Here is a 288,358-nt window from a genome sequence, read left to right as displayed (position 1 = left end):
CAAATATAGTGAATGTCCAGCTTTTTAAAAGTTCTTCTAACAGTAAAGTGCTAATGTAAAGCATATTAATAATATTGAATGCAACCTATTTTAACAATATTGAGGACTAAAACTTTTTTTTTCTCTTCCTAGAAAGACAACACAAAAAACATTGGACAGGTGGTGAAGCTATATTTGTTAGAGTGCTAACAGGTGCTGGGCTGTTTATGAAATAGCATCAATTTCAGAAAAGATAATGAAATTGCTTATAAATTAAAACACTAGTCATTTGAATCACTGGAGTACATTGAACTCCTTAAAGCCAAGTAAAAAGGAAAGCCAAGTAGTGATACTCCATAGTATCACTAAGGGCAGTTTTATGATATTTTTGCACTTACTCCAACATTCCTAGGATTAAAGAATAAAAAATCTCACTCTGATGATTATAGACAAAGTGACAAATGAGTCATTTTATGGTAGAAATAACTAGGAAAAAAAGCAAACAAACGGCTTTTTTGCATGTTTTTGTACAAGTTTTGCTAATCCCGTACTACTTTTGTGTAGAAATCTGTGGCGGTATGTCTAACAGATCCCAGGAAGAATAGCCAGACACCTCATCAGAAAGAAAAAGGTCACAATGTTCAGTTTTTGTCTGGCTAAAGTACAAGAAGGCACAGCAAGCTTTCCTATCACTTTAGAACTTACAGTCCGCATGTTTTTGCAAATTGCTCCCATATCCATATGCTAAATATCCACAGAATAGTTCGTATTTTTCTATATCATTGTATTTTTCTATAAAGTGCAGAGAGGTCAACAAGCAGCAACTGACTTACTAGTGGTAGAGTAGTTGATAGGCACTAAAACAGATTGCCAGTTGGATGAATGCTCATCTGTGGTAACTTAACTGGGCATTGGAAGTAGAGTTTGAATTGGCTTTGAAATCCTTTCTTCTTTCTCAGATTCTATCTTTTATAATTTTAGCAGAAGATACACATTACAAGAAATGCTGTTAGCAAATGGTAAGGCTGTCACAGTTTTAAACAGTCTGTCTATCTTAATGTTTATGAGAAGTGTACATGTTCATAAGCAGAAAAGGCTGCCCCTGTAGATGTGAGCATCTCAAGAATGCACCTCATCTCATACAAATTTTTCCTTGAAATATTTCTGCTATCACTTGGAAGTCAATTGAAAGCTTCCAAAGAAGAAATCTTTCTTCACTATATTTCACCCTTTATTAAAAAGCTCCAGCTAAAGGCACTATTATCAGAGTTTTTAAAGGTTACCGCTGTCCTTACATGGTCCTATTAATCCAGAGTGATCTGGAGTTTTTCCTAACTATTTGGTTTTTGTCAGTGTAAAGTAATGAGCACTAGCATGGAGTCTGCATATTTTCTGTCAATGCAGAAGTAAAAGTGTCTGTGGACTCAATAACTCACATCACCAACACTGAATCAGCAACAATGTTAGGTTCATCTCCCATATTGCACCCTCCTTTAACGTTAATTACATTCTCAAACAGGACATGTCTTTTCTTTAAACCACATATAGCATGTGTTGAAAATGTAGCTATGGTCAGAATAGTAACTATACAAAATGGCATCTTAAAACTTAACAGGTTTATGCATAGAAAGCATTCTGACCTAAAACTGACTAACTTCTTACCACTATGAACTGGCCCTGCCTTTTCTTTATTGTGATTCTGTTAGCTCTATGACACTAATCTTACTATGAGAGAGTAAAATATATTCTGGCTAAGACATAACTGATAAATTGTTCACACTTTAGCTCTAGCTGAAGACTGCTTAGGATCTGGGTTATAGAACTACATGAGAAAAGATGAAAGCTGGGTCCTAGAGACTTGGCTGACTTTCCCAAGCACAGATACTGGGCATTCAGGATTTAGTATTTCTCTAATTTCGTACTAATTTTTATTGATATATTTGATCTGAGACTTGAAAGAAAATTTTCTTTCAATAGAAACACACAAATTAACTACTGTACATTATATAGTGCATATAAACACATAGTGTATATATATATATGTATATATATATATATTTTTTTTTTTTTTTTTTTTTTTAAGCATTCCTGGTATCTTGCCCTGCAGCTGAAGATACAGAATATTGCACACAAGTTTCAGCGAGTCAGAACTACTATAGGGTAGATACCTGCTCTTCTACTGAGTCACCTTTGGTGAAAACCTGAGACGTTTTGGATAAAGCCTTCAGATATGTTGTAAATTACTAAAATAATTAACGATCCTTATAATTCTTGATCCTATACATGTATCTGCTTCTCAGAGTGTAAAAGACAGCATGAAACTTTTGCTTAAGAATAAGAAAGTTGCATATAAAAGTCAACCTGAAACTCAATTCCATGTAGGAAATGTAGGGACTTTAAAACTTAATGTAAGATGGCAAACACAAACAGAAGAATAACCAGTTTTGAGTGCAACACCTTCATGTACAGATTTTCTGAATGGATTTGGATGGATTTTATATAACAACTATAAAATGCCACTTGAAATTATAAAAATGTGCACTCTTACTAACCTGAATTTACATAGGCTGTGATTTTAATTCTAATAGCAAGTTGTCTTTCATCTTAACAGGACAAATTCACCTTTAGATATACACAACTGTTTGCAACTTAGCAAAGGATGCAAACATTTAGTATGTGGTGACATGGACTTTATTATGGTGAGAGCTTTCCCTACTGCTAACCTGATATCAAAGTCTCACAGTAGTATTTACATTTCATATCAGCTAGAGCCAAGTGAATTTTGAAGAATTTTCTAAATCAGCATTGATCCACTTGACACCTAGCAAAACATCTTCAGGTAGAAAATGGCCTGCTTTTCATTGTTTCCCACAAAATTCAGGAAGGCTGTTTTACCAAGATAATGGGACACAAAATTTCACAATTATGAGTACACCTCACCACAAAAAAAGGTTTTAATTTGACACATAAATAACCACAAATTATCATACTCATAGAACTATATAACTATAAATTAATTGGGGCTGGAGGGATCAGCCATAAAGGTCATACAGTTCCAACCCTCCTTTCATGGAGTGGGACACCATCCTCATCTGCCCTTCCAAATAAAAGCGAGCCAAAGGTAGGACCAATTGAAAATTTTCATGGTAAAATAGCTTCTATGTCAGCAAAGCCATGAGACTTGAAAGTTGTCACCTATATGCAACTGAAAAATTTTTGTCTCTTGATAGCTTGAACAACACAACCACTTTCTTAAGGACAGAATGAGTCCAGAAAGGCTGCAAATTTTTTTTTCCTTCTATTCCTTTCTTTCCTCTTTCATTTTCATGAAAGAAACAGAAGAATTTTCACTATTTTCCAAAAACATTTAGTGTTGTCATATTTAATATTTCTGTTTTCTCTGTCAGTGATAGAGTAAAAAATTTCAACAAAAATCTGCAGCACAATAGCACATTTAATAACATTTGATGAAATGAGAATGCAAAAATTATGAATTCAGGTAGATATTTTATCAATAGCTTTCCAAGCTCTATAAAAGACTAGAAGAGAAGTCTTGTAGGAGTTTTCAATCTGGAATAAAGTTCTGGTGCATGTAACATTTTTTTTGAGTCCTTGAACAAAAGATTGGCTTTGAAGGGTTCATGGTGCATTCAAAGCTTTAAAGACTTTTCATCTAAAATTACATCCATTTCAGCAGAGTAACATTCTTATTGCACTGTTTATTTTACTTCTGTAGTGCCAGTATATGCATACACATAACATACATGGAGTCAGTCATATGTGTCCCCACTTTGACATTATGCTATTAAGAATGTGGTCTCAGAGCTTTTAGTTGGATTTGGGTCTTAAATGTCCCCTACTATTAAGGCAGGGGAAAAGAATGCATAAAAATTCAGCCCAGAAAATAAAATTCATCAGATAATTTTGTTTAAAAAAATTCTAATTTTTTTACAAGTTTGGTCTAAGATCACAGTAATGATTGTATTCATACATGTTTTTACTCTTTAAGTTTTTAAAATAGCCTTTATGTACAAAAAGGGTGGAAAAAATCTCCCTGTAAAAATTAGTAAGTAGATCTTCTACAAAAATTATAGAAGATTTTTGAGCTAAACCTAGATGGTTTTGAACAGTTCTAGATCTTTAATCACTGCTCAGCTCTCAGACTTCAAGCTCTGGTGCAGTCAGAGATATTTTATACACACAGCATGTGCTTCACTATAAAACAAAGCAATCAGCTTCCAGCAGAGATCCCAACAGAAAATTGTCTGTATATGTGATTAAGTTTTTTCCATGTTACTCCAGTTTTGGGAATCATGCTGTAAAAAACCACAAAAGGTAAAATGAGTTCTTGATTTGTGAATGTGTAAACTGCAGAAGCATTTTATAAAAGGAATAAAAAAGGTAAAGAGAAGCCCTCTTTAGTATTGTGCAGCAGGAGCACAGACCCTGCCATATGAGACTCACCAGGGAAATTTAAAGTAGGAGTTCTAGCAATGTAACGTGATTTGGCAAGAGCTGAACTTGAATGTGGTTGTGAGGTCCCCACAAGCAACATATGCTTTCACTAAGCTGCAATATTCCTTCCTTCCTTAGCCCAAACTTTGAAATTATTGCTTTGTATTTAAGAAAATTATATAGCTCTGCGCCAAACCAAAGTTGTTAGTTCTTGATAAAACTATCATATTGTGAAATTGCAACTCATCCAGAGAGAGAGAGAGAAAAAGTGAATATTTAATTTTAACTGCTTTAGGGGAAAAAAACGAAAAGAAACAAAAGTGGAGAGAAGGAGGGGGAGAGAATGAAGGAGGAAGGAGAGGGAGGGAGATATCTGCTTATGATTATGAAATGAACTTTGAATCTTCTCTATTTCTGCAGCCAGGAATGTCTGATTTTTTTAATACGTTACTGGAGTAAAAATTTGAAATATACCCTGAATGTAGAAAACTTTTTCTTACGTGATTACACGTAAGAAAAAAATACACGTATATTAAAATGGAAAACAAACACCTTCCAGACACAACTGGAGATTGAAACCCATCTAAAAGCAAAGTTGCCAATCTGGAATTTGGAAACAAAGAACATACTTTAATTTCTTTTGCTTCCCACTCAATGAGTGGGATGACAGCGCTGCCCAGGAAGGTTCTGACATGCCCTCAAATTATTCTGTGTAGTTTTACTTCCTGTATTCTTTGTCATGTGAAATCTGACAAACTTTCCTTTTCAAACTAGATTAATTTAACCATCTTAATAATATCACCCTTCTATTTCTTGTATTATTATTGTTAGCACCACACCAGTAGCATGCCAGGACAGGAAAACCAGCTCTAACATACAAGTTCAGAGACTTATCACAAGACGAAGAGAACAGGAACTTATTCTGAGGCTTGCTTGCTGAAGGAAGACAATGCAAGACTAAAGGAGAAAGACTAGCAGTTTACCAGAATGATCACCTTATTCTCAAGTTACATTTCAGAAACCAAATGTGTTGCTGCCCATAACCCAATCCCTTTTGTAAGGGTGTGGCCCTGGTATGACATAGGTGCTCTCTGCTCTTGCTCTTGTGGGACGGCGCAGGACCCTGAAGGAAAGTGGTGTTTCTCCATGAACCACAGCCTGACTCTGGAGGAAGGATTACTTCCCAGTCTTTCCTTTGTCCCAGATGGGATGTGTCTGATGAAACACCTTCAGATCTTTTCCAGTGGGTGCTTTAGGCTCTTATTCAGAGTGCATCTGCAAACTGCAGACAAGCTGCCTTTAAGAAACCTGGGCTTTTCTTATGAAGCTAGGGCTGGGAAGGGAGGATTAGGGAGTATTTTCCAAAAAAAATAACCCCAAAAAAGCTGAAATGAAAATGGATATCCTTTAATACCAAATAATAGGGAAAAATCCAGCATCAAGAGGGGAAAAAAAACCAAAACAAAACCACAAACAGAAAAGAAAACATCCTCCAGAAGAATCCCTACACTGCAGTTTGTTTCAAACTAACAGAAGGTACTTGACAGAATCTTCTTACACCCAACAAGTACAAGACCAATGAGACAAGGCATATTGCTGAAAATGATGGTAAATTGTGTGCACTGCAGAGTGACCAGAAGTACTGGCTCATACATTTACATTGTTGGGAGCAACTAGCTTCTATCAATTTTTGTGACAATTAGATCAATATTTAGGTGTGGAGCAACAGGATTGTACCAGACCTGGGAATAGAAATGGGGATTTTTTTTCTCATGGTTGGAGCTTCAGTTTTCTGGTTTGATCAAAGAAAAATTTTCTGAAAGCCATATCTTCTTAAGCACATCAATTCCAATAGACTAGACCTGAATAACATTGCCACTGCGTTTTCCAGTGCGCTCCCAGCTCTGACCCTGATTATCATCTGGAGCCATCGCTGTGAAACCACATCACATGTGAAAAACATGAAATTCAAGAGGGACCAATGTAAGGTCCTGCACCAGGGTCAGGGCAAACAGCAGTATCACCAGATATTGGGAGGTGAATGGATTGGGAACAGCCCTGTGAAGAGGGACTTAGCAATACGGGCAGGTTAAAATTTAGACGTCACCTGGCAGTGTAGACTTGCATCCCAGGAAACCAACCTTCATCAAAAGAAGCCAGCAGGTGGAGGGAGGTGATTCTGCTCCTTTAGTCTGCTCTTGCAAGACCGCACCTGGCCAACTGCATCCAGCTCTGAGGTCCCGAAACGTGATCTGTCCAAAGGAGGCCAAAAAATTATCACAAGACTGGAACATTTCTGTCATGAATGGCTGAGAAAGCTTGGGCTGTTCAGCGTGGAGAAGAGGCATCACTTAGGTCATCTGGTAATTTTAAATGGGCCCAATAAAAAAGAGGGAGGGCTACATTTTATCTAGAGAGAGAGAGTGATAGGTAAAAGAGGAACAGTTTTAAACTAGAAGAGATTAGGAAGGAATTTTTTATTGTGAGGGTGGTGGGGCACTGGCACGGGTTGCCCAGAGAGCTCAGGAAATTCCAGTGCCAAAAATGTTCAAGGCCAGACTGGGTGGGCTTGGATAAACTTGGTCTAGTAGGTGTCCCTCCCCAGGGCAGTGGGGTTTGGAGCAGAAGACCTTTGAAAGTCCCTTACAACCCAAATCATTATATGACTGTATGATCCTTCATAACAGGAAACTGGAAGCCTTCATGACAGCATCTTAAAACTGATATTTTGAGCTTCTTCAGAATAAAGTGCCCCACCAGAACAACAAATGCTCATAAAAGACATGAAAGGCAGTTCAGCTTGTCTTTTGACTAAGAGGCCATGGCAAAAACATTAATAAATTGGTTTAATTCATCTACTTTTATAACTAGGCAGGCAGGAGTATTAAACAACCTATCAGAATCATTCAAAACACAGAAATTTCAAACCTTCTACTAAACTCAGCCTCATATTCCTCATAGCAAGAAAACCTATTTCTGATAGCAAGAAAAATCTAAGCATCCCAAGCTCTGAGGAAGTTCTGATTTCAAAGCCAGCAGCTTGCATAATTTACCATTTACCTATGCAAATATGACCTCCAGGAATACACATTTAAAATAAAAAATAATTTAGGCAGACACCAAAAACCTGACAATAATTTCCAAATAAGAAATATTACACTAATTAAATGCCACAAAAAAAAATCTGTAGGAGTGAAAAAGCACAATCTTAACCAACCAGGGCATAATTTATGCCTCTTACATGTCTGTTGTATCTGATGCCTCAGTAAATAAATGTTTTACGTGGTACATTGGTGATAAAAAGAGCAAAATTTTATGTTATTAAATTCTAATATTCAAAAATATATCCTCAAAACCTGTAATTGTGTGTTTCTGAGCTACTCTTACTTAATTGGCCTCTAGATATAGCCATTGTTTTAAAATAGATAATCTGCACCTAAATTCTCTTTCAATAAGCAAATGAAGGGAACGTAGTGCTAAAGTATTTCTAAAGTGTTTCTTTTTTTCTTCATGTTCTGGAATATTATCAAATGGTCAGAAGAGGTCAAATACAGCTAAAGGCCAGATTTTCTACTGTAGTTTCCTTAACCAATATGACTCTAGATTAACAAAACAAAACTAAACCAAAACCCTAAGAAGGAAAAATCATAGCAGAAAAGTCTCTTGAATCTGCTTTGTTGCTGAAATTTTTAAGTTCTTCTCAGTGAAAAATATAGTTCCTGGAACACTATGAAACTCAGTAACAGGGGATGATAACTGGCACAGGAAACACTAGAACATTTGCTGTGGAGTAACATTATTTAAAATAATTTTTCATGTTGGGTTTTTTCTGTGTTGCTCTTCATGTTATTGAATAATATTTCTTAAAAAACCTTTTTTTTTTTCTAGCATATTTCTTACTACAAAGTTCACATGTAAAATTATCAAGTGCTACTTATATTTTCTTACTTCATAATCAATCAATAACAATATAGGAATGGCATGTTAATGAACTGGTCAAGTCATCACAGTCTAGAATTAAAGATAGTATGAAAAAAGAATTGAACACAGCATTGTTGGTGACCATCTCAACTAATTTACTTTCTCCAGTTATAAAATAATTTCCTCTCTTACAGTAGTATGAAGATGAGTTTGATTTACTGGGCAAAAATTTTCACAATTTTCAGACACAAATTTCTAAAGGAACATTACAAAAAAAAATCTTACTGACAAGGTCAATGAAAGAATCATAATATCACAATATACTTTGGCACTTAGCTATTTACAAAAAAAAATTTTTGCTATTATTTTTTGGAAATTATTTAGGAGAAATTTTCACCTGCATTTGTGAAATACTTTGCCATTAATTTACTGAAGTTTCATATTTATTTCTGAAAGAGCTCTAGCAGCATTCATTCCAAAGTTTAAGAAACAAAATTAAAAGGGTGTGCCTTTCTTATTAACCTGGAATAATTTAATAATTTTCTCTAGGGTATTTTTATTCCTCTTTTTTAATTACTAAGACTACTTGCTAATTTCATCTACTTTTCACATTTTTGCTTCTGGCAGAGCTTTTATTGTATAAAAGAGTAGTTTTATTGGGTTTTGGTTTTTATCATTTAGCAGAAAGCCAAAACAAAGTAGTTGGAAATCATTTTGAGTGGAATTTTGGCAGTGGAAAAGAGAGATGGGTAGGTATAGTGTGTTCCTGGATAATACAGTTTTTCTTTTTCTACAGAAAGTTTTTTCTCATGTTGGCAAAAAAGTCCCAACACCCTAATGCTTTATTCTGTTCTGTAATTTCTCAGCATGATGACTGGCTTACCTTGCATAAGAATGACAATTCTTTGCTGCATTTTCATGCATTCTTACAAAATTCATTGTGACAAAATATTCTGCTTTCAGCTAGGAGAGAGTTAATTTCTCCTCAGTAGCTGCTACAGTGCTGCGTTTTGCATTCAGAATGATAATGTTGTTGGCAATGCACTGATGTTTTGGTTTTCAGCTAAATTGTGTCTATCCTAAATAGAGGATTTTTCCTTGTCTCATGCTCTACCAGTGAGAAGGTGAGTGAAAGAAACTGGGAAGGAGCACAGCCAGAACAGGTTACATGAACAGTCCAGAAGGAGATGCTACACCATAAAATGTCATGCCCAGTATATAACTGGGAGGGGTATCCAGAGGGGTCAATCTGGGTTTGGGAAGGGGAATCTGGCACCAGTTAGTGGGTGGTGAGCAATTGCATTCTCTTGATTTTTTCCTTATTATTACAATCATTACTGATTATAGTTTACCATTATTACTGTACTTTTACTTTATTTTCAATTATAAAACTGTTCTTATTGCAATCTACCGGTTTGACTTTGATTTTTCTTCCCATTCCACCTGCTTGAAGTAGGGAGAGGAGATTGATCGAGAAGCTTAATTTCCAGCTGGGCTTAAACCACAACATGCTTCAGAAGATAATCACTGTGCCATTTAAATGATTCAGCTTTTTGTTGTTGTTCATGCTATAAAAAAATCAATAAGACATAAGAAAAGAAAACATATAAATTATCCCTTACCAGATAAAGAGCTATAATTCTTTAGGTATTTTGTAATTTTCTAGTAGTACTCACATTCAGTGACATACATACTTGTTTACTTTTGAGTCATGCATTTTTTATGTACTACAGTAATAGAGTTATACAATAATTGAAATTAATCCATGCTATATTTTTTCAACACATATAAAATGGGAGAAGCCTTAAAAATATTGAGGAGTGTTAGGGTTTTTTTGATCCTTCTTTTCAGTTGTGTTATTGGGCAACTCAAAGATAAAGCAAATTTAATTTCCATCACTGCATACTTTAGGAGGTCAGAAAGTCAGACTTTGCATTCTGCACTTTGCAGTAACTTTCTACCTTTAATTGGTAGAATCAGATGAACCTGAATTCGTAAACTGAATGCAAGAAGCAGTGAAGAATCCATTTCTCATTTCTGCACTCTGTTTCCCTATTGCAATAGGACTTGAAGTGCTGGACTAAAACCAGCAGTACTTAAATATTTTGGCATAGCAAAGAGGTATACCAGTATTGGAACAAATATTGTGTTCAATCACGATCCCATTGTTTTACTGTTTCTACCAAAATTGAAGCTTGAATTCATAATGAAAGAAGGGGAAAGAAATTTCCAAACGCGAACATGTTTAGATTTAGATGCTAAGCTTCATATTCCATTTTTAAACTCTATCCACTCTTTAATTAAAAAGAAATAATGCTCACCCAATTAATATTACTGCTGACCATTTAGCATGGCAATGGATGGGAAGAGGAAACCCAATCTGCAAGCAGAAACTACTCACAGCCACCGTGAATGGTTAAGTAGTAGCACTCATGCAACAGAAGGACACCGAAGTCAGGTGCTGACTGATTTCCCTCTCCCTCTGTCTTGCTCTACTCCGCTCCCCAACTTTTGTTAAAGTTTGGCCCAAGCTGCAGGTATCTAAACTTAGCTGCTGTACCTCATTCCAACAAAACAAATCAAGCATGAATCACAGCCCTTCCTTCCCCTGAGCATTGCCAGTAGATCTGAGGCTTCTGTTCAGATCCAAGACTTTGTCTTTTCCCTTCTACTGCCAACTAAAATACATTTGGTAATATTTAATTAGGGTTCCTATTCAGATTATATGGTCTCTATGCTAAGAACAAGACTTAGCTACCCAACTCCCAGTGGCATGGTTAAAGATACAAATATCAAATTGGGAACATAACCCTTCATTTAGATTTAATATGGGGAGTTATTGTGAATTAAATAACTATCAAGTGATTATTAAACTTTACCTAGAGATTAACAAGCATTATTAATTTCATAGCAGTTAACCCTCTGTAATTGTGTCTTTTGTAATCGGTTGGCATTTACTTATTAGTGTTATCGAGAGTTGTCACAGCTTTGAATGTTATGCCACTGTTTTATCCTATTACAGATACTTTAATAGCCTTTAGTTATCTGTATTATGAGAAATAGCCACCTTAACTAATTACAATTTTACATATTTTTGAGAGCTAAAATTCAAAGTTCCACCTAATGAGCATATTACAGTGTGAAGTCAAACAACAAGAGGCATATTGGGCGTGTATTTTTTTCCTCATGTGGGAAAATGTTTTACAAGCAGAAGCTCACATTTAGCAGTGTTAAATAGTGAAGCAGGCAATATTGAACACAATATCTGGCATTTCAAAATTTAGTGTTGTGCACTTGATTCTGAAGAGCACATGTGTAGGTTACTATAAGTATTAGTGTAAGTGCAGTATAAAATGTGATGAGTACAGCAGGAAACAATATGATCCCATATTCTTGAAAGTTTGTGATGTAGTCACTGAGAGCTGCTGTCTGTAAAAAGAAGCAGTACTCAAATAAGAGTCACTAAATTTACTTCACTGGCTGATCCTCTCCCATGAGCTCCACCTCACCCAGATCAGCTTGCTACATAACTATGCCATATCCATTTTTTCTCTATTTTCTTTTAGCAGCCTAAGGCTTGGCAGTAATTTCTCAGTAATTTCTCATTAATCACTCATAGGTAGTGGTCATTTTTTCACTACACTGTCACTCCCATAGATTTGTGTTGGTCGTGAGCATTTAAAATTTCTGTAATCAAGATGTGTGATTAAAGGTTGTGTTGTTTGAAGTTCCTTTTTCTATTTCCTTTCTGGTTTTTACATCTACATCTATGTACCCATGGTGCCCCATACAAAATCAATATTTTCAGCTTCGCTGACAGCTGGATGGGAATCTTAAAATCTGGCTGCAAAACCATCGAGGTGCAAGGGAAGGATAGAAACCAGGCAAGAACATACAACACATCACTGTCCCAGACAGCACAGAGGTGCATACCTCTGTGAGAGAGTCACTCTCCCTGAGTTTAAATCAGAGCATAGGAGACTTCTCTCATTTGAGTTTTAGATCCTAATCATGTTTCTGTCCTTCCCATGTACACAGATACATCTATGAAACAGTGGGTCTTCATGGTACACCCGCACTAACAGTTGTCCTGGGGAAGAGCTGGAGCATCACGTGAGTGGAAAAAGGGCTGTTCCAGACCTGTCAGTCTCATACTATGGAGATGTTATTAATCCTTGGCAAAGACAGCTTGATAGTCCAGGCATGCTTCCCCCATATGGTAGAAGTCCAATTGTTCCTTGTAGGAATCCTTCTAAGTCTGCTAGCACTTTCCCCAGCCACTCACCTAGAACACCTTCATGTCCATAGAGAATAAGATAATTTCTCATGATATTAGGATAACAGTGTCCACTTTTTCAGGGGTTTTTGAACCTTACTTTGCCATGTGGAATATAGTTCATCTCCTGAGGTTGTCTGGACTAATCTTCTACATATGCAGTACACGGAAAAGTCTAGAGCTTCAGGTGTCAGCAGTACCACGGTCCTTCCAGGTCCTTTTCTGGATGCCCTTTTGCTGCTTTCAGACTGCAGAAATGTTTAAACCCTCTGATAGGTTTGGGGCTATGTGCAGGGATAGCTAAATGAAGTTTTAATGGCCTATGATGTACAAAAGGTGAGGTGGGGTGATATAATGGTCCTCCCTGGCCTATTTAATAAATCTCAGGAAAACAAATTTCAGAAATATACCTTCAGGGATATTTTTTCCTCCTTTTTATTGCTAATTTGGCAGTACTTCTGTGTTCCAGTCAACTGTAGGTATGTCAGACTGATGAAAGGCCGCCCCTGGCTCACCCCTAAGTGGGCTGATGCAGCCATGTGGCACCAGTTCAAGCAAGAACATTTCCACCCCGTTTCTGCTATCTGCTATTAAAAACTGTTTTCCCGTGTAGGTGGTAGGAATGTAAGTGTCTGCAAACAACTTGTACCAGCCCAACCATTTTGTACAAACTAATGAAATTACATCACTGGGCAATGACAGACCCAGCCCTCACGGAGACCACATTAAACCCTGAAGCAGTTCAACTCCTCTCTCACAACTGTCTCAGACTATGGGGTAGTGACAGTTTGGAAGATTTAGAGGGTGAAAAATGCCTCTGCTTTTACTTGGCACTGAAAAGAATGACACCAATTATATTTTAAAAAAAGAAGAATTTTGTCTAACAGTAACAACTAAAAGTTCTATTTTCTCATTTTTAAAGACTTTCCATGCAAGTTAGCTGACTGATTAACGGGCATCATTAAATTACTGTATTTAGAAAGCTGGAATATGGTCAAGTGTTGGCTTGTTCTCCTTCCAGGACCAAGGATATGAAACACATTTGTAATTCTATAAAGATGCTTCCAAAAAGGAAAGTCACACAGAGCACATGCCTGCTTCCTCTGTGAAGTAGCTGGTATGTCTCCAGTGGCTTCAACAGAGCAGGCATGATTTATGCCAGCTGAGGGTCTGGCCCACAGTATCCATTTTTTCTCACTAAAAGAAGCTTCTTTTGCCTGCCTTCATTCATGCAAAGATATTCAGCCTATAATCAAAGGATGGTAAAAAGCACTAGGACTACCAAATATGAAAAGAAACACTTCCAGTAGTCATCCCTGGAGCATACCTAAACATCACACATGGGCACAATGATGTCATCAACTTACTGCAACTGTTCATGAAAACCAATTTGCATCTTCCCAAAGAGTTAAGGGAACACAGCCCAGCAGGGAAGGGTCATCCTGGTTAACACCTTCTCCCAGCCTGAGCATAGGTGGAAGTGGCCCAGGATAAGAAATGCTTTTGAAAGAAATCTCTTGCACTTGGAAATTTAGTCTCTAATAGACTGAAAACCTGATATCTCTCATTGCACAGTGTGCTGATTTTCAACAGATTAGAAATCCTTAGAACTCGTCAATAACTCACAGTGTATCTCAGAGGTTGTTGAGAGGTTAAAACATAAAATAGACCACCTATGTAGGGAAACTGCCATGTGCCTTTAAAATTTACTTTGTCAAAGAAGGACAAAGGAATTGTTTTAATGAGGTTGTTTTCAGTTGTCTTTTGTTTCGTATTTTACACAGGAAAAAGGAAAATATTTCTTCAGTTCAGGGCATCTGAATCATATTTCCAATGGGACAGGCACTTTTAGGACAGTAAGTTCTGAGGTATAAATAACCTTCAGTGAATTGAATCATAGTCGTTTAGCTTTTACATATGTGGAAACACTCAGCTTCCAAAGGCTGTGCTAAAATTCTGTTTTAGGGAGGTACTACATCTGTGTTTAAATGAAAGGTATTTTGGCACATAAGATCTCAAAACTACAGATTGAGCAATACAGAACGTTACACATTGATGAAAAACTCAGCTGTATCAATAATGCACATTTATTCCAGGTTTCTGCATACAATCAGCACCTTTGGTCCATAAATTGCAAAAGACTAAGTTCAGTGAAAATTTAGTCTAATTGCCAAGTGCTGTTAAAAAGGGAAAATAGGGAATAGAAAAGAACAACACTTAAGAGTTGAGGACATTCATTAATCCTCTTCTCAGAAGATATTTTGAATGGATAAAGTAGCATTCTTTTTGTTTTTCTGCTTGTTTGTTTCAATTCTTATGCTAAACAGACATTATAGGTTCAATTTATTTCTCCAAGCTTTCATTAAGGTTATTCTGAATATCATAGTCAGGAAAATGCAGAATATCACATTTACTGCAGTTCAATTCTATACCTTTTTCTTTGATAGGTGAGGATCTTGATTACAAGGTAGAATATTTTTTTTAAAGTGCATTACTTTTAAAAGTAACAGGTATGGGTGTCCTGGAGTAATGTACCCAGGAAGATGTGATGACCAAGGCCCCAATTTCACAGCCTTTTCCACACAATCTACAAATGCCCAGATCCTAAAATGGCCCCAGAAAAGACAGTCCTTTGGTTTAGAGTTTTGACATCCCTGCCCAATGCCTTTATGTTTCTAGATGTGTGGTGACAGTTTAGATATGGTCTTGGAGGTGCTGTTTGTTTTATGAGCAGAAAGGGACACAATGCTATCATAAAAACACAAACCCCTCAGATTGTGTCTTTCTGGTTCTCTAGAGTAAAATAATTTTTCTGGTTCTTAAGCTTTTGAAGCATTTCAGTGGCTTATAACTCAAAAACAATACAAGTTAAATCTGCTTTAAATGAAGAAAACCTGACTATTAAGTACTGATCATAATGGGTATTGTAAAACACATACGCAAAGAAAAACAGTCAAGACTGTTTCTCATACACAAAGAAAAACAGGTCAAGACTGGCTCTCCATTTGTACCATGAAAGACTTTTACCAAAAGAGCAGTGAAGTTGGCTACTCAGAGTCAAAGTCAAGATAAAACTTTTGGGGTATTAGAACAGGTGTAAACTGCACACAAACAGCAGCTTTCACTATCTGCACATTTTAAATTTCCAGCACTTTCAGGACTCTGAAGAAAACTAACAATGCGAGAAGAATGAATGCTTCTTCTGAAGCTGTGTTTGCTTCATGGAAATACCTTATGTCAAGAACTATATCCTCGTGTATGTTTGTACACTAAGCAGTGAACTTGTTTCTGCATATGACAGCTATGTTAATGACAACAATAAAAATGCAGCATAAGAAACATGATATAAAAGTAATTGATTCAGCTCGCAAGCATTTCAGAAGTTGGAAGAACCGTTTATAGAGAGTGAATTAAATATAGTGCTCCTCATTTATCAGCAATAAATCACAGAAGGGTTTTAATCACTATAAGCCATGTCTTGATGTCTTGATGCTGGGACAGTGCTCAGAACTTAGGCTGGTCTGGCCTCCCCTTCCAGTGTTTCACAAAACTGTCAATGGCTCATGCTCCCATCATGTTTCTGTGTTCAATGAAAGCAAAGAGCATGAAAGACATGGTGATGACCACCATCTTCTAGATGAGAATTATATTAATTCTTATTTTCCTTGCTTTTTTTTTTGCTTATTTTTTACATATTTTTTGTGCAAAGAATGATCTCTAATACATGGTCATCATGCAAATATTAACAAAATATGAGTGAAACCATGCACTGATCATCTGAGTCCAGCAATAATTGGTGGGCTGTGAAAGAAAAAATGTCTTGCTGAAAAGAATAAATTATCCATCCAAGTAAGAAGCATGGCACAGAAAATGGAAGGAAGGACTTGTTATTGTTTAGCAACTCCTCTTTTTCAAACAGCTCTTCAGCCTTGAAAAAATGCAATTAATATTGGTTATACAAGCTACCGTGTCAGAAAACTATTGCTGCTGACCCAGATCAGGTGACTTGAAGTGAAAACCATAAATGATCCCAGAAAAATAAAGATTATTGGCACCATTTCAAATATTGAATCTACCTCATTTTAAGTTACCAATTTTTTTTTTTTTATTTCATTAAAGTATCACTAAGTTTTAAATTCAGAACCTATATAGTAAAACATGCAGAATTTAAAGATTGGCTGGCTAAGGGTGTGGTTTATGATGACTAAAAGGACATACTTTATAAAACTTAATAGGAGTTTATAGGAGTTTCAGTTTATCACATATAAAATTTTCCTCTTGTAACTCCCACGATTTGCGCTGAAAAGGGAAAAAAGATACATTTAGATGTAGTCAGAAGTTACTCAGATTCCAGCAAGAAGTTACTCAGATTCCAGCAAAGGAAAAACTATCAAACTCAAGGAATATTTGTCTGAAAAATTCCACAATCATAGCAATAAAAATAACTCCTCTGTTTCTATCCCTGTGTTTTTCCTTTATTTTTTATAATTTAAGCTCATTATTGGGGAACTTGTCTTACCCAAAAATCATGCTCAAAAAAACCTGTGTGCCCATCTACAGTGGGAAAAGGGGCTTTTTGAAGTATTTTCAGGGGAAAGGCTCTATATGTAATGTTTAACTTACTTTAAAAGTAAGCCTTTCTTAAAAGATAGGTAATTAATTATATATTTAATGAATTTTCAAGGGGTAATTAAGAAGCTTATCATAGGCATGCTAACTATGAAGACCGCATGTTTATTTCCTGTAGATAGAAAAGTTTGCCACAAGTTTTTATCTCAAAAACTTTTGCCACTTTACTTTTATGCCAGAAGACCAAAGAAGACTTTAACTATGAGTATTGGGTAGAAAAATTTAAAGAACTTAAGAGATTGTTCATCCACGACAAAACTACCAGGTCTCTTTTTTGATCTGAATTGTGTTGCAGTTTCAGATAAGCTTAGATGGAAAAAAATCAGCTGCAGAACGATTACTTTAGCCTAAAGATTGTAAAGATTACAACACTGGTAGCCACAGAAAGCGCCTCCAAAAAATAAATGTCAAAAAATTCCATCGATACAGTCATCCTCACCTTCAGTTCTTTAAACCAAATAATGTGTGATCCTGAGCTCATCTCAGAGCTCAGTTTGATAGTAACAGATCCATTAAAAAGATTGTGAAGAACAAGCACAGACAGGTGACAAGTGAGAAAACACTTTCATTGCAAAGCCCAGCATGAACAAGAATGAAACATGAATGATTGAGCACTCTTTATAGCCTTTTCATCTTTGGATGTTAATTCTGTTTCAACACCTGGAGAAACTGAGACTCATGATTAGATAAGCTGACAAGTTAAAAGAAGCAGCAGCAAAATTAGGGTGAAAAAAAGAATGAATGAGAAGCAGTCAAGACAAAGTTCAGCTTCCTCGCCCAGAATCCTCAACATTTTGGGGACATACCATTGGATTTGAGGAACTCAGCCTGGGGAAAGATCTATGGGGAATGGCTGCAAAAGTGCAAATAAGACCCCTCAGAAGCAGTAAGAAAATTATGAGTTTGGTTTGGCACAGCTGTTCTTGACTCTTCTCCTTAGTTATGTCCACTACTCTATCCTCTCTTTATTTTATCTTTTCTCTCACGTTTTTTACCTTCCTTTCACCCAAACCTTTTAATTAGCCTTCATCACCTCACCACGTGTTCCCCCCAACCAGCACACCACTGGCATCTGCCGCTGTTGCACTATTCATGTTCCTTATTGCAGCTGAGCCTATTTGTCTTGTTTTTCTCTATTCCATTCAAAAAGTAATTCAGAGCAATTCTGAGATACTTTTTTTAAAAGCTTCTAGGTCCTAGCATTATAATAGTAATTAATTACATTGAAGCAAGGAGCCAGCAGTCAAGATAAGAAATCTCTACTCCCAGTCTTCTGTTGAGATTATGCTGTTTTGCTGCTGCAGTATAAACAGATAGCTGGATCATCTGCCTCAGTTCTTCTGGACTAAAAACTTCTTGGCTGCCTGTGATTGTGCATTTTGCTTTGTTTTCAGAAACATTACTGTACATACTCAGACCTGGCATAGCTGATGAGGTTAAATAGTTCCACTACCTTCAATAGGTTTAATAGCATGAAACTCAAATCCTCTGTCATGACAAAATAGTGCTAAGTGACATCATGTGAAAATCTAAACCATATACTTAAAGAGTTGTTATTATCCTCCTATCATCCATCACTAACAACAATTAAAAATAATGACTTCAAGAAACAAAATGGACAAAAATTTGTGAATATAAAGGGGAAAATTCTTAATTTCTGTTTGCAGCCTTCTAAAGATATGTCTCACTACATGATTTTAAGTGCTTAGAAATAACTGCTGAGCACATCCAAGATGGTAAAAGAGATGTATCCTGTAATTAAAATAAATCAATTAATGTTTTTGTTCTCTTCAGTTTTACCTATAGGCTATGTACTTCCCATGGAACTAGGCCACCCATTGAAGCAATCCACCCCAGTGTGGCATCTGTTTGTTCAAAATCCCCACAGAATAAAACACCTTTCTATCTCAACAAGTGTGAAGAGACATAATTATTTGTACTCATGTAACTTACAAATTTTCTACTCAATCTCAAAAAAATATAGTTTGTTTTTCTTCTGCTTTTCCTCTCCTCACTTTTGATGTGAGATTAAATATGACAACCCTTATCAGTCAGCAAAATGAAACAAACTCATTCAAAAGCCTCAGGGGTAAGGGATTTCTTTAATCACATTCACACAAATTATGAGGATTTCAGATAGATGAGGTAATATAGTTGAGTATTAGCGGTTGTAATTTAACTCATGAAGCAACAAAACAACCAAACCCAAAACCACATAGGTTATGTCTGCTTTGCTAAATAAGTGATAAGTGCAAATCATTGAAATATATTTGTACATCAGGTGCCTTGTTCAAGGAGTCCAAGGTGGAAGATGGCTCCTGATAAGAATGTCTTGCTGAGATTGCATCCAGGCTAGTTTACAAATTAACTCAGTGCAAACTGTGATCATGTCAAATTTCTTAAGCTGCAGAAAGGGAAGATCATCTAATTGTGTGTCATCAACACAGGGGATGACTGAGAGGTAGAGACAAGAATTGTGCAGTGGTCAGCCAGGAAAAATTGAGAGTTAAACCTGCCTTCATTTTTGTAGTAGCAAAATATCACCCAGGACTAACATACCTTAAAATCTAGTAAAGAAATTACTGAAGTAAATTACCAAAGAGGCTCCTTTACTCAAAGGAACTCCTAAAGCTAAAGCTGGACTGGGATTTGAAAAGCCTGTTTGATTACTTTTGAGAGAAAAAGTCATTGTACAAATGCAGTTGAGATAATGAGGCACTGTGTGGAAAGTGTGTCTGCTATTTCCAGCTTTTGTGCTAGAAAATAGTAGAAAGTATTATTTCTTAAATAAAAGGTGAATTGAATCTAGGGGTTCTGCAGAATGTCACATGGAGCAAATTCCTGTGCCAAGGACAGAGGAAACCAAGACTGTTTTCTGAAAAGCTTTGTAATTGCCCAAGAATTTCCTCTGTGAAGAAGAAGAAACAGCAGACAGGTAGATCTGGTCTTTTTAGACAAGAAGACAGACATATGTTAAGGTTATTTGTTGTGGTGGCCCTACACAACAAGAATTCTGCTCAGAACCTACCTGTGAAAATGGAGAATGTGAAAACAGGTTGTGCTTATTTTGGTTTTATACTGGATTTGAGTATGAACTACAGGGGAAAAAAATGAGCTATTGTATCTCAGTATCATTTAACTGAAAACAATTAATTACACAAACCATTCAGATGACAATTACCCCCAAAGGTATAGGTATAAGATCACTGAGTTAAGAAGAAACAGATGCAATAAACAAGATTGTAACAAAAAGAATAAATTAAAAGGATGAACAGAAAGAAGTTCTATTATCCATTCCTTGATTGTAGTATCATGGATGGTAGCATAATGAGGAGTGAATTTTATGGTGCACTGATAACTGCTAGAGAAGAGAAAGAGGCCAACAAGAAATACTCTCTATATATTAATATTCTGAAAACATAGTCTGCAAGTTTGGTTGAGAATCCCAAAAGTCAAAGCTTCAACCAGCAGCTCAAGACTAGTGAAATAAATGAAAGCTTAATGCATAATTTTCTAGGCAATTCATTAGTAAAGCAATAAAATATTTCAAACTCATTTTTCCATTTTATACTAAAAAAAAATCAGCATGAAATGTCATAAGTGAATATTTTAATTTTATTATTTCCTTCTTCTAGTCCTTACTGTAACACTTAGAAAATTCTAAGAAGAATTGAAAAAAGCAACAGAGATTTCATCAGGTGAGCTTATACAACTTCATATCTGCAATCAGCTATTTGATATTCCCCAATATGACAGTTACTGAAGTTGACTAATATTCATCCAAGAGCTAGAAAACTCCTGAAAGAAGTGACTTGCTTCTCCTGCAAAATCTTCTCACAGGCTTACTTATTTTCCCTGTATCATAAACAGACATTTGGTTTATTTAGTCACCTTAGAAACACAGAAATTGCATTGACTCAGAGTAACACCATGCAAACATGTCTTTCCACCACACATTGGTAAGTCTTCCTTGCCTTGCCTAGTGACACATAAAGGTAACTCATCAGAGTCCTTCAATCTCTGTGTTGCATTCCCAGTTCCTGCTTCCCATTTCTGAGGTACTATTTCCTCTCAGAACAGTATTCTACATTTCACCATCTTCCGTGTCTCTTCTCCCAATTCCTGGTGTAGGTAGTGAGAAACTTTGTCACAAGCTAAGACTTCAGTGGTGGGATTAACCTCAAATCTAAACTGAAATAGTGGCTTTCTACACAAATGCCAGAAGACCAAACTCTTTTTAAACAGAATATCTCATACCTCTGACTGCTTCAGGTGCTTCAGCAGTCACTGAAATATATTCAAGTGTTGAAAATCACGGTGAAAATAATCCCCATAGTTACTGACCATAGAAGGAACTGTAGCACTTCACTTATCTTTCTGGTAACTCGTTTCCCTTGTGAGAGACAAGAAGAAAGTCTCTATTCGACTGCTACCTCCTCTGTGTCATGTATCTGGAAAACTCTCAGAATCACGTCTGGAGGTTTGACATATCAGCTGTGCTATAAAGGTCAGTATTGCAGTTACAGTCCGAGCGCTTCCTTGTTAGGAAGGACTAAACAGTTACCAAGACTCAGCCAGACATCTAGTTCACTTTTCACAGTTCCACCAGAACGAATTGCTGTAAGGATCATGGAGAAACACTGGGGTGTCTTAGGGCGTAGTCCATATCCTCAAACCTAAAAGATTCATTGGCAGCACCAGTGGTGCTGTGCTATCAGAGGTGGAGCTTTGCTGTGGGAACATTTGCAGTCCTGGGAGTTAATTCAGGTTAGATGTGCATGCCAAAAAGTCAGATTAACTATGTAGTAAATGTCTACACTCAAAATTGATTTGTAAGATGTTTGATTTAGGGGTTTTCTTACTTATCCACTATTGGCACCTTTTTAATGGCACATGACAATGAATTGATTGATTGGATAGCACTGAGACCCTTGGAAAGGGCTGCAGCAGAGCCTTTGGAGCTCCCAGACACCTTACAACGCAAGCATAGATTGAGCTTGTCACCTTTTGAGGAGCAGAGAACAGTCAAGGTATGCTGAAAAAGCCATTTTTTAACTAGGAAGCAGAGTTACTTCAAAGTTGACAATATTTCTGCAGATGTCTTTAGACCCCTGACATGAACTGTCATTAAATAATTTGTCATTTTCATCTAATTAGATTACAGTATATCACAAAATCCAGCAGCAACAGAAAGCACACGTTGTTATCCACCAAGTACAAGTCAATGGATGCACCTGGCATACTGCAGTTCGATATCCTTAAGGCATTTCAACAAACCAGGGTGGGGAGGCAGGATGGGGAGAATATTACAGCTGCCAGACCACAAGATGAGGCAGAGCTGATACAAGTGTGTGATAGATCCAAGTGTTTATTTGTACATGTACATCATTCAAGCATTCCAAGAGATGTGCTGACATCTTCCAAGATGAGAGCATGCCAGCTGGCCTGGTTTAGGATCTGTGTTATGAGGGGAACCAACAAAACAGGTTTCATTCTACTCAGAATTCCAATACCTTCAAATTTGTTCATTTTCCAAATCAGAACAAATAGATCACTTTAAATGCAATGGAAGGTAAAAATTTTCAGGCATTTGTCTTTAATTATAAATAGTTCTGATATGGTGGTGGCATAATTTATAAAAGGCAAATCTGGTTGAGAATTTAAACAACTTATTTAAACAATTTCTGTTACAAGTGAAAGTTATGAACTTCAGGAAGCAGGGGGTTGGGGGTTCATTTAGTTTTCAAGTGTAGAATTTTTGCCAAAAATAAATATAAGCAACTGACATTAGAGTATTTTTAAACACAAACAGAATTCAGACCATTGTCTCAGGCAGGATTCAAGGCATTTCTTTAGAAATTGATCAAATCTGCCTTCACCCATCTGAATGCTGATTGATTTTTCTAACTGAATTAAATACAATGAGAATTAAGTAATATTTTTCTTGCTACAAACTGAGGCTTAACTACATATTTAGCTAACAACCTTCTGTAAAAACATATTCACATGCTTATTTAAAAGGGAAGTTGTCCATAATCTAGAAGAAACCTTTTAAGCAAAATAGGTTCATATCTTATAAAATGTGTCATAGTAAAATGAAAATATAATATTTTGACCACATTTTATCCTAAATAATCCTTCCCTTCTTCTTTTAAGTTTTCCAATTTTAGGGAAATCTAATTCCCTATTTAACATTTATATGACCATGCTGTACCAGTTCACATCTGAGGGTAACAGAGGAATTATATAAACTATGTAATAATCTCTCTCTAGAAAAGTCTTTTGACAAAATGGGATATTTCAGTGTATTCATAAATCTCTCCAGAAACTGCCATTTTACCAGCTTTACCAGAACTGTAACAGGTGTGAAAAAAGCCTTCAAGACAGTAGCAAAGAAATAAGCACCGAAAGCAGTTCAAACATCTTCAGCCTTCTCAATTCCATTTCTAAGAAATAAGGAAAGAGAAAATAGCTCTCTGAAGGGCTGCTGTGGAATGCAAGCTGAAAACATTCCCATTTCTAGAAAGAAGATGGCAACATGAGGAACAAAACAGGATTTAAAGCTCATTACTTTTTATGATACTGAGACATGTCAAAAGGCTTATTTTTGAATATGAAGACTGTTACGGAGCATTTCAGAAAAAGGATAAAACCAACTTTTTATTAGCATATAAAGTAATCAATGGTGAAAACACTTCTCTAGGACGATATTCAGAATGAACCATATGTTGATGACATCTACACGCTGGGTTTTGAAAATCAAACAGGGTTATGAAATCCATACAGCAGGTGTAATGTTTTGTAAGCAAGTGCTTTCATTAGATAGTATTTCAAGCATACGCAGAAAGTTACAGAGTTTGGTTTTGGACTTTTTTGATTTTCTAAATGTTCAGTACAGTAAACTATTTGAAGTGGTCAGGATGGATTGTGATCTACCTAAAATTCACACTTACATCATTGTCTGTTGTCACTTTCAGCTTTCATTTAGACCATGGAAAAGAGATTTGTATCCCTGGAAACATTCAAAACAGGAGAGTAGTTTAAGTTTTCAAGATAAAATTGTAAGAGACAGCATCATCATGGTCATGTCAGGCTTTCATTCATCTGGATGGGCTGAATGGCTCTAGCAGATGCCAACATGCCAAATTTTGTTTCCTGAATTACATCCTTACCATGTGAAATCCTGCCATTAAAAACATCCCTCCACAGAACCTCCATATGAAGTAGGCCAAGCAGGAAAGCAGCTGAAAATGGGGAATATATACATCTTGCCTGTCCAACTCTGAGGCACTGGTGACACTTTTGAGCAGATGTGCCAGCTCAAAAGCTGTTCACAGTAGACTGGTGGGTTTTTGGCTCCTTCAACCACTCAGGTTCCTCAGCAGACCCCTCTACTCTTTTTTATTTCAACATCCACTCCATATGCAGATATTTTATGTGCAAAAAGAAAGTGATTATTCTGTGTTAAAAAATAAAACCAATCCAGAACCTCAACAAACAGAGTTGAAGAACTTGTTTTTTTTAATGGATGTTCTATTTATTTAATTACTCTTGTTATTTGTTTTTTGTGAATAGCTCCCCAGGTGGGTTAACACAGATAAGACCAAAGAAAATGCATGCTGGTTTTGTCATTTTTCTGCTTAATGTCTCTTACAGTATAAAACTGGGGCTAGATGAAAAACCTGCATGATTGATTTTAGGCACAAGATGTTCTCATCCAGCAGTAAAAAGCAAACTCTCTGAGGCAAAAATTCTTTACCTTGTAAAAAGTACACCAATATAATGTTACTGGTGTGCCTCAACAAAGTGCAATTCTTTTAGTTAAAGGTATTAGTGAGAATGGCATGTTCTGACAGCATCCAGCTTAGAACCGCCAAAGAAATATGTTTCACATGTGCTTAATATCAGCAGCACCAACTAAAGAACAATGCTCTAGACACTTGAAAAGATGCTGACCTCCAGTGTCTTAAAGTGGTCAAACCGACCTCTGCTTTCTGCTCATAATGTTCAAAATAACAAGAAACCTTGATGTTTTAAGTCAGGGTGAATACCGGAAACAGCAAGAGGCAGCAGTCAAACCCGAAATATTTTAAGGTGAAAATATGACATGACAAAGATCTACCTATCCTGGGGACTTATCATACCTGCATATTAAAATGGTGAGGTATATGTTCCCCATTATTTAGGTCTACATTATTGCAAATTTTCATACTTATATTTCTTGCAAAGATTTCTTATCAGATAGATACTCCTCATATCCATAAAACCAGAATTCTGTTACCTCTCAACAGGTTGCAGAACAGACTGACATATGTCCTGGTCTTGCGAAGCAACAAGTCCATTTAAAAGCTTAATTGGAACACCAAACGTTTAGCAGTTCCATTGCTGTGAAAATGCTATTTATTACAAAGTGTTTCCATTGATATAATTGGACTTTTTTTTGCTCCTCTACTCAGATTCACAGCAGTGTTACTAATTCTGAGAATGAATCAGAGAAAAATAAATATTCCTGCTGCTTATTTGTGTGCTTACAAAGGTCATTAAATTTGCCTGCTTACAGGAGTTATATTCCCTACTTTTCCTGGAAATCAAATGACAGAAAAACAAACTTGGAATGAGCCCAAACCCCAAAACCAGATCCAAACCTACAGCAAACATCTCTAAAATGTGAAGTTATTTATAGAAAGGGTGGTGGTTTCGGTATATCTCTAACCAAAACCTCAGACTGAACTTTGGGTTTGATTCAAAGTGTTAAAACTATAGGTTCCTTCTGATTTTCTCTAAATTATTTGGCTCATTGCTTGTCTGAGGTACAAATTAGTCAAGCAGGAATTCTCTGGCAATTTGTCCATGGAATAGTGATTAAATCCTGTCTGCAAAGACATAACATTAGAGCTGATACAATACAGTTTGCATTCAAAGATGAAGCATTTGCAGTTGGAGGTGGCCCACACTGGAAATTCCTTAGGAGGCCTTTAAAACCACAAGCTACTTTTTCCTTTCCAGGGCCCTTCCTTATTATTCCTTTTTTTTTCATCTCAGACTGCAGTTTGAAACTTGATCCTGTTTCACGAGATGGGGGCTGGTGTGGAGTAAGAGAAAAAGGAAAAGAGGAAATTTTATGCCAACAGAAGAAACACAACAGTAACACTCCAGAAATATGCTCTATTGTAACTAATAATGCGAAGTTACAAAATCATGTAGGTACAATTTGGAGACAGCACTGGGCACAGTAAAGGCTCATCACTTTGCTGTCCTCTGAGTTTACTCATTAGGAAGATTGTTTCAGACTGCCTTTCCTGATTCCGAGTACTCACCCTCCCTTGGGTTTGCAGCATTCTTTCCTTTAACTGCCTTATTGTCTCTATAAACCATGGGCAAATCTCCCAAAGGCAAAATAATTCAGCGTACTTCGTCTCCTTCTCTGTTTCCCATCCCTCTCCCTTGTCACCTTCACATGCCATTTTTACTTTAATCACAGCTCTGGGATCAGGGCTGACAGGATACCATTCACCTTCTTGACTCTCTGTGCACACCCCAGCCAGGTCCCAATATCTTGAGAGAGAAGCCAAGACATCTATATTAGAGGCAAGAAAAAGCCTGATTTCTGAACAGAGAAGACCTTAGAGATTTCCTGTGCCACAGTTTCAACACAGGCAGTATTCTTCCTGCATATGCATTGCCTAGCAGTGTAGTTTGATCCTCTCTGCAGCCTCTCGACATTATTGCCATGCTGCTAAGAAATGTTGAGCTGTGAAGTGAGAGCCAGTAGGAAATTAAATCCTCTTCATTTTTCTTGCTTTCTCTTGCCTCTCACTTCCCTGCTCTCCACCCCTTTCTTTTCCATGACAGAAAACCTGAAGATTTATTTTCCTCACCTCTAACTGGCATATTTACTGTTGAGCAGCAGATCCACTATTAGGAGTTCTTATAGGAAAACCAGAGAGAAATTTTGAAAACAACTTTTCTATTAAAAATCTGGATTAGAAGACAACTGCTGTCAACACTGCCCACCTGCTGTTCTTAAACACTCTTCTATGAACTGTTCAAACACTAATTATGCCCCTATGCTGTTGGTGCTGAACAAATAACCAAGAATTTTACTGAAGAAGTGAAAACACAGAAATAGAGAAAATTGTTTGAAAGGGAAAGGAAAAGGAAAATTCAAGTCTCTCAGAGATATCTTAATGGAAGGTGTGTCATAGAGCTGGGGACACAGTATGAGCAACCTGTGGCTATGCTACTGTCATGATAAACCCATGTGGAAGTTGTAGGAGGCTTTTTCCATTATAGCACCTCAACAGTTAAATTACAATTTTCATGGTCAGTGTTAAGATTCCCATGACACGGTGCACATATGCTATAGGTGCAATGTGCCTACCACTGTTTGAAATTTAGGACAAAATTGTGGTAATGGGAGATTGTGTTCATTCCCAACAGTGTAAATGCTGCATTTATACAACAGCCTTGCAAGAAGACATGCTGTTGACACCATCCAGGGTAAAACTAGCGTCTTGCTGAGAGCTAGTGAGCTGTTTTGTGAAAGCTGGTTGCACACCTTGTTGTGATGTGCAACATAGCTAATAAAACTTTTGAACCATGCTGGATGATGTGATCTGACTGCAGTTTGTTCAGCTTCATTGAAGAGGTAATTAAAAATAACTTGGAACAGCAATACTTTTAATCCAGCAGGTGAATTGAAGACCTGACTAATTTTATACTGGATAATTCACATTTTGTGAATCTTTCACTTAAAACAAAAAAAAAAAAAAAAAAATGAAAACCAAAACCAAACACCAACCAACTAAAAAAAAAAACACAAAAAAGAAAAAATGAACAAACAAAAAACGCCAACCCTTCCCCTTTCCCCACTACCCCAAACAATCAAAACACTAAACAACCCCAAGCCAAACAAAAAAAAAAAAAAAAAAGAAAAACTAGCCTGGGGAGAAAAGCAGACCCCAAAATGCATAATGAAACACTACTGCAATTGGCAATGTCTGTGGACTTTAGGCCTCTCTACTCTCAATTATAGACACAAGGCTGCCGATAGACAGTAGGTTAGTTTTGTTTTATTTTTCAATGTTCTGTGTTTCTTTTAGGAGAAGTATTCAGGTGAGCTTACCCAGAAAAATGGCTGGGATGGAATCTGGGGCTGCCGGGAAAGAGGTCATGTCCTGGGAAAGGCTGAGTGAGTAGCCACAGAAGCCAGATGTGGTAGAAAGAACGTGTTGGTGACCAAGGCAGACTGCAGTGTCACCAAAACTCTGAAGATTACAAAAAGCAATTCAAAATAAGTATCCAACCTACCTTTTAGACCACAATAGGAAGTGGAAAATCTTTGTATAAACAATACTTTTAAAAATAAGCCTATTTTGTCTCCCTACATTTTATGCTTTCCTTTCAAAAGCTGAATGACCCACTGGGTTCTTTTAATAAAGCCTAATGATGATGATGATGGTGATGATGATGATAGTAGTAGTAGTAGTAGGAATAGTAGTAATAATAATAGTAATAATAATAATAATTTTCTCACACTGGGAGATGATCTCAGCCTATTCATATCAAACTTCTGTTCAGTTTAGTTCCTGTACTGTATAGAGGACTGTGATCTTGCTCACTAACACCTCTTGCAAGAATTTTTAATGACCAGGGGCCAGCATTTTCTCTTGCTGGAGCTGTACCTTAACAGTTAAAATTCTAGAGAAAACACAGTCAAGCAGCAGCAAGGGAATTTCATTATTTGGAGAGAGTTGAAGTCCTTCACAGAATAGAGCATAAATCCTGCAAGTATCTTAAGCAGTGAGTATCATTTCATACTACAAAGGACTAGACAAATCAAGAAAGGACCTGTAGTCTCTTTATATTTGCAAAAAAGAGTTCCAGAAAAAAAAAAAAAAAGAAGAATAATAGAAAGATTACTATCTCAGAGCTAGCCTTGTCTCATGTATTTGATGTTTTTAAACTCAAGTTAGACCCGATTTTTTATTTAACTACCATAGAGAGGACTAAGAAGACAGCATTAACAAATGGGTTTATAGGAAGCTATATGACACATATGAGTGAGATTCTGTGAAACAGAGGATATAATTAGAAGAAAATATATGTCAGTAGTAGATGTAGGTGAAAGGTTAAAGAATGCAATACAGAGGCAAGAGGTCTACAGCAGCTACTGGAATAACTAGAGTTAACCAATACAAGACAGTCATGTGTCTGAAGCCAAAGCTTATGGAAGGCCAACAGTGTTTTGGCACTCAATGCTCTTTAAATAACTTCAACATATTTCTAAAAAGAAAGGCTATAGGAACTCCACATTACAGGAAAATTACTAATCAGACACAGGTTCACATGTTATTGCAAACAGCAAAAATCTGTACCATAACCAGCACATAAAAAGAAATGCAAAGCTTTTAACATTTTGCAAGCATCAGCAAAGTGAACTAAGATAATGAAAACATCACTAGCTAAAAATTTTGAGGGGAAGATGGATGCTGTAGAAGAAATCCTAATCTGAAATACCATTCTACCTGAAGATTCTGTGCATTAGTTTTAATCTGGACATGAGAATTTAATGAATAGTAAAGAAAAAAATTGTATTATAAAAGAAGAAAAACTACATGCATTAGGGAACAGAATGTGAGAACAAGGAAAACTAACTACATTTTTAGAGGCTGATGTCAGTTACCAAACTTGCAGATAGGCACAAGGGACAGAGCATGCAGAGCACATACAGAGAATGCAGTAGTATACAAAGAAAAACAAAAGCCAGAGTAAAAGAATGATTTTGAATTGAGCGCTCCACCATGAGAAAAATCTATTTATCTTTTTTATTAATGAGAACAATTCCAAACTGCAATATTGTCACTGTCAGGATAGGTTAAAATTCACACACATAGGCAATGCCATTTCTTCCATTTTACCTATCCAAAGGCCCTGAAAGAAGATAATAAGCTGCTTCACATCTCTCTTTTTGTTAAAACAGATTACAGGCAGTTAAAAAGCCAAACAGGGCAGATTGAAGAAAGAGAGATTCAGGAAACAATGACCAGAACAAGTGGCATTTATTCTTAACAGCTGCAGTGTTTATTTTAGAAGAAAACGTGTGCATGTCCAGGTGCAAGACACCTCAGGGTTTAATCAGGAATTCTTATGAAAGTCAGCTATGAGGAGCTCTATGAATATGTGTAATTGTGTTTTTGCTGTTGATTGAAGAACTGGACAGTTAATTTTTGTCTGGGATATGACGTATTATGGCACAGACTGTGTCTCTCCATGGCAGAAAACCTAGGCACCAGGGGTGTCACTGTCATTCAGAGTTAGTCAGTCACTCTTTTGGAGACTAAAGCCATTGTTTGACAGGAACCACAAACTGTAAACCCTGGACTGTGAAGGGGAGGCAAGGCATTCTCATTCAGTGTACATATGTATCTGAGACAAAAGGATTCATGCCTTGGTACAAAACTGATTATCAGCCAGCACTAGTAAAAACTTCTCTCATGATTAAACTGTTCCATGACTTTGTGCCTTGCAAGCAATTTATGTTGTCCATGAAGACACTTAGAAATTCTTATAGACAATAAATTGGCCTAGGCTGTTCATAGGTTTGTTTCTCTTCTGTAAATAGTATACGATAGTTGCAAAGATTTTGTAAAGATTTCTGAAATAACTTTGTTGTACCAGAGATTCAAACAGGTTGGACTTGAAGAATTAGCACTTCAGGTGGCTGAGATTCTTCATCCCCATTCAGAGGTTGCTTTGGCACAGAATCTTTTGGTCAATCTTCAACTGCCAAAAAGACATTAGGAAAATCAGAAATAATTCAAAAATGTGCCATTAGTTGTCTAACTATGTAGATAAATATTTTAATCCTGTAAAATATAGATAAAACATAAACATTGAGTTTTCTGTGTGTCCATTTTCTGCTAAATAAAATATTTTAATACTTCATAGTTGTGTCCAGTCACCCACAAAAAAGTAAAACACCATCTCAGGTTTTTATAATAAAATTACCTGAAAACTAAGTGAAAGAGTAATTAATCAGTTATGTATGATTGCTGTCTCATTTTTAGATATTCATACTGCATTCCTAACACAATTACTATATACTGGGGAATAAAACTCCATTGGCAGCACCCAGTGCCATTGTCTTGTTTGCTTCATTTCAAGTGTAATCATCCTGGGTGTGGGTTATTCATCAGAACATATAAACTTATAATTTTCAGTATTTTTCTTCTTCTTCTGCCAGCAGACCCAGAAAGACACATTCACTGAAATTCAAATTTGTTGAAAATATTATTAATATTGATTAGAATTTAACAAAACTGTGTTAAATATGTATTCTTGAATCCCTTCTAAAACCACATCTCTTCCTCAGAGCGTGGCTTTGGTAAAGCTTTCTGATTAAAGAGAGCAGTTACACTATAACTTCAAGTAAAAAGAGGAACAGAAAATAGAGCAGAATTTTTTTATACTAATACATAAAAATATATTGTTGCATTAACATGAACAATACTAGCAATAGTTCTAACAATTTCAATAAGAGCATTTTTTTCCTAGGAGGTACGCTGGCTGGAGTTTAAGGAGATACGATAGCTATGCGAAAGGGTTTGAACCAGAGGTCATTGAAGGAAAGAGCATGAATGATTTATGTTGGAAGAAAGCTGTGGATATAATCTGCCTTGTTCAAGCAGATCCAACTGCCCTGATTAAGCAGGACCACCTGGAACAGCTGGACCAGCTCCAAGGAAGGAGATTCTCTGGGCAATCTGCATTAGTGCTTGGTCACCCTCACAGTAAAATACTTCCTGAAGTTCACAAGAAACTTCATATATTTCAGTTTGTGCCATTTTCTCTGGTCCTGTCTCTTTAAAGAGCCCGTTTCTGTCCTCTTTGCATTCTTCCTTTAAGTATTTATATGCATTAATGATTTTCCTGGAGAGCCATCTCTTTCCAGCCTGAACTGTCTCCAGTTCTTTCTCAAAGGAGAAATGCTGTATTTCCTTTATGGTTTTAGTGGCTCTTTGCTGCACAATCTTCAGTATGCCCATGTCTCTCTTGGACTGGGGAGCTCAAAACTCAACCAGGACTCCAAGGGTGGCCTCACTGGTGCTGAGAGATGAATCATAGAACCATTACAGTTAGAAAAGACCTCGAAGTCCAGCCATCAGCTTGGCACCGCTATAAAACCATAACCCTAAGTGCCACACCCACACATATTTGAAACCTCCTCTGGCACACCTTTAGGCCCCTTCCTCCTCCTGTCCTGTCACTTGTTACTTGGGAGAAGTAACAAAATCCATGCCTTACCACAAACACCTTTCAAGCAGTGGTAGAGAGAGACAAAGTGTCCCCTGAGCCTCCTTTTCTCCAGTCTGTACTAACCCAGTTCCCTTGGCTGTTCCTTGCAATACTTGTGCCCCAGACTCTTCACCAGCTTCTTTGCCCTTCTCTGAACATGCTCCAGCACCTCAGAATTTTTCTTCTAGTAAGAGGCCCAAAACTGAGCACAGGTTTTAAGGTGAGGTTTCAGCAGTGCCTAGGACAGGGGGAGGGGTGTGCAGTGAAGGATCGCCTCCATCGACCTGCTGGCAATACTTCAATGCAGCACAGGATGCCATCTGCTCCATTGGCTATCCTTTTTGCAAGGACACATTGTTGCCTCATGTTCAATTTGGGATCTACCAGGTTCCCTGAGTCCTATTTGCCTAGCTGCTCTCCGGCTGAGTGGCCCTCAGCATACAGTCAAACATCAGCTTGTTTATCCCCAGGGGCGAGACCTTGCACTTCTCTTTGCTCAACCTCACCAAATTCTTGTTGGCCCATTTCTCTGGGCTGTTAAGATCCCTCTGGCTGGCAACAGGATCATCTGGTGTATCAGCCACTCCTTCCTGTATTGTGCCAGCAGCAAATTTCCTGAGGGAAAATTCTGCCTCATCAGCCAGACTATTAATGAAGATGTTTCACAGAACCTGACTCAGTCATGACCTAATATTTTACTGTCATTATTGGCTTCCAACTAGACTTGGTTTCACTCTCTGGGCCTGGGCATTCAGTCAGTTTTCAACCAACATCACTGACAGTTCATCCAACATTAACAGGGATCTTATGGGTGACAGTGGAAAAGGCCTTACTGAAGGCAGGTAGGCAGTATCCTCCGCTCTCATATCATCTATTAAACCATCATTTATGGCAGAAGCTTATAAAGTCAGTCAGTCATTACTTCCCTATGATGAAGCCATGCTTCTGTCTCATCCTTTTTTCATCCTTCATTTGCTTAGCAATGGTTTACAGGACTAGGTGCTCCACCACCTTCAGAGAGATCAAGGTGAGGCTGACTGACTTATCAGAAAAAAGAGTAGATCCACAATGCTCAGACAATGCATGCAGATTGATTTTTTGGTTTCAAATAGTTTAAATGTATTATGACTCAAGCAATTTTTAGGCCAAAAACTCCATAGGCATCCCAAACACAGAGTAAAGTCATTAACAAATGAGCAGGAAACAAAGCGCTTTTGGTCGTTCCACTTCTTTGCTGCATTGGAGTTCACTATAGGAGGATTCATAAATGGAACAGCACAAGAGGATTCATTATATTCACTGCGCCACAGCTTAGCCTTTCAAAATTCTACCTTACACAAAACTTTTCTGTCTCCTCCCACTCTGTACTTCCAGTTCAAGAACATTTTATTTAAAAGGAATGAGAAAAAATAAGCCCTATATCTGCAGTGCTTCAAGTCCACTCTAACTAAACTTGGACTTCAAAGTTAAGCACTGTGCCACACATATTGGTATTTGCCCATCTCTGTTTTTTCCCCTTAATGTAGAAATGCTATTTTTTTTGTTGAGATAATGTCATGTGCCAGAGGTGGATGGGAAGGAGTCAAAAAATTAACTAAGCTCCTGCTGAACATATAGCAATTTTCTCCTTCCTTTTCCTCATAAACAGGTTGGTATTTTTTGTCTTCTCAGAGCCATTATCAACTTCTCCTTAACTGTTATAAATTGTGGGTAGTGGACAACCTCAAAATTAAAACATAGAAATGCAAAGAAAAGTGAGAAAAGTGCTCTGTAAGGAATTACTTCTAAAAAAATTTCATGTTCCATAATGGAATGTTATAACTATGTAAGTGCAATCCCAATTGAAACCTTGTGTTTTGTTAAAAATAAATCTTGCTTAAGACATCAATTATTCATTTCCAGACTAAATAGCAAACTTTCAACATGCTGGGAAATAGGTCCCTTCAATTAGACTACCTGGCAGTTGCCAATAACATGGTTTCTTTGATATTTATCTTGCAGTTTTTATTGCTAATTTATTGCTATTTCCTGAATATTCAGGTATCTGATTCAAATCCCAGTAAGAAAAGAATAGGTAATGGCTCCATACCCTTGATGAAGTACCTTTCTTAGTACAAGATGTTTGCTTGTTCCACACATAGCTACCATATTTGTTTGTTTTCCCTGTCTGATCTTATCTGATTGTTCCACTGGACTTTCTTGCAGGCTTGAACTATTTTCCAATCTAGAAGTGACCTTATGACAAGCATCAAAGCCCATCTGGAGAGACAAACGAGAGGCTCCCAGATATCACACAGTAGCACTTATGCCAGCTCCTTGTCTGAAGGGTGGAGAAAGCACCTGGTCTTCATTAGGATCACTGCACTGGTTAAGGAATTGCAGGTTTAAAAGTATATAGCTAAAATCTTACAAAATACCTTTCGTAATAATGTTAGATCTGCCTCAGGTATGTTTTGTCCTGCCTTGAAAGCTTGATCAAGCCATGTCCTGTAATTGTGAAACCAGAGTAATCATTTACTGGAAAGAATTCTTTAACAAATTGTAAATAATTTCTCTGAAATTACCTTAATTTATGATAAAAGCATGGCTAAACTCTTGTCTCTATCACCTTCCCTTTTATCTTTTTGCAAATATGATTCCACACTATCAAATTGGCCCAACCAGTCATAATGAACTGCTGCAGCTAGTTCTCTGTTTAATGAATTTGGAACTGGACATGTTTCATAGATTATACTTTCTGGATTGTTGCAAAATTATTTAGTTCATTCCCTGTCATCACTAATTTTTCCCTCCCACTCAAGGCATTGGTGGTTGGATATAAGATATTGTTTTAGTCTCTTATACAGAACAGAAACAGTAGAGGAGACTGGTTCTGTTTGAATTTCTCCAAATATGCTGAGAATGTGGACAAGACTTTGAGTTTTATCTCAATTCAACACCTCAGGGAGGCAAAAAAATGCTTAAAGATCTTGTTTAACTAACTTCTTGCTGGGTAAGATGTAGGTTTGTAAACATAGACAGATATTCATTTTTTTATTATTTGTATTATCAACTTCAGACACGATGTCCATTTTTTCATGCTAGGAAGATAAACTGTTCAGACGCAGACCTTAATATGGAAAAGGGAAATACCAACTATTTCACTATATAGGTGCACTGAAAAGAATTATTAATGAGAAACAAATTTTTTCAGATAAATGAAATTATTTTCTGTGTCACATGTTGTCTTAGGGCATGGTAGATTTCTTTCTGAAGTAAGAATACAATATTTTTTTTCACTTCACTCTCTTCTTTTTATCTCTGTGTCATTTAGAATACAATTTTAAACCCATTTTCTTATAATATCACTTATTAATTAAATCTAAGTCCCTAGTAGCAGCTGTCCAAAGACCAGCAATGGTGCATCTGACCTATAAGGAATGATACACGGTAGCAGCTTTGTTCATTTAGGCAGATTTGTTCTGTAGTGGAGAGAAACATAATTTATCCAAGAACAATTTTTTCTTTCTTGCTAGCCATTGGTTTGTTTGTTTTTTGTTTTTTTTTCTTGGGGGGGGGTGGTGTCTTGGTTTGCTTTGGTTTGGTTAGTTTATTTGTTTTGTTATTTCTTTTGTGTTGGGATTTTTGTTTGCTTTGGGTTTGTTGTTGTTGTTTATTGTTGTTTTGTTTTGTGGCTTTTTGGGGGTTTTGGGTACTTTTTAGGTTTTTGTCTTTTTGGTTTTTTAAGTTGGTTATGGGTAATACAACTTGTGTTAAAACTGGATCTCAATGAGTAGACATTCAGACATTACTGAGATAATGAACTCTGATACATTCAAGCATTTCTTTACCCATCTAATATATCAGTTTTGGATCAATCTTTTCATCAGGAATTTGTCTTTTCAGAAAGTTCTATTAGAAACCTCATGGAATGCAGTCACAAAGGAGTTAAACCACAGAAAAGCAGCTGGGACTAAAATTGATGTTTTTATTCAAAATTTATTTTAAAATTTTAAAGTTTAATTTAGAGTTTAAAAGAAAACTTCTTAGACTGTCCTTTGGAAAGTATACTGAACTCCCTCTAAGCAATTTTATTTATAGGGTTTCCTTTTTCCAGCATGAGATGCAACCGGTGGGCCATAAATCAGTTTTGAATTTCTTTAACGAAAACATTCCTTTCCCATTTAATGCTTCCCATGCAGGATCATGTTCTCTTCTGTGTGACAAGAATGTGTGAATGCTGAACTCAAAAGCACAGACTCCTAAACTACTATAATCACAATCTACCTGCTCCCTAAATGTTTTCAGCAATTTGTTACCAATATTTTGTTACCAAACATATTTTTTAAAATGTAACCCCATTACAATGACTGTCCAGCTTTAAAGCAAATTATATTTTGTACATCTCAGTACACTTGTATGACAAATGTATATATGCATGCCATTAAGAAAAGATTTCCCTCACCTTTTAAATTAAAATTTTGGCTTCCTTACAGAAATAATAATTTCTTCATTATGCAGCAACAGAGCTGCAAACCTTATAGTATGCTGATCTGCAGCATTTGGATAGTCTTTACTTTCAGAGTGTACATGAGTCCTGTTTCTTCGAGCAGGTGGTAGAAGAGAGGCAGTGAAAAGGGATCCAGTTGCATATACAAAACATCTTTCATCAAAAGGCCTTTGTTAACCAGTTAGAGTTTGTTGGATGTAGTTCAGGCTCAGTGACCCCTTTCCTTCTACATATTGAACCTTTCAGCTGAGAAACCTCTCATTCAAGGTTATTAGAGACAGTATGGTGTATAGAGGAAAGTCTCAGTGGGACAGGAGTGTTGCAAAGAGTTCATTACATCACTATTGTTCTGGGCATAGCTATCATGTAGTAATTTTTGCTCCTTTCATGGAAAATTTCACTCTGGATTCCTGTATCCCAAGATCCAGTAATAGGCAAGACATTAGCACCTTTTCCCACTGACCTGTAGTTGGGGATGGACCAGCTGTTGTACAACTCCACTTGCTTCCTTCTCGGAAATTTTCTGTTCTAGAGCCAAATCCTAAGAAGAGTTTCCTACTACTTTAGCCTACCAAACCAAAAGCCCAAAATATTTATCTGATTTATTTCCTGGCAGTACATTTCAGCCCCTCTGTACATATCTCAAACAGCTCCCCACACCTTTCCTCCCCAGAAGAATGACCAAGAACTATACAGCAATCTTTAACAAGTTTGTATTGAAGCAATGGATCAATTCCCCCTTTTTTTAATATATATATATGGCTTTGTCTCGCCAGTACATCTGCAACATCCCCTCTGATTATTCCAGCTGCTTCTAACTGCGATATTCACAGCCATTTAAATTTCTTTTCCTTTAGTGAAAAAGTAATGAAATAATTTTAGTTTTCTCCTTATACTGCAATTATTTTAAATGGCTGAGAAGTAATACGCCTTTTAAAGTAGCAGATACCTTTTACACCTAAAAATGATACTACAGAACAAATATGTGTTAACTTTAAATACAAATGCATGCAAATGCAAAATCTGAGTGGAAGAGAGCCCAAGTTTAGTGCCTGATTCAGGGGAATGGCTGGTAGCTCAGATACCTGCTTTAAGAGGTCGTAGCTGCCCTAGGAAGCTGGCATGGATCCCAGCCCAGACCAGTGCTTCTGCCTGCTCCTTCCCATCCAGTAGGGTACTGATCTCTCCACTAGGGAGATTCAAAAGGAGTTTGAGGTACATAGAGGGTAAAGGCTGGCTGACAACTACGGTTATAACGGTGTGGTCATGGAAGTTGAAAACAGACTCAAATTCACTGAAAATCGAGCATCATTAATTTATTTCACTCACATACTTTAATTACTGTTCTTTATAATTCACGCTCCATTCTTACCAGCATTCTTTAATGATCCTAATTTATCATGATTGGTCTTCTCCCAAATTCTTTAAAAATGCCATGATGGAGTAGTTTATAGTAAACTTGGACAAAAACACACTTAAGTGATATCAGAAGAGTTAATTTCAGCTACAATATATTCCTGAGTGAATTCACTATTAAGTGTGTATTTTATGTCGTTAAAATGAATTTTAAAAAGGTGGCAAAAACAGACCAGTAAGAAGGTAGTAAAATACTTTCAGGATTTTTAGAGGAAAGAAGAAAAACCTCACAATATTTATGTTTGGATAAATTCTGGTCACAGAAATAAACTTCAATGCAACATTTTCAAATAATAAAATTATCTTTTTTATAAAGTAAGTGTGAAGTTGTTTGAGGTTTTGTTGATTTACATAGTGTGGAAGTGAATGCCTTGCTTAAACAGACCTTAAAATTTCCAGTCTAAAAATTTACCCTAAAATGGAGTGCCTTGTGCGGTATTCTGAACACTAATTGGTGAAATATTGCAGTTTGACAGGGAGCAGGCACTCATGAACTCATAATACAGATTTTTTTCTCCAGGCTCCGCCCTTAAAACTATTCAAGGTTTTGCCAGTCTGCTATCACTTGTCAGCACTGCTATCATTTAGTTCTACACAGCTTTCTGTTCCAATTTCTTGTAAAATTTTGCCAGTTCCTTCTTAAAGGATTAAAGATTTTAACTTGTTTTTCCTAAGGAAGCTATTGGTTTGAAAGATTACAGTAACTTTGGAGAATCCTTGAAGTGTTCTAAGTCCCTTTAACCATTCATTTGAAGCACAGGAACTTCTGCCTTCCTTGCAAACAACAGAAATTTGATCATCATTCAGTTTCTGTTTGCTGCTAATTGAGTGGCATTATTCCCCAGCCTTTTATTTGAATGTGCCATATAGGTACAGTATATACAGTATATGTTCATGTATCCCAGCAACTGCAACAACCCAATTATGCTGATACAGGAATTCATTTGCTCCAAAACAGGCATGGGAATGAACCTTAATGTTTGTCAAAGATCCAGCTAACCAATGTCAAAAAAAAAAAAATTCAGTCTGTATGTAGAGCTCTCCCAGTCAGGTAGTTCCAATTGTCCACCCTTTCTCTCACTTTTTCCATACAGTGGTAACTCATCTTTGTCAACATTAAGATATAGATTGACACCTAGGGCAATAAAACCCTAGCGCCACTTAAACCTCAAAAATATCAAGAAGTAAATTGCTGTGCTACTGTCATCTTAGTGCCCCTTCCTCAAGTTGCAAAATGTTCACGCAGAGGATAGCAGGGGCATTGTTTCTCTTCAAAGAGAATGCCTATTTCCTGTAGTCCCTGTCCCACCAAGGCAGACTTGTATGACAGTAAAAAAATGAAACTCAATTTTGTTTTGCTTAAATTACAATGTCATAACAATTCCTATCAAAATGCAAGTATTTACATAGAAGACTTCAAGCTGTTCACTAGATTTTACTCTTACGCAGACACATGATGAGCCTATACATGAATATGTATATTCAGGCATATGTATTTTTATTTTGTGTGCAGTTACATATTTGTAATATCTCAATCCACATACAGAGACATCAATGCATAGATGTGGAGCTCTAAAGCTAGGAGTTCTGATACTGTTGCTTTGTAGCAAAAAGAAGTGAAGAGAGCATCTACTCCCCCAGCCCTCCCATCTTATTCTTCCTGGCACACTCACTTCACTCCTCCATGATTCCAATACCAACTTAATAAACAGCACTGAGATTAGCTGAGCTTGGGCTGATGTTTTGGCAATTATTCTTATACTTTAGCTGAGTCAGGAACATTTTCCAGGTAGCTTTCACACAAAATTAAACTATGTAGAGAAGTTGAGCCAGGGCAGTATTTTTCTCTAATACTACAAGAGTTCATGCCAGAGTTTATCTCCTGTCTCTTCCACAGACTTTGGTTCATGTGTGCCAGTTCAAAATCCTCAGTGTCCTGACAAGTTTCAGCTAAGGAACTCAGGATGAAAACTTCCCTACAATTTGTCAGCCACAGAGGAAATCAAGTCAAGTGGCCTGCATTTCGCATAGCTTCTGGCTTGCCTTTGTGGTGCTCGAAGCAAGGAAACAGGATCTGCAGACTAGTCACAGTTGGATATATTTAGCCACTGTCTACAGACTTCGCATGTTGCCATTTGGCATTTGTTCTTGACACAAGCCAAGTGTAAAGAATAAGAAAAACCACATGCCAAGCTGTTATGCACCTCCAGCAAGACAATGGTCTAATTGCACTGTGGTCTGTCTTAAAGACTTTAATGTTAAGTGGAAGAAATAGTTTCTTCGATGTGTGGTTTGGAGCAAGGCAGAGGATAGAATGGAAAGGTGTGCAGTTTGAAAGACAATTAAATAGCAAGACATGATAAATCATGCATTTTTATAGTAGTCATTTCACCTTATGTGTTACCAGCCTAAAATATGACTTAGAAGTGTCCTGGTTCTGTATGTCACTTTGATTTGACTTAGGACATGAAGCATAAAATGTGTGATGCCTTTGCTTTGAATATTTCTCAAAATATTAACCTCTGCCTGCTGAAGTGAGCAGAGTGTAGCAAACATTTGCACTCAATCTCCTTTCTCCCACAGACACAATTGCTAGTTGAGCTGAAAGGCTTTAGTTCCTCTCCACACCTCTTCACCTACAGCACCTCGAGCTTGGAGATGTTCTGTGTTATTCACTGCATTTGAGTGGTGACTCTCACTCTTCCAGAAGTCAAAACCACAGCTGATCTGCCTCTGGCCTGCTAGGCAAATTGAGTTTTATCTCCTTTTTCTGCCTTGGCTTTCCCAAGTGCAAAATGACAAGGATGTTATTTCAAGGTCCATAGGTTTAAGTTTGTACGTCTCACTCCGGTAACTGGCCTTAGAAGCTGCTTTGGACCTTATTGTCTCCCAGCTGCTTCTTGCAGACTCATACATACAAAACCAACTCTCTGTGTTAGCTGCTTCAGACTGGTGGAAGTTACTATCACCAAGTTCAGACCCTGGGTCTCTGACTTGAATCTACTGTCAGTCCAGTGGACAACTCTCAGACCTTCTATTCTCAACTCTACCCAGTGCAGGCCACCCCAATTCATGGCTCCCAGACCTTTTACCCTATTTACCACTAATTTCTCCATTGCAGGCACCCTGTGCACACCCCTGTGACCCATGTGATCCTGTGACCCATAACTGGCACTGAGCCACCACACAAGAATACTCACAGACATGCCCCATTCAAAACAGAAATGATGATCAGTGAGAGGACAGACAGTGCTAAACACACCCTGCTCATACATGTCCCCTTGCAGTAAAATACTGGACCTGTAGGAAAAACATGGGAGACAGGGCCACACTATCTAGAGAAAAGTTTCTGGTTTTCCTACAACTACACACCAGGATGTATTTTTCTTCCTGCCACAAAAGGGACTTCTAATCACCTCTTGTATCATGAAGGCTTTACAGCAAAGTGAAAGGGTTCCATTTTCTTGCTAGATAGAGGAAAATTGGAAAATGCACCATTAGTTTTTCTTGTAAATATAGGTAGATTTAGTTTAGTTTTGTCCCTCTGTTTACTTTTATGATCTGGTGAATGAACTGATAATGGTGGGTAATTTTCACATAATGACAGAGACATAACATCCTAAACAAGAAGTAGACCAATGAAACTCCAGGAAAGTAATGTCATGCTGTTCCTAAAGCCTTTCAATAAAAACGTATCCCATTGTCCATCAGATTTTGTGAGGCTGAGGATGTTTGGATGAAGGAGAGCATGTAAGTGCAGCATGGGAGTAGGGACTTTTTTTAGATGCTTTCAGTCTAGCGCACTGTATTTGTTTTACTGCTCTGATTATAAAATGATTACATCTGGGGAACACATTTCAGAGCTGTAATTCTGCACTCTTCTACCAGTGTCTGTCTGCAGGTGACAGCACAGACAAAAGGACAAATCCTATCATCTGCCTAGCACGTTATTACCTTACTACACATGTAGGTCCACTAATTTTAGACTGCTCATTGACTTTGATTTGACAATGATCAAAAGAAGAAAGTACCACAAAATGCAGAGCAGAATAAAGTAGGCAGATGTATGATTTTTTACTGACCAAGTTGATTGAGAAGTAGACCAACGAAAAGCTGGTCTGAATGTTGATTAGAAAAAGTTAGATATTGCCCTACACATGAATGTTGTTACACAGGCCTGTAGTTAGACATTTTTGCAGTATCTCTTTTTTTTTCTTTTTAATGAAAAGCTAAGCACAAATGAATAGCCCCTTTGTAGAAAAAAGCACCTATTGTTTTTTGTCTTAATTTGTTTATATTTAAATACCATTGGCTCAGGAAGTCTGACAAATCCTGTTTCTCAGAAGAGAGAAAAACATTGTTGACTGACAGGGTTTTGGGAGGATAAGTATTGGCGCAAATCATCCCACCCTTTTTGCTAAACATTTTTTTTCAAAGGCAGTTGGGCAACTAACTAAATGATTCCATATCCAGTTTGATAATTTTGATGCTATTCTCAGTAAAATTTCCATTGTGCAAATATTTTGCAATTCCTCTTGTTTATATTTAGTATCTTGTCTATTGTAGGCTAGGATGAGATTTGTATCAATAACCACGAAGGCCTCATTTTTACTCCAAAGCCAAAAAAACAGAAGGCAAAATGGCAAGTGCAATAACTTAACCCCACAACTACATCTCACACACTTACAAAACTGCTTTATAAAATTCATCAAAACCATGGTTGGCTTCCTGACAAAGTACTGTAAGTGTACTCTAAGTACACGACCACTCTGTGGAAGTAAACCTGGCAAGACTGAAAAGTGGGAAGGGGGACTGAGAGTATCTTAGTATGCACAAAAAAAGTACAAAACCAAAAACCTTAAACCAAAACAGAACAAAAAAAAAAAAAATCGCTGCTATGGAAAAGAAAACATGTACACTCATAAAGGAAAGCATGAGTAATTCAATGGAGCTGCTGTTTAACAACAGTTTGTCCAGCTGAAAATATTACTTCTGTAAAGCAGCCAAGGTGAATGCCAGCTTAGGTTATCTGCTGTGGAAGTGCCAGAGATGTGGGTGAGATCTTCACAGGAAGACTCAGCAGACACGTACTTAGCTGTGAGGTCCAACTTCAAGTTTTCTTTAGTCAATTTTACTGCCATCTCTTTTTGCTTCTTACCCATCTTCCTGTGTGCTTTGCAGACTCCCTGCTCATCTTACCTTCTCATTCACCCCTTCTGAAGAGATATTCTTGGGAGAACATTCTGGCTAGTATCAAGGGTATTTAGGTACACAGGGTTTTTTTCTCTACAATCCATAAAACACAAAACATGAGACATTTTAAACTGGAATAGCCCTTTCATAATCTTCTTTGTGTTTTCAGGAATGAATCAGCCCTTTCCTCAACCCTCTGCAGAGTTTATCTCCTTCCTTTGAACTTGCTGGACGTAAAAAGCCACAAAGTTACTTACCTTGGAAAAGAAGAAAGTCAAAAGTTATTTGTCCAGACAGAAACCTGTGTTCAGCCATGATTTTGCTAGTCTCAATCTGGAGTAACTCTCTAACAGTCCTAATGCACCTGAGTAATAATGGCATAAGACCTTGCTAAGCCATAACCTTTTCAAAAAGATGCTGTTACCAAGCATCAACAGAGTTACAGCACCTCTAATGGTGAGCTACGATCCCACATTAATGGCCCAAATTTTCCTGCTCTTCAATAGACTCTTTAACTTGGAGTGATGGGATCCCAGACTTCACATTGTTCCCAGACATTTGGACACACTGTATGTAAAGGATATATTTCCAGACAATGCTACTTAGCTTCAGGGAAAGCATTTTCTTATTTCCACATTTATTAGCTGAGCAAAGTCAACACTTTACTGCATGGTCATCCACTGCATGTCATATGAAAGAAGGGGATCTTAGTAGACAAAGAATCGGAGCACTAATAGAAAAGTTAATAAAAGCTCATTATAGCTGCAGCCTGGTGAGCAGTCTTGGCATTCAATTATTCCCTAAGAGAGACTGATGTGTAAAGAATATTTCCTGCTCTCATATGCACTCTGTCCCTCTCCTAGTAAAGAAAATGAATCTTTCTTTAATTAATTTAGTGCAGGCCAATAGTGTTCAACATCGGAAATAGTGTATTACCTACATTTTTATAAAGAATTTATAGTTCCACTCAAAAATATCTTTCAAAGGAAACTGCTAGAAGGTGACCTGACTCATAAAGTCTTAAAAGGAGTGAGGGAGTGGGACAAAGAAACATATTTCATAACCAACAGGATACCTAGGAATTGTGATGGCTAACTCTTTACCACTGGAAGGGGTTTTGCAACATCTTCAACAGTGTTCATATCAAAAAGTTACAAGGAAAGATCACTAAGTCTGAAATTTCATAATCATTACATTACCAGTTCCTCCTCTGTGTTTAAAAATAAAGAAAAAGTCATTTTTTCTTCTAAGGTATCTTCTGAGATGATCTGCTGTTCAGCACTCAGTCTCTAGGAGGACTTCCTTCTTCTGTAACTGCTACCCTCTTTGTTTTTCCTACTAAATCCAAAAAAAATAGTGCTAATGGCATTTTTTCTTGACTCTTGATGTTTTGTACAGATATTAATAATCTAATGCCGCAGTTCCAGCAGAAAGACGAAGCAGTTAGGTGCTCATGGTGATAGAAGGAGGCAGTGACATAACTTGCATTAGAAGATATGCTCAGCTGACTAAGTGACTGACTGCTGCATAAAACCACATTTCTCCTTCACCAATTTCTTGATGTTTGAGTCACAAGTGTATACACACATGAAAGAAAAAAAAGATAAGAGAGCAGACAGACCTCTTTTACTCCTGTTAAAATGACACTGGTCACTTCTGTGAATCATAATAAAGGTGAGATTTAAAGCAAAACTCAAGCTGCACACAGACTGTTGGAACCATGCTTTCCCTTGAGCAACCCCAGTAATATACAACTTTATTAATCTGGTTTGCTTTATAGAGGATATACTTCCTATTTTTCTTTCCTGTTTCCCAACACTTTCCTAATAGGAGCCTGTTTTGTGGAACTGTTTTGTGGAAATCATTAAAAATTGATGGAAGTTTAAATTTTGCTGGCTTTTTCTGAGAAATGGAATGGAAGCATCAAAACAAGAAGTCATCAAGCACAATTAAGTAACAAGGTCTGCTCAAAATCAGTAATTTATCTAGGACCTAGAGACAGCCACTTTCAGCTCTGTAAAAGTGCATTGGGGCAAACAGTACAGTATCTCTGGCATCAGTGCACCCATATCTGTCAGATAAAATGCTTAAACCTGCCCCACTCATTATATATAATTAAAAAAAATATTGCTCTAATAGAACAGTGTCAGAGGATCAGCTGTTTGGAAAATAAATGCTTCTGCATTCATGAACCAGCAGGAGGTCATTGACCTATTCTAGTCCATGGGCATTGGCTCTTAATTATAAATCATTTTAAAATGTTCTGTGAAATGAATATTTATTACAAATATTTTGCTAGAAATAAAGGGTTTATTAAGGAATTTTATGATCAGCACACCCCAACAGCATGTCTTTAACATTCTCTTTTCATATAATGAGGCTATAGAGGCAAAACCACGAGTTAGGGACACCAGGACACAGAAGAAATCACTTCTTGTCTCTCCAACAAATACTTTTTGTGGCTTCCCAGAATTTATCATCATATTAGAAACTATTATATATGTATGTCTCTTTAGTAACTCTATTTGTCCAGAGAACCACTTTTTGAGGCTAGTGTGCTGTTCTTAACAAAATTGGATTCATTATTATTTTGTAGGTTTGTGGTGATAACTGTTTCCTCTTTTTATTTAAGTTCCTCAGAAATAGAACACAGCAAACACTTCTATATACGTTTTTAATATTAAAAGCCTCAACTTTACAGTAATAACTTGGAAAAGAGGAATAATTAACTAATACCTGTAATTCAAATATTAATGTTTTATTGGTCAGGATTCTTTCTGACCTTAAAAAATAAAAAGTATAATAAGAAAAGATTATAATATTACTAACACTTAAATTTCTAAATATGATCCAATGGTCACAAATTTTTCTGTGTAGTCTTTCAGTTTAAAAAAAGGGAAAACTCAAAAAGCACAGCCTCTGGATACTCCTCAACAGGCATCATCAGAAAATCTGACTCAAAGCTCCAAAACTAGGAAATTTCCATGTCTCCTTACTACAGTCTTCTGTGAGAAAAATGTATACATGATAATCTGCCAAGAGACCCTGAAAGAGTGGGTCAACTTACATATGCTTCAGGTACACCTGGAAACCTCTATGCTTGACTAACCCTGAGCTTTTTCAGAAAATGTGTATCTTTAAAAAGAAGTAGATGACTGAAACACCATCAGTCATCTTTTAATTCTGTTCATGCAGTATGTCTGTTACCATCCCAAGTACATAAATTGTCCATTTCACATCAGCTCTAAGATTAAGTCTTTGATGTATTTTTTAGGATGATTCTGAGCACAGAAAGGACATCTTGGAGCAAGTCCAGCAAAATACTGTCAAGTTTATTGGAAAGATGGACCACCTCTGAGGAGGTGAGGAAAGGCTGGGGGAACTGGAGTTCTTCACCTGAAAAAGAGAAAACTCCAGGTTGACTTAATTGCAGTGTTCCAGGACCTGAAGGGAATCCACAAGAGAGATGGAGAGACGCTAGTTCTGTAGTGACAGGACAAGGGGGAGTGGCTCCAAACTGACAGAGAGTAGATTTGGACGAAATGCTAGAATAAAATTCTTTACTGTGAGGGTGGTGAAGAACAAGATGCCCAGAGAAACTGTGGGCACCTGGGAGCGTTCAAGACAGGGTGGATGGGGCTCTGAGCAATCTGTTCCACTGAAAGGTGTCCCTTCACATGGCCACGTGTTTGGAACTAGATTCTCTTTCAAGTCCCTTCCAACACAAACCATTCTATGATTCTATTGGTAAAGCTAAAATACCATGCAAAAACTGCATTAAAATTTTTATGAGTCATCTTTAATGCATCCTCTAACTCTCTAGTGTAACCACTACACATTTATTTTAAATCTAATTAGAGGGTTTTAAGAAAAGACAGCTATGATTGTCCATACATCAGGGGCTGTGATCTGTTTTAGGCCTCTCACTACAAGACATTAAGGACTGTGTCCAGAGAAGGTCAGCAAAGTTGATTAAAGGTCTGGAGTTCCGTGAGAGGCAGCTGAGGGATCTGGGGTTGTTTAGCTGGAGAAAAGGAAGGTCAGGGAGGACCTAATCACTCTCTACAACTTGGGCTTGTGGCAAGGTGGGATTCTGTCTCTTCTCTCGTGTAACAGGAGACAGAATGAGACTGAATGACCTCAAGTTGCATCAGGAAAAGTTTAGATTGGATATTAGGAAACATTTATTCACAGAAACCAGACAGGCATTGAAAAGGGCAATCCAGGAAAGTGGTTGCTTCATTCTCCCTGAAGGTACTTAAAAGAGAGGTAGAAGTGGCATTAGTAGTGAACTTGCCATTGTCAGGTTTATGGTTGGACTCGATGATCTCACAAGTCTTTTCCAACCTAAGTGGTTCTATGAACAATGACTGGATTATGTGGACCTTTGTATTCACTCTAGACTTTAGCAGGTTTTGCAGTCAACACAACTGTAGCACTGTAACAAAAGATTTTATGCTGCCTTGAACTTTTGAGAAAACAGGTCCTATTTGCCTCCCTCAAGCAACATCATAGGAATACATGTGTTCAATTCACAGAAGTCACATTTAAAGAAAATTTTCACTGAGCTTTTATAGCCCTACCAGGTGCTACACTGCCAATCTTTTTTAATTAAAGAGAATACTGCTTGCTTTTCTGCCTGTGCATTCACATGAAGATGGTCTTTTGATTTTAATCCTACTTGCTCAATAAATTGAAAAGTTTTGAATTACTGCCCATGTGTCCATAGTATAGGTCTTCAAACTACAAATTTTTCTTCAATGCCTTTGAAAATCATGTTTTGGTATATAATTCCTGGCAATACCATAAATGCCAACCAAAAATTCTGGGAAGCAGGTCTACACCTTCTGCAAATACTTAGCAACACTATGTCTTTGCTTTATTTCTTGTGTGAATTGTGGTCTTACCTTTAAATGCTCTGGCTTTTGTCACTCTAGGCTTCAGTCGCTGCTCTTGTCACTATAATTTTGTCAGAGAATTATCCAGGCAGTGCAGAATGGGCAGGAATACTCAGCACAGCAGTGCAATCTTTCACATTATCCTAATACTGTCTGGCTTGGCTGTATTAAAGTACATAGCTCTAAGACAGGCAGCAGTGGAAATGTAATTTGCAAAGACTTATTGGAAGGCAGAGAGCCCCTAATGAGATGAGTAATTTAGAAGTCATGATACCAATCCTATTTCTCCCAGTAGATTCTTTGGCAGCTTACTGGTTTCTCTTTTCCTCTCTGCCCCACACCCACTACTTGCCTGTGTTCAAAGGGTTAACAGCAAATCAGGCTGAAGTGGCATGTATTACCATGTCTTCTGCATGACTGATACTGCAATCGATCTGCAGCGGTTCATTTTCTCTCTGGAATCTCTGCCCACTGAGAACAAATACAAACACATGTGGAACCAATAGGAAGCAGACCAAGGGGTTTAAGAGTGTGTACCAACCTATGTCAGAAAGTTCTCACTTAACAGATGGGGCAATTAATAAAACAGTCAAGTGGTATGACTGCGTCAAGGTGCCTTTAAGTGCTAACAATCCTCTTTTGTCTTACTACTGTAGTGTACAGATGGATTTCAGCTGAGAATAAGCAGTGCATTGTGCCCATGTTTGCCATCGTACAGTGTCACAGTATTTATAGGGTGCCAGGTGTCCAGTGCCTATTATTTTAAGTATAAATAGGAAACTGGTTCCCTCCCTTCTAATTCCCCCCTGCTCTAAGTATTTCAAGTGATGAAGTGATCACTAATCAGGATAGAATTAAACTTTACAAGTAAATCAGCCTTTTTATCAATTTATAAAGGACGGATTTGCCATAAAGTAAAGCTAACATAATGCTGCCTCAGTTAACGCGCATTTTTGTGCACTGATCCCACACAAGAAAGTGCTTTATAGGGTAGTCCAAACCCCACAGTATGCCTCATGACATCATATGTTGATTCTCAGAATAAGATAATAATTTTTCCCTATATGAATGAATATGAATTGCAAAATTTTCTATTTCCTATTTATGACTTTCAGGGATTCTTTACCAAGATTATTAAGCTTTGTGTCCCCACAAATTCAGCTGCACTCCTCTGCACTTCTGTCTCATGTTCATTCTCCTTTTCTTCTCTTCCTTTTCCCTTTTTCTTTCCTATTATCTTTTTTTTTCTCAAAATTGCATATCATAGCTTGCACAGAACATCTCTCATCCTTGGACAGGACTGTTTACAGTTAACCACAAATAATTTTAGTGTCCTTTGAGATAAAAAAGCTGTAAAAATACTTTTATGCTCAAAATAAAGTACAATAAATGTTGGTCTGTATTTTGTGTACACCAAAAATTCCTTCTCAATCCAGGACAGAAATAGAGCAGTGAAGGTGAGATTGTTTCCTCAGGATCACTGACTTAAGCCTTGGAATCATCATATGCTGCCCAGCTGCCAGTTATTGTGCTAGCAGTGCACTAGAGGAGGGCATTTAGCGACACACTTGATGCACAGGCAGCCTGATATATTTTGAATTTCACTTTCTCCTTTTGTTAAACTGCTAAATGGAGGAGTGAAGTCTAGCAAAACGATGACATTGCAAAATATTGGAGTGTTTTAGTTCTACTGTTGTAAGGAGTAAGTATTTGATTCCATTCCCTTAACATTACATGCTTTGTCATTACATTCTGCATAACTAATAATATTCTTTATTGTGCATTATTGGTTTTATTTGGGTTATCGCTATAATGCTTCTTACCTCAAGTACACATCAAAATAAAAATGGAAGACTGATTTAAACCTCAGAGCAGACAAGAAAGTGTATCCCTTTATCAGCACCAGAAATATTCTATTGATGGTAAAAAGGGAGGAAAAAATATGTTTGTTTTGATCTTTTTTTCTCCTTTATTTCGCACATAACAAAGGCATTGACTCACACTATTTTTCACTCTGGTGAGTAAGGTTTGCAGGATCAAGTCCTGGTTATTATAAATGTAATGAGCTTGTCAATTCACCAAAAATTGATGGAGTCACCCCCACCCATTTGTGAAATCATTAAATTAGATGCCACTCACAGAGAAATCTCTTACTATGACTGATGATGACTACATGCAATTTCCCCAATTATGTTTGTTCCAATTTAAAATAGAATTTGCTCCTGGCTTTTCTTTCCCTTTTCTGTGTTCACTCAGCTTGTACACCAGTTGGCCAGTTCACCATAGGGAGAATATTTTTACTCAAGACAAGACTTTTAATTAAGGCTGGAGAGCATTGTAGGAAACCTGTGTAGGTTAAAAATTAAAGAAAATTGCTGTAAAATCAAAGACCGAGTCTTTATGACAAACTAATTGCAAACATTCATAAGCTTGAATCTGAAGAAAAAAGAAGCATCAGCCAGGCCTAACTAAAATGAGTAAAATGAGTCCTACGGCTCACTAGTGTTAGTCCTTTAGATGGTAAGCTTTACAGGCATCTCCCAGTCTATTGCAAATTACCCGTGTGGACTGAGAGAGTAGCATGTTGCCACATCTGCCCACACCTTCGCACTGGGTTGCAGAGCATGTATAATAGAGGTGGATTTACTGCCATGTCTACAATATGACATCCTTGATCAAACATCCACTAGCCACTTACAGTATTATGGAGTGACAATGGTAGGGGAAGGAAGAACATGTTAAATTTCCACAATAAACATTACAGCATCCTTTCCTCTTGTGGAATCTTTATTGTCTTTTTCATGACTAAAGTCTGGCACTAAAGTAGCTGCAGGGCTCAGTTTGGCTAAAGCTGGTTGGTTTCTTTGTTTTATGCTGCGCATGCGTTGTTTGTAGATTAAGACACCTTTGGAGGAGAAATAGTCTCCTGGAGTTAGACCAGATTCTCCTTTTCTCCTCCAACACACCTTGGACACCTAGTGTACCTGCCTATAATTAAGGAAATAAATGTCTCTACCGAGATCCATTGACATGTAGATGACTCATCTGCACAGGAAAGAAAGGAACTCTAGACACAGCACATCAGACAATTCTTTTCAAGTTTTACAGTGTGGTGGGAATACACTCATGTCCAATGGGGTGATGTGTTCTACTGATTTCCATAAAGTTGTAACTGTTGTCTCACCACAGCATTATCTGCTCCACATTTCAACTTACCCTGTCATTTTTGCAGCATAATAGTTCTTGTATGGCTGGCAGATTCTGAGTAGGTGGAAAGCATGTGACTCATGAGAAGCATTCCATTTTGTTATGGTTTAACCAAGCCAGCAAATAAGCACCACACAGCTGCTCATTGAGGCCTGCACAGTGAGATGGGAAAGAGAATTGAAAGAGTAAAACAAAAAGAATTCATGAGTTGAGATAAAAACAGATTAATAGGTACAGCAGAAGCCACACGTACAAGCAAACAAAACAAGGAATTGATTCACTGATTCCCATGGGCAGGTAGGTTTTCAGCCATCCCCAGGAAATCAGGGTTCCATCACATGCAACAGTGTCTTGGATGAAAAAGCCTACTCCAATTCCAATCCTACTCCAATCCAACTCCAAATGTCCCACTTCTACCTTCTTCCTCCAGCTCAATATGGTGAGCGTGTCACTGCGTGGTGACATCCCTTTGTAGGTTAGTCTGTGGCAGATTACATCCCTTTGGTCAGCTGGGGTCAGCTCTCCTGGCTTGCTGCACCCCAGGACCCTCAGTGGTGCAAGGGGCAGTGCAAGGAGCAGAAAAGGCCTTGATGGTGCATCAGTGCTGCTTAACAGTAACAGTGACATCCACCCTTATCAACACTGATTTCTGGCAGAAGTCCAAAACACAGCCACACACCAGCTACCACAGAGAAAGTTTACTCTATTGGCTAAGACCAGTACAAATATTCACCAGCAGAAGTTTTGCTTTTCATTGGGTCTAGCACTGTAAGGCAACACAAATGTCCTTGTTTATGACCAGTGAACAGAAACTCAACTTTCTCATTGTTATTCAAACTTGCTGCCAAAATTCATTACGCTCCTTGCTTGAACCACCATTGATATTAAGCAATTGCTACTGCAAATGTGCCAGATGGTATCACACACTAACTCAAAGCTGACATCTTTTAATTCAAAGCCTTTCACAATAGTAAAAAATCTTTCACAGTTGAACAAATTGCAAATAATTTGCAAACCCCCTTTTTTAAGAACTAACTTCAATTTATTTTGGTGGTTTCAGAAAATGCTGTTGACTCTCAGTGACTAGATGGTACATTTCTAGATATGCCTACTGGAAAGAATGGGAAAAAAACCACAAATTCCACTTCCCAGTTATGACTGTCCTTCAAATACAATCTGATTCAACAATCCCGTCCTAACAGGCTTTAACTTCTTGTGTGCTGTATGGATGGCTAAACTAGTTATCTGGTTGCCTGTAGAGATGTATAAAACCCACAAATTGCTCCAGACTACTTTTCAGGAGAGAAGCATCAAAGAAAGCCAGAAGGCTTAAGAGTAAAGGACTCCAGTCTAATGAAGAGCTGTCTCATTTTCCCTCATTGTAGGAGCTTCCAGATTGCAGCTCAGCTCTAAGAGTTTTGGAGAGTGACTGAGCAGGAGATGCTGCCCAGGCAGCTGGGAAGCATGCTTGCTCAGCACACACACTGCAGCTTTGGCCAGCTGGACTTGCATACAGCGCCACACAGAGATTAAAGCTAACCTTCTGTACAATGCCAGAGTGGCACTAGTACAACAAAAAAAACTGGTCAGCTTTACGGTTTGAGCTGTGATACACCCAAAAAGTAGAAGGACATCTGCTCTGGACACTGATCATGGGGACTGACCAAGTTAATGTAGAAACTACTGCCAATACAGTGTACTAGAAATAAACCCCACTGGGATGGACACATACAGATGGGTGGTTTCAGCTCCATGCATTCTACAGTGTGGCTGAAGCACAGCCTATGAGAAAAAAAAGTGTGTGTAATATGCCAGTTATATTTAGCCTCAGTTATATATTGAGAAATCACACCCTCTACCCATTCCTCCCCCCACTTACCCTTGCAACTCAATTAATCTAACAGCAAATATTTTAATAAAAGGCCCCTTTGGGTATGTATCATGCCATTGTTTTGGGAAAACAAGTTTATAGTTTTTGTAATGTCCATCTTCCCCTTCCCCAAACACTCTGTTTCCTGCCAATCATACAGGAACACAGAGTGCCAGGCACATTGACAGGATGTTTGTTTGCTGCTGACGTTAGCTGAGTTGCAAGTCTCAGCACTTATACTGAAAATCCAAGCACAAGAAAATTCTCAAACAATTATTTTAGCATTAGTAGGGTTGTTTATACTCTAAATGAGCAATAGATTACTCCCAAGTGAGGAAAACTTGCTGGTGAACCCATAATCTTCAACAGTTTTCATATTCTAATAGTTCTGCAAAACAGACACCAGAAAACATAAAATTTTAAGCTTTTAAACACAACTAGGTATTGTCAGTAAAGAAACAAATAATATCAGCATTTTGCAAGCTGAGGGATCTAAAGACTTTTTTTTTTCCTCTAAATTAATATTAAATAGTTGTTATTTAGCATTCTATAGGCAGGCTTCTACTCTGATAATAAAACATAATTATTTCGGTACATCAGTGCATTGTTGTAACAGGGTGATATATAGTGCAAAGACAATCAAAAGACATTTCTAGGTATCACACTAGCGCATTATGTATTTTCTATGTGCTGCTCCACTCTCTACTGCTAACCTGCTTGTGGATCTTCCAGATAAAACTCAACCGTGTCATGTTTGCATCACTATAACTGAAGAGGCTGGGTCACTTTAAGCAAAACAGTGAAAATTTTGCCTGTTTGGACAGAAGAAAGCAAGGACTCCAAGATAAATTTGATCCCTACAACTGGTTAAACAGTAATAAGTGTAGTATTATTACTCTGTATTAACTAAAAAGCCACACAGCAATTCTGATTAATTCAGAACAAAAATGTTCACGCTTGTCACAGGCTAGAGGATTATTCTATTCACAGGCTTCTGTCCCTCTCTGCCAATCTATTCTTAAGAGTTGGAAAGGTTCTGTTTATTTTTTCTTTCAATATTGTATGCCTTCATACATATCTCAAGTATAGCGAGTGTGCTCAGACTCGGAGTCCTATTTTTTTAATCAAAAATGCAATATGTGACTACAGCTAAGTTAACATTTTAAAAAGGACTTTAAAAAGCTGCAGGTTTCTGAAGACATATTCCGGAATTTACCAAGATTCAATTCAAAGTAAGAATATGATGCACTAATTATCAGATACATGTTTGTGAGATGAATATAGTGAAATCAGTGCACAACTCTGAATGATGGAGTGTGTCTATTTCCAAACTAAAAAATGCTTACCTTCTAGGCTTATTCATAGTTCTTAGGTTTCCAGCTTGCACATTTTCTTAGAGCAATGAGCCGCATTACCCCACAACATCTTTCAATGCCTGGACTTGTGGGTAACAATAAAAAAAAGCAGCACTAGAGAAGCTTTCAGAGTGGGGCTTTCCTGAGTTGTTGATTTGTGCATATCCAGAAGGGGCCAATAAATGACTCTGAAGACATCTATTAATAGCATACTGACCTAGGAACAGAAAGGATAGTCAGCCTCAATAGACAGTACTGATCAGGTTTTTCTGCTATGGACTTTTTGTCAAATTGCCTTTGCAGAGATATAATTCTAACTGAGATAATATTCTACGTAAATAGAAACATATTTGTGTCATAGTTCATTTATCCTACCTCTTCAGCAGTCTCTACGCTGTCTTAATGGCCTGAGACCAGTGCCTGTTGATTATCTACTGGCTCCCCTTTTTACATGTCCAATACAAAAGTCTGGTCCTTCATCCTGACAGTCTCAGTGGACTGAGGGCAAAGTGACCTCTCATGTCCACATGATTTGCAGCATCTCCAAAGAACTGCAAATCACATGTGTGAGAATCATCTATGTCTTCAATGAATCTTATAGAAATTAGGTCTTGTGCTTTAGGACCTTACAAGGACTCAGAACAGGAAAGTAAGTTTCTTTTGCTGCCAGCAGTTTCTTGTTGTGCCATAGGTACATTTGATTTCCTGTCTGTACCTGGGCTGAGTGGAGGATTGATGTCATTACACATGCCATGATCCTATCTTTACATTTGTCAGGACTGGTGTGTGGTAAAAGTACTCCCTAGCTCTACCAGGCCCATGTACTTTGGCAAAAATCCAGACTGAAGAGTGCCATCCTGGTTCTTTGTCTTCCCCTGGAGAGAGCACTGGAACAATATCATAGTGGGTCTGGGAAGCCCTCCTGAGACTAGATATGACCTTTGTCATAACTGTTCTTCTGAAGACTCACACACACAGAAAAAAATTGTTTCCTTCTGCATTTTGACTCAGATTTGAAGGTTTGTTTCAGGTACTGAGCTGCAAGGTTTTGTAAGTGGGGGATTCATGTTTTCATAACATGCACTTACTATATCTTCTAAGTAGGCAGTCTATCATACATACAAAATGATGAAGATGACATGCAGTTTCTGTGCAGCTGTGAAAAGCTTTGCTTGAGATCAGAGCATGCTCTAGGCAGACCATTTCATTTCCCTGTGGAAAACTATCCTTCCATATCAGCTGTTCTTCCGCAGAAAAAACATAGATTACAAAAGCAGAGAGAGAACGTGGAAAGATAATATAATGATATGAAGAAACAAATCCAGCCCCCTTGAAGTAACAAGAGTTTGGTTTGGGTTTTGGGGCTTTTTTTCCTATGCTGCACGTTAGCATTTTGGTACTGTGGTGAATGAATATCTAACTAAAACAGACACATCAACTAGATTAAACAGCCAACTTTTTTTTTTTCTTTTTTTCTTTCTTTCCCATGGCTGGAAGTATCTGTGAATACAGTAAAAAAGGTTTGAGGAATGTTCAGGACCACAGAGATCACTGACATTATTGTCCTACCCAGGCATTTTAAAGTGGGAACACCAAAAACAGCATGGGAGACGTACTTCTTTACAGCTTCAGAGAAAAATTATTTTCAGAAAAAAATGCACCAGAAATCATAGCACAGTCTTTAGTTACAGTTGAAAAAAGTACAACCAAAATTTAAATTGTATGACTGAAATCTCGTTTAAAAAAATATGGTCATACAGATATTGAAAATATTTTAATTTTAGAAACTAAGCTGTAGTAATTCTCTTGAAAACAACACAAGAATAATGGGCTTGTTACAATAGGAAGCAAACTTCACAAAAAAATGGAAAGGAAAAAAAGGAAAAATTAATGAAACCAGGGGTTAAGTGAATTTAGTTTTGTTCTTTACATAAGTTTCGGTGTTGTAAAATATGGCACATTTAGTACTGTGCGTTCACTCAGAAAGCCAAACAGAAACTTGTCATCATGGTTTGGAGAGCACAAGGGCTCTCCTTTCTCATGTTTCAACTAAACAGTCTCCACTTGGGCTGAGGAACATATCATATATCATAAATCACTCTCTGATAGATATTTGGCAGCTAGTCAGAACCCCAGGCTATGCAACATACAGTATGGAACATTTTTAAGGTGGAATCTAGATTTTGTAACTTAAAGACCTAATAACAACTCAAAATGTTTTATTACTTTCTGGTATTAAAAAAAAAAGAAGGAGAATGCCTAAGAAAGAATTCTCCATATGGTTTTGGGTTCTGAAGAGTGCATAATAGTGCATATACACATACATGTACATACCTAACTACATACATCGGTACATATGTACAAAGAGTCATGGAACTTTAAACCTGAAGGGTTTGTTCAAATGAATAAAAATGGAAAAAAAAAAATTAAGGAGCATGATTACAGCTAACTCTTGAAGCTATGAAATATCTAAGAAATAGCAAAGAAGCTATGAAATAGCAAAGAAATACTGGAATCTATTTTTCATCAGTTTAAGGTCTTAACTATTTCATTGCCTTGGAATGCAAGAGGTTTTAAGATACCCAAGCACATGTACTCCAGATTCTGGTCGTTTTGATAAGAAGATTACATGCAAAGGTTTTATCTTCTTATTTATGAAATGCCATGTGTGCATAAGGTGGAGAGAGTACTGATGACAAAAATGGTGTTGAGTACATCACTGTTGGTAATTAACCCCTTCATCAAAGTGCGTCACTGATCGGTTCAGGAAGGCATGCTTTATCACAATTTCAGGGCTGTGGCAGCTTCTAGAAGTGTGAATTGATTGACAAGATTATGGAGGCACTGTTTCCCTGGGTTTGTGCAGTGTGTCACGGGACACTTAAGGGTTAACTTTATGTTTTTGGAATGTGTCATGGTGTTCTCAATGTACTCAGTACTTAGACTGAGCAGTTCTTAGAAGGGTGAAATGGAAATAGGAGAAATTGCAGAGCATGTGGTATGGGGGTTGGACTGGAAGAAACAGAGACACATGAGAAAAAAAGAAAGCTGCTGCAAAAAGTCCAGAGCAAGTTAAATTAAAATTGGGTATTTACTGATTTTTTTGGAGAACAAAGGAGTAATTTTCAAAATGTTTTCTAATTTAGGTTCTAATCTTATTAACATGCAGGACAGCAAAAAGATTGCACTAAAAATAATTTTGTTTACATTTGATTATGCCACTTCTGTTAAATTTATGCAATGCTTTTCAATGTTTTATTTTATATAAAATGAGAATATGAAAAACTGCAACTCAATCACTGCTTTGCCTATGACTGTGACAAACTTAGACAGATTCTGTGCTGAAACCCCACAAAAATCAATTTAAGCTTAAATTGATTGAACCACTACTTGATTATCTAGCTTACATCAAGGAAAAGGAATCCAGGGCCATGCAATCATGAAGCGCTACGATATAGCTGTTTTGCGTATTAACTTCTCTTTCTAGAGTTTTCTAAAGCTAGGCATACATATAAAATTTAATCAGCAATTAATGTTGCACTTTTCCAAAATGGTCAGTACAATTAAGTGGAACACAGATGATCATCCTGGTTATTTACATGTTTGAGAGTTTCACTCTTCGTCTGATTATCAAGCTGATATAGTACATTAGTGAAAATACACTTTTCTGCTCTATAAAAAGACAGTTCTCTGAGTAGGTAGCAGGCTATTTAAGACATCAAGAAATGAGAATTATTTATGAATTTCTGTCCTTGATGCTCTGACTGCTCCTTCAATTCACAGTCTAAATGATTAACATCCTGTTTATATGTATGCATATGGCTACTCAGACATCCTACAATAACATGTTACAAAGGTCATACAGTGCTTTCTATTCTAGCCCTCTTGTCCTGTAGCTCTGAATTTCAATTTATCACTTTTCAGTCTTAAAAAAGACTGCCGAACTCTGCATTCTTGGTTTATACCTGGAGGAGACTATTTATTTATTTATTACTTTGCAGGTCAAGCAGGTCATGCTTAGCTCCTGCGGTTCTCAGGATTTCCTACCCGGCATTTCTTGTTGTATAAATACTTATGTCCATGTTTATAAACTATGTTGTACTCTCTGAGAACTTTGATAAGGTTTAAAAAAGATACAGTCCACAGATGTGTGGATCTGTGGAACAAGATCCAAAATCAAGAAACAAGAAACAAGATTCCAAAATTCCTTTTAAGAGTTTGTGAATATATATATATTTTAATAAAATAGTAATTCAACATTAATTATTAATTAAACCATAGCTGCAGCAAAATTAAAAAAATTTAATCCAGTAGACAGGGGTATTACATGCAGTATTGAATCCTGATAGTCTGGCCTAAATCATCATGAAAATAAACATAATTAATCCTGTAGTTTACAGAACAATTTGAATATATAACAAAAAGCTCTGCTAACTTTTCAATAAGTAAGAAGAATGTTCTTCTATATGCTTCATCTATGTGTTTGCTTTCATAGCATCATAGAATTGTTAAGCAAAGCACCTCTAATATAATTGATTCCAACTCTTAACTGAGCACTGCCATATTCAGACCTAACCCTTGTCCCCAAGTAACATATCTCCTTTATTTTTTTTTTTTAACACTTCCGGTGATCCCGCCACTTCCCTGGCAGCCTGTTCCAGAGTCTGAACACGCTTTCATAAAAGACACTAATCAAGAAGTTGTCAGAGCTTAATTTTGTTTTTTAGATCTATTTTGACTATATTAAGTGTTTACAGGAAGAATAAAAGGATTACCATGGAAAAACCTTGCCACTTCCATAGTAAGGCAGCTCTAACCAGGTATTTTAAAGATCACACTTTGATCTTCTTTCTTTTCACCTTTGTCTTAGATCTCAGGTGACTTCTTACACCTGAGGATATTTTATGGTCATGTTTAAATCTTCAAAATACTTTTTTAAGTCTGCCGATAAAGCTAATGTTATCTGTCTGCTGCTAATGAAAATCAGTAACCTGGATAACAAATCTATAAGGTACCTTTGAAAGTGTTAGGCTTGTTCTACTGAATAAATTGTTAACTTGTAATTAAACTTTTAGTTTCAGCCTTCATTTCAGTTTAAAACAGAGAAAAGCAAAAACTTCTCTTCCTAAGTTATTTTTGAACAGCGTCCACTCATGCCAGCCTTTTAGGACTGTTACTATTCATAGGGAAATAAAATTTAGTAGACTTGTTACAATGAATTCTAAAATTTGATTCACACATCATTTTAATTCCTCTCCACTTCTTTTCTATCCAATGACTGTTTAGAAAGAGTTGAAAATGTATCAGCAAGGGAGAAGGGAAATGGATCCTCGTTATTAGAGTCTGTCAGTATTAGTCTTCTTTGCCTTTGAAAGAACAGCCCTGAAGACTAAAAAAAACTTGATATTTGGGGAGTCGGAGAACATTATTCAGTATCAACTATAAAATAGGCTATTTAAAGGGGAAAAACTGTCATGCTAATGAAGTTTCAAAGCTGTTACTTTCTATAATTTAGTAATCATATTTATTAAACAAAACCAGAAACAGCGCTTTCACCAGTGAAGTTAAATAAGGGGTCCCAGAAAATGTTTAGGTTTTACAGAACAAAACTTTTGATTTTGTGTCTGGCAGCACAATTTAAACAAGGCATCTTGGAGGAACCAACATCCATTTCCAAGAAAACTGGCTTGGGTATTTTCTCTTTTTGATGTTCATAAATTGGCCATGGATGTGTCCAAATCCTAAAGTGTTTAAACAAGATGTCAGCTACAGGAGTAAAGTTTTACTGTTTCCTGAATAATCTTTACTCTTCTTCACAGAATGGATCCCAGCCAGCTACCTTCCAAGCTGTGAGAACACTTTCCATAAACTGCTACTTCCACGTGAAGAAAAACAACAGCAGAATCCTTTACACTCACAGGACAGAAAAGAATATGAGACAAAAAAGAGGAAATGAGGCAGTAGCCTCTCCAATGAGAGAGATAAAACTCACCTCACCTCATTGTAGAGGTGCAATTTATTAAACATTTTCTAATTGTAAAGGTTCCAGCGAATCCCCTGGAGAGAAGAGCATGTGGAAGGTAGCCTGCCTGCTCATGGGGCTTCAGGTGAATGTGAGCATTTCTGGTAAAGTGATCAGCGGGCATACGAAGCTGCAGTACACAGTGCTTCAGGGAATAGCAATGAGTTTGGCACAGGGTGAGTGAGGAGTACCTGAGCGCTGCTAGGAAGACATCCCCAGAATTTCTGCAACACTACTAACAACAGCTGAATGTGGCATTTTATATTCACCTAAAAGGCAGCTTAGCAAACTGGTCTGACTTTGCACAGCATTTTGTTTAAATGGAGCTGTAGAGTGGTCTTTTCTGATAAAAGAAAACAAGAAAACACCAAAAAAGCCAAACCCCCCCCACCCCATCTCCCCAAAACAAAACAAAACAAAACAAAACAAAACCTCTCTTTGAAATTAGTTTAATTACCTAATGTTAAAACAGCACTAAAAAATTTATTTTTGGATATTTTAGCTTCACGCTGACTGAGTAAATTAGTTTTCCATACTTGTGTTATTTAACCTGATGTCCTAGAGAAATGAACTCCCACCATTACTTACCATAAAAAAATCTACAGTGTTTTATTCGTTGAAAAGGAAGACGCATCTTGGCTGGATTCCTTGGGGAAAGATAGCCTGTCATATTTGAAAAGACTTATTTGTGAAAATACACTCAAGAGGATTTTTTTTTTGCCCAGCCCTCCTTGTTTCTGCTTGGAGCACCATTATCAGAAACCGAGTTTCAGGATTCATTTGAAATCATAATCATGAGAAGTGAAGAAGGACTTTTCTCTGTAGTCATTGGCTCTTCCACTTAGTTATTCAAAATTTCCTTGTAATTATTATTGCATATTTCAAAATCACGCATCTGGTTCTCCTCCATTTGTTTCCCTGCTCCCAAGATAATTGCATTTTGACAAAAATTTATTGAGACATCTGTTTTTTGCTTCAGATCTCCAGGTCATTCTGCAGCCATAACAGCAGCGCAGCACGGCTCAGCCATTTTCACCAAGGAGGGGGCTGCAGAAACTGAACTGATGGCCAGACTGGGGAGACACCTCAGTATAAATTTGCCAGCTGGTTTAAGGTGGAAAGAAAGAGAATGCTTATGAATGGAAGGGCAGATAAAAAGGAGCATCTTTCTGATAATACTATCCTTCCAGCACTTGTAGTTCACTTCTAATGAAGTTAACTTGTACAAAATCAGCAGTGCCAGCAAGCAATCACTTGGTCAGGAAAATGCTGAAAGTACAGCAAGGCACAGGGACAACTGGCAAAAAGTAAAAGGAAATTTTAATAACACAGCAGACAGAATCTCAACTAGAACATTTTGTGAAGGAGCAGGCAGGAATAAAAAAATTCATTGAAAGAAGGGGGCCATGTCTTTAAGTACATGTGTTTAAAACTACTGCCTTTCTGGCTGGCCCTAATTAGGATCCATGACACTGTAGTCCAGATAAATTACATTTCAGTATACAGTCTTATCTTAGTTATTTTAGAATTTAACACACACAAGCAAAATGGTATGATTTAAAGACTGCATAATCAGATGATATTCAGGAGAAGCAGAAGCTAGAATGCTTTATATTTGCTACCACCACAACTTAGTCCTAAAATAAACTGCCAATCCCTTTAGTAGCAGTAATACCTCCTAATTTTCTCTATTCACTTTTAGGATATGTTACAAACATTATGTGCATGATCAGTTGTATTTCCCATTTCACGAACTACCAAAATAAAGTCCAAAATATTCAGTGAATGTTGACATTAGCCAGAATTTATGTTCAGGGTAGGGAGAACTTGCAGTTCTCTTACTAAAGTTTTTTATTAAGAGCCTAAAGCGTATTTTATTAAATGTCTCCCAAATCCCAAACAAACCACAATTTATCATTATTAGGCCTCATCTTAGCTAAATCCCACATAGTGAAAAACTTCCTGTTGCTCTATAGGATGCATCTCACAAACCCCAACAGAGCCTTTCTAAAGTTAACAGAAAAAGTTACTTTTCCAGTTTTTCTTTAGCCAACAAATTTTCCATTTGGTACTGTTACATCAGTAATCTGTTGCCTTATTGCATTTTGTAAACCTGGAGATATTTTCCTGCAGTAACAAAAGTTTGTCTTTCAGCTGTAGCAAATTACCTGCCTCTTTTGAAGAAGTGCTGTTCTCTTCATACTTCAGGGCAAACCATATAACTTATACTCTAGCCACTCCCTTAGTGCAGTTGAAGAAAGGCATAGTGATCATGGGTTGAGAAAAAGAGGTATTTTATGAACTATTTTCGTGTGAATTGAAATTAGTTAGTAATCATCCCTTGAAGAGAAAGATGTACCACAAAGAAACAGGGGGCCAAAACAACAAAAAAAAAAAGAGTAACAAGTGCTCAGTTTTGTTTGAGGTTTTTTAATGTTTGAGGTTTTATAATGACACAGCACTTTCTTGGGTTAGGCCATTAGGTTTACAAGGAAATAACTTACAAATAGCACTATGCAATTGTAATTGCAAAGTTTAACTGGCTTTTACAGAGACTTTTCCCCTTGCACCTCAAACTGGGCATTTTTCTTGCTAGACTGTTTTCTGATCAGTAATCTTGGTAAGAAGTTTCCCTTCTTTTCTTAGTTTCTTTTGTGTCATCTCTGTTTTAACGTGCTCTTTGTTGCATCTGAGCAAAGTCAGTTTGACTTTGGGAAGTAGTGTGTTTTGGAGAATGGAGGAGGGAAGTACTTATTATGTTAATTCATCCCTATACCTCTGGGAAGATAAATGTTTCCTCGTCCCTCCATGATCCTGGGGCAGAAGCTGAATGCAGGGTGCTTAAACTGGTGAGCACTTGGCCCATTGCCAAACATTCTTCCACTTGTTCACTTAAACATTTCCCTTGAGAAAATACCCTTTATTTGATATATGAGGTGTAAATTCAACCTCCATCTTCACTCTTTTCTGTCATTTATTGAGCTTACATTTCCAGCCACATCAGTTGGACTAGTGATGAGTTTACCTGTCAGTTTACAGGTTACCCCAAGAGGCCCTGCAAACTTATCTCAAGTGTAGAACTCATTTCAATATCAGATGAGATCATTCAGATGAGAGAGACAGAGAACCTGCTTTCCTTTTGGCAGTGTGAGGAATGTGCATCATTGAGAGATGCTTATAAAAGCCTACTTAAAAAAAAAAAAGGACCTCAAGCACAGTACACTTTTTTCATTATGTGTTCTGTAGACACTAGTATGATGACCCAAGATATTTCTACTAAAACCGAACTGAATATGCAGGAAATAAAACAAATAAATAAACAAACAAAATGCACAAAGCAAAACAAGCCATTCCTTGATTTTCCTATGCACTGACTGAAGAAAGTACAGTTTATTTAGCGTAATGAAATATCTGACAATGGACATGGACACGAATGATTAAATGTATATAGGACAAAGGAGGTCTCAAACCCCTACATCTTTGTAAAAGTCAGATGTTTTGCTGGCTGCTCAGGTTTGATAAATGTTACATTAGTAATGACCACTGTATAACAAGAATTTAATCTCACAGACTCATTCACAATTTTTTCCCATGCCATTGCTCAGAAAGGCACAATATTTGTGTTGTATGAAAACATAAATGTTTCTGTAATTGTGCTCTTATTTGTTGGCTGTTCTGCGTTCCTGTGTTTTGATGTATCTGTTTATGTCACATTTGCTATGGCAAGTTTTGTCTGACACAGAAAGCATTTTGATTCCTGAATTATTAATACACAAATATGAACCGTGATTGAACAAGAGCCATTGAAACTCAAGTCTGAATGAGTATAATATTTTGGTTTAATCTAATAAATAAAGCAGCAAGTCCTTCTTGAGTGTTCCAAACTATTCTGTTTTCACAAGTAGCAATATTTTAGAAGTCTTCAGGACTCTTCAAGAATATATGCAGTAAAAGAATACATAAAAATATAATTATTGTTACCATACACGTTGTATTTACACAGTTCATTGTACTGTTTTGGTCAATTGGCTTTTTGGAAATATGTTAATCCTGTCAGTTCTCCAATGGTGTTCCTACACAGAGACAAGCAATGCTGTTACTCTTACTGTACCTCTCCCTGATGCTGGGCTTCTTTACTGTGTTCCCACTCTGAATTTGAATTTAGTTCTGCTCTAAAAAAGAACTCTTAAAGTATTGTATTTGAACCTGTGTGTCATTGAATTGTAACACAAGATAGTGTAATCCTAAAAGGCACAGCAAGAACAAAAATATTTTAGCTGTTTAACACACAATCTTGAAACACTATCTCAGTCATTGTGTAGACAGTCATTAGCCAGAATACCCTAAATCACACCCAAGAGACACTTTTTTACTTTCTTGACAGGAAGGAATGATTTTGTATTTTTTAAAAAAATATGCATCAAAAAAAATTCTTTTTTTTGTTGTTGTTGTTGTCTTCAAGCATGCAATATCACAAGAACCTGAGTGTCTTGTGACATGAGAATTACCACAATGAGCTGGCACATGTGGGAATGCTATACATGGAAAGGTCTGATTTTGGAGTCCCAGATCCTGAAATACCTGCCAGTACTCCAGGTGATGTCAAACACTTGGGCATACCAAACAAAGGCTGAGAAAATGCAAGCGGTATTTGATGCAAAACTTTTCTACTGGCTTTGCCTTCACCAGGAACTCCTGTGATAGGGCTGCAGCCCACTTCTGTGTATTTCCCTTCACTCCAAAATTATTGTGTGAGACAGGAAAAACACCTGGCTTCTGGCATCATTTTGTTTTTAGTACCTTATTGTTAGTCTTGGGTTTGTTTTGTACGTCGTCTCCACCTCTTTGCAATCATGTACAAGCCTGCTCTAATGGCTTGAAGGGATTAAAATAATTTTGAAAAAATCATTAATCTTAGCTAGTCTCTGCACAGCTACCATTTAACAAAGGGCCACACTATTTTTTCTTCATCCCTGGGAAGAGTGTGCATAAATAGTGACAGCCTCTCACAAGTTAGATCAGCCCTTAGCCCACTGCACACAGAGAGAACTGTAGTTGCTCATATTCTCTGTGATGTTAAAACGTGTGCAGCCATTAGAATTTGTTCTGTTGGGCAGAGCTTAAAAAGGAAGGACGTTCAATTTATTCTTTTATCCCTAGAAATAAAAAGAGCCTGTCTTTTCTCTGATGACCAGAATGAGCGAGGCAACTGATCAGTTCAACTTGTGCGTAAGTTTTACCTACCATTGCAGTCTTCATTTTCTTGTCATTAATCAGTCACAAGGCTTGCTGCTCCCTCGGCCCTCAAAGTAACTTGCACAGCAACAATAACGTCTGTCTCCACTCTTCCACCTCAAGAAGTGACTGGAACATTTTCTTTTCCTACTACTGAGCTAGAGCCCTTTCAAAGGAAACTGTAATGCATCTTGTTTTGGAAGTTAACAAGAAAGGAGCTATTTCAAAGTGCTCAGATAAACAAACCCACAGCCACAGGCTGGCTCTCTGCCCTCTGCTTCAATTCCCAAAATTTATTCCCCTTCCAAGTACAGCCATTGAGAAGCTCATCACTCCCTCCATAACTTCATTCAAAGAATCATTTCTCATCAAAATCAAAATTGCCAGTAGGAGGAATTTTATATGAGTGGTTCCACAAAATAAACTTTGGCTACAAAAATTTTTCTGTTTTCTTGCAACATAAAGTACAGTTATCTAACCTCTAATCCTAAGGATAGATCAGACAAAGGAAAATGACAAGCCTACTGAATGTAGGGGTCAAGATGTTGGTATGAGTTTGCCTCTGTGGAAGAATTTAGTGTGCACTGTGCTAGACACAGGCGGCTCCAACAAGACCCATCACAGGACACGGCTGAACCCATCAGACAAGTTGTGACACCTTGTGGAAAACATATTTAAGATGTAGCAAAAAATACTGCACAGATAGTGAATAATGGGGGGAAGAGGCTGAGCAATGGACCGTGAACGCCTGGGTTGGAAAAGGAGATGGAGGGAGAGATAGAGCAGACCACACTAGAGCACTTAATTCCCTGTAAGCCATGGGAGGAATACACCAGAAAAGATATCCACACTACTGGCCATGGAGGATCCCATGTTGGATCAAGTTCTTGTTTCCTGGAGGCCTGCTTGTATGAGTTACCTCACTTTGGAGCAGGGGAAAGGTGTGAGGAGCAAAAGGCAGCAGAGAAGAGTTGTTATGGACAGACTGTAACCCCCTATTCCCTGTCCTCTTGTGCTTCTTGGGGAAGGGGTAAGGTAGAGGATTTGGAGTGAAAGACTGAAGTTGTTCCTTGGAAAAAGGGGGAGGTGGAGGGAAAGAGATTTTTGGTTTTGTCTTTGTTTCTCAGCAGTCTATTTTTAAATGGCTATAAATCAAATTATTTTTACATATGCCAAGTATGTTTTGCTTGTGAGGGCAATTTTTAAATTATATACCTGTCTTTATCTCAATCCAACAGCTTTTTCATCTTATTTTCTCTTAATCCTTTTGAGAATGAGCAGTGACAAAGCAGATGGGCAGGGGTCTTGCAGCCAGAAAAGGTCAGCCCACAACAGACACAAAAGGAGAAATTCTGATTTCAAGAAAGTTGTATTTCCAGCATACACATACAAACAGTTTACCTGTACAGTGGTCATCCTAAGTTTGAATAGCCTGATAAGAAAAGAGAAGAAAAAAGTAAAAACACTTAAAAATTAAACCTAGGTAGAACTCAGGAAATATTTCAATATATTACTGAAAAAAAATTAAAATATAAATAGCAAATCAAAGTTTAAATAAAACTGATGGAGCCTCTCAGACAGAAATAAAACTTTTAAAACCAAACTTGGATAATGTGCAGACTTTATTTTGAAAGTATAAGGCACAGTTCAATAGCCATTTGGTTTCACAACTGAGAATTTTTTATTTGTACAAAGAGTAAAATGGTCAAGAAAGAAAACCTTCAAATAAATCCTGCTTCCACCAGTTCTTCAACAATCATCTTAACCTATTCCTTTTTACTTTCTTGTTAGCAAGTCACTCCTTGGCAATGATACTGAAAGATAACAGAAGGAATTAAGGCATTACATGTTCATGAACAGGCATCTGCAAAAGGCGCTAAGTAACACAGTATGGCACCAGTCTGGTTTGAAGTCAAATCATTACTGTTTAGTTAATTTTATCCAGATATTCTTAGTTTGATATGAATGTAATTTTTGCATTGGGTGGAAAAACAGCTTAAGAAAAGATGTTTAAAAAAGTATTTTATTTGAACCTGAGAGCTGAAGACTCTACCATCTCTTTTGGTTGCTTTGTAGTAACATCAATCTTTAAAAAAACCCAAAATCTACGTGTTTTTAAATTTTAATTGCCCTGCTTCAGCTTAAAGACATTTTTCTACTACTGTAAGTCATATATAGTTGATAAAGAAACCACTCTTAATTTTAAGTACTCTAAATTTCCCACAATCTTTTTTTCTCAATTCCAAGTATATAAAAAGATTTCTTCCTCCAAGATGATCCATTCTCACTATAGCTTTGAGGTATTCCAGGACAACCATAGTACTTTCACTGTCATTGCAGACACACAAAGCCACAGCAATGCCCCGGTTGGATGGGAGTGTTAATCTGCTGGAAGGTAGGAAGGCTCTGAAGAGGGCTCTAAACACTCCAGCTCAATGGGCCAAGGCCACTGGCATGAGCTTCAACAAGACCAAGTGGAAGGCCTTGCCCTTCAGTCATAACAACCCCATTCAAAAAAAACAAAATAAAAAGCAACTGTCTGGGGGAAGAGCAGCTGGAAAGTTTACTAGTGGAGAAGGACCTGGGGGTGGTGGTGAACAGAGGCTGAGCATGGCCTAGCATGTGGCCAGGAGGGCAAGAAGGGCAATGGCATCCTGGCCTGTATCAGCAGCAGTGCAGCCAGCAGGAGCAGGGAAGAGATCATTCCCCTGTCCTTGGAACTGGTGAGCCTACACCTCAAATCCTGTGCTCAGTTTTGGGGCCCTAAAGGCAAGAAGGACATTGAGGTACAAGAGTGAGTGCCGAGGAGGGAAATTAAGCTGGTGAAGAGTCTGGAGCACAAGGTTCTTTAGGAGTGGCTGAGGTTGTTTAGGCTGGAGAAAAGTAGGCTCAGGGGAGGCCTTGCTTTGTTCTAGAACCACCTGAAAGGAAGTTGCAGCAAGGTGGCAGGCAGTCTGTTTATTCAGGCAACTAGCAATAGAACAAGGGAAAATGGCCTCAAGGTGCATCAGGGGACATTCAGGTTGAATATTAGGAAAAAATTCTTTACGGAGAGAGTAGTTAAGCATTAGAACAGGCTGCCCAGGGAAGCAGTAGAGTCACAGTTCCTGGAAATGTGCAAAACACAAGTAGACTTGGCACTTTTTGATAAAGTTTAGTGGGCATGGTACTATTCAACAGAAGGTTGGACTTGATGATCTTGGAAGTCTTTTCTAACTTTAATGGTTTTGTGGTTCTATGAGTAATTCGTCTGGATTTTATCAGTTCATATTACTTTTTATGATACAGTTATTTTTTAAACCACCCATTCAAACTTTAACATTTTTTCAGGCTTTTGGAACTTCTATGGTGCTTAATATTTTTTTAAGTTAACATGTTGCATAGAATCATAAGATAGTTTGGGTTAGAAGGGACTCTAAATATTATTTACTCACAGATCCACATTTATATACTTGCAGGTACAAATCACCTTTGACTCTCCTCGAGAACCTCCCTGTGGCCCTGTGCTTTGCAGATACTGCTCTTCAACCTTGGCAAAGAACTGAGAAGCATGTCAACATCCTGACGACATACAGGGACTATTTTCTGCTTCTTTGCAAATAGGAACACCTTTTAGGGACCACCTCTCTGGAATCAGTCTCTCCAGCATCATTATGAAATTTTCATCATCTCCATTTGGTAATGGTCCTGTTTTGCTGCAAGGGTTTCTTTGTTCCTAATGTATCTGGCTCCTCTTTATTCTGAGCCCATTACTTTTTAAGTATGGGGGATTTTCCCTCTATCATTTTTTGTCATGTTACATCTCTCCTTTTTTGTACATCTTTTTAGCTTCTCTTTTTGCCTTCCTTTCTTCTTTTTGTTTTTTTTTTGAGATGGTTTTCACTTTTGGTTTGTTTCGATATTGTTGCTGCTCTTGCTGTTTTGGGGTTTTTTGAAACATTGTATTCGGATGCATCGGAAAAGATGTCAGATTAATTTCTTTTCACTTAAGAGGACTGAAATCCTAAATTATCCATGAAAGTGTTCAAGTTGGGAAAAAAAAGTCTTGCAAGGTGATTCTTTTGTGCTGGATTAGTTAATTGCTGTCTAGGAGAAAAAGGCATATCCCATCAGCATAAACCTAATCAGAAGACAAATCTCTTCTAAACGTTTAAGGCAACAAAACACATAGTAAATGAAGAGAACAGACGTTGCAACTCATGCTACACATGTTAACAGAACAAATTAAATAAATTAGGTTGGCTCTGGGCATATTATTGGCAAAAAAATATGATTTAAAAATTTTTACAGCCTATGCAGCATACAAATTCCCTCACGACAAATGACATAGACACAAGGCAGACTGAAAAATGGCAATAACTCATTCAATAGTGTCTAAAGGCACCCCTTAATTACTTTTAGACAATGCTTGGTTTTTCTATCCCAACCTTCTGACCTAGACACCAAATCCCATCTAGAAGGTGGGTTCCTCATTTGCAGATTTTGACAGCAAAACAAAGGAAAAGCATCAGGTAAGACCAACAAGAGTGCTCCTCCTGCCACTCTTGACCCCTCTAAATTGATCCTTCTAAATGGAAAACCAGGCCATAATTCAGCACTACATTCCTGCCCTTTATTGACAGCAGTTCCTGTCATCTCTTTACAATGTTTGCCCTGCAGATTTGTTCATCAGGTCACCTCTGCTGTGCTCTCAGAGCAGCTGTTCAGCTGCAAAATGCAACACCACTGTATGGGACACTTGTGTTAGTTTAAAGCTGATTCATTCATTTGTGAGCTGACTTGCCATCCAGATATATATCACCTTTTTTAATCAGCTTCAGCTTTTTAAATTTTGATCCCTTTCAATGAAGATTCTCATACTTTGGAGAACATTTTCAAAAAACAGGTATTTGGTAAGGGAACAAAGACTTCCATCCAGGTTCTGAATGTACAATCAAAATGGAAACAGAACCATACAGATCATGCAAATTGTGGAAATGAACACCAGCAATCAATTAATTTGATAACATTTCCTCCAACTGAAGAATTCTTTTTGCCTCTAAGTATAATCCACATCACTTAAATAGCTGAAAAGAAAGAACTTAATACAGAATGTGAAAATAGTAAATGGGGACAATGTCAAAAAATTGTAACACTCAACTTGGGGAACTTTATTCTCCAATTATTCCTGCATGTAGTGTTCAACATTTCCAGTGGCCTGCTGTGGAGGTAATGCATTGCTTATATTGAATCAGGCATCTCAGCCATGAATCCCCAGGTACAGGGCCCATATATACAGTTATGTAGTTTTCAGGAGAATTTTTTATCTTTCTTCCAAGTATCAGATTTTTTTAACTCAGCCACTTAAGGCTGTCTTTGCTGCAAAAAGTTTCCACTTTTCCCAATTCCTCTTCAGAGAGGAAGTCTCAGCACTAAAATACAATATAACACTGCATTTTTAGCAATGCAAAGGCTCTCCCTTTGAGCAGCAGTCATATTAATATTTCCTTTTCTCCTATAACTGCTAAGGTGATGACATCACTGGAAATCATATCCCTCTATTTATTTCATTAGCAGGCGAGACTTCTGCTTAACCAAAGACCAGTTGTCGAAATTAGATGATTTTACATATTTCACTAACAAAAAAAGCAAAGTAGTACTAGGAGCCAAGGCAAACAGGTGAATGTTTTCATAGTTTGCAAGGTTTCTGACTTGCAAGAAAACTTTGACTGCAGAGGAAGTGATTTTGATTCCTTCACTCAAGTTAGAAAACTTCAGCTTGAAGAATTTGAGGTCTGTTAAAACTCTTAATGTAGCCGAGTGACTTCCACAGAGAAAGCACTGATCATCACTCAGACTTTGTGAAAATAAGCTATGTTAGAAGGTTGCCAAATCTGGTTCTTCCAAAAACGTGAATTTAGTTTGTAATAGTAGTTTCTTACTTATATTGATGGGAACACGTAGAACCCTCAGTGAAATCTAGGCACATAAGTTTTTATAAGCTAAGTATGTGCTGTTATCCTGTTTGGCCATATAGAATCAAAGATACAGGAAGGTTAAAGCCTGACTATTCCAGCTTTCAGCCTCCATGGGCTTTCATTTTGACAATGTTTATTGGAAATCATAATTCAGTTTTGCTCTTGCTAAGAACACTCACAATTAAGCCTTTGATGGTGCACATACATATTTTATCAGCAAATCAACTGGAAAGTTCAATGTGTGGCTCTCAAAACACAACCTTGAAAAAATACTGGCTTCAAGATCTCCTTTTTTCTTATGAAACAACATTAAAAATTGTTGCGTCTTAGTGACCTTTATAATCTTCAGCATCTGCTCCATTCTCTACTAAGAGTTAATGATAATGATTATGATTTGACCCATGCCCCTCAGGAAATACCTGCATTTTTAAAGCAGGTTTTTAATTCAGCCCAAGTATCTTTACACTTGCATAGGTGTCATCAGTGTGCCTGGATAGTTGTAAATTTCCTGTGTTCTTCTTTGCTCAGCTGATTTATGTCCGGGGAGAGATCAGGGAATGCCATTTTTGCTCTGTTTCTCGGCTGTTTAGGCTGTTTAGGTTTTCTGCTGTTTTAGGTGTGCTGGAATTCTCAAGGATGTCCTTGGAGAGCCGACGCTTCAAAGGACGAGGAGAGACTTCTGATCTTGTCTCGGTCTTGGTGTTTATTAATTGTTTATCTAAAAGATTTTCTTTCAGCCCGACAGAGGTCTGCACAGCAAGTCAGCCATGGGCACACTCCCCAAGCCCCCGGGCGGTCACTTATCTTTATACCCTAAGTTACGTGTACAATATTTATCATTTCTCCCCAATACCTTCTACCCTTATTAACCGGTGCACTTTTAGTAATGACCAATCCCAAAGTGCCACCACCACCACAGAAGATGGAGGCCAAGAAGAAGAAGAAGAAGGACAGGACACGCCGCAATTCCTCCATCTTACTTCTCTAGACCCCCCTGTACCAAAATCCTAAACCCTGTGTTTTACACTTTAACTAACTTATCCCTTCACCATTCACCCAGTGGAACCCTCCCAGTCCTCATACAGGTCTCATCTCCTGTGTAGGATCAAAATCCTGCCACCAGACACTTCTGGCAACATTCCAGGATTCCCGAGCCCCCCAAGGGTGGTCTCGGCCTCTCTGCACCTCCATCCTGAGGTGCTGAGATCCCACAGATAGTGGCACACAAGCCCAAGAGCAGAGCACACAAGTTTGGTGTCATTACACCGGGCTGGATGGAGGCATTAGAGATTAAGCTCCTGCTTGCAGACTGCTTTTAATATTTCTGCTTTTAATCTCCTATAGAGTCTGTGGTACAGCACCTGGGGCCTACCAGAGTGCTACACATACCAGCAAGCACAGAGCAGAGTTTGGTCCTAGGGCAGGCTCCTGACCCCAGCTTACACCCCCCTGCTTTCTCAGCCTGGGGACTTGACTGAAGCACCCAGCCCCTGAGGCATGCTTGTCACAGGGAACAGGGAGGGAAGACATCCTTGAAGCTGCTTTGAGGTGCCATTAATTTGAAACATTCCCTTTCTATACCAATCCTTCCTTCATTTTTATAGATTGTCCCCAATCCACTCTTTTACTGTTAACTGCAAGAAAACATCATTTAAAACCATAATTTTGCCTTATACTATGATCAAGCTGCAGGAATTTTCTTTTTGCTGGATACTTCTAGACAGGACCTCCCCACCCACTGCTCCACTCATGCCTAGCAAAGCCCTGCAGAAAGGCTTTGTCTACCAGCATAACTCAACCATCTTTGTTCTTGCTTTCCCCACAACTCTTGATCAAATATGTCAAACGGAGATTGTTTTTCCTTACAATATTAAAATCACTTGACTTTCTCTACAGGATAAAATAACCCAGCCCCAGCAATAAAACTCTCAGCTTTTGTTCATTTATTTTAAGTCACCATTAAAAACTGGATTTAAGTGCAGCCAAGACAGAATATACCTTTACCTGAAGATTAAATTCTGAGATGACTGAGCCCAGCAGGTCCCACCTTCTCAAGAGACATGAGGTCAGCCAGCCTGGAGATGGTCTTCTGATATAGTGGTGCTGTGGCACAGCTACTCCTTGCAGAATTGCTGCCACTGGAGGTGAAGAAGAGGGTAGGATATCTGCCATCTCTGCAGGTGCTCTTGGTGTTCATTTATCTCTCTACTACTCCCTGGGATGAAAAGGGATCCTACCTGAGCTCAGGCTCACCCATTGTTTGCCACCTCCCTCCTTGGGGCAGAGCGATCCAACTCTACCACCTTTCATCCTCAGGAGAGACAAGGAGGACACACGGCATGAGGGAACTTGTGATTGACATCAGGCTGAGATAGTGGGGAATGGCAAGTAAGGAGCCTTAGAAATTGAAGAATGAGGGCAAAGACAAGAAGAAGAAGAATAAGGCCTAATTGAAGAATTAGGGCAAAGATTAGGGTAGAGTGAAGGGTGTTTACTGGCAAGAATCCAAGCCTGCAGAAAGACACTGACAGGACTGGCAGCAGGAATTGTTTATGAAGGCAGCTGTTAGTCTGGATATGTCAGCTGCCCATCTCTTCAGCCCTAGAACACTGGGAATAGAGAGTTTTAATGTTTCACAGTGAGATGCTGTGCCAAGCTAAATTTCAACGTTGAGCACAGGACAAGACACTTCCATTTCTAGTTTTACCCTAATATCATCATCCTGGGATACTCTGAACAATTCTGAACAATTATCAAAATTCAAAGTGAATTAACTTGTAAATGTATAAGATAGCAGGGGTTTCTGTTCCTCACATTGTTCTTTGCCTGAAACATCAAAAGTCTGAACAGAAGGCTTATATATCAAAAAACTGCCGTGAAGGGTCCATGCATATATCCTTAAAAACAAGATGATATGACAGGAAAACTAGCTACTAGAAGATATCACTCAATTTATCTTCCCTATTCCACTCTACGTAAGTGCTCCAAGACTTCTTAGGACCAAAGACAGAAAGCCACTGTCCTAAAGGAGCACACCATCCCCAGCAAATATTGTTGGAGCTTCCTATTGATACACCAGTCCAGGCTTGCCAGGACCCCACAGCTCTTGCTGCTGTGTCCTCCTGAGCAGAGAGATCCTGGCCCCTCTAAAGGCACAGTCATCCTAGGGTGATGCTAGCTTGGCATGCCCAGAAAGCACGAAGTAAAAATGATTAACAGGTGGACATCTGATTGCAGCAATTTTTTTTTAGCATTATCCACTTACCTTACTTTTGCACTGTCTTATCTCCAGTCCACATATTATTATTTCCAACTTGTGCAAGCTCTGAGTCTTAGAGGCATCATGTATATTTAGTTAATTTTCTCATCACTGTGTGGATTTTAGGAGTACTGTGGTGTATGTCCTCCTCTCCTGTTCAAAGTAAAACCAAACTAACATACATTAGATACTTTAGGTATTGGATACAAATGAATTCCTATATCACATTCCTTCAAAAGGAGGGACTGAGGGTGGAAGATCAAGCCACCTAAAAAGAAGAAGAAAAAAAAAAGGCAACAAAAGGAAAACCACCAAAACACCACCAAGAAAAAAACCCAAACTTATCTTTGTATTTTTGTCTCCATGAAAGAGAAAATATACTCAGTTTCTAATGGTTATCACAAATCAATGTTTTCTGGTCTGTGAAACCAGTCCACTATAAGTAACTGTGATATTTTTCCAGTGTACTTCAGCAGAAAACTACACTAAGGGAAATATTTCTATCTCAAATAATTTGAGAGAGAGGTGTTTTACAAACAGAAAAAATCCTGGAAAATGTTTAAGTACTAAAGCCCCCACATACCCTTGGGTGACCTCATTGCATTGTGTGGAATTTCAGTGCTCTAACTGAGAGAACCATTTGTTTCTTGAAACATCAGCAACTATCTGATCAGAGAGTTTCTGAAAATTGAATAGATAGCTGCTTACAATTGATATAGTTCCAGCTTCACAGTGCTGCAGTGCTTGATTTGTCAGTTATGTAGAGACATATTTCTTACTCCTGCCCCAGTCCTTGGTGTATCAGACTTTCTTGCCTGTCTGCCCACAGCAATGAGTGTTGGTTTTGGCAGCTGCAGTACATCTAAACAAAGCCAATGGAGACAATTGTTTTGTAGTGAGCATCTTAGCTGCAGAAACTATTATTTTCTGCTTTGAACATCTGCTTTCACCCTAAGGCACCCATCTCAAGGGAAAAAAGAAAAAGGTATAGATATTAAGGCCTGGAAAAAATGTTCACCTTAATTTTAAGATGCTTTGGCAGCAATATAGGTGTTTTCTAATAAGACCTGTTAGAAATCAGTTGAGGGATTTCTTTTAATTCCTAGTGGCATCAGTCAGGTTTCTCACCTGAGGAGATATCCCACCTGCTCCTCAAGCCCTCTCTTTCTAAAGCAGCAGATTCTGTTCAGATACCTGATAACAGCATGTGCAGACACCCACTATAAGAGAATGTTGATATGAAAGACTGGTGGTGTCCTTATAAATCCCATATGTTTCTTTTTCCTTAAGTTTCATATTTTTCAATGTCCTCTAACTTTGTTCATTCCATTCTTTCTCTGGAGAAAATACTGATATGACAGAGTAAGAAAAGTGGATACAGGGTATACAACATAATGGTGAATGCCATAAAAGGTAAATTGAGACATAGAGTTCAAGACACACTTAAATGCTTGCTCACCTCTTTAGAGCTCTCAGTATCTCAGTCCATCAACATTTCTGGGTAATGGCCTAGGTCATTGTGGCTGGTCTCATGTCAAGAACCTTAAATAAACTACTTGTGAACACTAAAGATGCATTTTCCAGGTAAAAGTAGGATATCTCTTCTAATGAAGATCTTGGTTAGGTCCTGTCTGTCAAAATCTGACAATGCCAACAGTTTGCTTTAGTTTGGACTCTGTTCTTAAATCTTAGTGGACATAGTTCTACCATTTCTTGGGGTGACTTATATAACCTATCTATGAAAAAATCTTGTAAAACAATCCTGTAGTTACCTTACCAGAAAGACTTGAAGTTGCAGCTCTCGAATGAAGATGTGAAAAAGCGCATGAGAATCACCTGGATAGCAACAATCTTCTTCTCTCCAGCAAACTTCAGACAAAATTTGGTTCAGTCCTGAGAGTTCAATAACCTTGTGTTCATAGACACTCCTGGATGTGACTCAGATACTGGCAGTTAAACACTCCCAAGGGTCCCCTAGCATTCAGGAGAACAGATCCAAAGAAACAGAATGCCAGGGGAACATCTCCAAAGAAATGGACACCCATGGGCTGAGGCTCACAAGCAAGATGCCAAGAAAATGTTTGGTTTAACCATTACCCAAGAAATCAGAAGCTGATTGACCAACAGTTTTACTGTGCAAATTTAGATCTGTAACCAACATAAAAACTAAGATAAGACTCAAAAAGAAACTCAGATACAACAAAGATTTCAAAACTTAATGTAATGACTTGAGCAGCAAAAATCTTTGTGGTTCCTCTGCACAGTTCTACTTTGTTGTTCGTGCATGTGTTTGGATCTGGTGTCAAGACTTATGTTGTTTTTCAATTATAATTTTTATGCTCATGGGAAAATACACAAAAATAACACTGGACCTGTTAAAAAACAACTGTTTGTCCATTTTTTTTCAAAAACCTTGTAAATGGGAAAGCAGAAAGCCCTGAGCTAGAAGTGTTCCTCTTTTTGTACCATCACAACGTTGCAAGTCATGCTCTTCGCATTCTCTCCTTCCTGCTACTTTCATATTGGTGGTATAGGACACTGCGCTGTGTATCTTGAGCATGGCATTGCAGCTCTGGCTGTGGCATTGGCAGTCTCAGGCAGCTCCATTCTCCTTCCAGCTGTTTGCACCAGTGTCACCATGGAGCTGGCATGCATGGAGTGGGGCTCAAGGTCGCGGAGGATTGCCGCACCCTTCATCAGCAGCCTGCTTTGCAGTCAGCTGAAGAGCGGCTGGAGAAGTAGGGCAGGTTTTTATCAGAAAGAGGAGGCTGAACTTAATTGTCTCTGGATTATTTCAGGAAAGTTTTCTGGTTTGGAGCTTTAAACATGGAACCTGAGGGCCTTAATATAGTCTTCAAATCATGGCCAAATGGCACCACTCAAAGAAACCCCAACTGGAAAAATCATTTGAATTTCCTAAATTTTCATGCCTGACAATTTGTTTTAGAAATACACACACTCAGAAAAGGGCCTCTCACAGAAATAAATGAGTGCATTTAATAAACAAATAGTCATTGTGTTAACAAACCAGTAGGGAAAAATTTAAAAAAATATCTATTTCACACTACTAGTTGCAGCTGGATAAAACTTATGCTCTAAAAACTGAAGAATATTTTCATCTAAGTATATGGAGAGCTGTTTCACTTCACTGTGGGACAAAATTTTATTATTTATATATAATCCAGTTTAAATGCTGGCACTCTTATCCCACCAGTAATTTAACCATATTCATGTTACTTGTTAACTGTTGGTACTGATTTATGGAATCCTAGTGGTTCAAGAAGAAAACTTTCTATTTCCCAGAACATGAACTGAATGAAACATCCCATATGTACATCTGATTCACACATACGAAAAATAGTTCTTTTGTAGAGTGGAAAGATCTTGACCTAACATAAAGATTCCTGTTTCAGGAAGAATTTTGGGAAGATTGGATCTTCCTGTTTTTATTCAACAAAAATGTAATCATGAAGATGGTTAAGAAATCAAGGATTGACTGTCTGTCACAAATCAATAACATTAAAACAAAACAGAGGTCTCCTGACCTTCTGCTATCATGCCTAATTTTACATCACAGGAGATGCAGTTCAGATTGATGCCTTTTTCTGCTCCCTGAAATCATGAGCTAGATACAATTAGGTGATAAAAGTGCAGCTACTTTTTATGAAAGGCCCCGTCAGGTAACATGCTGAAATAAACACCAAAAATATGCCCAAAATGCGCACATGACACAGAGGAAATACAGTTCTATAAGTTTAGAAAATCAGCATAATTGACAAGAATCCCCAGTTAGAAACACGGGTGTTGAGGTAATTCCCCCTTTTGGTTCTACCCTCTTCAGAAGCCTCCTTTCCTTGCTAGCTGTTTGTGGGACAGTGTCTTGACCTTCGTTCTCAGAAGAAGGAAGATAGGACAGGGGCCTAGGAATGTAGTTTGTCTTTCTGTCAAACAGGATAGGAAACTACTAGCACAAATCTATATAGTTATGCCATAGTAAGCTACAGAGCTACAAATATTTCTGAACAGTATATAAAAGAAAAAAATAGATCTGGCATCAAGACCACCTGTATCATTACTATGGTTGGTTGAATATGATGAAAACTAAATGTAAAATTTAAATTGAGCTGATTACCTGATTGCATCTCTTTTGCTCTTGTTTTCCTCCATTTACAGTGTAAGTTAAGCCCAAATGTGTGCAAACAAATATGTAAATCTAAACTAGGTATACACAGAATTCCATAAGTTTTGCCATACAATCAGGCTACAAGGTTTTAGGTTTGTTCCTAAGATATTCCCCATTATGACTTTTAGAGACAGAAAAGAAAACATAAGGCCAGGTCTGTAGCATAGCTCATTTTTATTGTTTAAACAGTTTTTGCATAGGAAATATATCCGCTTCCAGTAATTGACTGCAGTATGAGCAGCTGCTAGCAGTATAGGCTGGATATAACAGTAACAATCACATTAAGTCAAGCTGATTTACACCAGTTTAAAACTTGTGGCAGTTGAGTTCATTTGTAACCTAAAAAAAAAAAAAAAAGTACCAGAAAGAACACTTTATCCTCCAACCAGGCACAATAAAAACCTTTGTTAACACTCAGGCTAAAATCAGGTCTGATGCCAGAGGGCTCTAATTCCAAAATTAAGTAGCTGTACTGTAATGCATCCTACTAGTGAAGGTTCATTACACAAAGACTCTGCACGCACCTTCTTTTTAATTAAAATGTAACCTTCAGGATTTATGGCCTACAATATGGGAAAAAATGCCAAAAGTTTTAAAATGGATCAACCCTGGTATGTAGCTAGCAAGCAATAACTGACTACTTGTCACCTACAGTTGTACTAAATGTATCTAAAGAAACACACAGCCCTACAAAAGTTTTCTCAGAGAAATATCATTGAGATGGGGTGCCTCTTCCCAGATTACTAAAAGTTCTATATGATATAAGCACAAATTAACAGCTTGATGAAGACATAATCTAATGCAGCTCTTCAGAAGCCTATGCCTGGGACTGAGGAACCCCTCACATTCTACAATGTTGTAGAGATTATTTTTGAAGAAAATGTTATCTGAAACATATTTACAACTGAACTCAACAGAGACTGTGAAATTGAACAGGCACTGCTCATTTGTTTGAGTTTTTGGTAAACATTTTGCTGGTTTTTGTTTCTTTCTCATTTTGCATCAACTTCTATCAGTCTATGCAACTTCAATGCCCTCAATGAAAAATGCATAATAAGCCATACTTCTTAAAAAACTTCCTTCTGCATATAGAGATACATTTGCCACATCAGTCCCTGTAGCACAGTTTTCAAAATCATTCTGTCAAAAATACAGTAATACAAAGACTAGCTTTAGTGTCACTAGCTCACACTGCTCTCCATTTATTTAGGCCACCTTTTGTTTTACTGTACGGTATCATGCAATGAAAGTATCAAAGGCTTATTCTATTCATGATGCTAGTGGCACTGAAGCCCTTTTCACAAATTCAACATACATCTGAATTGCAACACACAGATATTTCTAAAGAGTACTAACTAGTGAACCCTTTTATCATAAAAAAAAAAAAACCAAACAACTACTTACAACCATTGAAGAAAAAATTGCGACAAAAAAAATGTAAAAATTGACCGTCTCCAACTTGTCCCCTTTACTATTGACAACGTGACCAACAGAGCTGTGGCATGGAAACAGTACAAAGAGTTGTCATGGCAATAAGTTTGGCTGATGCAAAGGTCATTGTGCAGGGTTAAAGGGCAAAATCAGTGGTCCATGTTATCCTCCAACTGCAGTGCTCCACCACACCCACACAATTTTGAGGAATTAATGAAACTGGGGAACTAGCAGAAAGTGCAAATAAGAAGGAGGCGGTTTTCAGCTCCTTCAGTATGGAGAAGAATATTCAGCTTTGAGCCTTTCCTATTTAACTTGATTAGCTGGCATGGGATTTTACTCTTTTTTTTTCCCCTAAAGTTTTCTGTAGAAACCCAATAAAAAAATCCAGGAGCATACAGCTGGTTAACGTTAACAAAAGACCTTGACAGGATCATGTAAACCATAGAGGATGTCATGCCTGGGGCCTTACTGCCAGCAACATTAGAGAGTTTTTCATTAAAAGTGAAAACAGTACACTGAATATGGGAAAACTTTCTGCAGCCTTCATAATCTCACACAGTACATATAATTTAGGTTTAGGTACAGAACACACTCTGGTGTCACAGATGTCTTTGTGCAATCTCTTTCATTAAGTCCTTATGAAGCTACAAGTTGCAAATCCAAAATTCTGCTCCCTGAGGACACAGCTGTGTGAGACTTAAGTACTGTTTTAGCTCTCTGCCTATCCTGAATAGCTCTGTGAACCTAATCTTAAATACCATCATGTAACAATCACAAAAACTTTTGCTAAAGGCCATATATACTAATAAAAAAAGACAGTGGTGCTTCCAACATTTTGAAATGCTCTGAAAACCAACTTTTCCAATACTAAATACAACAAAATAACCTTCATAAAATATAATTTTCTCCATTTACATTTTTAAAGGATTAGTACCTATGCTTTTCAAGCATAGGAATATGCGAAATAACTCCTAACATGGACAGACTTTTTTTAATACATAAATTAAGAAACTGGAGAGTTTTAACCCAAGTCCAGTTTCTAAACAAAGAATATTCTTGTTTAAAAATGGAAATGCATTTCCATTATAATTGTTAAAAAGTTAGCTTTACAAACAAGGGTATTTTAATTAAAAAAAAAATTCTTAACAAAACTATACAGTGTACAAATTACTGTCTACAAGGTAGGCGGTTTAGTCAGAAGATCATCCTTTCTTCTTGCTACTTGCAGCTTCACAAACTCATTCACATATTTTCAATGGAGCTGCCCACCTGAACATCACCCCACAACTATATTGCTATAATTAATATTTTTGCCATGTCTTTATGTACAGTCTCCTTCACTGCCTTTTTTTTCCTTAGTCAAGCCTCAAGCGTTCATGTCACTCCAGGGGAAACACACTTCAGTGTCACAGCCTTGAGGCCAGGGCTGCAAAGCAACTTAATAAAGGCAGAACAGTGCACATAGAACGGGGTGGCTCAATTTAGTCAGAATACACTTCCTGGTGAAGGAGGAGGCCAGAGACTGGATTTGAGTTCTCAATCTTATCTTAATCTTTTGACTGCTGAGCTTAAAAAAAAAAAACCAACCTACAAAGCCAAACTAAAACCAAGCATACAGTAAATGAAAAACTCATTATCTTCCAATGAGGCTTTTCTATTAGAGAGGCAGGTAACAAAAACCCACAGTTCCTGAATAACCCAGTTTAAAGGAGGAGTTTACTTCTCTAAAAAATTGCATCTTTAAGCTCAATTTTTTTCATACAGGAGACCAGATTAAAAAAAAAAAAAAAAAAAACAAAACAAAACAAAAAAAAATAAAATAAAAACAAAACAAAAAAACAACCAAAAAAAAACAAAAACAAAAAAACAAACAAACAAAAAAAAACAACAAAAAAAAAAAAAAAAAAAAAAAAAAAAAAACAACTCTGTTAAGGGCATCTTTCTTCCTACAAAAGGCAATTACCATTCTGGATATTTCATGTTGAAGCCTGAACTTGTTCCAGTTTTCTCCCAGTGTGGTATTAAAAGCTTCCAGGGAACATCTTTTTAATGGAACTAATCAAGGATATGCCATCAGCACAGCTCTGCTCCCAGACTGCTCTGTATCATGACATGTGTAAAGGACAACACATACTTTGTTTTACCAGGCCAAGGCCTGAGGTACGTTATGATTGAGTCTAGCAGACTTTGCCATGTGCTTAGCAAACAAATTTACTTACTGAAGGGTTCTGAAAGAACCAAAGAACCTCACATTTCTTTTTGTGTCTGTGTCTTATCTGTTTCTTTCTTGGTTTTTTTTTTTTTTCCAGTTTAGCTAAATCTCAAAGTTTATTTTCCTACAATTCCCATCTCTGTAGCCATTCAAGCTCTGCCTTCACACTCTGTCCTCCTGGAGACATGGGGATGTGGCACCACTACTGTTCTAACCACAGCTGGAGCCAGAAGGGACTGGTGGTGGTACACCCCGACCTGGGCCCATTGGGGTGGCTGCTGCTGGAGTTGTGCCTCTGGCACTGCTCCAGGGTAGGAAAACCTCCCAAACGCAGAGACGACTGCAAAGGGATGAATTTTCCCATCCACGTGACTATACGCTCCTCTGCTTCCACCCTAGTAGAAGACTGTGCTTTAAAGAAAGCTTCACCCGGTGTAGAGCCATACATTGCAGAGATCCCCTGTGTGTAAGAGATCACCAGCAACAGGCCCATTACTGGTCTGCAAAATGAGATCTTACTGGAAACACACTTTTATTTCCACCGTGGTCTAATTCCTTGCGTAAAGAAACTCCTCCTCCACTACACCCCAGAGGTCTCCATCCGATCTCTATGAGAAGACTGCAAACTTCTGACATAGCCCGATCAGGCTGAAAATTGTAATTCAAATGCTGAATTTGAATTCGTGGGGCAAGAGGGGAGCGGAATATAAAAAAAATTATGTAGAGGAAAAAAGTCAAGCAGAATAAGGGGGGCAAATTCTCTGCTTGAGCATCTCCAGAGTCCATTGGAGTCAGTGGAATTATGCCAGCAAAGATTTTGGCCCTGTACTTGCATTTCCTAGACAAAGCAAACATCGTTGTCATTCTGAGCTAAAAACATTTTCTAACATGAACACTTCAGGATGCATTATCTTTGCCAGAATGGAAAAGACTTCATCTCACTGTGGGTCTTGACCTCTTTCTCTGTCTGTCTCTCTCTCTCGTGAAAAAAACCTTGAAGTAAAACAATTTCCTCAAGTCAAGTCTGCCTCCAACAGAATTCATTATTTATTTTTTAAATCCAGAAATGATTTAAGCTTGCACCCCAGGTGGGAAGTTAAAAAGAGGGAACCTATTTGAAAGTTTGTCACAGTAGGCAGAACAGTTGCTTTGCAGCCCTTGCCTGGCTAAGGGTGCACTGCTTCACAGCTACACTGTAAAGTGTTAAAAATCCTCCCCCCCCACCCCAGAATATATATATATGTATGTATAAAAAAAAATCCCCTGTCCACCTCTCAGTACAGAAAAGGACCTCATCACACTGCAAAAATAGCAGTACCCACTTTGGTCAATTAAAACAAACAAAAAAAGCATACATTATTTTTTTTTTTTTAAATCTGTGTACTTACCTATAATAACCAATACAGCTAAAAGCACTACCTACATAGGCAAAACTTGGTATTGCATAATTCGTATAAATTTGTATCCCCTCCCCCCAATATTAATTGGAAGATGAAAAACATGAAAGGTTAATAGAAAAAACACCAAAATACTGAAAATATTGCTGGTCGATTACAATTCTTAAGCGGCAACTATACACAGCCATGATATGCTCTATAAATGTGAGATAAAGGTATAACTGTCTAAAAAATCCATGATGTCACACATTTTTCGCATCTGGAGTACAAAATATTTTGTCATAAAAATGGTAAAGATTTAAAATTATAATAAATGCAGCAAAACAAGTGTAGTGATGTCAATTTTTTTGTAGTTTTTTTTCTTTTTTTCTTTTTTTCCATTTTTTAGATTTCAAGGCAAGGCACGTAATGTGGACATTATATCTTCGTGCAAATTAGGATTACTGGAAAGAGTATTTTAAATTTTTAAAGAGACATAGAGGCAAAATGTCTGCCCATGCACATTATATTTCTGTCAATATGTGAAAATTGTTGAACAAGGCTAACTTCTGAAAGCACCATGCAAGTTTACAGCACCCTGTAATTAGACTTACATTAAGAGTGCATTATTTAAATACAACATATCCCCATCCTGGTATTACCAGTTTGTAAACGGTAAGCTTTGCCCTTGTGACATGGATTTGCCTATGTCTTTGTCTCTATGATGTAGATTTTACAGAAACATGTAAACCCTATGGGTTCTTGATGCAACAAGTAACTTTAAATAAATAAATCCTACCCCACTGTGGAGGCAGCAGCTAAACCAACATAAGTGCTGTGTTTCCATTGACTTCTTATTCTCAAGGACATGATTTGTCTTGACTTAATGCCTTTTAATGCCCTCAAAAACCGAGGGGAAAAATAAGTTTGTTCAAAGTAATTTTCTATTTTTAATCCCCTCAATTTAGAGTCCAAGGGCTGAAGGACTTATAATGATGACCTCTTAGATATGATTTTTAAATTGCACTTGCCTCTGTAAGTGTTTCTTTACTGGGGAAAACGTCACTTTTTTTCTTTTTTTACTGTTGCATGAGAAGATAACACTTTTACCTGCGTAGAGGCATTTCTTCCATAGAGCCTGTGTGTTCATACTGATTGAAAATTTTAACTGCATAACACACTAGAAAAAGGCTGAATTAAGGGCCAAAGTTTAATAAATCCATACTGATAACTAAAGGCTACAGAGCTTATTTTTAAAACATTTAGAAATCAGACTGTTGAGAAAATGTCTGGCTCACGGCCCTTGTCCTCCTGCAGCTCTGCTGTCGCTGCCTAGCCTTTGTTTTGTGAGATAACCAGGAATAGTGATCTCATGCGTAAACAACAAGAATACTAAACCAACAGAACTAGCTTATCATGCAAATATTAAGGCATCTAGAAAGTCAGTTAAAATATATTGTCAGAGACAGAACATCTATTTCCCAGCGGACTTCATATAACAAAGGCTACTTAGGAGGAACTGCATTCTACTCATCAGTGAAATATCATCGACCCTTTGTAAATCATTTCAGTTTCAACCATAAGAGAATTAGTGATTGTAAGAGCTGCAATTGCTGGTCTATTTTTGTTCTTCTTTCTTCAGGTTCTTTTCTCATACTGTCTTCTTTTCTTTTTCCTTTTTGCTTTTTTTTTTTTTTTTAAATTTTGTTTTTAATCTTTTTCTCTCAGTTGCTTGTTTCTGCTTGAAGGAAAGGCTCTCCAATTATGTTCAAACCATAATTTGGGACATTTGTTGGCAGGATCGGTGTCCTATTTGATACTTGGAAAGGAACCAAGCTAGCCCAGGTACCAGGACTGTTGAAAAGGGGAAAGAGACAAGGAGGGAAAGAGAGAGAAAAAAAACCATATATTAAACATGTATACAATGAATTTGAATCAAGGTCCAGTTAATATTCATCAATAATAGCACTACTTAAGGTAAAGCTGGAAAGAAAATTTGTGAATGTAACTTGAGATTCTACTTCCTAGTTTTCTTTGTGAAAGTATGAGTTGTTTGAAAGAAAAATAATTGTTTTGAACTCAGTAGCAATTTGTATGATTCCTGAGTTACACTAAGTGGTCTGTTTGTTTATGAAACCCCCCAAAAATGTCATATACAAATATATAGAGAAGACACAACTAAACCATACAAATGACACTACATAGTGCAATGGATATCATTTAAGAGCTAGTGAAACATATACCACAGGGTACAGGTGTTCTTTTTTCAAGAATAAAGCATGAAGATTCAGTAGTTCAGCATCCTATGAGATTTCCTCCACTCTTACAACACATCACTTTATCTTGTCACCATCCCAAGATGGGCCTCTGAGATTTAAGGATGCCCATAAGAACAGAGGATTTTTATGTTCAAAAAAACTGCTTTAAAAAAAAAAATTCCCTAAGAATGTCAGTTTCAGAAACACCAGTTAACACAGGATCCAATCATCTAAACACTTGCAGCTCAGGGTAGCCATGAGTTGAGGGTAACAGCAAGTACCATATTTTTTAAAACAAGCCTCTGAGAAAAAAAGTATTTTCAAGGACGATTCAATGACTAGGAAGTTAAGTCATCATTTTAAAAGAACTCTGTCACTAAGGAGCTCAACTCCCAATGGCATTCACAGGTTCACCAGGCACCAGTCAGCAGTACTTGCAAGATGGATGGATACTCAAAGATGGTCTCATCTGCTGTGTTCAGTATCCAGAAGCCTGAGCAGCCCTTTCCTTAGATGTGGTTCTGCCAACCCAGAAGTCCAAACCAAACTATCCTAAGCTATACGATTCTATGACTTCAGAGAAAGTTTTGTCACATTTATTCAGAAGAAAAACAGCCTCATCAAGTCGGCATCATTGCCAAAGAGCTAATACCAGCACTGGACATAGAGCATGCAAACCCACCCTTCCTCTGTATTTCATTGTATTGAGCTTTTCCACTGTTTATCTCAAACATAAGTGCTTACTTCGAATTATATTCTGGGATTAGGTTGACAAGCTTCCTGATAACACATCTGAAGCCCTTCAACGTGTGTATTGCGGAGGCAAAAAGTTTTCTTCCTTCTATATTTTTTGGCCCATTTCTTCACTGCTCTCTCCCTGGACCAGCAGATGTGCTTTTATGGCATCAGTTATAAAGAGCAAAATTGACCTTTTTTATCTATTTCCAATGTTCATGACATAATTACATTTCATTGGGCAGCCTTTTGTGATCATTTCAGTTGCTGAAAAGTGGTCAACTTATTTGGTGAATTCCAGGGAACACGTTTCTCAGGTCTTTCTCATTAAAAAAATACAAAGGGCTTCTGTAATTTACTTCTGTTTGAAAATACTTACCTCTCTAAACTTGCTAATTTACTATTTTAACTCCTAGCAATTAATTTCAGGTGCAATGTTTTACACACACAAATAAAAGTGGAAATAGTTCCTGACCTGCTTGTCTCAATAACGATCATTCAACCATTTTCCCAAAGGGGAAGGACTAATTTTATTTCATGAAGAAAATACAATAAATATTAATATCTTAATGCTTTCGATGTCTGAAGTACAAATGCTTTTCAATAAGGCTGGTGGTTTTTTTCTTCAGTTGGGTATATTCTCAAAGAAGACCTAAAAATCTGCAGTCTTAATTTTTATTTTTTTCAGAAAATCTCTTTTTAAAATTGCTGTTTTCAAAAATTTAAGATCAGCTAATATGTTTAATTTTTTTGTTGTTGTTTTAATTCTACTGACTATTACAAAAAAAATCTGCTATTGGAGGAAAATGAAAACCCTTTTGAAATTTGGAAATCACAGTTAGACCTCAAATCTTGAAGCACTCACAAAAAACTTAAATCTTGTTATGCATGAAAGATTTTTCCAAGATGGTATAATGAAAAGAATATGTTCCAAAAAGAAAATAAAAATTTAATACCAGAAGTTCGTTTAAGTGGCTTAATTGTTTCAACTTATTCTTCATCTTCCTTCACAATTTGTTTTAAAATGTATTTTTTGTTCCTTCCTCTTTGGATTTCAGTGATGTTAACAAGTAAATTCTGAAATAATGGACACAAAGCAAATTGCCTCCAAGCATGTGGATTTATAAAAATAAGAACTACTAATAAAAAATAAATACCCAATCTGATTTGTTTGCTTGGGATCTGTCTGAATATAAGTTTTACAATGCACAGTTCTTTGCTGTCCTGTTACATGGGATTTACAGTGTTTAGTGACTTCAAAAAAATAGAGCACTAACTCAAAGAATATAAATTTTGTTTGAGGTCAACACTCTATTTAAAAAATTTCTATGGCAAAGGCTAAACACACAGGCTCCAGGTTATCTTTCTGAAGATTTATAGTGCATTTCAATTATTGGATAAATACAGTTTTGACTTTTTTGCTTTGTTTTAAAGTTGCCAGCCCTCTAGAGACTACAGTGGGTGAAGGAAACAAGTCTGTGTTGACTAAAAGCAAATTAGTATTTGCAGTGAAATTTTTATCGGACACTTCAAATACCAGACAGAGACCATGATTTTTATGGAAACTGCTCAATAAAAATAAGTCGTAGCAAGTTCCTAATATGACTGTTGCTGCCATATGACCTAACAGTTTAATATAGGTGTTTATTTAAACCTTTCAAGCCTCCCACCTCGTATTATGATCATGACAAAAATGCAGACTGCAAGAAATTTGTCAGTACTACTTATGAATCCTTAGGGAGTAATACATCACCCATGTTAACACTGTGCATATCCCACAGGAGTTTCAAAGCCCCTTGTCTCAAAGCCAAGCCTTCTTCCAGAGTTGTTGTGCAGGCAGCAGATCACCTGGGGAACCAAGACAGCCACACACTGCCTGTCTGCAGGGCTGGAACAGCCACCTCTTCCCCATCTCTGGAGGTGCTTGAAGTCCTGGTCCAAGCACACATACTGGGCAGAGTCTGGCTGCACTGGCCCATTCCCTCTGTTTGCTGGCATTTCCTAAGACATTCTTTTCGAGGCTTGATGAGTTCTGGTTGTAGTTTAGAAAATAACATTATCATACTGCAGGTGGATATAACTATCTTGGGCCACCCCTGTCCAGGTACCACCATGAGGGGCTTACTGCAGACAAAGGAAGAAAATTGAATGAAAGCTATTGAGGAAAACAGCCCTAGTGACAGCACAGAGCTCCAAGAACCACTGTGACACAACTGTGAATAACCAAACACACAACACAGGCTCTGCTAAGCTACATGCATATGGCTGTCTACCCAATATTCCCATGCCCCCCTTTTCATTTATGGTAAATTTAGTTGGACTTCCATCTGTCCTATGAGCCACACTCTGCTTTGTAGCTCCCCAGCTCTTCCCCAGCATGAAGCCAAGCAAGGCTAGCTGCCCAGAAAAGCAAGGTCCCCTGTTAGCCTTCTCCAGCCTACTCAGAAAGGATCTCACTAAGTATTGCAGAGCTTAGCTTCTGCCATGGAAATCACCCACTGTTTTTTTTTGCAGAACTTCCTAGCAGGAGTGACAGATGCTTCAGGCTGCAAAGCAACCTCTGTCTGAGTGCCCACATGAGCAGGAAATGGAGGAGCACCTTTCCCTTTACCATACCATCCAGCAGTTGCAGTGAGTTAAAATTCAGCACTTGGTTTCACAAAACCAAGAGGCAACACTCTGCCTTTGTCCACTAAGTGCCTCAGCCAGGGAAGCCAAAATTCTTTCCATTGCCCAGAACAGAGACAAGGTGGTTGCACTTGTAGAAGTTAACAGGATGCCCACATGGCTGCTTCCTCAGATAAGAAATCTTTGTATATGAGTGGAATAAAGCAGGTCTACCCCACACTCCAGCTTACTACTCCTGAGGAAATCTGTTATCCATTTGCTGACAGAAGTTATAATATAAATGCCTTTCCACTGAAACATGAACTGAGACCTAAAACACTGCTCAAGGCTAAGTTTTGAAGAAAATTACGTGAGAAGCACCATAAGAGTCTGTTATGAGATTCGGATCCATCTTTGTTGCAGGACTACCTTCCTGAAGCATCACACTTTTAAGTGATTTCACTACTGCTAGCAGTTTTCTCTTCACCATAGCTAGACTATCAAATACATTATACAGTCAACAGTTCCCTCTCTATCTACAGGAAGTATAATGTATTTATCTGTTCAAATGCAATAAAACAGCAAAGGAAAATTCTGCAAGCATACTACAGGGTTAACATTCTCCATTACACTTTCCATTACAGTTTCCAGATGTTAATTCAATCAAGATTTCTGCCATGATTTCCTCTTAAAGATAATAATTGCTGTTTCAAGAACCTCTGATTAAAATATTACTGGAATGGACCACAAGTAGTGCTTATATTATATGTATATACAGTCGACTTTGGAGGTTACAATAACATAAAGACCATAATAATGTTAAACAATTAACTAAATGCAATAAAAAATAAATCTATTCTGACCTGAATAAATGTAGAGGTCTTTCATATTCTTATTTTCCACCAATTCCTATTTTCTTTCTTTTACAGTTTCAGAAGTCTGTAAGAGTATTTTACCATTCAGAAAGTACATCTAGTGCAGTATTTCCTTCTTGCAGCTTTACTATCATATACATGAACTCGCTAGCTTACAGATGGTAGAGGAGAGCCTGCAAAGTCAGTCCTTGGACAGAAAAGGTAGAAATACCTTTCAATCAATGTTGAGTGAAGTAACAGTAGTAAACCACCAAGCAAGGAACTTCTCTCTAGTAAGTGCTTGCCCACGCAAATACAGAGAGTTTTTAAATTTAAAATTACTTGGATCATAAGAATTTTGGAAATGCAATTTTGCTCATCTTAGTGTCCTGGTTAAATTTCCACTTCTGCGTTTCTGCCAAAAGAATAACCACCCTTCCAACATCCATTTAATGGAGTACTTCTGTTACCATTCTGAACTGGCATCCATATGTAAACAGCTTCCAAATTTCACCTCCAAGTTGAGTACTTGTTTCAAGAGATGTATGAAGTATCTCAGGTTAATTTAGGATGGCTTTTGCAATTTAGCAGGCACATAACACTCATCTAGCAGACAGAGGAGTTAAAGATTTATGCCCACGGAAGGGAAAAGGACATTCTATTTATTCTATTTATTCTATTCCCTGCAAACATCTTTTTGTGGCAGTGAAACACAAAAAGGTACACAAAGATCAGGAAGAGGCTACAGAACCCATTACTTACAAAGGATACCCACAAAAGAGGGAGTGCCCAGAGAAATCGTGCATTTCCACGCTGTGCTTTGGACCATTCATGTACGAGAATCTGGTGCAGGAGCAAGACTAACAGCAGATTTCAAACATGTGCTTGCACAGAGGAGGCTCTGACCAAGCCAAGACAAACCATGGAGAACTTGTGCTTGGTTACCAGAGTCCACTGGGGTGCCCGTGAAAAACTAACTCTCAACTTTACACATTTGCACTATATTTTTCTTTTCCCAAATATCACTATTTTCATTTCAAACCATTAGAATTTTTACCTTAACATTAAAAAAAAATTAACTACAAGTTTATCAAATTAGCATGACTAAATAATAATGCAGATGATCCTAACTGTACCAAAAAACAAACAAAATAAACCTCAAATAAATCAGTTCTGCTGACTCAAAAGAAACAATTGGAGGTAACATGATGAGGAAGTAGAAAGCTGGAGTAACCAAGGGGTTAAATATAAAGTTTATACTTGGGAATTCTCAGTAATATGCTCCTCCTTCCCTAGCAGCTGCCAAAAATCATCTGACACGAAACATAAGATTAAGTTTGTCCCACCTAAGTGAACAAAGAGATCTCAGAACAGGCAACCAGTTCACTGCAGAGCAAGAACTTTTCTAATTCTGCTGGAATCTGCAGTGCTGCTCAGAAATTATTACTGAAGTTGTTTTCTTTATTTTAGCATCTTGCTTCTAGATCAACTCATTCATTTTGGTCACACTGAAGTCCTTGTTGCTTCTCCCATAAAGTTTGACTTAAAGCTCCAAACATAATCATGTGGAAAATGGACATTATTGATTCCTATGGTCCATTGTTCCCCCATTCTAAGTCCCTGAAGTTCAAGTTCAATCTGGAATTACATCATGTCTGGTTTCTCCTGGTTACCAGACGGCTTGAGACGTGACCACAGCTACAGAAAAAACAAACAGCCTTCTTCACGCTTCGGCTCCCCTATCGATTCAAACATAAACTTTTTTTCTTTCTCTCAAGTATGCCTCAAGTATGGAGCATGGTTAATTTAGAGATTAAGTTCCAAATTAGATTATCTAATGGCATCTTAATGGATTGCTGACCCATTTCCTGTGGGATGGCAGCATGCAAGTCTGGCTTGAATACAACTAATTTCTTAGGAAGTGTTCTTAGGAAGTGTTTCTTAGGAAGATGCTTGCCTGGATGGGGAGGAAACAATGTTTTGTACATTATTACACATTACAGAGTTGTGCAAAACTATTAGAATTAGTAATTTAAATTTATAAAGATAAGAAATCATTTGATTGTCTCTCTGTGAATATTTTTTCACTCAAGAAACTTCAGCCTTTTTGTTCTTGAATTGTAACGAAATGCTACTTTTATTCCAAACCATTGCTGGGCAGAGGAATGAGGGAGGGACACAGGTCACAGTGTTTGAACTACTGCTCTAACAGGTGTCTGTGTTTGCCAAAATGGTTTCCACAGACACGCTGCTGGCTGTGTAATTTTAGCTATATGCATTCTCAATACCAGTCATGTACAAGATATTGTAAAGCAAAGGCAATATGCACCCATTCTCAATTCCCCTTCGACTTCTATCTCTGATAAATCAGATTACCCCATTTGATTGCCTTATCAGCACTTTTAGCATAAATACACAGTGGTGTGGGGAGAGTGGGTAGTGGGAGGGGGAGGAATGATGCTTGGAATGCTGAATACCCCACAGCTACAGCTGAGAAAGAAATTCAGCACTCTGAGAACAGTGCTCCCCTCAGCATCTCCAGGAATGAGCCAGCTGTTGTACTATGCTGATGTGTCAAGATAACAGAATGAAAGCATGAAATTCTAGTCTAGTCCATTTGCCTGAATAGGGTAAACGTAATGTTAAACACTTAATGCAGAATGATTGTTAAAATAATTAATATAAATAAAAATACATTTTTTGATAGCTGAATTGAAGCGTACACTTTGGCTATGCAAAGTTGCCAACAGTCTGTGGAAGACATGCAAAAATTCCACATGGTCTAGGAGAGACCCGTCATGCCAGCTTTTATGAGTATTTATACTGGAAATACCATCAGTGGTGTAATGAGTGGCTTAGATTTAGGATCAAACTCATGCTATCAGCCTCACACACACACCCCCACTTTTTGTCACTCACTTTTTTCTTAAATGTACTTTTTGCATACACTCTTGCCCTCACATAGTGACTGAGACTGTATTTTTCTAAATGAGCCTTACAGATTTTCACAGCTTTTCCTCACCTTCTGTCTCTAGGAAAACAGAACTGCCATTATCAAAAAAATAAGGATTTGGGGTTTTTTAATGGTTTTGAATATCTTCTTCGCATGTACACCAAAAAAATTACCTAAATGATCATAAATGTATTGGAGAGTTTATTTCTACTGATGTGTTTAAATGGTGTTCAAATTTCAGCAGACACAAAAAAATACATTTATGAATAAATATAAAAAGTCATATAACAACAGAATATGTACCCTAAATGTTCTAAGTAAGCAATGAAAAAATCAAACCAATCCAAACAAAAGCTGTAGATGGTTTGGCATGAGGAGCAAAAGTAAAAATTGCTACTTCTAAATACTTCACCAAATAACTAGGATAGGGATTTTTTCCATTTTATTTTGGGTTTTTTAGGATGCTCACTGAATGTTTAATATAAGCATTTCTTTTAAAGATACTAGAATATTTAACTCAGCTATGCAGAACATTAATCTATTTTTTGTTATCACTTTTCACTGCAAGACTTCTGGTTTTGTAGAAAATGCTGTATCAGTGATCTAATTTTTGTGGCTTTTTGGTCCTTTTTTGTTAAGCATTATTCATATTCTCTTTTCGGCAAAGTTCAGTCTTTGCATACAGACCACTACGGTTTTATACCTGAATTTTTAGATGCCAACAGACACATAATTTTCTAATGAAATAAAACAAAAAAAAAAGAAATTTGAAATCTATGCATTGTACCTACCATGAGGTAGGATAGGCAACTATAAGTAAGACAAAGACACACAGAAATAACAGAAAGTTTTTTGTCATTCACCTTTTCCAAACTTCCAAGGTGTGGTTCACCAACAATGCTTGAGACCAAAGGTTTCAACCTGAGCATATCTGCTACCTGATGTCTGTAGAGATAGAGCAGCTAACACTGAGGGACTGCCAACATTTTCACCTGCCTGAGGTCAATAACCCTTCTGAAAATCAGTATACTTAACCACAAAAGCCTGATGTAAAAGGTGAGATTGAGTACAATCAAACTGAGCTCTGCAGATCTAAAGAAATCACATAATCAAACATTCATCAAACCATTTAGAGTTGCAACAACTTGTTTGGATTGAGATATATTTCTTTGCCCACATGTAACAATTATTTTTGAAATATATTCTTGTTTTTATACCTGCACTGTTAAGGAGCTCTTTAACCTGTGCAGGTATAATTTCTCTTCTTAGGTTCTTATCTCTGTGGGATTTGAAGAATGTCATCTTTAAAAACCAAACAACTAAAAGCCATCTGCTTAGGCAGAACTGTTTGCTTCCTTGTCCTTCTAGGCTGCGCGAACCCAAGAGCAAGTGGCATAGCCTAGGCCTCGAAAAAAACGCCCATGGCAGGTTTTGTGGCCAAGCTCTTCTGGCAGTGCCTGTGTTTGTTGGCAGGGCCAGAGTGGCAGGCAGCGTTCTGGGAGTGATCTGCAAAGAAGTGGGGTCTGTAACAGCAAATGGATCGTGGAGAAGGCTTTCATTCACCACCAAAGTCTTCTTGACCAGTACATAGAAATGTTTTCCCCCGCTTTTCCTTTCTTTTCACAATTTATGCCCAGGGTGTTGTATGATGGTACTGAAAAACAGAATTCAGCAAACACTGGGACAGTGCTTCTATCAGTGTAACTGGCATTGCTTTAAGGGGGGGTCGAGTGACGACTGATTAAAACCTTGTGAGGATGCTCCTAGCTAGGTTGTTGTGATGTAATTTTCTAATGCCTGTCAATGCCGTGAAAAATGTCACTTTGTAGTGGGAGAATAAATCACCCCCTCCGTGCTATAAAAGCTTAGTTTGGATTCACTCCTGGCAGTACATTGAAAACTCTGGCAATTACTGTGTGATGGGGATTTGTAATGTGAATCACAGCCCTTGAGGAGATGAGGTGAATCCATTAGCTAATTTTTCATTGTACTCTCTAATATAAAGGAAGGAAATGACAAGGTCTTATTTTACTGCCACAATTCTTTCAGATTTAAAACATTGTTTCATATAAATTGAAAAAAAAAAAAAAACAAATACATAAAAAATTAAATTTCAGATTTTTAAACATCACCAGTTTTTAAATTCAGTAATTTCCTTTCCAAGTTGATACTCAAAGCTCCCAAAATTTCTAGCAATCCATAGGACCATCAGCACAATGCATCAGAAGGCATTTTGTATATAGTACATATAAATTACACTCACACACATACTAACACTAATTATTCAGAAGTACATATATTTTCATGTACACATAAATTTCTAAAAAATATTTTAAATTATTTAATGAGTGAGTGGCTTCTATCAGACTTCATCTGATAAGCTCCCAACCTACAAGCCTTACATGGACAACTCTCATTAAGTATTGAGTGCCGCAGATAATCCTGTACATGAAAAAGATAAAACCTGATGTATCAAAATTATGTTGATTAGTTTATATGCCTATTTAGATAAACACCTTCTGCTATTATCATAGTCCACTATATATTAAGAGATGTAAAATCTAATAAATTAATAATATATCAAAGGTTAATGAAGTTTATTGTTTGGTTTATTTGTTGCAGGGAGGACAGGGTGGGCTCATAGAAAAAGAAACGTCTTTTGTAAATCGTTCCTAACTTTTCTGTTATCTAGTTGAAAAATAAGATGGTTTATATCTTACCTTCAGGTATATATTAGTGACCTAAAACTACACCAGCCAATTGGTAAGAAAAGTCTCTATAAATAATATAGTTATTCTTCACCCAAAACCAACCACCACCTCAGTCATTTATGATTATACTCATCCATACCTCTAAAAGCACCGTTTTCTTTCTCTTAGCAATCAGGTCCCAAAAATATGAGAGCAAAGACATTTTTAAAGCCGAGGATCAGTATTTCCTTCAACTTGCAAACCTTTTGCATAGGACAGCATGATGTTATTTCAGGTGTCACATTAAGGGATCATCTAAAGCCAGCTTGCATGAAAGATAACCTAAATGTGTTTAGGAGAAATGTTACACACATATTTTGATCACAATGCTGTCACATATACTCTGGAGGCCCACTAAAACAGATATTGCTGCTCTATGCAACTTTTTAGAGGCAGTGTAGGGGTGGAAATAATTAAAATGTTACCTTTGCCAAGTAATTCCCAATGTATCCTCACTGGCACTGGGGTATAAATGCCTGCCGTTTTGATTCATGGTCCAGTCACAAATTCTCAGCTGTCAATTGAAACCTAGCAGTCAGATATGGATCGAGCATACTACAGTTTTTAGTACTTAAATGAATACATGCAAACTAGTACTGTACATGGCAAAAGTCTTACTTTCCCAATAAGTAACTTTAAAAAACAAAACAAAGAAAAATAACTTATTTTGAGAGATAAATGCCTATAGACTTGTTTAATATAATGCCACTTTAATATGATCCTCTATTAATAAAGCATAAAAGAGTAACTAGTGTGTAGCACATAACAATTAGCCATTATTAGATTACAAACTGAGCTGGAATAAAAGGAAATGTTAATAATAAATAGTGCGATACTTTAAGAAAGGAAATAATTATGCTGTCTTTTTAAGCAGTGCTCTATATAATGTGTATTTAGTATGGTAAAATATAATCAATATCTTCTAGCATGCTTTTTGGTAAACATAGAAGACATGCAATTTATAGAAAAATTTGCCACCAATTCTATGTTGTTATCTAGCCATTTAAGAAGAGTAAAGATATTTTGTAACTGAAGTTTATTAATCAAGTGTTACTGAAAGCGGTATTACTTAGCAAGAGGTGATAAAATTATCTAATCGTGTTCAGACTCAGAAAAGTAGAATTTAAAATACTTTACTGCATTTTAATATAAAGACAAATGTACTAAATATTAGCTGAAACAAATTCTTCCCAGATCCTCAAATCATCAGTTCTGCCTTCGCAGATTGTTCAAGCAACCCTCAGCAGCTCTGTTTACTTAACAGCTGCCCAATAGTGTTAGCAGATTTATTGAAAATATATGCTGCTTATTTTTAAGCTTAAGAAAGTGAACTTATCTGGTTTCTGAAGAAAATATATGTTTTATTCTCTGTATAGTCATGTTTATATAAATTGCTGTACTATTATATATGATTAGACACTCTGAAGATAATGTTTAATTGCATTCAATGCATTTTAGTTTTCTCTGTCCATGTTCACATTCTTGAGATAGCACAGGCTATAGCAAACAAACTACAATAAACTGTTTTCACAGGAGCACAATTTATTGCAGTCTTTTCCTGAAAAATACAAATGCTGAGGACAAGACAATATTGCAAACCTGACCCTGTCTGGCTGTTAGACTAATAAGCTTCCTGCTGTTAAGGTCTGAGAAGTGGAAATGTTAGTCTTTGATGTTTTCATAGGGATTGTTTCTTGTTTGTTATCTAAAGAACTCCAAGGGACCTTCTAAAGGCCATTAAAAGCATGACTAAACCACATGAAATTAACCAGAAAAGGAAACATGCAGTTTAAAAGTTTGCTAGAGGTAACTGTGAATAATATATTAAACATGTTTAAAGAAATGGGTAAGTAAACATTTGATTTAGTCACTATACAAAACAGGATTCTGAACTTGATTTTTATAATGGAAACATAATAAAATATGTCAGCCCAGTTATTCAATGTACAGTAGACATATTTCTGCTATTCTCCTTAAGGATGTCATCATCTTCATTACAAATGCATATTTTAGAGCTTCTTAACTTAGCTATAAAAACTCACTTGCAGCTGAAACAAAAGACTAAAAGGTTAAACCCTCCCACCCACCCCCCTTTTTTACTTCTTCACAAAATATAAAATCTATGTATAAACAACCTGTGGCTGATTAGAACCATTAAAAATATACTAAAATCACAAACTTAGCACTACCAAATTATTATATTCACTTAGTTATAACTCAAAAAATCTGGCAAGCACTTAGCTTGTTATATAGAACTTAATTGCATTTGCCATTTGGGGAAAAGAGCAAGAGACTGATATATTGCATTTCAGTAAATTAGCTTCTGCACTATATCACTGTATTCTTCCCACAGTCTGTGTGAAAACCTTCCACTCATACAGTTTATGTGTCAAATTTATCATTAAGAAAGCACCACAAAGTTTTTGAAACATATTTCATAAATGTTAGTAATGGCATGCTGCTTATTATTTACAGTTGCATGTACCTCAATTCACATACAGCCAAACACTGCAAAGAAAATAATGCAACATGTGCATTTCATACCTAATCTGTAGGCATGTACATGCACATTTATAAGAAGGTTCATGCCCCATGAGACTCCCAGCTAGTACTGTAGTGCTGTTCACTGCACCATGCTTGCAGTACTGACAACACCATGGAGAGGTGCAGGTTTGCATGACAGCTGGCTCTGTGGACAAGCCCAGGGCTGTATTAGTTGTACTGAAATACACCTTCCAATGTAAAAAACTGCTGCTCCACATTCCTCATTTGGCCCGCATGGATGCCCCATTGTCTTTAAAAATTAACCTGCCTGAAATTTTTAGTTTTTTAAACTCTCCCTCACGTAAAACTTTCTCTCCCAAGTCACTCCTATTGAAAGATGTCTGCAGGTCTAAGGTTTAGAAACACCACTTCCAAAGTCTGCATCTGCATCCTTTGCATATGTTGAGTGGCTTCTAGGTAAAAACACCGTAGAATTTAATAGAACTCTGTAAGTCTGGACTCCTTTTGATGGAAGAAGTCTGATCACAGCAGCAGTGGGAGGCTGCCCTGGGAGGATGCCCACATAGCCCAGAAGGGAAAGCTTGGGTGATAGACATGACACGAATACCAAGCTTTGGAAGGACATAAGGCACTTCACTACAGTATTTCAAATGCTATGTATAATCTGGAGTAATACTGAAAGCTTTCTGTGTACTTATTCTCCTCAGAGTAACTTACGTACCTCTAAAATCATGCCACAGTGTTAGCTGGAGTGGAGAAGGCACAGTCATTCTTACCCACTATAAGCCACCCTAAAAGTATTTCTCTGCAAGATATGTGAAGAGGAGAGGCAGGAAACTACTTGAGAAAACTTACATTTCTCAGTAGAAAGTCATAAGAAATGATCCCCAGGACATATCTAATAGCTGCTGAAAACAATACTAATTTCCTCAAATGTACGTTATAAATGAAAAATAAATGACCTGACTTGACATATGACGTGGTGAAAAGTCTTCCCTAGAAGGCTGCTGAAAAGACTTGACATTCAGTCCACAGTTCTGTGGATTTTAGCAAAGCAAGCCACAAAAACCTCACTCCATAACATCTTCCACACTCAAAACATTAGCAGCGATTTTCTTATTTATCTCTTATGTAACTACAAGAGAAAGAGGATGAGTCTATATTATGAAGTGGAAATGGATGCCCAGCCTTGCAGAAGATGAGGAGTCCTCACAGGTAGCTCAGGCATTTTCCTAGTCCTGGATCCTAGGCTCTGCCCTTATGCCTGTGATACAGCCCCACTGCTGCAGTCATGAAGCAGCCGAGAGCAGAAAACACCGCATGCATCTCTCCTGGGAGGCTGTGCAACCTCCTCATTTACAGGAAGGGAACACAAGCTTGGAAGTGGACACAGGCCTGGAGACAAGCAAAGAAGTAGACTGAGTGCTTCTCTTCTGTAGAATGCCAGGAAATTGATTTTGTTTTGCACTTTCCAGAGCTGTGAGACATACTGATGTGAAGTTCTACCCAAGAGCTTGATTTTACTATAGCTGTCTTCACAATTTAAACAGTACCCTGCAAGCATAACCATCCTGTAGTGTTTTAAGTATGCAAATCACACATACATTAAAACCCCACAGCCCAACAGCTCAATCTTTAATCACAGTATGAATGACTTTTAGGAGTTGGTATTTAAGCAGATTTTGTAGCCTTGTATGTAAAGAATGGTTAAGACTAACATCCATGTCAAGTTTCTGTGACAGCTAGTAAAAGAAGAATTGTATTTTGGAAAGTGTAATAGGAGACTGCTATAGCTTCTGTTAGTTGAGAAGAGCCCATAAAACTTAACATTTGCATATTGTCATTGTTCTGACTGAAACTTCCTTTAAATGTGTTTCCTTTCCAGCAAGCTTATGTGAAAGGTGACCTCTTAGCCATTTACATACCTCCCTGGCAATCATGTGACCCAGTTTTACGTCAAACTGTCAATTATGATAAGGGACACAATAAGAACAGGCTAAGTGTTGATAACCTGTTTCCTGACTTTACTGACAAGTTCTCTTTAGGAGTCCGCCTGTGTTCTTCTTTCAGCCTGCTGCTGAATGCAAGAGTAACATCCACTCAAAACATTTTGTAAACAAATACTCTGTGCTCAGTGGACATTGAAGTTCACAATTTCCATGATTAATAGTATGAAGGGAACTACATTTTGAACTGTGCAGCTCAGTAACTAAGGGATGCATCTGGTAAGAAGAAATTTCTACTGAAGAGACAGGGAAGGCATTTGTAGGAAATAAAAAGCTATCTACAGTTTTCTGATCATTTTGGAGACCTTACTACTATATATATTGAAAAGGTCTCACTCATAATTTTAAAATCTGTGTGAAAATCATGAATGCAACATACCATCATACCCAGAAAGTGCAAACTTTAGTGAAAACCATGACACTGAGTTTATCAGTGCAAAAATTGGAAGAGTTCATTAACTCCTCAGCAACTGGGACAGTATTGCTTAACACAGTGAAAGTTTTAGAGATTATTGTTAACAACTTTAATAGCTATTCCATTTATTTATGTTTTCTAATTAAAAATAGAATCATCCATACAAGGCCAGAGGTGCACTAAAATTAAATGGTCAAGAACAAAAACCTTGCAGTTATTTCATTCATTCCAACAGAAACCTTATTTTTTTGTGGTGTCATTCATCTGCACGTGCAATAAATACAAATGTCCATCCATCCATCCATCCATCCACCCATCCATCCATCCATCCATCCATCCATCCATCCATCCATCCATCTATCTTTTTAAACTATTTACACAGGCAAAGTATACGACTAGTATTTCTGGCAACTTTCTAGCATTATTGCCAGAAACAACATGACCTGACTCTAAGTGTTTGTCATTTCAATACCATAATAAATCCATGAAGTTGGAGAACCATGACACAAGGAGGCTAAAGAAATGTCATCACATAACTCTGAGGATCCTGATCATTAGGACTTTGTTACTGAACTAATGATCTGGTCATTAAAGTTACTTAGCCAAAGTAATGCAGGCACAAGTAGAATCTGGCAAAGAATTTATAGAGGGCAGAATTTGACTGACTTTCCTCAGTTTGTTTGTTTGTTGTTTTTTTCCTCTAGTCTAGGCTTAGAAATCTTCAATAAATGCAAATTAATAGGGAGGAGGAGGATGAAGGTGCACCCATATAATAGCAAAGATTATCCCACCTCACTTTTATTTTATTTAATTTAGCTAGGATGTTTCTCAGCAGAGATAAAGAACAATGAACATTAGATTTGGCTTCAGAAAATACTTCCACCAATGACCAACGATAAAATTTAGAAAAATTCTCTCATTCAGATACTAGCTCTTGTCATGTCCCTTGCCCTCTCCCATGGTGTTCTTCCTGCAGTTATGTTATCAACACTTAACAAGTCTCAGAAGCTGATGCTGAATCAAAAAAAGAAAAAACAAGTGGTCATCAATAATTTCTAATAGACAGAGAAGGTATGATATGAATTTTTTACAAGAAAGTGCCAAGATATATAGGATTCTCTGATGCTATTTTTTGTAACTATTTATGCCACAGCATAGAAATAGCTGGCATTTCAAGGCAAGTAATGGGGAGATCCACCAGCTAGTGTATCAGAAAGTGGACTGCATAGTTTTCATTCCCCATTAGAATCCAGTCTTTCTAAATATCAATGTCACAGGCTAAGTAATGCATATAACATCACAATTTCAGAGTATCCAGATCAGTAAAAGCCAAAAAATTCTCTCACTTGGCCTACTATGTATTGTCTTTCAAAGTTTTTTTCAGTGCTTCCCATCTAAATGTGAGCATTTAGGGTATGCTTTGCTGTACATGGTTTACTGGAATTTCTAGGAAGCTATCACTTTGTCAGGAATCCATGTGAGTGTGCATTGCAAAATACCTGTGTAACTTTTTATTTTATTGTGTTACTGCAACTTAAATGGGCTACATAATGGCTCTTCTTAACAGCAAAAAAACCCACTCGTGGGTACTTGCTATTATTCCTCATAACCAGAGAAAATAAATCTTCATAAAGACTCCTCCAATGAAGTAAAAAAGGTACTAGTGACAATATTTATTCTTGAGGGGTCACTGTGCATTACAGGGAGGAACGTTTAAAAGATTTCTCTGGAACTAAAAGCAATGGCTTTCTAATTGAAAATTTCTCTCCACTAATACAAAATGATTAATCGCCTTATTTCACATACCCCTTGATTTTTCTTTTCATTCATCATGGGTTGCTTTAAAGCAAATACATTTAAAATCTGCCACAAGAAGACTGGTCTCTTTTGCATTGTTGTAAAGTAATGAAAGGACATAGTAAATCAATCCCATTTCTGCCTTACCAAAGGATAACCTTGGCTCTATTGAAGTTGTTTAGACAATTTCAATGCTCTACATTACTTTCTACACACACACACACACACACGTTTGTTTGTGTGTGTGTGTGTGTATAGTCTGTCATCTTTAGAATTGGAGATGAAGGTAACTAACGAAGGTAACTAATGAAGGTAACTAGTGAAAGTAACTAATTCATTAGAAACATACCTATACATACTTATATGTCCATATTTATCCATCTGAAAAACTTTAAGTATTCTGTTCTTTCGGATAGTTTGAGCTGGGCATACTAGTCCTTAACTTTCTACACATCTGTAGGCATTCATACACACACACACACACACACACTCAGGCAAACACAGATATGTCCATTGCATATGTTAGAAGAGAATAGTGAGTTAAGAGCAAAGACAATAAAACACTGATATTTTTAAATATATTACATGGCTCATTGGTCACCAATTGATGCTCTTGGATTAATATAATGAGACCATGAATCCATACACTTTAAAAAGGGGAACATTGGTTTAACACAGTAGCATTAAATAATTTTTCTGCTTCTGAAGTGCATATTAGATTTAGCTTAGTTTCCACTTCCCTTTAAGCCATTTGGCCATGTTTTACCATGGAAGGGAGTATCAGACACAACACATGTCAATACCAAAGACCTTTGAGATCCCCCTCACTTTGATGCTACAAGGACACTGCTGAAATTTTGAAATCTATTTTGATCCACACAAAGACAAAAATAAATAGAAGATGCCAAACATCAGCAATATATATGTCAAGTTCAGCCAGGACAAAATTAAATATGCTTCTACTTTCTGGCATGTGACAAGACATTAAGAAGTCTTTCAATGAGCTTGGAAAGTGGAGTAGGCCTAAGCAGGAGCAGTCTGCAGAAAGAATTGTGTCCAAAACTACAAAGGGGAAAAAACATATTGCACATCCCTAAATTAAGAGGATGTCAGAGATATTTCAAAGAACGCTGTATAAAACTTCACAAGAACTCTACAAATTACATTCACTCTGTATAAAAAAGAGAGGTGTTGTGTGTGCTTTAAAAAACAATAATCATATGTTTTGTATCTTGAAAAAAAAACATTTCATAGTAATTAAAACATATTTCATAATAAAAAATCTTTGAGAGGTTTAAAAAAATCCAACAAAACAATATGGCAGAAAAGTTATTGAGAAATTAATGGCTAGAAGAGCCACTAATAATCACTACATATTTTCATAATAAAGTGCATAGATGTTTGAATTTAAGTCTTACTGGTTAAAAAAATAGTTGGCAACACATCAGCTATTTTGAATAAATTATCATCTTTATGATTTTCTCTGAACTCTGCATGTGGTGACCTTTAAAACGGATATACTGCCTCCTTGCCCTGTGAGTGGGTATGGATAGGGAGTTTCAGCTGAAGCAAGGGTCAGCTATATCTTAATGATGTAGAACAAGTAGGTTTTACTGAAAAAAGAAACAGGAATGCATATAAAATGCTGACAGTAACACAAGTCTGAGAAAAAAATTAGTATAACAAATACCAAGCCTATTTTACGTCCTCTTTCTTATTGCCACATTCAGCTTTTCTCCTTGCAACATTTCTATTGCTGTGAACTTCAAAGTCCTATACTGTTAACATCTAAGAGGAACACAAATACACATCATAAAGTACATTAAAATACTAAAGGTTCTGAATTTATTTTTGAAATGTACCATTTCTGCATGTGCATGGCCTAGCTACTGACTGCAGCTAATTTATTTGTATGCCGTCATTAATCTCAGCTCTATATTTTCACAGTTTGGGTAAACACTTCATTTGCATTAAATTTGCAGCATTAATGAGATGTGAAATTTAAAATGCTACTTGAAATATAAATGATGTAAGAAACTAGAATAAAAATGTGTTTTTGTCACATTTGGAATCAGCAGACCAATTTAAACCTATTATGCTAGAAATGATGATGTGCTGCCTTGAGAATTCAGTTTTACAACTGATCTTCTAAAAGTAAAATGAAGACATGTATTAAACATCTGGAGGAAATGGAAACAAAACTTGAAAATAATAAACTGTATTTTTTGCTTTGAAAGTTTTGCTTATTTTTATAAACTGACTTTGAAATTAGTATTTGTTTCTTAAACACCTCATTCTACTTCCTAAAATCCTATTAAAGATTAAATGTATGAACTTCTGAAAAAAAAAATATTGAAAGAAACATATCAGGAGTTCCTTAAGATGGGACCAGTCTAAGAAAGAAAGAATAGGCTGAACTGATATTTCTTAAAGCATTCAATTTGTTTAGAATAAACATCATCTTCACGTGACAAATACTGAAAACCTCAAGATTTCAGTCTAATCCAAGATACCCGTGGCAGCATGTAGGAAGGTAACACCACAAAAGCTTCTCTACATCATTACACCTATGTGAAACTTGCCCACCTGTTGCTGGTGTAGGAAGGATGGGTCTCTTGGGCTTAGTCCCACATATCGATTGGCTTGGGATGTGCCTGAGGCTGTGTAGGCTGATTAAGGAAGAACAAAACATATTGATAAAAATACCAACCTATCATATCTATTACCTTGTGCAGGTACAGTACAAATATGAGAGATCCAGAGTTATGATTTTGCAATATATAGGAAGTGTCTTTGGCTTTTCTTTTAGAGTAAGCAAAAGAAATATTAGACCAAATTTGGAAAGGCATGTGTAAATTCCTATAAACTTCAATGGAAGCTGCATGTGTAAATCACAATGATGTCTCTTGACAATAGTAGTTGGATTGATTAATTTTTTTTCAAATTATTTCCTAATTTATTTATTTTAACTAATCACACTTTTAATTTCCATTATACCAATCTAAAGCAACGATGAAACCACTAAAATTACAATGCTGACAGAAAATATTCATGATCACGTTATTTTTATTTCTGTAAAGGCCCTGTTTTTACCAAGTACCAAACAAATGTAAAAGTAGAACATAAATTAGAACAAAAATTTTGGTTCGCTTATGTGTCATTAAATGAATTTTTGCAGTCATGGGATATAATCTGATTAATATTTTCCTAAGAAGGGAGCTAATTCTTACTGTGCAATATAACAGAAAGTATTCAACTCCATCATACACCAGAAAACAGTATTTTCTGAGGGGAGCGACTAAAACAATTCTCTCTCTACCTGCTTCAGAAGACTGAAGAAATCCTTTTCTGAGGAGAAAGGGAATGTCAAGAGAAGCTAGGATTAGCCACAGGGAATGGATCCTCCACCTGTAGGACAAATTCCTCTCTGGTATCTCCCACTAAGTCCTAAAAGTCATCATGTTCTCATGTGGCACTTATCAAATTAGTTAGGTGGTCTTACTCAACCTCCCAGTGTGGAGATGTCCACACTGCAATCTGTAGCATCATAGCCTGGAAATTTGCTGGAAAATTACCGATGACTTAGTAGCAAAATTACTAAAACTGGACAGACATATACAAGCATGCCAGTGAGAAGCTAGATGAGAGTACTTACTAAACTGGCCTGCAAATATTAAGTTAAAATGGTAAAAAACCAAGAAAATGTATTCATTTTTCAAAAAATTAAAAATTCTATATACAGTAAATAGGCTTTATTGAAAAACTATAATAAGAATTAACCAATTATTAGAAGGAAATTATGATGGAGGCCACAGGGTTCCACAAATATTTTTGTAAAGCCTGATGTTCTTTCTCATTATTAAAAATTCTGCTACAGCACTTCAGAATGAAAAGCAGTGCAAATCATGTGTCAATTTATTTCCATCACACTGAATAATAATGATAATTTTTTGTCCAAGGTATATAAATATAAAACTATATGTATTTTAGACAAATCAATCAGTCAATTACTGCAAATAAAAGTAAAACTATGCCATAAATCATGCTAAGTGTTGATTTTCCCATTAGGTTAACATCAGTAATCTGTGTGGCGGACCTGTTATGACTGATAATACAGTTTGACTGATTATACAGTTTATACGTATTCATATATAATTTATATATCAGAAGGACACGATCCCTCATTTTATTGTTATTTTCTTTATCAACAAGCTATATTTCTTCATTGTTTTATGCTCTTACAGTTATCAACCCAGTGTGAAAAGCCTATATCAAGGAAACAGTTTTCTAAGAATCATAACACACCTGAGCACGTAAGGTGCTGTACCTATCTTGTAGGCAGTGCGGTCACATTCAAATAAAATTTGCACATAGGGATTTTTTCTATTCTTATTTATGTACTGTAGTGGCAAGAATTTACTTGTAAACTAATATGGAAGCATGGAGGAAGCCTTACTTTATGTATCTAAGCCAAGGTGTTCTAAAGGTTCAGCGGGAATCAGCTACTCAGGTTCCCATGAGTTGCACAAGAAACTGGGTGATGATTTAATTGGAAAATATGATCTAAATAGTTCACTTGGTAGTAGGACAATGTACAGATTAAGTATGCTTTCCTATGATGATTAAGGTCATATAACCAGAAAATATCCCAAAACAGTTCTGGCATTTACTGTGTTCTTTTTGCCATTTTTATCAGAAACCATGACCTCATCTAAGAGAGATACACAGGCCAAGAACAATCATGTCAAAGTGGAATGAAACCACAAGTACTTGAAATTGTACAAGCATTTAATTTCTCAGTTTTCTTTTCTGGTGCAAATGTTTAGAGCAACAGCTTTTCTTTGCTGCTAAAGCTAACTCTTATAAAAGATCAAAAAACTGTACCACAAATCACCAGTGAAGCTACAGATATACTCACGGCAAAACTATTATATTAACAAAACTAATATACTGAAAGGACAGATAAAATGCTTCCATATATATATGTATATGTGCGTAAATATATATGCATATATATATATATATATACTTCAGCAGTAGTTTCTCCAAAAGTTACTACTATCTTTTTATGATAAATGCTTAAAATAGTTTTCACTTTTACATCTTATGCCTTTGAGTCTCACATCTTCCTCAGATTCTAATGTAAAGTTTTAAAGTGGTATAACACCTGAAAAGGATAGTTTATGGTCTCCATTAATGGCAGACCAATAGTTAGGGACTGTATTTGAAGTTCAAATATTAAATAGGTCTAGAACAAGTCATTTAAATGTTACAAATTCTAAAGAGACTGATACTTTAAAGACTTAAGATTTTTTTTCCAAGAATCTGGAAGTGTCTCCTAAAAATCTTCATTACTCTGTTAAATGCTGGCAACATGGCCATCTCAAATCCAAATAACAGTTCAAGAACAACAGAAATTCAGAACACAGTTAAAAAGCAGCATTCTGCACCATTTATTATGAATACTCTGAAGGGAATAAATTAGTCTAGATATTTGCCTGTATTTCTAGAACTGCAATTCCATTGAAGATAATAGGATAAATAACATGATCCTGTATGTAGTAAAGAGATTAAAACATTGAAGTTAGAGTTTGTTACTTTCTATTTTAAAAAAAAGCAACAAGCACATACAGTGGATCTACCATCCCTTGTAGAAATGACAAAGAATGAAAATTTTCTTTTGCCACAGCAGTTGTTTTTGCTAAAAATGACACAACCTATATTAACATGCAATTATCATAGCTCAGATTCAGTATGTGTTGTAGCAAGGTTCGATTTCTGTAGGAAAGTTCATTGAGGAGCAAATTTTCCAGTCCTTGTCTGGAATTCCATCTCTGGGTCATTGTAAAACCTTACTGTCTGGGTGTGCTTCTCAATGTCTTAACAATGTCCACCTCAGATGAAAAAAAACATTTTCTTTTTCTTGAATAATGGTCAAATATGCAGGCTTTTCCCTTTCATTTTGCTTGTCACGTCACAAACTTTGGTTCATGTAACATGATCTATGGGTTGAAATTTTGGGAGGAAAAGCTTTGCAGTCAGACCAGGTTTGCTCTCCATGTAAAATGAGGAGCACCCACTTGGTCAAATAGTAGGAAAAGGCGCCTTTTTCTGGCCTTAATTTGAAATAATTTCAAATCTTTGATGGACATTTTTTGTTTCCTAAAGAAATACTTACTGGTTGCTGTAGGTGAAGATGCCTCACCTTCAGTGGATGTAGTGATGGGTTTAGTATCTGTCATGGTCAGGGTCACAGGTCGCACCGCACTGTGATGGGGAGAGGGTGCCAAAACTGGAGTAAAATGGCCAGGCACTTTCCCTACTACTTGACCACTGCTGTTAGGCTACAAAACAAAACCAAAAGAATGCCTTGTGAAACATACAGGTTGTGTTTTAGGAGCCTACCTATCTTAGGGATTTCCAGAATTGCCCATCATCATAGCACCTGTGGTTTTGAATGTGCTGCTCTAAATAGGCTATGTATTTCTATGTGATATTTTCACCAGGCAGGTCCCTTTTCAGATAGGTAGTACTTTTTGGATGCTTAGGTAGCAGTACTTTTTGGTAAGCAGTCTTCCGCATTCTTCCTACCTGGGTGCACATGCATTGGATTGTTCCAAAATATTTTTGCTGCTCATGCAGTGTCTGTGAACCAAAATCCCATGACAGCAGGAGTAAATTGACCAGGCACAGGTCCTAAGATATGAAGTATTAAGAGCAAACAACTGATGTAAAACCTCTGTTTTCACATGCCATACCACTCTGACTTGGAGAAAAACCAAGACTTGACCACAGCTGTCCACAGAGGTTACTCACACTGGAAGGCTAAATAATGATTCACAATTTGGGAATAGGGTACAGGGTTTGGATATGATGCACTATCATGTACACATTGTAACATCTGGCAAAAAGTCACCTACTAAAAACACAGAAGTGTTTAATAATGGGAACTTTGCAATGCAAGAGCATAATAAGTAACACTTCTTTCATAGATACAAGAGGCTGTCTGCATATGACCTTATGGCAGGTACAGGTCATCAAGCAATATGGTGCTTTCTACATGTAGGTACATCTGAATATGGCAATGTTGACTGGTAAATATATGTTTATCCAGTGCTTAAATATACCTTAGACATTCTGCATGACTGCAAACACTGCAAGGGTAAATAACTTGCGATAAAACTAGCACATAGTAAATGGTTTTTACAACAGCAGCTGATAACTTCTGTCTTAAACTGACTGTGTGCTCTATGAGTCATAAGTATTTTAAAAGAGTCATACAAATATGAAATACTGGGAATCTGTTAATCAGAAGCATCGTGTCAAATTAAGATAACCTAAAGACGTGGACTGATAAAGGACACAATTCAACTGATTCAAGGAAAGGTTAAAGGAGGTAAGCATGACAACGGTAATGAAATAATGACTGGACTGACACAATTACCACAAGTATGTGAGAAGTACAAACACACAGAAGACGAAGGAATTTTTGGAAAATAGAGGAAATGCATACTTGAGGTAATGGAATGAAATTGAGAAGGAGGAAATTTAAAATTATAGCACAAGAAACTTCCTGGCAGTATGATTCACTAAACTTTGCAAATGCACCCAAGGGAGAGTCTTGTTTAGGACACCTTAAGCTAAATTAGCAGAAAACACTAGAAAATACAAGTGCAAATGGAAACCAATATGGTATCCATAGGAACACAGAGCAGTTACCTGACTAACTCCTCTCTCTAAAATCACAAGCCTTACAATGAAAAATAACAGTAAAAAAACCACACTAATCATGAGCGGCAAACTACCCCTCCTAATGAGAAAAAGTCACTCTCTAGACACAACTCTTGTCAGGAAGACATGCTCACTAAGTTGGACTGGATTTTCACTATGCTTCTAGGGAGTGTGCTGCAGATGCAAGCCTCCTCTCCTGTCCTAGCAGCCCAGCTGTCCACAGAGCCTGCTGGAGGGAGTACCACCTCTCAGCTGCATCTGTAGCTTGTAGGTGGAGTCCCTGACCTGCAATCACAAGGCTACCTCAGGAGCCTTAGCTTATGTGGTGTGCTAACATCACAAAAGTAGCTGAGAATCTCTTACCAAAATGATCAACTTTTATTAAAACTAAGAAAGAAGATTCTGTGAAGTGTATGGATTTAAACAGACAGTATAATCAGCTTACAAAAGCAGCTGTCTCCAAAGACAGAAGAATAAATTAGAATAGATTAAAATAAATTAGAAGATCATGGGAGACCATGATGATTTACAGAAATGTATCTCCTTATATTGTACCGTAGGGATCCCAGCCAGGGATCCAGTGGCTCACATGGATCTCAGCTTTGCCCTTATCCATATGGCCCAAATGAGCAAACACACTCCTTGTTCAAATGAAGGTTAAGAAAAAGATTATACTTATACCCCATTTTCTTCTAAACTAAATTTTTCCCTGTCTGATATCATAATGGCAGTGCAGTGCATCACTCCACTCCATACAAATGGAGGGTGAAATCCCATGCTTTTTGACAGCCATAGAGGATTTACCAGTGATTTCAGTATATGCAGTTTGTGATCCCCCACACCAAGTGCCTCCATGTCTTTTTCTTTTTTAATTCCTCGAATTTCCTCCTAACTGGAAGTTCTATATCTGTCTCACATGTAAAAGAGAGTGCAGATGCAATACAATGACACTGAGGTCTTCTATTCACAGAAAAGAAATCTCTGAGGTAAAAAACAGTGAAAACTTGTTACTTTAGTAAGGTTAATTCTTATAGATCCAAGACTTCACACTCTGCATAGCAGATTTCAAATCCAGTTGTAGGTAAGCACATACCTGGTGTGAAGTTTACAAATACAATTCTTCTTCAACAGTCGAGCTGTCTTTGAGATGTAAGCCAAGGTCCTCCTTTTGACAAATATTTTCATGGGAAATGGTACACTTGAAATTTGGTTTAAAATTCAGTGTTTTTTGTAAGTGTGCTACTTTTGAAAACAGAGTGTATGAATGGTACTCTTATACTCTCACAAATTCTATTAGAGCAACATCTCTCATAAGAAGCCTTCAAAAAACATCCAAATTTGGTTTTTTTGCATGCAGTGAACAAGAGTGGAGCAATTAACCAAATTAATATTTAAGTTATCACAACTAGTTTGCAGCTTAAGACTGGAAAAATACTCCTAAAAAACAGATCATGCAATTGCCTCAGAGTTATTGCTTTGGCCTGTCTTCAGATTGATGCAGATAGTGCTGCATCAGTTTATACTCAATTCACACTTCCATGGTTATCTTTGGAAACAGAAAATTAAAATGATAGCAGTACATGAACATCGGCTCTCTCAAGTGTCTCAAGTTCTCTAACCTGCTTTAAGTTTTCAGTCCAAAAAGAGAAACCCTTTTGTCAGAAACAGCTCCTTCATAATCTTATTGAAAACTGAAGCTAGAAAGAACTTCTGTGACCTATTCTCCTTTTGCCCTTTACAGTTATATCAAATAATATTTTAGCATGGAAACTACATATCTATTTGGACACTACATATCTATTTGGACCACTTGAATTAAAAGTACTTACAAATACTTACAGTACTTCATTTAACACAAATTAATTTTTTCCTTATACAAAACAAATTCAATATTCTAGTTCCAGTTTTCCTCAAGAGATTCTTACAGACAAACGTATTGCAGGTGAAGAATCAGCTGTTACCATCAAATAGGGCATCAATATGTCTATGTGATGGATTCACAGAGGCAATGCCTGAGGCATAAACCTCAAGCAAATTCCATAGAGTCAGCTGTGTTAGATAAACAAGCTGTGCATTGGAAAATTTGTGAGGAAAAAAAGTAAACATAATGAAGGTCTGGGAAATATAGCCCTTATTTATGCAGGCATACATTTTTCTACTCTTGGATTGAACGCTAATTTGATTTTCAGATCTGTTACAATTTTGATCTTTTTTAATTCCACCATCTTGGTTTGCCACAGTTTAATTCATTTATGTGCCCAAAGGCAAAGGCAAGTTGCATTTGCTGTCACAGCTGTAATGTAACTCAGAATGTCAGACTGTTGTTATCCAGTGGTGTGCACTGTGCACATTTTATTTTAATCCTCAGGTGTGAAGTCTGAACAGAAACCTGTAAACAATATGAATATGGACTTTCTTAAAGTCAGGATTCACTGTATCTTTTTGCCCTGATAGGATTTTTAAACATATTTATAATCAATATTTAATCAACCTCCTTTCAGACTTTTGTTCACATACCTTAGGTACAATTCAGGACAGTGTTTTTTCATATAGTCTACTACTTTCAGTGTTACAAAAAAGTATTTCTGATGCTATAATGAAGTAGAAACTAACATCTACAGATGACCTAACCAAACACAACAAAAGTATGAAACATCTATTAAAAATTTTACATGAACTATTTATTGCTTAAATTATAAAATATATTTGATGCTCACATATACACTTTTTAAAAAAAAATTTAATTATACTTCTCAATTCCAAATTAAATAATCCAATTTTCCTCGAAATCTTAAGTACAAATCACCTTCAAACAAATAATTAACAAAGGCCAGAAATTATATTAATCTGTGCATGTCCTAGGTATAGCTACATATGATACTCTGCTAGGTGTTTCAGAAAGAAGTTTCAAGGCTTAACAAAACATTATATTACCCCATCTAACCATTACACTTGGAGGATAGTATATTTGCTTCTCAAAACACAGGTTTTTAATAGAAATTCTGTGTTTCACAATGTTATCATATTATAGCTAGCTGATAAACCAGTGAATGCCGTTTAGTCAAACTGGATATCATGCATTTGGAAATACCATTTCACCCATTTCCTCTCAAGAATTCCGTTTGCTTGTAAAGGCAAATTTCCAGTATTATGGTGAACAATATTACTATAAAAACCTATGGCAGGGTAGTTTTGAGAAGGCTGATTGAATTAATTTTGTTGAAGAAGGTATAGGAGATATAGTTTGGGATATTTTGGTCCTTTGTTCTCATACCAAATATCTTACATTAAAAATTGTTTACTAGACACACCTCTGAACCTGGAGATCATAGCTGGTAAGTTCTGGTTTTGAGCCCAGGTCATTGTGCTGTACAGTGCCCATGAAGAGTGATGAATTTTTTAGAAAACTTACAACTGAAAGAAATCAGAAATGTCTTCTATTTTTCTAATTTCCCTCTCTCCTTTTTGTCTAGGGTGCCCTAATGCTCTATCACCTCTAAAAATCGAATGGCCATGTTATTCTCACACCAGACATAGCTGAATGGTACAGCAGTCAGTTTCACAAAATGTGTGAAACACATATCCTCAATTTATTACCCATCTGACTAATAATGATGCTTCTGAGACTCTGCTGAACATAAGGAAATGGCATTACTAGAGTACCACCAGTGTGACTCTAGAAAATACTTTAGGGCATTTTGAACCTGGTGGGTTCCATAAAGGATTTGCTTCTCATAAATCAAGGCTGTACAGGTTTCCTTTCTGCTATTGAACACTAAGGTAGCAACAGGAATGCACTTTGTCTTCTTTTAGTGCCCGTTACCACTTTTCAGCGGAATGATCCTCCCTAACTTCCCTATTAAGAATCTGAGTAACTCATCATGACAGCATATCTTACACAGACCTCTCAAATACCACACCAGAGCTTTATGTGGTATGACATGCAGCTACCTGCACAAAAACTTAGCTTTAGAGAAATACATGTTGCTGCCAGTTCTTGGCTGACAACATCCCTACTGTGTTTTCTATAAGAAATCAAGGTGTCAGCTTTGATCTAGAAAGGCCCAAGTCTCATTCATTTGGTGAACTGATGAATGAATTTTCATCTTGATGTAACGCTGCTGAAACTGAGAGCAACTGCAGAGCTTCAGTAATCCATGTTCAGACTGGATCTCATAAGACAGTCTAGAATCTTACATCCTGAATCACAATTTTACCTGTGATAAACTTTACCTGGATAAGTTTGGGTGACAGAAGCATGGGAAAGGAATTCTCTTTGTAGATAAATGTTCAAAATATATTTTTCTATTACATAGTATTTCATGCACTCTGAAGACTTAAACTCATTCATTTAGAGAAATTAAATACAAGATAATAATTTACAACTGCAATTAAATCTTAAAACAGCGTGTCAGTAGATAGTGTTAAGCTAGGACTCAGTCTTTGCCTCCCAATCACAATTAAAAACTGCACATTGCCTTATTTAATCTTTAATAATTTCTTAAAAATTACAAGGAAAGACTTGCTCAAGAAGCTGAAAATTATTAAACATCAACAAATAAAAGAAGTCCTAGCTGTACCAAAGAAACCACATGCACACAATTTTGCATGTTTTGGATAATTCTGCTAGTACTCTCCCAGGAATTAAGAGGAAACACTGTGACCAGCCCAGAGAAAGCCCCACAAGATCCCTTCATCAACACCAAATAACTGTAATTATTGTATTGAAGAATGTAGAACAAAGCATCTGCCTAGCATCCCTGAAGAACGGTCCTTTCATTGAACAAAATGTTCCATATCCCAATCCAGTACAGGAGGAAAATAAGTGGCCTCATCAGCTTCCAGAAACAACTATTCTCAAGCGCTACAGATATTTCTGTCTTCAGACAAAGATAAAACCAATGAAAAGACAAAGCTGCAAACTACCCCACTCTGCAATAAAGTATGTTTTATCAGACACAGGAATTTTAGACAAATATGCAGTCATATATACTGCAAATATGCAGCAGATCACTCAGCCTGTATTAAATAACACATACAAGCCATTTTTTGTAGGAAGAAAACAGCCCAATACTTAACTCACATCAACTTCAGTTAGTTTTACCATATCATGAAAACAGCATATTTCATCATAAATATCACAACATTTGAGGTAAGGTTACAGAAAAACTGTGCCCTTTATTATGACATACTCAAACATCTTGGAAGACTGTTTGGTTCAGTCAGAAAAAAAGATAATTCCTACTGATACCAGGATGTTCCTCGGCAGGATTCAGCTCAACTGTTTGCTTTACTGCATTCTTTATCACAGTTTCGGATCTTTTTTCTGTGATTTGCCACACCTTCATCAGGAAATTATTCCATTTAACTCAACCGTGAATTATGTTTGGAGGTTTTGGTTTTGATTTCAGCCACACAGGTGATGTTGTGCTTGACTATTTTTTCAGGCTTATTGGATACCTTATTTTGATACTGAATATGATTACTACACTCCTGAGTAATAATGAATTTCATGTGTTTGCAGATTTGTGTGCATGTGTGCATCTGTACTTGTGTACACAGATACAGAGGAGGTAATACTTTCTAAGATTAAAAGATTGACCCATCTGGAATCATTCAAAAAGGAAATACATGCTGGAAATTTGTAGTAGCTTTGAAAACCTCACTCTATGTGGATAAACCCCATAGGAGGATTAGACACATACCAATCAATTAGTTTTTTGATGAAACTTGCATTGAATAACCAGTATCAGCCAGGGGCACCTGTACCCCATCATTATACAGATCCGTCCTCACACATAAAATCTCAACCAGTAACATGTGTACCTAGCTAAGAAGAAAAGCTTTGAAATAAATACACTAGAAAGGGCTTAGAAGAAATTCTAAATCAGTGGATAGTACAAAAGTTCTCAAAACCCTGAGAACTTACCAGACTACTAGCTTGAGACAAGTCCAGCTCTGTATCTAACAAGATCTATTTCTGTTCAGTACATTTGTTTGTTTATTCTCCATATTGAGCAGGGGATGAAAAGCAGATATTCATGAAACCAGCAGCAACAGCTCCCTTTTGTTTAGGATCATCCATTGTTGAACCATTTTTCAGTGCAGCCAAAGGGCCTGTTTGAACTTCCTGACTGTTCATCACACATAATTTGGACTATTTAACATTATGTCAAGAAAATTGCTCAGTGCTTCCCATAATGGGAACCTACGAGATCTCTATAGCCTTGAACTAATTTTACTTAAAGTATTCCATTGAATAGCATGACTGTCTCCCTATAATCAGTGCAGCAGTAATGTAATTAATCTCAAAATTGCTGTGGGGAGTACAAGGCATCTCAGTTGCTTGTCGTAACAATCTAAATTAGTGTATTACTGAAAGATGTTCAGGAGGAGCAGTTCATTTTAGGTAAATGCTGTCAGGGTATCCATTCTTTCTATTTCTCCAGCTAAATTAAAACTATCATAGTTCTCCTTTTGAAATCCAAATGGGTATGTTTTGAGGTGGGAAAGTATAATTAAATTTAATGTGGTATTCCTACAGATGCAGTTTTGAATTTTATAATAATTAAATTTGTTTGAATAAAAATTCATGTTTTATTTTGAAAAGAAAAACTGGTTTGGCTCAAAGCATCCTATTGTTATCAGAACAATTCCCTTTTGTCACTGAAACTTCACTGACAGTTGCTTCTTCTTTTCCTAAGCAAAAAATTAATCCTGCTGTTTTACTTTTCATACAGCCAGACTTTAACTATTTTATTTAGTGATATTTTGACTAGGCATGCAACTGCTCGAACTTACAGCAAATCTAAGAGATGAAATTCAAAGAATTAAATTTTTAAAATATTTCACTAATAATAGTGATTAATGATAATAAATTATGGTATTTATATGACGTAGATGACTGAAACTGCATATTTTGTGTCATTTACCCTATCTCCTCTTGCCAGGAACTAAACCAAATCTCAAATGAAACGAAAAAAATTACCCTAAAAAAGGTTACAAAAAGTGATGAAAGTAGTAAACTTGGGCCAGTTAAATCTGTTATTCCTTATGGAGTATACAAAAATATGAAGTCGTCTCAGTTTGCTGCTACTCTGTAACAAATCAGACTAAAATTTAATCTTTTAAGATCAAAAGATTATTTTTTCAACCAGAGGTAAGGGAAAAGAGTTGGGCAAAAAGTTGAAAGCATAACTCCTGCTCAATTGATATATTCTCCAATATTAAAATCATAAGACAGCACATTTTTCAACTGAAAGTCAGATACTTCATTTAGATGTAGTTTTTTTCAGTAATGATCCGAAGTAGGATGTGGAACAATCCAGAGAGATTATCACCTAATCTGCTCCTTTAACATATATAAGAAATCAAAATGTAAGTAAAACAAGCACTGAATAATTAAAGAAATGCATAACAGTAAGGGCCTGATTTAATTTGCATAATTTTTCCCTTAATAGTGCCTAATTAAGACATCAGTTTAAAAAAAAATCCAACAGAACTCTGAGATTTTCCGCACTGAATTAAAGCTAAGGACTTTTAATGGGTGTCTTAATTAGACTTTGTTATTCATGGAAATTTTACACAAATTAAAATCAGGTCCTGCATGCAACATTCCCAGCTGAGTCTCAGAAAAAATGCTATACAGGATTGAAAGAATTTTAATCCATGTGCAGATAGCAATTTGTATTCTGAAGTCAATATACACTGTGTTCAGTTTTTTGTTTAATTTGCAGTAATACTGTAACAAGCAAAACCTGCATAGTCAGAATTTTTTTCTTCAAAGTAAATTTTGATTTTATGGGCCCACCTTTTTTTTTTTTTTTTTTTTTGTTAATTAAATATATCGGAAGTCATGCAGCTTGACGAGGAAATTAGTCCATGGGGACAATAGCCACCATGAACAGTCTGCACAGTCCTGAGAAAGTATGATGAATGCTGCAAGGCCTGTCATTATTGGTGAAAAAAAACCAACCTTAGCCCAAAACAAAATACTGTCATAGCAATCCCATCATCCCTGCTAAGAAAGTCCTTCCAAAGGAACCTAACTCTTAGAGGACGGAAAACCTGTCTGCAGTTTACATACCCAAGGCTCTTCCAAAACAACATGCTAAAGCACAAGCAACAGGGCTCCAAAAGAGCCTTTCAGGAAAGGCATCAAAAGAATAACAGCCTCAGCAGCAAAGATTACATTACACTGACATTGGACATATTCCAGGTATTGAGAGACCAAGTCTCAACTGCAGTTTATTCTGTAGTGCAAATCACATGGTAACTGTGCGTGCTGATGTTATCATGGAAAGCATTTTGCACACAGACCTTTACAAATGACTTTACTAATGAAAAACATGTCAATTTCCAATATCAGACACAACTTTGGACCCGTGCAGTTGCCAGGAATGCATCTGCTATAGCATGTTCTCTAGAAAGGGAGGAAAAAAGAATTTGTATGTCTCACTATGCCAAGAAATATCAGTACCTGCAAAGAAATATCAGCGCCTATAAGTGTTGTGCTCACTGTGCAAAGAAATATCAGTGCCTATGGAACAGGGCAAGTACTAACTTGCAAGAGTTTACTTTTATAAAGTAAAATTTATAGCCAGGCTATAAATATACCTGTATGTCTACGCGTGTACTTGGACATGCATGTGTACCAACGCACTCCTCGGAGTGGAGCTTTGCCTCTGGTGGCCCAGCCTGCAGGAGGGTGCAGGACCAGGACCTGACCTGTTGCTGCTGGCAGGGCTTTCAGTAGAGTATTTTTCTTACACTTGACGGAGGAAAACAAGTAAATATGATTAACCTGCACCCTCTATTCAATCATGATGAACAGGATAAGTTGTATCACTTTATATAGCAGATCCAGATTCCTCTAACACCAGAACTGGCTAGGCACCAGTCTAGATGCCTTACACATATTCCTCACAGGGCTGGTTTTGGAGTTATTGACATAATTTTACAGTACCTGGCTGGTCTGCGGGCTGGACGGGTCATAAGAAGGTACATAGTTCTTCAGAGTATCCTGAGGATTCAGGTGGGGAGGATATCTGATCGTTGGATGAGAGAAGTAGCTAGATGGGCCAGGAGGGAGAATAGCTTGTGCTGGAAATGGCAATGGTGAAGGTGGAGGTGGAGTTCTAGTTGAGATGACTGGAGAAGATAAAATAAAATTAAAATTACTTCGCATCTTGTTTCTTCTAAAATTCTTCACCTCTGCATTACAGCAAAAAAAATATAGTCAGTTATAAATCAATGTATTGAACTCCTGCGTAAGGGCATTTTTACAGAAAAACTTAAAGCCTTTATATTATCTCAGGAAATGAAAAGTGTAACTGTTTCAAATTCATAAATAGTGCATCTTGTTTTGGTTTTGTGGGTTATGCCATCATAGTATTTTCTTTTTTTTTTTTTTAACAGGAGTCATTCTCCAACATAAAGGTTATTCCAATTACACAATTCTCCCATCTGGAGCCCAAAGAAATCAAATCAAATACTAAATAAAGCCCCCACTTTTATTTACAGCACTGCAACACTGAGGAAAACCACCAAGTCCCAAGAAACGAAGATTGCTCGCTGTATTGCAATCTATCCTCCTCATTTGGGGACCGGACAGTATCTACTCATTAATATTGCCACAAATATTTGCTGACCTTTATGAAAATGTTAATGAATGTTCAACTTCTTCAGTACCTGAGAATCCAACCCACCCAGTAAAATTATCTTTGACTAATAAAAAATTACCTACACTACCCATTTTTATTATTATCATTCTCTTTATTTCCAGCCTCTACAAACATACAATTTTCTACCTAAAGACTGTGTATAGTGTCTAAACTAACAATGTTTTCACAGTGCAAGGAAGGTACAGCTTGTCCTTCTGGTGCCCAGTTGCTGGTCTGGAAGCGTAGAACTTTCTTCTATCACACTGCACAAGAACACACTTTCCACCCTTACTACACACCTAGAGAGCACACACTTGGTGTATTGAAACAAGGGGTACTTAGTTCAATGGAAATGGAGAAGAGACAGGGAGTTTCCATTTTCATTAGTGGAAAAATACAAAATCAGGTCTTTAAAGAAAGGTTATTTATACACTGTTCAGTGGTTCTCTACTGCATCAGCGCAAGCACATGAACACTGCTCTTCTGGAACACCTTTCACATCTCTGAGTTTCTTCAGCTTAATTTTTATAGGACTTCCTATATTTTTGGGCATTGCTCATCAGCATAATAGAACAGGCTACAAAGATTAAAATGGGGTTCCCAACAAGTAAATAATTCACTAAATCACAAGATAGGTTATGATCATCACTCAAGAATGTATATTATAAAACTATACTCTAAATTTAATATAAAGAGATACTCATAAGTGATTTGGGGGATTTTTTTTTTTTTTTGATTGGCTGGGGTTTTTTGGGTTTGTTTGGGTTTTTTTAGAAGGTTCATTTTACTGACAGCTCCACCAAATTCAGTTTAAACAAAATACTAATTACTCCTCTGGCGTGTCAGAGCTATGAAAAACAAACACGAATAAAGTGAAATCTGTCCCTTCCATTTCACCCATCATCTCTATATGCTTGAGTGTCTGCTGGTAGTGGAAACCTCAGACTGACCAGAATGAGTTCAGGACCATTGTAATAAAAAATAAGTGGATGTTAAGGGGAAAATAGTTCTTATAGATGAGCTTAAAGGGAGCCACTTGAAATCATGGAGGAAAAATAAAACAAACTTCTCAAAGCAAAACTTCATGTGAAGAAAAAAAACAAAATTTTCAAATCTGTTTTACTCTAGTCACTTAACTCTGCTCAATAAATTAAAACTTTTATATGTAGTTTATGTCAAGGAGACATGATGAGATGTTGAAGGGACACTTCTGATCATCTGAAAACCAGGGTCAGTCTCACCTATAAAATTAAACACACCACGATGCTGGAATTACCCTGTAACTGATAAACCCTCAAGACAACATGCATTCCGTCACATTTCACATACCTCATCCTTACTTCAAGTGAATTTTTACTACGGATTTACTAATGATTTCAGAAAACAGGTGTTGAAAAATACTTAATCAGGACTTTTTAGACTCAGCATTCAAAAGAAGCACTGGTACTTATTTCATTGTGTCACATGGTGAACATGGTTGTGACTTCTCTTGTGTATTAAATCCTGCCATTCTGGTATTTAAATACAATCTAGTCATAGCAACAATAATAAAAAAGGGATTTAGGCAAGAGGATGAAATACAGGGAGCATTTTTCCTCTGTCAGTTTCTTTAAGCATTGTACAGTTTATTTTATTCACTAATTAATCCTAAATCCTTTTAAGTGACTTCCAGCAGTCAGATTACCTGAAAAGCTAAATGAGCACTCTTGCAAGGATATCCCAACCTTTTCCATTTTTATTTTCACCAGTATTATAAATTCGATTAGGTCTCTAAGAAAGTCTGCAAAAATGCATCACAATCTGATTATAGCAAAGGAGAACAGAGCAAATGAACAGGGAGGTTTTTATTTCCTGCGACATAACCCTCACCACTGTGTGCAACTCCTGGGATTCCTGGGTGGTGATGCTGGGGAAAAGTGCTCAGTCTTGATGAAGAATCCTGGGGAGAAGTGGGACTAAACAAAGGCTTTTCAGGTTTCTTCATTGTAGGAGAAGACATATCTACAATTAAAAAAACAATATAACAATAACATTAGCTTAGAACCTTGCCTCAGAACACATCATTTTACAGACTGAAGATATTTCTTTCTGTTTTTCTTGCACAAATATGATATGGTGATCCAAATCCCATATGGTGAATAAACTAATTTTAAATTACTGCTTTCAAATTTGAGAATTAAAAATTATGTCCTAACAGGTTCTTGTCCTGCAAAACAGAAACTACATTTCTTTCATACCATAGAAGTCAACCTGTGAAGAAATTTATGTCTTTAGAACCTTCCTAGACACCCGTCAGCTCCCTAGTACATCACCAAATCATCTGTTCCTTCAACAGCCACTTAATTTTTATTGCGTTTCTCAATGCAACACCTACACACAGGTGTGTAGGGTAATTGCCATACACAGGCCAGTTTATGGTATTTATTATTTTATTACCTCAAAACTTATCCCCTTATCACCAAAACCATAATGAAACGATGTAACTTCCCTAAGAACAAGGGATACTTTAACTATTGTCATATTTTCCACGTCACAAGGATTGTCTTGTCACTTCTTCCTTTGAGTTTACCAATAAATAAAAGCATTTCTTTAGAGCTCACTATGTGAAGATAACAGACTGGTAGGGACAAATGTATGATTTCTACCAAGTTTACTGAAGTTCTCCAGAGCAAAAATACTGGATTTTTTCTGAAATTTCACATTAATTGATCAATATTTGTTGGACTTTGTACCAAATTATTTCAAATATAATTACAATATTTTTGTAGAACAGACATCAACATTGTAATTGGTTCCATTTCAAATCAATGAAATTTCAAATCAATTACTTCTGCTTTCAACCCATGTTCAAAGCAGAGGTAATTCGTTAAGCACTTTACTGGACAGGGGCCACATTGAAGCTTTCTTACATGGACCACGTTATTTTTAAAATTATTTTGACCCTTTTAATATTGGCACACTCTATTACTCTATTCTGCTAAGACAGGCCTGCAAAATGTGAATGTCTTACTGAGACCCAATTGGATCAATGTTTTCTGAACCGAACTTAGAGCAGGACAGATGAAACTGAGTCCAATTCCTTACCCTGCCCCATCCTGTTGTCAAGCCCGGCACAGGCACTGGCACTAGACACAGAGCAGACTCTGCCTGTGACCCTCCACCATCCCCTGCAAGTCCCACCCTCCACTTTGATCCTGACTACTATGTCTGATGAGTGCCTGAATATCCCGAAGAGTTCATCTCTTCAACAATGCTGCAGAAAAACAATTTATTTGTTTTTAAGTTTCAGGAGGGGATTCCAATCCTTATTACTTTGAGAATGAAAATAAAACAGACTTTTGGAAAAAATAATCTGAAATACAGATGAAAAGCAGAAAGATGTCAAAAGCACTACGACAAAGTCATTTTAAGGTCAAAATTAATCAGACACAGTGTCCTGTCCTGCTGAGAATGTTCTTCAAATGTTAAAGTCTCAGTGCTGTTCCAAATCACTGTTGTTTGTATTCTCATATTACTTTAGAGATACAGCACACAGGCACCCAAACAGGTAGCATGTTATACATTCCAAAGCATCACATCAAAGTAAAAAGGGCTTATGCAAATAAAAAGTTAGAACATCTCATCTTCCAACAAGGTAAACCAGCCTATGTAGGAGGGCAGAAGAGCTGCTGTGAAACATAGCATATGTAGCCTGTTCGTCAGCAGCTTGCACAAATGGTGCTCCAGATGTATAGCTGCTCAAGACAGCCCAAGGCAACAATTTTGATCAACTCTAATGTGATAAAATGCTGCAGGGAAAGTGCAGAAACATGTTTACATCAGCCTTTAATTAAACTGTTGTTCGCTTCCAAAGAACCTTAGGAAACACTAATGAGACTTGAGTTTTGGCAATTTCCTCATCAAAGCTAAGACCCTCTTCCTCTGTCTAAAGCAGCTTGCCATCCAGGCAGCTCCTGGATGAGTGTCATCTTGACACAGCACTTGGCAAGCCACCTGTAAGGAGAACTCAGCTGGAACCAAAGAGTGACCCAGGGCAAGTTTAAACATCCACCTGCCCATTTCTGGGCACCTGACCTACTTTCTTGATCACCACCACAGCATAGCAGCTTCTCTTTCTTGCCGATGAGGGATGCTTATGAGAAGAGCTAGAAGATTCCATAAACAAATAATAAATATATTTCAATCTTTTAATTCTATAAATCTTCTTATTAGTATATTTTCTGCTGCTTGGTTTCACAAACCTTTTTGTACAAGTTACACTCTTGCAAACAGCAATCTGTAAAGATTTATTTACACCTCAGTAGTGTAGCATCACTTCCAGAGAAAGTAAGATAAACCCATATTCAGCTTACAGTATTTATCACTGTCATGAAGGACAAAAACCATGGAGTCCATAGCACCACTGTCAAGTTATAAGAAGCATCCTTCCATGCTACAGCTTTAAATGAACTTCTCTTTCCCAGAGGCAGTACTTGGAATGATTTCTGCTGGCAGGATACACTACACACATCACAGCCAGCTTGACCTTAGTCTTCACCTCATCCAATGGGTACTCTTGTGTGAAGCACATGAAAACTTCAGTAAAACTTTGAATTCACTTTGGACGTCTGTATAATGACAAGAAATCTCACCATGGTCAGGAGAATTTGTTTTGCTTTACACCTGCACATGGGAAGAAGGCGCAGAGCCACTTTGCACAGGCAAAACCAGCATCACCAATTTTTCTGATAGCTCAATATGATTTCCTTTAACATTGTGTATTTCTCAACTGTGCATTTTAATAAGGCACCTAATACTGAATACTGACAGCTGAGTTACTTTAAACCACAACCACCTCTCCCTTATTGAAAAAAGGCTTTGTTATATCTGCCCCAAACATTTGGCACTGGGGATGGATGAAAACTAAGGAGCATGACAATAAAAACATTTTAATTCATTTATCTTCTCCACAAAAGGAAGAAAAGGAGTGGGGACATATTTTTTTATGGATATGTGAATAAATATGAAAGAAAGATAAATGCGCCTGAACAGCTGGATGTTTGCGATACTTGATGTTTGTAACAAAGACTGGCTTAGAGATCCTGTTCTATACCAAACAGAAACCAGTCTCTGCAACTAGCTCATCCCTTTTACAAATCTGTGCCCTAATCCTTGACTTTTTGGTGTCTCATTCCACTTCACTGTAAGTGTTATCTTGGACCAGAGGTAAGGCTTCTTAAAAATTTATTTACTTCCATGAAAAATTCTGGTAATTGATGTTCTCCAGAATTAAAAATCAACAAAATAAAACAGAACAAACAAATCATGGTCAATTCCATGCTATGGATTTCTGAGGCATATTTTAACAATTCTCAAGGTGAGCTTTTGCACTCACTTTTGTGAGAAACAACAGGGTCATGCAGCTGCATGCATACTGCTTAGCAGCTGAGAGTGTTCTGAACTTTAGGACCAGTGTCAAGGTTTGGAAAGAGCTGTTCACTTCACATTCAAAAGACTGATCTGTTTTACCTCACATTTTAAAAACTGATCTCGGTTTTACTTTTACTTCTGCATCAAGTGTGGAAAACCATTTTACATATGAAAATTTTATACTGGATTAGAATTTTTCAGTGTATGAAGACTTGATAAACTCCCATTTTCAAATCAGCCTACTTAGTGCCAATGTTATTTTCACAGGCACACCTCTGATATTACACAATCCAGTCTACCAGACTGTGACACCTGTTTTCCCATCAGGAATCATGCCCAAGGCTAATCAAATGCTCTGTTGTGCTATTATGTCATTTCACAACAGATAAACCATTTCAATGTATCATCTTTTGAGATTTGTATTTAAAACCCAAGAAGAGAAACTAGACTAGAATTTCTAGTCACTTTCAGTATTGTAAGCTGTCAAGAAAAACACTAAAACAATACTGTAATTCAGAACAACAACAGCAAAAGCAAAATTAATTGCAAAAGCAACTGAATTATTTATTTTTCCATTAGTCATATAATTAATTACACTATTTTATTTTGCTTTGCTCTTTAAGTAGTAATATACATAAGAGAAGAAAGTGATACAAGAACTTCCAGATAACTGAAATAGAAAAGTCAGAACCCTTTTGATGGAGCAGACATGTCATTCTTCTCATCCTTAACTACATGAACTTGAAGAATGCTGTACTCCATTGCCAACAGTATCATTCTGTGGGCTGTGTTTACCTTGAAGATTTTCTTTACCTCAGCAGAAAGGGGTTTGGACAAGAGACAGAAGGGTTTTACCTACCTGCCCTTACACCTCCCAGCATACAGGGTGAGGGTGGATATAGGGAGGCAGGGTGGAAAACTCAGGGAAATCCCTATATGAATGAATGTAGGACACTCTTTGCTGGTGTTTGTGACTGTATAAAATTGGACAACTGAAATTTTCCATTGCATTACTGACTATCCTACGTTTTACCGACAGAAAGTAGAACTCAGTGCAGTTCCTGTTAAAATTATATGCACTAGCTTTTGGAAAGTATAATCTAGTGCATGGATATTTAAACTAAAGTAATTGGGAAACCTGCATACACAATTCCCCAATATTTTTTTTTTCAATTTTAACAGAACACTATTTATAAAATGGGGGATGACCAAAGCTATGATGGTCAGATTGAATTAATATTGAATATGTGAACACTAAAACTTTCCCCATCCCAAAATAATTTCAAAAAATGTCCCCCTATAGGGCAGGACATACGGACCTAATCCCATAACTGTTGTTTGACAAGATCATATTTCACGTAGGTAATTAACTCCCATACTGAAGAGATGTATGTCTACGTAAACCCACAGCTATTCCCACCAAGATTAGGCTGAAACTGTGGTACACTGTCCTGTAAAGGCTGTGGGCAGCAATTCTTCATTCTCATCTATAAACACACCTCACCACTTCTCACCAGGAAGTAACAGTAAAACACCCAGGGAAGGTTTATAATCAGCACTACTATGTTACTATAACGGCCCTGTTTCCTGGGAGAAGAAACATACCTTTTTTCCCATGCACTGACCTTCTAGATAAAGCCGCCCAACCTTCCTCACCTTTCCTCATCCTCATCTCATACCAGAAATACTGTCCTGCTGTGAGACCCCCAAGCTGCAGGTGCCATCACGGAGATCACTGGGATCTGGGATGCTGCTGTTGGAAGGAGGTGAGAATACCTCCACCCCCTTCACAGTGACCCCCAGGGACCAGCTGCACCTCTGCAGCCTCTCCTGTCTCACATCTTCCTACAACTGCAGACTCAGTTCATCCAACCACTTCTGTATCAACACAGCACATTGGATGTTGTATGGGAAGTACTTGGGACTAGCACAGAGCTCAGGCTACCTATTAAACACGGAGTAGGCGCTGCAAGTAATGGGGCTGACTTTGGAAATAGTGACAAAAGACATCAAACCAAAAATACTGTGTTGCTAGAGCAAATATATATACCATCACTAAAAAGGCCATTGCCATAAAAAAAACCCTTAAGCAGCTCCAGTGTATTTCAGGTACTTGAGTACTTTTTTGTTTATCTTTACACTTCAGAAATAGGGTGAGCCATTTCATCTTCTATGAATCACTGTTAAGAGGTGTGATTCATGTACACTGCTGTGATAGAAGAGCATTGTGGAAGAATGAGAAAAATGTTCCTAAAAAACCAAAAAAGTTATGAAGATTTTGGAGTACATTTTAGTCATTTATTAAGTTATTCTACAGAAAGTCATCCAGACTTCAAGGAAAAATGTACAGCTGTAACATTTCATTAAGACTGAGACTCCAAGGACCTTGGCCAGAAAATAAAATCAATACTGTAATCATAACTGCCAAAGTCACAAAAGTATTTCCAGTTTCTAATGCAATAAGATTAAACGGCTATTTGAGATAAAATAATGTGATGGAATTTGTTGATTTAGAAGCATTCAGATTATGAAATCTTTTTATTACTATTATCTAATGGTTTCTAATGGTAAGTTAGGAACATTTTAAGAGTTGTGCAACATTAGTTGTTGATCCTTCTGGAGAATGGTTTTAAAAATCATTAAGTCAAACTGAGATATACTCCTTTGATCAAGTTTGATACAGATTGTTGGAAAGTAGTAAAAAAGTACCTTTTCAAATATATCTATGTATAAACACAGAAACACAGAATATGTGAATGAAGAGAGGTGCCCAAAAAATGACAATACCTCTTCTTTCCATAAATGACATTCTGCACCACATACTTTAAATTATGCAGAGTTAGACATACCCTTTAAGTTCTGAAAAGAAGTGATCCGTTTCAGAATACTAAATCTCTTATTCAGCAAAATTGGAATAAGAAAAGTACACATAATAGCTCCTGGGACAAATCTTGCATTAAGACACTCACTGTATCACTCATTTCAATCAAAGGATGTCTACCATCCAGATAACAGGATGTTGCCATGATACAAAATTCATCACAGGATAATGGCCATGAATACAAGAAAAATTCCTTTTGCACTAACATGTTTCATTGATCAATATGGAGACCTTGAGGTATTCACCTGACTAATCACACATAGAAAACATTAAGTAATAGCTCTTTCCACAATATATTGTAAAAAAAAAAAAGACAAAGAATCTGTAATGAGATTTTTTACAGCAACTTTATTGAGCAAATAACAGTCATTTCCAGGAATGCAAAAAAAAAAAGCAAACCTTTTTTGTATGCTTCCTATTGCATCTCCAACTATATTTGTCCTTCTGTTTATATTTCTAAACACTCTGCATTCAGTTGGAAACTTAAGTGTTCATGGACTGAAGGAAAAGTCAGGTCTCTGCTCTGCCCAAAAGAAAAAGTTCCTCATCCATTATTCTGAACACTTGAAGATACTTATGAACAGTTGTAAATTTGTCTAAATTGATTTTAAATACAGAAAAACTGATATAATCTTTGTTGCTTTGTTTTTTGAAGGCAGCATAAACTTATCACTCTCAATAATGCAGGATGTCAATTTTCTTGATGTACAAACAACTTACTCATTCTAAGGTAACATTTTTGCCATCCTGTTCATAGTATGTTTTCCTTTCTCTGTATTTTCATTAAATAAACATCTGGGAGATCCTTCACCTATTTTTCCATACTTAGTGCCTTTCAACCTTTAAGTGTTTTTCATCTTTATAAAAATAACTTTTGACTTATTCCAGGTACCAGCAGCTTTTCTTGCAAAATTGTCACTATGGAAAACAAAAGCGAACCAATTCCCTATTGATCTTGGATTTGTTTAAACTATCCCAACATTTGACATTATTTTTAAGAAGCAGACAAAGTTCATGCACTGAACTCTGCCAACAGTTCCTCTTTTTTCTGCAATGAGGAAGAACAAGGAGGACTCAAATACTTGAACTCTTCCTTGTAAGGCTGTTGTTTGTTACCATGATGCCATTTTCAGAGGCACAGTGGCCAACAGGCTCACAGAAGCCATGGCTAAGAGTTTACTCTGGAAATACACTTTGAGAAGTTAGTCTTGGTGAAACATATCTCTCGTTTTACAAATGTGAAGTTATGAAAATTTACCAAGTGGTAGTATTTGATTACAGCGCTGAAAATAACCCTATCAGACTAGTCAAAACCACATAAAATTATATGTAATACATAGAGATACAGAGATATGAAATGCATGTGTATGTGTGTGTATACATTGTTTAAGTATTTTGAAATAAAAATATACAAAGTTAGAAGCAACAAGCTACTAATAAGACAGAAATTGCTTTCAAATATACTTTGACATGGAAAGATTTTGAAAATTCAGACTAAGTCAAAAACACAGAATAGCATTTAACAGATATTCATCAGGTAAACCTTTGCAAACTGAACTGATCTGTTAGATGGAGAGTGTGCTTCTAAAGTATTAGCCCTCCAGGAGCTGGAAAAAATCCTTTACCCTGTCCAACACAGGATACCAAAATGCCAAGGTGCTCTGTTACTGTTCTCAACTCCTGGACTACATTAACTACTTCCTCTTTTAGTTCCCTCACTTCAGAAATGAGAACATCCATCCTCGACTGTTGATGAGAAGAAGACCCAAGAAAGAAGCAGTGATCAGGAAGGACCCCAATGGGGAGGGAGTTTCCAGTGGATGGGGAGAAAGAAAGAGGGGACAAGTGTCCAGAAGAGGAGTATCCAACAAAGGGTGTCGGGACCTGAGAAGTGGAGGGTCCAACAGATGCTGGCCAAGCAACAGGTGAAGGCTGTCCAGCTGTTTCAGTTTTAATGGAATGATGGCATCTTGGCTCTTGACTGTTGGTAGAGGTGGGTGAGGTGTAAGAGAATGAACATGATGAAGAAACTGTAAAATTAAAATTCAGTTCATTGTATATTGATATTCAGTATTTCCAGACACCTAACTACTATGGAAATCCACATGAATCTCTCCACTTTTGTAATGAACAGTGTGCATTGATGACAACTGTTATATTTATTTCCAATGTACACAGTGTTGTAACACTATAACAGTAAAACAGATCTCAAGGACAAATACAGAAATTGTCTGAAATTATGTTAATGAACTTTCCTAAGCCAGCTTTCAAAAAGGATGCCATAGATGGGAACACTGTCCTTCTCTTTTCTGATATTTCTGTTTCCTTACAAGTTAAGAAAAAAAGCATCTAATTTACTTGCCAGTCAGTAAATCAAGATGTTCACCAACAGTTATTAGCCTATTAATCCTAAAGATCCTTTAGCCACTGCACCAGTCACAAGAGTAATTTTAAAGTTTTAGTAACTTCCTCTCCCATATTTTGTGAGGGAATTTTTTTTTTTTTTTACTGCATAAAATTTCTAAATTGCTCAAACACTCATCAGTTTTACTCAGGCAGAAACTTAGATCTATCTCACAAAATCTTACTAGTGCAGGAACTTAAAATTTTGTTTGATATGGAAACAGCAAAGAATTCAGTAACAGCAACCTGGAGAAAGGAAGACTGGGAGAGATCTACAGTAAATTAGTTACTAGACTTAGAGGTATTTCTAACTGATGGAGATTTAAGACATGATCCAGACATTATTGAAGTTATTCAGGCATCCAATTGGAAGAAACAAGCCACAAGAGAGAAAAAATAACTTGTACAAAATCTGACAGAAGACACAGCAATTGAAATCCCAATTGTCATGTTAGGGCTCAACTTCTAAGTAATGCGGGATTCTCAGAGATGACTTTTCCCTTTTTTGGGCTGTAGGATTTTTGGAGGACAGTTAGTTACTTGAAAGGCTAATGGCAAAAGTCTTGGGAGAAATCTCTGCAGTTATAAAACTGCCTATTTGCACTACCAGAAAACCTCAAACCTGTTTCAAAAAATCACACAAATAGAAGCATATTTTTAGCATTTCAACATAGCAAAAAATAATGGCAAAAACTACAGAATCTTCCCACATTCACTGGATGTCTCCAAAATAAAAAACAACACTGTCATTCCACAGTATTTTTTTAATCTGTTTTTGAAACAGTTACACATACTCTTGTGGTTACATATATTTTTAAAATAGTCAAAAACTTTTTTGCAAGCCAGTGGAGCAAATCTCCAGGACAGTATCATGGCTTAATAAGATTTTCTTTTTTTCTATAAGGGTCAATAATCCAACTTCAATAAATAAAAATGTTTTAAAACTTATTTTTCATGTTAATTTGGGTTAATTAGAGAGGACTAATATTTTTATATCAGATTGGTAACATAATTCTTTGTGGATTTTTTTCTTACTAAGTGTATGCCATCTATAAAGTTACTAATTTTAGGGTACGCTTGCTTATTTCTGCCCAGAGTTACAACTTCAAAGAAACAGCTCCCCCAAAACGGACTATAAAGCACAACATCTGGAAATCTTATCAAAACATTTTTGGAAGTACTATGACAGGAAGACAGTTAACAGCAAAAGGACAGTCTGGAGTTTTACAACTGAAAGCACAGTCTGGCATGAGCAATATTTTACTGTAACTAGGCTAGATTTCTTTTTCCTACTTCCACAAATGCTACATCCTGACGACACCACAAGTACTCCTGTATTCATGTCCCCAACCCTCATAATGCACGCCTGCATAGAGAAGTTATAAAACCTATAATGAATACAACAAAATCACTCCTCTCCTAAACTCTTCTTACGTACTAAACTATGATTTTTTTTTTAAGCAATGGAAAGCTAATCTAACTCGTTTCACCCTACTGCAAAATTTTCCTCTGTCCTATTTTTAATTTCAGTATATTTCTGTGTTGCCCATTAATTTCTGTCTCATTCTCTCTATCAAAACTGTTAGAATGCCCCTCAGACACCTAGGAAAATCCTAAATATTTTATTCAAATGTGTTTCAGATGTTATTGTTTTATTACAACTTCCAGTTCCAAACTACCACTCATGACATTTCTGTTACTTTAGAAATATTTAAATAAAGATGTGAAAAGCTTTAATGATAAAAGAGTCTTTCAAAACTATGTCATTTCAATTTCTATGAAAATACTTTACATTTAGACATGGTGATGAAGAAACTAAACTTACTTCATTTCAGAAGTTAAAAATCTCTCTCTGTCAAGTCCAAAACTGAGACAATGAAACTGAAATTAACCATGGTATATTTTAGTATCAACACTATTCCTGATGTGGTCTCTCTTAGAAAAGTTAAAATTGCATTTGCATGGTAGAGAAGCTATTTACCCATAAACATGATATCCAGAGACATATTTATTTGTGGGTACTGTGAAATGATTTGCATTTTTGGTGCTGATGACCTGTGGATACTAGCTGAAGAAGCAATCCGATGTGGCCACATGGTCATTCCTTCTTGACACTGGATAAACACAAACGTGATCCCAAAAGTCCTATTTCTTTTTAATTTATCCTAACCTCATATAACACACAGATTTACATAGATAAAAGAGAAATAACACAAGTGAGATCTCTGGCATAAAAACCACCTCCAAAATTTACTTATATTATCTTTGTGTTTGCAGGCATATGGAAGCAAAAAATAGATTTTCATAAATACAATATCATGATACAACATCTGTGTCTGAAAGGAGCTTTTACACAGATGCATATAAGTAAATGAATCATCATAGAATATCCAGAGCTGGAAAGGACCGAAAAAGGATCACCATAGCCCTACTCCTGGCTCTGCACGGGGCAGCCCCAAGAACCATATGTGTGTGAGCACTGTCGAAATGCTTCTTTAACTCTGTCCGGAGCTAGGTCCACTTCCCTGAGGAGCCTGTTCCATTCACCCTTTGCGTGAAGAGCCTTTTTCTAATATTTAACCTAATCTGTCACTCCTTTGGGTCGCACCACTAGTCACCAGAGAGACTAAATCAGTGCCATGAAGATGATATCCAGCCTCTAACAAACTAGCAGCAGAACAAATATACCAGGAGCTGCCCCATACTCCTTCCCACTAAGCCTGGGCACCAAGGGTAGGGATTGCTTATCACTTACTACTTATGGTGTTTCTGCAGCAGCAAATAATCTCAGAAAGTGATCAGAGGCAAACATAACTTTTTAGGGGCAAAATGCTTCTAATTCCCCCAGTACAATGCTTTTTGCGCTGGACAGTGCTGCATCTGTGCCTCTGCAGGAATGGAAGAACATCTTAAGGATGGAAGAAAGAAAGTCCATAATAGTGACTTAAAGGCTATCTCTCTGACAGGAAACTGGTAAAATTTCACTAAGCCCATTATAGCTGGAGGACAGGACATTCAGGGAGGGATGCAAACTCCAGGAAGCAAAACACCCTGATTTAAGTCTTTTATCTTCCTCATATTGGAGTTCCCTGTTTTATGGAACATATTAAAAGTTATTTCACTCCAGAAGTCTAGCTACCTAATGACACAGAAATTAAGTAAAGGTTCATTGTAAATACACATCAAGCAATTTAAATCATAACATTATTTACTACTGATAACTGCAATGCGAAGTTCATACAAACATAAATCCAATGTTCATGGAAAATAATTCTTTGCAGAATGATTCAAAACCTAAAATGCAGTTGAGATACTTGAGAACTATAAAGATCACCTGACAAAGGCTCTGTCAGCAGGACTTGTGCTCAGGAGTCTATTTGGCAGAGTACTTCCCAAAAGCCCCTACAGCTCACTCAGCAGGACAAAACTACATTTCACAAATGGGGATACATGTCTTCCCTACAACTATAAAAAATAATTTATCTAGAAAGTAAAAAAATTATTTGAGGTATGGTCCAGTCTTTTATGAAGAATTTTAATACAGTTTCATGGCAAAACAAGTAGCATTCACAGAGAAAAATATTTTGCATAAGGAGGAAGATTCTGGATGGCAGATCTGCTATTTATACTGTTCTTAGATTATGCAAGACCACAGGCAAGCTTCTTTTTAAAAAATACAAAAGTGAATGCTTTGAACAGTCAAAAGTAAGTATCAGAGGCTGCCTAAGAAATGACGTAAAAAAGAAATTATGAATAAAAAAACTAGTTAACACTGAGTGAGAAGAACAGCCTAATGGAAAGAACACAGACAAAAAGGTAGGCAAAAGCAGATTAAAATGAGACCCTCTATAATAGAAATGTGAAAGTTTGGCAACTAAAAGAAATACCAGTCAGATGTTTCCTTGCACATGGAGATGAAATAGGAAACTTAGCAGGGGGGAAAAAGAGAGTTGGGGTTTTTTTGGTTGTTTTTGTTGTTGTTGTTGTTGTTGTTGTTGTTGTTGTTGTTGTTGTTGTTGTTGTTGTTGTTGGGGTCTTTTTATTTTGGGTTTTGTTTTTTTTTTTTGTTTGGTTCTTTTTTTGTTGTTGTTTTTTTAAGAAGCTTTAAAACAATACAAAAATGAGGTAAGACCAAAGGGTCACTCAGTTGCGGAAGAACTGAGAGCAATGATCAGCAGTCGATGTGCAAACTAAGGACAAATATTGAAAGACTCCCAAAGGAAGGAGCTGCGTGTCTTTTTAAGTATTTCCCTTTTACATACTATGCTTTACATGTCACAGTCCCTCCAGACAGCTGCAGTACCTCAGCCATAGGATCCATTAACCAACACTGTTCAAATATATGAGTTTAAACACATTCTCACATAACAAAGGGGAGGGGACAAAGGGGAGGGAACTGCACAGGCACCTAGGTTTATAAAACATCAAGATAACATGAGAAAGAGCTATGACAACTGATTTCACTCTTTTGACTCTTGATTAATTTCACTCTTCTTCTCCACAGTAAGCATGTTTGTTGCTTTGGATAACCCAGAACATGCCACTACTTACCAATCCCCTCAGAGTCCCACAGAGCTACATGTGGGCTCTTCAGAAAGAGCCTATTGAATCTAATCTGAGTCACATGGTAGAGACTAAATGTCCATGCCATGGTAGTAAAGAAATGGTGTAATCTTATGTTTTAGTAATCATATTAAGGAGATCTTTTGATTTCTGAAAGCACTGGACTCCAAATTCTACTAGGATGATCATGGCACAGACTATATCAATACCTCATTTGTCACATGTCTTTTCAAACAATAATGCTATCACCAGATAGAAAAGCTATTACTGTTATTATTATTATTATTATTATTATGTATAAAGAATAATGTTGTTTATGGTGGTTGTTTATACAATATCCTGTTGGTTTTAAATACATTTACAAAACCAGCAAATACATACTGCACACAGAAAAAAGATTCTTCTAAAAAGCCATCATTTTATTGCAGCAATTAAATGTCTATATGAGCATAATTCAAGTAAAATAACTCCATGCTACTCACCTTGATCTCTTTCATGCCATGTCCTACTTCCTGCAGCAGGTGAATTTGGAGAAGGATAGAAGTCTCCTGTGGGGCTTGGCTCCATATTTTCATCTATGGAGATAGTTTTGGGTCTTTTGCTGTTGAAGAATTGTGAGATTTTTCAGTGAATATAATACTCATTTAGTAGTGGTATATAAACTACCAAAGCCAAAAAAGCCAACAAAAACCCTGGATATTACAACCTACATTACCTTGACAGGCAATGTTAATAATACATGATGCAGGTACGCACTTGTGCTATTCACATGACTAAATATTTCAAAGATCACATGAATGGGCAACATAACAGTCCACAGCATTTCATGGAGAATAAACCAGTTCCTGTGGCCTACAAAAGACAGATTGTGTCATGAAGGTACTAAACGCTATGCAAGAACCATGAAGTGAAGCAAGTCACTGGAAAGTGTTACCAATAACGCCAAGGTAGAACAGGAACTTTTGTGAATGTGGTAATAAGGAAAAAATATACTTTACTGCATTTCATCAGGTCAAACTCCCAAACTTTTCAAAGAGGGCTAGTACGAAACAAACACTTTTCATTTTTGACTAGTTTAATTAAAAACAACAAAAGGCCCAACAATATTTCAAGTCGCACCATGTAAAATGAGGCAGAACTTCAAAATAGTGAAGGAAAGTGAATAGCAATATATACTGAACCTGTGTTTACTGACTGCCAAAGAAAACAAGAATAAGGTTTTAATGGTGTGGTATTATTATTATTATTGTTGTTGTTGTTGTTATTATTACTGCTGCTACTACCACTGCTACTACTGCTACTACTACTACTACTACTATAACTGCTATTGCTACAGTATGATAATTAATCCATCTATTCTAATTAACCCATCAATTTCTAAAATACATTTGGTATACTGCCAAGCTGAAAATATGATAGAATGAAATACAGAAATATGAGCAAAATAAATCAGAAGAATCAAGCGCTGGTGGAAGACCAGCACCCTGATACCTCAGCACCCTGATAGTCCTATTAAGTCCTGTCCCATTGTGCAAACACTTCCTGACTGACTGGGGTGCAGAAATGTGGGGCAATGACAGCTCCTATAGTGCTTGTGATTTCATGGTATAGCAGGCAGTTTCAGAAAACCAAGGGGTCCTAGGGGTCTCACAGACACTACATGAGCTAGTAGCCAGGAGGAGGGCACAGCAGGGCACAGCCCTACATTCATGGGCCCACCAGCTGTCCTAAGGGAGGAAATGAGACCTTTTCTTCAGAGATGGGAGAAGGGAGCATGTTGAACAAGGGGGAAGTCAGTCCCTCAGATTAAATCACCTGTAGCAGGCAAAGGGAGATTCTTGAGAAAAATTAACCTGTAACTATCTCACATGCTCCTCCTTCTTTCCAGCCTGTTGGGAAATGCTGCCTGAAGAGTTGAAGCATGAAACGTATTTGCATGAGCTGGGCTGTTACGGATGAAAACGTCTTTATATACCTGTCCCAAGACCTTTTCTAGAGGAAAGAGTACCTGTCCAAACATATCTTGCAAGACGAAGGTCCAAAAGGGAGCCCTGAAAGACAGCCCTTCTTCCCCCACAATCACTCTGAGCCGGGCCAGCATGCTCCCAAGTGCTGGACCTTCCTGCAGCTCAGCAGCACTTTGGGGATGTGTAGCTGTCCTCCTGGCAAAACCAATTAGTGGGCACCTCAAATCCTGAAGAAAGCTCCCACCATCTTCAATGTCATGCAAGATGGCAGGCAACAATTACAACATTTCAAATGACAAAATTTATAATTTACAAGTCTGTACAGAGATTATGGTGACATACATAAGTAGCCAGCCTCACAAAATCAGAGGAAATTAACAAAGCAGTTGACTGTTGACAGGATTTGTGAATTGCTTGTCCTACACTATTAAACATGCTTCACATTAGCACTTATTTCAAGTTTTTACCTGCTTGGTGGAGAGGACAAGGACCTCTGTAGGTTTACACCCGAATTCATATCGTGGTAATATGGCTGGCTCGGAAGCTCTCCAATTGGGAAGTTTACTCCACTTCCTTGGGTTATGGGTGCTGAAAAACACATCATCATAAGAAGTCAGAGATAATCTTTTATCTTTTTAGCTATCTTTTCTTTTTTAACACTTGGAAAAATATCAGGATGTTACTACAAGTACCTAATTTTCTGCCTCTTGTGGAAACCAAGTATAGACAAGTTGCATCAATGATTATGTATCTAAAAAGTGAATTGTCTTCTGTAGTATTGACTTAGCAGTTGTGCAGACAGAATACATTTATTTTATAAGAGATAACATGGAATCACCAATATGGAAAAGATAATACAAACCTCAAGGACTATAATGAATGAGGCTGGGTTTATGCAGCTAGTATTATTTATTAAAGAACTGAAAAAAATGGAAATAAGAAACCTTGATAAACACTAATTCCTTTTCCTTAATGTTAACTCTGCTGTATTAAAAATAGCCTGCTGTGTTGACAGCCTGGTTTTCTGCCTTCTTTTTCTTTTGCCCAGTGTCACGTATTCTGCTTTGCATATGTACACCTACATGCAAATACACACAGTCAGTGTTACCTTCACCTCCTTATAGGGTCTGTGTACCACACAGACTCTGGTAATTCAAGAATAAATTATGTATTACATATTGTGGTGTATTTACCTTTGTTCATTGTCTGTGCATTGTGCATTTTAACTACCTTTGGCAGTTAAAAGAATAATTGCACATTCTGTAATGTATTTGAAGGTTTGTATTTTTCCTGACAGTTTAAGTACAACTCTGTTGTGGCTTGAGGTTAAACAAATGCATGGTAAGATATCCCACAGAAACCACATCCTTTAATGCTTATTATTAGAAGTATATCATGTATAACAGCTCCATAATGCACAGTTTCATAGCACAATTACAATATTGTTTCTTTTTTAACCTGAAGGGCCTTACACTTTAAAATGTACTTAACCACCTGACAACAAAAAAGAAAGCTATAATTCACACATCCTCAGCCTTCTAAAACAGCAAAATCATATCTTCAGCAGGCACAAGAAAGGATATGTCTTAGCACTGCAGGATTGCAATGCTCACTGTTTTGCTGAAGGATTTAACAAAATTTCAGTTGTTGAATATTCATTTCTGACCACAGAAAATGAAATAACCCATGCCTCTGAAGCCTCAGAAAGTTAATTAAATTCTTCAAGGACCCTGCATGATTTAACACCTGTGCAAAATATGGACAGACATTTTAGAAATTTTGGAAGCCTCTTTTACTTTTTCCTCACCTCACCAGAAAAGAGATTTTTCTGGACCATTCACTCTTTACAATGTTGTATCATCACTGTGGACACTTCTACACTTCTACAACTTTCAACTATTCTTTTTTACTTCCTAATGAAGTCTTGAGAGAGATACTTTAATAGTGTTGATAGTAAAGGGAGAAAAGAAAGGGTCCGGAAGCAATGCAAAATGAAAATGTGGACGTTTTATGCTATACTATTACAACAACTGTTAGATGCTAACAAAAGAGACCTTCTATTCTTTATGTTTTTTTATTCTGCAGTCAAAGCTTCACCTGTACTTTTATATTTAATATTCATGAAGATTTTTACATGTTCATGTGTGTAATATTTCTGATGGCAAAACAAGACAATGTAATTAGAAATTCAGTTACAGCCAATGCTAAGACTAAAAGAAACACAAATATTTCATACATTGTTGATCATTCTTTATATCCATACTGTGATTTTTAACGGTTGCAAATTAAAAAAAAAAAAACCTAAAGGAATAATCCAATCTTTTAGCAATACCCAAGGATGTGCAGGGCATCCTTAAAAAACTTAAGTCTAACAATGGAAGGTTTTGCTACATATGGTAATTTTATTGAAACATCAGACCACTAGGTGTGCAGAGGGAGATAGAACAAATTGATTCCATCTTTAAATATCAAAGAGATAGGAGACCGATTTGTTTTATTACAAACATGTGCAAGATGGACTGTAATACTGTGGTAAAATATATCAAAATTGGGCATTGGTATAAGCACTTCCTATGCATCTTACGTCTTGTGGAGAAAAAAGTTCAAGGAAAAAACCTTCACTTGATTATAGGAGGCTTTGGAAAGAATTAAACACAAATGTTAACTTACTTCTTGACACCCTCACAAGCTCTGACACGTTGAATACTCCAGATTTCACAAAACTGTCCTCAAGGTACACTAAAAAAGACCACAGAACCATAGTCAGTATAATGAAAAGATTAATAAATAACTATAGATAGATTTATACACCAGCTAACAATGGTATTAACGGAGTCACAGAACAATAACACAAGATCAAAGTGCATCCAAAACTGATCACAGGATCTAATGTGAGTTGAAACTGAGGGTAAAAAAAGTGCAAAAAAGTCTTAAGGATCTGTGATAGAGGAATTTTTAAAAGAATATGAAAACTAACAAGCAATATACTTAGTCCCTAGCTATCCATCCAAAAAGTGTCTGAAAGCTAGTTTCTTTTACTAGTATCTGGAAATTTAAGCTACTATTGAATTACAACCAGTATCAGCTGGATAAGCAATATCCTCACAGAGCAGTCCTGTCCTTGCATATGTTTCTGCTAAAGAGATTTTTACTTAACTCTCACCTTGTTGATTGTGACTTTGCAGTACAGCCTGCATTAACAAATCACTATCTCTGAGGCAGGTGAGGGATTTGCTACTATTTCCAGGAGAAACGGGAACTGAACAAAGTGGCTGAGCTATTCAGTGGGGTATGTTTTATACATATGCTGAATTTTATATTTAGAAACCTATGTTTAAGAAAACACATATTATTATTTTGGCCTGTATTCACTTACTCTAAGATAAATGTATTTTATATACTTTCTCTGATGTGAAATTCAGGCATAAGTTGAAGTATTGCTGTGAAACAGCAGCTGATAAGACTTATCTCAGCAGTGTAACTAGTAACCTTATGCAAAGAGAGCCAAGAAACCCATTTTTCTGTGGAAGCCTCACATGCAAAAGCTGTTTAGTGAATTTGAGATTACATAGCATCATGGCCTTTTATAGGTAATAATAACTAGCATTTACAAACAAAAGTATTTAGATCTATACTTGGTGCACATTGCTGCTTCAATAGCGTTACTTTTTAATTTCTTTTCATGTGAGACTGTGCACTAAGAATTTCTTACTGTGGTTACTCTAGTCTCTTTTCTGAATAAACATAGTTTTTTTCTTCTGGAAATAAACTGCCAACTTTCTCTTCCCAATGTTTGAAGGAACAAAATTATTTTAGATATCTTAACTAACAAAACAAATAAACAAAAATACTGGAATATCTACTGATTTAGAAAACAGTGGTTTGGTAGTATTCTCTTTGGATTTCTTTTGGAAATTTCTCCTTTTATGTTCAAGTAATTTAGCAAAAACATGGCCACTGTAATCAGAAAAGTAACTATAAAAGCAGTGCACACTACCTGAGAGGTCTGTCCTTCATATATATGGAGAAACCTCTACTTATTTTCCAGGGTCAAAAAGAGGGCAGACACAAAAAGAGTGGTTTTCCCTGCTGCCTCATCCAGCACCCCTGGTATTATTTACCAGCGCAGGTATAAACAGTGCATCAGAGAGCACTAGCTGAAAGAATAGGAACCCACCCGACCAAGCACATTTCCCAACATCTCTGTTATGCTGTCAGTCTTTCCCAGCTGGGAACCATCCCATGACCAAGCACCACGGGTGTACAGAGCACTGAGGGCCTGTGGGATCATCCTGAACAGTGTTCTGCCAATGCAGTCGTCTTCTCATCTCCCAGTCAATGTCACTTCAAACACTATTCCTGCATGTCTTTATTCCCTCTGGTAGCTCTTCAGGTCTCCTTCCCTTTTTAATTCTCTTCCTTTCATATTTCTCTATATCTAATTTTAAACAGATTTTCTCCATATCCATTACTTTTTCCTCTCTTACCATCCTTCACTGCCATCTGCAGTGTCTAAGAACTGAAAGATTTCCCCTTAATTTTCTCTTGCACTGTTTCTCCATGTTTTTTTTGTGTGGATGAAAACATTACATAGCTTCTGAAATATGTACTCCTTTATTTGACAGAACTTGGTATAACCATTTAATAAAAAAATGCAAACAGTAAATTTTTGCTTTTCCTTTCCTCCTCACTTGCTGTTTTTTAATCTAAGATCAAGCAAGCTGGATGAATCCTAGTAATTCCTCAAGCAGTGGCAATCTTTCCCTTCTCTGCTTATTTCCTCCAGCAGGAACAATTTAAAATACTACATGGAAGGGAGATTTCCAAAGAGAAAATGGTTTCTTGATTTTAGTTGGCTCATAAGTGAAGTGTGGCATAAAGCCAGTGTACAACTATGCAGCCAGCTCTGAAGCTGGTAATGAGACATGACTGAACTTCTCTGCTGTTTATCCAAGCACAACTACTTTGAAGCACAACGTCTCTCCTTCAAGCCAGACTAACTTGAGAGAAGCTCTAGCCAAGTGTAAATTAATCAAGCTATCATTATAGTAAGAACAAGACGTAAGGCTCATATTAAAAGAAGAAAAAGCTTGTGTTTGATTTTATATGCAAGAACACAGATGTGTACATGTGTTCATGCATACACACCCAGACATATATGTTTAATCTTCAGTCTACTCTCATGGATTATTAGTTTTTCTCACTGGCAATATTGAGAATACATACATAATATAAAGAGAAATACAGTGTTTCTCTCCTTGTGATAATGAAATTGGAGCAGGAAAAGTATTTTACCATGAAGTGGTACCACCATCTCTCATCCCCTCACAAAAGGATGTATTGTTGACTGATGGGACATGTGTTTTTCACTCCTGCCTCAGAATGGCCAAAAATAATGACACTCACAGATATATGAAAATGCTTTGGCTGGCATAAGGAAGGAAAGGGAAATTTAAGCTATTTTCAATCTCAATCAACATGAAAAACAGCTTGAATTTTTTCTCTATGTATTGTGACAAATTATTATCAAAGAATTAATGCAAAAATAAACAATCAGTGTCTTAGCACTGAGAAACTTCATCCTGAGCTTTATGTTCTGACAGGGAAGGTGGACTCCAACATGACTCTGGGTGCATGTTAAGGTCCAATACCAGTGAACTTCAAAAGTTTCACCTAGTTATGAAGATCACCTGCAATGAGTGTGTTAGACGACTGTTACTTGGCTCCCAACTGTACAAGAGGAAAATATTTTGTGACATTAAATTGCTGTAATTTGTTGTGGAAACACATTCTATGTAACACAGAGGTTAAAGAGCAAAACTCTTAACATGCAGAAGCTAAGCAGTATAGGACATTTTCTGTTTATATTGTGAGATATTGCCTTTTACCTAATGAATCTGATCACACCACTGAGTAAGAGTTAACATTTGTATTCACAATATAACACTTCATGCAAGACAAAAATATGTAGTTTATATCAATATACTTCATACAATATAGGCCTTACTGGGTTTTTGATTGCCCCTTCCTAATGCACTGTTTACATTAATATGTTAAAGAGCCTTAAATTAGCACTCTTGGTGTGTGTTTCTGATCTGTTCATTACAGAAATTAATGCACTTGATATGTCTATTGTATTGCTCACAGACAATTTACTGTACCATTTGATGGTCATTGTAACATTGCTGCCTTTATCATTCAAACCTAACAAAAGCATTGAATATTGTTTTTTAATAAAACTCATCCTGAGAGATGGCACTCTGAAATGATTGTTACTAATTGTCATTGTTCTTAAAAATCTGATTTCTACAAAAGGAGAATGTCTGACAAAACCGCCATAGTGAGATCTTGTACAAGGAGTCAGTAACTTCCAAAACCCATAATAAGAGTGGATTTTTTACATTTTCTCCTAGTTTTTGTACATGGAGACTGTAAAATCTTTCTCTCCTTATCTTTTTTAAAGAAAATTCACTCATGAAAAATACACTTTCCATACAATTCCACAATGGCCAAGCCAGTGGCATCAACAATGAAAGAACAGGTTAAGCCAAGCAGCAGTTCTGATCAAGCTCCCATATGGAGTCAGTAAAGGGAGAAGCCTGCAGCAATGCCTCCAACTGCTGTAGAAGTTACTGCCCTACTCCTTGCACCTCTCCCACTCTAATTCTGCACTATGCCTTGTACTCTGCCTTGAAGAGATGAGTTACACGTGCAGCTTTTAACTGCTCTAACCACACAAAAAGTTAAAGGGTTGGGAAGGAGGAGGAAATATAGTTCCAACTGACTGAAAAATTTCAGTTTGCTGAAACAATTCCTTAACAAGCTTGTTCTCACATTACTTAAAAGCTTACTAGTGATGTTTAGCTTTGAAAATTTTTAACCGATCTTTTTATGTCTTCTGATTTAATTGTGCTTTAATGAATAGAATGCCTGTTTATGTTCTGCAGCATACTGGCTACCACCTAACCATAAAACTGTTTCCTGGTATGATTATAAATATGTTTTCTCATTGATACTGCCTTGGTTTTGAGCAACTTATAAAAGAAGGGTGAGGACCCAACCAATACCGGAAACAATTTTTTATTAATATACTTTTATTTCTGGAACTTTAAAAAGAGGAATTATAGAATAGCAAATAGACTTACTAGCAATAAGAAAAATACACAAACATCAGGAGTGACTGTGAGAAGGCTGAAAATTCTGGTTTAAAGCAGACAGCAGTACATAAACTTTAAGTTATGCGGGGTAATGCTGCTAGCTACAGCTTTGTAGAGATATTATTTACAGTCAGAAGTGGTAGTGAAAAATTAGTCTCACATTTTTCATAAGTCAAAATACAGTCAGCAGACATACAGTTTGTTTTCTAGTTACTGCATGCATTTTGAAACCAGCACCTGAAAAACAGTACTAGAAACAGGTTGCTACCAAACAGAATATCTTAAAGACTGATATGGGTGGATAATATTTGCCAAGTAGTGATAAAGATTTCAGTGATGATATCATTGAAACAGTTGAACTAAAGTCTGCCTAGAGAATGAGGCTATTTTTGTTGTCACACAACCTTCTGCAGTCATGCAGAATACCCACAGCTTGGTTTGGGCTCTTTTCCCCTGAAAGTTGCAATAATGTTGTAACCGGGACAGGAAACAAACTTGCAAAAAGACCCCCTGACTCCACTGAACTTTTAACAAAATTAGGATCTAAAAAGCCAAATGCGCCATTTTCAGAAACAAATGAGATATTTGACATCCTCAAAATTATAGACAGAAAAATAGTCATCTGTGTTGCATTAATTTGAAGAAGTAAAAACCAGGTTTAATGGATTCTAAAATCCATGGCTAGAATTCAAGAAGTGAGCTGCCCTGAAACCTAGCAAGAAACAGAAAGGGTAAGTAACACATATACATATTGCTTTCTGTTCCAGAGGGTCTCAGGATATACCAAAGCTACAGCCAAGACTTAAGAAAAAGCTGGGGGAACTGCTTTCTAACAGCTATAGGACTAGTAGGTACCAAAAGGGAATTTTCTGATGCCAAAGGAGGTTTCTGGAATTCTAGCTGATAACATAAGAGTTTTTAGTAATTTTTTTCTCTGTGCATGCTTTGAAGTAAAACCATCACATCCACCATTGAACACAACAGCATCTGAATCAGCATGAGAATTGATCACAGCATCCCTAATTCACACAGCAGTTTCATAAAGGACAACCAACCCAAACAAGAATGTAAAAGTAATACTAAACCAGCAGACAGTAGTAATTACCCACACCAAATTCCAAGCCATCCTGAAAGGCCAAAAACTCTTTCTTTTGGAAAGCAGGGCTGTACAACCTGTGCAGCTGGGCACTGACCCCAGAATGCCCCACCCAACCCTCTCCAGCTCACTGCTGGCAAGCTGGTAAAGAAAAGTATCATCTCTCAACCTCTGACATTGCTAGTTCATAGAACATTTGGGAAAGGGAGAACTTCACAGAAAATCAAGATCTGACCAAACCCAACCCTGTTTTATTTGAAGATCACTATCTGAGATGGCACAGCTACAAGCATATGAGAAACAGCAAGCATTTCAGGATATCTACTTCCATGCTGAAAAAGAGGTGAATATTTGTTTATTTAAATACAATTCTGTTGGAATTCCCTATACTGCTACTATGCCATCATCACTTCCACAAAAAAAGCTGCTTACAATGATGAGGCCAGGGAATATCTCTTCTATTCCAATTAATTATAGGGCTAATTCTCCACCCACAAGACAGTAGCTTGCAATAGAATAAAATAATGAAAGTATCTGTGGCCTGAGACATTCAAAATTCAAAGACATTTGTTTATTGCATTTCCAAAAGGGTGGAAAGGTTGAGACCATGTTCCTCTTCAGAGGTTATTTCTGAAACTAAAAATTCTAAAACTTAATACTGAAATACTTCTATCTGAAACAGAAATATGTAGTCACATTTATTACACACTTCTAAGGGCTTGACCCAAAAAAAATGTTCACCCAATGGCTGCTAGGCCATAAGAAAGTGCAAGGAAAGCCTTTGGGGCTCTACAGCTGCAAGACAGATTTGCATATTGAGAGATGGGTGAGGCTCATTGCAAGTTTTTTTGCAACACCTTCTTTAACTAAAAAACATATAAAACAGAACAAAAGAACTTCAGAGCTGGAGATTTCACTCAGGTCTTCTTTGGAAGTGGTACCTAACATAAAATTTCTAGGGAAAATAGAAGAGGAAAAACAATTCCAGTACAGTAAGGATGGTGCTATGCCTCATTCAGATTAAGGATTTTATCTCTATTCAAATTCTCTGACAACATACCCTGGATTATTGTGAAAGAAAGAAGGAAACCAATGGGGTGTAATGAAAGGCAAAGACACAGAGACAGTTTGTCCATCTCTTCATCTAGAAGTGTTATCCCATATAAATAATTTAATATTTATTAGCACAAAAGCTCAAATCTGAGTTCTCTGCATCCTGACTGATCTTACAGTCATAAAAATTTATGAAAAAAAATTTTTAAACCAGCTAAAATTGAGTAAATTGCATCAAGAAAAAAGTCAAAACAAATAAAAAACCTAGAGTTTGCCACTTGCTAGGAAACATAGCTCTAGTAACCCGAACTCATTTGCTTGGATAAAAGGAAAAATCTGAACACACTCATCTTCTCTCAACAAAAAGGCTCATACCTGTCTGTGTCAGGATAGCTAGGTTTTCTTTGCACTTCCTGAAAAGCTATCTTTTGTATTCCCCATTGCTGGACAAAACTGGCTCCAAAATATAGAAGGCATCCATTAAAAATTGATTTAAAATTATCTTCACAGCTAATTGAGTCTCCTCCCTGTCCTATCCACATGGTGTTTAACTCTATCAATATTGTTACTTTTTACTCCTATTTTAGTTGCTTATAAAGGCTGTCTTCAAAGATTTGAGCAGCACAGCAACAACTGGACACAGTTGTGTTAATGCTGATGTATAAAGCAAATCTGCCAAGCAGCAACCTCAAACCAAGGGTAAATGGTAAGAAGTCTTAATAATATCAAGTCATTGTGGCCCTCAGGCAGAAAGGGAAAGAATAATAAAGCAAAGCAAAATCTAGAAAATCCTCACCAAGAACAACTGGCTAGTAAGAACAGTATCTTTGAAGACCATATTGTTATGGTTGGGGTCAATATCATTAGCTTAACTACAGTTCTAGATATTTTTCTCTTTTTACTCACCCTCATAATTTTCTCATGCTTAAGAGATTAATTTACTAAAAGATGATATCTTCTGTCTTCAGTACATATCCTGCCACATCACTGCCCATATTTCCAGATACACTTGTGAAGACTTATTTTTTGGATTTTCTTAAACTGTAAAAAAGACCCATGGAACTTGGAGGAAGCAAATAATGATGCAGCGTTAGACTGAAACTGCCAAACTAGGTTACCTTTAACAGACTGCTTCAGCTGTAGCTCAGAACATTCTGAGCACAAAGTAAGAAACAAGACAGGCCTAAAGTACTTTGATTATGTTTGGGTTTTGGTGGCTTGCTGGTGTTTGTTTTTTGTGTGCAAAAATATGGGCATTTTCAAATTTCTAATCAGGTGTGCCTCTATCTGTTCAGACACCCTCACTGGGGCCTTTGTCATGTCCATTCTCTCTTTTAAATAATGTAAACTTTTAATTGTTAGGACTATGCTAGTACAGCACAAACTTTTATATACCAGGAACTTGAAGGCTGATGCAGACAACAGTAGTGTTCAGATTTTTCTCCTCTCTCAGTTCAGTTCTGCTCACCTATCTGTCTGGAACTTATTTAATAGTACCTGCAGAGAAGCAAAATTTACAACCCAGCCCTCTGAAAAACAAGATTAAGCCTTTATAAAAATATGCTAATACAAATATATATTTATTAATACATTTTATTTAAAAAATAATTCAAAGTTATGGAAAAATAAAACTTAGAGGACGATACCCCTGGATGTAGCCATAAAAGCTACATACCACTATCACCACAAGCTACACCACAAGTCTTATCACTGCATTGAGCTATCAAAATATTAGGAACATATTGTAAAGAATTCCAACAAATGCTCTTCATGTTCTTTTGTTTGGCAAGTGACATTACCCTCTCTCCAACTTGTTGTTAGGACAGCAAATTACCAGACACCCTAAAGAATGCAACAGTCTCACCAAACCTAGGAAAAAACCACTCTTAACACCAACAGCTCTGCCAACTACCACTCAGTTTCCAGCAACCTTTTCTTTGGCAGTATCCTTGTGAAAGGGGTGGCATCCAAAAGCTAGCAGCACACATCCCTTGCCAGCAACCTGGCTCCTTGACTACAGGCACTAGAACAAAACATGCTAGAACTACAACCCTCCTGGCACTACCAATCCACATACTCCTGGCTGAGGACTGAAAACAAACCTCAGAGTGGATATCCACCAGGGTTCTGACAGAAGTGACTGTCTGGCTCTAACAATAAGAATCGTGTGAAGTTTAGTAAGAAAGAATAGGACAGTAGTGGTTTTCCCAGAGAAGCTGAATGGCATGCAATTCCTTCTCATTCTCCTGCACAGCCCCAGAAGTCCTGTATTCTGCTATCCCACAAACCACAGCACTTTCACCTTGCCAGTTTAACTCCAAAACAGTATTACACAGGGAAACTGAACAAAGCTAGAAGGTCATCATCCAACAGATGACAATTACCCTTCTGTCTCTGCTTAAATGAAAGGTTTCAAGGGAACCAAGGCACAGCTTCTATTTTCTGTCGCCACTTGGCAGCAGACAAAGGGATAATAATGGCTGCAGTGACACCAAATCATGAGAAAGTTCTATGCTCAGTTTTTAAGCATAAAGTTTCATGATGTTTCAGAGTTATCTGCTTTTTACATCCCTTCAGCTTCTGAGACAGTGGAGTTTGTCAAACATTACATCTTGACCCATAAGTCTGCCCACAAGAAAGCCTATGCAGCTTTTCTGCTGCCTGCCCAAGGCTCTGCTACTGGCAACAAGATCACTCCTTACTGCAGGTAAGGCTGAGGGCTGGAGGGACTGGACTCACTATAGGGTGTGATCCTCACTAGTAAAACACATACTGCCACCTTCCTACTCCAAATGCTAAACGGCACTTCAAAACCAGAATTTTAAAATATGCTGAAGGAGAGTTGATTCTGCCTTCAGCTTCCCAAATCCAGAAGCTACAAAAAAGTCCTTCAAGATCACAAGGGGTAAGGTAATGTGCTTGACTTTTCGTGCACTTACAGGGATGTTCTAAAAGCAAATAAATTTTCTATGGTTGAATGGTCCAAGTTTCAAAAACAGTAATTATCTATAGAGCAATTCTCATATTTATTTTATGAGTCAATTTGCTTCTTTGGGTATTTAAACCACTATTCTACATATTGTGGGGATGTATTTAGTAGAAAAATAAAATTTCACTGTCAAAATCCCACACAGTTTGGAAAGAAATAGCATCAAAGTCTCCAATTGAAACTGATAACAAACCTGCATGATCCCTTAAAGAAAAAAAAATTGCTTGCATTGGAGCTTAGAATGATATTATTTGACTTGTTCTGTCCTCTTATCTCTAAAATACATCTGCTATCTTCAAGTATACATATCTGGGGTTTATGTTAAAGGAATATGACTTTATGTATAACAATCTTTGATGGTTCTCCCACTTTTGGATATTCACAGGCAATACACATGACATATTTCACAAATAGAGAATTCTTTGATGATACGCATATTATAAAATGGTACAACCACAAAGCAGACTGTTTATCCTAATGTTGTAACAGATCCAGAAAATATACATGTATATGTTAGCTGCCCAGCAACACAAAATTACATCTTGGTTAGAATATGGTTAATTTCTTATTTGGAAGATCAAACTGAGTCAGTTGCAACTTGTTTCAAATACACATATCTTCTGAGAGTTAAAATGAGAAGATACAATGTGATGATGGTGGGTCGAGTCACTCCTTGGTCATTAAGAAGTGATATAGTGTCTGTCACAATTGTTTGTCTTAGTCTGATAAAATTCATAACGTGGCAAAGGTTTACAAGATTTACTAGCACAGCCCAATTGATTAGAAGGATAGGCTCATAAAAATTCAAGGAACCTTTTGTCTAAACAGACTGGAATGGCAAAACTTGGGTTTGATTTTCTCCTGTGTTTTTATTTTAAAAGAATCCTTGAAAGGATGATTTACACTAACATCTCTCTCAAAGGAATATCAAGCGTCACCAGCCATGATGCATTAACATGTTCAAAGACTGCTCTGAGCTGATGCCAAAAAATAATTTTAAATTAACACATTTTTATTTTATAAAGCACATATGAAAAGTAAAAAAGCTGGTAGTGTAGTCACAGAGTTTAAACATAGGTCAATTTTCTTTTGCCTGAGATGAAAGATAACTAATAGTATTGGAAGACTTTTATAAAAATAAAGTTATTTAGGACCTTGTTTCTTTACTCCCACCTCCTTGCCCATCCCCACTTAGAAAATTCTAAAACGCATGAGATGAAAGTAAAACTCCTTAGATAAAATTAATATTGATGAAATAGCAATTAAGGCACTGCCAGTTTAGAGGAACTAAAGTATCACAATTTATCCTGATTATTTTTACCAGCGCAAGATAGGTTGCTGAATAATTAAACTCTCTTTAGCCATTATCAGTAGTATCATTGTTCTCAAACAATGTTAGATGCACATGTTCTGGAACTTATATTTACCTGGTGGATTCTTGGCAGGATCATTGTGGCTTGGACTTCCTGGTTGCCCAGAATCTATAAAGAAATGAAAGAAATGTTTTAATAATTTGTTTTGCAAGTATCTCGCAATCTTTTAATACCCTCTATTAACTATTAAACTAATGCTTTACTTTATTCTTTAAAGGTCATTTCCCTGACTTTCTATGTGACGCATTATTGAACAAACACTCTACCTGTAAGCTATTTTATGCAGAGGTAGAAACATTGTGAAAGATGCAATGATCCTCGTAAGAGGAACTTGTAGATCACTGAATAAGGACAAGAGAGTCATTCAGTTAAATACTAAAGTTGTAAGCACATTTACAAGGGTACCTTTTCATTCCCTTTCCCACCATCCCCCAAATATAATATTGCATAATGAGCAAAGCAGAGGTAACTTCTCAGGCAATGACCAGAGAGACACACTGGATCAGGCAATTAGTGGTGCTTGTGGTGATGATGCTTTTTGCCTTAGCTTCTCCTTAAAGCACAAAGGTCTACATTGCTTCCACAGGCTCATGACTGCAATGAGGATACGACAGTCTGTTTAAATACAATATGGTCTTTGTGCTCCTAGCCCGTGAGAACTGCTGTTGTGAAATTAAGATTATGTAACGTAAAAACTAACAAAACTCAAATACTGTAGACTTCAAACTGTGTTCTTTTGCACCTACATGCACCATACATGCACCTATTGAATCAAAATCAGAATGCAACTTCATGTTAATACACTAAATAATAAATTATATCCTTATTCATAAAAACAGTTTCTTTTAAAAATATCTACTTTTCACTGTATTCCCACATCAATAGTACAACAAAAACCTGCTCCACTGCAAGAAATAAAGATGTAAAAAACAAAAAATGCAGAGAAGAAGAAAATTAATTAGGCATCACCATTTTTTCCACATACAGGCTGGTTTTGGAGCTGTTTTAGAGTCTGAATAAAAAATATCAATTTTTTTAAATGTAGTGATGCTATTAATAGCGTAAGATCACCAAAAGATTGCATCATAGCACCATAGAAACTGTTACCACCAAATCAGTTCCAGTTGGATGTAGAGTTGTTGAATGCATTGCTGCTTACAGTGCCCAAATTAAAGAATAAACTTTATAGAAAAGAAGAAAAGTGCATATCAACAAATATTTTTCCTTCAATTACCATTACTTCTTCTTATAGCTGATGTACTCCACATCTTAGAATGAGAGATTCTCTCTACCTGCTACAAGAAGTTCATTTAATTCTGTTGCTACCCATTATGCATCTTCATAGACATGGCTTGACTCACATTTCTCTCAAACTCTTTAAGTTAGCACAAGCTTGATTCTACAGAAGATTTTAACTGAGATGGAAGTCCTTTTCACAGCTCAGGTTCTACTAAGTTGATCTAAATGGCAGTTATCCCAAAATTTATACACCTGTGTAGCTACCTGAGTGCTGGAATTCCAAGGCACATGTGAAACGCAGTTCCAATGGTGTTAAAAAAAACCAACTAACTTTTCCAAAACTGAATTAAATCACTCTTGTGCACAATAAAATGCACATTGAATAGGGAATTTCCCATGAAATTTCATTTATCTTCTTCAGCCTTGGGCAGGAAACATGAAGGGCAAGACTATGAGTTGGACTCTGCCCTTACCATGGCTTGGCACCTTGGTACTCTTAGGTGTCCCATTGTGCAGCACAGTATGCAGCCATTCAGTCTGTTTCTCTGCATCATGTGATACTTCCCTTAAAATAATTAAATCAAGTTAATTTAAAAACTTAATCAGCTACAAGAAATGCTAAGAGTCTAATGTTTCTCCACATATGGACCAATTTGTGGAGAATCATCCTTTTTCCTGTGTGAATTAGAATGTTCTTCTAATAGACATTCTTTGACTCTGCAAACCATACATATCACTATTTAAATTCAAATTATAAGAGAGGATTAATGTTACACAGCAATGTCCGAGTGTAAAACTACAGCAGATATGTGGCTAAATGAACTGTCATTTTGGTAGTAGATAAAACCAATAAAGCTTGAACAACATAGCTTCAGGATCACAGAGATTTGAAACTGAATTAGTGAGACCTACCAGAAAATAACTTTTGAAGTTTTCTCTTGTCAAAATTCATTTTAAAAAATGACAAAGTGAAATAATTTTTCAGATCTTGCACAGAAATTTGCCTTTACTTCTAGTTTCTGTATTCAGGATTTAAAGATTAATGGCAGTTTGAACAATTTTTATTATAGTAAGAAATATAGCAAAGAATTTTCTAATTGTAGGGATAAGCAGTTGGCTATTTATTATAATTTTCCAATCAGCCTTAGCTTTGGGTTTTATTAACTACTCAATAATCATGGCTTTTACGTATTGATTCTCAATCTGTCTTCTGAGATCTCAATGAGATTTGGAGAATACTGAGGAAGAATATGAGAAGAAACTTATCTAAGCCTTCACTAAATGCAGCTGAAAAATCAGACTTTTATTCTGTATGAGAGCATCAAGCTATGGAACTCTGCACTTAAAACACAGAGAAGCATCTGATCCTCAAGATGAAAGACACAGACTTGAGATAGCCTGTGATGATCCAATTCTCTTACCAATGTCAGTAATTACAAAGCACTCTTCTGTTTTGATTGGATGCAAATAGCTTTGCAAAGTACAAAAGAATCATGGTCATTATAGGATTAAATTATATAACTTCATATAAACAGAACACTGAATGAACAACTACATTGGAGCAATGCTCTTCTAAAAGAGGGAGTAAGAAGCATTTTTGGGAAGGCACAGAAGCTACAGAAGTAAAAGACTTGTTAAGACACTTTAAATCTTTCTTTGTCCTCATCTGTACAAGACCACTAATTAACAACATGAGCCCTTTCTTCCAGGAAGGGGAGATGGAGAAAGACATAAAACAAATTCACTGTCTAGCTGGATTTGCATTCAATTGTCCCAGCAAATAACTCTTACGTATGAAAAAAAAATTAAAAATTAAAAAATAACCAACAATCAAACGCAAAAGAAATCAAACCACCAAAAGAAAACCCAAGCAACTTCATAAGCTAGAAGCTGGATGAAAAGATACTCAACAAGAAGAAAATCAAATCCCATCATGTTTATGCAATGAAACTGAAATTTTTGTAATTTTCATTTAGGTAGCTCCCAACTGTAAGTTCTCTTAGTTTTGTTGTTGTTATTGTTGTTGTTGTTGTTGTAGTGGTTGATAGGGAGCAAAATGTCTCCTACACATACCATTTCCCCAAAATGGCTTTCATGTGCACCTCACAGCTACAGTAGCACATCTTCTACTCTGTTCTTCTTGGTGCTGACTGATAAAACTTACCTTTGATAACTTATTGCCCCATGGATCAACAACTCATATGAAACAGATTCAAGCCAGACTTTACTTTTAACAGGTCATGTAACCCTGATGCCCTTTATGTATAACTTATCATGATTTAGCACAGCTATCTCCAAGATATTCAAACTCTATATCAAACTACTCTTGCTTCTGGGAGACTGTATGAAAGGATGAGATAAGAAGTTGACATATATTTAATACTTAATTTTTTTCCTATCTTTTCATTTCCAGGGGTTGATCACAATGAGCATCTGTGAGTGCAGGTAACTCCCGGCGCAGCCAGAGTTAAGACTAACTGACTGCTGAGGCCTGCTTCAAGTGAAAAAATAAGCTTCCATTTTCCCTGTGGTACACTAGGAAATGTCTTGGCTTCATAAGACAGAGGAAAATTTTAAAAAGCTGTGTCCATAAAGTCCATTTAGCAAAGGATGAGATGCTCTCTCCCTTTGAGCCACATTGTCCTTGACAAGCAGGAAGGACACCCATGCCAGCAAAGCCAAGCAAGTCACATTGTTGCTCACCAGCTTCCTGAAGGGTTTTTAGTACTGCTCACCTCAGTAAACCAACCTTTCACTTTTTAGCTGATATGATACTCTCTTTAAAAAGTAAGCTGCTATACCTTCCTTATGCCCCATCCTGTACAAGAAATTTTGGTTTTAAGGCTCTCTGTTAGAGCATAATACCAAAGGCACTGAAACAAGTAGCAGCAGAATGTGTTAAAATCTGAAGATATTTTCTAAAGCCATGTCTTGGGGAAATAAGTAGATTGTCCACAGGCATCACACTAATGAAATTAACTTGCTCAATGGTTTCAGTGAACACATTTCTATTTGCCACAGGCTATGAGGACAGCCTTTAATCAGCCTCAGCTGATCTCAGCTGATAGACACTAATTTAATCATTCACCACCAGGTAAATATATCCTTGATCTTTGATAGTCTCTGATTTTGGGGTGAGGGATAAGGAACCACAGAGATGTGGCCATCACCAAACCATGTATGACGTTGTCCAAACTTTCACATTCATATACAGCACTTGACAGCTGACAGAGTCACTATCATGAACAAGAATCACAACAACCTTCCAGAATGTCAGGATTACTTCGCCATCTGACATCACTTGACATAAATGTTGTACCCCTGAAAATCACAAGATCACAGGTTACCATAGTGTGGTAGAGACCTCGAATGTCTTCCATTTCAGCCCCTGCTTGATCTCTCAAAGACTCTCAGAACATCCACAGCAAAGAAAAGTAAGACATCTTCCTCTTCTCCAAAGCAAATAACATGAGCCACAAAAATCCATAAAACAAAGAGATAACTAATTTATCCCTGTACTTTAAATTATTACCTTGACTTATAATTTCTCTAATTTTACTACATAACTACCTTTTACTGCCTACACTATTTTACCTTGACAAAGCAACTGATTGGTTTGATAAACTTCCCAAACAATTGTAACAATTTCATTTTGAAAAGCAGTGTCTTTCTTAGTGTAGTCTTTCTCTATCGGACAATAGAGACCATCTGTACTATTTTAATAGCATTATTCACACCAATTCTTGTCATAGAACAGGTAAAAGTGTTTTGATGCATTATCCACTGAAAAGTGGATAGCATCCACTGAAAGGCTGCTACCAACATGGAAATGCTACTGTCACCCTTGTTTTCGTAAGTGTGTTAACTTGAGGGGGGATTTATTTTTCACATCTTCAGAGATCGTTACACTTAATTCAAATAGTTCTGCAGAAAATTTTGGCTCTTTGAGGTCTTCTGATAAAATGTTCACCACCACCAATTTGTTTGGTAGAACACAAGTCCTGTTAGGAGTTCTGAGGGAACTGACATTGTTTAGCCTGGAGTAAAGGAGGCTGAACATTATTGCCCTCTGCAGGAGATTGATGGGAGCTTGTAATCGGGTGGGGACAGTCTCTTCTTCCATGTACCAAGCGATAAAAGAAGAGGAACACAGCCTAAAATTGCACCTAGGGAGGTTTAGTTTTGACACTAGGAAAAAATTCTTCACCAAAAGGTGGCCAGCCATTGGAATCAGCAACCCAGGGAAGTCAGGAAGTCACCTTCCATGAAGGTATTTCACAGACCTAGAGATGTGACAATTAGGAGCATAGTTTAAGGGTGGACTTGGCAAAGTTAGGTTTACAGTTGGACTTCAAGATTTTAAAGGTCTTTTTCAACCTAAAGGATTCCATGATTATATGTCCCTGAAGAGATATGGTATGCAGCACAGTTCACAGAAGGAGGAAGCAGCACCTTAAAAAACAAGTAGGGCTTCACTGTGAGAAAGTCATGTTTGCCCTTGCATCTTTCCCAACAGTGTTTACTTGTAAGCAATATGTGTTCATGACACCCAGACTGGAAACATCCACAACACTGAATCAGTGACTTCTTTTAAAAACATTGTTCTACTACCCTTATTCTGCAAGGACTTCCTCTGTGTTTACAAGACAGCTCTGCTATTGCACTGGGTAACTACACAAAGAGCTAGTCCTATACATTTTTGTTGTGTTTCATATTCATACAACTGGTGGTAGATGAGCAGCATAGAAAAGTGACCCAGGAGGCATGGTTGGGACCTCTCAGGAGACCAGTGAAACAGCAGGAGCTACCCTGAAGGCTGGATGTGGTAATCCTTGCAGCCAGGCATCATCAGCACCCATGTGTCTCACCAGGAGCTGTAAGAATGACTTAGGTTCTTTACGTCAGAAGAGTGCTGCTGTCAAACCTTCACCTACCCAATAAAGGCAGCAAAGAACAGAGCTGACTACTCACCCCAGAAGCTGAGCTGTCTGTTGGTGTTGGTACCTAGGCTTTAGTCCAAGCAAGCAAGTCACTCCACAAAGCCTTCAGGGCTCAGCCCATAGAGGCACTTCTGCTGGGAGCTGGTCAGGATAGCCAGCAGAAGCTGGGCTCAGTTTCCAATTCAGTTTAAATTTGTTTGCTTTGGACACAGCAAGAGCTATTAAGCCATCAGCTGACCCATTTCACCACATGCCCCCGTGCCCTCCCAGCCCAGAGAAGCTCGCCTGTGGCTGTGTGAAAGCCCACGTCTCAGCCACTGCAGAAGCATCCCCACGCGTGGGCTTGTCGGGGCAATGGCAGTGCCATGTGGGCTGGCACTGAGATGGGCTGGGGCATCAGAGCCCAGCGGGTCACAGCAGGCTCCCTGCTTCACCTGCTCTTTTATCAGCAGATCTGCCTCCGCCAAGTCACCCAACTGGCCATTGTCAAGACAGTTAACTTTCCTTCAGAGTATTTTAATTGGGTAAATAAAAAATGGTAATTAAATCAACATTACATAATGTGTTTCTGATTTGTAATCTCATTTAAATTAATTAACTGACTCAATCCTTGTTTAGTTTTTAAACTGCCCTAGTTAAGAAGTGGAGCTCTGGGAGTAAATTCAGATTTTATATAGTTGAAAGAAATCCAAGGACCTAGAAGCACTTACAAGAGCAAAAATAGCAGTACACATAGTAGGATTTTCAGCTTTATATCCCATGCATAGATTTATCTTTTTAATTTAAATTCCTTTATTTGTTTATGTGACATAAGTCACAGCAATTATTTATTCAAAATATTTCTTATACAATTTATAAAGACCATATGTTGCTCATATTGAAAACTGAACAAATTTCCCCAGCTGTGTTACAAGTTGTGCATGGAATATACACATATGTACACACACACACATTTTTAAGCTCAGAAAAGGGTTACATTTTTTCATGGCCTGAAACAAATATTTCCCATACCTCATAATATTAGCTGAGCTCTTTCTTGACATTTACATTAAGAAAAGATTTACATAGGTATCAAGCCATATGTGGATGAATGTGAAAGAATGACAGTTCTTTCCAAAAGTTGTTGGATTCAGTCGGAAAAGATGAGATATGAATGCTTAATCTTCTCCATCTGGAGGATACTGTGGATACTACTATAGTCAGAAATATTCAGAAGTCGGTTTTGGAAACCAAGAACTTTCAAATTAAGGTATGTCTCATTAAGAGCTTTTTTCTTCAGAAAACCAAAAGCAAATGTAGAACACAGTGAAGATTTATTGTGATGTTCATAAAAGGAAGAAATTATATGATAGACTATATTAATTTAACAGTTCATATTTGCAAGCAAATAATAGGAATTTCCTTGCATATACGCATCTTCATCTACATAATAAACCATCCACTTTATTCTGTTCTGTAAGACAGAGTTGACCCTGATGTATATGCAATGCAAATTGCTGAGATCTTTACAGAATCACAGAATCAATTAGGTTGGAATAGACCTCTGAGCGTATTGAGTCCAACCTATGATTGAATTTCACCTTGTTAGCTAGAGACAGCACATGTCAGACATGGCAGTAAGAGACAGATCCAGTCTTTTCTTAAACACCTCCAGGCATGGTGACTCCATCACTTCCCTGGGCAGCCCATTACAGTTTCTAGACACCCTTTCTGTGAAGAAATTCTTCCTGACATCCAACTTGAACCTGCTACATAGATTCTGGTTTCAGGGAAGCTAATGTAAATTCTACCGCTGAGTCCCGTGCAATCAGGACTTTATTTTCTGTTGAACTGTAGAGCAGTAAAGCAAAAAGAGTTCAGGGAGATAAAATTCACATTTCCACAACATTCTTAGGCCAGGGATAAGGATGACAGGAGTAAGAAAAAGTCCGTTTTGTTAACATGAATCACAGACAAAGGTTGTTAAAATCACTGAAAAATTGCTCCATCAAGTTTTGGATGAGGCACTTTATGGTAAATTACAGCTTAAAAGAACAAAAAAAAACATAGTTCAGCAAATACTGTAGGACAGATCTGCATTTTTTTTTCTTCCAAGTGCATTGCACTCTCCACTAAATCATACAATAATAAAAGACAGATTCCTCAGCAGTTCAGACATTTACAATCGTGTGCTACTTAACTTACTTCTAAGAGACATGGGGCATAAGGAATGCCATAGTTCTGTGGATCTTCAAGTAACACTTTTTTTTATCAGACATCTTTGTGAAAAAAAGTCTCAAATAGAAGTATATACACATGTTCTTTATAAAGTGGGTTTAATTTCATCTGCTGTAATCTAAAAGTTCATAGACAAAATATGCATCACTGTGCCTAACCATATTCTCACACACACACACACACACACACACACACACACACACACACACACACACACAATTAAAACAAACTAACCATGACAAAAGAAGGATTAAATCTATTAGTGGGCACTAAGTACGTAATATACAAGAACTGGCTGAGAAAATTCACCCCAACTTTTCGTGCCAGTGGTTCAAAGCTTGATTTTAGTTTCATGTGCACTCACAGGCACCATGTTTACACAGAGGTTTGTAACAAATGATGAGAAAGTACTGAAGCAAAAGTGATAAAAAAATTATGACTTACAAATTAGTTTTCTCTCTACTTTGACCTTTTACAGTAGATAAAAATCAGAAGTAGCTAGTCAAATTATGTGCCACAGCAGAATTTAAAATGTAAAACTGACTAAAGCATACAAATGTACAACCAACTCAGTTTTGAGTTTGTGCAGCAATGTTCTGCAAATAAATGCAAGGAATTATTTTTAAAGCATGTAACTTACAAAGAAAAAAGTTATCTTGGTTTAAAGCATGTAAACCATGACTTTCAAGCAGGTTCCTCATCTCCCTACTAGCAAAAGTACAGCCATTGCTGTCGTACTGGTCAAAAGCTATTAAAAATTATTAGAAGTATTTAAAAAGTATTAATGTATTACATATTTGATCATATTCATTTGTGCCTGCCCAACATACCTCTGTAGTTTTGTGGCTAATATCACATGCAGCATCTGTTTGAAATTCTATAGTTTTCACTGGATATTACACATCACATCTTTAAAGTTCCCTAATTTCTAATTTCCCTAACTTTCTAATCATCTATGTAGGTGAAGTTCCCTGGCAGGGACTATTGTACCTGATAGGTACAATACTAGCTGCAGTTTTGCAAGATATTAAAATATGCTTGGCCATTCAAGCAGTCAAGCAGAGACTGCTTTTGCTCTTTCAATTTTGTTTTATTTACAAAAGTTGGCACATGTTCTTGCAGTACCTAAGGGTATTATATACTTGAAAAAAGGATACTACTTTTTATCTAAAAAAAACCCAGATGGCTCAAATTCCAAGGCTTTCATTTTTATTGCTTACTAGTTGTTGGGGGCCTTTGGCATGAGTAAAAATTGAGTGCTAATTAAGGGGGGGTCAGAGGGGAGAATGAAGGAGAACAAAAACCCTGACTCAAAATTCTTGCTTCATCTGGTAATTTGCCAGTGCCTTGAATACTATTTAACTATCCACTGTTTCTAAGGCTTATTTTCTTACCATTACTCTATCACAGCAGGACCTTGAGAAAGTTATCAAGACTGGTTTGGTCTGCAGCTATAAAAAAGAAAATCTTTGGAGTTAAAAAACCTTGTACATGTTTACTGAAAATATATCAGAAACTCAAGTTTCAGTCTGCGTACAAAGCAAAAGAAGTTGCACCACCCAACAGCTCCAAGAGAAGAAGCCAGAATGAGTAACCTTAGATATTCAACATCTCCTATAACGGCAGATTTAATTTCTTATTAAAGGCCCACTAACACAAAAAAAACACCCTTTCTGCTTGTTAAATATATAAAATAAAATTCAATCCAAACAGAACTTTCCATTTTAATAACCCTTTATATTAATGTATCTGTGCATATATGTGTGTGTGTGTGTGGAGAAATTATAAATTCATATAGATCCCGGCTTATTTTACTTATAGTCAATGTTTTGGGCTTTGAGAAGGGGGAAGCCTAATGGGTTAAATATGTTGACTCTCTTGTGCATTACTGGAAGAACAGAAATAAACGTGAACAATAGCACTTTCACAACAGCATTCCTCACAGAAATATTTGAGATTTTTCAAAAAAAGTGAGAGCAAAAAATAGCAACTTCATACTTGCACTGCCCTTCTTCTGTGAACAATACTAATCATTTTCCCTATTGTGCACCCACATAGCAGGTTCAAGATCCAGTTTAATATCTTGCATGTATTCAAGCCCCTTGTTAGCCCTGTTTTCCTGAACAAATGGGTTAAAAGCACGTGACCTGAAGGAGTTAGATGAGACACAATGTACTGCACAATAGTTCAGTTGTATGCACTGAAATTATGGCAGACCTTTTTACAAGTGATTTCAAGCATGTGGCAATACTCTAATGGAAACCTGCAAACTCATTTTGCTTTACCTTCCTCCATTCTGCCTGTCTCTCCCTGCTCCACAAAAATACACAACACACCTTGTGTGATTCTGAAATGATTACAGCTCCCTTTTCAGCCCAGCCTTCTTTTGGTGTGGTTTTTACTAACACTCCAGAGCAGTGTAAAGTCAATCTGTCTGTGCTGCTTGAGCAACTTAAAGTGAATTCAGAAAAGTGCACAATGCCAAGTCTAAACTTCATTCACATCTGCCTAATTTTGAGCAGTTCAGGTTTCCAGGTTTCTAGTTGCTAGAATTTGTATTGATATGCAGATGAGACCAATTGGCTAGTTTGATATTAAATTTTACACTTATGAACAGCTGTATTAAGCAAATCTCCAAAGCGCCAAAATGCTTTTATCCTTTCAAGTAGTTTTCCAGGAGGTGTTGTACCTCTAAATAAGAATTGTATCCCTTTAATGCCAACTTAAAAGTGAAGCATGAACAACAATGGAGCCTTTTCAGGACAGCAGTATGATATCAGTGATGGCAAGAACATGAGAAAATACAATTCTCACGTGAAATTCACCTTGGCCTGGGGCAGTGTTTCTCCACCCAGTGGGTGTGACTGACAGGCAAGCATTGAAGAGGGCCCACTAGTAAATCACACATCCCACTTGTATAAACAAACCAAGAAAAAGAAAACAAACCAAAAGGGGGAAAAAAAGGGCACTGATCCCAGGACACAGCACAGTTAAGTCTGCTGGTCAGAATTCCTCCCAGATTACTTCCCCCCCGCCCCCACCTCCACAAAAGTGTGGAGCTGCCCCACAGCAATAAATACTTCTCATATGATACTCTTCTGTTCAATGGCCCACATTCATTTGCACATGTGGAAGGACAGCTACGGTGTGTGACCTGCCTGCAGTAGAGCAAACCAACATCAGGATTGGTAACAGAAGCACTCCACCAGCAGCAAAGTAATGTCCAGAAACTAAGCATAGACCAGCACATTGTTTGGCCAATTTTTCTAAAGTGATTCTGGCATTACCCTTCCTACATACACAATTGGTAAAATTAAAGCTGTGTAACTACATTAAAGCACATTCCATATCAAGTCAGTTTGTCTGCTCTAAGTCTAAAGCCCTGTGTCCCCCCAGGAAACAACAGGAATATTGTACGGACCCTTTCTTCTATTTTAATCAAATGAGCAATGAAATCACTTCCATACACATAGCTAATGATAACAGCATGATGTAAGTGTTCAGAAGATGGAAACAGTGTATGAAGACAGATAGCCATGACAATACGAATAAAACTAAGGTTTTATACCAAGTTTAGTCTAGAGATTACCACAGTTTGTTAGACAGTATGTGACTGTATATAGGAGACAGCCCAGAAAACATCACTGGGAAGACTGTTAAGCTTGCAAACCTACAGTGTTTTCATATACCACTTGGCTCAGCCACACTAAGTGCAGGTATCTTTGCATGGTTCTCACCTACACCATTTCAAACAACACACCACAGCCTAACATTAAGTTCATGTAGAATACAGGCAATCACATGAGGATCTCTCTGCAAAGGCGTATGTCAACACCAAAGGGATAGCTGCCTTTCCAAATGTATTAGCATAAGTCTACTTTAATAAGCAGCAGATGGAAAAAAATGAAATCAGTGTGTTGCAGTGTTACAAAAAAAAAATACTAGACTAAACACAGATAAAAACATTCACATGTCAAAAAATGACAGTTATTAAGTTATAAGGCATGAAAAAAGAAGTGCACTGATTTTAGGGCAGAACAAGGTAAATTCTCTGGACTGTATTTTTTCATGAGATTATTAGGGAAGAGTGACAGAAAACTGACATATTTTTGTACATGTGCAATTGTCCACAACCAATATTCGGCCCTAGAAAAGGTACAGTTACCCCATTAACGACTTTGGCAGCTCCATTTACCCAGGATCAAGATCTATAATTAACTTTAGGCATATTGCATTGTTAAAGATTTACTGTATTGTTAAATTGTTAAAGATTCACTCTAAGATAACTTGCAACTACCTGTAGTCTTATCCCTATGTCCTATTTACATCGCCTCTCTACCTTCCTTGTGGCACTGCTATACACCTTGGAATATTCTTAAACCCTGCAATTTTTGCAGTGCCCAGGAAAATATTTTTATTTAAACAATGTAAAACCACTAAGAGTTGTACAGGTTTCTTGCTCATCTGAATAAGAGGCAATTCAATGCTGCTTATTATGGAATTATTATTATCATGCCTATTGCTGAAGGTGTCCTTGTGGGTTTTTTTTATTTTGCTTCTCGCCATTACTTTAAAGACACACCGTCTCTTTAAGGATGCGAGGGTAGGGGAGAAGCTGAGACAGTGATGAGTAAAGTTTCATTTGAAGACTGACTGAAATAGTAAGCTGTGCTTTTCAACATGGGCTTTGATGAATCATCTGAACAGAAGGCTTACCCTACAAGTATGGAACTTTAAAACTCATGGTCAACAGTCTTTCTGCATTTAAGGCTACTATTGTCAGTCTAAGTGTTTAGGTTAAAACTTGGAGGTTAAAATAATAAGTGAATATCATTATCATGATAAGAAACATTACAGGAATAGAAGTGGTAAGTATATTTTTCTGCTTCTATCTCACAAGGTGAGGAGAGGCTGAACCACAATCAGAAAAATTAATTTTATGCTAGAGAAAATATATAAAACCATACAGTTCAGTTTTCAGATTTATGTTGATTAAGTTTCTTAAAGCTGCATACTTATTATTAGAGTTTTCAAATTATAAATATTACAGAAAGACAAATTTTCTTAGTGGTTACAACAGGGTCACAGATATTAATGCAGCTGTAGATCCAACTGCCGAGATCTGTAGTACTAACTTCCAAAGGAACTTGACTCCTCAGTATAGTAAAACAGCAAGAGTAAGAAAAATCAAGTTGGTTGAGGAAGGGGAGAGACATAAATTCACAAAATCAAAAGGTTATTATATGTCTTAAGCACTTAGAATTCCATAAGAGGAATATTAAGAAAGGTTCAGTGCTCCCTGCCACCATGAGCACTTTTTAGAACTATGGTACAGGTACATTCTCCTGCAAAAACTTCTCTGTATGCCTGTCTCAGCTATGTGGTGTGTACTTTCTATTTAGCCAAATACAGAAGAATAAAAGGGAAATACAAATGTTGGCACAGGTGATTTCAAGCCTTAGTTGTTTGACCTTTCTGTATAAGCTTTTGGCATCTGTGACTTGGCAGGCAGAATGCAGGCCAAGCCAGAACAAAGAGGAAGACAGGAAGCAGAAAGCTGGCCATGTCTCCTTGGCAGTCAGCATTGCAACAGGGTGAAAAACCATGTTGTTGCCAAACCAGAAACAGTGGGGGAAGCCCAGATAGTTGGCAAGTCACATACGGCTGTATTGTACATCCTAAACACTAAATGCTTGATAAACTGAAGTGCTATACCAGAGCCTAATCTATTTAAACTCTTCTGCACTACAGGGTAATACTTCATTTGCCCTTGCTTATGTGTTTCCTAAGGAACAGACACAGCATCGTTACTATCATCTATGGGCTGGCAGGGTAAAATCCTGCTGCCACTGTATGAGTTTCAGCATCCTTCTAAAGAATCCACTAAGACACTGCTAGAGCATGGAATCCCCTCCACACACATCCCTGTCTTGCCCCCAGCCCCTGCTCTTGAGGATCCAAGATTTAAAGTACCTGTGCTTTAAAGGATGCATTGGCAGCAGATTGCTAGTTGTGGCAAAATGCATTTACCACTTTGAAAATAGTTTTTCAACTCTTGCCATATCATCAGAACAGTATTATTTCATGTCCAGCATTTGCCCAAACATTATGCCAACATTCAGCTTCAAACCCAGGATGAAAAAATAGCTTTGGTTTTGCGTACTCCCAAATACCTGAACAAAGGGAGGTTGTTTTGGACTCTTCTGTGGGTACCCTGGGCACAGAATTGGGGATGTCACTTCCAGCCCAGTGCTCCGCAGATTGCTGCAGGCTGTTGCAGCCTGGGGCAGTGCAGCAGTGGTGCTCATTGCCTCAAAGGAAGAGGTGGGAACGTTGCCAACGTGCGCAGAGGGAGGAATATTATAGATGTTTCCTCCATTGGTTAGTCAAGGTTTCTTGCACTTACAGCAGACCACAAATTTCAAAGGGGACATGGGAGAGTGCGGCAACTGTTGCTCAGCTCCCCAGGAAGGTCTGGCTCCCTGCTAGACATGGAGATTTTCTTCCACATAGGGGCCCTCAGCAGCCAGTGACCCTCAGTGTAGACTGGCCTCTGCTCTCCCAGACTGGTACAAAATCACAAAACTACCTCTTGCCAACCCCAGCTGTTTAGGAACTTATTCATAGAGAAATAAATACAAGGGCTATTTTGTCCCCAAATATCACCCATGGTTCAATAAAGCCTTGGGGAGGGAGGCAACAGGGGGATGGCATTCTACAAAGATTATTTACCAATAATCCATTAAAGTACTGGTGTCAAAGATGACTGATAATCTCTTTGTAGGTGTGGAATGCATTTCTCACTGCTTTTCAGATCTTTCATTCCTGTGGCCAGGCTTTTACTATCTTGATTACATGTTATTTTAACACCAATGAATTGCAAAGCATAATTTTTTTAAATGTTGATTCTGCCTTTGGGCCATGACTAGCATTCTCACAGGCTCCCATGGCCAAATAAAGGAGAAAATAAAGATCCCACTCGTCACAGTCCTTTGACACCAAACTGAATTTTTATTGTTAACAGAGAGGCCAGAATCTATTAAAAAGTTTCATACCACTCCCCAAAGCACTCTGTTCTGTAATGTAATTATACTCTCATCACAGCAACAATGCTGAACAACCGTGTTCCTAATAAAGGAGAGAGCACTTGAGATAAACAGATAATTCCAATTTATCAGCAAAATTGATTGATTGATTGATTGATTGATTGATAGAAAGTAAGACAACTATAAATTTAAAGCAATGATCACTTCCTACAGTAGGAGTGCAAGAAAATTTCATGTGATCATGCAGGATAAGAAGTTATTCTGGATTCCTGCAGTAGTCAATTGTATGGGATCCATAAATAAACTAAATTCCCTTCCTCACAGCTAATCTTTATAGCTCAACAGGTTGCAGAGATAGAATTAACACTACAACCTGGTCCTAGCTTATGTCATTAGTGTTTAGCATCTGCTTTTGCTGACCTTCTTCAATTAGTTTTTTAAATATCTATGCTGTTATGCTTTAGTACTGAGTAACTTAATCACATTTCTATGATATCTAGTATAAACACGTAAATTCACTTTTTAAAAAATGCATTTAAGATTAATTCCAATGAAAGTTGGGAAAAGGCAAATCAATTGGAAGAAGCTCTTGTTTTTCTGATTGCCTTTCACTCATACTAAGTAGCTAAATTTCTGGAATCCATTAAAAATTTATGTAGTTAATTTCACTAAACATTTTTTGGGCCATAACACACCCATTTAAAAACGTTCTGGTAAAGTATGCCCTCAATCTTTTCACTTTTGTATCTACTTGCATACCTTCCTTCATTTGAAGATTAAAGCAAAAATACTACAACAGTCCCCAACAAGTTTCTGCACGTCAACTGTAAAGGCACTTTGCTGTCCTTAGCCAGTCGTCCCACTGCCTCACACCGCCACATCCTGGCCCCACACACAGGGAAACCAAAGCTGAATGCTCTGTGGGGCAGAGACCTTTATCCAGACTGCAGTGAGACTATCGAATGCCTTCATTCTGCTGCTGCTATGGCATAATTATCAGAAATAAGTGGCTTGGCCTGGAAATATAAATGTCAAAATTAAAGTAGACAAGACAGCTTCTTTTGGCTGCCCATCCAAGTTTCATAACTAAAGTCTCAACATAGTTTCCAAAAAAAAATAACCAACAATCAGTCCTACTCCTCAGTTTCTCCAAACTGAAGTGATCCTTTAAATCCTGAAGTCTGGCATCCCTAGGGAGCATGCTAATGTGATCCTGTGACTGTGCTTACTCTGTGTTGCCTAGCTCCTGAATACAGAGCCCTCCAGACCAGGGACAGCCCCTCTGACATGGTCTGATCCCCCTCAAAATTGGGGAGGGACTGTGAGGAAGGACTCCACCTTTTGGCCTTTCAAAGTCACGCTTTTCATTCCCACAAAATGCAAAAGTTATTAGAGAGAGTTACTTTAATTTATTTGATAGTCAATGAAAATATTTTTTCTAATATGCCTTTTTATATTATAAAACATTAAGCAATTCACAACGCAAATTAACTCATGCCATTATAAAATACTGCAACCTCCAGCATTCTGGAGTTTTCAGGAAAGGCTCTTTAGCTGCTTTTGCCATGTAAGGCTGAATAATGTTTGTGATAGGAAATTATTTTTCTTTTACTCCATGAGAACAATTACTGCAGCTATCACACAATTATTGCAATTATAGTTGTAAAGACTGCTGTTCAGAGCTATTCTCTGTAACACCATTTTGCAATACCAGGAACATTTGTCTTTTCTAATGATCACCACCAGCACAAATGTCCTTTTGTAGCTCTTTAAGTGATTTCATTTCTTCCTATTAATATCCTGTTACTTGCTTTGGGAAAAACAAAGGAGACAGGCCCCAATTAATATATACTTTTAAAGCAAAGGCTTTTAGTGAAGCCAGAGCTAAGGCATTTTAAAACAGGAATTGACACTTCCCTTTACAACAGCCTAACATTTTCAATGTGCCTCGCTAAATGGATAGAAAGCCCCCAAAATACTTCAGATCTGTGTTTCATAAACTGTACTCTAAGAGAAGCAGCAATAAAGTTTATTGCAGACCTAAAGTATCTGCATAAACCCGGTTAATTGAAAAGTGGGCGGAGAGGGCTGCCAAATTAAATGTTTACATTAGCACAGCTGTATTGTAAAAACATTCTGCCCCCTGTGCTTTGTAATTATAAGATATTTCTGGACTGTGTATCTCTGCAAAGTTTATCTCTACTGCCAAGAGTGTTTTGGCACAGAGTGTTTGCATTTTTTGGCAGCCAGAGAGCTCTCAGCACAGGCAGTATCTAAAATGGCTGCCAAACAGTTATCCCGAAATGTCGACGATCTAGTGTTGTCCTGCATGAAGGGCAAAAGTCAAAACTGGTTCTAAAACCATCAGATTGTTTTAAGTGAGGCAAGGAGTTGGTTTTCCAGACAAGAGTGGGACCTGGCACCGCAGGTCAGTCACACCAAGCTCACCAGTACACTGTGCACAGCAGAGGGCTAAAAGACATGCTGACTGCTCCACACATACCATAACTGGGGAGAAAAGGGGGAGGAGGGGTTTCCTGAAGGGAAGCTTACTTTATTGTTTTAAATTATGCACAAATCGTCATATGCTTCCCCTGTGCCAGGAGCAGACACGTTGGGACATTGCAAAGCACAGCTACTCTGTGCTCATGCACAAGGCGCCAGCAAAGCCCCAGACACTTTATACCTCTTTCACACTGATTGCATTTGCCAGCTTTTAAAGAAAATTACTGTCTTTTCCAAGCTACCAGCAAAATTTTAAAAACCCTTCCAAACATCTCAAGCCTTTGCTGCAACTGCCTCTATTTTATTCAAGGTGGACTGCCTCATCAGGATATGCCAGCCATGGACAGAATTAGAAAACCGTAACTATTCTCTCCCAGGTCTATATAACAGACAGAACAGTGTTCTTTCATTGTGTCTAATGTCATGACAAATGTAAATTGATAGATTCCTTAGGCCTTGTACTCTGCTCTAACCATAACTGTGCACAACCAAAGCAAAAGCATTTCACTGCTTTCCTATGTCTTGCTGGACAGTTTCACAAGATTCTGGTGGTTTGGATAATGACAACTGACACTTGAATGCATCATGATGTTTTCACTGAATTGTCTTTACAAGATAAAACTCTACAGGCATTTTAGCATTGCTTTGAATTAAAAAATAAAATAGGAAGTGTCCACACAAGAAAAAATATTCCATTAGTAGAAGAATCACAATCTTACAGACACTAAGTTAATATAAAGCTTGTCTTGTGGGTGCTGCCCCTATCTATTTACAGTCCTAAGCATCCCTATCAACTATCATTAAATAAAAACATCTGAACATGAGCTTTTTGTGAAAATGCTAGTCAACAGATCCATTAAATGCTTCTTTCCCGTGGCCACATTACATCACAAGACTTCAGATCAACCCCAGTCAATTATTTATATAACTATATTTCATTTCTAATCCTTTCTACTCTGTTGAGAAATTTTTGTACCGCTAAACAGAGAGGGCATTCACTTTGATGGTTATGTCCACTCAATATGCTTCTGAATTAAGTGACTTTCACCTTTGTTTAATTAGTAATCAGGGTCGAAGTCACACAGCTGTGTAATACTGATGTCCTTGTAAGGTCCCAGTGAGCTGAGGTTAAGGTTCCAAAGAGCATCTCTTCCATTAATATTTAATAAGTGTATCTCTAAACTGCTCTCTCTCAAAAAAAAAAAGGAAAAAAAAAGGGGGACAAAACTAGCAAGGGACTATGTTTATCAGTCTCTCATGCAAAGGGACATCTTCAAAAAATCACACCACTTTCCATCTTATCTGCTGCTTACATCCTCTACAGATGAAGCTTCATTCTGTAAATATTGTGCCACTCTTCTTCCTTTCAAAGACACATATGCATTTTAAAGATAAATATCTACCTGTTCCCCATTTCTCATCCTCACTGAGCTAACAATGCACTTTTACTTAAAACACTAAAAAAACACAGGCCATTTTCCTCTATGGATGCACTGAGTACTTCACTTACTGAGAATCCCAAAACTTCCCCTGGACTGAAAGAAATACTGAAAGTGCTCAAGAATACAATTCTGTTCATTTATGAGAGACAAAACCCAGATGTACAACAACAGCTTTGTCAAGCTTAAATTCCAGGGTGTCACTTTATCTGACCATCCTGATACCAGGCCAGTGACTTGGGATAAAGATGACTATATGCTTGCAGGTAACTCAGCACCTTCATGCTGTAAGCAGTAAGAAAATGAGATTGCATCCCCAGTCCCTAGGTTCTGCACACTACTGGCAAACTGGTTTACTAAATCCAAAGTGAACAAATTTTACCTATTCCAGCTTTAAAATGACTGTGAAATTCCATTTACAGTATTAAAAAATATTTCATTATATTTATGTTATACTTTTAATGCTGTAGGAAACATCCTTGTATCTTATCAGTATCAGAGTATTTTAGTATCTTAGCAGTTCCACTTGTGTATTTAGAAAGGTTCTACCAATTGGATCACATTTTTGCTGGTATATGGCTTCCTGAAGTAGTCAAAGGAAAAAGGATCAAGATGTATTTTATTATTTACACTTATTCCTACATGATCTTCCTTTAGTTGAAAATTTTCAAGACAGGAAAACTCTGAGTATTTCCTCTTTTAGGAGCACTACTAAAGATGTTTCAGATTTACATAAGTGTTATGAATAATACCTCCACTTTCCTTGTATTTCTTAGCTAATGGCTAGAATTTATAGCTAAATCTCATAAAAATCTCCTGGAAGAGAACACTAAATTGTGTACTTCACTCTAAAGCATGAAGGGGAAAAAGTTATCACAATATAATTCTGGATTTTGCATCAATCTATTATTTGTTTATTCTACAACATCCAGAGGTTCCTAATCTATCTTGCCTGAAGTATACAAAGCTATATGCAAAAAGAAAGTTGCATGGATAGATCCTTGTAAGTCAAGGTGTCACAATCAGTGTTGGCAATATGTTTCATTTTTTTGCTCTCTGACCCATATGCATTTTAGTATTTGCAGTACTTTCCTAAAGTTCTGCATCAAGTAAACCTAATATCTTAAATATTCGTGCTGTCCTGATACTCATTCAGCACCTGGGCACATATGTATGTGCAAAATTAAACCAAAAGTCTTTATTTTGCAAACAGAATCTCTATTAGTATAAGAGTTCCTTCCTTTTATACAGAAAATACGTTCCTAAATCCAAACCTCCAACTGGAGAGGATCTACCAACTGCAGCATCTCCTTAAGAGCATTGTTAACTAATTACATATGCTCATGGCCAGCTTCAGTTTTGTCAGGCACACAGTTACTCTGTTAGAGGCTAAAGGGAGGAGGAATGTAGGCTGAACTACACCTGGGATTCTGAAGTGCTATTCCTACAAAAATACTGTGTGCATCACCCACAAACCTAAAATAATCACTGTAGCACTCTTCAGTAAGAGTCCCCAGCATACAGTTTTTCTATCTCCACATATTTGTCACAGGAAAATAGTGTAAGCATCTTGTGACAAAAGTCACAAGAACATTCTCTTTTGATACCAAGGGCTGTCTTTCATGAGTCTCCTTGTACATGCAAACCATTGCCATCTTCTTCGCTTAAATTACATGCAAGGCATGACTGCTTTGTAAGGGACCAAGCTTTAAAATTTTCAAGTCCAAATGAGAGGCCTGACAACAGAATGGAAACTTTTATGAGAACTCAACAGTTGTCAACATGTGTTAATATAACAAACTATTTAAACAGATGGAGGCATTTTTATTTAAAGTCTCTGCTTTGCTACTAACTCTTCATTCCATCCCCTACTAAATTTCATTTCCACATGCCTTTCTGTATTTCTTAGTGTTATCTTCATTAACTCTATGATGATTTTTTTCTCTGATAGTATTTGTAGGCTTTAGAAAATAGCATCCAGGGACTGGAAATGGGGATACTTTTTAGTGAATAGGGACTCTGAGTTTCCACTTTTATTTTTTAATGATGGAAGGAAAAGTAATGAATCAGCCTTCTTTTAAAAAAAGTGTTCACATATCTCTCTGTCCTTGTGCCCAGGCATTAGAATTGGAGTATTACCTAGTCTTACCTATGTCACTGTTTGAGTGAACCCTAAATTTTAAAGACAGGTCAGAGGAACCATCGCCTGTTGAGAACAAATGTTTGCAGAATAACAATTAAATCACATCAGACAACCAGCCTACCAGTAACTGACTTCTGGCATTAATTTTGAAGCCATTTACACTATGTTAGCTCTTACTATAGTGTGCACAGATTGACAATGTCTCCACAGCCATGTAGCCTTCACTGTCTTTTACAGTAAAGTCCAACCAGAAATTTTCAATACTTTTTCTGCATGAGAAAGGAGTACTCTGAGGGCAAAAGGTGGTGCTAGCATGGAAAAGAGAATTCAAAACACAAATTTAATATCCATGCAGGGCAAAGTTTTGCATTATGAGAAGAAATATGCAAAACTGTCATTAGCAAACATTAGGAATATCATCGTCAAAGACTTAACATTTACTAGAAGGCAATTGCTTGAAAACCTGGTTTTAATTGTGCATACATATTTTTATTCATTAAAATGAGCAACCAATAAAATCCCGCACTATGGTGTCCCAGCCTCATAGCACATTAATAAAGTTTCTTAAAGGTTTTGGCAGGGGGCCAGCACAGTCCATTAACTCCTTGCAAGTTGTAAAAGAAGTAAAGTCATTTTGGGCTGCCTTGTGGTTATGAATGAAACAGCAGGCAGTCTGTATGGAAACGTCACTTTGGATATGGCATTGGTAATGGATGCTTTGCTGTTCAATCAAAGCAGCATGGGGATAAGTTAATGCACTGAATCACAATCTAAATCCTGAGAAACTGCAAAACTAATTTAGTTAAAAGTGGAAGGAAAATACCAAAAGGTTCGAAGTTATGAAGCTCTGTGTATTTTACTAGTAGGCTATCACATTGTAACAGGGCAAACTTGCCCACTGTGAAACCAAAATTACATGATAACTTATTATACAATTAGTTTTCAATTATTCTAATGATTCTGTAAGACTTCTTAGTAAGATCCATCACATTTTGGGCATTACTTTTAGCAAACAGCATAATCAAATAAACGACCATTTTGCCTTATCTTACCCTTTTCTCTCTGAATGTACAAAACATTTTAATTTCCTTGTTTTCTTCTTTTACACAAAGGAGCACAAATAACTTAAGCAATTGGTAACTAAGTGGCTGTCTTTAGCTCTGTCAAACAATTTGAATTAAAGTGCTATACTTTCCCCTTAAGCTTTATGCTACCATCTGTTCTCCCTTTTCATAACATTACAAGCATTTGGTTTTGGAGAAGGGATTTAGTGTTTTGCATCCTTTTGAGAGCAAAAGGCAAATTTGAATGGTGTTGAATATTTTGAGAGCCAACAAGATTTTCCAAGCAAGGGAACGAGTAAGCTGTAGAATTAGAGCATTTTCCTTAAGGTGTGGCCAATCTTTCCTCTTGCCTTATCGTAAAACATCAATATGTACTTTTTGATTAAGAACATATTCTGAAAAAACAGCATATTGAAGAGGTTTTTGTAAGGAACGGTAAACGGAAAACAACTTGGGGAACAAAAGACTGTGCACTCCTTAGCAAAACAACTAAAATGCCGCAGACTGTTCATTGATGCTGTAGTAATAGTTTTGGGTATTTTGATGATTATTTCAAACTAAAAACTTGAAGGTTACATGAAATTTCCAGTGCAAACCTCCCTGAAGGATTTGGGAGGGACAACCAACTAATGAGTTGGAATGATGTATTAATCTTTTACCTCTGACAGCCCAGTGCAAATGTGGCTTAAATCACAAAAACAGAAGTTGTTTGTCTAGCACCTAGTGGGACTTTGCCACACTACAAAACCACAAAACATGTGAAAATTAGCAGTATCTTCAGAGGATGCCAAGTAGTGAAATAGATGGGTTCTTGAGGCCAAGGGGGAAACCCAACAGATCTTACTACAAAAGCTTACAAGAGCTTACAAAATAACTTTGATACAATTATGTCAAATTCTCTTTGATTTAGCTGCCACTGGGCACCAAGCATTTCATCCATAAGCAGCAATGACATATATCTGCAGCAAAGACAGCTTCTATTTAAATATATAAGATAGTTTTCAAAAGCTCATTTGCTCATCTGGAAATACAACTAATTTGTTTTTATTGTATGAAATATATTCACACCCTTTATAATCAAAGTACCTCCAGCAACCTGGTTATCTAAAGATTTTCCACTGCCTGGGATGGAAAATGAGAGAAGACACAGTCATCCTAAAATGGCTAACAAAGTCTGTGGCTCCAAAACTTTTTAGAACTTAATATTTGTTCATGTACTTTGTCTCTGAAGTGAATGGCATCTCTCAGTAACTCCAAAGTAAACCAGGAATAGTTCTACAGACATCTTTTGAATTAAAGCAAATTTCTTTAGACAAATGAAAAGTTTGGTCCGCAAATTGCATTTCACACACAGCTGAATGTCAGCCACCTCTGAGATATGCTTTTTAAGCCACACACAACTCACAGATGCCACAGTTTATAAACCTAACTAATTAATCTGTATTGTTGAATACACATCTAAACTTCTGAGTTGTTATATTGGAGCCCAGTGGACTAATTTAGGCAAAAAGAAAGATATTCCACCTGAGCCTTCCAAAAAATTAACTTTCATACAGAAAACAATCTGCAAATTGTAATAACATATCTGTCAACCTTGCCACTGAACAAAATGTGCTGTATATTGGAGAAATTGAATTGAAATTTAAGTTGGGTATGATACACGTATCTAGGTTGAAGTGCTTCTATTGTTTGGGCTCTTAGGAAAAAACAGTCAAATTGCTGTATTTTTTCCTACCAGCATCCACCTTGAGGGGGAGCAGAAGATTGTCTGTGAAAAGTGTTTTTGAAAATTTCCCCCAGTTGACTTCTGGAAAAATTTATGTGATACCACAGGACATGTTCATCTTCCCAAAAAATACCATATTCAATTATAATACCCAGTCCCACAATGTGCAGGCATAGAAAGCTGTAAGAGAGGATAGAGATCTCAAAAACATTATTACCCTGGGTATGTTTTCATACTGTAAGTAAACAATTTGTTTTCTGAAATGGAGCACAGAGTTTGTCCATTCTGAGTAGTCTCTCCTTTGCAATGATATAAAGGACACAGATGAACAATCATGTCTCCCAGCATGGCATAGTTTCAAGTGACCATTGCTCTGTAAATGTAGATCAGTCTGGCTGGGCTTTTTGCTATTTGATTTTTATTTGCCTGTATTTCTTTTTAGTGTTAAGCAAAAAAGAGTGAAGGCGCTTGATCTGCACTGAAAATAAAGGACAAGATCTTTCTCAATTTTTAATTTTTTTTATTTTACATGAGTTTTTTAAAATTGTTACTATATATTTAGTGATTGCAGTGAGAAGTCTGGAATGCTGGAATAGTTGCAAAAGAAAATGATCATCTTAATGCGGACAACAACAACCAGTCTATGAAAAATAGTAGGAGGAAAAAATCCTGTATTAAATAGTATAGACTTGTTTCCATAACAAAGGAAAAAATGCATCTTTTGTTCCTGTAATGATGTTTGTGTTACAGAAAGATGGTGTCAGCTCTTGTTTTACCACTCTCAGATGAGCTCCATGGAAAGAAATTCTCAAATTCTCAGACTTGACAAAAATTCTCACTAGTTAAAAATAGTGTCTTTTACAGATGAGACTTCTTGAGGTACAGCCTGGGCACAAGCCACAGTAAGTAGCTTTGCTAAAATTTAATCTACTTAGTCTCTGACAGTTTTGTTAGCCATTCCTGGCATGTACATGGTAACACTGCATGCCCAAAACTTATCTGATGTCAGTCAGGAGGGGAGCCAGAGTCTTCAATGTTGCTGACAGCTTCATGTACCATTTACCAGAAATGGAAGAGGCCTTCCAGAAGAATAGCTTATCTACGGATGCTCTCTAAAATCACAAGATAGAGCAATGTGCAGAGCAGCTACGACTGCCATTAGACTGTTACGTCTCATCAGAGAAGCAAAACGGGGCAGGGTCATACTTTTCCTAGACCACCAGCCCTGCAAAACACAACTTTGCACGTAAAAACCACAACAAACTAAAAAATGTATGTGAACACCTGTGAAAACCAATCCTTCTCTGACCAGCTGAATTACTCAAACTTTTCTCTGACTCTCCTATTTTTTTATGCCTCTTAGCAGCTCCAGTTGGTGGTGAAGGAAAAAGAGGGCAGAAACTGGTGGAAGCTATTTTCCTGCCATACCTCTCTCATCTTGGATCTACTTAGTGTTCTCATTCTTGTTTCTGGGAGAAGAGAACTTTAAAAATGTAAATGACATTTTGTTGATTAGCACAGGAAGAGGATGCAATGAGACCCATCCACTCTAGTGGTCAGACAAGAAACCTGGAGTCTCCACAATGGGAAAAATGTCATGAGACTGAGGTTCCCAATGAAAAACAGAGGTTAAGCAAGAGTGAGAAGGCATGACAGGGATACGGAGCAGACAGCAGACAGCACAGAAGACAATCTGCTCCCTCCATCTATACAGTTCCCCAAGAAATGCAGAATCTTAGCATCCTTTCCCTAAACATGGATGAGTGCATCTTCTGGAGATGTGGGCAAGTGTTCACTGCAAAACAAGAACAAGGGTATTTATGCAGTGCCACAGATAGGTCCATTCTTTTCCAAAGAGAAATGCAATTTCTTTTTGCTGAGTAAGCTGTGCTTTTGCCTTGAGAGCTCTAAACATGCATATTGATAGGGGATTCATTTCTCTACAAATACCACTGTAGGATGGAGTGGCATCATCTCATTAATTAAATCGAAAGTATACTACATAATGCTAATCCCTCAACACTATACTCTTAACTGGGTTTGCATAACTTATACCCAGTTATTACAGCACTCCATTGACTTTTCCATTTCACCACACTTCAGGAATGTCTAATGAGTCACAGTTTGTCTAGATGCTTCTGAGAGTCACGATCTTCCCCACAGCAACTCATTGTATCCAGGTGTAAAACAAAATAAAAAATAAACTCATTCACTTTTCTACAATATGGTAGCAGAGTGGGGCAAGAGATGGAAACTTCAACAGATGTTTTCAAACTCTTTTGAGAGAGAAAACAGTAGAATTATGTCTTTTTCTCACTTTTTTTAGCAGATTAGTAGATTTATATCTTTTTACTACACATGGCTAAACTCAATCTTCTTTAAATGTGCATTTGTTAGACATGAATACACAGTAAAATAAAAAAATTGAAAGAGAGAGAGGTAAGTCCTCAGAGTGACAAAATATTAGCATGAGCTGTGTGCATTCTACTTTTAATGTTTTTACCACATGCAGAAATCTTTTTTAAAATAATAGTATATATGACTGTTCAAGGGATCACGCAGGGGAACTGGCTGTATGCTATTTACAGATCTATGAGTGATATTTATGATCATTATCAAACATTTCTCCCTAAAATGCTAACCTATGAATTATTTTTTCAGCATGAATTGAATATTTATTACACATAAAGACAAGGATATTCCCAATAAAGCTATAGGTAATTTTTATTAAGAATAATTTGAGAATTCATTTTGTGGTATTCATGGTATCAGCTGGAGTCTTCCCATCTAGAGATGGAGTTGATGTCTATGTCAAAACATTTATGCCTCAGGGAAAAAATTAGGCATCTTACAATAATCTAACTTTCCTTTACAGTTCTTCTGCCTTTGTCTTTTTTCTTTCTCATACAAAAAAAATTTCTCGTTCATAAAAGTCTTCTTCATCCCATATCTCCCTCACCTCGTATTTTTCCTGTCTTTTCTAAATTGCCACACGTTGTCCCTTTCAGAATCCAGCATTTTGATTAGGGTGCTCACCCTAATTAAAAGCAGCTTGAATGCTGGTTGTTTGCAGGACTTCTCCCTTCTAGTGAAAAAAAGTACGGGGGGGAAAGCCCCCCAGTTATATCACACAACTGCACAGATACCTAGAATTCAACATGTCCACAAGACAGAAAAGAAATGCATGTGAAAAGATGTCAATAAATGTGTTTTCAAAAGAGAAACAAACTTAATAAATTCCTTCATTCAGTCTTTTACTAGGGAACACTGCAGAATGCACTGCAGATACAACTGCCTACCCCACTAGGTCGCATCTCCCAGTCTTAACTCATGATCATATTTCAAAAAGTGATCAGCACTATGTAATTGTGATGATAATTTACAATTTGCCCATTGCAAAATTATGAAATATTAGACCTAGGTAGAAAACTTCCTTTTTCTCAAAGACAACATTAGTCCTAGAGCATAAGTGCTGATGGCCTTCCAATTTTATTATTTTTTTTAGTATTTCTGTCACAGCTGCTAAAGCTGTAGTGTTTGCAGGCATTATTTCTTGTAGAGTTTTGAGGTCATTTAGCAGTCAGTGGAAAATTATCCAGTCTGCCTCCTTGGCCCTCAAAGCTGCCATAAGAAAAAATGCAAAAACATACTGCTCTTAGATTGGTCTAGACGACTTTACACATACCAGCTGGCAGCGTCTTGTCATTATTCATAAATATGGTGTAAGAAATAACTGCTACCCAGATTTTGATGAATCCCAAATATAAGTGCCCACATTTAGAAGGCAAGTTGATGCTGGCTTATGTAACACTTGGGGATTTAAATTTCCTGAAAAAGCAGTGAGCCTCTTAACTGGAGACCAAGCAATTTGACTCTGTGATTTCTGTGCTAGTTGTAGGCTAATTGGGCCTGAGGTAACCTATTACACTGAAATGATATTTGCACTTGCTACTGGTTACAGTAATTAAGCTCAAAGAGCCTGGAGAAACATCATTAGTGCAATGTAGTTGGTTTTATTTGATATTTCTCTCTGTAAAGTACTTTGTAACTCTAAGATATAAACCACACACACCTGAAAGAGCCAACTTCACGTGCATTCTTATTCACTAAGAGTTCTAGTAGAATTAGCAAGTCACACTACTTGGAAGAGTAAAATTAGGGAATTTCAGAGAACATTCCTACTCTGCAACTGCAAAAGGACTCTGCAATGGCAAGTGTATTTTACATATGAACTGAATTTTAGTTTGGGAACATTTTGCCTCCTGTTGTTTTTTCTCAATAGGAAAGGGAAAGCTCCAAAAGTAATTTTGAATTCTACTTATTTTGGTTAACAAAATTATTTTTCTTATTTTTCTTATTTTCCCCTCAAGCACATCCCTGTTTTGGAAAGCATTCCCTCTAAATGTTTCAAAGAGGCAAAAAAGTGCCTGTGGTTTGGCTCCCACTGAAGTTTCTCATGGATGGCTTCTGGAAGAACTAATTTATTTAGAATCTTTCATCGTTACTATAATTACTATTATACACTTTCAGGTTTTTTGGGGTTTCTTTTGCTGTAGTTCAATCCTATTTGATACTGTGTGGAAAAAAAAATCTTGTTTAATAGGTTTTTTAGCTGTTTTTGGGGGAGGCAGGGGAGGAATTTGGCATGGCTAAATTTCATATGCTACTTTAACAAGAGATGTTATTTGTCCTCTAATTTTGATTTTGAAATTCAGAGGTTTTAAATGCAACAAGATATCTCTGGTGCTAGAAAGTTTTGAAAAACTACCTGAAAATTGTTTGGTTATTTACTTCTATTGTAAGTCATGTAAGAAAATTCTGCAAAGCACCTGTGCAACATTGGGTCGGCATGCACAGGAACCCCATTTCCTGAATTTTCAGGTGTATTTAGCCTACCCATCTTCTGGTACAAGAATAGGGCTCTGAAAAGCATTCTCTACTGACCTGGCTGCATTGCCATAGCATTACTTTTGAAATCAATAGTCAATTTTGAAAATCTCACCTGAACATATTTCTATTGTATTCATGCCAGGACACCAAGACACTTAGATGACCTTTCTTCCCTTTGCATACACAAAACACAAATTTTGAGTGAGTTCCAAAGGCAAGATAAAATACTCCTGGACATTTATCTTGTGCAGTGGTCTCATGAGCAGAATATGGATGTTATACACTTTATGATACGTGATGGTGTACTACTTTTGAACACAGTTCAGTCCTCATATCATTCTGCAGCGTAATGGATCGGCAACCTTTTCCTTCCTCACTCCCAGCTTCTTCCATCCATCACAGGTGCCAGTGATCCCATAGCAAGCCTTCTACAGAAAAATGCTATTTTAAACATTGACATGACATGGAGGATGTCATAAATTAAATTCCCACTGGAACATGGAATACTGAATTTTTTAATGCTTTCATCTTAACTCTGGAAAGCTTTGGCAACAAGAAAAAACATCTAGTTTCCTAGTTCTTCATCTTTTGGCTTGATGGAACTGGATTGGAAGAGAATATGGTTTTACATAGGAGGCAATAACCTAGAAGGCACTCCAAGTCTCTGCCTGGCACAAAATAATGTCATGCTTGCCAACAACCATTCTCAGTGCCAATATCAGCCTCCATGCTCTAGTTACAGTTCAGGACAAAACTTCTTAGAGGAAATGTGGTCTGACCAGGGGCTTTTCCTTGTCCATAAAACATACTTTATCCTGGCAGAGGCTGTAAATAGGTGGTGTGCCACCCCCTGTAAAACACCCTCTACATGGAGAAGCTCTCCACTCTCCATACTACAAGCATCAAAATCTGGTCAACTGCTGTGATTTAAAAAAATACCTTATTTCAATGCAGTGTAGAAGGAAGATCAACCCCATCTGCAAAACACTCTGTGTTCATGAAGCCTTTGGCAGCAGATATGTTATCACAAACAATTTTGATTGCATGTGAAAAAAAGCCCTAAGTGAAAATTATTTTTTCTCATCTATTGTGCAATGAAGAGATTAACTCCCTTAACAGTAGGTTCTCTTGTTGAAGGTGTACATCCTACTTTCATTGTCTTATTTTTTTACTAATGAGAGGTTTATAGCTGATTTTAACTTAAGAATGATTGCTGGTGGTGAAATGCAGTAATTATGTGATGTATGACAAGAGACAAAGCTGCATACTAGGGAACTTGCATAAAATGCAAACTTAATCTTCCTTATATGAAAAGGAATACTTTACAAGCTGGCAGATCCTCAGCTTTGAGTAATGAGACCCTTTTCTTTTTCTGCATAGAAAAAAAATGTGTTAACAAAAGCAGGAACTAAAATATCTCTATTTTCTCCTCTCTCTTGTTCACAAATTATAGTATTACAGGAGTTCTGGAATTTGAAATGTCATGATTTGAGAAGTTACGGGAAGCAAAAGAAATGTCCTCTGATAGTAAAAAACCAGTCACATTTGAAAATTAGTTCATAATCAGTTCATACTGAAGGCCTTTGAGTTCATCATATCCATCATACTAATTTAATTTAGAAGCAAAACAGAAATCTTAGGTAAAAAGGCCAAAAGGCATTATGGGCATGAAAGTTAAACTAACTCTGCATTCTGTTGAAAAGAAAGAAAAAAAAAAAAAGGAGGAGGAAGAGAAAGAAAAGGAGCAGCAGCAAGTAGTGGGCAAGTCAATAGTGTTTGCACAGTTTCTGCATGACTGCATTTTCTCATGCAAGAGGTACTTCTGAACTACAATGGGACTGTGGTAAACCATCTGTTTAGAGATTAAGGATCCATCAACACTAAATGTTCAGTTCAACATAAACTGGTAATTTGTTTAACTCTGCATTTGCCATTGTCCCCCAGAACCACTCAACCAATATTACCTCTTTAATTATGTGGACAAAGAGAAAATGTATTTTTTACATGATCTTGCAATAATAGTGAGGTAGCTATAAATTTTAATGAAAATTAAAATCAATCTGAAAATTTAGGTCCAGTAACTTGACTGCAGCTGTGGAATTCAAAGGCCAGTTGGTGATTGTCAACAGATATTTGAAGCATTCAAATAGTAAAAGTACAAGGCATATAATGAAATAAGAGTGTAAACAAGCTGGGAGTCTAAAAATCGAGAAAAAAAAAGAATTTTTACTCTCGATTTTAGGAAAAACTTCATTTTCATGAGATATTTAGCCCTGTTTATGTTTTCCCAAAGGAGTGACATAACATACTTTGCCAAACTATACTAGGTTTGTGGAAGTAGGTGTGTTTGAGATGCATATTTCAGTGAGATATCTGATGAGAAAGGGTTAGGTATGGAAGGCCTTGGTCTCAATTACTGATTAGTACCACAACCCCAAGGACTAGAATATCTACATCATAGACTAGACTAAAATCCCTACATCAATAATAAGCAGTACATTTTGGCCTTACTGGTTAAAAGGCAGATTTTACTGTTTATGTCACACCAGGGTTACAAAGTTTCCCACAGCCACGTGAAAGCTGCTATTCAGCTAGCAGAACTGCTTGCTCACTAAAGACAAAGTATACAAACTCCTGCTAAAAGGCAAAAGAAAACCACTAATTGCCTGAGCTGAGAAAGCAACTTCCCCTATGGGCAGGTTATTCTCTAACTGTCAATTAATGTGTTCTTTGCACGCTGCTATCAAACATGGAGTGCTGCACCAAGAGCTAAGTACATGGACCTGGACCACTGAATCCTGTCTGATATGGTAACATTCCTGTGGTTACAGCACAGTTCTGTTGTAGCATCTTATGCACTTCCACACAGAATTTGTGACCTCTCCTCAATGGGTCCTCTTACAACAAGCCACTTCTGCCTGCCCAGGGCAATAAATCATGTATTCAGTTTCCATAAGCTCTGAGAACATACCTCAGGATGCCCTGTAGAGAGAATGCCTTCCTGAGCTGGCTCATGATCTGTCAGCAGTCTGCATCCTTCCCCAGATGAGGCAAAGAAAAGGGGAGTTACTGAAAACAACTAAAGAATGCAGCATCCTGTACCCTGAAAATTGGTTTATCTGTTTCAGATATACTGTATGCTTGCTTATTAGTTGACTCCCACTGAATGATATGTTCGCATGGGAAAAATATTTCTCATCTTACCAGAATTGTAAGAGAAGAAGAAAACCCTCAATCACTCTGTTTTATGAAAATATTATTCTTTTGGAAATAAAAGTTCTAAAGATGTATGTCAGCACTGCTCCTCTGTAGGAGTAGATATATCAAAAACCAGACCATAAACAAGGAGTTAGTAAGCTGAGGCCCAAAACCTCCTGCCCAAAAGTGACTATAATAAAATCTGAGGAATAGAACTGACAGTAGCTCTGTCTCATAAATTCACCAGGCCTGTCACAAGACAGATGACTAGCCATGATTACCAAATGCAATGGTGTTTTTGTTAGCTTCTTAACCTCACTGAATGATGCTGACACTGAGTAGAGTGTTTATCTATCAAGACAGGATAGTCACAAGTTCCTAGAACTACTACCTCTTCCTTGTTCTCACTACCTGCTACACCCTCTCCTGGCATCAAGCCCTGAAATAGTCCATAAACTCCTTAGGGCAGATATTATGTCTGTGTTGGTTTTGCACAGTGCCCAATGTGATTAAATTTTGATCCCAACCATAATTTCTAGAGATTTTTCAAATATACTTTTTCAAGGTGGCTAAGGAGGAGTTTTGAGTATTGTTTTTATCAAGTGTCATCAAGATTTTGTCCACATTTTTCTTGGCCTCCATTTTACTTCATGTAATAGAAAACTGTGATTCAAAGTATGAATAAAAATATTTTTAAATCTTTATTGAATATTCAAGAGGAATCACAGGTGCACTCTCTTCATGCTTTTGCTGCCCTTGCGCCCTCACAGACATTTTCTATCCATACAGCTTCTTCAGCAGAGGTGCAAATATCACATTCCTAATTTTTCTACTAATGTAAGGGTTCCTTGATGTGGGAAAAACAAACAAACAACAAAAAACTCCTAACCTTTTCTAATAACTTTTTTTTTTACAAGTAATGAAGCAATGAAAGATCCTTGACCATGTGACGAAGCTTAGTGCTTTCCAGATAACAGTACTACATTTACCTTATTTTCTAAATTATCTAAGCAATGTAAACAATATTCAGTAAGTTTTGTTATTATTCAGTCTCAGTCCCCCCAGAATCCACTTTCTGAGGAATGTATCAGCTAGACAAAGGAAGAGAAGCCCTAGGCTTGGCTTGGGCAAGCATTTCTGCTGCCCTTTGTGATTAACAGTGAACTACCTGACTCCTAGGCATCCCAGGGATAATTGCTCAGCTTTAAAGCCAGAGTGTCCTAGTCACAAAGTATTGTAAGAAAATTCATATCTCTTGCTGGGTTTATTTCAGGTTGAATGGCTGCAGACTAACAGGACAGTTGTGCTTCACAGTAAAGGATGTGCTCCCAACTGCAACAGAAGCATTTTTGCTTAGCATTGAAGTTCATAAACACCACCAAAAAAAAAAATTAGAACAAAGGAAATACCATCAGAACTAGTAATTGAAGCTGCACTTCAAAAGAAAATCCAGAGATGAAGTATAGGAATTATGTAATGCAACATCAGAAAGTTCTAGGTGTCACCTTCATGGAAAGTCATAAAATTTAAACATGAACTCTTAAATGTATCACGGATTGGATGGGGTTCAAAAATCAGATCTACAGAGAACAAGTAGGTGGTTTGTTGGTGGAAAGAGGCAGTTGTTTAACTTGCTGCCAAGGACAACCATGGAGTGTCCCCGGGGCAGAATGCCATTTCAGGACTGCATCTCAAGAACAGGTGGCCTTCAAAGCACAGGTCCCTATTTAATTTTACACACACTGGGATGAACTCCTGAAAGTCTCCTCCTTTGCATGAGATCTAAAATGTTTCCATATGTTCTTGAGGAGTTAGGTTTGATAAACTTTGTATCATGGTCTTCTTCCATGCATTTTACATAGTTCTTTATTTTCTACCCAATGTCTGTAACACAGCACGAGGTATTGAAAAAGGTCATCTCCCTTTCTCCAGCTCAGTGACTGACAAAACTGATGGCTAAAAGCTACTTTTGACCCATTTGTGAACTATCTGCTGACGTTATTATAAATTTTGGCACAGACTAAATATGTTGTGCATCAATTGAATTTGGCTGGTGGGAAAAGATGGACATCTGTATGGTCCAGCTTCTCTTCTGCCACCCACAGAAGACTGTTTCATCCAACATTATCTGGTCATACAAGCAAAAAACATTACCTAAGGACTCAAAGGTATACTAAGTTACTTTGTCAATGACACTAAATTGGACAAAGTGTTGACTGCCTTGAGGGTAGAAGAGTCCTGCAGAGAGACATTGACAAATTAGAGGGCTGTGCAATCACCAGCTCTATGAAGCTTAAAGAAAATGAGTTGCACCTGGGATGGGGCAACTATAGTTGTGTATAGAGACTGGGGAAAGAGAGGCTGGAAAGCAGTGCTGTGGGAAGGGCCCTGGGGGTAGTGACTGACAGCAGCTGAGCGTGAGCCAGCTGTGCCCAGGTGGCCAAGAAGGCCAATGGCATCCTGGCCTGTGCCAGCAATGGTGTGGCCAGCAGGAGCAGGGCAGGGATTGACCCCCTGTACTCAGCACTGGTGAGTGCTGAGTTCAGCGCTGGGGCCCTCAGTTTAGGAAGGACTTTGAGATACTGGAGCGTGTCTGGAGAGGGCAACAGTGGTGGAGAAGGGTCTGGAGCACAAGTGCTATGAGGAGCACTTCTTGATGGAGTTGATGTATTTTAGCCTGGAGAGGAGGAGGCTCAGGGGTGAGCTTATCACTCTATGACTGCCTGAAAGAAGGCTGTAGGGGTCAGTCTCTTCTTGCAGGCAACCAGCAATTGGACAAGAGGACAGAGTCTAAAGCTGTACCAGGGGAGGTTTAGGCTGGACATTAGAAAATAAATCTTCACAGAAAGAGTGATTGGACATTGGAATGGGCTTTCCAGGGTGGTGGTGGAGTCACTGTTCCCTACAGTGTTTAAGAAAAGATTGGATGTGGCACTTAGTACTATTGCTTAGCTGATGCAGCAGTATTCAGTCACAGGTTGGATTCAATGATCTGAAAGGTCTTTTCCAACGTAATTGATTCTGAGATTCTGTGACTCTATCCTGGTCAGTGGCAAGTTTAACATGAGTCAGAAGTGCCTGGCAGCCAGGAGGGCCAACCCTGTCTTGGGGTGCAGCATCACAGCTGGGCAAGGGAGGGGATTGTCCTGCTCTGCTCTGAGCTGGTGCAGCCTCACCTCCAGTGCTGAGGGCTGGTTTGGGTGTCACAATATAAGAAGTTAAACTACTAGAGAGCATCAAAAGAGTGGCCACAAAGACAATGAAGGGTCTGGAGGGGAAGTCATGTGAGGTCACTCGGTTTTTCAGACTGGAGAACACGAAACTGAGGGGACACCTCATTGCACAGGATAGTTCCCTTCTGTGGGGAAGAAGAGGGGCAGGCACTGAGATCTTTTCTCTTATGCATGGTGACAGGACTGAAGGAAAAAATATGAAACTGTGTGAAGAGAGGTTTAGGCTGGATATTAAAAAAAGCTTCTTATCCAAGGAGTGATTGGGCCCTGTAAAAGGCTCCCTGGGGAAGTGGTTACAGCCTGAGAGAGTTCAAGAAGTGTTTGGACAGCACTCTCAGGCACATGGTGTGACTCTGGGGTGATTCTGTGTACAGACAGAACTCAAAGATTGCTGTGGGTCCCTGCCAACTCAGGATATTCCATGATGATTCTATGGTTCTGATTTTGCAATGTTTCTGCTGTTGCCTTTGTGATCTGAGACAGAAGTCCTTTTAAAATTCACTTTGAAGGACATGTTTAATGATTGAGACAGTAGTCAGAACTGATCATTTGCTCTCTGAAAGACACGTTCCTCATTAACATAAAACCAAAAAGAAACACAAAATGTGAAAGCTCAGAGGGATTACAGGGAGAATATGATATAAAACAATCAATGTTCATCTCTGTAAATTACAGGATGCTTTTCTCGAGAACTTAATTCATGTTATGTTATCATTTTTTCATGTGCTGGAGAGCCCATATAATGCATATTTCTCTGTTCCTGCTAAACCTCACAAAAATTTTTGGATTCTGTGTAGAGAATAAGGACGTATTTTCGTATAGTGTTATTGTTTTACTACTTCCCATGTTTATTTAGACAGATTCATAGCACTGGGTAGAAAATGTATTGGTTGGCAACTTCAGTTTTGGAAGAGAAAGTAAACACATGGTGATTAGCAAACACTGAACTCTACTGTGTTTAATTTTGGCTTAACAAAAACTAAAAACACATACAGACAAATGCATGAACCAGAGACCCTTTTCTATTTTGTTCCAAGCAGGAGCATTTGTCTGTATGCTGCTTCCTAACCCTTCTTTGGAGAATTTCCAAGATTATACTTTTTTGCCTTTTCTTTAAATATGTTTACTAACACCAACTTCACATGCCAATAAGGCACTAGTTAACAAAAGAAATTTGCCTCTGAGATGTAACTGAAATCACTAAACTAACAAATTAAACACAGTTTAAAAACAAAACAAAAAAAATTGAAAAATTATGCCTACTATTGTTAAAAGAAAGGTCACAAGAGTCATTTATAAAAGACCCCAGAAAAAATATTGGAAAGATTCTCAATGGATTTCAAGGCTAAAGATAAATACACAACAACCACCTAACCTTCCAGTTGTCATTGTTCTTTTTAGTCCTTGAGTTACCTACCCTGAAATTTGGGGGGTTTAAGGCATTGACTCTTACTACCTGCAAATGCGTTGTCTTTTCAGAGATTATGACAAACCCCTTTAAGTGGAGTTAAGTTCTCAGTGCAGAAAATAGGAGCATGAAGTCATAAAGCCTATTTTTGCAGCAACCATTGAATCTTCAGGCAAGAAATATTTTTTTTTCTGTGCTTAGTTTCATCTTATTGTTGCCATGTTTCTCAGATTCAAAGAAAGGTTGGTTGTTTTACTCACACCTGTAAAACAGCCTCAGAAAGAGTGCAAGTGTTAGAATTCATTATCTCATCTCCCTTGCCACACTTTTCTAACAACTTGGCAAATATTTTTCCTGAAGACAAAATAACCTCAGAGCCACAGGTGACTATGAGGTATATAGCAACACACAGCAAAGCCTTTTACATGTTTGCCACATGCGATGGACAAAGTAATCACTGAGCAACTTTCCATACTCTATAAAGATGAAAAGCATTTCCTTCCACCAAGCCCTGAAGCAGAGGGCCGCATCCGCCAGAGCCATTTGGTTGATTTCAAACAAAGGTAGGAAGTGGCTGTATCCTAATGCCTCATTGTGGTCCCATGAGTCAGTGCTTTGGAACTCAGTACCTATTCTTCACTCTTTTACCAGAAGAAGGAAAAAAAAAAAAAAAAAAAAGCCCACCCAGAAAAGTAGCAGATAAACAGAAACAGCAAGGGTGTTCAGATAAACGCTTTGCTCAAGAGAGAGCTCCTGGTCCTTAACTTTTCTTTTCAATTCCTAATCTCCAGCTCTGCAATAACATTTACTCACCAGCAGGAAATCACTTGTGCTGAAGAGTTTTCCTACTGCTACGATGGCCCAGCACTGAACTGACCTGTCAAAGCCATGTTGTTGGGGAGAAAGACAGAAGTTCTACAGGCTGAGAAGGTGACTCAGTAACCCTTCTGAGTGGAAAACCACTCTTGCAAACACAAACATAGGAAGGTTATTCACAATAGTAACTAAGGTAGCCAAGCCACAAGAAGTAAATTTTCACTTACTGGTTAGCATATTTTTTTCAGGGTTAAGAGATACCTTTTACTGAAAGCATAAGCATGAAGGAACAACGGAAGTGTTGCCAAAACCACATCACACAGCGTTGACCATGCTATTCTTCCTAGCTGACAAAACTGCTTATGATGTGGATGACCAGATTAACATTACAAGAGCTGTGGTACGGCATGCTGATATGGTATGCTACTGGGCAAAGACCACAGCATTTTAAAAATTCCTACCAAAAAAAAGGTATTGAAAACTTTGCTATTGTTTTACCCCACTAGAAAACATGTTGTCCACCACAGATATGCAGCTGCCTCTAAGTTGAACAGTGACAAATACTTAACAGTGAAATTAAAAATACTCAGTGTTTCCAAAGCTCAGTATGTCAGAAATACCTCAAGCTGAGTATAATAAACCTCTGCCGTTACAAACATTCACAATTAACATAATTTTGTCTTCTCAAAGGTACCTATGGTGTCTGCAAGAACCTGCACCATGATCACTACTAGATAAGATTACATGGATAGGATACAGGACAGGTACCTCATTCAGGGAGGGGACACTTTACTGTTCAAATGGAGATATCAGTTACATGATCTGTTAGAGAACAGCATTAAAAAGCAAAAAAAAATTGAGAAGTTATAGCATGGACTCAGTGGTGCTTTATATGACCATTTCCAAATGTAAAAATAATGTAATTGTTCTTCTGTTGAAGAGATAAAATTTCAACCTATAAATGTATGGGGAGTTTGAAATACTTTTTGAGATTTCCATAACATTCACTAAATTTTAGAGGTTTTGAATTTTATTAAAAAAGTACTCCAGTTCTCCCTAAACAAAGCAGAACACTATACTTTTGTTTTTAGAAAATCTTGATCTAACTGTTGTTAAGGTACATCATTACATACCCTCTGACTCTCATACTGATAACTGTGGTTTTGCTCATTTAAAAGATATAAATAATGCCCCTTTGTTTTGTTTTGTTGTTGGGTTTTGGGGTTTTTTGTTTGTTTTTTTTGTTTTGCTAACATCTAACAATAAAATTCTATTCACATCTTTAGGATATGTTAGGTACTCAGGCTGACCATATTACCAAAACTGTATGGAGTGCATAAGATCATATAACAATAAGTAATCTGCATGAAATTCCCTTATACTTTGCCAACATATCAGATAGTCAGAACTGTTTACAGAGGTACAAAAACCATGGAGAGCACAGTTTATAAAACAAAAAAGGAAATGTACTCTATGCAACAGGAAAATTAAAACACAGTAACAGCACTCGCTTGTTAGAAACACTTGGCAGCATGTCTAAAGCATCATGGTCAAAGGCATGATGCAGTATGTGCTGTGTTTCAGTCAGAAGCATTCCCAAACTCCAAACCTCTCTAGCCATCATCACCACCTCATTTGGCAGTGGCTTCAAAAACTCAGTTCATCTAGTCTAAATTTACTCCACATGAAATAGACACAAACTTACTAGAGCTGCGTTATGTTCGTTAAAAAAAAAAAAAAAAAAAAAAAAAAAAAAAAAAGCATTGGCAACAACACCACAAATCGGGCAGCTACAAGACAGTTGCACTGTATCATGAAAGCCGTCCTCTACATCATGTGCACATCCTGTTTTTATTTTAAATTTTCAGTGACACTTCTCTTTATTTGTCTTCCTTTCTGAGTTCTTCCAGTTTCTCAGCTCCATGCTTTTTTCCCATGTTGCTGCTGCTGCACTGGACAGAGAACCAATGTGTTCAGAATAGATAACAAGCAGTGTTTTGAGTGGATAAAAAGGCAAAAGGACACCAAAAAAAGAACTGACATATCTTTGATTAGAAGCTGAGCTACAAAACTCTGAAGACTGTATTCCACTTTTCCAAAAGTTATTAACTAAAATTATTTTCTCAGATTCTCTAAAAAAGCCCAGCAAAGGAAATTATTACATTCCGCCACATTGAATTCACATTACTGTGAATTCTGTATTTCTGCTGTGTTTCTTAAAACAAACATGCATAAACTGAAAGGGGTCTTTTAAAGCAGCTTTGAGGATTGAGAGATTTGCTTTTCAGTACACTTTGTCATTTGTGTGTCACTACTCAGAAGAGTGAGGACAAGAAACAATCTCAAAGACAGATTGGTGCATACCAGAGACTGTGTAGAAGACACAAGCTAAACTATCTGAAAGCAGAGGTGTTAAGGTAAACAAAAATATTTCTTTTTATGTCTTCAACTTGCTTGAAGACAACAAAAAACAAAATTTTTCTATTATCTGTTAAAAACCCTTTGAGCATTCTGAGTAGATGGTTCCTTTTAAGTTCTTTCCTATGAGTTTTCAGACAGAGAAAACAAGAATGTAGGGCTATATTCCCAAAATTTGTTACTGAAAGGCTTCAATCATGAAATTGAAATACAAAATTTCAATTTTGTATTTGAATACAAATTTGAAATGTTTGTATTTCAAACAGCCTCAATCCAGGACAAAACATGATGTAGCTCTATAAAAAAAAGGAAAGTGGAAGAAGCACCATTTTGTCATCTTATTAGAGAAGAATGGAGACAAAAACCTTACTTGAAATTTACAGAGTAAATCCTAGACTTCTTCAAAAAGAAATAAAAAAGTGTTTTAATTGGCATGTGTAAGTACCTTCATAGGGAGAAAATAACAGATCATAAAGAGGTTGTCATTTTATGTGAATGGCACAGCAAGAACTTTACAGTGAAGCTAAACAACCTCAATTTAGCACCAGCAAGAATGACAAAGCATTGGAACAAACTAGCAAATTACCAAATTTTAAGACATATTTTTTTGTCTCAGAAGAGTAATTTATTTCATGTATCTAAGCTTTGAAAATAAAATTTGTGCATATAAGTGTCTATTCTTCTTTATTAAAGTAATTAGACATATTGTTTGAGCCAAGGGCTAGAGCACTCTTGTAACCTATATTCTTCCTCTTTCAAGAGATGTGACCCTGACTAACTGACTTTGCACTTCTACCTTAATTTCTTCATCTGTAAAATGGAGATAACACTACTTATTTACATATCTCAGTGCATTATGTGAATTAACTAATGTTTTAAACTGACAAAAAGATGAAAGCCAACTTTAGGCATAGTTTGATTAAAAGAACCATTCATGCCATCTGCAAATTATTTTTAAAAATTCCTTTACAGATTTCTTGCAAAGATCAATAATAATTATACCAACCAGGGAGTCCAGATATTAATCACTTAAAGGTTATTCTGTCATATTCATGAATGTCTCAGAAATATCAGTGTAGCTTCTAAAAAGTGACTGAGAGTGGCCCCTTTGAAAACAAAGTGTTCAGGAGTTCAGGACTGAAGTCCTCCCACCTTCACATAAATTCTGTGGCTGTCATGAGCCTTTCTCCTTTCTATACATCAGATATGTCTGCTTGTAGAAAAAAAAAGACTATGAAGAAAGCCAAGTTTTAATTTAGAATTTAATAAAAATTGATTAAGCATCACAGAGCGCAAACAAAGCTGCTCCATAAATCTCTCAGCTCTTTTTATGCAGGAATGAAAGAAAACACTGTCTGCTGAAGCAGATGACAGATGCTGGCTTAAAGATAAGTATTATTTATACTTCTGTACCAGATTTCTTCTTATGCATATCTTATCATGCATGGATATACAATCAACAAAGCAATTATTCTGTATCAGTCAAAGACCTTACAACATAATTTTTCTCCATGGGAACTGATTTTATGCAATTCATTGTTCAATAAAAATTGAGAAAAAAGAAATTTAAGCATTTCAAGAAAATGTTTAAATTATGTCTGAAATACTCTTTCCTGCTGAAATGCTTAAATGAGGCAGTTGAAAAGTCTGTAAACTTTCTTCCTCAGAAGTGCACTGAGGCTTTCCAAATCACTGAGGAATATCTCTAATATCTGCAAATATCTGAAAGCAGGGAATTTTTAATAAAATTAGCTAATGCAAGTCATTTCTCCTCAGATTAGTCCAACAGACTCTTCCCTTGCTGCAAAATGTAGAGTGCACAGCTATAATCCATGGTATCAAGTTTTAGCATTATTATGGGTATGAACATATACTTTTGATTCATAAGTAAAATTAAATACAACTTCCACACTATATTTTCTTCCTTTTCTTATGTCTTTCCTTTCCCCTTCCCCCATGAACATTCATTTAGTAGTAGTTCACTGAAACACTGTATTTTTCTGGCTTAATAATCAAAAAGAAAAGAGAAAAAGGATACAATAATCTAAATGGCTGAAGAAACCTTCCTGCAATGATCTACTCTAATTTGTTTAAGACCAGATTTTGAGTAACAGAGACACAAACAGCATGTTTCTGCCATGATATACAGGCACCTCCATCATAATCACAAAAAAGTTGTTCTGAGAGAATTCAAATGATAATTCCTCAGTATTAAACTGGCAAAGAAATTAGTTTCAAGGCACTTTCTTTAATTCAATACAATTGTGTCTTGAGACTCAGAAATTAATAATAAAATATATTACATAAGCCAGCACTTATGCTACAATACAGAATTAATTTTACTTTTTTGAATTACGCAGAAATACACCATAGAAGGATAGAGAGGAAGATAATCAATTAGAGAATAATAAGTCTTCATGAGTTTCTAGAATACTATTGTTCCCCATAAAGATACACCACACAGGGAAGTTTATCTGAGTAAGCAAGAAGTCCTCTTTTCAAATCTGGCTATTAATATCCATCAAAAATATCCTGACAGCCTGAAAAAAGATTAAGATTGAAGTAAATTAAGAGCTTTAGTGCACATGTATATCTTACCTCAATAAGAACAGTGTGCTTTTTTATTCATAGTGAATGACACTAAAAAGACTAGCTACTATGTTTATGGGATTTAAACAGTTTTGCATTCTTCCTTTCAATTAAAAATGCTAAAATTTTTGCCATGCCTGAACCCTTCAAAGTGATTATGTGTTCATGCTAGCAGTTATTTACAATGACTGGCCAGTCCACTGATCAGCCATTGTCTGTCAGGCCGACATTTGAACTAATTATGACCTAAACCAAAGAGGCTTAAGAATAAGGTTACTTAAAGTTTTAGAAAATAAGAGGAGAAAGGCTTCTGAAAGAAGCACCAAAATACATTCATTTTAAGTGGTCTAAAGTAGTTCCCAAATTGCCACTCACTGACTGGAATGTTGAGGGCAATGTCTTATAAATCAGTGGAGTCCAAGTATTATTTTCACAGCAGAGGATAGGAAAGTGAAATGTAAATGGAGTTTTCCAAAATATTTAAATGAAAACCTTCCAAAGGTATCCTCAGAATGTATTCTTTTGTTAATTTCTCTGCCTGCCATTTTCTTAAGTAGGAAAATAATTTTCAAATACAGCCAATCTGAAGAACCAGCTAACTTGCACTGTAAGAAATGCAAAAGTATGCCAGTGCATGTGACACATACAGATTTGACACTGTGTCTACACACGTAACAGATGAAATACAAAGACACAAAATAATAAGCTTTTATGTTTCTCACAATTGTAAGAGATGGAAATGTCATAAAAATTTTCACCCACTTCAGAAGAATTTGGATTAGCTTCTCTGAATCATAATAGTAACACAGGAAACTCCTTTTTTGAAAATTTAGAAATTTATCTAAAAATGTCAGTGGCTTGTTTTATATTATTATTGACCTTAAGACAAATTTGTCTTGGAAAAAAGATCACTATCAAGCAAAATACTACACAAAATAGCCACTGAAACCATATCTATTCTACAGACCTAATTCTAGCACTTCTTTCTCTTTTGTGGGACAGTACTGTAACTGTATTTCCACCAAGTCACCTGATAAACAGGCCTATTGCTAATATAACCTTTCTTGTTTCAATTTATGACTTGTTCATTACACTTCTGATAGTTAACAGTCTTCTGTTTATGACAATCACATTTTCAAAATTATTCAGAAATATAACTCTCCATCTATGCCGAATATCCCACTTTTTGCTTTTTTTTTTCCCCAAAGATGTGAGAACACATCAAAATTTTTATTGAAATATCTGAGTTTGTCTGTCACAATAAACACTAAATGTTCTGGGCCTTTCCAAGGGTTGACTTTTCTTTTGCCTGTCTTTCCTCCAGGAATTTCTGCAGTGTAGGACCTTAGCAATGCTGAGTAACTAGTAGAATGCAACACTTCACTAAAAATGAAACAAACCTTAGACACTGCAAAGAAAAACAAATCTGCTGGGATTTATCTGAAAATTGGCAAGAAAGGCATTAGGAAAGCAAAAAATCAAACAAGAAAAGGAGACTCCTGCTCCTTAAGAATAAAATTTATAACAAGTGAAAAAAAGTGGCATCCCTAGTCAACAAAGTCCTCTCTGGCACCCATTCTTCAAAGGGAGGCACGGTCAGGGCTGAGCTGCTAAACAGTTAATCTTCAGTAACTCCACTAAAGAGCACTAGTGGCAGGCTGCCCATCATTCTCTTAGACAGAGCTTGTCAGAGAAAGTAGGGCAGCTTGTCCAGCCCAGCAGTCAACTGATTACTAGCGAGCTCAATGGGGCCGCCAGCCAACTCCTGAGACTGCTGCCAGCCCCTTGGGTATTCAAAGGCCAGGATCCAGTGTGGCTCACTTTGCCAGAATCACATGATGTCAGTGCTGTTTTCTCCAGACCAGAATAACCAGTCATTCAGGTTGCTGCAAATGGTATGCAAACAAATGTCATAAGCTCAGCAAGGCTTGCACCTGCATTAACTTCCAGAGGTTACAGGCACAGGTTGGATCCTCACTTCTGCACAGCGCTTCTGAGATCCAGATGGGAACAAAGTTGAGTCCCTTCAGGCCTCCTGCAGCAGCTATAGTTAAAAAAACTGCTACAGCAGTTTCACTGACCAAATCCCCCTCTGGAAACTACATTTCTAAATATTTTTTTAAAATAGAGATTACACCAGAGAGTTGAGTCTGGTAGACCTGAACAGAATCCAGCTAGGTACTTACAGTGAGATGTATGGAATAGAAATTAAACATCTAAAATGTCTAACAAGAAAATGTATATTCATTTAATATCTAAGGAAATTCAAAATAATAAAAAAACCCCTGATTTCTAAGCAGTATATTTTTCATAAAGATTTCTCTCCCTGCAAATTTTACCCAAACCAATACACAGACTTGTCGACTTCTCATCTGATATACTCAACAGCATATATAATACTGTGAATGTGCAAATTATTTGCAAAGTGAAATGCAGTGATAGTAGAAAAAAAAGAACAAAATTTCTACTTCAAAATTTGCAGATTTGTAAAGCTGAGAAGCTGCATGGATGCTGTTAGGGTTCTGAACTCTGAGTCTGACTAAGTGAAGAAAAAACAGGCAGCCCATTCCCTGCAGAGTTTTTTGGGTTTGGGGGTTTCTTTTGCAGGTCCTGCTGCCTATATGCATGTATGAAACCCAGATAAATATCCCAAAGGTATTAAGTGGTGCTGCACATGGGTCAACACAGACTGGAGGATGAACAGATCAGAGCAGCCCTGCCCAGAAGGATTTGGGGGTGCTGGTGGATGAGAGGCTGGACATGACCCAGCCATGGGCACTCCCAGCCCAGAGAGCCAAACGTGTCCTGGGCTGCATCCAGAGCAGCGTGGGCAGCAGGGCCAGGGAGGGGATTCTGCCCCTCTGCTCTGCTGAGACCCCACCTGCAGGGCTGCATCAGCTCTGGGCTCCCAGCACAGCAAGGACATGGAACTGATGGACAGAGTCCACAGAAGGCCACCAAGTTGATTAGAGGGAGGGAGCACGTCTTGTATGTGAAAAGGCTGAGAGAATTTTCATTTTTCACTCTGGAGAAGAGAAGGCTTTAGGGTGACCTAATAGTGGTCATCTGGTACCTGGACAAGTACTAGGACAAGACAAGGGGTAATGGGTTCACAGTTATATTATGTTTAATTTAGGTATTAGAAAATTATTTGCTGTGAGGATGGTGAGACATTGATTGCCAGAGGAGGCTGTGGATGTCCTATCCCTGGTAGTGTTCAAGGCCCTGTTGGAAAGGGCTTGAAGTAACCTGGTCTAGTTGAAGGTATCCCTGGTCATGGCAGGGGATTTGGAATGAAATTATCTTCAGGGTCCCCTTCCAAACCAAACCATTCTATGATTCTATTTTTAGGAAAGTCCTCTGGACTTCATGGAGAATAACCACTAAGAAGAGTGAAAACTAAGTTGAAGAGTACCTCTGGCATCCTTACAACTTAAAAAAAAAAAAAAAAAAATGATGAAGTTAACAATAATTTTCGCAAAGCCAAATTCTACTGATTTTGACCACTTTTAGGTAGTATCTTTGTGTCTAAACCAAAAGAAGCCGTGATTGAAGATACAAACCAAGGGGAGCGTTGTGGAAAAATTGGCTTTAAACACTGAGCTAGAGCCTCAGGCCCAACACAGCTGCCCAGAATACTTGAGGAAGCCAGGAATTCTCATAACACAGACAGACTTGGGAACAAAAAAAATCTCTAGCTGACAAAGTAAGCATGTCAGGATGGCCGGGTGACAAAAGCAGATGGGGTTGAAATGCAGTCCCAAACCCCTTTGGCTCAAATGTCTGTCTCTGGAGATATGTGCCAGTATCTGCCTGCAAAAATGCAGGGACCCCTTTTAATTGGGAGGATCACTGCCAATTTCCAAAGTCAATCCAATAGTAAGTAACATCTCAGCTTTTGACTTGTCCTTGTTCACTCTAGTGTCTATATGTTGCAGAATTATGAATTAGAGTTAAATCACAGATAACTTTAAACATCAGCCAACTATCAGCAGAAGCATGGCACTCTAAAATAACAACAGGTGTGTGTTTCTCAAATTTCCTTGGCATTAGCAACATCCTCTCCCCTCCAGCATCTGAGACTTTTGACAAGTGGCCCTTCTGTCTCTTCCCTAGCTTAACCAGAAAGGATATAAAGTTGCACCTAATGACAGCCATTTCTATCAACTTGAAGAAGCAGCTATGACCATAAAACGAAAAATAATGTCAAATTACATAAGTTAGAAAAGCAGTGATCCAATAATAATCAAAAGAGGTTAAAACTACCACTCATTTAATTTTCAAGACAGAATAACAAAAGTAACACATGGTTTGTTCAATTTGGAGCAGAAACATATTTTTTTGTCATTCAGACGCAGTACTCTTCCACCTGGTGGCAATTAGGCTTGCAGTATATATTATTCTAAATCCTAGAATAAAGATACACCTACCACACAGTATCAGAGATCAAATTACAGTGCCTGTTTTTCAGAGTAATGTCACTTATTCTTGGGAAAAGCACAGTACAATAGCTACACTATGTACAAACTAAGCAAAAATACGACTCATGACTCACAAATTAAATCCAAGCACTTCATGTAAATCTTTTGGAAATGTGAATATCCAGGATGCAAAGCAAGAAGCTGGCATTAGTATTACAGCATTCTCTCAAAATCCATTTAAGCTAAGTGTTGTGCCATATGAGCCTCACCTCCTATGAGCCTGGTAAATATATAAGGCAAATTCATCTCTGAAAAATGTGTGTTTTTAATGAACTGTGATCTTCACTGCCACTAACAACTAGTTCTATCACTTCATTTGGTCTCCTTTGCTATGAAGTATCTCAATATATTATACAATCTGTCATTTTGACATCCCTCTCTTACTACTTATATCACTGTTGTCAATCCCAAAGATAAAATTTATTTAATTAGAGGTATAATATAGGAGTCGATTTCAGATTTCAAGGAAACTCTAGTTTTGGTTCCTCTAGTTACTGATTTCTAAAAGAATTGTATTCAAGATTTGCATTTCATACAAAGACTGCATACTGTTACTAAAACTCCGTTATTCTCAGCTTTAAAGTGTTAGAGGCATGCCACATGATGAGCCCTTTGATTCATTTTTCTTTCGTTATCCGCTGGTGGGGTTCTTTGCTCCCATATTCTAACGTTTACTTCATTAAATTGAATTTAAGATTAAGGAAATGGTGAGGGAAACAGAATTTCATATTTTGCTTAAAACTCAGAGCTACGAAATGGTCTTACAATTTGCTGTAATGTATTTTATTGTCACTGAAACATAGGACATAAGTTGTAGTGAAGTATCAGTCAAATATCCCCTTCATATAAGCAGGCCAAAAAGCAGTTAATTATCATTTTCACCTTGATAGTGATTGTTTGCTCACTACCCAAAAATTCGAAAATAAGGATGGAAAAGCTCTCTGAAAAGTCTACTCAATGGTCATAAATCACAGGAATGGAGTTAGCAGCAAGATTTTGTGGTTTTACAGAGCAGGTAATTTCTTCAACTGGTCTGTCTCTAAGGTACAGTGAAACTGAAAGTTTAAAAATAAGGGAAAGAAGTCATCTTATCATACAATGAAGAGAACAGCCAGATTGGACTGAAATAATCCTGTCTGGTGAACACCCTTGCCTTTGGTGTTTCAGTAAGTCAAGCAGCATCCTGGGTCCAAGTCCTCACACACTCACATGGCCAACACAAGCCCAGTCACCAGTTTGTCCTGTAATATAGGAACACAGAATCAAGCCTGGGGGACTTGGGCACAGTCCCTAAGCCACTGCAGTCAGGGGAGTGGGAGACTCAGGAATTCTCAGCAAGTTCTCAGCAGCCACTGAGGAGCACAGCACATTGTAGAAACAAAACAGTTTTTTCTGCCCATGCCTTAAAGAAATTCCCCAAACTTTTTCTAAGTTTTCCACGGCAGGCTTTTACACGATTGCATGAACACACCCAGAGGTGGCAGGCAGCTGAATTGCCTTAGAGCTCTGCATTTTTTTAACCCATTTTTCTTTTTAAGTCTACTCTGTGTTTTTTGGAAAGCTGATGGAGAGCAGAACTTTTGGGCACTCTCACTCTCACTTTGGAGAGGGTCATAATTTGACACTGCAAGCCTCATCTTACCAAATGGGAAAAAAAAAAAACCTGAAGAGCAGCCTGGTCTCTTGAAATTCTTCTTTGAAAGTAAATGGATTCCGAGCATATTGAATTACAGTCCTTAATGAGACAATTTAGTCAGAGCCTCTCAAGTTCATAATTTTTCATTTGTCTATACACTTTGCTGAGATGAGGCACCTGCCTCTACAGGAGTTATGCTTCCTTCCCTTCCTCCCCCCCCCTTACACATACCACTGCAAATCTGAAGGAATATTTCAATCACCACTTTGATAAAGAGGATCATTTTGGCATATAGGTGATCTCCTAACAGATTAAGGATATTTACTTTCTTCCTGATGGAGCATTCCCAGAGATATCAGCACAACACAACCTACGCAATTAGTTTTCACAGGTGGCTGTTTTGCCTCCAGTAAAACTGCTTTCTTTCTCCTCCTGCAAGTCATAGCAGAGCTAATGTATATAAAAACATTTCAGATATGAAATAAACACTTTCATAAAAGCAGCTGTGATGCAATGCATCATTTCTGTCTGACCTGAGCTATGGAATGAACTTTTGTTGCCAGAATCAAAGATGGTAAGGAGAGAGTGGAGGACAGAGGCCAGGACAGGGCTGGGGGAAGATCAGGGCTCAGAATAGCACAGTGTAAAATGACCTCAAACACTCAAAGGGTAAATGCCTGGTTGGTGCAAGCACACACTCTCTATGTACTCTGCTGCACAATCTGTGCAAACAGGCTCATGCTGCCATGCAAGAAAAACCAAGAGAGTTACCTACAACTGAGAGTTAGGAAAGGCAAGCCCCTCACACATTATGTGCCACAGGCAACAGTGGATTTCCTCAAGCACAGTAAAAAGCACACCTGAAGCTGTAATTTCACCTTCATATCCTTTAACTGGTCACTGTCTATGAAAGTATAAAAGAAAAACTTCCCAAAACTGCTGCCTGACATTTTCAAGATAATACAATGTCAATGGGGAAATCTCAGATTTGTACATTGTACATTATGTATGTATGTACAAATGTACATACATACATAATGTCTCTGTGAAAAGAATCTCAAACTGTTACACAGTAGGGATTCAAGTGAAGTTTTTTGACAAGTTCCTTTAAGACTACTCTACACAGGAATCTGGCTGTACTATTTAAACATTTGTGAAGCTTATTTGGAAATGGGTTTTTTTTCCAGTATTCAAAGAAGAAAACATAGGAGAAAAATCTTATTCATTTTTGTGAAGTATTTTCTTTATATGATCATTGCAGGGAGCCTACAAAGATACTAGAACATTTAGGCTCCACAACTGATATGGGTTTTTTACAACACTTCCTAAGCACAGGGTGCAAACCTAGGCATGGTATCTCAGGTTTCACTTTTAACTGGTACTACCACCTTACTCATATTGGAGTCTACCTCAAAGTGCTGGTTGAGCAAGAAAGTTGTTCTGAAATTATTTTTCCTGGAATTCAGTTTTTCTCTCAAAGATGTAATGCATACAGTAATGTTTTAATGCGGGGTGGGGGGGGAAGACAGAAAGAAAGAAAGAGGACGGTTTTTGATAACTCCTTCAGCTTATGGATTTTGGTGAGCAATTACAATTTTTTTTCCAGGTAATTTTATGCACCATAGCACAGCAAGTGGGAGCTCTCACCAGAGGTTTCAATCTTTTTAGGGCAGAAGCTTTTGGCATTTTCAGAAACACCAAAAAAAAAAAAAAAAAGAAAATAAAAAGAGTAAATGTGATTATAATTGTGATGATCTTTCATGTAAAAGTATTGATTACTAGGTAGGAATGTACACCATAGCAGTTTCATCCTCAAATTCAGTGCACAAAATATATGTAGCAAGAGTCTAGAGCTCCCCTAAAAACACCTGTTACTGATTCACAATTCTTGGGATTGTAGTTCAACCAATAGTTAAAATTATTTTATGCAGCTCACTGAGATCTTATGAGGACGTACTGTATCTGTGGGGATAAACTATTGTAGATTTAAGTATATTATATAATTAACCGCAAAAAGATCAAAGGCCAAATCTGTCATTCTTCATGCAAAGTATTAATAAAAGCACTTTCTTCTATCAATACAAGAATTGACGAGAAGGGTTTTCTTGTGTAATCCAAATATAAAATTTGGAGTGATAATCTGAAGAAATGTGAATAACTGCAAAAATGTGGTCAAATTCTTGAAAATACATACACTTAGTAATATGAACACATTTTTTCTTAGTCTGTAAAAAAAATGTTCCACTAGATTAATTGGAGAGTGATGGACGCTGGAGTGGGGATTCACCTTCAAAAGAGCAGAAAGAATAAGTAATTTTTTTAAAAAGTCTGAAAAGACTAATATGAAAATCTGTAAAAATAAGTGGTAAGTTCATTATTAAAACACCAGCAACATGTTTATCCAGGGCCAACCCACTCATTTTGGAACCTAAAGAAGAATTTTTGAAGAGCTATATAGTTAAGACAGCATGAGAAATAAATTCTAGCCTTCTATTAGAGCTACATTTGTTTATTAAAGTTGCACACCTGTACAGATTGTCTCAAGGCAAAAGTACAATTGAGGATATAATTTGGCATTGGTAGAATATTTTTTACATGAGAAGGAGCAAGTCTCATACAGCTATAACATACGCTGGGTAAGTTTGTAAGCTGATAGGGTGGAAAACAAAAATAATTTACACTGTGCTGCTCAGACACAAACAGAGAACTCTCCTTCTCAGGATAATGTTTAGAGTTTCTGCACACTGTCATACCAGCCTCTTTACATAAATTAATACTGCCATTCACAGCAAGCCTCTAAGGAAACCCAAACTACCTCAACTTCCATGATGTGTTCAAAACACTTTGAAGAAATTAGGGTCTGATTTGGTGCTACTAGGTAGCTTATTTTTCTTCATATCTTTGCCATTGAGAGTCCCTTGCCGCAGAAAAGAACCAGCAGTTTCTGACTCTCTAATGACTAATGGCTGCTGACCACACCAGTATCAGATCTGAAATATGCTTCATAGCTCTGTGGCTTCATGGTTTCACAAGCATTTGTATTTCCAAGAAGAAATAAATAATGCCAAAGAGGCAAGAAGAAATAGCTGAGGTCTGTTCATTCACTACTGCCATTTCAGCAAGCCAAAAATTAATTCTTGTTCCTTATTTGAAATGATCCTAAAAAGACATATTTTCTAAAGCTGTGTTCATTTCCATTAATAAATCAAATATGATTAAATTATATTTTTAATGGTATAATGTGTACCAGTAATGTGTTCTTCTTTATCCTAGGTTTTTACCATTCTTCTGCTTCTCAGAAGAAACTCCTTATTTGCACTATATTAAAAACAAACAGCTTTTCCCCTCACTTGCCTATTTGATGAAGAAATGAGACAAGAAGAGAGAACATATTCCTCTACTTAAATCCAAAGAGAACCTCAAGAGCTGGTAGCAAAAGCTGCAGAAAGTCTAGCACTCTTCCTGAGCTGGAAATGCTCAAAGCACTCAGCACCCTCAAATGGATTTTTCTGCCAAAATCTGATGTGACTGTAAGCTAATATGCAAAGTGAATCTCTGCAAGGGCTTACAACTTGGCCACATCCAAGTCTTTTTTTCAGAAGAACAGCAACAGAAATACCCTGACACCTCAATGACCTCTATGCCAAATTTCAAGACTTTGCTCAACAGCAGGGAGAAGGCAAAGCTTGTCAACAGAACAGCTGTAAGATACATTTATACAATCAAATAATTGATATTTTTTTGTTTATGTCATTTTTAGGAATGTCTAGCTCAGTTTTGCTGAAACTTTATAATAAAGTTCAGCCCCAGGTACATTCTGCATGGCAAAGTCAAAGTTCAAAGTGAAGTTTAACTGATTTATAAACAAAGGGAAGCACCCTTGTAATGGGAAGATCCTGGCCACCTCAACACTAAATAGGGATACCAAGCCCATTTAGAATAAAAAGAAATAATGAACTTTTTAAGAAAAAAACTAATCAATTGCAGACATTTTAGAATTGTAATAAAATGAACATAGGAAAAGTCTGTATTTTTGTGAAATATCTGTAGATATTTCACAAAAATATCTTTCCAGATTGCTTCCAAACAGAAAATGAACACTAGCCAAGTTTGACATAGAATTTGGATCTTCATGGGGTACAGTGATAGCATTTAGCCTCATCAGGATTTGTCTTTGATAACATCCTGGATTAAAAAATTCTGGACCCAAAAGGTGTTGACCAGTCTCCTATTCTATCCAGCTGCTTTAAGCAGAAGTCTAAGTCACCCTTCTTAGCCCATAAGACACTGCACATTCACTGTTTTTAAGGAACTTTTTGGGTTCAGAACAGTGCCTAGCTAGCTGAAAAATGGTTGCATCTCTCTACCTACCTTCTTCATGGCAATATGGAAAGGACAAAGTCAGATTTTTAAGATTTCCATGATGAATGGAGGCTTTGCTTCTCAGCTTAGATGCACTGTAAAAAGCCCTTCATTAGAGAAATCCATAAGGTCCTCTGTCCCTTTAGAAGGCAGGCTCTTTTGTGACTCTTTCCACTGCTGTGATTAGGAAATCACCTTTCTCCAATAAAATCTACCTAGTGTCATGCCAAGTAAGAAGACCACACAGAAATCTTGTTTCCAAAAGCACATCATGTCTTCAGAAACAGGGAGCAGACTTGACTCTTCCTTAAGTGATTTACCTAAGTAAATGTGCTTTTGAAAACTCTGGTAAAGAGACAACTACGTGGTATAAACATGATATAAAATAGGTGTAAAGGGAACAATGTACAGTAAAAACTTGCTAAATCACAGAAGCCAGTAATTCACATATACACAAGAGAAGATTTCTCTTTAGCAATTATAAAATAAAGAATTCATACGCTGAAGTCCTAGATCATAAATACATAGATTCATATTAAACTGTCAAAGTACTGCCTCTGTCAGGGGATTTGTCTGACTTCAAGGGAATTGTAGCCTCTTTCAGGAGATTCTGCTCCCTGGAAACAGTGAAGACCTCAGATATTCTAGCTCCACTAAGTACTTTGCATACTGGGATTCTGGATAAATTTATGTCTCTCTCTCTTGTACTTTATGAAGCAGTTCATCTTGGCATGGGATAACACAGAGTTTTTGCTCCTCTTCCAGCTTTATGTACGGTAAAACACAGGATTCAGTTTCACCTCTAGTTATGTTAGTAAGGCTAGAACGGCTGCTGGAATAGCATTTTCGGAAAGGACGGAGGCTAAGCATTTTGAAATGCCTAGATATTAGCTATTTGCCAACCCACAATTTTAAGAAGTTAATAAAGTTAGAATCTCAGTACCCATGCATTATTATAAAGAGAATATAATAGTAATTTAAAGCTTTTTTTAAAAAGTAATTTAAAGGTTTTACAGTGAATGTATAGGTCATAACCCCAAATCTTTCCCTATGGTTGGTAATGACACTGAGAAAATTTAACTGTTCACTCCTTTGAAATAAAACTGATACATGATACTTATGAAAGTACAATACTTTGTGGCCATCAAAACCTGCCAGTGTTTCTGTTTTTATATTCTGTGCTCTTTTGCAGAAACTAATTCAGTTGATTGCATATCATCTTTTCTTCACTAAAAAAATTAAGTCATAGAACAAAGTACTCACTTTTTTGAACTTACTGACTTGCTAACCTAGGGAAATGCTACAGAACAAAAGTTGACTACAACACAAACATTTCTGCAGCTGAATTGAGCACAGACTACAGTTTTATTGAAAAATTTCACAGCATCTAGCCAGCGTTATTCAACTGGTAGAAGCTTTTGTTTTATATCTGGCCCTTGCCTCATAAGAAGATATTTCACAAAATGTTGGGCTAAAAATCTTATGAGATCAAGACAATACTTTCTTTCTCCAACTGAAGCATAAGTTTACAAATTTACTGATTTGCTGTATTTCAGCATTTCTGATCCCAGATGGAACCAGGAACTAGAGAATAATTCCAGAAAAAAAAAAGTGAGAATCTTGTTTACTCTTTTACATCCTTGAAAATTCATCTGATTCAATACATCTTTAACTAGCTGTTAAACAGTAGTTCAAGCAGCTCAAACATTCATAAAGAATTTTTCTTCTTGAAGCTCATATGTTAGAGCAGCACCTAGTATAAGTAACTATTTCTGCCAAAATTACACCAGTCATTTGCCAAAGACTTTCCTGTTGACATAAAAGTGATTCACACTTGTTGCCACATTCATCTTATCGTCACTTGTATATTATCCGTTACTCTTCAAAGTCACTGTAATTCATATTTGTGTGATTATTATTCTTTGCTCTATAGAGTTTTATTTTTGGACAGTCCTGAACTAAACAGTAGTGACTGCAATGTCAGTGATTTTTTTGCTATAGCATTTCATTGTTCCTTTTGTGTCTGCGATTTTTGTCACAGAAGAAACTTTAGGCCTTGTGTGTACCTTTTCCTACAGTAAGGATCAGAAACACTTACTATAGGAAAAAGACATTAACATCAGAGAAGAGTCTCCATTGATTACCAACTCCATATGCTATTATTTTCATTGTTAACATCTATTACTGGAATGATTATAGCCATCTTGTATAAACAGAATAACATTTAATGAAATGAAGTTAAACTTTTACATGTGAAGAGACTATGTATTTCACATTCACTTTAACCTCTTTTGAGTTTTTTCCCTTACAAGAGTGCTGAGAGATTAGATTGGTTTCCTAGGGACTGTTAAACTTATTTTAATGTATCTTAAACATCTTTTAACTATTTTTTTCCTTGAGTCTGAGATATGGTGCATCTGGGAAATTGAAAGACCTTCAGGAAAACAAGAAACTATCCCGCAAATACACAGTTAAATGTTCAGTGTTTTAGAAAGAGTAAACCAAAGCAAGCAACTAATGTCTTCTTTTTTTTAATGTTCATTTGGTTCTTTTTCAGACAAAATTATCACCAACTTCAATATAGGCAATATGATTAAAGGGTGAGAAGGAAATTGTATGAGGCCCTTAGCAGCAAAGTTTTTAGTATATATCCTTAGCAGGCTGATGTTCTTTGTGTCCTAGCAGATCTGCAAACTCTTTTTTTTCCCCTATTGCTAGATATATGATTTTGAGGGTGATTGGTGTTTTTTGCTTTTTTTTAAGAGGACAAATCTTAATCCTATCCATGCAGTTGAATGAGATATAAAATAGTGCCATTTTGGAGAAAAGTTAAGGACCAACATCTTAATGTTTACTAGTCAATCAAGGGAGAAAAACTAGGGATGAAATGGAATTAAGGTAAGGAATAATATATGGAGAGTCCAACAACATCAGCTTCCTGATGCTGCATGAAAAGGTAGAAGAACCAAGATTCCTAGGTCAGTCTGGCCACCATATAAAGATGTACAACAGAGCTGTGCTTTGCTGTTGTCCCCTAAAGAAATTTAATTGCTCGTGTTCTGAAATGTTGCTGCATTACGTTCTCTTCTTTTTAAATTGTACTATTCCAGACCCTAGCTATAGAATTCCTAAAAGGATAAGGTCAGCATGTCAGAAAGAGTCCATGGACTTGCTGAAGGACCACCATGAAAAAAAACACTGTTAAAATTAAGGAAAAAAAATTCTTAGACCAATGCATCAAGGAGTTTCATCCATTCATGAGAGAAATAATTAATCTTTGATTTTTGGATGCCATATTGCTGTCTTGTGAAGCAAGTAAATGTACTGTGTTCAGACTGGAAAATCAAATCTGAGCTAGTAAAAAGAACATTGTTGTAAATAAAATCTTAGTTTGAGCTTTTATGACTCTTACAATCCTTACTGAAGAAGATTAACAAAGTTTAGAAGTCAAACATACCAAATAGTTAACTGTGCATATTTGTATAGAATATAAAAATGTCCTTTAAGCTCTCTGTCCTTTTAAAAACCATATTAACTACATTTTAGACAGCAATGAAAGATCACATGTCTTGTACATCTTGTCATGTACCAGTCATGGTCAAAGAGACTGTAGGAACAACTTCCCTCTTAGTACCATATCAGTCTGCAAAAGACTTAGCAAACTATCAATGCAGATAACAAATAAAACATAAAGGTATATTACTCAGAACATCATCTTTTACCAAGTGCAGTCACCTGGATCTTGTGATATTTTTATGCTGTATTTAGTATCACAGGCATCTATTTCTTTTAAGTCATTTATACTATACAACATACAATCTATTGATTTCTGCCAACAAAGGGATTTTCTTTCTCCACAGAACTACAATCTATGCATATACAGTTTTGAAAGATACGATGGAAGCTCCAAGTGTTTTAATAGCCCATTATCAAAAATTATCCCTTGGCAATAAAAGCCCAGACCACTGGCTTGAGATCAAGTCAATGAAAAATGGGATTATAGAATTTTATCAAGAGAGGGAGAGGGACAGAGAAATGTGTTTTAAAAAAGCCTAGGATTACAGAGGGGGGGAAAAACCCAGAGAGGGTAAAAGAGAGATCCGTTCCATTTTCAACCCAATCTACTTGTCTCTCACATACAAATCCTCTGGATTTTGTAAGTGGTTTTGATTTGTTTGGTTTTTTTTTTCCTTTTAAAAGAATAAAAATGGACCAATGTTTTATATTTCTTGGTTTTTTTTTTAATAAAGAAGAAAAAAATCTCACTAGAAAAAAAAAAAACAAAACAAGAGGTGACAGGAAACAAAACAGCATTTTGTCTTAAATTTGCACAACCTAATTTATAGTAATAAAGCAGAACCTAAGAGTTCTGGTAAATGTCAGTGCAGTCATGTTCATTACATATGTTGATAGGTATGAAGCAAAGTCTCTGTAGGCCCTTCAAAAATTGCACACAGCCGATTTAATGCAAACCAGAAGTCACTGACTGCTGGATGAACATTCAGTTTCATTCCCACATGGATATTAAGACAAAGCAGAGGGAGGGGGCTTCCTCCACATTTATTTACAGTTAAAGGGTGGGTCTTGAGGAATGAGCATGAGGCCAGTGAAGAATGGATTTGGTTTATGGGAAGACACCTCCCAGCCTGCCATTCTGCAGCCACCGCAGCGAAAGCGCCTGGGTTGTGTGTAACCTCCTCCCTCCCCCATCTCGCATCTGCCTTGCCCAATCTCGTCTGGGCCCGCTCCAATAACAACATCTGCTTGGCAGCTTTTCAAACCCATGGATAGTTATCTAACTGAGGCTTTTGTGCTGCACTGTTTATTCTATGTGAAGAAATGCCTCCTTAGTTGAAAGAGTACTTTAGAAAAGCTGTGCAGCTATTAGCAAGTGAAGCACAAGGCTAATAACCCCCACCTGCTCATCAAATTAATTATGACATCTGAGTCATTATAACTCAGAAAGAACACATGACTGCAGACTTGTCACACGTAGAAATAAAAACACTCCACATTAGAGGAGGGAAATATATGGGGTGGGTGTAGGGGGGTGGGGAGAGATAGTCCAGGAAGAAAAGAAATCTAACCTTCCCCAATTCAGTTATTAAAAATGTGCCTTACTAACTGCCCAAAGGCAAAAACTGAAGGAGAGAGGATAGGAGTGGCTAGAACTTTCCTGCAGAACACATTTCTACCCCTCTGGGTGGGCTCTATCAAAAAAAGAAGTAAAACATATTAACAGATTGATCTTCATAGAATGATTGTAAATCTGCATGTTTTGTGAAAAATCTTGTTTCCATAAGATTTCATAGTAACCTGGTAATTCTTATCTCTTCTTTCCCTCCCCAGTTCAGTTACTCCAAATGTAACAGACATATCTTAATCTTAAGTAAAGATATGTTCAGACTTAATGAGGATGAGAGTAAGGAAAATGCTGTGGGGGGAAAAACTCCAATATATCAGCAAAACTTTAACTATTTATAAAATAGCAAAAGAAATAAAATACTCAATAAGTAAAATATCTGCAAGGCAGATTTCTCTTAGTTCAGACTGCAAAGGATTAAACTTTGCCACACTTTGTATGCACGTTGCCCACTAATTTGATTACTGAAGCTACTTTGCCACAATTCACGCAGATAATAAGTTCATTTCTTTCAAACACAGGTATGAACTCAACTAAAATGTTTAAACCATACATTTGTTGCTACACTTCTAAATGTCTCCAGCATTAAGACAAAAGATATGTCCTTCCTGTACTTTGTAACACTTTTCTGGAAATCATAACAATTTTTCACTGTGAAAGACAGTCCTGCACCTCACCCTGTTCTTTAGTCTCAAAAGTGGTTTTTAAATGCAAACTGTAACTGATGGCTAATTAATTTTAAATAATTCTCAGACTCCTATCAAAATCAGAGATAGGTAAAACAAATCATTAATAAGTTCATATACAATGTGTTTTAGTTCAGTGAATAAAAATAAATTGGGCAGTAAATACATTATTGTTGGAAAAGTCTTTTGTCTTTCCTTTCTGATTCACTGTCAATAGTACTTCCTCCAAAACAGAACACAGAGTTGCTGAGTAACATGTCTGTTAAAAAGAGCACACCTCCAATAAATGTTTCTATCACAGGCAAGGCTTTTTAATCAGTTACAGAAATAAAAACCATTTTCAAAGTCGGTCACAAAACACAGCCTGAAAAGTAGATAGGAAATTACTTGTTACAGATCATCTTCATCTACACCATTGCTCCCATCAGTGCATATTTTTCACTGTGTTAGTTAGCAAATACCACCCGTTGCAAGTAAAGACCTCCAGCGCTATTTCTGGTGAAAAAATGTTGTAGAATTAGCTTTCAGACAAGATGATACTGGTTGTCTGGCTTCTTCATATTTTTCAAGTAATATGTATGCAAATTACTGTGAAAACCATGTCAAAACCTCATTTTAACTATTCATTTTTATTTGGTTATACTTCAATTATTTTTGCTACTTGAAGGAAAATTTTGGTTGATTTATACAACTTTTTCATTTAGCCCAAAGTTGAGAGTTATAAAAAGAAAGTAAGTACTAAAGAGGAAGTCCCAGCTTTGCTTTTGCCAAGTAAAACTGCTATGTATCCTAGAAAATAAATTACTATCACTTGAATGTGTCAATGCCATAGAACCAGAAAAAAGAAGAAAAAGGAAATATATTAATCACATAGACAGGCTGTTCTGCACCGATTTTTATGCCTGCTAGGATAAGCCTCACATTCTGTCTTCTGAAAAGCTCCACTTTTGGAGAAATTCTCTTTAAAGGGGGCTTGATGTCTTGGTACTGAAACCTATGGCTTCCTCCACAGTATGATTAGGTCTGTAGACAGAAAAATTACCCTGCTCCTCCCTGCTACGCTCGTACTCCCTGACACAGAGCTGTTTGCAGTGCTTCCCACAATCTGTTCCTCCCCTGCCTGATCCATAGGTACATATTGCTCCTTCACATCACAGAAAGCACCAGGAAAACAGTGAAGAAATAAAGCAAGGAAGAACATGGTGCATGCAGGATTCTCACTGACTTTAGTCAAATGGATTATTTGATAAAAAGGATATACAGTTTTTATTCACTGATAAAAGCATGGGTAATTCAATTTGCAGGAATGTACTGCTTCTGTTCTTACTGTAAGAACACACAAATTATATATTGCTCTAGGACATGCTGCCCTGCAGAAGCACTTAAGCATAGCGATAAACCACACTGAATCTGGCCCTGAGCTAATATGTTTAGGGAGTTCTAACAGGAAAGAAAAGGCTTTTTTTTTTTCCTCAGCTGCTAACTGAATCTACAAGATTGCACACGACCAAAGTTTGAGTAGTACCATCAATTTACCAAATACCTAGTAAATCTAAATTTCGTCTGAAGGCTCTATGGATTTTTCCCAATATTATCTCAGAATCAGAAATTAAAGTAAGTAGAGTCATAGAATTCATGAGTCTAAATTTAAATCCAGACAACTGTTTGCAAATGCAATATCCAAGTGGAAGAATTTACGCTAAACTGGTCTAAATATTTTAAAGTTATTTTTTTATAACTAGTTCCCACAGTTAAGGAATTCCTTTACCATGATGAATGATAAATATGTATTCCAGAAAAATGCAGCTAGACCATGAAAGCTTGTGCACCCACACACAGACACATGCACTGCATACACATTATGTATGCTAAAGTGCATGAAGGGAACATTATGGAAAAAGTGTGATCTGTGATAACCACATATGAAAAACAATTCTACACAGAATTTTCAGGCAGGTTGCTAGATTTAACAACATTGTCATTGAACTCTTAAAAATGCCAAAGGACACAGCAGTTAAGGGTGCATATTTCTCCAAATTCTGCAGTTCCTAGATCTTTACAAAGCATATTGCTTCTCATATCCACATAATCTCTGCACACATCTCCACCCCTGCTTCCTTCCCAATGGTACGTGGTCTTGAAAATACAAATGTTCAAGTTTCCTGGAGCTGAGTGAAAGAGGAAAAGTCACAGTCCCCAGGGGCAAAACTAAAGGTTCTCGGCGCCCCTGAAGTTGTTAACTACAATACAACATAACGTGTCACTTCACCATAATTAGTAAGAGGGAAACAGCCTTTTTTTCACCTCCAATGGCATTAACGAGATAAGACAAGGAATTTCAGATCATATCTGAAGGCACAAAAGTGTCTGATCAAGAAAGTGCTTATATGGACAAAGAGTGACATTTTGTGCAACAAGTAGGAAACAAAAACAAAACACACCAAAAAAAAAAAAAAATCACAGCAGCACAAATCTGCTCAAAACTAAGACTCCTCAGATTACTTTTTGTCTTCAATTTTTTTCTTGATATGGAGAACATCCATTATTTCTCCTAATTTTATAAATGCTCTTTTCCTCTTCATGTAGATATATCTTTTCTGAGCATGCCACTTTGGGTACGCAAAATGTTTTGCTCTGAAAGGCTCAATTCTCCAGCCTTTTGTAACTAACATAAATTACTTTATTTTGTTTGTCCATCCATCTTTCACTCCTACACTGTAAGTAACTTTGAAAGTGAAGAACCAGAGATGGTACCGCAAACTTTTACTTTTCTGCAGCTATTTATCCTGCAACTTGTGTTTACACATTCCAGTATTTTAAGGCTTCTACAACAGTTTTGATCTTATAAGAAAGGGCAGGATGTACTATGTGCTACACTTGTTCAGATTTAGGCATGGAGGAGGGGTGTAAAACACAAGTAAAAGTAGCACATAAAACTGGCCTGCTAATGGCTCAAATCCCCCAACTACAGAGCAAATCACATATATAAACAGGGACAGTGGTTTCCTCTCATGGATCTATCAATGTGCCTTAATGATTTTCTAGAGTAACCACATCAAAGAGAGCAACAATTGCTCAGCAAACCATGCCTATTCATTCTCGGGTTTCTCTGCTGAGATCACCAACCATTTCAATGATGCTTTTCTATAAAACAGTCACCAGTTCACCAGAAACAAGACTAAATCCTCAGTCTTTTATCCCAATAAGACCACATTCTTCATCAGGCATTTCTGACAACACTTTTATTCCTGACTTTTACTGGTAAATCACAGTAGCAGCTCAAGTTTCTTGAATGCAGTTTTTACCATTTTCAGACTGAGATTTGTTCATGTTCAATAATCATCAATTAGTGTGTGCTCCAACGACAACAGTGCTTGGAAAAAACACTGCAGCAGACAATCCTACCACAGACCTCCTCTGAATGTCAGGACAGCAGACAAGAGGACATCCATCATTGGGACAGACTAAAAAAGGGAAAAAAATTAAGTTTGAGGGGCTTGAGTTTTGAAATTTGTGATTGTTGGGGGGCTGCAGGGGGTGTTCATATTTTCCTATATTTTTCCTTTGATGCAGCATCCTTCACTACCAAAGAGAAGGAGTCACTGTAAATCCGTTCCACCACCGCTAGATAAATTGTGGCCAAATGCGTTGTCCTGCCCTCAACTACAATTTCTGTTTCTGTTCTAAATCACGCTCAATTACAGATTATACCAACAGAGTGTATGTTTCTGGTGCTGGCTGCCAAAATTATTTTAAAAAGCAGTGTAGCTCACTGTGATTAAGCCAAACCAAAACTCTCATCAGTGCCAGATGTGACACTACTGCCAAATGTTAGACTATACCACCCATTGTGGGATCATTCTTCCTCTCTATCTGTGCAATAAAGTGGCTGGACTTTGTTCTCCCTGAGTGACACATCAGAGCTTTATTCAGAAATGCAAACTCATTTTTGGGCAAAACAGAAGCTTTTCCCCATGCCCCAGATGACAATATACTTATGAGATTTTAGACATAATTGAGGCCACAAACTAAAGTTATAAAGCGGGACTTATATTTTTACAATGACACCCTTAAAAATGAAGATTTTATTATTTTATATAAGAACACAACTTCATCTCTTTTGTGGATCTACTAGAGTGCCCAATTTTTCATTTTAATTTTATAGACTTCAGGGAAAAGGTTTCAGGTTTTTTTCCCATGAGCATAAAATTAATATTGTAAGGATAAAATTTGAAAAACTTCCCCCAGTCATCAAGCCAAAACAGAACACTGAATTCTCAAAAATCTGTTCCAGAGATTTTGGATTCTTATATATACTCCTTATCAGGACTTATCGACAGTTCCAAAACCACAATCTGTGAAATGCCACGGTCATTTCCTATTTTAGAAACAAGGTAATACAGCAGTCTCCAAGACAGCATAATGCAATATCCATGAAGAATTGCTGATTTTATACTGATAAGCACTGCAGTGCTTTTTATTCAAGTGTTTCGAAGAGTCTTACAAATATGATTTTGCCTTACCATGACTGGAGATAAGCAAATGTGTTAAGAGTTTCAGTCTACAAGCAAAGCTGAAGCACCTAGCAATGTCCAAATGAGCTTTGCCTTTTAACTGCATTCAGGCAGGAATCAAGGAAAAGCTCACTAATAAAACTGAAGAACCTGATCTAAATTCCAAGAGAATTCAAGTTCCTGGCCATTAATTGACAGGAACCAAGACAGTTTACAGTCTGAATGAATGCATACAAAATGAAAATGGAGATTTTTGACAAATCTATGTGCAGGTCCAAAAACATATGCTGGAAAACTTTTGTTAAGTCAAGATCTCATCTTCTATATCATTTTCATAGAAACACTACAGGAAATTAGTTTCCTGCTTTAGTGTTAGGGATACATAGGGATATATAAAAATGGCATTCGTTGTACTGGATGCATTTTTCTGTTCCTACAACAGCAGAATAACATTCATTGTAATGTTCATTTAATGTTTTTTTTTTTCATATACTTTTTCCCACAAATTTTTAATCACAATTCTACTGACGATGAATTGTTAGTCTAACTTTTTTTTTTTCTATTAAAAGCTACAAGAAGAATTGCTAGATATGAACTGTATATATGAATTCTCTCCTCAGCAGCCCATCCACACTAGTTGCACAGGAAAATATGGTAGCTTCCAAGTTGTATTTCATTTAACAGTCTGTCTACACTGGGCAATCGTTGCAGCATTGTCCAGACTTAGCAATGCCATCATATTTCTAAACTCTGCCAATGCAATAAATTTTTCTGCACAAAGCCACTCAGCACAAGCTAAGAATGTTCACACCAAGAGCTGGTACAAAGCTTTCACTGGAGTGCAGCAGAGAGTAGCTGAGTTTGCAGCTGTGCTTATTTAGCTTACTTTTAAAAGGCTTTCCATACAGAGAGAAAACTCTAAACCCATTTGAAGAATATTTAATATACCACACTAGTGTCCTAAAATTTCTCTATTGTTTGGAGGAGGCAAAAGGGTGGAAGAGAAGAATGAAGAATAGTGGCATTTAGGTTGGAGTCTCCAAACACAAGAAGAAAGTACACAAATGTAAAGTTTTTTGTCACAAGTTTTGAAATTAATAAATCAGTCCTGAACTACTAAACCACAGTTTCCCTCATAGAAGCCAAAACACTGTTTACCCACACTAACTCAAATTTTCCTCACACCTCCTGATTTAAGCTCATTCCAGACCTCAGCTGAAACAACTGCTATCAGGTCTCATCCTTCTTACAAGTACAGATGTGTTTAAAAATTGCCGTTCAAAACAGTGAGTACAATTGTTATTGAATCTTTTTTTCCACACCAAGTCTTTAAAAAATGTAATGCAGAATACATCTGTGATGCTTTGCATATCTGACACATGCTTAGCTTAATGCAGTAAGCGTGAAGTAAGTATGAAGGAAGAAGTCTCACTTCCTTCTTTTTTACCTATTAAGGAAAGACTTAATGCCCCATGGCATATGCAATGAATGAAGTCTTCTTCCAAGAGGAAACACCTTTCAATGCCAAGTGAACTGGGTGTACGTTGCCAGGAGCTGGCACTGGGGGATGCAGGGCTGGCCTCTGTGGAACAGACAGTGTCTGCCCCGGCCCCAGCAGACTGCAACAGATCCACCACAGGGCAAAGCCAGACCCTCCACCAAGATGGAGGTGCCCCTAGGAAAATGTATGCAACAAAGGGTAAAACAATGAGGACTGAGGGAAAACAGTGATAAATAACCCTAAAAATACTGAGCTCACAGGAGAAGGATATGGAGGAGGCGCTCCAGGACGTGTGGTGGAACAAGTATTTCCCTGCAGCCTGTGGAAAGGACCACACCAGAACTGTGGAACGAGTAAGTTTGGAAGGGAGCACTGGAGGTAATATGGTCTGACTTCCTTGCTCAAGAAGAGTCCCCTAGAATATGTAATTTAGGCCTGTGTCTAGTCAGCTTTTGGGTATCTCTGTATGAAGAAGACTCCACAGTCTTTTTGGGAAACCAGGTTACCCACACAATAAAGTTTCTCCTCATGTTCAGATGTCCACACTGCAGCTGGTGGAGGACTTCACATTGGAGCAGGTTAATATTTCCTAAAGGACTACATTCCATGGAGAAGATGCATGCTGGAACACGGGAAAAGGGTGAAGGAGATGCAGAAAGCAGCTGTTCTGAACTGACCAAAACTCTGGTTCCCCATCTTCCTGCACCACTAGGCCCAGGAGAGAGAGTGGTAGAAGAGTCAGGAATGAAGATGTAAAGCTGATCCTGTAAAAAACCAAGAGGTGGGAGGAAGATGGCTACGTTTTCCCTGTGTTTCTCACAATCTAACTCTATTTTAGTTGACAATAAATTAGATCAATTTTCCCCAACTGAGTATGTTTACCAATGGGGGTAATCTGTAAGTGACCTCCCCGTCTTTATCTCGACCCACTAGCTTTCTGTCCTCATTTTCTCCCCTGTTCTGCTGAGCAGGCAGAGTGAGACAGCAGCTGGGTGGGCATGTGGCAGCCAGCCAAGGTCAACCTACCACAGTAAAAAAAGACAAAACAGGCTCTGTCTTTTTCTTGTTGCAAAAGAATATGCTGTGCTTGCCTGTCTCTCCTAGTAGTGTCCAGACTAAAAGCCAGAATCTCAATTCATGACATGTTGTCTTTCACCGCTATTTATTCATCAAGAAAAAAAAAAGGTATTTTTGCATTTACAACTGTGAGGTGACAATATTTCCACATCAAAGGTTTTAAAACCTAAGAAAATTCAGATTTCTCTCAATTTTTATACAATGTCGGTCATTGTTCTGATGAAAGACAGACATAAGTATGGACCAGAGTACAGACGCACCTACCTCACTTTTTGGCACATCAAGTGTGCAATCAAATAAAAGCTTGTTAACAAAAGATTTGTCCAAAACAGCAGATTTACCAGGACAGCTATTCTGGTATAATACAATACCGCTTTAGAAAACTTGCCTTGGAACTAAAATATCCTTTCCTCTTCTAAAGCATCTTTTTTCACTTCTAAACATTTGCAGCTAAAACAGTAATTTATAGTGAAATAGTGCCAACAGAATACACTATTTAAAATTTTGTATTTTTACATCTAGAGTGACAAAGAGGCATGATAGAAATGAGGTTACTGTTTTAAAGCTAAGGGGAAACCTCACACCCCTTCAAAAAATGAAATGGCTGCTTACTCTTGTGCTGTGCTTCTTTCCATTATATTTCAAAGCATCAAATCATTACATCTGCTTTTTGTTAATAGATTATTTTAAACCAATGTGTTTCCAGACTAAATTCATCCTCTGATTACCTAAACACTTCCCACTAGCACAAAACAGAAATCAGCAAAGACATGAGACTAACAACCAGCAGTTTCAGGGCAAGAGAAGGCTTCTGTGGGAAGCTGTAGGGAGATAGCCAGAGGGGAATATGGATGACTTCTTTAAAAGAGACTCTAAAGTCACGTCAGCTGTTTCATGAAGTTGTACCCTTAAATTTATCTGAACATTTGAAACACTTTACTGTGAAATAAAAGATGTGTCTAAGACCCTAAAGAGTCTAACACGTGGGAAAGTGGTTACTAAAGGAAGAAAAAGACTGATTTCCTGATTAGAAAATTTATTTTATGGAAAAGGCTTCTATTCTAGTTTTGAAGTCTCTAAACAGTGGTCATACTCTATTTTTAAAAATTCAACAGAAAGAGAGGGAAGTTATAGCAGAAAACAAAAAGGGGGGGGGGGGAAGCAATTCTGACTAAGAAATAGTCTTCAATACCTGTCCATTTTATGCGCACTGCCTCTGTAAATTTTCTCTTAGTGAAAACAACACCATTTCTCACAAGCACACATACATACAGACAAACAATAACACAACCACCACAAAAAAACCGCATCTAGGACTCCTGGTAAATTAGTAGGGACACATAATCATTGTATCCCAGAATTCAAACATAACACTTGGCTTTCTGGCGGAGCTCATGCTTAACTCCTCCAGACACTCAACGCGTGCTCACAGGCAAACATTATAGAATTTTTGAATCAGTAAGTCATTTGGAAGAATCTCCAGAAGTGTGCCGAGGCATGCTTCTGGTGCTGTGCCAAATTATGTGCTTCTGTTTGTGGCTTTCATATATAGATTAGAAAGATGCACAAGCATGTACTATTTGGCAAGTAGTGACAATAGCCTATTCTGAATTTAGCAATTCAAACTTTACTGAAGTTTTACTAGGTGAAAGAAAAAAAATAATGACATAATATTTGGGCTCTGCCTTTATATCCTTTTGGCGTCTTCCTGCTCACTTGCAAAAGATAAGAAGCCCCTGTAATTCCAGAATGTCCTCTTTAGATCATTCTAATGCAGGAATTTCAAAGCAAAGGTTGAAATGTCAAGTGCAATTAAAATGGTGGTCACATTAATTTGCTCTTATTCTAAACTCTCTCAAAATTTCCTGAGATTTCACTGCATAAGTACCTAATACTTCCATTTCTGGCCACAGATCCACCTGGAAATTAGTTAAAGGCCCAATTATCCAGCCTTGTGACCTGACCATGCCATAGGTAAATACAGACTTTCTTACAATACATACCATGGGTTCACAGGCTTAATAACCACAGAGCTCTTCCTTCCTCCTTCCTCCAGAGCACTTACCACAATAAGGTTGAATGACATACCTGGGGCAATGCTTCATGATTCTCTACACTTCAGAGCTTGAAACACCGGAATTTCAAACAAAGCTTTCTTCTAGATCCTGCAATCATTACAATGTTCTGCAAATAACAGACTTTAATCTTCACTTTAATCTGCGTTTACCAGGAATATAAACACAAGTGCCATTGTCTTCTATAAATCACATATAAAATGTCGTGCAAGGTCAGTCCATTCATAATCTGCCACTTGCCTCAGTCTATAGGTAAGAGTTAGACATGGAAAAATGTACAGAAACCAGGAAACTCTTTTTTAAATTATAGAAAGGATTAGATACTGAAAGTGGCTCATTGTTAATTGAGTCCCATGTGTGAAAGCTACAGGAAGATTAGTTTATACAGCTGCTGCTCTTTGTCAAAACATTGCTAACAAGGTACACATGTTAAATCTGTACATCTCCTTTCAGTCCCTAAAAAAGAATGACCACATTAAATCCCATGACAAATATTAATTTAGAAAAAAATCACTGTTATTTCCTGGGGAATTCAACTATTTCAGACTGTTCTCATTTTATTATGATAATAAGCATTTTTTAGGCAATCTTCCATCAAATGAAAACTAAGTGGAGAGCAGAGAGGTAGGAACAGAAGGAAACTGAAGGTTAAATCCTAGTAATTTCTCCTCAGGGTCTTCAAATCTAAGTCTTCAAGGACTGTTTTGAAACAAAACAAAAAAGTAATGTAGCAGTCATTGCCAGCAGAAACAAGGACCTTTTAAATCCCAAGCATTCATAACTCATTAAAAATAGTGTTCTGAAACTAATGTGAACTTAAAATTTATTCTGATTTTTTACAGTCTCAAAAAAAAATCAGGGGGACTAGAAATTGAAACAAATGAGGAAGCTCCTCGACAAGGAACCAGAGAGAACAAAGCCTACAGCAAGCCTATCTCTCCATCACTCCATGCAAACTGTAAATAGACAACCAGGCCTTCCTAAGAGGGAAGAGAGTTAGCTGGAGCCACTCCTGCTGCTGCTAGGTCATGTTACAAGGGTGAGCTAAATTGCTAAGTGGCAGCTGGGCACTTCAAAGGGAACCTCTAGAAGACAGTAGCTGCATCTGAAAAGCAACTGGCCTCACCATCCCCCTCCCAGACACATGGCCTCCCTCATCCCTGTCACTTGAGCTAGAAGGGAGCTGTTTGTGAGGTCAGTGTGACCACTCCCCTGTTCACATTGCTATTACAAGTATGGGAGTATATTTGTAGGCAATGGAATGCAAGCCTTGACTGTGCCATGAGCCAGCAGCTGGCCAGAACTGAGTGCCATGTAGTTGCTGCAATGTGCCTGGCGGGCTCAACATTGTAGGGACAGTTTGTTAGGTCTGCTCACAAAATGCCGTATAAGTATGTCCTAATCTTGCTTCAATTTTCTTAACCACTGGCTGGCTAAACCACTTTAGCACAAAGCACTTTTCTAGAAGGTGAGTTCACACTTTTCTGCGTAAAAGTTAGGTTGTGACAAAAATGTCCTGCTATCATATGATTCGCCGCAGTGCCCAGAGATACCCTTAAAAATATAATTGTGCTCTCCCTTCTAAAACTGGATGCCAATACAATGGTACCCCGCAAGACTAATGCAAGAGGAAGTTTAGTGGACTCTCAGGGAACCAAGAGGAAACATACTGATAAATGTGGTTAGGAAACCACCCCTGATTTTCAGCCGCTGAGAACCAGGTAATGTGGACCATTTGAATGGGCACAGGAACTGTACACTGGAAATCAAACTTTCCTTTTCAATTTTTTGTTTGGCCTAAGCAAAATTGCTTAATACAGTAAATGAAGAAAGTTTATATTAACTTCAGACCTCTTGCTACCTGTTATATCCAATTAGACCCTTCAGTATCTTCAGGTCACTTAGATCTAACTCTTGCGTTCCGTATTTTGCTAAACGTTTTTCATCATATAGATTATGAAAGATTTGCATCTTTTCACGTGGTGATACTGGTGATGGTCAGGAAATTAAATATTTCTTGTGTTGAATTAAACTTTGCCTCAGTAAGAAAATAATATTTAAATATATGTATGATTATGGCAGGAAGAAAAATAAAAACATGAACCACAACAAATAAGCTATATTCTACATACAGAGTATTCAAATTTAGCTGCCAAAATATATAAAAAAAATTATACATGTAAAATAAATATACATGTAAACTTCTGTGCAAATGAGTTGTATCCTTAGATGCTCAGACTTCCATTGTTAGAGAATACCTATTGCATATAAGTCTTAATTATACTCATTTCAACCTTAGAGGCAGCTGCCTTATTTAAATATGTTTAACAAATGTGAGCAAGCAGTAGAGAGTAGTGGCTGTGACACTCCACAGTTGAACTCTGATGTATGTGTTTTAACCTTGCTTACGTAATTCCACCACTAAGGGTAAAAACTGCACTGGTTCCACACAGCACAAAGCCAGGTTAGAAAGTCATTATCTGGAATTTACAATTTTGCTGAGTCAAACGAAAGAAGTAGCAAATAAGAGCAACAAGAAGATATTCACAAAACAGGTAACTTAAACTCTCTTTGAGTGTTCACATAAATATAACAGACAGTGGTAAACCCCCCCAAAACCAAATTTAAGTAACAGCCATCATTAAACCAAAAGAATGTATAGCAATGATTTTATCCTTTCTTGATGTACTACATCAATGGCATATCTTCACTTTCCTAGTTTACTGCTAAGCTATGAATGTGGAAGTAATTGCAGTTGCTGACTTCTAACTCTCTCTGTAAACTATGGAGAGATAAACTGCTATTACTGCACATACACACTACAAATAAGCATGTTTTGACAATATAGGTGAAGGATAAAAAAAATCTGAAGAACACCAAAAGGAAAGCTAATGACAGCAATCATAAAGATCGTGGCAGAAAGTGCATGAAGGTCACTTATGGCACATATTAATTTGCTGCAGGCCAAAGGTTCATTCCATTCACATGAACAAATGCATTCATATTTTAAAGTAGAGGCCTCTCAAAAATCTGGAGTTGCTTAGATGCCTCAGATTTCTCACTTCTCAGCAAATGTGTGAGAATGCTACCTGCCACTTTCAAGTATTTACTTTGAATAGGAAATAAATTTCTGCAACTCATGAAGTCCATAAGGCACATATTATTTTGATATTGTTATCTGGATGAGTGGTATGCCAGAGTCACAATTTTGTGGTTTCCAGGATGAACCTCTCAAGTGTTCTGGCAGAAATATGCTATTGTATTGTGTAATTTCTTTTCACTCCTTCCACAGAGAGTCTTCAAAAGAACTGCCCATGCTATCCAAACACTTTTTATCAATGAAGACTCTACTAATGATCTTCACCATTTCTTATGAACTACCATGAACTTTTGACATTAAACATTTAATTTAAAAGGGTATTTAACGCACTTCAGTATGATTCTGTGGACTGGGAGCAGATTACTTAAATGGGTAATATGTACACTACAGAGTGAAACACACTCCTTCTGAAGCTTATGCATTTATACATGCCAACAGTCAAACTAAAAAATTTAGCTGTGTCTGAGGAGTTTTAAAAATCAAAAATGAAGAAAGAGATATTATCATTTTAAAAACACTATGAATTCATTAATGAAATTTAAATGAATGCTTGATCCAAAAAGAAATCATAGCAGCATATGGCATGATCCTACACTTTCATAGGGTTAGAAACTTTTATAGATTACCTCTTTTACATCAACAGCAATGACAGAATCATAAGAAGCATCAGCTACTGATCTCTCAGAAAATACCAGGCAATTCCAAAATAATCTACTAGATTAACTCATCCTTTACATTTTTATATACGTTTTTGTTTGTTTATTTTCTTTTGAACTAGTGAAATTTCATCAAAAGCTATTTCTTTTCCTTCTTGGCAACTTTTAAAGCATAATTTTGTTTATTTACAATGTGTCCTATTTGGTTTGGTGTATTGAGATTTTGTAACAGCTATAAAGATTAGGAAATATGTTTTCAGTATAATTAACTGAAATCTGGTTTTCTATGACAAAATTTTAGCTTTCTTCCAGAGTTTCCTCTACTGACAGCCATTTTAACAACTATCATAGGAAAAAAAAGTTAAAAATCTAAGCATTTATAAGCATCAGAGCACAATTTCTCCATTGGCTTTAGATTTTATTGTCAGAGATAAGATATGCAAACACAATAGTTGTAAAGAACACGATGTAGAACATACTTATTGATTTATGCTTGTGAAAAAATATTTTCTTATTCAGAGAATTTAATTTCAGAATACAGTACCACAATGAGTATCAGAAATTAACAAACCCAATCAGTTTAATGATTTGTTTTATCTAGCAGTAAGAAAGTGCTAAGAATCACAGCCTGCAGGCTGGGATGCAGCTATACCATGCTGAGTACTGCTTTAGCACAGAATTCCGCACCAAGCATTTTAAATACCACTGTGCACCACAATCTCAACAGAGCTGAAGATCCTGCTGTGCTTGGTGCTGAGCTGAGGCACAGAAGGATGTGGATCTCAAATACCTGCATTCCTTCTCCACTCAGACACTCAGTTGCAGTGTAAAGCAGTCTGTGTAAAGCATCTCTAGAAGCAGCAAGAAAAAGGTAGTGTGTTTATATGAACAGTTGTCATTTCTTAAATAGGCATTTCAAAAGTGAAATTCTGCAAAACTCTTTTTTGCCTTCCAAAGGTGTTCACCTTCAGCAAGAGCCCCATAACTTAGCAGAATGATAGGAGATCCTGTTATCTTAATGACTTAACAGGGTACATTGGTTCTGATGAAGAAGAATGTTATTTCTCCTGAGATACGAGAAAGAAATATAGAAAACTATGGAGAATGAGACAAGGAACCACTTGTTACAAGTAGTCTTCTGAAAATAAACAATGAACTATTCAAAACTAACTGATTGGCTTCCTTCTTGTTCAGAGTCAGTTCTACTTTCTTCCCATGCAGTCACAATCTTCTGTAATGTATTGTCAAATTCTGGCAGGATTGATTTAAATGAGGATTGATTTCAAATATCAGAAAAAATCTCAAACAAGAACAAAGTCCTATTTAAAATTTTAAAATGTTTGTTACATTTTTTTATATTTACCCTTACACAAACAAAAGACAAATTCTGACACTAAAGAACTTACATTTCTTGGGAGTTGAGACAGGGGAGGCAAATTAAATAGAGTGCACAATTGTATTTCAGTAAGCTTGATCTTATACACTTACTATTTTGAAAATGCTAATTCTGCATAGTTCCAAAAAAGAAGAAAAAAATTTTCTGTTAATTTAACTGATTACCACTAGCAAATGAAGATGACAATATCTCAATACAGAAAATGAATATAAGTGTTTGCTTGATATTTTCATAATATAAACGAACTTTCTAGCGATTTTGCTTGCCTTTTTTTTCTAAAATAATTTCCTATTAGTATATATGAAAACAAATGTGTAAATTGTTTTTCTCTCAGTCTCAAGACTTGTTCCCTGAAGTAAATATTTTGTAATTTTGGTTGACGTTCATCTCCATTCTGCTTTTTTAAGCATAGTATAATAGATTTATGTTGCATATTTAGCATAGGTCTGATCTTTCACAGAGCTCAATTTAAAATCTAGAAAATACTCCCTAAAGCATATTGTTTGCTTCTCAAAAGCAGTTACTTCTAAGTAAACTGGTACATTTAAACTCACATTAAAAATAATTAAGAGTATAACTCCTAATCATTTCCTAAAAAACATGAGGGAAAATAACAGGTCTATGACAGGGAAGGAGGAATTGTGGTAACCACAGTGCAGAAATACAGGTGACATAGTAGAAAAACCTATAGTAAACTTTTTTCCCCTAATGAAAAGTATGCTTAATTATGAATCTTGCACACTGAAGGAAACTTGACTCATAATAATCAGAAAAGATAAGGAGACAAAAAGATGCTGTAAAGTTACAGCTTATGAATAAAAGCACCACCTTAGAACATGTTACTTTCTGAACTGCACAGAAATTTTATTTATATTCTAGTTTTTGCACATCTGTTAAATACAGGTCCCTCAAGCCTTGCCTATTAGACTTTGAACACTATTTATTCATTTTACAGAGGTAAAAGTATAATCATTAGATTATACTTTAGCAGGAAATTTTGCAAGAATTTGCAACTATACAGAGGAATAACATGCCTCTGGTCCACCCACCCTGCAGTTGCTGACAGCAACCTAGCACAGTAGGCATATTTGAAATCTTACTCCTTTTTTCCCACTGATCCCATGAAATGAGTAACAGTAGCTTATTGTCTATTACATGGCTCATGGAAATCCCAGGCCATTGTCCTTGTCATGCGCAGACTGACCATAAATTTTAAGTGCAGGGAATCCAAAGCACGGATAAAGTGCTAGAACTATTGAGCATGTACTTCATTATTGATAGAGACTCCCTTGGCTTTTGAACTTCAGATCTTTAACCCTGACACATAATGGCCCAACTGACCGGCCCAGATATTTTGCGCTTCTTTTCTACATCTATTTTATTAGAACCTCTGTGCTGCAAGGGACAACGAATGATACTTGTCCCTATCTTCAGCTGCACAGCCCAAGGAAAGTTATTAAAGGAAAGTAAAGGAACTGGACTTTGCTCATAACCGCTTTTTGCTGTTCTTTTTTAGTTGCTTGCAGTATTACCTATTGACCATCTGTGCTTCCACAGCGAATGCCCAGTGAACTCTTTGACTGTTATACTTCAGTTAATTCAGCCAAAGCAGCACAGCCTTGAACTGCAAGACCCAAAGGACCTAAAAATTTTACTGAAGGCATTTATTTCTCTGGTTCCAAAACTGTAAAACACAATGATAGTCTTTAACCTATGTGCCAAAAGCCTCTTTCAGTATCTAAGCATATCTGAACATCTGCAATCTGGTTCACAAACTTCATACAACATGGGTGTGGGACAGCAGCAACCATGCATAGCCAGATATAGCATTTTTCCTAGAGTAAATAAAAATATGTAAGAAAGGAAGAGAGACACAGAATATAATGAGAGTTGCTCTTGGTAATAATCCACTTTATAGCAACAGATAACAGTGTTACTATTTTGCTGTTTTCTTTTAGTCCAGATAAAATGTTTCCTCAGAGTTTTCTTTAACAGTCATGAGATTATCACAGTTGGTGCAACAGATGTTGGTCCCTAGGAAGAATGGCCTGATCCTGTAAAACCTGCTTTCTCATGTGCAGGCCCTTTGAAATCAGTGGGATTTATGTAAATAGGGATTTGCAGGATTAGGTTTACAGTCTAGGGAGTCTGCAGTACTTCAGTCATACGTGTTCTAGTTTTGTTGCCTGGGAACTCAATGCACCAGAATAGCTTCTGAACAGGCCTTTAAAGAACATCCTTTACAGAAGAAGTATGAATCTGAACACAGTCCTTGCAAGATGAATTCAGCATTAGTACTGAATTACTGTAAAACAACCAAATAAGATTCAAAGAGATCAGATGAGATCCATATTAACCTACAAAATACAAGAAGAATGTCTCTCAAATTTACAACTGTGAGGAAGGGGAGGAAGATCAATCAGAGACTCTTTTTTCCTTTCTTTGTTTTTCTCATTGTTCCTAAAGAGAACACGATATTCCATATGTATACTTTCTTCTTCCAGCATTAAAATGCAGAGGTACAAACATTCTGTATGAAGTAACTTTGGGTTACTAAGGAGACAGAAGAAGAAAGATTACTATTCAGAAATCAACAGACCTGTCTAGTTCAGGGGTTGCAAAACTGGTGCTGTTGGCAATAAAGATGGCATCTTCCAGCACCCCCTACTCACACACACTCTGGGGTTGTCCTCATGCAGCCCCTGCCCGCTCCTCCCTAGCCCCACACCCTCTCTCTTCCCTCACCTCACCCATTCCCCACATCCACACAAGTTGTGGCAGGAGTTGGGTTACTGCTGCAGTTTTTCATTGGCAAGGAGGCACAAACAACTCAGAGCCACTTAGCACTCAAATAGTGACAGAATCCAAAAAGGCTGATGAGTGTGAACTGTCTGTGAAAACACTCTGTGAAGATAGGAAATGCTGGCATATTTATTCATCACCAAGGATGTCCAGAGAAGCAGTTACTCTGCCACTCAGCTGTCTGCCCCTCAGGCAATGAGAAATATGTCACCATGGCACTGGTGGGGCCTCACCTTGAATCCTGTGTTCAGTTTTGGGCTACTATGGCAAATACTTTGAGGTGCTGAAGCAAATCAAGGAAAAGGGCAAAAGAGGTTGCAAAAGGTCTAGAGAAAAACTTCCATGAGGAGCAGTTGAGTGAGTTGGCATTCTTTAGCCTGGAAGTAAAAAGGAGAGTCTCCTCCTGAGAGGAGACTTTGGTGCTCTCTCTGTAACGATCTGAAAGGAGATTGTAGCCAGTGGTTGTCAGCCTCTTCTCCCAAGTAACAGGACACAGGGCAAGAGGAAATGGCCTCAAGAACCACCAGGGGAGGTTTAAATTGATTATTAGGATATAAATTGATTACCAAAAGAGGTTTCAAGTACTGGAACAGGCTGCCTAGGGGAGCAGTTGACCTGCTATCCCTGGAGGCAGTGAAAAGAGGAGTAGATGTAGCACACAGGGATTAGTGGTGAACTTGGCATTGCTAGTTTCCTAGTTGGATTTAATGATTTTAGAGGTCTTTTCCAACTTAAGTGACTCTAGGATTCCATGTGCCACTTTCAAAGAGGCCATGTGTTACCAGAGACAGAGAAATCATCAACAAAAACCAAAGGCACTTTTGTCAATAAAATGCATAATGACAAGGATGTGTACCAAACAGCAGGTACTCAGACTGGAAACTACATATCAAACACCTCATGACAGACACAGTCATATGCATATATTATTATTATTATTATTGGAAAATAAAACACACATATAACAGAGACAAGTTCAAATTAATCTGTGGTTACTCCAATGGGCAAATTTTTCCAGAGTAGATTGACATCATCCTGTAGGGAACCCAGAGGAGCAGTTTATATGAAAGCACATGAAGATGCCAGATGAATGCAATTTTGCTGCTTTCAGGACCCACATGAGCTTCCTCAGACCTCAGCATGATGTTTCTGGTTATCACTGTGTTTTTATAACGCATAGGCAAACTTTGGCAGAATCAAATTTAAAAACTGTAGAGTCTTTTTGGAACTTTTGTAACATGTGTACATTAATCACTAAATTCTGTTCCGTTCATTTTGACACCTGTTTCCAGGGCATTATCCACTACTACTGCCACTTCATAGTGTCTCAACTGCACTTTTTGGTCTCTGACAAGGGTGCCCATCAATGGCAAGAGAAGTGTCATAAGCACAGAGAAGACGGAATCTCATTCTACTGTAACATGGAATTTAAGAAAAAAATCTATGTATAGCACTCTCTCTAGGTTCCTCACCAGATGGAATAGGGAGATCTGTGTTTATGCTCATCCTACTGTGAAACATGTCAGCAAGCCCAAGTTACCAATAATATGAACTTGAATTCTGACAAGGTCAAACTGGCTGGACTATATTTAAAACACTTTTATCTTACTGGAATAGGATAATGTGTTCTAAGACTATATACCAGAGGAACATAAGACCCTTCTGCTGATTTAACCTAGTCTCAGAAGCTTAAGCTCTATACCGTGCTTCAGGTCAATTACAGCTGAACAACGAAGAACAGCAAGGACTTTAACACAACACTGGCCTTCTGATCAGAGACTAAGCAGACTTTGTCCAGAAAATCAATTTAAAGACTGCAAAAATCTGAGAGAAAGTTTGTGTGATTTTAGTTGCTCATTGTTTGAGAAGTCAAAGCTCAGAAAAGGAAGAAATTTTACTCCTGTATCAGGACCACTGAACCCTGGTATGTCATTTTAGTAGATGCTCCCTAAACCTGTCCCTGATTTAAAAAACACTGTTTTTTAAACTCCTCATCATTAGAAAGATCCTGAATTTTTTTCTTGAGCATATTCATAACTGATGAAATGTTGTGGCTTTACTTCTTGACCTACCTATAAGGAAGGCTAATCAGAAAACTAGAAAGTTTCTAGCTACCTCCAAATAATTCAGACTTTTTTCCTCATGTACATAGAGCAACCAAAACTAGACAGCATTGAAAAACATCACTAGTTCTTTCAGTTGTATGCAATTAGTAGTGTGTGAGTCCTACCAACAATTATTGCAACTTCATTCTAGGACTTGGTTCACACTACTGAATGATCAATATAAGTATTTGACTCTATGACAATCCTTATTCTGAACCTGAATTACATTTTTGAATGCACATTCTTTATGTCACACAAATATTGAAGGACAAACAACAGATTAATTGCTGGCCCTAATGCTGTGTTTGTGAGTGCTAAGAAGCCATTCCAAATGTTCCAAAAAGGATTAATGCAGTATAACAAGTCTATTTAATTACTGAAAGACCAGTGATCCTCATTTTACTATAAGCAGCTTTTCCTTTATTTGGAAGTTGTAAATAGAACAGAAATCACTACAGGACAACTACAATTCTTGTCCCAGAACATTCAAGTTATATCCACAATATAGTGGAAAAATGTATGAATAGCCAGGAGGATCTACATACACACACTGATTTGTGTATGGTAAAGCAAGATCAGCATATGTTTTAAAATACACCAGAACTCCTCACTATAAAGTGCAAAAAAACAATTTTATGCTCTAAGTAACAATTTGATATGTTTTCTTAACTAAAAAAAAAAAAAAGGCAGCCATTAAGCCAGTTAAAGTAATTATACATAGCTTTAAAACACGTTCCCTTAGGTTTAATAAAACCACCTAAGGCTGTGGCTCCTACAACAAAAGCCTCCACAAGTCACTGAACTGCAGGCCATAAACTCACCTATGAATGTATATATGGCAAAATCACAACCTGATATCCTTTAAATTCTATGTCTGAATCCAAAGGGCTAATCAATTTTTCAATTCTCTTTTCTGCACAAGCTGGTTATTCTTTAACTGGAAGTTAAACAATAGAATAAGTTTTTATGTTAACCCTTGTTTTGCTGTAAACTGCACTGCTTCAGTATCAGCTGGAAAAATGCATGGACACACTTAATTTTTGAAAACTATTGCCACTTCCCACTCTGAGAAGCAGACACAGTAATTTTGTAGGTGTCAGTATGGCTAGCTCGTTACCAAACCTAAAATATCATCGTAAAGGAAGGAACAAGGAAAGCAGTGACTGAAGGAGTAAAAGTAGATGGCTTACTGGGTCCAAAAAACACAGGCTACTAGTTACTTAGGAGCGTTTCACTACCATCATTTGGGGCTTCAGGGAAAGCTCAGCCGCCCTCCAAGACTCAATCCTGGACTAAGCCCCTACAGACCAATGTTGTGCCCATTAGCTGCCTCACAAATCAGACTTCTCCAAGCCTGGGAGATGAAACAGGATGGCCAGCATGTTCCAGATAATAGGTACACTGTTAGATTAGCTTCATGGTGGGTTTCATCTCACACCTCGCCAAATTCCTGACCATCCATCCTGAGCATGGGACCACGGTGCAGGAACTTCAGTATTCAGACCTTTCTGTCTGGGGTATATTTTTGCTTCACGGTCACAGGCCAGGGAAACTCAGCGAGCTGTCTGTGCCAGGTGCCATCCCAAGGGCCAGCCCTGCCCTGACGGAAGCAGGGTGACAGAGGAGCGCTGCTCCCAGCGCCCCGCTCCCCTGTGAGGGCCAGCCCTGCTGCGGGGTTTCGCCCAACGCCTCTCCTGCGGAGCACTACCACCGCAGGGCTCAGAGGCAAGGAATGCTCCGTGCCGGCCCTCCCTGCTGGGGCAAGTTCCTTCTGTCTGGGCATGAGAAAACTGGGTACAACATTTCTTTATGATACAGAGCCCTCTTGGGGGCTGGGCACCAGCACATGGGTTTTGCTTGCAGGAATACAGTGACTTTTTAACCAGTACTTATCTCAGTTTTTATCACAATCCTCGCTGGGCCAACACTGAAGCAAGAGGTTTTCTCTCTCCCCGGGTCCAGACACACAGAGATATTAATTAACTTGCCTGCAGTCACCCGGTGAGACAATGGCAGGGTTGGGGACCAGGGACAAGGACTTTTAAGTCCTTGCAACTAAACATTGAGTCATACTTTACGTTGTCATCACAGCCACAACATTCAAGTTCATCTTACACCAGCATTCCCACCCTCTTCCTTCAGAGGAACTATGTAACTGCAATTAGAAAACACACCTAGCTTGCAGAGTTTCACACAGAAAAAAATGTTTCAACATATACAAGTGCACAGGAATGCTGTATGTAAACATACCATCTGATTTCTTTTTCAAGAAGCAAAAAAGAATAAGTTTACAAAGAAATCAGTTGTACTGCAGAAATACAAACCTGCTCATGTGCTGTGAAAGTCAGTGCACAGTGCTGTGGAAGAATATGGGGTTTAAACTATGCCAACTCAATTGAAAAAATCCATTCATATGAGCTAAGTCTAAGGCTAAGGAGTTAAAAAAAGAGCATACCAATTATCTGATGACCACAGGAATACAAATTTACTTGCTTTATAATGGTATCAGTACTAGTCTATAACCTTTCTTAACTTAGCCACAGTTTTTTGACAGATCCAGCCACTGATTTTGAAAGGCTCTACTTCCTTAAAACAGTGTCACAATGCGGCACATAATTAGATGTAATACTCATTTCTACAAAATAAACTGTGCCAGCAGTCAAATTGTTGGTAATTATGGGAAGCACAAAGTCTACATCAAGAAGCTGACATTAGCATCTGAGGTACTGACAGTAGGCGGCCTGTCAGGCTAAGCATCCAATGACTGCCCCCCACCAAGAATAATTTTTAGGGACAAGTAGCTTCCACTAGAAATAATGTATTCTACTTTTTTTTTTTTACAGAAGTCATATAAAGATTGTTCTTTCTCCCTTTTACTAAGATTAGATACTGCATCAAGCATAGTGTTTAAAGTCCTCTGCTTTAGAAACCATGACTGCTTTTAAATACAAGTTAGGTCATTAGAAATTGATGCTTTGGTATTAAAGAAATCAATAGCCACTTATGACATTGACAGGAAACACTCCTCCATTTTACGCCAAAAATCTATTTTAATCACTCTTGAGTCCTAAAAATTGAAATACTGTGCATACTCATTAGATTTTCATCACAAAATACTTTCAAAGCAGAACATTCTTCCCAGCACATCCCACTCATACAAAGCTCACAGTGAAATGGAATTGACCAAGACTAATGGTGTTTCCCCTTGAAAAAAGTAGTGACCCCATGCACCCCAGCACAACAGGAATGCACAGCAGTCTGAGAGGGGATGGAGTTTTCCTCCAGCTCCCAGAAATTCCCTCACTACCTCTTCTACTATGAAGGGCTGTCAATTTGTCCCCCTCACTGTCAGCAGACAATAGGTGGTGACATCACCAAAGGACTTCCAAAGGAGGATACAGATGCTCTGGAGGGACACTGAAAACCCACTGGGGTGTAAATTCAGGGCCGAGGTCTTCTTGTCAGCAAGCACCACAAAGAAGTGGAGGAAGTGGCATGGCCATTGAACAATGGAGAGGTCAAGCAGTTCACAGCCATTTCATGACCCAGACAAACCAAGGTCAAGGGATTCAGGTAGCAACTTGGCGTGGGCATGAGTTACAGCACAAATGAATTGTTTTAACAAATCAGCTTTGGTCAATTAAACCTAACAAGATGTATTGCATCACATAGCCAGGTTCTTGACACTAAGGCCAGGAGCTGAGGCCAGCCTCGTAAAACACATCTTTTAACATGGCATAACAAATTTAAGGTAATCCATCTAGAAACTGCAGATGTCAGAGTAAGTTGTCTTGGTCAGGAGAAATTTTCACACTTTTAAATCAGGGACACTGGAGTGGAGTTATCCCTTCAAAAAGTCTGGGATAATTTTCAATGGCATTACTCAGGCAATGGAAAGTTGATGCTGCAGTAAGTATATTTGCTATCTCTCAGACACAATGCACATCCGTAATAATCTTCTAAACATTTCCCTGTTAGCTACTTCACAAAAAAGGCTGAAAATGGTTTGGCATTTTAGCCCAATGCAATTCACAAGCAAAATTATATACTATTTTATTTCATTCAATTTCTAAAGGCATAGAGTTTGTAATTACTGAATTACATGCATATTGTTTTGTTTCTATTTTAAAGAAAAATATGCAAATTTTATGACACCTCAGAAGACAGCTTGTGGAATATGAGGAATATGGCAAGAAAATTGACTGGAAATTAAAATACAATGCTAGTTTTAAGACAAATAGATAACCATCTTTCAGTTGTTTGAATTGATCCTTTATGAAAAAACGTGTAGTAACTCAGGTTAATATTGCTTGGAGATCAGGAAGTCAAATAGGTAAACAATATGTTCAAAAGATGGATACTTATAATTATCAATTGTTAAATAATTCCAAACAATATAGAATATACTTACGTGTGCACACCATTTGTCTCCGACAAACAATCACAGAATTTTTTCCCTAATTTCTCAACAACCACACCAAGTTTCTGAGAGTTCACTACCTGTTCATTTTTTGCATTTGGCTTTCCTGTTCACTTTCTGAGGAAGAAAATGGGAACAGTTTTGATCAATTTCCATATGTATTTTATTCAGAGGGGAAATAAAAAGCCTACTTAAAGCCACTGAAATGTCTTTAGTGAAAGTGCCTTTATGGAAGGACACTGGAAAACTTGACATGTCCCTTCTACTCTGGAGATTGTGCAGTTACTTAATAAAAAAGTGCAAGGTTTCACTGAGAAAAAAGAACACAATGATTGAAGGGGATTCAGCTAAGCTTTCACACCCTTCCTCATCACAGTAACTTCTCCTTATTTCAATAGTATTTCTTGGGGTAAAAACAAACAAACATACATGTCATTTAAAAATTCCAAACACCAAATGCAGTTAGGAACAAATTAAGGTTAAAATTACTCCAAGGTCCCCATAATTTTAAGTCACCTTTCTGCCTTGAAGAGGGGTCTCATATAAAGTGGAACATAACACACAAGAGTCATAACGCATGTAGGCAAAAGCTCTGGTCCTCAGGTAATCTAAAAACATTCTAAACACTATGATTGATAAACAAAATTTAGACTATCAGCTGTTTCTGAAAATGCCCCCAAACACCAAGTGCCCATCTGAAGTGCCCATCTCCCACCACTCTTTTTGGGGACAGGGCAGAGATGGGACTTGGCAGGATGGGACTAGGATAAAAGTCACATTAAAATGTTGATGTTCCCAAGAAGCAGCTAAAGAAATAAGCTTATTTAAAATTTAAAAAGCACAATATACTTCAGAAAAGGAAAGAATCCCCCTCAGAGAAGAACTGGTGGGGAGAGCACAAGTAAACTTTTTGTCAATAAAAAGATGATGGGGGGGAAATATAAACAACTGTGCTAGAAGAATGCTTCCAGGTTCACACACAGCTCACTGCTAAAAGACAGTACAATAGACACACCAAAATGAACTCGGCTTTCTCTAAGACAGAGCTAATAATCTGAGATTTACTTCCCTTTTCCTAGTTCTGAGACTTTCAAACCTCTTCTAATCCAGGTTTCAATGCCCTGAGCCATGGTTTTAGCAAAAACTTCTAAACAGAGTTTAAAATTACAAAAATTAAAGAGAGATACAGAGTAAAATCATGAAACCTCCCTATAATTAATGACATCTTGTTTGACATCTGTCAAACAAACTGAATAGTATCAGAGACTTCCTTCCCTTTTCACAATCACTGTAAATCTGTAAATCTGTAAAGCAGCTCCTCATAAGGAGCCTTCTTCACCCCGCAGTGGAAGGAGCAATCCTATTCAGTTAACACAGCCATTTAACTTGATCTGAAAACCATCTTAGTCCCAGCAATTACATCAAAGAAACATTTCACCTTGCTGGTGAGACTGGAAAGTAGCACTTCAGGAAACCTCTTGAGTTACAGTGTTTGGCATTGTGGACCACCATTTCCGAGGGCCACCTGTCCTTGACCTGTCTATGCTACTACACTGGCAGCAGGGAAGAGGAGAAGGAGGAAACACAGGGGAAAAAAAAGAAAGCTAGATAAGGAAGTGGACTTGACAGCAACCTCATGCAATTAATTTTAAATTCCAACCTGCAGTGGCAGTTAGTGTTCAATTATCTTAATGAAGTTTTCACAGTTAGAGTGAATTCAAATATGCATGAACATTTAAGAAATGTAAAACATAAAATCCTGCTTTAAATTGAGATATTTCCTTTATTAATAAGTACTCTTGTATATAGTTTAGAATAATCCTTTTTGTTTACAGTATTCCATCTGAAACTACCACAATGCAAGAATTTTCTGATTCAGTTTCCATTCTTTACTTTATCGCTTCTTGTTTTGAACTAAATGTCGCTCATAAATTAACAATGACCTCTATGTTTTCAAGTACCTGAACAGAATTTATTTAAACTTAAGTTTCTTTTATCTTAAACACAATTTATGTTATTAACCCTGTGAAAATTAGTGTATCAGGTAAGAAAAATCAGAATTAGGTAAATGTTCCTTCTTGAAATGCACATAAATGTAATTCCTATTAACAGTAAATAATTTAGCACTAAATAGTGCTAAATAGTGGAAATTTTCCTTTTCTTTTTCCTGACCCACATTCCTGCTCTTAAGAAAGCTTTTTTAAATTAAAAAGAAAAAATTAAACATTTTGAATTCTGAAAACCTACTATCTGAATGCTAGTTCACACAATCAATGTTCTGAAAAAATGAAAATTGGTAAGTGGCCTTTCAAAATGTTTCAGTATCCTAGATCTTCATAAACAAAAAAACTATAATAATAAATTAAGAAATATTATTACATCCATATATAGACTGGATTAACCTCCATTTCCTAATGGCAAATGTCTTTCTTGCCCATAATTTTCAATACAATAGAGACAGTCAACAACGAAATAGTTATCCAAAATTTTACTTTAGAAAACTAGAAAATAATAATAACAGAGTCTTTTTCAGTTGACACAAAAAAGTTTTTTTAAATTTGCGTTCTCTTCACGCCTCAACAGACTGGAATTGTCCAGAGTGATTCAGTTTTTAAAAGGTTGACTATTCCCTATGAGATTTTTAAACTACTAAAAGCTCTTCTCGTATTAGGGCAGACAATATATAAACTCATACTTTTGGTTCTGTACTGGCTTTCTGATTCAAAATTGAGATTTAGAGCAGGGGATCACACACCATTTCACTGTGCTAGAAACAAAGTCCTGGAGCATACAGAAGCCTGTAGGTACAGGCAGTAATAAGCTCTATTTCCTGCTGTTCCTGCTGTAACTCATCATTTGCTCTGTAAACTCCCAACAAATCACCTCGCACTTTGATATGTCCTTCTGCAAAACAGGTAAAATGTTCTACTGCGTGTTCCCAGGTAAAGTATTCAGAAGGAGGCAAATCATTAAGATTAAATGAAGTAGAAACAATCAGCAAATGGTTGATTCATCTAAGCTCATTGCTTTTTTATTAATTGTATGTGGGATCATCAGTGCACACAAAAAAATGCGAACCCTCATCCAAAATCTAGATCTAGAACCCTCATCTGGGTGGCGTGGTATTTAGGCATATAACCATAATATGACTTAACCAGGAACTGCTAAAAACATTATTTTGAGTGGGATTTTTAAGTGGAAAATTCATGTAGTCACAGCAACCTAACAAAAACCAATTTCATTATCATTTTAAAATATTAACAGAATGACTACACAATAAATTTTCTCAGCTTACAGAATGAAAACTCAAATGTAATGTGAAACTACTATGCAAACCTTTTTCAAAATTTGAGCTCCCTATAGACATAAATTGACAAAATTCAAAAAAGCTTTTAAAAAGATTAAGCCATTGATAAACCCACCCACTCCTGCAATTCAGACATATCTCATTAAAAAAATAATTACAATTCCTTCTGGAAGAGGGCATGTTTTCCAAGTAAGACAAGACACACGTGTTGCCAGGACTGTCTGAATTGGGAAAGCGATATCCCCACTTGGCTGGAGATTGCCAGTTTGCTGGCATTAAGCTCAGGGCAGAAGCATTTCAGCTTGATGCGGCGGCAGCGCCCTGGACCCAGCTGAGGTTATCTGCAAGTGCGCTCTTCAGGAGCGTGGGCACCACACCGGGGTGTGCCCGTGCCCCCTCCCACGTTCCCCCAGCAGGGCATGGCACCTGCAGCGCAGCAGGGCACTGCCAACCTCCCCGCACAGGGCCAGCTCAGCACGAGAGCCCTGCATACAAAATTCTCCCCTTGGCCGGCCAGTGCCCTCGCTGCTCTCTAAGCTTTCTCTTGCTTTTTTCTGTTTTCTTCCCCGGCCCAGTACCCCCCCTTCCAATCCTCAAGAGACAGGACACAGTCTAGCAACTCAGGGACTCGCATAGCCCAGGCTTCCTTCTGCGCAGCCCTTTGGGTAGAGCTGGTAATCCTTCTTATTAATTAACGAGATAATAGCAGTTAACCGGAAAGCAATATTAATGTTAACTATCTAGGAAACTTCCAAGAGAAATGATTTATTCTTTTTGCCAATTTCCTGATAACAAAGTTGCACAGCTGGAGCTGTGGTAGCATCTTGATGGTGTAAGAAGTTAAAAAACAAGAGTGCCTGAACACTACGGGACTAAGGACATCTGCACCTATTTTCTTCTCCACTCTTTTAAAAGAGCCTCTCCTCCTTTGACTCCAGACTTTATTAACAACTGGGAACGTGGGCTCCCCCAGTTATATCACCCTTACATGAGGACAAAGGAGAGTTTAAACAGTAACATGACTGTTCAGATAAATGTACTCTGAGAGACACATGCACTAAAAATACTTAAAAATCTTAACATTTACATGTAGCACTGTTTCAGTTGTTTAAACTCTTAAACTACCAAGGTGTACTATGCTTCATTCAGTATATGCTGAATTACCTAACATCAAGTTTGCATTTTATTCATGCTGCAAAAAAAAGTAGTGGAGATGAAGAGGGAATTAGAATTATGCAGACAAGGTACATTGCTATAGGTATTTTAAGTTTTGGAAAAAAATAAGGCAATTTCTATTTTTTTTTTTTTAATTAGTCACTGTAAGAGTAAGTAAAATGTCCATCTCAAGGAGAGATTTATATTATCTTGGTTCTGTTGCAGCAAACAAGTACTGCAGCTTTCATTCACTGATTGTCAAAAACTTTCCAATGTGCCCACTGCAATGCGGATGCCAACCAACGAATCAAAGGCATTCAGCAACTAGACAAAGAGGGTCTGATGCCAACCTCGGTGCCACTGGCAACCATTATTGGCATCAAGCACATTGTCTGCCTTTTTTTCCCCTCTCCTGGCACTCGACAAACAAAATGGCGGTTCTTGTAGCAACGGGAACACAGCATAAGCGCTGCGCTGAATTAAATACCATCAAATGATTTTATGGACTGAAATGCATTTCATACTAAATGATAGACACTCTCTGATGCTCACAGGAAAAAAAAAAAAGGACAATTCTGTTCATAGAAACAATGTTCACACCATTTTCAAGTTGGGGTTTTATAAACAATCTGTGTGGGACACATGCACCCCCCTGATACACACAACTCGCAGAGCCCCATAGAAGCCCCTTGTGATTAATAGTTATTTTCATGTTAAACATTGATCACAATGTATACTTCCCATTTTCTTCCTCCTTTTCAGTCAAAGGAGCAGCATTGCAACCTATGTCAATCTTCTTTTTTTCTTTTTTTTCTTTTAAGAGGATAGCATAAAATGAATAGGGGGAAAAAAGATGCTGAATTTGAGATGAGCGAAAAGTAGCATCTGATGAAGTTCATCAATGATAGGACTTCATAGATCAGTCCTTATTTCTTCTTTCAAGACAGACATGGAAGTAGAAGCTCTTTTTGTTAAGAACTGAAAACATTATTGACACTTCTAGATCTGGAAATTGTCAATATATTGTAACATTACTCTGCACTGCAATGCGGATGCCAACCAACAAATCACAGACATCCTAGGCTAAACAAAGAAGGTCTGATGCCAATCCTGGTGCCACTGGCAACCATCACTGGCACTCGAACTATCCTTCCTCCTCTTTTTTCCCCTAATCTTTTATTTTAAAGCAACAAAAAAAGCAAACTTTTTGGCCCTTTTTTCATTTTGTGTGCTAATTCCTTCTTCATATTTTGTTCAGTGATTTAATTTTTTTATGTGTCCACTTAGCTGTTACATGGTGCTATTAGGCGTTTATATGTTCTGAAAGATAAATAAAAAGCAAAACGCCATAGGTATAATGCAACATTTTTGGTTGACTTCACGCATATCTTTCACAGAGCCTGGCACTCTTAATCAAGTACCCTAAAAAGTGCCACAATTAACCTGATTTCAATGAATATAGAGAATCAAAGTTTGATAAAATGGAAAAAAAATTACATAGACAACTTAATATGACTTTTTCAAGAAGAGAGCCAACAGATGTTAATGGAAGACTTAATGTAAAGCAGCAAAATACAAAAGACATGCAGTTAGCAATAAACAAAAGGGTCTTCTATGAGTGACTTGGAAATAGAAATAAGCCAGCTTCATTTTCAGTATATTCTCAAAGTAGCGCTGTGTAACTGAAAGTTATAATATTACAACATGCTTAACTTCCTCATTTCCAATTAGACAAAAGTGTTTTAAACAAACTTATATTCTCAATACTTTTAAATCAACAAAATCAGCTATGCCCTGCAATTCCTTCTCCCACTTCAAGTTACTGCCTTTCAACAACTTATAAGTCAACAATGTGTTAAGAGTACTCTGACCCCAGCTTCTTTAGCTCAAGAGGTACTTAAACTGTTTTGCCTCCCTTTGTAGTTTTGACTTTTAGAGACAGGTAAATCCATAGAATTAATCAGTAAGTTATGACTTACGCTATATGCATTCATAATATAATTTGATTTTTTTTTTCTACAAAAGGAATGTAAAGGTAAAAATTACTTGTAATTAAGCTATTTTGTTTAATGTTGTCAAAGAAATCTTTCTTCCTATATTATTTGGGATCAGATTTACCAGACTCCGCAACTACTTAAAGTCACTGTAAAATACCTAAAAAATACCTAAACGTGTCTACTGCTGTGGAGAGACAAAAAAAAAAAAAAAAAAAAAAAAAAAAAACCAAAAAATACTAGGGGAGTGCGGGAGTGGGGGGAGAAGCCAATATTTTTTTCACAGCAAATAATACATACATTCACAAAAACAGTTCTTCACTTGCATGAGTAAATGCTAAAAGACAATTACTTAAAACAAAATATTTCATTTTGCAGATCTCCTCTTAAAAAACGAGTATACACCAAATGAAGCCATGCAATTTTACTTTTTGTTGCTAACAAAATCAATTCAATTTGTTTTCCAGTTAAATCCCATAGTTATTTACCAAGCATCAGATAACAGCCTGCCATCTGCCCTTCTGCAGGCCATTTCTACCTACTACCAGGCCAAGTTGTGAAATGGCCCACCATCTGCAGATGGTCCAACTTTCCCTAGTTGAGATCTGTGGCTAAAAAAGAAATGCATTATTACTGCTGATCAGCCAGCATTACAAAGACACTTAGAAGACAGTATCATTATCAGAAAGAACCAAAATGACCCTAAAGAGAAAAAGTACTTCAGAAGACTTACAATCAGAGAAAAAAAAAAGAAAGAAAAAAACAAACCAACACCTTTATCTGCTTACAGCCATTTACAATTTTAGGGAACCTGCCTATGGGTATTGTTATTGAATATCCAATATATGAAATATGGCTAGTAGGTTTTTCCCCTAACACATGATTATCAGAAGCCCTGTTTTTATTTTCATTCTGTAATACTAAGTTTAAGAAGCTTTTCCATAGAGCTCCTGCAATTTTCCACATTTCCATTACCTGCCAAATAAAAGTATATGAGTGTGATTATGAAAATATACTCTTCATAAAAATTTCTCAAAATATTACGACCTGGATCTATGTTTTAAAGCTCAAAGATAAGATGAGCTACTGATGTAAAATATGAATAAAACATTACATATTGTGTGCTGCAATTCTGATTCTATTTGGCATTTATATGAAATACTGCCGTGATAAAGTATTTTCAAGCTTTGTTTTATAGGCATGAGAAAGTCTACAATTGCTCTTCAACGTGATCAGTTTAAGGACTGCTTCTTGATTAATTATAACAACAAAGACAATAATAAATATTTGTAGTATTTATTGTGACTGTGCAATTGCATATACCTGCATCTATTCTTAACAGTACTGGGGTGGGGGGTTTTGTTTTGTTTTTCTTTAGAAACCCAATTTGAAAACAATAATGTTTTCTGAAGTCGCACTTTTTCACAATAAATAAAAGGCAACTTCAGTGGAATGAAAGTACTGCCTTGGTACATGTCTCTCTCGCTCGTGAAAGAGGCACGCATGTCAAATATGCATGTCATACAGGTCTGCAGGAATTTGTGTGTGTTTAAGTACATATGTATATAGGCTGATTTACAAATGGATATGTAGCCACACTCCATCTATGGACCACAGAACAATGTTTCACTGGAAGCCAGCCCACAGGGGAAACAGGGCTGCTTGGAGTCAGAGTCTGACATACTAACATAGAAACATGACAGTCTGCTTCCTACCTTGCTCCTGCACGTAGTATGCCAAAAACAAATCAAGCTCCTTGACTGATACTGTTATGTGATGTGGCTGGACGCAAAGTGCTGGATTTGTGCAATGGGGGGATTTCATGAGACGTTCTCCATCCGTACTTTCCAAGGGGATGCCTTTGAACAGGATCACCATGACTAGATCCAGACGCCAGACTTTGTCAGCCTGTCGCAGGCAATCGATTCTCCTAATCTTGCCCTTCTGGTCAGGATTGGACAATACACAGCATGGGTGCTTCTTCCCAGTAACTGTGAGCACAAAATCCTCCCGGAACTCTTGGCGAATATCTTTGCGCAGCTTGGCCAGGAGCCTGGATGCCCACTTCTGTTTAATTTCAGGCTTTTCACTAAGTAGCTCATCCTTGACTGCTCTTTCCTCATCCTTTGACATTCGTTTCTCATGTTTTTTAAAGTACTTGCGTTTTCGAGCCTGAAGATTGAACCAAGTATAGGCAATTGCACGCACATGTGGAAGAAGTGCCTCAATGAACGGGTGAAATTCATCCTGTGGAAAGAAGTGAAGGAAAAAAAAGAAGAAGAGAACAAGAAAACTCAAAGTCAGCAAGTTCTCATAACCAAAGCACCATCAAGAAACATTTTTGAAAATCTTTAAGTGAATACGAGATGAAGAGAATAAACACATAAAATTTACACAAATTTCATATTTCATTCTTTGAAAGAACTATGTGAAAATTTTATTTTGTACTCCTCCCCTCGCTTCATCCCACAACTCTGCAGAGACAACATAATTTAAGAGATGCTACCAAGATGTTTTGTTCCTAACATTTAAATATTTGAACAGCTAACATCAAGAAAAGTACCATTGCACAAAGAGGACACTGCACGGTTTTAAAAAATCTGAGCAGAAATGTTCAGAAGGCTGAGGCAAATGCCACAGTTCATTTCTCTTCTCTGTGGCACAGAAACACAAAGCATATACATGCTCAGTGTAATGCCACACAGTTCCCGCTTTTGGAGCATGCTCTCAGCAAGAGACTGCTGGTGGCACAAAGAGCATGCGCCATTAAACTTGATCCATTTTCTTATCAAACGTCCAACATTCCAGCACTGAAACAGCACCATTCCAGTGGTGGTAACTAGAGAAACCAGTATACAGTAAGGAAAAGCAGGCAAAAGACACATGTCATATACAAATCCTGAACAGAAGCTTCTGTACTTGCAGCTCTTCTCGCTTCCCTCCCACCACCCCCAAGCTCTGTAAAATTAAGACTTTATGAAGGTGAGAAGAAAAATTACATTTATGTCCTTCCAGCAGTTCCAATGTGAATTTTGAAGCCCCACAGAGTCAGTTAATTTGCTAACTGATCACATGAGTGTGGCAATTATTCTAAACCCCTTAAAAATCAATCTGAGGTGTACAATGAAAAATGGCAACTTGGCACAAAGTTTGCATTCTTTGTGTTTCTACATGCTGTGGCAAAGAGACATTATGAGTCCACCACTGGTCCAATGCTGCTTTTGTGAAAACCATGCCATTTATTTACAGTTTCAAAATAACCCTTTCTGTTGTCTGGCTTCACCTGCAAGTTCTTATCTTCTGCCTAGCAGCAATATGGATTGCATTAAGGAGGTAATGCTTAGTTGTTGTCTACAGGCACATCCTATAGCAATTAAATTAATTTCATTTGTCTGCTTAAAGTACCATCCTACACATCCATGTTAATATCTAAATAGACCTTCTCCAAAAACTTATTTTCCATTAACAAGTCTGCTGTTTAAAACACTGCAATCTGCTTATCAAACATTACTATATTTTGGGTTGAAAGGGAGACCCTAGGGGAGGTGTCCTTCTTCCTGTGTGTAGGAATATTTAGTTTTAAATACCATGCAGATTGCTCATCATACTTAGTGGCACAGTGCAATCAAACTAAAACCGAACCTTTTTTATGCAATTATATTCAAGAATACAATTAACAAACTACTATTTTAGTTACGCTGCTAGACAAGGAATGAATTATGTTTAATCAATAGGCTGATTAACTCCATTAGGTAAAAATGATGAAAGTATAACTAATGGTCTCAATTATAGAGTGCAGACTGCCATTGCAGAAGCTTCAGGCAAAGAATTCCATATTTAAATCTTTGAATTTCAAACAAACTTCAAAATTTCCTGAATGTTGCAAAACCCACTAGATCTAGTTACCTCTCTAACCATCCTCAAATCAAACAGAAAACAACAGAAAAGTTACAAGCAGTTTACCTATGATCATGTTGTCTTCATAGGAAAAAAAAAAATTAAGCAAAGGGGGGGGGGGTAAAGGAAAAAAAGAACAGAGAGGCAATATAGGAAGATACTTCAGGACATAAACAATTTCATTACAGTATGATGCTTGTCAAAGACCTACAAAGGCAACAATTAAACTGATTAGTAGTTTCCAGCAGAGATTTGAACAATTCTGTTACTATACTGGTACATAAAACTAGGCCGTGGAAAGAGTTAAACCACAATCTGTTCTTTGTGTGGGAAGGCAGTACTGCTCTGAGCAACCACAGCCCATGATAAGACTTCCCTATCTTCATATGCTTTCTGATGCCATGCTTTTTTACCTTTCAATTATAACTACTAAAGAAAGTTTACTTTTTCTCCTACAGAAGTCATCTTAATTGAAGTATTGAATTTTTTTTTTTAATTAGTGGAAGCATAACAACCATACTGTGTTAAGTCCTCGCAATTCATTTTAGGCTGAATAAAACAGATTTACTACATATTTTGAAAATTCTAACAGCTGGGGCTAAAGGTGGGGTGAAGGCAGGTGGCTGAACAGCTTTGGGAGAAATTAATTTTTGCCTCAATACAATGATTTCTCCTACATCTAAACAGACTTTGGCATTTATAACTTAAAATGGCAATAAAATAAACATGGACGTATTCTACATTAGTAAATTATTGCACATCTGGTTTTAATTTTGAAGAAGATCACCATAAATTAATAAATTATTTCAGATTGACTATGCCTTGAGGTAATGCATATAGCATTAACAATATTAAACTATAGCACTTTATATCTCTGAAAATTTTATAGAGAATTTCACTGATTAAATTCCAGTCTGTAGTACCTGAATGTTTCCTTTTCAAAAATAGGGAGGAAAAAACCCACAAAAATATGCCCATCAGAAATGCCAACCTTTTAAAAACTGTATTCAGGTTTTTCTTTCACAGTATTGTTAAGTCGTAAAGACATACATATACGTGAAAACTGTTGAGAAGAAACACAGCAAAGAACATTCTGTTTGAAAGCAATTTTATCAGATTTTTTGAGCTATTCTTTGTGCATTTTCAAATGAAACTACTACTTGACATGGGGAAGTGCCCATAAAAATGATCCTAAATGGACATTTGCAATTAATCACACACATTCTCCACCAAATCTCCTAAAAAGATATCAACAGACTTTTTTTTTCTCTTTAATATTCATATAGACAATAGTAAATTATTTTTTATTTTTATGTGGCACTTGCTCATGTGCCACAGTTGCTCTTGCAATGAAGCAATTTATAAAGGCAAGATTTTCAAATGCAATATCAAATAGCTAAGGTGAACCATTGTGCACTGGCAATTTAAATTAAAATGGAAGTTACTGTACAACATCTATGTTCCTGGTAAAGAAAGGAAAAAATAGCAGCCATCTAATGACAATAGGTAGGCCAAGTTTTCTTTATTGAAAAGATAAAGAGGATATGCAGTGCTCTTCTCCTATCTTTCACTTTTAAACTTTGTATCAGCCCAGAAAGCTCAAATTGAGGACTGTGCAGTAAATGCACTGGGCAGAAGTAGGGAAATTTTATACAGAAAACTTCGTCTATTCAACTTCCCTGCACGGATTTTCTCATGCCTAGTGAAACATATAGGCGCAAAAGAAAACACTACATATTCTGAGATTTTGGACTACTGTGACATAATAAACCACGGCAAAAATATCACAAGAGAGCAAGCACTAAAAGGCATGCAGTAAACTGCATCCTATTCATGCCTCAGCAAGAGAGATAAATCCAGTTTCCAGTCATTCCAAAACATAGAGAAAGAGGTATGTGGGAAACCGAGGAAGGGGGCCCGCAAAATTAAATGGCATTTGGTAAGTTTTCTTCTACCTTGGACTTATTTTCACTCACTAAACTTTTATTTTAAGTGTGATGTGTAACACTCAAATTGACAAGGTTTGTCTTAAAGCTGTACTTTGGATTTTAGACTTGTATGCTTCCGCGCTGTCTCGGCACAAACTGAACTACCACTTTCATAAGTAGTTCCATCCAAACAGGTGTTCTCTGTTTACTTTCACCAAAATATTTTCTTCTGAACCTATACTACCACAGTCGATGAGCATTGCAAGAGTCCTAGAGACAGAGAATACAATAGAGAGTACAATTGTGGCAGTAATGCTTTAATGCAGTTGCTACTCCACGTGAAATGAATCAATCTTTTGCCTTAAACAAATGAAGAATACCAGGTTTAAGTTATCATTACTGGTGTAATTTTAATTTATATAGAGAAAAAATATCATTTCTAAACTTGTCTTATCATTCCAAGCAGGTAGAAAAAGATTCCAAACTAAAATCAATTAGTTGCAACTGTGTTACATGTATGTATTACCAAATGTGAACTGTTCCTGCATGGCACGTGGTAGAGCATGGTTGTAAAATGTTATGGAGAAAGTATCAATGTGCAAAAGCCAGAAACTGCTTTCTTGGATTAATGGCAGTAGAAGTACAATGTAGCATTTTTTATATACCTGAGTGCAGTATTTTAATACAAATTTGTAAAGAATGAGGAAATCTATTACATCAATGAGTCCAAACAGAAAAAATAATTTTTAAAAAAACATTAGAGAAGGAAACAAGATCATGAAATACCGCTGTAAAAGAGGTGGTTGCGAAAACCTGTGTCTCAAATGCAAAAACTGCTTTCTTGTACTGTCAGGTTTATATTCTGATGCAGAGGTCTTATTGCCCATCAATAATTCCACACGGTGGACAGCCTCCACAGAATTAATTTTGCTAACCACAGATTCCACACTAAGTAGTTATTTCTATGTGTGTACCTGCAAGCATGTGCGTCTCTGTTACACAAAATGCTTCCTATGTTTCTCTTTTGAAAAAGAAATATCTCAATAACACTTTTTTCCATCTTTCTTCCACTGCAGCTCACGTTTACTTACTGAAAATATCCATATCTAAGTCAATCACACTTAGATGCCAAACAAAATATAAACAATAAAAAATGTGTCAGCCAAAAAACTGCAGGACTGTGTCCAATCACTGAATAACCCTTATCATTGTTTCCATCTTCAATCACAATTTATGAATACTTTAGTCCTTTCGAATTACAATGGTTTGTAACTGCGGAATAACTTAAATCACACTTATTTATTCACGGTGCAACTGTAAGTGCATCGTTGGCCTCTCCGTAGCAGCCTTGCAGCAGACATTACTTTCGCACATTTTCTGCTTCTTTAGCTGTTTGTTGCACCAATGCAGAAGCAAGCAGTTATCGCTTAATCAGTTTACATCACATCCTCCTAAGACAGACTTTCACGAAAGCTGAAAACTATCCCCGAGCTTTGCAGACAGGGTTTACCGTCCGAAAAAGGCTCCGGTGCCCCAGCGCTCGCTCGCCGATACCGTACACCGGCCGAGGACGCTCCAGGGGCGCCCGGAGAACTCCCCAGACACGCTCCCGAAACCCCTCAGGCTTCAAAATGCGCGCTTTGCCGCGGCGCGGACACCGCTCGGGCTGCCCCCCGCCCTCCGCGCCCCGCTCCGCTCCGCGCCGCGCCGCGCCGCGCCGGCCGCCGCTGCCCTCCCGCCGCCCGTGCCGCTGACAGCCGCCGCTCGACACCGAGAAGCGGCCGCAAGCGCGGCGCTCAGAAAAGGGTCGGTCTCTCCCCGTGCTGGGGAGAGGGCACGCTCCTCCGCCGGCACCGCACTTCAACGGGGAGGGGGAAAACGACGTGGCCTTGTATAACCGAGCGAGAAAACGCTGCACAGCTTGGTCATCCCCGCTCACATCTCCCTCATTGTTGGCAGCCTGCATATTATTAATTAAGAATAAGACGGGATTACTTCGCGCCGGCCAGTGGTCGTGTTTTGTCAAAAAAAACACTTTTCCTTTCAAACCTTTTCATTAGGCTGTGTGTAAACAGGCGAGATGAAAAGAGTGCAAATCGTTTGATTCCAATCAAATCAATACTTCTCAAACACGGTTTTTTAGCATAATTATGCTCATTTCCAGTTTGTTAACCTTTGACTTCTTATGCACCAACAATTAACAGTATTTGTATACGGGTGACACTTGGAATGGATCTCCCCAAAACAATGGCGTGGTACAGTTTATTCTTTAATATTCCCTCCTGAGAGAGGAGTTTGGATCTGACAAACAGTTACGACTGTGCTTTAACCCGTTACAACTACTAGCAATGACTCATTAATAACCCACACACATAATTTTTTTTTTTTTAAATCCCAGCAAACACGTGAAAATAAACAAATTAACAAATAAATTAAATAAAAGCGTCTATACCTGAGTGAGACAGATTGGAGAATACATCATGACTTCGCTTTGAGAACACGCTGCCCGGAGAGCCCCTAAGAAAAGCCTCAAAAAGGAATAATTTCATCTATTCATTTTACAGTCATCTGAGACTCAAGGAAGATGAAATCAATGAGGACGGGGCTCTGCTCTGGATCACCACAACTTCACAACAAACCCCAGTCCTCCTTAAATAGCCAAAGATTCAAGTTCACTCCGTGTGCTAGATTTCCCGGGGTGAAATCCAATCTACACTTTTAACCCTCTTGTAGTCGGCGGCGCAGGAGTCTTGCTTTTGCTGCTGCTGCTGCTGCTGGTTGTTTTGCAGATGAGGGGGGAAGGACTCGGGGTGGGGGGGGAGGGTGTGGGGGGGGGAGGGTGTGGGGGTGGGCGGGAGGAATTTTTTGTTTGGCTTTTTTTTATCCTTTTTCTTTTTTTTTTTTTTTTTCCTTTTTTTTTTGGGGGGGGTGGGGGGCGGGGAGCTGTGTTTTTTCTTTCTTCAGAAGTTGGTGGTGCTGCCGTAAAAACACGACACTGTCACCACGCTTTCGAAAGTTCAAGGTTACAGCCCGGAGCGGAGCAAGCGGCTCCCGAACAGCGACGGCAAGCGAAACTTCGCCGGGCGGTCGGGACCGTGCCGCGGGGCCGCGCCGAGGCGGGGGCGCGCTCGGGCGGGCAGGGCGGGCGGCGCGGCCTGCGGGCTCCTCCGGCAGCCTCTGCTCGCCCGCCCGTCCTCTCTGCGGGCAGCGGTGAGAGACTGCCTTCCAAACGGCCACCGTAATAAAAATGATCTCCTGGAAATTCAAACGATAAATCTCTCCCCGGCGCTCCCACCCGATTTGCTCTCAACGTGTCCGTGAGTGTCCCTCCACTACCCCGCCCCTGACTCTGCAAAACTTGGAAGTTGAAAAATTCACCAGTTACACCCTGTGGACCCTACTCCAGGTCTCTCCTCAAATGAGACTTAAGTATTTTTGTTTAATTATTTAATTACACAATCACCGTTTACACTCCTCCTCCTGCAAACACATTCCTCCTCCACCAGATCCCCTTCCTCTGCCCTCCCTCTGCATTCATTACCACCGAACGCTGCAGAAGGAACAAGCACGTTTCGCAAACATCCCTCCCTCATTTTCCCGCTCTTCTGGTGGGAGAAAGTTGCGGGGGCGAAGGGGAGGGGGGTGGGAGGGGGGGCTGCCATCTGCGAGAGGTTTCCTTTTCTTCTTTCGGGGTACGACTTTGCCAGCTGCGGCGGGGCTCAGGCACCCCCGCTTCCCCCCCACCCTCGGCGGCGGACACGGGGGAGGGCAGCCCCCTCCGCCCCGAACGGGGGGAGCCTGTCCCGCACCGCCGGAGACTGATGTCCCCGCCCTCGCCGGCTGCGGCCGGGGGCTGCGAAGGAGACCCGGCTCCCGGGCGGCAACAGGGTGCCAGAGTCTGGTTTCATTCTCCGGGGGCAGCTTTAACCAGGGGAGCTGGGAAGGGGGGAAAAACAGTGAGTAAAAATTATTTCTGCTCCTGTGAGGCGGGCTGCGGTGCTGTGCCCAGCTCAGGGGCGTCCGGAGTGTGCGGCCCCCAGCACCGCCGCTGCGGTCACTGCAGCGCTCCCTCCCGCTGCCCTTGCGCAGCCCCCGGCGGCGTGCCGGAGGGACCGCTGACTTCCTCTTTGCCCAAAGTGAGAGTTTATTCACGTCAGGCATTTCACAACGACACATCAAGGAAAGTAAGCAGGTTCAAGTCAACCATGAAATGGTCACTTTTTAACCCCGTACTGTCCTCATTAGGGAAATGCTCAAACACAGCCCATTTTCAAAGAGGCCTCTTAATGAGGGGAGCTTGCCAAGGCTACTAGCTGCAATTCCCATAAATTTACAAACCAAAAGAAGCAGGGGGATGACTGGGGGAAGGAGAGACCCCATACAAGACAGGTAATGTCAAAGGAAACAGCAAGAGCCCAACGCGGTAACCTTTGCAGAATCCATGCCCCATCCCCACTGCTCGGTTTCTGGCTGGCTACTCTTGCCCAGCACCCTCAGATTTGCAGGGGTCAAACAACCATCGTGCCTCTTCTCTTCTACAGACTATACTGATAAGGGACAAATTAAGGACATACATTTAGGCAGAGATGAATGACAAAAACTTGGGGTTAACCATAATTAGCAAAAGTTATTTTTATATCTGGTGTAAAATACCCCTGAAATCCCATTGTTTTTCCCTCTACCCAGACACAAAAAGCTGATAATGCCAGCTCTAAATTATGGAGTTTCTCTTTGAATAAGTATTCTATTTAACTGGAGTTAATTTACCATAAAAGACATTCCTCTTGGCACAAATGCACTGGTGTCCTTGAACACACCTCTTTGAGTGCTTGAACTCTTACACAACAAACCATTATTGCAGACCTGATTTAAAATGACAATAACTCTCCTCTGTCCCTTTTATCACTCTCATCCCTCCATAAATATGAGGGCAACCTCACCAAATCTGTAACACCACATCAGCAAGGCTGCCCCTGTGAGCTGCATAGATGTGAGAAGTCTCTCCTTTCCCAGGCAGGGCTTGCAGAAGGCCCCACTCCCTCCCTTGGGATGGCCAAGGGATTACAGTTGCACTAGGGTCCTGTGCACGAAAAGCAAGAACTACCTGGCAGTCTGGCAAGCCTGAAAAAACAAATGTAGTGAGGTAATGGCAGAGAGAAACCAGTCACTTTCTACAGCCTTTGCTACTGCAAGGGAGAGGGAGTCAGTGTGAGATTGTGTTTGAATTGCCATGAGAGCTGGCTGAGGGTGGGTTTGCATCTCTACCCAGAGGGCATAAGGCAGGAGATGAGCACAGACAGCCCTACAGCTTGTGCCCGTATCCCCCAGAACAGCACTGCTGCAGAGCAGGCAAAGCCAGATACCCCCACGCCCAGAGCCAGTCTGTTGGCCAAGATTGAACAGGCTTCTCATATGAAAGCATCTTGGGGGAAATGGAACTGCCCAGCCAGCATGGCTCAAGCAGCATTTTGTCCTCTGTATGATCTATCGGTCATGGCAGGTGTGGTACATGGTGCCATTGGTTTGCTCACGGGTTTGACCCAAAGGCTCCCAGTATATCACAGAAAGCAAGCTGTACTGGGCACCCAAACATGTGTTTTAGCTCTGTTGCTCCTGGTTAATCCTAGTGGGAACCCATAAAGGATGAAGGCTTTGTCCTGGGAGAACCCTGCTCAGATACACATGTGTGGACATGCTTATGCCCCCCCCCATCCTCCTCCATCCCACCCCGACCCCTCAGCTCCTTTCCCAGAAAAGCAAGCTAAAGATCTTCAGAATGGATAAAGAACGACATGAAAATCATAACAAAGTGTAAGTCCCTATCACTTTGCTGCAGAGGCATGTTTAAAAGGGTATGTGGTAACTGGGTTAGCCTGGAGAAATATGGCATTAATGCAGCAAGGACACTAGGCATAGTGGCTGGCCCTTGGCATGCAGGGAGACCTTGTGAGAAAGTGGTTCAGTTACTTTCAAATTCTGGCTCGCATTATTTCCTCAACCACCCCAAGACCCTTCTCTCCATCCCCACATACTAATGCTGCAAGTTCTCTACCCTTGAAGCTCCAGGCTGGAGGACAATTGCTTTTTGTCTTCACTGCCAGAGCTATGCCACCTTCATGCTGTATCTGGAAGTTCAACTAGCATTTCAATGTGGGCAATTAAGAAAATGAACGTCACTATCTGACCTTCCCAGTGAGACACACTGAGAGTGGTTCTCTGACACTAATCCTAGCCCATCAACTTCACAAGGCCAGGCTGTGAAGGGATCCCACTCTCAGGTGGGATACAATATGAGAACACTGCTTGGACACACACACAGCTAGGCACCTGCACACAGCTGCTAGAAACCTTCATGTGACAGAAATGGACATTCAGGAAGAAAAGGCAGCTTTCACATTAGTTAGCGGCAGACTCCGAAGATTACCGTGAGCCTGCACTCTCCAGACTGGGGAACTGCTCCCATGCTCTCTCTGCCCCCACTCAGCTCTGGCAGGGTGGCCAGGATGGGAGGACATCCACTGCCCACACTGCATGATCTGAGATGCTCATCTCACAGCAAAGAACCACAGAGGTTTTTTGACACCATGGGGAAGATGGGCTCACTCTCCTCCACCCATCCTAGTTTGCCAGGGCAGTTTCATGCCAGTGGTGCAGACCATAGCATGCCAAACTTGCACTAAATGTGGAAAGGGCATTTAGACCATTTATATCACATCTAGACCAGAATTTCAGCTGCTGTCCTTTGGCTGAACAATTGCTTAAGTTTTTCAAGTTTTGGAGCACAAGACTATTATTAATGGAACAAAAATAAAGGAATCACTAATGCTGAAGCGTGAAGCCTAAGATTATCTCAGAATAAATGTGGGCAGTTTGGCCAAATATCTAAACATACACATACTGAGCTTCTAAGAAATCAAGTTTTCATGAAAATTCCAGCCAGTTGTGTCTTTATAGAAATCAGAAAGAACTGATTCTGGCACATGCCTTTTTGTCTAAAGTATGGGATATCTAAGAACTAGCACCAAAACTCTTATGTGAGAGGTCTTTGTGATCCAAAACACAAGTTTTTGATCTAGTTTAATAATAATATCATTAACTCCTTTTTCACCTTTTGTTAGAAAATGTCATTAGTGAATATGTCCATTCGATAAACAATTACTTGAGTACATGCATAAATACTGAGTAGCACAAATGGAGTATAGTTAATGTCCCTTATGCATAACAAGTAACCTAAACTATATTATATTATATTATATTATATTATATTATATTATATTATATTATATTATATTATATTATATTAATAATTACATTATGATTATTGTATTTGTATGATTCTATCATGAGGCCTTGCAAGTCTTCTTGTACAAGCATATTAACCTACAAAGTAAACCTCTGCATCTTTGGCATAACCAGAGCCTTGGAGAGTTTTTTTATGTGCAGGAATGTTGTCCGTGTAGGGCGACATATATGTATATGCAAACATATGTATATGCACAGAAATACAGAGAAAACAAACACATAAACAGTTAAATAAGAAAACAGTTAAATAAGATAACTGTTTGGCTTATAGGGCCTTGATATGCTTCACATGAGACTGAATTTTAAGTTATTTTTGACTTAAAATGTAAACAACAGTCAGTACAAGTATCATACAACAATAAAATTATGTATCTTATAATGACTAGCATTCTTTACCTGGTTTTGGGTGGTAGGAAGAAACACATATTGTACATAAACTATGTACATGTATGATCAGATGGAAAGTGTGCATATATACAATGAAAAGGGAAGAAATACACTAGTTACTCTAAACAGAGACACACATACATATGGCGGGTGTGTGCGCTTGACCCCTGTCCACATATGGTTTGATGGGGACTACAATACTTGAGTTTCCCACAGCTCCCAGACCAGCAAATAAAAACATCAAACCTCAAGTGTAAAGCTGTAAAACAGAGCATTTTGGGTTACACAACTGTGCAGTTTTTGTCCTCACTGCAGGTCGCATCCTTGGCCTTACAAAAGCATGAAACTCTCTTTTTCCAATACAGTAAATTCTTTAAAAATTCACATGTGCTGATTTCAAATGACCTGGACGCAAACAGCAATGACAACACCACAAAATTCCAACACATTTCAGTTTTGGCAGTTTATATCACTTGCCAGATTTTGAGAATATTGGGATGGAGTGGGGATGGGGGCAGCATGTAGAAGCTGGATTTAAATGTCTCCCTAAATTAGACTTATAGTAGTAGTGCTTGATCTTTTTCTTGTGATTCAACGTTAAAATTGCAAGCGTTGCAGCTCAAAACCGCTTCAGAGAATGTTACGAGTTAATCCTGTGTGTTTTGGCGCCTTTTCCCTGCCAGCTACTGTACTTTGGAGAAAAGAAGAAGAAAAAAAAAAAAAAGCTGGAAATCTTGTCTGTCCCGTCACAAGTTGAATGGCAGCACTTTCCAGCAGCGGGAGGAGAAGATGGCTATGTTCACAGAACTAATAATAATTCAGATCACGCCACATCGGCATCTTGTGTCAGAGTCGAAACTGGCTTCCCCACCCCCTTCAACCTGAGAGCTGCCAAGTCCTCACACACTCCGCATTCAACCACAACTTAATGGATGGGATATTGTGCATTAAAATGTGGCCCAGACACACAGGGGAAGAGAGGACAAGAGGGAAAGCAGACACACGCACACACACATACAAACAGACACGCAAGAGAAAGGAATGAATTAAAATACGCACACAGGTCCTACAACAAAACAGCAGTGAAAAAAAAGGGGGGGGGGGGGGGGAGGAACAAAAAGAAACCCTCCAGAGTAACTTTAAAAAACAAGTCAGTAATGCCACCCTAACACTGCATCCTGCTACATGGCATGAAAGAGACCAGCACAAGCCCCCAGACAATTTATGGAGCAGACGATACACAGCAGCAATGCCATTTCCTCCACATGATACATTCAAATTGCAGTCCATTAACTACAAAAACCGCTAAAACAGCCAGAGAGAAAATATTATATTAAAATGTGAGTAAGGAAGCAATTTCTACGGCAACAAGAAAGAGAGGGAAAGATCTCTTACCAATAAAGTAGCATTTGCATTAATCCTTTCCAGCATTTAACTGATAATTGTCTGCCAGAGAAAAGGGGGGAGGGGGGAAAACTTGAAGCAAGAAACATGCCAAGTTCAGCACTTTTGGATGCAAACTCCCATCAACTGATTTCTGGCATAAAAGTGTGACCCACATGGAAAAGTTGCCAAAAAAAAAAAACCTCCAAATACAAACAATCCACCACTTATATCTTATCCTGTAAAGCAGAAGTGGTATCAGCATTTAAGAATAGGGTATAACATCCACTTTGAAACCACAGAGACATAATCTCAGCCTAGAGGAATTACAAAAGAAGAGTCAATTGAACTAAAAATAATATATATATGTAAAAATACAAGCACCATGTGCCATTGTGGTGTATTGTATTAAATAAATGAGATCTTGAAATCTGCAACATACCACTCAGCCTTTGGCTTCACATTTTCCTGGATGCATCTCAATTTTTTCAAGGGCCCAGTGGTTTGGGGGGTTTTTTGGGTTTGTTGTTGTTGTTGTTTTTTGTTGGAGGTGGTTTTGTGGTTTTGCTTTTGCCGTCGTTGTTCTTGGTATTTTGTTTGTATTTTTTTATTTCCAGAAATGACCTTTTACCTTTTGGGTAAAACCCCTTTGGGACGGGGTGTATGGGGCTTTTTTGTTTTGTTTGCTGTTGCTGGTTTGGGACGTTTAAGGGGATTTTTTAGGGGAAGAGCTGGAGATTATTACTTGTATTACTATTGTTATTACTATCATTATTATTATTTGCTCAGGTTGGTTATTGGCTTTGTTTTGGATTTATTTTGTTGCCAGCTTTTTGCCTGACACCGCGCGGGATGAAAATTCTTGGAGTGAGGGAAGGAAAAGGCGTTAAAGTCACAGCCTGTGGGCAGAGCGCTCCTCCTCCTCTTCCTCTCTTCCCAGTCTCCTTTCCTTTCTTGAGCTGCCAGGCTGCAGAGCACGTTTCAGTGGCGTCTGACTTGAACTCGACCCAAGAATTCCTTCCCCGCCTCAGCCCAAATTTTAAACTCCTATATGTCCCCACACATATAGATGTTTATTTTTACGGCAGGGACGCTTCTGCGCGCCGATGCCCGCGTTCCTCCTCCGCCCCTCATGCGAGCGCGGAGCGCAGCGGCTGGGCCGCCCCGGCCTCCTTCCAGCTCCGGCCCCGGGCCGCCCCGGCCTCCTTCCAGCTCCGGCCCCGGGCTGCTCGGCCGCGGGCTGCTCGGCCCCGGGCTGCTCGGCCGCGGGCTGCTCGGCCCCGGGCTGCTCGGCCGCGGGCTGCTCGGCCCCGGGCTGCTCGGCCCCGGGCTGCTCGGCCCCGGGCTGCTCGGCCCCGGGCTGCTCGGCCCCGGGCTGCTCGGCCCCGGGCTGCTCGGCCCCGGGCTGCTCGGCCCCGGGCTGCTCGGCCCCGGGCTGCTCGGCCCCGGGCTGCTCGGCCCCGGGCTGCTCGGCCCCGGGCTGCTCGGCCCCGGGCTGCTCGGCCCCGGGCTGCTCGGCCCCGGGCTGCTCGGCCCCGGGCTGCTCGGCCCCGGGCTGCTCGGCCCCGGGCTGCTCGGCCCCGGGCTGCTCGGCCCCGGGCTGCTCGGCCCCGGGCTGCTCGGCCCCGGGCTGCTCGGCCCCGGGCTGCTCCTCCTCCTCCGCCTCCTCCATCCCTGCCCGAGCCTCGCCGCCGCCCGCGGAAAGCGCGGCTCTCCGCTTCCGCCTGGCGGCTGCCGCACGCAGCGGGTCCGCCGCAGATCAGGGACGAATAATATTTTAGTTTAGCCCTCTCAGGCTCTCAGGCCACGCTAGGCAAGTACGTAGCTTCGCACTTTTTTTTTTTTTTTTTTTTTTTTTTTTTTTTTTTTTTTTTTTTTCCGCAGGAAGGTTTTTGCGCGCAAGTTGTGTAATTTCGTGGTTTCAGATGACACCTTTTATAAGCTATCACATCACACTGCTCGCTCCCTGTAGGATTAACTGCGCTCCAGAGGAATTGTTCTCCAGTCCAAACCCGACGGCAGTAAGGCAGACTCACAGAGGAAGGATTTCACATCTAAAACTTCCTACACAATTAAAGCACTTACAATGAAATAAATAAAAGTGCATGAAGTAAAAGTGTGTGAAGAGTTTTAATCAATCAGATAACAAATACATTCCTTCCTGTAAGAAATTGGCAAGTACAAACTGTAAGGAATCTTCATAATTACTTGGAGGCCATTGCTGGGAGAATGGGGGCCTCTCAGGAAGTTAGTTTTCTTTTGTTTGATTCGAGAAAAACAGTATAAGCGTCTAAAAATGCAGTCTACACTTAACATTAAGTAGAAGTTGCCATAAAATAGGGGAAAAAATTGAAATATAAGCGTTCGTACTTAAGACCAATCACTGTAGAATTCTGCTTTATTTTTCAGAGTTTGTCTTTTCTGATCCTTTTACAAAGAAGGCAAACCTAGAAAAAATGAATGATGAATTTGTCTGTTCAGTGGTCAGAGGAAATGACTGTTAGTGCTATGTGTGGCAGATTTTGAAAACTTTAAACCAGCTAGTCAGTCGAGTGGAGAGCAGACCTTTCCCTATGACAAAAAGAATTTGCAGGTGTTGTTTTTTACAACATGTTTAAATGTTTTTCCTTTTTTTACAGAATGAAAGTTTTATTTTTGAAAGTTGCACACAATTAAAAATTTGTGCCAGTCATCAATGCTTAACAGAGTTTTTGCAAGAACTTTAGAAATATTTTGTTTAGGTTTTGAGGCATTTATTTTTTACTCCTTATGTTTGACTTTGGTGTTGCTGCTGTGATTGCTCACAAAGATTCAATTTCTGGTAGACAATCCCATTACTCTCTGCAGCTTTCTCTGTTTTGTTGATTGGTTGGTTGTTTTTGTTGAGTCCATATATTTGCTAAGCCTAACTTGCATGTGATTTAGCAAACAATTGCTAAATTGATTTTTTTTCTATCAAATGACAGAAATAATGACATCAAGAAAGAAATAAATATTTCAGTCCTTTAGAAAGAAAAAATGTATTGCATGAAGTTGTCATACTCTATCACTTTAGTCTAAACTTAGATGGTCATAAGCAACTTTTGTGAACTTTTAAGTTCAAAATTTCTGTTACGTATAATTTCCATTGCTTTTGATTTCTGAGTTCCATAGCACTAACATGTGTTGATTATGGCTTTCTTCTCCATAAATGTAATCAATGGCTTATATATTTTGTAACAGGTTGACCTTGATTCTGGAATTTTTTTGATCTTCTGAGGTTTTAATATCTATATACTTAATACTGTTTATCATTCAGAATCAGTAAACCAGGAAAAGACTGTAAATAGTTTTCTTCCATAGATAATTGTTATCAAGTCAGTTACCCATCTGTGTATGAGCAGATAGCAATCTGGAGGAAGATAGACTGACTTGCAGAATTTCCACTAAAAAAAAAAGAATTATTTGACATCTTTACGACAGAATTTGTGAGAAATACAAAGTGTTTCAAGATACATTATTTTTGAAGATGCTGATGTAAATTTGCTACATTAAAATCTCTGTGTTTTCAAGGTTTGCTTACTACCTGACAGGATAGGAAAACTAAATGAGTGAAAGGGAACCTGGTGAATCAATGGTTCAACAGTCCAATCTGTGAAGAAGTCCAGTCATGGGATAGATGCAGCAAACAAGGATCATGTTAGAATGCAAAAATGCAGTAGGCAGGATCTCAGTACGGTTTGACTGGGTGCAATGGCATAAGCCATTATTATTCATAACAGGATAGCTGAGAAAACCACATAGCTTTGGATTAATACATCATTTTGCACACACGAAAAAATGCTCTTGACCCACCAGCTTTCAAGTAGGAGCTTCCCACTTTTCACAGAAAGGCCACTGTAGTAAAAGTTGCTGCTTCTTATTCCTGAAACAACTCTTTCAGGTTTGTCTGAGCAGGGCACCATGAAAACTCCATTATTTTGCACATGTGCACAACACTTGCTCATTACTTCTGGAAGTTCATACTTTTGCTGTGCTGCTCTTTACAGAACCCCAGCCCTGCCGAGCCTCCTGCACAGTCTCCTAGCAACAAGGAGAATTATAACTCTCATTTTGGCACTGGCGAAATGATTCCTTCTGCTGCTTCCCCCAGGCAAGCGCTCTGCAGTCCAGGGTGAAATGCACTGGGCAAAGAGATGGAGAGTACTGGTCAGAAGGCTTGCAGAGGCTGATGTCTGTAATTCCCTGTGTTGCCAAGCAAAGCCTGGAGTTCCCACCCGCTGGGGCAGGGTCAAGTGCCAGTTGTTTCCTGCCCTGCTCTGGCATATTAGATAGGGGAGAATTCAAGCAGATTCCATAATTTTTTTTTTTTTTTTAACCTTGTGACTTCTGTAAGAAGTAGCAAAGTTGTTGCAGTAGATGAGAGTTTTCATTTTGAATAACTTCATTTTGGAAAGGAAATATGGCATATTGATTTTTAGTCAGCAGCAAGTCTCCCTTTACTTGTCCAGGAAAGCAACTGCTGAATCCTGATGCACAGCATATCTTCCTGCATAATTAATAGTCTCATACTATGTACTTTTATTTGTTTAGACGTCTACTTCTACTAAAATATGGCAGAAACAGTATGACAATATCACCACTCAACCATATCATCACATCATCACCAAAACAAATTGAAAGATTAGGAGATAAGTGAAACACTGAAAGGTAGAAAATCTTGTGCATGTTCCATACAAGAGCCTTCAGCTCTTCTTAATAATAGAGCAAAGTGTAATTTCTTCCTCTGCACCCTCGTTTCTCTCAATCCACAGGATTGCTAAGGAACTGTAACATCATTGTTTTTAATAGGGAAAAAAAAAAAAAGGAAAGCTGAGGCTTAATGGTAACATTTAAATGGCATACAGAGCCCTTTGAGTTCACACCTCATTAAGGTGAACAGGAAGAGAAGGGGTGCACATCTTTGTTGTTACTTTTGCCTTGCAGCATTTTCAGCCAAGCTATGTGAACAGACCAGCAGCATATTAACTTTGTAGCAGCTATATTTTTGTAGCAAGTTTTTTTTGTTTGGGATTTTTGTTGTTTTTTTTTTTAAGTTCGAAAATTGCAAAACATTGTGAAATGGAGCCAGGGCAGGCCCTTAAAGGAGAATTATTTTGGCTTCCTATTTTTTGCAGGCCAATCTACCAGATCCAAATTTCCTCCCTTATCCAGTTTGAGGCGTTTCTTTTGACTAAACTTTACATGCTCTCCTATTTCTGATATGTGCTCCCTAGCACCAGAAGTGACTTGGCACAAGATTTTTTGCCCTGGGCACAAGCATGCTTATCTGAGATGACCAAATGCAGGTAAATTTAAGTTGTCTGTTACATACTCCTGTAGCAAACTCTATGTTGTCATTGCATAGGTGATCGGATTTGGCCCTAAAATAGGTTTGGCACTGGGATCCTTCAGCAAGTTTGCTGACAACAGCAAGCTATGTGGTAAGGTCAACAAGCTGGAGGGCAGGGATACCATCCAGGGAGACCTTGACAAGCTTGAGAGGCCGGTATGTGCACACATCATGAAGCAAGGCCAAGTACAAGGTCCTGCATCTGGAGTTGGAGCAATCCCAAGTACAAGTACAGGCTGGGCGGAGAATGGATTGAGAGCAGCCCTGGAGGAAAAGACTCGGGAGTATTCATGGACAAGAAGGTCAACATGACCCAACTCCAGAGAACCAACCACATCCTCAGCTGCATCCAAAGCAGCATAGCCAGTAGGTCAAGGGAGGTGATTCTGCCTCTCTACTGTTGACGTCAGACCCCACCCAGAGTGCTGCATTCAGCTCTGGGGTTCAACATAACAAGGACATGGCCCTGTTGGAGTGAGTACAGATCAGAGTCACTAAGTTGATCACTGGACTGGAGCATCTGTCCTGTGAAGACAAGGCTGAGAGTTGGAGCTGTTCAACCTGGTGAAGAGAAGGCTTCAGGGAGATCTAACAGTACCTTCCAGTACCTAAGTAAGGCCACAAGAAAGCTGGAGAGGGACTTTTCCCAAGGGCAGGTGGTGATAAGACAGGGATGAATGCCCTTAAGCTGAAGGAGAATAGGTTTAGGTTAGATATTAGGAAGAAATTCTCTACTAGAAAGGTGGCAAGGCACTGGCATATGTTTCTAAGAGAGGTTGTGGGCTCTCCACACCTGGAGTAGGCTGGATGGGGTTCTGAACAGTGTGGTCAGGTGGAAAGCTCCCTACTCATGGCAGGGGAATTGGAAAGAGATGATATTAAAGGTCTCCTCCAATAAAAAACTCGTCTATTGTTCTATGATTTCTGACCATATCTTCCAAGCTTAGCACATATCAGCTTGAGAGCATGATTCAAAAGAGTCAGAGGAAGGACTTCTGTGCAAAAGTTCTTCTAGCCTGCTAACCCAGCTTCTCACTTTCATTTCTATCTTTTTCTGTTACATCAGTTGAGTGTGGATCAACTGCTCCCAAATATTGCTTTACTGTTATCATGGCAGCAGAGATTAGGGAAGGTAGTAAAGGTTATTTTCATGCAACTTGACACGGGGATGTCCAGGATAATGGAAGGAGACCTTCTTTTTGCTGGTGGATCATCTGACTGTCTGGCAGACACTGACAGCGCATGCCACAGTCATTGTGTGTTGTCCTGTAGGCATACCATCATGAAAACTTGTGCAAAAGAAATCTATTCTCTCAGCATGTGGTGTTGGGATATTTAACACTTCTGCATGAAAAAGAAATATGCATGAAGATTGACCATAAACTTTTCCTGCTTCCATCTCCAGGACCACCCAGCAGGGCAGATGTTTTCGTCCAAGCTGAATGGTTTTGACACTCCATGTGTTTTTCATCTTGACTTCCACAGGTCTTTGTCATTTTGGTGTCATCAAGGCAGCTGAAGATCCTGTGGTAGAGAAGATTTTTACAGGATTGATGATTTTATTCCTGTAGCTGGAGTACTTAAGATCATAGCTAGGGTTTAGAAGAATGGACTTCAAAACCGCTCTGCAGACAGTGTTAGTTCTGTGGATGTATGGCACTTTACCAATCTCATAGAACACCTGACCATCTCAGCCTGAAAGACAATACAGGTTTCTGTCACCCACAGAATAGAATGATGATCAGAATGCTGCTTTCCCAGAGTGACATTCACCATCTTGAACAGCAGGGATCTTGCTTCCTCACGAGAGTATGAAGAGTGATAAAATGTGTATGTCATTTTAAGAAACACCTCTTCATGCACCCAGCAGAAGATTTTCAGCTGGTGGGGAGTGGTAAAGTGTGAACTCAGCAGGCTAAGAAAAGGCAGTCCTTCTTACTGAATAATTTCTGAATAAAAGTATGACTAGTGCCATTTCTACTCCTGCCTTCTACAGTGTCCTGCAAAATGCCTCTAAGGAAGAGGACCTCCAAGGCTCTCCAAGAGTTTTCAAGGCACAAAAGACCTGAGGTGGCTAGCCAGTGTGCTTGTCATCAGTGGGGCACAGTAAGCAGCAAAAGAACTAAATGAAAGCACTTTCTTCGGTGTTTTTTAATACGCAAGAGAAAATTTCATACTATGGAAACAAAATGGGAAAAGACACTCTTTTCCAACACCCCTGGATAAGTTTTCCATGAGTTTTTTGACTATCAGGAAATGGAATATTTTAGAGTCCTCCTAATTTCTTCTTCCATCCTGCACATTTTCAAGCCTGTGGATACCTGTGAAGATTGTCTGACTTATTAAATAATTTTTAAAATATTAGAATAAAACTGTTACAGATCATCTGTTATATAAGCACTTTTAGAATCACCACAGGCATACCACCTGCTTATAATAATGTTTTTTAAAGATGCAGATTTGCACTGCCAGTAAGTGCTGGCAGTAGTCGCACTAGTGGTTGAGAATGATTTCTGAAGGATACTGTTTCCCTTTGACCACACACCAATGCACTCTTTCGGAACAGAGTGAATGGTGAGCAGTACCTACTTCCAGACTCAGACAAACTGAAAATCTTGTACTCTCTGGTGACAGCTCTAGCTCTGTGAGAAGACGGTGTACAGGAGAGGGCACCAGTGAAATATCTGGGCTGATTATGTTCCAGGACTGGAAGGCTCTTGCCTTGGAAACCATGGAACAAGTCACTGCCCCTTTTTTGTCTTCTGTCTTGCTGTGGGCTCTTCAAGTCCTCGTCAGAGAGGTCACTTTAGATTATTTCTTTTATTTTTTCTTTTGTTTGGGATTTGTAGCTGTTGTTGGTTGGTTGGCTGGTGGTTTTTAGGGGTTTTTTGGTCATTTTGTTCTGGGTTTTTTTGGTTTTTTGGTTTTTTTGGGGGGTATTTTTTGGTGGGGTTTTTGTTGGGTTTTTTTTGGTTTTTTGTTTTGTTTTTTTTATTTTTTTGTTAGGAGTTGCTCCGTCACTTCACTGGCTTAAATGTTTATCCAACAGATGTCCAGAGTCACAGTGTACTTCATGCCTATATGAGCTCTTTCATGAGCTCTGTTGATTCTGCTTTGCTTATTTACTCACTCTAAGTGGAGGAAGGTTTCTTCAGGAAAAATTATGAGCACATCTCTTGTTCTCAATTCAAAGAAAAGAAAACTATGTTCTTCGTATTCTGTGACCTGGTATGACCACAGAGTTCCTCCTTTATCCCTGCATTTTGGCCCGTATGTCATCTGCTAGCAAGCAGGTACCCAGTTCATGAGTGCATTTTGGGGGGAATTTCAGGTTAATTTCTGATTTTTAATAAATCACTGGAAAGAAAAGTCAGGGAAAATGGACTTGGTGGTCATTCCAGAATGTTTGTAAGGAGAGATTACTGGTCAGAAGACAAGTAAGTTTCTTGTGTGTAAAAATCTACACCTGACACCACGAGTCACTTAGAGCACACCATGATAGAGACAGGGTTGGTGAGATACAGGAAGCTTTTTCTGGCCAAGAAGCCTACTCAGTGTTGATATATTAATCTTTAAATGCTAAAGGTAAGTACTGGCATCCTGGATATGAGAGAGGGACAATTTAAGCAGGCATTGACACAAGACTAAGGTGAAGATTAGCCCAAACTGTCAAATTTATTCTCTCCTTCCCTCCTAGGATGTGAGGAATGGGGAACCTCAAGGAAAGCAAATTCCACAGCCTTGGGTGGAGATTTTTACAACATGCAATCACTGATGATCTACAGTCAGGACTTGGAGACAATGTCTCAGGAGTATAACTCCATGCTGTTGTCATGTTAATGACAGAGAGTGCTGTCTAGAGAAGCAAGAAGACAGAGCAGCTAAAGAAAACTCATAGTTTTCTTTTAAAAATAAAATATTTATTTCAAAAGCAGGTATTTTCGGCAGTCATGTGGGCTATTCAAGTTCACCATAGTCACAGCTGCGCAGGTGCACAACAAAGTGTGTTGTTGCTGTATTTTGCTGCACGGGATTTATAATGGCACACCCTGAAATCATACAAAGCTTTCTTGTCTTCAACTCTGAACATGCTCCACTAACAGTGTCAATTTTCCATTTGGCTACCAAGCTGAAGCTGTAAACCATGAGAGTAACCAAATCCCTTGATGAGCTGGGTGTTACGACCTGGTTTACCTCAGCAGCATGTCCAAGGTAAGAGAAGCATGTAAAAATGGAATGAGCTACATTACAAGAGATTACATATGCATAAGGCACAGGTGACCACAGGTAATTTGTGTTGCATAGAGGTAAGCCACTATGAGGAAGAGGAGTGGAACAATACAGGCTCAGGGAACAGCACTGTAGCCCTGAAGAGTTACCGAAGTGTGGCATAACAGTTTTGAACTTTGCCAGGAGCCACTCACTCTCAAAGCCAGTTTTAGAATGGAAGCAACTCCTGGACAAGCATTCCTGTCTCTCAGGTGCATATAAGTTCAGAGCAAAAAAAGTTACTTGGAAGTATATAAGCGAAAATATCAATCCTACTTCATACTTTAAACTTATAGTGACTTTCTGAAAGACTTGGTTTTGAGTTCAGAGGAAGACTTCCTGGCATTTTAATATTTTTTACTAGACACAGGAAATTTGAGTTCCAAATGTGACATTTTCAGAACATTTTGAACATAGGAAAACAGGCTATAATGGAGCTTCTCTGTAGTTTAATCATACCCAGTAGTTCTGTGAATACTCTAAATACAGAGATGCATGCACTTAAGTTACTACGGTAAGACTATTAATCTTTTTGTTAATTGGTTTAACTGATTAATGAAGTAATATATTTTGCAGCACAATATGTACTACTGCAAGCAAGTGGCAAAGCAGGACACCATGGAGCTCTTGGGTAATGGAAGCAGAGAAAGTCAAAAGAAGGTGTGACTGCCAGCAGCCAGAAGTCAGTCTAGGCCAAGAGCAGCTCGATTTGACTAGGATGAGGAAAAGCAAGCCTTGTCACAAGAATGGTACTGATTGGTAAGGCAAAACCAAATCAAAGCAAGTTTTACTTCTTTCATTAGCCTCCTACCCCTCAACATTACCATTTTAATCATAACTCCTCTCTGTCTTCCTTCTGCTTCTTGCCAAGCCAAAGAAAGGAAAATATGTTTGGAAGTAAGAGGAGCTGAAGCAGCAGAAAGATGTGTAAAGGGCATGAAGATTGGTCTATTAGATTTCACAATATGTGAAGAAAAGTAATACATGAGCTTCTCCAAAGAGGTAAAATTAACTTACAGCCCATAAATAGAAATTTTTAGAAATTATAAATAGAAATAGTATTTTGCATATCTGTATCATAGTCTCTTATAGAGATATATTAGAGAGGAAAAAAAAAAAAAAGTAAGCAGTGCTTTTCCATTGGAATATTATTTGGTGTTGTCTTCTGCACCAATGAGAGGAGTTACTTTTTTTCCTCCAGTGAGGGTTTTACTTTCCTTCACTGAATCCCATTCTCTTTTGTTTTCTGTGAAATTTTGACAGATGAAGTTGAGAAAAGATGGGTTTCTTTGTTTCTGGAATGCATTGTGCCTATAACTCTAATGGTCTCAGTTCAGGAGTAGGATTTTTTTTAAATGTCTATTTTCATTGCTACTCTCTTTTTAAGACTGAGCTGTGATAGTGGAATGGAAAATATTAGAAATAGGGCTTTTCCAGCACCTACAAAGCTGCAGCTTGTCCCAACACTGCTCCTTGAAGGCAGGATAAAGATTAAATCCAAACCACACCAAAAGGACACAGCACCATCCTTAATGCAGCAATGCCCACACAGAGAGGTCCAAATTGCAGTTCAGATCAGGGTGATCCCAACCCCATCCTTGGCAGCTGCCCCAGGGCATAGGGCAGGCTACTGCCCCTACGGCAAGGACCACATTGATGCCCACTCTCTTTTAGCCCAGGGGAGTCAAGGCAACTGCAGTGGGAAAGGTCCCATGGCAGCCAGTGTGGGGCTACACTGCTATGCTGCCTCCTCTCACCCCACACCGGGCAGGCAGAGGTGCCACAGCTGGAGGGAGGCGGCTACAGAACAGCAGGACAGGGAAGACATAGCACTCTTGGGCTCCTTTCCTTGCCCTGCCAGGAGCACTTGTTCAGCATCTCTTTTTTCTTTCTTTTTTTTTTTTTTTCTATTTCTTTTTTTTTAATGTTTGTTTTAATTTTATTGTATTTCCTACAATGTGGGAGGGAGCTGCAGCCAAAAATAATGTTGCCAAGCCAAGGGGATTGGCACACACTGCTTGGAGTCTGCAGCAAGAGCAGAGGCTTTAAATAGACTGAGCTCTGGCTCCACGCTGCTCCTGGAGGGCTGGCAGTCTAACCCCAGTGAGCAGGGACACCAACTGAGGTGCAGGATAAGCTGCACCTCCCTGTCCCTGTGCCTGTGAGGTGTTTTACTCCCATCTGTGTTCAGCCCCCTCACCACCCCTAGCTCCCTGCTCACCCCAGGGCAGACTGCAGGGCTGCAAGGGCTGGCAGTGCAATCCATTCCCTGGAAATAACTCTATAGAGTTACTAGAAATCTGTCATCAGTAAAGCTGTGGTGGCCTGGTGGCAGCACATGTGCATGGTGGGGAAGCCTCTGCTCCAAGTGTTACATGTGTGAAATGCCAAATGTGGTGAGAGCTAACCCAGTGAGGAGGTATTGGGATGGCTTCACAACCCTGCTGCCACAAAAGCTGTGCAGTAGTGCTGTTTCATTACTCATTGAGCACTGGTGAATTTTTTGAGATAAAGAAGATACATGATTTCTGTTTCATCATCCTTTCCCTGAGCCAAAAGTAATGCTTGTGAGCATCCCTCACCACTGCTAATTAAACAAAAACCTCAAAGTTGACCGGCAAGCCCGGTCAACTCTACCCCTTGCATGACAGTGCCATCCATGGGGGCAGGGTGACGAGCTCCGTTTTGTAGCAGGGCATGATAAAGCTGTCTCCTGCCCCTGTCGAAGACATAGGAGGGCCCAGAAAAGAGCTTCTCTGAAGTCTACAGAGTTCTTCGGAGTATCTCCTTTTGCTTAGGGCTTTACGTGCAAAGAAAGCACGAACTCCTGCAAAAATGCAGTGCTGAAGCGTCTGTTTGCTCCTTTGAATTCTCTCCTGCCTCTCATCCCTCATTTCCTCAGCACCCCGTATTTCTGTCTCACAGCAGCTGCCGATGACTTTGCTCTCGGGGGGGAGAGGCCCCCTGCCCGCTGCCCTGGCTCCCTCCCCTCCGGGGGACGCTGGGGCCGCTCGTGCTGGGGAGCTGGAGGAAGCGGCGGGCGGCCGCTCAGGGCAGCATCTTTCCTCTTGTTCTGCGGCCTCTCGCTGCTTCCGCTTCACACTCTCGCTGCAGGGCAGCTTGGCATGTCCTTGCCTGAGCTTTCAAAGGCTGTCTGCGCAACTGAAGTCACTTTCTCCGCTTGCTAGTTTCATTCCCTAACTTCGGACCTGCTTCCTCCTCACAACCTCAATCTCCCAAACTGACGGACTCCAAAACTGGGAGTTATTACTTCTGTCGTTATTATTCTGAACTGGTATTGCTTCCTCCTGAGAAAGAGTTATATTTTCAGTCTAATATCCTTGCGTAGGATAAAGAGGACAGCCGTTAACGTGAATAAATACTTAGGATACAGCGGACATATGTTGGTCATTTCCTCTCTGGCATCCCAGTGTTACTTTTACGGCGACGGCAGCACCACTTAGGCGTGTTCCAAAGACAGGATACTCTTTCTAAGAGAGTATCGTCTAAGACGACACAGAGCAGGTAGGGGTGCCGCTACCCCTCCTTTTAAGACACGACTGTTTATTTTGTCTCTTTCTCCGATGGATACATAGAACACGGAGGGAACAAGGAAATGTTCATACTCTTAGGCTTCACTAAATGGAAACGGAACAAAAACAAAAACAAAATTAAAAATCCACAAAACCAAAAACAAAGCAAAAAAAAAAAAAAATCACCCTCCACTAGCGTCTTCAGTCGCATTAGGAAAGTTTCCTGTCACAATAGGAGCTGCAAAGTTGGCTGATAGATCGACTGGTATTTGTGGCTAAAATTCACATATGTAAACCTGAAATAATGAATGTGCCGATCACTCTACCGCCACCGCCCCGCTCCCGAAAAAATCCCACCCAAACAAACAGCGAACGGGCTGGGTCCGCCGCCGCGAAGCCCGAGCATAACCAGAGCATCGGCAGCAGCAGAGCGGTGCTTGGCTTTTGTCTCCGTACGCCTTCTTCCGTTCCTTCCAAACTTTTGGACGCTCTCTCCGAGCTGTATTTATAGACCTGGAGCACACGGCTGTATTTTTCCTTATGCCTCCTTTGGCTTGGGCTTAAGTCACTGACGGGGAAAATAAAAAAGGCGGCAGGCAGGCGGGCAGACAAACGGGAGGACAGAAGGGGGAAAGCTGGAAGTCCCGCAGGCGGGACGCGAAGGGAGGCTGGGGCAGGAGGCCGGAGGTGCGGGACTTGCTTGCTCCTATTAGGCGATAGAGAGGTAAGGGTGAAAGTCCGGCCCCGGCTCCCTGCGCGGGGAAAGGAAAGCCTCTTGCCCCGGGAAAGAGACAGGCCAGGACCGCCGCCCCATCCCGGTGCAGAGGAGCCGAGTCAAGAAGAGCTTGTGTTTGTGTCCGGAGGAGGGAGTGGGCGGCGGGGGAAGGAGAGGGGGACACACACCACACAAAGTTTGTGTCGTAGAACCAGATGAAAATAAGGTAAGCACGAGGGGAGCGAGGCTGCCGTCCAGTGCCGGGGGGACAGGAGAGCTGGAGCCCCGACCCGCCTGGCTGCGGCGGGCGGCGGCCCCGGAGGCCGGCGGCTGGCGGGGGTGCCGGGGCCGGCGGCACGGCGCAGCTGAGCCGGGATGCTGGAGGGCTGCGGCCGGAGCCGCGGGCGGAGCGGCAGCGTGCCCCGGGCAGCGCAGCTCTTCGCGGGGACGGGCGCTGGGGAACAACGCCGCTCCGCTAGGCTGCCGCCGGCTCTGTTAACACCATTCTTCGTCTCTACAGTGCTTTAAATATTTAAATCCAAAAACAAACCCACAAGCCGCTCACGAAAATAGGGACCTAACAGCTATCTGGAAGCACGCTTATTGGAAAAGAGGAAAGCTTTCCCTGCTTGCAGAAAAAGTGATTGGGAGATTAAAAACGTGGGCGTCTGGGGTTTTGATGATGTTGTTTTGCTTTTATTTTCTCCTGCAGCCTGCAACTAAAGAAGCTCTCTTTTTCCACACGGTGGATGCTGAGACACTCTAATCAAATATCTCAGTACCGTGGATGGTGTAATTATCATGTTGTTAGGCATTCCCTTATTGACGTGCACCACGCTCAGCGTCTGATCTCCGAAATATACGTCAAAGCAGTTTCTCAGTTTCTGACATGTTTAGAGAGCCTGTCCTGCAGGTAAGTAAAACATAAGGCTTTGGAAGGAGCTTCCTTTCGGGCTGAAAATGAGACTTTCACGTTTCGCTTCGAGTGGCAGAACGCCTGGAGCAGCATTACACTTGGCTGTGCAATTTGGCATTACTGTGACCTAGTTCAAACACTGATGTGCCATAAGGAAGGTACAAAATTATTAAGTCTCCCAACAACCCATCAAATCTCGTTCAGAGCCCCGGCTCTGGACTCTGGTTTTTGGGTTTTTTTAAGCACTGACACTTCAGAACTTTCACCCTTCACCTCTTCGGGCAGATTTTTCTGTTTGATTATATTAATAATCTGATTTCTATTTGCCCTTCCAAATGTGAAAATCAAGCCCCTTCCAACACAGGGAGGGGCTGTTATTTTTAGCTCGTTCGCTGGAACAAAATGTTCCAACATTCTCTGCTTTGAATCTCACTGCGGTTTGACTACTCTTTGATATATAACACTGTTGGTATCCTTGTCAAAGTACCTGTTATAGGAAATGGCTTCCTCAGCCTGGCAAGTCACTCTGAACTAAGTAGACAGCAGCATTTGCCTACCTAAAGAAACGTTTATAGTATTGCAGGAAAATACCCCAAATATTAAACATTAAAATTTTAAATATTAAAAACCATTAAAAATGGTAAATCTACTGTAGGTGATACCTTTATGATGTTATTAATGGTGTGCCCAGCTATCAAAATAAGTAAGAGGTGAATCAAATATTCCTATGTTTTCTTGTCTCCTCGACAGGTATATTTTGTCAGCACTTGGTGAACAGTTCCAGGGAGTTCCATATGCACTTGATAAACAGCACTAAAAATGTGAATCCGATTCAAATATCACTTCAATAGCCCTGTTCCCCCCTCTTCCCCCTCCTTACTCCCCGTTCCCAGTTGCAGTTCTGCAGCCACTGTTGCGGTTACAGAGTAACATTTAAACGCTGTAAAGTGCGTTTAAATGTTCTTCAACCCTGCCCCCTTCCCTCCCGCGTCCGCCGAGGAGTTCCAGATGACGTTACTTCTGTGTCCATTTTAAAAACCTCTCTCGGTATTTAGCTACAAACCGTCCAACCTAAATGCAAACAGTGTTATAAGGGGACATAACAAAGTAGGAGAGAAGGAAGAGAAAGGGAGATACACACTTCTATCAAATGATGCTTCCCAAAGAGAGAATTACATAGATTTTAAAAGCTTGCATCCTTGAGGTCATAATGCTGTACACATTTCTATGCACGCACAGGTATAGTCTGAGGTGTAGGGGTTATTACAAGAGTTTTCAACTGCAGTTTCCACTGCAGTCATGGCTACAGATTTAGAAAGTTCTTTTATCAGTTGCGTCTGGACACCCGCATGCATTAGCAAAACCACTGCATTGAATCAAGTGCCTGAACATTGCAATCTTCTTCACAGGATTTTCTGTACCACCAGAGTATAGCCGGGTAGGATGCCCTCCTTGGCCAGAGGCCAGCAGCTGAACGAAGTCAAGTGAATAAAATAAGTACAAAGTAGGGCTCTTTGCAAAACGAGGGTGAAATGCACGTACAGGGAGCATCTAGAAAAGATGAACATCCGAGTTTTGTAGCTCGGATAATGAATCATTACATTCTCGGTAACGGAACACCGTCATTATTCACGAGTGAAAGCGACAAAATCCTGGTCATATGGTGATTATTGTTATAACGAGGACCAATAACGTCTTTGTTATAAAAACAGTGTTTGTTATGAAGAAATTGGGTGAGCAGCCATCCAGATAAATACGTCCTGTGCCTAGCAAGCCCACTGTCTTTGTGATGTTTTGTGTGTTGCTAACCGCTCGTCGATTTTCAACAGTTGTGGGCTTTTTTTTCCCTTGTAATTACGCACATTGTTTCCCACTTACCCTAATTTCAAGCACTAAGGCTCCGAAATTGTACAGAGAAGTAAAAGAAAGGTTATCTCTTCCTGCTTGTGCACTCAGATAAATTCGATACCGACTAATGCTGTGCAGTAACATCGTGTGATTCTGCAGAGCCCACTCAAACATTAGAGCCTCTAATTCCTCTCTATTTTTAATTCACCTTAGTTGCCTTTTGATGCCTTTTTTTTGAAGAACAGTGATCAATTATTTTTACAGCGCAACACTGACGTTGTTCTTCAAGTTAGGCGCCTTTCATTTGTATCTGTATTTACTTCGCTCTTACAACATCCCGCGGGACCGGTGTATTTAAAACAAGAGGACGGGCACACGCCCAGGGAGCCACGGAGAGCCCCGGGAGCTCGGGGGCAGCGGGGTCGCGCCGCGGCACAGCCCGCGGGCTGCAGCCCGCACCGGCGCTTCCCAGCGAGGGCGGCGCCGACCTGGGCACCCGGCGGCACAGCGCTCCTCGCAGAGGCCGCCGCGCTGGAACATAAAGCCCCCATAAAGAGGCTAGACACAAAGCCAGGAGCCCACAAACACAGTTTGGGGATGATGGGTAGCGGGAGGACGTGCATCCGGTGTTCACCACGGGAGCCTTCGGGAAGACTGATTCCAACGCCGCGTCATACTCGCTGCCGATGAGCCGGGTGCGGGCGGCCGGGTTTGGCCAGGGCGACGGGCCCCGCGCACCTCCTCGCCATCGCCCTCCGCGGCCGCCTTTTCACACACGCACAGCCAATGCCTCCGGGAGCGTGGGGCAATCCTCCCCTGGCCTTACAGACCACTTCCCGCCCACTCAGGCCGGCGGGATTCCTGCGGTCTCCGCCGCCGACCCGCCAGCGGCACCTGGCTGTCCCGGGGCAGTGCCCAGCCCTCCTTTTCATCCGCGGACCGTCTCGAGGCTTTTCCGCATTTAATCGTGCACGCCGGCGGAATCAGACCGCGCTGCCGAAGCCGGCGGGCGAGCCGCAGCAGTTTCCCGGCGGGGGCCAGCGGCAGACGCTCCCTCCGCCGAGGCGGGAACGCCGGCCGCACCCGGGGTCTGCGCTGCACCCCTCCTCGCCCACACCCCAAAACCCATCTGCCGCCTTCCCCCGCAGCGCCGAGACCACGGGCGCGGCCTCGGCCGGCACTGCTTTTCAGGCGCCCGAGATTTCCATTCCCCTTGGGAAAACAGCCCCCGATCTGGCCAGCGGCCCTCGGTGTCCCGCGGCCGCCGGCGACACCCCCAAGCTGCCTCGCGGGGCGAAGCGGGCCCCGCACGCCCCGGGCGCGGCCCATGCGCGACGGCGCAGCGCTGCCTCGCGGGCCCCGCGCGCCCCCTTGCGGCCTGCGCCCGCTGCTCCGCGCCGGCAGGGTCGGGCCGGGGGTCCGCAGCCCTGCCCGCTGCCCGCTGCCCTCTGCCCTGTGCCCTCTGCCCACCTCCCTTACCCCTAGGCCGGAGGGCTGTCCTGCCCTCTGTCCACCTCCCTTACTGCTAGGCCAGGGGGCAGCCGTGCCCTCTGCCCTGTGCCCACCTCCCTTACCCCTAGGCCAGGGGGGCTGTCCTGCCCTCTCCCCACCTCCCCTGACGCTCGGCCATGGAGCTGCAGCCCTGTCCTCTGCTTTCTGCCCACCTCCCCTGCCGCTTGGCCGTGGGGCTGAGTCCGCTTGTGTGCTCCTGTGCCCCCGGGCCACGACAGCTCCCCAAGGCAGTGCTGTGGGCTCTCCCCATGGCATCCCTGAAACGCCGGCTGGCTGGACTCCAGACTATAAGCTTCACTTTACGGAAGGGAACCAATGGAAAAATTACTAAGTTTATAGGCTCTTTTGAAATTATTAAAATCTAGTTCTACTCTGGACTCCCTAGTACCGCACAATGATTATGGACACAAATTTGTATTGAGGCTCCAGAATTCATGTTAGTTTTTAATTATCTGAGCCCTGGTGAGAACTTAAAACTGTTTACTGGGTATTGCTGCATGCTGCTTCTTCATTAAACTGAAAAATAATGTTTTATGGAATCATTTTGGCAGGTTTTCCAGAGAGTTTGATGCCTGCAGAGATCTTTATGCAGAACTTTTCCACAGAGCTGTCAGTTTCCTGCAATCTAAGCTTTGCACCATGTGCTCCAGGATGCCATCTCGTGATGGACAGATATCATTGTTTGTGGGGACCAACACCTCCCACCCTTTTCCTGATTTCTTAATCAGCTCAAATCTGACATCAATTGGCTGCTTATAGGTCATTGCTGTTACTAACTCAGTCCTGCAATCAGATCTGCAAAGTCAGCCAGGTGGTCCCATTTCAGGAAACAGAGGTGTTTCACCAGTATGGAACTGTCTCCACGAGGGACAGTGTGCCACACTTGATCTCTATTTTGCTTTAGGTAGATAAGCTTGGCAGAATTGTGCAGCCCACCAAAATGGAGAGCATCAGCTCCTACCATAGCTATGAAATGAAGTACAGTTTTCCCCTTACTACAGAACTTTACTAATGGAAATTTAGACTAAAATCTAAAATCAAATTCTTTGATCGACATACATGTGACCACAGTAAAGAGGCATCTTCAAGAATAAGAGGAAATGGGACCTAACAAGAAAGGATGAAGTACCTAGATTTCTTCTTGAAGGCTGAGGAACACCATGGTGATGGCCTATTGCCCCTTTAATGGCAGTGGGAAGAAGAAAGGGAGATGGTGTTTTTCCCTTGCTATTTGAATATGTCCATCCCTAACTTCCCTATGTTTCCAAACAGAGTAGCTATCTGGGAATTTGTCATGCACCTTTGGGAGCTGAGGAACATATGGCCTATTTAGAGATGACAGGTGGGGCAAGGATGACTCTTCTGATGCCTGCTGTTAGAGAAGCCAAATTAGATTTTGGTGTAATTTATCAGAGCTGGAGGCCACCCCATGTTACAGTAGTTGTCCTAGTTATACTTATGCTCACAGCAAGCTGTACTTTTTATGCTAATTTCCTTCCCTTTATGGCCCAGAAAGAGAAAGAAATGAATAATGGTGTTTCTAGTCCACCAATAACTGCCGAATACCTACGAGCCAATATAAAGTGTGAATGAAGACCTCTCACAGGGATTCCAGCAAGTCCAGTTGTCACATAGGCTGTCATGTCTCTGCACATAAAAGTTTCTTCAGACCAGAGCATAGCAGCAGAGACAGACATGAGAGAAGGAAGGTTGTGAAAGGGTTACTCAAGACTTACTCCTAGGCAGAAGGCTCCACCCCGTCTGTTAATGGGGGATGTTCAGCACATATTTCTGGGCTTAACTCACAGTATATTAACATTACCCCTGGGATGAAATATACCCTCTTTTATGAGCTCAGGAGTGGTAAAATAAGAACTTTGGTGAATTATGCAGAGGTCATCCTAATTCATAAATATGAAATGGGTTCCTTCCAAAAATGATTTGCCATGTTTTGTTACCATATATTTGAATTGCCATGATTTTCTATACTTAATTTTTTTGTGTTTTTTTTTTTTTCATGGGAGTTCATTTCTAGGGAATTTTATACTCCTGCCCTGGTCAAGATTCTAGTATGTAAAGTCAGGTTTGTTTTAATTTTTTTAGTTTTGTGATTCACCCCTCAGAAGGCTTTTGGATTCTGAGGGAGAAGAACCTCTCCTATAATGTTAAGACAGGGACCAACAGAAAGGAAAACAGAAAAGTAAATTTTTTTACATTTATGCCACTCCTTGTGAAGCTTATTTAGAGCAAATCACATGGTAACTCTGAAAAACATACTGACACTAGATCCTCACCTGGTTTGAGCGGTTTTCATTTCATTTCTTTAATTTCTTTAGATCCTCTTCACATCCACACCTAAGGACACTAACTTATGGGTTACATATATATATATAAAATAACTTATGAGTAACAATGTCGTACTCATTACACAGGTGATGTAGCCTCCATAGAATCACAGAATAGTTTGAGTTGGAAGGGACCATTTAAATGTTCACAAGTCCACTCCTCTTCAATGAGGAACATCTTCAACTAGACCTTCAAGATTGTTTATCTTTGAATAGAGCATCAGATTTGCTACCTCACTCTGCACCCACAGCAGACCACACCATAAGGCTACCTACATTCTTTCTCAAGTGACCTGCCCTGCTCTTTGCTTTTATTCAACAAATAAATGAATTCATCATGCCTGAAAGGGAGAGATGCAGAATTCATGGGGGACTTACTGGGAAGACCCCCACCATTCTTCATTAAAATAATACTAATTGGTCTGCAAGTTTAAAAGCAAAGAGCCCAAGCAAGTTCTACTGGTGGTGAACTGAATATGTGTTTGCCAGGGGTTTTCTACTTAACCCTCAGAACAAAGAAGGTAGCTTTGTTATTAAAAATTCCGTGTATCATTCCTGAAAAAGCAGCCAGAATTAGTGGTAACTGGTACTTTATTTCTGAGGCAAGCTCTGATGAACAGCTGATACTAAGCAGGAGGGAATTGTTCAAACATCTGTCTTTGTGGCAGAATTGGAAGCTTCTGAGATGATTCCCCATAACTGCAGATAAAAAGAAGAATGAACAGGCTGATTTTAGGAAAAGTGTGATTAAAAAAGAAAAAAGAAACAAAACACCAAAAGATGTTTGAATTCTTAGACTGTGCAAGACTTTTCACTAGAAAACAGAACATATATTCTCAAGCATTTCTTTGTAATGTCTTTCCATCTGTTAGACATGTAAGTATTAAGACTGCTACTCTCTTTTTTCAGTAAAAAGGAATACAAATTGATGTGTTTCCCTTCTTTTCATTAAAGGAAGGAAGTGAGAAGTGAATATAGACTAAAGATATATTTATGGCAGTTTGCTGTCATTTTGCACAATTCCAGAAGTGTATGTAAAATGGAAAGTACAGGCCAATAAAAGTAATTTTCTGAGTCCTATTAGCTGCCAAATGGAATCACAATATTCAGTTAGCTGGAAATCTGCAAGATTTCACACCTAATTCTACTGGACTGAAATTTTAATTTGCCATCAGAGCAAAACCTCTAATTGCAAGCAGAAGCAGCTTATTACATCTTTTATGTGACTCTGACTCACACATTGACCAAACTGTAAGGAAATAATTTTCCTTTGCATAGAGATGATGATCCCACTTGGATGTTCTGTACCTAAGAATTCCTCACAATTTACTAATAAGAAACAGAAAATGAGAGGAAATTATCTTCACCTGTTTCTCTCACCCATAAAGCCCAAAATGGACAATGTGTTAGAGCAATTGCATACCCTTGCACCTTCTCCAGTTAACTCCTCTTGCACAGTCCTCAACTAGCAAGCTGTTAAAGAACTTTGGGGAGAGGAACTTTTATATCTCAGGTATCAGTGAAAGGATTGTAGTAAATGCAGGGGCAAAAGAGAAAAATAGTAGAGTTAGGAGTTAGAAGGGTAAAGGGAAAATGGGGGAAAGGGCGCCTACTGAGACTTCTCTCTCCAGACATTCATGATCAAAGCCCACCACTGCCATTAGGGAATCAATCTGCAGTTGCATACATAAAACTTTGGCAGTGTGTAGTCTCCACTGCTTTCAACAGAGGCTTTAGACATCTGAAACTGGGCACTCTCCCAAAATTTAGATCCAGTTGCACTGTACATTCCAGAGAAGGCAGCATCAAATCAGAGGCCTTCTTTTACCATGTTATATTCAAGCTGAAGTGAATAAAAAGTAATGCTCCAACCTCTCTGTTTAACCTCTTGGGCTGGCTATGTTTGTGTCCTCCAACTTCATAAAATGGCATACACTGCTAGTAGACAATTGCTGGCTAAATGCATGGTTGTTTTAGGAGACAATACTGATAATGTGTGCCTTTCTTTCCTGACTAATTCTGTCTGGGATCATTCAGTTACCTACTACTTCTTAATTTTGCAAACATAAATCTACTTTGATATCATATCCTATAGGTGTAATGCACATTGTTTTTTAAGATGAGTGACTCTGAATCTCCTGATTTGCTTTGGTTTTCAGATTTTAAACCTTTCTGTCTTTTGTGGTAGGACATTCTCCTAGACTTCACTCAAAAACAGTACTAGCAGCCAGCCAAAGTTTTAACAGTTTCCTATTTTTACTCATGCCACAGCCAGAAGTTTCTCAAGCAGCTGCACTGGATTTCTTGCAGAAAGATATACTCAAAGAAACTCTGCAATCAAATTACAGAATGCAGCCTCGGTTACTTAATTGTAGTCTATTTACCTATACCTCTAGATCTTTCTGCTTTCTTCTGATAAACACATATTTAGAAATAACATAATCTCTGTGTATCTGAAAAATACAGAGGCTGCCCTACATTTACTAGATTTCACAATTACAGACTATTCAATTTCTTGACTATCTATCTATCTATCTATCTATCTATCTATCTATGTCTTTCATTCCTTTATCAGAAAACAGTACTGTAACTGTAAATATATGGGACATTTGCTGAACTCTTCCACATTCACAAAAATGCCCTTTGAAATGTGCAGACTTCAGTGAAGTTCTGCAGAAGAGATCCTTCCACAAGAAAAAGTCAGAGACTAAACACCACTTAATAGGATACACATAGAAGTGTGGTGAGATCCAGAGCATGCCCATGAAATCATCTGTTTATTTATGATAAGAAACTCACTTCCTCTTGGATAACCTCAGGATTGCTTTTGTTAAATCCTTGGCAGCTTAAAAGTCATCTTGCTTTCCAGCGTCTGAGACTTCTTCCTTTCTCTTTTCTTCTTCTCTCTTCCCCATACAAGGGCCCCCTCTCTTCACTCAGCTCCCACTCTCCCTCTCAAATGACATCTTTCGGTACTTGTCTGCACAAACAGCACAAGGCCCAGGCTGTGCTTCTGCAAGCCAGGAATAATGCCTTAGTCTTTTGCAGTGATTGATGCACTATCCATGGAGAATGCTGTACCATGGTCAGAGAGGTTCACAAAGCCATGCACTATTAAGGTACCTGCTGATCTACTTTTTACTTTCATTGTAACTTAAACAAAAAAATGTGGTGGATGTTCCATGACTATATGGTCATTTTTGTTGTTGTAAAGTTGTAGCTCAAGATTTCAAGTCACATCCAGACAAGGAATCACACACACCGAGATCTATGTTACAAAAAGGTCTATATTTAATATTTAAAGCAACTAAAACTGGAATAAAATATTTTGCTTGAACAGACCTACAAGGCAAGTCTTTAGTTCAGGCTGTGCTGCCTAGTCTAATCAAACACACAAATAACCTTACTTTGATTAGTATATCTAGGGATATACTAATATACATGGCATATATACTAATATATATACTATATACTTATATATATACTAATATATATATCAGCTCACATTTCCTTTCCTAAACCTTTGACCTGACATTGCACAAGTATACCTTCCATGTGTATCCAAAGACTAGAATACAGCCAAAGATGTTAATACTTGCACAACTTGAGTGAGTAGAGACAATGTGCTTTACCTTATGCCTGATCCTGCACCTGAGGCATGCAGACATCTATTACAAGACAAGTTCTAAAGGCTTAAGAGATTTCAGTTTTATTGTGATCTTAGTAGCTGAGTGGCTGAGTTCTATCCTTTAACATTAAAGTCAACCACAGAATTCTCATTAACTTCAGCATTAAATGGGAATATTCACTGAGCATCTGTCAGGGGAAAAAGAAATAGTAGAAATTGGAGAGTTTTAAATACCTATACTGAAAACCCTGATACAGACATACTGAGATGCTGGCAGTTCAGGAAGAGCTTTATTGATAACTCCTTAAGAAATTAACCTGCTGCTTTTCTCTGGTTATGATTTTGTACACGGAAAGCTTAACCCTTAGGACATTGACATTTTACCAAATCACCAAACAAACAGACCACAGCTGGATTTCAGTCAGAAAGTCTCCTGGGCAAGCTGTAGTTTTGAAGGTAATGAGGTAATTGCAATATTAATTTATATAGATAATTAAACAATTTAGTTAATTTGTAATTGCTAATTATATGCTATATGCTATTTTTCTGTATGTCCAAGTCTCATGAGTAAAGCCTGAAATGACTCTGTAAAGCTCACAAAGGTTTTCCAAGTTTCAACAAAATGTTGCCATCTACTGTTAGTATAATAATAATAATGAAAATGCTATATAAAACTTAAATGGGTGAAACAAGTACTGTAATTGTGGAAGAACTTTGTGGTTATTTGCGTCCTATTTTGCTGATGCACAAGGGACTTTTCTTTGAATGCACAGGCAATAATGTGTTCATAAATCCTTCTGTATGTCAGAAGGAGAATAGAGTTCATTGTTTGCAATATCTCATTATTATTACTTTCAGCTCTAAAAATGTTGTAATAGTTTCCAGAACTAACATTTATGGTATTCAGTATGTTGAGAGAAAATAGGCTTAATTGAAAAGCTTGTTCAAAATGTTCCTCATCTATGTTTTTTTTTTCTTTGACCAAGCACCCAGAAAAGTGATAGTCTCTTGCATAGCAGATTGCCAATTATTTTACTTCTCCTATTAGAAAATAAAAACATACACATACATACATGCATGCACCCTTTACTGAAAAATGCATAAGGGATACATCAGGGTCAGGCAGGAGTATCTTAACTAAGGACATAAAGACCTATCTGTTTCAGACTGCTTCTGGGCCAACAATAGCAAAAATACTGTCAGTCTTTTATGTTATACACAGCGGAAATAGTTAAAAATTGGTTATAAATTTCAAACAGGAATTTATCTCTGAAGCACCAAAAGTGAAGACAATGTGCTTTTTCCCCATACATGATGCTGGAGCAGGACGTGGATTTCAAACAATTATGAGATCTCTGAATTCCTACTGTGTGGACCTTAACTGGCATACTTATTTTCTCATGTCCCAGATTTGCTCATTAAAAAGAAGCCCCTGAATTTTCTACACCAGATTTTGATGGAATAGTAAAATCTATTCCACTCACAAAGCCTAACATGTTTCAAACAGAACTTGCCATAAATTAAAAGAGACCTCTGCTCATGTGTTCTTTTATTACAGTCTCAAAGAAACAACCTCAGCTGCCTGTCACAGGTATGAGCTGTGAAAAGGTCAGAGGCTGTCCATACTATCTAGAACAGAAGGAATGTAAATACCAAAAGAGCAAAAACCCATGGCTGGTGTCATGCAGTGCCACCTGCACCCAAAACTGTGAATTGTAAGTGATTTTCCAGTGAGACTGAGGAAGTTTAGTGCTGCTTCTGATGGAGCATTGATGCAGAATGGCTCTTGATCAGCTGTGTAACAGTCATGAAATGGAGGGAATATTAGTCATGTTTATTGTTTCAAAGTATGCTTATTCAAGGTACAGGAAAGTGAACTTCTGTGGTGTAAGTTCTGATCCAGCAGACAAGTGCAGTTGTGTGAAGTACAGTCTGGAATGGACTATGTTAAGAAACAGAGAGCAGTAGCTCTGGCCCCTGGAACTCTGTGCTGGATAGCTTTTTTCACCATTGTGTGTCAGCCAAAAGCAGTTTCAGAAATAGCATGCAGGTTTCTTTGTTAAGAGGTTATGCAAAATGGGCCAAAGCGCCAATAACTTTTTGAGAAACAAAAAGGATGGAGTTAGGAAAGCCCTTACTCAGCAGGAGTTGATATGATCAAGGGACAGGAAGAGCAGCAATAAGGGATAGAAAAGTCTAAGACCTCCAGTGACATCTTTGCCTTGATTTTTTACTAGTTGTGTTTGTCTTCGGGTCTCTTAGGTCCCTAAACCTATTATCAAGGCCTTGGAAAATGAAACGTCACTGGGATAAGGGATGATGAAGTTAAGGACTACTTAGGCAGGCTGGATGCAGCAACCCCATGGCACCAGATAGACTGCCCCTCAGGATGTTGTGAGAGCTGGCTGATGCCCCTGTGACACACTTTGTACAACCTTCAAATTATCATGGTGTTTCAGAGAGAGGTTTCTGACAACTTGAGAAAGGTAAATAATGTATTGCCTTGCTCAAAAGGGTCAAGGAGGTGGGTGGGTCTAGGGATATCAGGCTGGCCAGCCTCACCTTAGGTCCATGGTAAGATTATGAAGCAAGTCCTCTGGGAAGCCCTGTCCAGATGATGGAAGGAGAATAAAGGGATTGGGAGTATGGACAATGTCCTTAGCAAGGACAAAGCACACCAGGCCTGCTCGATTGCCTTCTGTAACATCCCATGTAGACAAGAGGTGAGAAGTGGATACAGTTTCCTCAGCTCAGTGAGGCCTTCCAAGCAACCTCCTGTCATATATTTACAGAGGGATTGGTGACATATAGATACTACAGACAAACTTTACAGCAAGTGGAAAAGGTTCTGGGTGGCCAGGTTCATAAAGTAATGATCAGAATTATGAAATCTGCAGCCAGGTACTTGTGAAATTGTGCAGGAACCAGTCAGGGAATAAGAAGTGCTTAAAGTAACATTTTGCTTGCAGATTTTGTAATTATGAATCTTTTGATTCTAAATAAAAAGCAAAATTTTCTAACTTTCAGACTCTTTAAGACACTGAATCAAAGCATATGCTGTGATTTTTTACTTTCTTTGATAATGATTCCTGTGTTAGATTTGTCAGTCTGTAATTGTCAATCTGATGAGAAAAGACTGGTCATACCAAACTATTGCTAGATGTAATAAAGAAAGCATCTTACTACACATGAGAATAAATGCCTATTGTCAATAGTTTTTCACTTTGCCATTCTTTACTGTGGCTGTCCTAATCCCAAACTCTTCTGGGAGGTGTCCTGCATTAGCCTTTTCAGTGGTGGCAGTAAAAATTGCTTTAGAATTAAAAAGGCTCTAGCTGTGATTTACCTAGTGCTGGTGACAGGCTGGCTGGTGGACACAACAACAACAAAAAAATCCTGAAGATGATATGGCAATGTCTTAGGACTTCCCCCATCTAATGCTGTCAGTGAAAACTTTTGATTAAAAACCCACAGTGGAAGTATCTGACTTCAGCATATCCATAATGTTGCTCTTCTGTGGCATAAAATACATGCCCTGTTCATAGATGAGTTGTGTCTTTTATTTGCATGAGCAAACTCTCATGGTGATATTTTTTCCATGGTCAGAGCAGAGATATGGCATGAAAAATGAAGCCATGGCCAAAACAGTCTTCTCTGTGCAAAAGAAGGCTCAGTGGGAATCTTGTCAATGTGAAGAAAATTCAGTGAAGCTCTTTCCTGTGGCATCCAGTGACAAGACAAGAAGCAATGAGTGCAAATGGAAACAGGGGCAGTTCAATTTGAACGTCTGAAAACACCTTTCCACTGTGAGGGTGACCAAGCACTGGCACAGGTTGCCCAGAATGGTGATGGAGTCTCCATCTGTGGAGATAGTAAAAAAACAAACTGGACACTGTCCTGGACAGTGCTTAAGCAGCAGGTCGACCAGATGACCTCCAGAGATCCCTTCCAAGCTCAACTGTTCTGTGATTCTGAGCAGTTTTTTACCATAGGAAATGGTGGCATAATCTACTAATCCCAATATTTAAGAATAGCACTTTCTTAATAGATAGGAATGTTATGGTTAGACAGGAAGAAGCAGAAAGTAACATGTAAATGGCAATATGTAGCTTTGCTTAAGCACACAATCCTCCTCCAGCCATGTAACCGAGCAAAGGGTTCCTGCAGTTATCTGAAAAGACAGCTTTGTCCCTTCTTCACTTTCAGTTTTGTTCTTCAGTATATGCATATTATAGGTCAAAATTTAAATCACATTAATAAAACCCAAAAAGGTCTAGTTATGTAACTTTCAGTTATTAGATTGCTACAAAAATCATGGAAGAGGAGTTAAATGCAGTGGGATTTATGAAAACCGGTTCCCAGAGGATATAACACTAGATGTGCAAAATAATAAAATTTAATATGAAACATGCTGTCTGTCTGTTTTGGAGAAAAACTAATCTTTCCAAGAGAGCTTTCTAGGCTTAATTGGTCACAGTTCCTGCTAAGGACAGAATGTTACAATTGTCTATGAAACTTTGCAATTTGGACCAAAAACATGTCACACTTCTCCTCCTCAGTTCATTCACGTCAGTTAGCATATGCTGAGTCCAGGGACAGCAATAATCCAAAGGACAAACATCCTTTAAAATGGGCACATTTTGTGATAACTGGTTTTTGTTTTGTACCAAACTTTGAAAAATAAGGGCTTTTATGCAGATCATATGAATTGCAGTGTCATTGAATGTAATTGTTCTGATTTTCATGTCTTTTTTTTTTCTTTAAGCAACTATTGGAGACTGAGGACTATATAATAATTATAGTAACATAATTATAACCATCTAATCATATTTATAACTATATTATTATAATTAATAAATACTATTCAATAAAATTATGATTATATTATCATACAATTCTGGAATGCTCTGGATATGAAGGGACTTAAAAGATCATCTAGTTCCAACCCCCCTGCTATGGTCAGGGACACGTTCCACTTAGACCAAGTTGCTGAAAGCACCATCAAACCTGGCCTTGAACAGTTCCAGGAATGGGGCCCCCAGAACTACTCTAAACAAACTGTTCCTGTGTCTTATCACCCTCACAGTAAAGAATTTTTTCCTAATATAATATTCAACACTATTTTAGTACTAAATCTACAATCTCACTTATTCATAAAGAATAAGAAAATTTGCTTTCCTGAAATGAACGGCAAAGCCCCAACCACTGTGCAGCCCTCATCCACAGGACCTAGGCAGATTCACATTCTTTGCGGATCCAGCAGAGGGAGCTTGTTTTACCCAGAAAAAAAAAATGCTCAATTGAAATAGCAAGCTGTTTAAATTTTGGGGAAAGAAAACATTGTCTAACCACATTTAAAAAGTGAAAATTATATGAAACAAGTTAATAAGTCTTAACAGAAAAATAATTTGGAATGGTTTTCATGCACAACTGTGTAATCTAGTAATACTACACAAAAACCCCAAACCAAAGCAAACCAAAACAAAACAAAAAACCAACCAACAAACCCCACAATATGTGTTTGACTGTAATAATTGCTTTCATTGTGTTACATGTTCAGTCAAAGTGAAGTCTAAAATCAAGATCAAGTCTGTCATTTCAATCACAATAAAAATGTATCTCATGAGAGGCATGGCAGTTACCTTTTTTGCTTAAAATTGTTGTTTGTATATGGCAAGAGCATCTAAGTAAAACTATAAAATTGTATTGGTACATAGGAATCCTTTAAATATTTACAACCTATTATCATGGCTCAGAGTGTTTTTAGGCATTTGAGTTTGTCACATTTAGGAGATCATTATACGTGCTGCTGTTAAAATTATACACCTGTTGTGGTTTACCTTCTTTCATTTGTTTCATCTAAGATTTGAAAAGCATCTTTCTATCAGTCATGATAATCTGTACTTTTTTGGCTTGATTTTACATATATTAAAAATAATGTTGTCTGGATTTCCCACATATGAAAAATAAGGGTTTATTGTTAGATGTCTTGCTGAGGATTGGGCAAGAGCAGAGAGGAGAAATCAAATATCTGGGCTCTATTTGGTTTGCTTTCCCCACAAAACATGACAGCAACAAATGCACTGTAGGCTGAGGACACTGATAGCATGCTGCAAAATGAGGGAAGATAAGGTCATATTTGATAAACATTTCTTAGTATTGGTTATTACATAAGAAGTGATTAATTGTCTCTGGTTTACCTTAATCTTCTCAGGTTATATCCATTTAAGACAACTCATATAGTTATTTTTTGGAAATTGCTTGATTGCATAAATATCAGGATACTATAGTTGTGATTGCTACTAATGCATCCTAAACAGAGTTATTTAATTATGCTTAGGAATATATCTGATTTTGAAATGACACTGACATATAATTTATATTATTAATATCTCCATATCATAGGCAATGTACTATCTCTTCTGAGAAACAGAGATTTGCTAACATTAAGAAATTACATTCTCACTGTGCCTTTGAGAGTCAATTTACAGGTGTGTTCTAGTTTTGGACAGGACCCGGAGATTTATTCCATACCACCTTACACCATTGCCAGGGGAGGGGGCAAGGTACTCGCTGTCTTCTGAGAAGAAGAGTGAAAACACTGTGGCATTTTCTGCCATTGTTCTTTGTCTCTAGGTCTATGCTGAGCATTTTTGCATTTGGATCACACTCTTTTCCATTCTTCTGTCGTTAATATTGTTGCTGTTACTATATGTTTTCCCATCTCATTGTTGTTTAAAGTAAATTGTTCTTATCTCAACCCATGATCTTCACCTTTTGTACCTCCAAATCTCAACTCCATCCTGCTGGAGTGACAAGGGGAAGGGTAATGGGGAAGTGAATGAGCAGCACCTGATTTGGGAGATTCTCTGTGGGGCACTGTGTGGGGAAGTACCACTCCTAAACCATGACAAGAGCCAGCTTAGAGCATGACCACAAGGCTGGTTCTACCAGTGGTAATGACCTGGTTATAACCTCTGGTGAATGTAGAGGGGATTAACAGAGGAGAGATGGCAGCAGAAAACCTAGTTCAATTACAAAAAGAACAGGATGTGACACTTGCAATCACTTTACAGCCCCAAATTTCATAAAATCTTTTTCCTCATCACATGCTTAAGGTGATTCTGATGTATGTCAAAAAGGGAAAGATAGGAACATGGTGAGAATTATGTGGCAAACAGCACTACTGCTTACAGAGAAAACCTGATGTCACTTTCCTTTTGGCACCACATACAACTATTTTCTTTTTTTTTTTTTTTCCAAAAATGTATGTATTAAAAGCAAATTTTAAATGAAACAAATCAGATCATATCAATGAAAAACAGAATTTTCCAAATATTCAAAATGTAAACATGATTGGCTAAATCACTATGAAATAACAATGCTCTCTTTTTAAGATCACATTAATAACACCAAACAGATTTTAGTAGTTTTTAATTCAGTTATGAGGTTCAGTTAATAATCAAGTTCCTAGACTCATTTTTAACCTGGTAATATTTTAACATTTTGTTATTTCACAGATATAAATTGACTGTTTGAGTTTTTCTAAAAATAGGTATTCTCTAAAAATGTTCAAACTTTCCTCAAACTATTCAAATACAGAGCAAAAGGCCATGAATTAGATTTCTGAAGGAAGTCAGAAGCTTGACATTATTGTGTCTGTTCTTTATGAGCTCTTGCTAGCTAAATCTTAACTACCAGACAAATACAAACTATATCATTTTTATACCCTGCAGATTTGGAACATAACAAACCATCATGAATATGAGATCTTTACCACTTTTAGTTGCATGCAAAATCTTAAATAAGACAATTGAGGATTTTTTTAAACAATATATGTGTGGGGTTTTGTAGAAATGTTATGGCTTATTCAATTGTTTGCATTCAGCAGATAAAATAAAAGACTACATCATGAAGTGTAATGTCTTTCTAACTTTAGGACTGAAAACACTACAAAGTTCTGCTACCTCCAGAGTCTCAAAGGCCTCTGTTATAACTGGCTCTCATTCTGTCATCCCCTGGGCAGACTTTCCTTACTCCAAATAGCATGTTGAAGAACTAATTTGCACTACAAAATCTGACCATAATAATCTGAACACCCTTGTTTTAATGTTAACTAACCTAATAATTTTTAAAGTCTTCTGTTTTGTTATCAAGAATAGAAAATGCATTCATGTAGGTTTTATAGTGCAGGTTGTTGAGCTGGTTACTTAGGT

General features: G+C 38.0%; 1 protein-coding gene across 4 annotated transcripts; it reads right to left on the bottom strand.

Annotated features, from left to right (window-relative positions):
- Positions 1 to 86,324: 86,324 nt before the first annotated feature.
- On the bottom strand, positions 86,325 to 249,599 carry NFIB (nuclear factor I B). Of its 4 annotated transcripts, XM_058824501.1 has the most exons (12): positions 249,386 to 249,599; positions 242,824 to 243,355; positions 151,882 to 151,935; positions 140,830 to 140,898; positions 138,627 to 138,747; positions 136,675 to 136,793; positions 122,806 to 122,937; positions 120,240 to 120,424; positions 109,722 to 109,887; positions 106,130 to 106,212; positions 97,246 to 97,334; positions 86,325 to 86,517 (listed from the first exon to the last, which is right to left on the bottom strand). In XM_058824501.1, exons 1-12 carry the CDS (start codon positions 249,413 to 249,415, stop codon positions 86,388 to 86,390), a joined length of 1,710 nt encoding a protein of 569 aa, XP_058680484.1. In that variant the 5' UTR covers positions 249,416 to 249,599; the 3' UTR covers positions 86,325 to 86,387. The 4 variants fall into 4 exon arrangements, with proteins under 4 accessions (XP_058680484.1, XP_058680485.1, XP_058680486.1 ...); XM_058824502.1 differs by lacking the exon at positions 97,246 to 97,334; XM_058824503.1 differs by lacking the exons at positions 106,130 to 106,212; positions 109,722 to 109,887.
- Between the last annotated feature and the right edge of the window lie 38,759 nt (positions 249,600 to 288,358).

The sequence above is a fragment of the Ammospiza caudacuta genome, chromosome Z (genome assembly GCF_027887145.1).
Source record: "Ammospiza caudacuta isolate bAmmCau1 chromosome Z, bAmmCau1.pri, whole genome shotgun sequence".
In the NCBI taxonomy this organism is placed as follows: domain Eukaryota; kingdom Metazoa; phylum Chordata; class Aves; order Passeriformes; family Passerellidae; genus Ammospiza; species Ammospiza caudacuta.
This window is presented reverse-complemented; position numbering and strand designations above follow the sequence as displayed.

Excerpts from the sequence above, each read along its gene's own strand:
- NFIB (XM_058824501.1), bottom strand. The coding sequence starts at position 249,415 with ATGATGTATTCTCCAATCTGTCTCACTCAG. Across the intron at positions 151,936-242,823 it reads ATACTACGTGCAGGAGCAAG|ATTCTGGGCAACCAGGAAGT; the intron begins GTAGGAAGCAGA and ends ATTTCTTTATAG. Across the intron at positions 109,888-120,239 it reads CCAGCCCGCAGACCAGCCAG|CCTAACAGCAGTGGTCAAGT; the intron begins GTACTGTAAAAT and ends TTTGTTTTGTAG.